The 288358-nt window shown below is 41.2% G+C and overlaps 7 protein-coding genes and 1 long non-coding RNA gene across 10 annotated transcripts; 4 read left to right on the plus strand and 4 right to left on the minus strand.

Annotated features, from left to right (window-relative positions):
• Positions 1-3890: 3890 nt before the first annotated feature.
• On the plus strand, positions 3891-5348 carry LOC138594030 (uncharacterized). Its single transcript, XR_011308347.1, has 4 exons — positions 3891-3946; positions 4081-4115; positions 4606-4662; positions 4817-5348. It is a non-coding gene; the product is annotated as an uncharacterized lncRNA (long non-coding RNA).
• Positions 5349-14947: 9599 nt separating this feature from the next.
• On the plus strand, positions 14948-18979 carry LOC138593646 (uncharacterized). The gene is made up of 7 exons (XM_069664722.1): positions 14948-15002; positions 16636-16935; positions 17097-17211; positions 17463-17560; positions 17695-17729; positions 18220-18276; positions 18431-18979. Exons 1-7 carry the CDS (start codon positions 14948-14950, stop codon positions 18464-18466), a joined length of 696 nt encoding a protein of 231 aa, XP_069520823.1. The 3' UTR covers positions 18467-18979.
• A 69105-nt stretch (positions 18980-88084) lies between these two features.
• On the minus strand, positions 88085-91377 carry LOC138593855 (zinc finger protein 300-like). Its single transcript, XM_069664937.1, has 3 exons — positions 91215-91377; positions 89431-89846; positions 88085-89349 (listed from the first exon to the last, which is right to left on the minus strand). Exons 2-3 carry the CDS (start codon positions 89615-89617, stop codon positions 88208-88210), a joined length of 1329 nt encoding a protein of 442 aa, XP_069521038.1. The 5' UTR covers positions 89618-89846; positions 91215-91377; the 3' UTR covers positions 88085-88207.
• A 6289-nt stretch (positions 91378-97666) lies between these two features.
• LOC138593135 (rho GTPase-activating protein 23-like) lies at positions 97667-183240 on the plus strand. Its single transcript, XM_069664000.1, has 24 exons — positions 97667-98049; positions 156892-157083; positions 159171-159201; positions 159466-159561; positions 160748-160826; positions 160918-160978; positions 162024-163467; positions 165309-165464; positions 167246-167354; positions 168612-168651; positions 168745-168882; positions 169868-170176; positions 170255-170316; positions 170532-170638; positions 171514-171626; positions 172121-172273; positions 172373-172451; positions 174187-174260; positions 174363-174452; positions 174546-174671; positions 174770-174814; positions 174925-175018; positions 177496-177527; positions 177636-183240. The coding sequence occupies exons 1-24, from the start codon at positions 98041-98043 to the stop codon at positions 178581-178583; spliced, it is 4587 nt and encodes a 1528-aa protein (XP_069520101.1). The 5' UTR covers positions 97667-98040; the 3' UTR covers positions 178584-183240.
• Positions 183241-183304: 64 nt separating this feature from the next.
• Positions 183305-196582, minus strand: acbd4 (acyl-CoA binding domain containing 4). The gene is made up of 11 exons (XM_069663999.1): positions 196552-196582; positions 194505-194643; positions 193562-193682; positions 192415-192499; positions 190291-190411; positions 190045-190206; positions 188188-188285; positions 187874-188084; positions 187553-187767; positions 187392-187451; positions 183305-185666 (listed from the first exon to the last, which is right to left on the minus strand). The coding sequence occupies exons 2-11, from the start codon at positions 194593-194595 to the stop codon at positions 185538-185540; spliced, it is 1293 nt and encodes a 430-aa protein (XP_069520100.1). The 5' UTR covers positions 194596-194643; positions 196552-196582; the 3' UTR covers positions 183305-185537.
• A 3064-nt stretch (positions 196583-199646) lies between these two features.
• Positions 199647-222575, plus strand: LOC138593421 (1-phosphatidylinositol 4,5-bisphosphate phosphodiesterase delta-3-A-like). Its single transcript, XM_069664420.1, has 16 exons — positions 199647-199737; positions 206785-206840; positions 206927-207038; positions 213620-213848; positions 215428-215557; positions 215660-215885; positions 216051-216252; positions 217104-217248; positions 217445-217597; positions 219147-219290; positions 219380-219533; positions 219694-219810; positions 219979-220157; positions 220637-220772; positions 222065-222214; positions 222427-222575. Exons 1-16 carry the CDS (start codon positions 199647-199649, stop codon positions 222573-222575), a joined length of 2373 nt encoding a protein of 790 aa, XP_069520521.1.
• Positions 222576-280651: 58076 nt separating this feature from the next.
• LOC138593347 (tripartite motif-containing protein 16-like) lies at positions 280652-282969 on the minus strand. Of its 3 annotated transcripts, none has more exons than XM_069664323.1 (2): positions 281875-282954; positions 280652-281811 (listed from the first exon to the last, which is right to left on the minus strand). In XM_069664323.1, exons 1-2 carry the CDS (start codon positions 282952-282954, stop codon positions 281278-281280), a joined length of 1614 nt encoding a protein of 537 aa, XP_069520424.1. In that variant the 3' UTR covers positions 280652-281277. The 3 variants fall into 3 exon arrangements, with proteins under 3 accessions (XP_069520424.1, XP_069520427.1, XP_069520426.1); XM_069664325.1 differs by having other exon boundaries at positions 281357-281491; positions 281556-282954; XM_069664326.1 differs by having other exon boundaries at positions 280652-282969.
• A 1821-nt stretch (positions 282970-284790) lies between these two features.
• Positions 284791-286538, minus strand: LOC138593653 (mammalian ependymin-related protein 1-like). Its single transcript, XM_069664733.1, has 3 exons — positions 286406-286538; positions 285695-285769; positions 284791-284984 (listed from the first exon to the last, which is right to left on the minus strand). Exons 1-3 carry the CDS (start codon positions 286536-286538, stop codon positions 284791-284793), a joined length of 402 nt encoding a protein of 133 aa, XP_069520834.1.
• Between the last annotated feature and the right edge of the window lie 1820 nt (positions 286539-288358).

The following is a 288358-nucleotide window of genomic DNA, read 5'->3' on the forward strand; positions in this document are numbered from 1 at the left end:
CTGCCATAGCGACCTGACCCCGGATAAGCGGAAGATTATTAATGGATGGACCATTACCTTTAAATGTAAAAAAAAAAAGCAGCTTGTCCAACATCAGACAAAATTATGGCTGTAGACGAAATATATAAAAACTAAAATTTAGAAACGTGATTATTTAAACCAGAGATCTTTTAAGCAGGTCCTGCCCCTTTCTTTGTGCAGCCTTACTGTCACTTATAAGCAACCTTAGTTGTCAAGAGAATGCTGGGAGGGTCATACACTATGGCGCAGGGAAAAGGACAAAAGTAAGACTATTGAGAGGCCGAAGGAGGCTATATCCTTGCCGAAGCCAGCAACAGATCTGGCCAATGATAAGCCAGCGCAGGTAACCGAGAGGCCGGCGGTGGTAAATGAGAAGCCACCTATTCATTCGACCAGGGCCGCAAGTCATGCGTCTAACATAGCAACCAATTGGATGGGCTACTGGCTAGGCTGGTTGTTAGATTCCCAGGCTGGCGACTAGCACGCCGAAGCCAGCAATCCACTGAACCAGTTACTGAAAAGGCTGGTCATTAGTTTCCCAGGCTGGCGAGAATAGTCTACAAAGTAGAATCTGTAGGCAGGGACGTGGATTTCCGGGAAGGCAAGTGTTCTGGTTTCCATTTATACTATGCTCGACCACCTCACAAAGCCCTCCACCAGGCTCCTGTACTCCCCCTTCTGTCCATTCCTGACACAGCCGACGATCACAGTGTCGTCTGAGTATTTCTGCATGTGGCCGAGCTCAGAGTTGTGCTGGAAGTCAGAGGTGTAGAGGGGAAAGTACCGTCCCCTGTGGTGCTCCAGTGCTGCTCCAGTGCTGCTGACCACACTGTCAGATGTGCAGCCTTTCAGCCTGACGTACTGTGGTCTCTCTGTCAGATAGTCTGTAATCCATCTCACCAGATGTGAGTCCACCCTCATCTCTGTCAGCTTGTCTCTCAGGAGTAGGGGCTGGATGGTATTAAAGGATCTGGAAAAATCAAACAACATGATTCTAACCGCGCCACTGCCCTTGTCCAGGTGACAGTGAGCCCTGTGTAGCAGATAGAGGATGGCGTCGTCCACGCCCACCTTCACCTGATATGCGAACTGCAGAGGATCTTGTGCGTGGCGGACCTGGGGTCTGAGGAGATGGAGCAGCAGCCGTTCCATGGTCTTCATCATGTGTGATGTCAGTGCAACCGGCTGGAAGTCATCTGGCTCAAGTAGCATTAAGTAAACATGAACCTTTTTTAACCTGCTATAGATGTTGGACTGCATGTATTGAGTACACCTGATATAGTTTGACTGTAAGATCTGGAACAGGAGCGGCATGCCGGTAGAGAACGGCAGCAGCAGACTGATCGACAGGCTGACTTGCCACCACAGTAATGGAGGGTGCCACACGATGGCAGAACACACAAATCAAGATATTCATAGAAGTGTTGGAAGAAAAAGTTTTACAAGTAGGCCACTGAAAGCACGTGAACTCCTTCACATCAGCACAAAGTAAAGGCAAATTACTTGAGTGTTCATTTAACACAATAAAACACAAGATATCAGCTATATGAAAAATAAATTAGAAAACCAACAAATAGAAACATGCAAAAACAAGAAATATCTGAGAGTGTGGGAACCTGTATACAGTGTAGGGGGAGGAGAAGTGTTAACATAGGCGGTATTAACAGTCTTTGGTTGTTAACCACTGAAATATGTAGTTATAGCAGGAAGTATAAAATCATTCTCACGGTGAGATGGTCGCTGTTGTTTCCTCTCTGCTCACTCATCAACATGGCCGCTCATCTCAGCACTCTTCTCATCCTTACTGGACTCACAGGTCGGTCACCGGGATTATTCTATCATTTGTATTTTCTGGTGATGTCAGAAGATGATGTGACTATAATTTAAACTTTTTATGGTCACTTTGTTTGTTGCAGGAATTCACAGCTTAACTACAGTCAGTAAAGTGTCAGTGAAGAGTGGAGGCTCCGTCTCTGTCCCGTGTCTCTATGAGTCTGAGTACACAACTCATGTGAAATACTTGTGTGAAGGACAGGATTGGGGTACCTGCTCCTACGCAGTTAAAACTAATGAACAAGGTGGTTCAGGAAGGTTTTTAATCTCTGATGACAAACAGCAAAGAATCTTCACTGTGACCATTAGTGACCTGTCTGTTAATGGGTCTTATTACTGGTGTGCTGTGGAGATAAATGGTGGGTCAGACGACGGGACGTTATTTCAGCTGTCCACAGGTAAGAAGCCTTAGAAGGGACTTCCTGTGTGTTTTAACCTGCTTTACATATCTCGGGGTTTAAATCACTTATACAGATATTTTTAGGATCAAAGTATGTCCAGTGAAAATGCTGGTTTTTGCCCCTCACAGGCTCAGATTGTTATCTGATTGTTAACTGGCTGACAACATAAAGAAAGGATTGTTACACAAATAGACCTTTTTATGAAGGTAAGATCCTTTTTAACCAGAAAGAGCTGTGAGCTACATTGCTATCTTCTAATCCACCAGACTCCATTGACAAAAACAGTATTTTTTCCTCACAGAACACAGGAGTTCCTGGTCTCCTGCTGCCTCAATCAGGTAGTTTGTTTGAGTTATGTGTTGAATTCAAACCTTTAAAACACCAAAGTCACACAACGATACAAATTAAGTAACCGGTTGATGCAGCAGTGGATCAGCAACTCCTGTGTTCTTTGGAGTTAAATTACTGTTTTTGTCAATGGAGTCTGGTGGCTTTGAAGTGGGCGATTTACAGGTTGTTTCTTGTTTAAAAAAGCATCTTTCTGTTGTAAAAAAGGTCTTTCTCTGTAGCAAACCTGTTTGTAATGTTGTCAGACACTTAGAATAACAATTTGATCCCATCAGTACTCTTATCATCATCAGTCAATAATATTTGAAATAAATGTAAATGAAGTCATTTATCTACCACATGTGCTCTTTGCAGAAAGTACTGATCAAACAGCTGAACACAACATTGTAGAAAATGCTGTTTGTTGTCCCTCAAGGTCGGCCCCAGCTCTCTGTGGATCGTCAGGAGGTTACAGGATTTATTGGAGAAGATGTTACTGTCCATTGTCACTATAGTGTTGATGGAGAAAGTCGGTGGTGCAGGCTGGGAGGGTCCTGTGTGAAGGAGCCGTCTGGATCAATAGATGGAACAACAGTGACCATTAAAGTGGTCAAAGTCTCCTTAGTTTTCTCTGTGACTCTGAGTGGACTGAGGACACAGAGCAGCGGCTGGTACTTCTGTGATAAAGGAGACCTACAGATGCCAGTGCATGTAACTGTTCAAGAGAGACTCAGCACTAGTAAGTACCATAATACTGACCAACAGTACAGACGAGTACAAGGTTATAAAATGTGCAGTTATAATTTGCAACATTAGCAAAGCGTTGCATTTGATACAGATGTGATATTAGTATACATATTTGTGATATGATTCTGTTAATCATTCTGTTGTTTCTCTCAGCCGCACTCGCAGCAACAAGAGGTTCAAGCACCTTTGAAAGCACTCATCAACCTGTCAATCACACGTCTGTGTTTGTGTATGAAGAACACACCACAGTTCAGGCTGTGTCGCACAGGTCAGTTACATTTGCAGTCAATACACTATTTAGTAGACTGTGGCTGATTTAGGGGCCAATGAATCAGTCACAGATTTGTAGTGAAGTCTCAATACATGCATTTTAACATGAAGCTGCCTTTATTAATCATGAATAACGTCTAAACTGTATAAAATGGTGCAGCAGTATATTTCTTGATCACAACATAGTTCTACTTGAAGGACACTGATCTGTTAATGATTTTCATCGTGTCTTTATCATTTATTCTACAGTGTTTCCTTCCACCTGAAGAGTCTCTCCGTCCGTCTGAGCGTGTTGATCCTCGTTGTGCTGGTCGGCTTGTTCGTATGGTTTATTTTCAAAAGACGAAGTAAGTCTGTGCTGATCTTAATAAATCCAACTCACGTTGTTTCTAACTATTTCTCTTTAAAACTGTAGACATGTGTCGCACAGTCATTGCACAATGAGAGACAGTAACAGGAGTTTTGATTGTTCCACTTTCAGAGCGGACCACAGCCCAAACATCAGCTGCAACACCAGTAAGATATTCTGATTCATCTCCACAGTGTTTATAATGAGAGAAAACGTCTCTTTGCAGAACGACTGTAGATGGTACAATATTGTGGATGTGCCTGTGAGCTTAAAGCTCAAAGTCAGTGTCACTTTAAGAATATTTTGACACGTTTTCTTCCTGGTGTTTCTTCCACGTGGAGAGTCAGATGAAAAGATTGAATCTATACTCAAATCAGTCAGTTAAATATAAAGCTACAGCCAGCACAGGGTGAGCTAAGCTTAACATAAAGACCTAATCAGCTACAGGCTGTATAGCTTCATATTAAAAGACAGACAAGACAGTGATATATATCAGTTTCAAAGAAAGCAAGTCAAAATATTTGTGTGTAATTATTCCTAAATGAGGGAAGTATATAAGATTGCTTATCGTTAGTATTTTTAAAATGATGTAATGGACAGGTTATATCATCTTGTTCAGACTTTGTGTAAATTACATTTAGTTTTGTCCTTTAACAGCCAGAAGAGGAAGTAACTTACAGTAATGTGGAGACAATGAGAGAGACTTCAGGCCAGGTAACTGTCAACTACTGAAACTGTCATTTGTATTTCACAATACTAGTACATCAAAATAAATATAGAAACACTTTACATGTTTTATTTAGAACTGAAGAACTGCACAGAATAAAACTGTGTCTTTCTGTGTGTGTGTCTCTCCCTCCATACCCAGAGGTCATATGCTGAAAGTGATGTGGATGGGATGTAACGCTCTGTGCTCACCAGAACAAACGGAAGAAAATGGGAGATTTAAGAGACGCTGTTCTTACACTGGTTCATTTTTCATTTCTGGTCATGGTGATGGTTTACTTTTTTCTCCAGTGAGATGTTGTGCTTTCTGCTGTTGTTGTTTGTGCAGTCGTTGCTATGGTAACGCCATCTAGAGTGTTAATTATAAGATTTACATGCTAAGATCAGTAAGCTGCCTTTATCAGTTAAAAGTCCAGTGCCACAGCTGATGAGCTCAGAATCATCTGCCGGGTTTCTGCGTGCCAGGCCACACACGTTTGATTTGTTCAATTGACTTGATCCGCCATCTTGAAGACACACGGGGCGCGACCACCTTCATGGTAGCTCCGCCATCTTGTCCTCTCTCTCTCTGCACCCCCCACTCACACACACACACACACACACACACACACACACACACACACACACACACAAACGCACGCAGACAGGTGTGGGCCTCTGCTTTGTGCATTGTAAATAGCTGCTGGTATTTAGGTTTGATAGTTATTTGTTTGGTTAAGTGTCATCAACTTTGATTGGTGCTGCTTGTTAAATAAATTCTATTTGTAATTTAAAGAGAAGTTGTTTGTAATTACTTGTGTATTCACATTGTGGTTATAGCTGGTTGCGAAGGTCAGTGCTCGGATTCATACCTTCCCTTTTTTCACTTTTAATTGAAAATATTGATTTTTCATAACAATATTGATTTTGTATAAGTGTAATATTGAGGCTGAGTCTTCTTCTTTTTGGTTATTACTCCCTGATCCCAGGGTGGTGCCCTGAAATTTGACTGATATTCTTTTATTAAAATTAATAATCAGAATTCTTATTAATATTTTTCTTAATAGCCAAAATGCTCCGACCAAATCCCATCAACTCATTAAATCAGCTCTTCAGCAAACATCGTTTTTCAGCCATATTTAATATGAAACATCTTGAAGAGTATATAGAATAGATATTGTTTAAGTAGAGCATTCACCTCCAGATAAATTGTTTCAGTAGAAATACTTTAAAAATGACCTCCATCGTTCAGGTCACCTGGACATGAGCCAGCATTACAGTATTCTCACTACATCTAAGTAACAAAGTACCTCCGGTAACCTCCAAGTGCAGACAAATTAAACTGGGCTGCAGTGGAGAGGGAATTGATGATTCTAAGGCCAGGAAGATGTCTTCCAGATTAAAGTAAAAAGAGCGAGGCAATAGTTGGGATCAGCAATTAGGATTGTAATCCTTCTCATGAATCCAGGGAATTACGGGTCCCGTCCTAGGAAGTGTTGAATTTTCTTCTATGTAACGCTACTGTTGCGGCGATCCGCCTGGAGGTGTGGCTGCGTGCGTGCTGCTGCGTGCGCGTAACAGCGGCCGTGCTGCTGCGTGCGCGTAACAGCGGGCGCGCTGCTCTGCGGCGCACCTCAGCAGTTGATTGCAATTGAACTAATCAGCAGCACACGCCACAAACGCCCCAGTAGTTTGGCTGTGTGCAAGACGGCGGAGGACAGCAGAAGCAAAGCTAAAGAAGCTTCACAAATTAATCAAACGCATGGGGAAAGGACTCGAATCAAAAGGGCTACCGGCAAGCTCACGTCTCTTCACTGGACTCTGAAATGTGATCTCTGGCTGTGTTGTGGTCCATGTATTGGGGTAAATGAATTGTACTGTCTGTTGTTGACGGGAGAGATTAACATTGTTTTATACGGTAAAGTTCAGTTTAAAGGCAGCACTTGTCATTGCAATTGGCTTAACATTTATTTAGATATTAAACTGTTAAGATGTGGGTACAATTTGTACTTATTTCGTTTCTTTGCGTTACCTACCTTATTAACAATAAAATATTTGTTTAAATTGTAAAACAAATTGTGGCCCAATTAGGTTGCTTAAAACTGTGCTTAAAAATAGATGTCTAAGAATAGAAAAGAGTTGATGAAGTGTTTAAATAGCACTAGTTAAAATATAGTGAATTTTTTGCTTCATTAAAATGCAAAGTAAAAATATTTAATTGATGTATAAAAATAAGGGTATTTCTGTTCAAAAATGGTTGTTAAAATCTACAGTAAAATCGGTTTAAAATGCTTGATTTCATTTAAGTTAAGAAATGAGTATTAAAGGTATGAGTGTTAAAATTGTGATAGAAATACATGTCACTTCTAAAATCTGTATAAAATAATTTAGGTTAAAACATAAGGTAAAAACAGGTTTAATTTACACAGTACTTACCTGGGTTGATATTTAGTGAGACAATGGTTAATGTATGTTTAAAATCTACTTACCTTTTACCTAATTAGATGCACTTTCCTGAAAATGCGTTTAAATGTATTTATCTTGGTTGATGGAAAATGCAGAATTTTATTTACATTTGTTTAATTCTTGTGTTTAAAGGTTTTTCACCTTCCTTGTTTATTGGTCAAAATAAACTGAAGATCGAGTGAAATCCTGAGTCTGGTCAAGTCCTTCCTTTTTCAAGTGTTGGAAGCCATGACGTTGTAAATACACTTGACAGTCACTATAGTAACATTAATTTCTGCTTCAAGCAACTGACTCAAAATATATACATATATGTATATGAAATAAAATAAATAATAAATAGATTCTTACACTCATACACTCATACACACATTCCACAAACATATAACAGAATTTTTTACCATACACTCATTGCCAACGTATGCAGTTAAAAAAACAACATGGTATTAAAAAAAGTGATGATGAAGTGCATTGATAGTATTGCACATGGGTAGTTATTGCCCATTAATGCTGACTTGTATTTGGGGTGTGTGCTTTCAGTAATTATGTTACTGTTAGTTACTGTGGCGGACGGTCATGTGGTCCGTTTTTCTCTATTTCTGGCTCCTGACATCATCAACGTCTGACTAATATGTAAAGTTTAAATAACGTTTGTATCTCCATCTACATACGGTACCTTCATCAGCACCTGGGGGCCACTGTCTAATGTTGTTAATCCAACTACCCATGCTGCTGTCACGGGCAGCAGGCAGTAGCAGACTGACCGCAGTAATGGAGGCTGACACACAAGAGCGGAACCACTGACTGTATAGATGGATGACGCGTCTCCATCTGCTCTCATCGCACGGAATTGATGCCAAAATAGCCCCCATGATAGGCGCTGTCATCTTACGATGGTGACGTCATTTGGAGCCAGAGTCTGCGCAGGAGAGATTGGAGGGTGGCGCCCTCGTAGCCACTTCTTGCTAGAGCTCGAGCTAAAAAGATTAATCTGCTGTAATTATCATCACTGTGGTTATTCAGCTGCTGTGTACTTAAACAGACACTAGTTTTCATCAAGCACTCTCGTTGTTGCATTAGCGTCATATCTGCTAAACCCTTAACTTTATACTCGCTTAGCCGTTAGCTTAGCAGCTAGCTTAATCAATTGAAATGTCTTCTCCTTCTCCCTCCTGCTCTCCTGATCTGCCCTGTTCGGTGTGTCAGATGTTTAGCTCTACCTCGACCTCCTTTATGGATAAGGGTACTTGTATGAAATGTATTTTTGGAGCTATGGAGGCGAGGATCACGGAATTAGAGACGCGGCTCCGCACCTTGGAAAACCAAGCATCACTAGCTGCTGTCGTCGGCAGCAAGCCCCCAGGGCCAGTAGCTGATGCGGGCCGACCTAGCGTAGCTTCTCCCCCGGCAACTCCCAAGCAGCCGGGATGCAGTGGCTGGGTTACTATCAGAGGGAAGCATAGCCGCAAGACAAAGCACACGGTTCACCACCAACAACTTCACGTTTCGAACAAGTTTTCCCCACTCAGCGACACACCCGCTGAGAAACCAACTCTGGTTATTGGCAGCTCCATAGTCAGAAACGTGAAGTTAGCGAGGCCAGTGGCCATAGTGAAATGTATTCCTGGGGCCAGAGCGGGCGACATCGAGTCCAATTTAAAACTGCTGACAAAGGATAATCGTAATTTTGATAAGATTGTAATTCATGTCGGCGTTAATGACTCCCGGTTACGCCAATCGGAAGTCACTCAAATTAATGTTGAGTCGGTGTGTGCATTTGCAAAGACGATGTCGGACTCCGTAGTTTTCTCTGGACCCCTGCCCAATCTGACGAGTGATGACATGTATAGCCGCATGTCATCATTCAACCGCTGGCTGTCGAGGTGGTGCCCAGCAAACGATGTGTGGGCTTCATAGATAACTGGCAGACATTCTGGGGAAAGCCTGGTCTTATCGGAAGAGACGGCATTCATCCCACTTTGGATGGTGCAGCTCTTTTGTCTCGTAATATGGCTAAGTTTGTTGGTCGTAAAACCTGACAAACCAGAGTTGAGACCAGGAGGCAGAGCTGTAGTCCTACACACTCCTCTGAGCTTCCCTGTGAGCAGTTTCCCAGCCACAATGTTAATGTTATAGAGACTGTGTCTGCCCCCCAACCCAGGCCTTTTATTACAGTTAATTCAAACTCAAATAAAAAGGAGTAAATCAAAAAAATGTAATAAAAATTAAAACAACCGAAGTTATGCCAAAAAATATGAGAATTAAATGTGGTCTGTTAAATATCAGATCCCTGTCATCTAAAGCTCTATTAGTGAACGATCTGATATCAGATTATCATATTGATTTACTCTCTTTAACTGAGACTTGGCTGTGTCAGGAAGAATATGTCAGCTTAAATGAATCCACTCCTCCCAGTCATCTTAATACTCATATTCCTCGAGACACTGGTCGAGGTGATGGAGTGGCAGCTATCTTCAGTTCTAGTCTTCTAATCAACCCTCGACCAAAACTTAGTTTCAGCTCTTTTGAAAGCCTTGTTCTGAGTTTTTCACACCCAGCTTGGAAAACTTTACAGCCTGTTTAATTTGTGATAGTATACCGCCCTCCTGGCGCATACTCTGATTTTCTAACTGAATTCTAAGAGTTTTTATCAGATTCAGATTTCAGATGAAATAATTATTGTAGGGGACTTCAATATTCATGTAGATGTTGATAATGATAGTCTTAGCATGGCATTGATGTCCCTTTTGGACTCTTGGTTTCACTCAAAGTGTAAACCAGCCTACTCACCGCTTTAACCACACCCTTGACCTTGTTCTAGCTTATGGCCTTGAAACCGAAAACTTAATTGTCTTCCCACAAAATCCTCTTCTATCAGATCACTATTTAGTAACATTCGATGTCCTATTAACCCACTACTCTCCAGTTAACAAAAATGTACTCACAAGATGTTTGTCTGATAGGACTGTAGCTAAATTTAAGGAAACAATTCCAGCTGCTTTTAATCCTTTACCACATCTGTTTACTACAGAAAGCTCTGATGCTAATGTTAGTCCCTCTCAGCTTGATCAGTTTGTTGATAGTACTGCAGGTTTGCTGAGAAGTACTCTAGACTCGATTGCCCCCTTAAAAAAGATTATTAAACGACAGAGGCTAGCTCCATGGTATGACTCAGAAACTCGTAACTTGAAGCAAATATCGCGTAAATTTGAAAGAATGTGGCGATCCACCAAAACAGAAGAGTCTCGTTTACTCTGGCAAAATAGTCTTAATAAATACAGGAAGGCCCTACAGCATGCTCGAGGTGTCTACTACTCCTCCCTCATAGAAGAAAATAAAAACAATCCCAGGTACCTTTTCAGCACTGTAGCCAGGCTGACAGAGAGTCACAGCTCCACTGAGCCAGGTATTCCTATAGGCCTCAGCAGTGATGATTTCATGAGCTTCTTTAATGACAAAATCCTAAAGATTAGAGACAAAATTTGTAACCTCCTGCCGTTAACCGGTGCAGATGTATCTTTGGAAACACCTGGAAAAACCTGATGTTTACCTTGACTGTTTTTCTCCAATTGACCTTACTGAGCTAAATTCTCTGATATCTTCGTCTAAACCATCAACCTGTCTTTTAGACCCGATTCCAACCAAGCTGCTTAAGGAAGTCTTTCCCTCAATTAGCACTTCTTTACTAGATATGATCAATATGTCTTTATCGACGGGCTATGTACCCCAGCCTTTTAAACTAGCTGTAATTAAGCCACTTCTTAAAAAGCCTACCCATGATTCAGGCACCTTAGCTAACTATAGACCTATATCTAACCTTCCTTTTATCTCAAAGATCCTTGAGAAAGCAGTCGCTAATCAATTATGTGACTTTCTTCATAACAACAGTTTATTTGAGGACTTTCAGTCAGGATTTAGAGTCCACCATAGCACTGAGACAGCCCTTGTGCGAGTTTCAAATGATCTACTTGCTGCTTCGGACAGAGGACTTCTCTCTGTACTCGTCCTGTTAGATCTTAGTGCCGCTTTCGACACGATAGACCATCACATCCTGTTACAGAGATTAGAACATTTAATTGGCATTACAGATTCTGCACTGAGTTGGTTTAAATCTTATTTATCAGATCGATCTCAGTTTGTTAATGTTCATGATGTGTCCTCTATGCAAACCAAAGTTAGTCATGGAGTTCCACAAGGTTCTGTGCTCGGACCGGTTCTTTTTACCTTATATATGCTTCCTCTGGGTAATATCATGAGGAAACACTCCATTAATTTTAATTGTTATGCGGATGATACTCAATTATACTTATCTATGAAGCCAGACGAAACCAATCTATCTAAACTAGAAGCATGCCTTAAGGACATAAAGATCTGGAAGACTAGAAACTTTCTGCTACTTAATTCAGACAAAACTGAAGTTATTGTGCTCGGCCCAAAACACCTTAGAGACTCTTTCTCTAATGATATAGCTGCCCTAGATGGCATCAGCCTGGCATCCAGCACTACTGTTAGGAATCTGGGAGTTCTATTTGATCAGGATATGTCCTTCATCTCCCACATAAAACAAATATCAAGGACAGCCTTCTTTCATCTCCGCAACATAGCAAAAATCAGACACATCTTGTCTCAAAACGATGCAGAAAAACTAGTCCATGCATTCGTTACTTCCAGGTTGGATTATTGTAACTCGTTACTATCAGGCTGCCCTAATAAGTCACTAAAAACTCTGCAGCTGGTACAAAATGCTGCAGCACGTGTGCTGACAAGAACTAGGAAGAGAGAGCACATCTCTCCTGTATTAGCCTCTCTGCACTGGCTTCCTGTAAAATCTAGAATAGAATTTAAAATCCTTCTTCTTACTTACAAAGCTCTTAATGGTCAGGCACCATCATATCTTAAAGAGCTCATAGTGCCATATTACCCCTCTAGAACATTGCGCTCCCAGGATGCAGGCCTGCTTGTGGTACCTAAAGTCTCTAAGAGTAGTGTTGGAGGTAGAGCCTTCAATTACCAGGCCCCCCTCCTCTGGAACAATCTACCAGTCAAGGTCCGGGAGGCAGACACCCTCTCTTCTTTTAAGAGTAGACTTAAAACTTTCCTCTTTGATAAAGCTTATAGTTAGGGCTGGCTCAGGCTTGGACTAGCCCATAGTTATGCTGCTATAGGTTTAGACTGCCGGGGGATCTGACACACCAAGCTTCTCTCTCCCTCTCTCTCTCTCTCCTCTCTCTCTCTCTCTCTCTCTCTCTCTCTCTCTCTCTCTCTCTCTCTCTCTCTCTCTCTCTCTCTCTCTCTCTCTCTCTCTCTCTCTCTCTCTCTCTCCCTCTCCCTGACTCTCTCTCTCTGACTCTCTCTCTCTCTCTCTGACTCTCTCTCTCTCTCTGACTCTCTCTCTCTCTCTGACTCTCCTCTCTCTCTCTCTCTCTCTCTCTCTCTCTCTCTCTCTCTCTGCTTCTCTCGCTGATTTATTCATTTATTTATTTTGTTAATCTTCACCCTAGTCTACCACTATTATTGGCATTGTAACCATAAGTATGTGTCTGTTGTTGTTCATGTAACAAGGACATATGTTGTTGTGGTAACAAGAACATATGTTGTTGCTGCTCTCTTTGCCTGTCTCTATCCTGCATCTCCTTCTATCCCATGTTCGGCCCATCCAGTCGAGGCAGATGGCTGTTCAACATGAGTCTGGTTCTGCTCGAGGTTTCTGCCTGTTAAAAGGAAGTTTTTCCTTGCCAATGTGCCAAATATTGCTAAGTGCTACTCATGGTGGATTCATGTTGGGACTCTCTTTAAATAACTTAACAAAGAGTCGTCTAGACCTGCTCTTTCTGTAAAGTGTCTCGAGATAACCCTGGTTATGATTTGGCGCTATACAAATAAAATTTGATTGATTGATTGATTGATCAGCCACTGTTGTCACCAGACGAGCAGTTACAGTGTGGGCAGGTGTGTCTAGTCAATACAGAACTGCCCTACGGGGAACGGCTGCTGGAGACTGGGGTACCTCAAATGGAGTGGCCTGCACTTTCTCCAGACCTGAATCCCATAGAAAACCTATGGGATCAGCTGAGTCGCCGTGTAGAGGCTCGGAACTCCCCAGAACCCCAGAACCTCAATGACCTGAGGGCCACCCTTCAAGAAGAGTCAGATGCCATGCCTCAGCAGTCAATAAATCCATTTGTGAACAGCATGAGATGTCGTTGTCAAGGTGTAATTGATGCTCAAGGGCACATGACAAGTTATTGAGACATTGACATTTTGTGTAGTGGTGTACCCACCACTGTTGTTGGCTTTTGTTTCAATAAATAGTTTAGGATGAGGAAATCACCATTGCATGCTCCTACGTAAATGCCCTTCTTTCATGATATAATACCACTGTAGCGTGAACTTTTTACATTTTCCATAAATTTCACCCGAAAGCCAAATATCTCTAACTTTTTGTGAGTAGTGTATGTTTTGCAAGTAGGCATACTGAGGGCACATGAACTTCACATCAGCACATAAATGCAATATTTGGTAAAGATATCGACTATGGCTGTAGACGAAATATATAAAAACTAAAAATTAGAAACGTGTGTACAATAAATATGTGAGTTCTTCAGAAGTGTCAGAAGTCACCACCCGCTCGGGTCTGAGGTGTAATGATTATTTTAACCAGAGATCTTTTAAGCAGGTCCTGCCCCTTTCTTTGTGCAGCCTTACTGTCACTTATAAGCAACCTTAGTTGTCAAGAGAATGCTGGGAGGGTCATACACTATGGCGCAGGGAAAAGGACAAAAGTAAGACTATTGAGAGGCCGAAGGAGGCTATATCCTTGCCGAAGCCAGCAACTGATCTGACCAATGATAAGCCAGCGCAGGTAACTGAGAGGCCGGCGGTGGTAAATGAGAAGCCACCTATTCATTCGACCAGGGCCGCAAGTCATGCGTCTAACATAGCAACCAATTGGATGGGCTACTGGCTAGGCTGGTTGGTAGCTTCCCAGGCTGGCGACTAGCACGCCGAAGCTAACAACCCACTGAACCAGTTACTGAAAAGGCTGGTCATTAGTTTCCCAGGCTGGCGAGAATAGTCTACATAGTAGAATCTGTAGGCAGGGACGTGGATTTCCGGGAAGGCAAGTGTTCTGGTTTCCATTTATACTATGCTCGACCACCTCACAAAGCCCTCCACCAGGCTCCTGTACTCCCCCTTCCGTCCATTCCTGACACAGCCGACGATCACAGTGTCGTCTGAGTATTTCTGCATGTGGCCGAGCTCAGAGTTGTGCTGGAAGTCAGAGGTGTAGAGGGGAAAGTACCGTCCCCTGTGGTGCTCCAGTGCTGCTCCAGTGCTGCTGACCACACTGTCAGATGTGCAGCCTTTCAGCCTGACGTACTGTGGTCTCTCTGTCAGATAGTCTGTAATCCATCTCACCAGATGTGAGTCCACCCTCATCTCTGTCAGCTTGTCTCTCAGGAGTAGGGGCTGGATGGTATTAAAGGATCTGGAAAAATCAAAGAACATGATTCTAACCGCGCCACTGCCCTTGTCCAGGTGACAGTCAGCCCTGTGTAGCAGATAGAGGATGGCGTCGTCCACGCCCGCCTTCACCTGATATGCGAACTGCAGAGGATCTTGTGCGTGGCGGACCTGGGGTCTGAGGAGATGGAGCAGCAGCCGTTCCATGGTCTTCATCATGTGTGATGTCAGTGCAACCGGCTGGAAGTCATCTGGCTCAAGTAGCATTAAGTAAACATGAACCTTTTTTAACCTGCTATAAATGTTGGGCTGCATGTATTGAGTACACCTGATATAGTTTGATTGTAAGATCTGGAACAGGAGCGGCATGCCGGTAGAGAACGGCAGCAGCAGACTGATCGACAGGCTGACTTGCCACCACAGTAATGGAGGGTGCCACACGATGGCAGAACACACAAATCAAGATATTCATAGAAGTGTTGGAAGAAAAAGTTTTACAAGTAGGCCACTGAAAGCACGTGAACTCCTTCACATCAGCACAAAGTAAAGGCAAATTACTTGAGTGTTCATTTAACACAATAAAACACAAGATATCAGCTATATGAAAAATAAATTAGAAAACCAACAAATAGAAACATGCAAAAACAAGAAATATCTGAGAGTGTGGGAACCTGTATATAGTGTAGGGGGAGGAGAAGTGTTAATGTAGACAGTAGAAACAGTCTTTGGTTGTTAACCACTGAAATTACCTATGCAGTTATAGCAGGAAGTATGACGTCATTCTCACAGTGAGATGGTCGCTGTTGTTTCCTCTCTGCTCTCTCATCAACATGGCCGCTCATCTCAGCGCTCTTCTCATCCTTACTGGACTCACAGGTCGGTCACCGGGATTATTCTATCATTTGTATTTTCTGGTGATGTCAGAAGATGATGTGACTATAACTTCAACTTTTTATGGTCAATTTGTTTGTTGCAGGAATTCACAGCTTAACTACAGTCAGTAAAGTGTCAGTGAAGAGAGGAGGCTCCGTCTCTGTCCCGTGTCTCTATGAGTCTAAGTACACAACTCATGTGAAATACTTGTGTAAAGGATGGGATTGGGGTACCTGCTTCGACGCAGTTAAAACTAATGAACAAGGTGGTTCAGGAAGGTTTTTAATCTCTGATGACAAACAGCAAAGAATCTTCACTGTGACCATTAGTGACCTGTCTGTTGGGTCTTATTACTGGTGTGCTGTGGAGATAAATAATGGGCCAGATATCCAGACGTTATTTCTGCTGTCCACAGGTAAGAAGCCTTAGAAGGGACTTCCTGTGTGTTTTAACCTGCTTTACATATCTCTGGGTTTAAATCACTTATACAGATATTTTTAGGATTAAAGTATGTCCAGTAAAAATGCTTGTTTTTGCCCCTCACAGGCTCAGTTTGTTATCTGATTGTTAACTGGCTGACAACATAAAGAAAGGATTGTTACACAAATAGACCTTTTTATGAAGGTAAGATCCTTTTTAACCAGAAAGAGCTGTGAGCTACATTGCTATCTTCTAATCCACCAGACTCCATTGACAAAAACAGTATTTTTTCCTCACAGAACACAGGTGTTCCTGGTCTCCTGCTGCCTCAATCAGGTAGTTTGTTTGAGTTATGTGTTGGATTCAAACCTTTAAAACACCAGAGTCACACAACGATACAAATTAAGTAACCGGTTTATGCAGCAGTGGATCAGCAACTCCTGTGTTCTTTGGAGTTAAATTACTGTTTTTGTCAATGGAGTCTGGTGGCTTTGAAGTGGGCGATTTACAGGTTGTTTCTTGTTTAAAAAAGCATCTTTCTGTTGTAAAAAAAGGTCTTTCTCTGTAGCAAACCTGTTTGTAATGTTGTCAGACACTTAGAATAACAATTTGATCCCATTAGTACTCTTATCATCATCAGTCAATAATATTTGAAATAAATGTAAATGAAGTCATTTATCTACCACATGTACTCTTTGCAGAAAGTACTGATCAAACAGCTGAACACAACATTGTAGAAAATGCTGTTTGTTGTCCCTCAAGGTCGGCCCCAGCTCTCTGTGGATCGTCAGGAGGTTACAGGATTTATTGGAGAAGATGTTACCGTCCATTGTCACTATAGTGTTGGTGGAGAAAGTCGGTGGTGCAGGCTGGGAGGGTCCTGTGTGAAGGAGCCGTCTGGATCAATAGATGGAACAACAGTGACCATTAATGTAAAAGTCTCCAAAGTTTTCTCTGTGACTCTGAGTGGACTGAGGACACAGAGCAGCGGCTGGTACTTCTGTGATAAAGGAGACCTACAGATGCCAGTGCATGTAACTGTTCAAGAGAGACTCAGCACTAGTAAGTACCATAATACTGACCAACAGTATAGACGAGCACAAGGTTATAAAATGTGCAGTTATAATTTGCAACATTAGCAAAGCGTTGCATTTGATACAGATGTGATATTAGTATACATATTTGTGATATGATTCTGTTAATCATTCTGTTGTTTCTCTCAGCCGCACTCGCAGCAACAAGAGGTTCAAACACCTTTGAAAGCACTCATCAACCTGTCAATCACACGTCTGTGTTTGAGTATGAAGAACACACCACAGTTCAGGCTGCGTCGCACAGGTCAGTTACATTTGCAGTCAATACACTATTTAGTAGACTGTGGCTGATTTAGGGGCCAATGAATCAGTCACAGATTTGTAGTGAAGTCTCAATACATGCATTTTAACATGAAGCTGCCTTTATTAATCATGAATAACGTCTAAACTGTATAAAATGGTGCAGCAGTATATTTCTTGATCACAACATAGTTCTACTTGAAGGACACTGATCTGTTAATGATTTTCATCGTGTCTTTATAATTTATTCTACAGTGTTTCCTTCCACCTGAAGAGTTTCTCCGTCCGTCTGAGCGTGTTGATCCTCGTTGTGCTGGTCGGCTTGTTCGTATGGTTTATTTTCAAAAGACGAAGTAAGTCTGTGCTGATCTTAATAAATCCAACTCATGTTGTTTCTAACTATTTCTCTTTAAAACTGTAGACATGTGTCGCACAGTCATTGCACAATGAGAGACAGTAACAGGAGTTTTGATTGTTCCACTTTCAGAGCGGACCACAGCCCAAACATCAGCTGCAACACCAGTAAGATATTCTGATTCATCTCCACAGTGTTTATAATGAGAGAAAACGTCTCTTTGCAGAACGACTGTAGATGGTACAATATTGTGGATGTGCCTGTGAGCTTAAAGCTCAAAGTCAGTTTCACTTTAAGAATATTTTGACACGTTTTCTTCCTGGTGTTTCTTCCACGTGGAGAGTTAGATGAAAAGATTGAATCTATACTCAAATCAGTCAGTTAAATATAAAGCTACAGCCAGCACAGGGTGAGCTAAGCTTAACATAAAGACCTAATCAGCTACAGGTTGTATAGCTTCATATTAAAAGACAGACAAGACAGTGATATATATCAGTTTCAAAGAAAGCAAGTCAAAATATTTGTGTGTAATTATTCCTTAATGAGGGAAGTATATAAGATTGCTTATCGTTAGTATTTTTAAAATGATGTAATGGACAGGTTATATCATCTTGTTCAGACTTTGTGTAAATTACATTTAGTTTTGTCCTTTAACAGCCAGAAGAGGAAGTAACTTACAGTAATGTGGAGACAATGAGAGAGACTTCAGGCCAGGTAACTGTCAACTACTGAAACTGTCATTTGTATTTCACAATACTAGTACATAAAAATAAATATAGAAACACTTTACATGTTTTATTTAGAACTGAAGAACTGCACAGAATAAAACTGTGTCTTTCTGTGTGTGTGTCTCTCCCTCCATACCCAGAGGTCATATGCTGAAAGTGATGTGGATGGGATGTAACGCTCTGTGCTCACCAGAACAAACAGAAGAAAATGGGAGATTGAAGAGACGCTGGTTACACTGGTTCATTTTTCATTTCTGGTCATGGTGATGGTTTACTTTTTTCTCCAGTGAGATGTTGTGCTTTCTGCTGTTGTTGTTTGTGCAGTCGTTGCTATGGTAACGGCATCTAGAGTGTTAATTATAAGATTTACATGCTAAGATCAGTAAGCTGCCTTTATCAGTTAAAAGTCCAGTGCCACAGCTGATGAGCTCAGAATCATCTGCCGGGTTTCTGCGTGCCAGGCCACACACGTCTGATTTGTTCAATTGACTTGATCCGCCATCTTGAAGACACACGGGGCGCGACCACCTTCATGGTAGCTCCGCCATCTTGTCCTCTCTCTCTCTGCACCCCCCACTCACACACACACACACACACACACACACACACACACACACACACACACACACACACACACACAAACGCACGCAGACACGTGTGGGCCTCTGCTTTGTGCATTGTAAATAGCTGCTGGTATTTAGGTTTGATAGTTATTTGTTTGGTTAAGTGTCGTCAACTTTGATTGGTGCTGCTTGTTAAATAAATTCTATTTATAATTTAAAGAGAAGTTGTTTGTAATTACTTGTGTATTCACATTGTGGTTATAGCTGGTTGCGAAGGTCAGTGCTCGGATTCATACCTTCCCTTTTTCACTTTTAATTGAAAATATTGATATTTCATAACAATATTGATTTTGTATAAGTGTAATATTGAGGCTGAGTCTTCTTCTTTTTGGTTATTACTCCCTGATCCCAGGGTGGTGCCTTGAAATTAGTCATTCTGACTGATATTCTTTTATTAAAATTAATAATCAGAATTCTTATTAATATTTTTCTTAATAGCCAAAATGCTCCGACCAAATCCCAACAACTCATTAAATATGCTCTTCAGCAAAAATCGCTTTTTCAGCCATATTTAATATGAAACATCTTGAAGAGTATATAGAATAGATATTGTTTAAGTAGAGCATTCACCTCCAGATAAATTGTTTCAGTACAAATACTTTAAAAATGACATCCATCGTTCAGGTCACCTGGACATGAGACAGCATTACAGTATTCTCACTACATCTAAGTAACAAAGTACCTCCGGTAACCTCCAAGTGCAGACAAATTAAACTGGGCTGCAGTGGAGAGGGAATTGATGATTCTAAGGCCAGGAAGATGTCTTCCAGATTAAAGTAAAAAGAGCGAGGCAATAGTTGGGATCAGCAATTAGGATTGTAATCCTTCTCATGAATCCAGGGAATTACCGGTCCCGTCCTAGGAAGTGTTGAATTTTCTTCTATGTAACGCTACTGTTGCGGCGATCTGCCTGGAGGTGTGGCTGCGTGCGTGCTGCTGCGTGCGCGTAACAGCGGGCGCGCTGCTCTGCGGCGCACCTCAGCAGGTGATTGCAATTGAACTAATCAGCAGCACACGCCACAAACGCCCCAGTAGTTTGGCTGTGTGCAAGACGGCGGAGGACAGCAGAAGCAAAGCTAAAGAAGCTTCACAAATTAATCAAACGCATGGGGAAAGGACTCGAATCAAAAGGGCTACCGGTAAGCTCACGTCTCTTCACTGGACTCTGAAATGTGATCTCTGGCTGTGTTGTGGTCCATGTATTGGGGTAAATGAATTGTACTGTCTGTTGTTGACGGGAGAGATTAACATTGTTTTATACGGTAAAGTTCAGTTTAAAGGCAGCACTTGTCATTGCAATTGGCTTAACATTTATTTAGATATTAAACTGTTAAGATGTGGGTACAATTTGTGCTTATTTCGTTTCTTTGGGTTACCTACCTTATTTACTATAAAATATCTGTTTAAATTGTAAAACAAATTGTGACCCAATTAGGTTGCTTAAAACTGTGCTTAAAAATAGATGTCTAAGAATAGAAAAGAGTTGATGAAGTGTTTAAATAGCACTAGTTAAAATATAGTAAATTTTTTGCTTCATTAAAATGCAAAGTAAAAATATTTAATGTATGTATAAAAATAAGGGTATTTCTGTTCAAAAATGGTTGTTAAAATCTACAGTAAAATCGGTTTAAAATGCTTGATTTCATTTAAGTTAAGAAATGAGTATTAAAGGTATGAGTGTTAGAATTGTGATAGAAATACATGTCACGTCTAAAATCTGTATAAAATAATTTAGGTTAAAACATAAGGTAAAAACAGGTTTAATTTACACAGTACTTACCTGGGTTGATATTTAGTGAGACAATGGTTAATGTATGTTTAAAATCTACTTACCTTTTACCTAATTAAATGCACTTTCCTGAAAATGCGTTTAAATGTACTTATCTTGGTTGATGGAAAATGCAGAATTTTATTTACATTTGTTTTATTCTTGTGTTTAAAGGTTTTTCACCTTCCTTGTTTATTGGTCAAAATAAACTGAAGATTGACTGAAATCCTGAGTCTGGTCAAGTCCTTCCTTTTTCAAGTTTGGGAAGCCATGACGTTGTAAATACACTTGACAGTCACTATAGTAACATTAATTTCTGCTACAATAAAACGTTGAAATGTAATAAAGTTGTTTACACAAGGTTTGCCTCACAAGTAAATCTGATCTTCTTTATGATACATTTTTATGTATAAATATAAGCTCTCAAGATAAGATATGATTCTTTGTCATTGTACAGGATAAACAACGAAATTCAGGTGCACTTCAAGCACCCGACTCAAAATATATACATATATGTATATGAAATAAAATAAATAATAGATTCTTACACTCATACACTCATACACACATTCAACAAACATACCAGCATTTTTTACCATACACTCATTGCCAACGTATGCAGTTAAAAAACAACAACATGGTATTAAAAGTGATGAAGTGCGTTGATAGTATTGCACATGGGTAGTTATTGCCCATTAATGCTGACTTGTATTGGGGGTGTGTGCTTTCAGTAATTATGTTACTGTTAGTTACTGTGGCCGATGGTCCGTTTTTTTTTATTTCTGGCTCCTGTCATCATCAACGTCTGACTAATATGTAAAGTTTAAATAACGTTTGTATCTCCATCTACATACGGTACCTTCATCAGCACCTGGGGGGCCACTGTCTAATGTTGTTAATCCAACTACCCATGCTGCTGTCACGGGCAGTAGGCAGCAGCAGACTGACCGCAGTAATGGAGGCTGACACACAAGGGCGGAACCAACGACTGTATCGATGGATGACGCGTCTCCATCTGCTCTCATCGTACAGAATTGATGCCAAAATAGCCCCAATGATGGGCGCTGCCATCTTACGATGGTGACGTCATTTGGAGCCAGAGTCTGCGCAGGAGAGATCGGCGGGTTGCGCCCTCGTAGCCACTTCTGCTAACCAAAACACAGACTTACTGAAAAAACAGCATGGATCCTGCACGCCGGCTATTTAACAGCAGAACAGCTTCTTTGTGTTGGTCTGAGGTTAACGTTCACAGGTATTCATTCAGGTTCAATGGCTGTAGTGATTGTTTTAGTTACGTTTGTTCTCGCGGATCGTCCTCTACTCTGCTAATCCGGAACAGATCGGCTGCAGGAGCCGCATTGGTCAACAGAGCTGTCAATCATCATTTTTAAGCATCAAATAACTAATTTAAATATAAACTTGTCAGAAAAATGAACACTTGGACGTAAATCAGCATGATAAGAACTAATAATGACAGAAACCATGTTTGAGAAAAATTTATTTGGTGTTTATTTTCATTTTATAGTTTGACTCATGTCCCATCTGTTAACATGGAGGAGGCGGGCTTTATGACCTATACTGCAGCCAGTCAGCAGGGGGTGATAGAGAGATTTTGGCTTCACTTTTAGGGATGTCATCCATCTTTTCATGCAGTCTATGGGCGGAACACGCAAATCAAGATATTCATAGAAATGTTGGAAAAAAATATGTTTTGCAAGTAGGTGCACTGAGAGCACATGAACTTCACATCAGCACATAAATGCAAATATTTGGTAAATATATCAACTATGGCTGTAGACGAAATATATAAAAACTAAAAATTAGAAACATGCGTGGACAATAAATATATATATCAGAAGTGTCAGAAGTCACCACCCACTGGGGTCTGAGGTGTAATGATTTTAACACTGTCACTTATAAGCAACCTTAGTTGTCAAGGGAGAATGCTGTATAGTTTCTAATTCAACAACTTAAATATGACAACTTTCAATATAGCAACAAAGCAGGGAAATATCTGGCAAACCAACTACAACACAAAAAAGAAAAATCTATTATTCCATCATTATTCCATCATCATCCCCAGAGGGGAAACTATCCAAGACCCACATGATATAAACAAAACTTTCCAATCTTTCTACAGCAGCTTATATTCCTCCAGTACAGAACCCACTCCCACAGAAATAGCATCTTTTTTCAACAACATAACCTTACCAGCCCTTTCAGAAGAACTTGCTGAAAGCTTAGACTATCACCTCGGAAGAACTTCATGAAGCCTTGAATAAAATGCCAAACAATAAATCCCCCGGACCAGATGGTTTCCCAGCAGAATTTTATAAACACTTTTGGCACATAGTCTCACCACTTTTCTATAGAGCAACCTTAGAAATAAAAACCACCTCCACAATCCCTACCTACATGAATACAGCCACTATGTCACTTATATTAAAACCTAAGACCCAACCCACCCATCCAGTTACCGTCCAATCTCTAATTAATACAGATCTAAAAATTATCACCAAAGCCCTAGCGACCAGAATTGAAACGGCTACCCCCACATTAATCCAAGGCGTTTGACAAGGTTAACTGGAAATTTATTTTCAATGTACTCAGAAAGTTTGGTTTTGGAGAGTCATTCATCCATTGGATAAATATACTTTACACTTCACCTATGGCCACAATAACCACAAATGGTATCACTTCACAGAGTTTCAGACTTCACAGAGGAACCAGACAAGGCTGTCCACTTTCAGCCTCTCTATTTGCCCTCTTCATTGATTCTCTGGCTGCAGCAATACGACAAAGCAATAACATTAAAGGAATTCATAATAACTCACAACATAAAATTAGCCTCTACGCAGATGATATATTATTATTTTTACAAGACCCTAACACTTCATTACAGGAAACTTTTAATCTGATCGACAATTTCTCTGCAATCTCAAATTATACAATTAACTGGAATAAATCAACCATACTCCCCCTCTCTGAAGGCGCATGGGACTCTGCAACCCAAAACCAACTGCTCCCTTTTCACATCGGTAATATTAAGTATTTAGGTATTAACATTTCTCTGAAGCTATCAGATCTCTTTAACCTCAATTATACTCCACTAATAAAAAAAATACAAGAAGACCTCAAACGATGGACAAACCTACCACTCTCTCTCATAGGAAGAATTGCAACAGTTAAAATGAAAATCTTACCCCAGGTCAATTACCTATTTTCGATGCTCCCAACTACCCCAACAGACAAATGGTTTAAATCCCTGGACTCACTCACCAACCACTTCTACTGGAAAAATAAAAAACCAAAAATCGCACTTGCAACATTACAAAAGGAAAAAACTCATGGCGGTCTACAAGCTCCAATCTTGCAACAGTATTTTCTAGCAAACCAAATACAGTACATAATCAAATGGATACAACAACCACAACACAATAACTCATGGACAGACTTTACTATTACTGCTGCTGTTAGTATTTTCAAAGTCAATAACCTAATCAACAAGTTTTATTTCTGGTTTTTACTTTTATTTTTATTTTATTTTTATCAGTTACTATTATAATTATAATGATAATAATTATCACTATTATTATTACTATTATTACTATCATTATTATTATTATTATAGAGCAGTATGTCCGATTACTATTGTTATTGTGATTATTATTTATTTGATCATTTATTTATTCATTTTTTTCCCCCCACCTGCCTCTCTTATGATGACATTGTTATTTATGATATTCTTTGGTTACTTGGATTAAAAAGATCAAGATGTTTTATACATATAGGTATATAAACAATTAAACATTAGCGGTGAGATGCGGGACCGGCCGGGGTGGGGACAGGGTGGGCGGGGGTATCGTGTCCGGTGGTGATGATGTCTTGGTGGCATGGCGGTGCATCTGACTGGGGCGGGTGGAGAGTAGGGTTGGCGGGGCCTACCTCTGCACCAGCACTTTTGAATAGGGGGGGGCAAATCAATTTAAACACACTCCCTCCCAAAGGGTCTGGGAGTGCTCCGTGTACTGGACGGGCCTTGAGATTTGGGCCGTCTCTGTAGCGGGCCAGCACTCACCTCTGGGCCTGGGTGCGGCCCAATGTACAGGACGGCTCACAAGGGAGAAAAGAGGAAAAAAATGAATAAAAAAATAAAAAATAAAAAACAAATAGAAATATATATATAAATAAATAAAGGGTGTTTGTCTGTGGGGGGAGCCCTCACTGACCCGTACTGCCTTTCTCCGGTCGGGGCTTCGGGTTGTGCCCCTAGGGGCCGGGGGTCTCCTGCTCGCCTCTCCAATGCCCCGGTCCGGCCCCGCCCTCATTGCTGTATAACATTTTGATTAATTATCATAATACTCATAATCATAACCCACATAACACCTAGTTATTCATTTCTGTATTTTATTCATTTATTTCTGTGCCACAACTGCCATACCCCTCACATGTCCAGGATCCTCAACACAAACTGAACCTGTCATACAAACATCCAGCCACACACACACACATACACACACCACACACACACACACATACACACACCACACACACACACACACACACACACACACACACACACACCACACACCATACCTGAGTCTAATTTCTACTCCCATTCTGTAATGATATCAACACTTACACAGTCGTAACTTTTCCATACTATTGGTTTATTTTATTTTATTTTATTTATTTTTTTGGTTTGTCTATCTGTTTGTTCTGCTTATCTGTTTGTGTCTTTTTTCTGTTCAATGTCACTATCTTCTTTGTCATGTATATCCACAAATTAAAAAAATAAAAATATATATTAAAAAAATAAAAATAAAAATAAAAAAGGGAGAATGCTGGGAGGGTCATACACTATGGCGCAGGGAAAAGGACAAAATAAAGACTATTGAGAGGCCGAAGGAGGCTATATCCTTGCCAAAGCCAGCTACTGATCTGGCCAATGATAAGCCAGCGCAGGTAACTGAGAGGCCGGCGGTGGTAAATGAGAAGCCACCTATTCATTCGACCAGGGCCGCAAGTCATGCGTCTAACATAGCAACCAATTGGATGGGCTACTGGCTAGGCTGGTTGTTAGCTTCCCAGGCTGGGGACTAACATTATTCTACATAGTAGAATAGTCTACAACGTAGAATCTGTAGGCAGGGACGTGGATTTCCGGGAAGACAAGTGTTATGGTTTCCATTTTTACTATGCTTGTAGTCAGAGTAATATTGACCAATCACGTATCAGAAGGCGTATGCAAGAAAAACAGTCCATGAGGAGAGCAAAAGCAGGCGGAACGTAAACCGCCGACAGACATCTGCATGTCAGACAAAGCTAGAATTTTTACTTCTTACAAATCTGCATCATGATGTTGAAACTTCGGCAAAGGTAAGACCCGTTAATAACAAGTAGATCACAAGAAAACGCAATGCAGTACGCGGAAGTCTTGACCGGAAGTCGTTTATCGCTTTCCCCCCGGCACGTTCACCGATGAAGATAAAGTCTTAATACTTTTCCGTTTCGTCAGTGATTCTTTCGCGGATTCTAAAGTAACTCCACCTTTAAGCTGAAGAATGAGAAGATGAAAGCGAGTGGAAGAAGAAACAAAGAAGAGAGAAGAAAAGGAAGCTGTGATATTTATTCTCTGAGCAGAGGGTGCAGGTGTTACATTGGGTGTTAGCACCCGCCCACTATCCCTTCTGCATGTGTGTCTCCCTTACGTCACAGAGATGTGTGTACGTGTGTAAATTGTCCCAAGTTGTATGAAAGTTCAAGGTGGATGAGTTGTCCCAGGTGAACCCAAAGTTCATTACAGATGTTGGTGCAGGTTGTATGCTTTGTGAGGCCTCTCAGCTCTGTGGCCTTGATGGGTGCTGAGACAATCGGTTTACTGTGTCTGTCTCACGGATGGTGAGATCATCCATCATGTCATGATCCATCATGCAGGTATCATCCCCTTCTTCCTTGTCAGGAGTCTCAGCTAATTAGCGAGAGTTGATCATTTATAGATGTTCACGTCAACAGAAAGCTCCCAGACTATACCAACAAGAAGTTCTAGATAGAACCTCAGCTCTACAGGAAGAACCCTGTGGGAACCTGTATACAGTATAGGGGGAGGAGATGTGTTAATGTAGACAGTAGAAACAGTCTTTGGTTGTTAACCACTGAAATTACCTATGCAGTTATAGCAGGAAGTATGACGTCATTCTCACAGTGAGATGGTCGCTGTTGTTTCCTCTCTGCTCTCTCATCAACATGGCCGCTCATCTCAGCGCTCTTCTCATCCTTACTGGACTCACAGGTCGGTCACCGGGATTATTCTATCATTTGTATTTTCTGGTGATGTCAGAAGATGATGTGACTATAATTTCAACTTTTTATGGTCAATTTGTTTGTTGCAGGAATTCACAGCTTAACTACAGTCAGAAAAGTGTCAGTGAAGAGAGGAGGCTCCGTTTCTGTCCCGTGTCTCTATGAGTCTAAGTACACAACTCATGTGAAATACTTGTGTGAAGGACTGGATTGGCTTGCCTGCTCCTACGCAGTTAAAACTAATGAACAAGGTGGTTCAGGAAGGTTTTTAATCTCTGATGACAAACAGCAAAGAATCTTCACTGTGACCATTAGTGACCTGTCTGTTTATGGGTCTTATTACTGGTGTGCTGTGGAGATAAATAATGGGCCAGACATCCGGACGTTATTTCAGCTGTCAGTTACCACAGGTAAGAAGCCTTAGAAGGGACTTCCTGTATGTTTTAACCTGTTTTACATATCTCAGGGTTTAAATCACTTATACAGATAATTTTAGGATCAAAGTATGTCCAGTAAAAATGCTTGTTTTTGACCCTCACAGGCTCAGATTGTTATCCGATTGTTAACTGGCTGACAACATAAAGAAAGGATTGTTACACAAATAGACCTTTTTATGAAGGTAAGATCCTTTTTAACCAGAAAGAGCTGTGAGCTACATTGCTATCTTCTAATCCACCAGACTCCATTGACAAAAACAGTATTTTTTCCTCACAGAACACAGGAGTTCCTGGTCTCCTGCTGCCTCAATCAGGTAGTTTGTTTGAGTTATGTGTTGGATTCAAACCTTTAAAACACCAAAGTCACACAACGATACAAATTAAGTAACCGGTTGATGCAGCAGTGGATCAGCAACTCCTGTGTTCTTTGGAGTTAAATTACTGTTTGTGTCAATGGAGTCTGGTGGCTTTGAAGTGGGCGATTTACAGGTTGTTTCTTGTTTAAAAAAGCATCTTTCTGTTGTAAAAAAGGTCTTTCTCTGTAGCAAACCTGTTTGTAATGTTGTCAGACACTTAGAATAACAATTTGATCCCATTAGTACTCTTATCATCATCAGGCAATAATATTTGAAATAAATGTAAATGAAGTCATTTATCTACCACATGTAGTCTTTGCAGAAAGTACTGATCAAACAGCTGAACACAACATTGTAGAAAATGCTGTTTGTTGTCCCTCAAGGTCGGCCCCAGCTCTCTGTGGATCGTCAGGAGGTTACAGGATTTATTGGAGAAGATGTTACCGTCCATTGTCACTATCGTGTTGGTGGAGAAAGTCGGTGGTGCAGGCTGGGAGGGTCCTGTGTGAAGGAGCCGTCTGGATCAATAGATGGAACAACAGTGACCATTAAAGTGGTCAAAGTCTCCTTAGTTTTCTCTGTGACTCTGAGTGGACTGAGGACACAGAGCAGCGGCTGGTACTTCTGTGATAAAGGAGGCCTACAGATGCCCGTGCATGTAACTGTTCAAGAGAGACTCAGCACTAGTAAGTACCATAATACTGACCAACAGTACAGACGAGCACAAGGTTATAAAATGTTATTGGACTTACATACCTGGCGAGTCTCAAATGTGATATTGAACATATCAGTGTGATGTTTACTGACAAATTTCAGGTGTGTCTGTTGATGGATGGTTTGATGCTTTTGGATGTTTAGTCTATAAGTCCAGTTAGAGTGATTAAGACTGTAGCCCTCTTCACCACACACAGACACAGGTAGGTTCTTTAAAAACGGGCGTTTATTTCTTGGGCAAGTTTCTTTGATGAATCCACTTTTGTAATATCATCAGGCCTCTCTCACGCCGTGAGAACTACAACTGAATAAACACAATACAAACGCATCACCAACTTATACAGCACATGACCCAGCATCAAACAAATCATGGACAAAACGACATTTATAAATATACAGCAAAGACAAAAATAGTGAAACAAAAATACCTCGTTGACCGCTTGTAGTGAAAAGAGGTTGCAGAATCCTCAATAATCCTCAGTAAGGTCCTTTTGACCGTCTGCTTTGACTCCAGACGCAGATAAATGTGACCTCCATTACAGTGTAGCAGAGCCTCATATATGACACCTGCCCACGTTTTCATTGTCTAGTGCATCTACTAATTAGGTCGTTGTGGTAACAGAGAAAACTTTAGTTCCTATACAGAAACATATAAACAACGGACCAATGCTCTCACTATTTTCCTGTACTGTATGATACAAACAATTATAACCACATCAGATTTAGATTTTAACTTCACATCAATTATGAATCAATTATAAATTTATCATCACAAACATAGATTATTATGCAACGGCATTTATAAAGACATTACTATTGTAATATAGAAGTGATATTATAATTGATTCTTGTGGTATGCTTATGTTATTTATTGTGTTGTTTCCCATAGCAACACTTACAGCAACCACAGAACTTAACATCTTTTCAAGCAGTCGTCAGCCTGTGACTCACACGTCTGTCTTGGCGTATGAAGAACACACCACAGTTCATGCTGGATCCCGCAGGTCAGTCGCCTCACTGTGCTATTAACGTTCAGACAAAATCAATCATTGTAAGGGAATCTATATGTATATTTGTTGACCAATATGACTTATACGAAATATGGTCAATTTGTTTTTTCACTAAGAACATCATTATTTTTTTCTCTTCTGTGTTGGTGTGTTTGAAACTGTTGCTGCAGTGCTTCCATTCACCTGCTGACTCTCATCATCCCTCTGAGTCTGCTGATCATCATTATGATGGCGGCCTTGATCCTCTGCTTCATATTGACAAGAAACAGTAAGAATATTCAGAAGTTTATAAATCCAAATAAATCAAGTGTTGTTGTTGAATATTTTACTTGTGTTCAGCTTTAAGAGTTTTTACTGTTTCACTTTTAGAGCGGACAAACGAACAACCATCAGCGGTGAGATATAAAGATCATTTGTTGTTTTTAACAAAAAGTGCTATAGGGCTGCCATCATGGTTTCTTCTGTTTACACGGCAGTTTTGTGCCTTCATCAGGAAGTTTTGCAGAACCATAAATTATCTGCAGATGCTCTTTAACAATTATCAATTATGAGCAGAAAAAGGATTAAAAACAAACAAATGTTTCACGGCTGACCTTTTTCAAATTATTCTTAATACATTTAATTGACACTTTTTGACCTGAGGAACAACTTTTGGTGGTTAAAGGCCCAACCCCAATATATCTGCACATTCTGAGATACAGACACATTTTAACAGCTGCATTTCAGGAAACACTTTAAGACCCTGTGTTGCTGCAGGACGACACTGTTTATTTTCACCCCTCTGATGTTTGTTTTGCTGCTTCACAGGCTGAAGATGAAGTAACTTACAGTGCTGTTAGGCATGTGAGACACACTTTCAACAAGGTAACTAAACACAGTTATATCAAGATATGTGTCAGTCTGTTCTGTCCCTCTGCAGAACACTGTGCCTTTACAGAAGGATATCTAATATCTCTGTTGTATTTAAATGAGCCACATATTCATTCATATTACAACAACTTGTTTTGTTCTCCAACAGGATCAAGCTCAAGATGAGGACGTGATATACAGCACATTAGCTGTGCATTAAACGTGTGCACTGTATGTATTACATCACTGTGATTGTGTCTACATGTGACAAATGAACGTGATGGATTGAATGTAACTCTTGTTACTTTCTGCTGCATGTCTTTCCATTCTTCATTCTTTGTCGTCTTGTTTCTTCACATTGTTTTGATGTTTTTACACCTTTACAACCGTCGCACACGCAGATAACTCGCACAAATGAGAGAGGTGTGAACACAAACAGTTTTAGACAGGAGAGCTGACATGAGCAGAAAGTTACTTTGAAGCATCCTCAGAGAGTACTAACTAACCAAAGTATTCAATGACTGGGAGAGGACAGAGAGCAGCGGTGATGTTAGTCTTCATTTTATTGATATTATAGTAAATCATTGTGTTGTTTTTCACTCCCACACTCACAGAAACAAGACCTTTAAACACTTTAACAACTTGTTAAAGAATAAGTCACACTTCTGTCTTTGCATATAAAAACAGCACAGTGTGAAAAGGTTTCCTCAGAACACTCACGCCTGCCCCAGGTTCATTTCCTGCAGCCAGCAGTCATCAGGCTTAGTCAGGCCACTCGTGCCCAGTGACACAGAGTGGAGCCCTACATTAGAGGATGTTTACCTCGTTTATGTTATCAGTTTATATTAATTTGCTTTAACTGCTCACTTTGAAATATTGTCATTCAATGTTTAAATTGTTGTGTTGACTTTTGTTTCATTGTGAATTACACTCTGGTTCCCCCTCCCCCCCTCTATGGTTTGTTCCTGTTCTGACGGGGCGAGGACGGTTTCAAATTCACTGTGAGCTGTCACTGTGGGTTTTTAGTTATTTTCCTGTTTATTTGCTTGTTGCAAATTGTGTTTTGCTCTTTTTCTTGCTGCAGTCAGTAAATCCACCAGTTCTTCTTACAGACTTCTTCCTCCTGAGTCATTCTTCCAACCAACATCTTTTTAATCCCCACCAGTGCCAAACAGCCACACTTCAATCTCTTTTTATATAGAATTAATATTAGTAATGCTACACAGAGTTCATGCTGGGTCCTGCAAGTTGCCCCCTTTTGCATTCACATTTATACCTTTAAAATGTTCAGAGGATGCTTATTAACATTAAATATATGTTAATAGAACTATTCAAAGTGTAACTGCACCCCCAGGTCTCTCCATAACTCCACCCACTGCACAATTTTGAAAAATGCTCAAAGTGGGCAAGGGGCTGAGAGGGGGGTGGGTGTGTCCGGCAGCTCTGGGACGTCCCCTCCCCTGGCCAGAGAAAAATGGAGAGCAACACAGAGTCACAGGGCACATATGCCACAGAGGGCTCTCTTTGAGGACTTCTCCCCTCCAGAGTCCCCTGAAGAGCACAGTGGTGGAGGACCGTGGTGGTCCCGAGCCCTGTCAGTTCGAGCTGTTGGCTCCAGCCCCACGAATGCCTGAAGCAGGAGCTTTCAGAACCGAGGCAACACAAGTGCACAAATGCACATGTGCCGACCGCACGTGCATTGACAGGCGTTACCATTCCTTTAACAAAAAAAAATTCATGATGTAATTTTGTCCCAAACGGTCGTGTCTACTGTCGGCTGGCAAGGTCCAGGCCTGATTTAAAACAGTAGATGGCGTGTTGAGCATTTTCCAACTAATGAAATGCAGATTTTTATTAATGTATAGACAGCTTAAGAGCGTGAATAAAAGCCTTATAAGTTTCTTAGAATTGTTAGCATTACAAACTTATTCATTGAGTCTCACTCCCTTAGCTATTATGCCATTGTTAAGACTGTACTAAGCTTTACAGTTGCTTTATTATGCAGTAATTAGAAATTAACTATACAGGATCCTGTAGGCTACTGTTGTAATATCTCTTTTTTTTTTTTTAAGTAAACAAAAAAAGGTAACCCCACAGCTTCAGTGTTGAAAGCTGATCAGTGTGTCTGAGTTATCTCACTCACTAAACCTCATTTGAATAAAGAAAATGTTATTATCACCTGTCTTTAAGAGGAGCATACAACACTAATGTTCAAAACAGCAGTGTCGTCTTTGCCTGGGATGTTCCTTTAACCCCAACACTTCTAAATCTTTAGAAACACATTCCTTTCTACATTAGCAGTGTTATATTGAGTTTGACTTATTGAATCCACCACTTCCTCCTCTGAATGTAGTTCATTGATAGTCTAACCAAACCTACCCAGAGCATTTTTAATACAGTACCTGCTCCAAGGAAATCTTTTGTGTACATGTTCTCCTTTTTTAATTTCTGCTTTTAACCCCTTTAACTCATTTTCTTTTTCCTTACCTGTTCCATATCCCCTGTGCTTACCCCAAACATTAACTTGTATCTTGTGTGAAGAGCAGCTGAAAAGCATTAAACATGATTTGTTTAAAGCTAAACCGGGCTTAACAAGATAACTGCTTCCCTGACACACAAGGCCTAACAGGCTCTCTTTAAATAGTAAATCATGACTCATTTATGAGAACGTTTTAGACAGTGTGTTTTCAGACCTGAAGTTTTCTGAAAACTGGTTCTCTCTGGCATATAGAAAAAATGTTCATATTTCAGTTCAAGACACAGAAGTCACTTTAATGTTTAATAAATAGGCACTATCAGCTTTCCCTCCCTATTTTTTTAACAACTTTATTGTAGTATGTAAGTGTAATCATGTAGGGAACTGTTTGTTTTACCTGGCTGACCTAAAGGCCCCTGTTAGGTTAAGCTCTGTAGCACATAGCAGAATAATATGAGCATTGACTGCAGCGTTTCAGAAGTATTTGAAGACAGATATGTGTCCTGGGGTCCGTTTCACAAAGCAGGTTTATTGAAAACTCTGAGTCTGTTAACCCTGAAATGAGGGAAACTCTGAGTTTTCCGTTTCACAAAGGGAGGTCACTTAAGCTCTCGGTCAGTTACCGTAGTAACAGACTCTATGAACCTAACCTGGTCGCGAGCAGGTTTTCTTCAGGAAACTCAGAGTTTCGCTCTGTCTCCTCCCTCTAGAATATAAAACCCTCATTCGACTTCCTCATTCATTCAGCCCGTCTCACGCATGTGTTTGAGCGGTTACCGAATTAAAAGAAGAAACGTTGCGTCTCTGTGCTGCTCTGACCGCTTTGCAAAATTCTTTTATAATTATGATTAAAAAAATCAAGAGACAAATCTGTGTCAAAGTCATCATTTTTAGATTTTCCACCACCACTGCCGAGAGCGCTCAAATAAGACGCCGTAAGTTATTGGATTTTTTTCTTTTTTTTTAAACTAACACATTCAGTTTAATCTACATGAATTATAATGTATGTGAAGTCAGCATCATGTTAGGGATAAAGCTAATGCACATTAAAACAGCCACTGAATGATATTTAATCTGTTTAATATTTAAAATATGATTGAAGTGAGGTTCAGCCATGAGCCTGTTCTGCCTGAGCCGCACCTTTGAATGACGTTCTGGTATTTTATTCTTAACTGCTTCCATGAATGTTTTTTTCTCCCGCTGGATTGCTCCTAAATTAATATACATTTTAGCTTCCGGTCGTGATTAAGTATAAAATAAATAGACCAGTTCAAACTTGCGCATTAACTCGAGCAGCAGTTTCTTCCCACGCCGCTTCTCTCTCTTTTGCAGCTGCAGCCGTGTTACTTTATTTTTCTAAAAACATGCTCGTATTCACTGAACGTCCGCATGAGGATTTCGAGCTCCACTGGTGTGACGTAGGAGGACCGCTTTTTGTGTACCGTTGCCATGGTGACTCGTGGTATCGGGGTACCATTAATGCTGGCTTTTTACAGTCAGCGTGCATGCACTTAACTCCGGGTGAACCTACTCAGAGTTGATTGAACTAACTCTGATCAGCTGTTCTGAAACCGAAAACTCAGAGTTTCCTATCTCAGAGTAGATTGACTCAGAGTTCAGGGTTAGACTCAGAGTTTGTTGAACCTTCTTTGTGAAACGGACCCCAGGTCTTTGAGGTGATGTGTTTTAGACCCGATCATGAAGGACTTATAAACTCTGCATATTACCAAAGTTCAGTGCCTCAAGCTTCAAATACTTTTCAGCGGTTAAGATCCAATGCACACATGTTGGTCACAATGCGTTTTAAAATAAATGTTGCCATGAAAAATAAACTCCTTTTCATTTTGCACAAACGGCACAATATGCCTTGAAATATTTTTGAATGCAAAGAGCACCTGTATGCGATCACCACAAAGACCCAGCAGAACTTTTGCTCCATCGTCCTCAGCTCTTGCAATGTGTCTCTCTTTCAGAAGCTTCCTTCACTGCTGTAAAATAAAACAGGCATGCTTATACTGTACATGAACTTGAAATCAATATAAAGAGAGCGTTATTTGTGCCCTCTGGTGGATGAAAAGGTTGCAACAGGATCATTTGAGTTCATGTTCTGATAAATTGATCAAATTTCATGTGAATCCAAATAAACTACAAGTAGAAACATAAAACATAATTGACTTTAATTTAGTTGATGTGGTTCAGGCATCGGATTAAGGTGCCTCCCTTTGGAGGTTTCCCAGGCACGTCCAACTGGGAGCAGACCCAGAACTCACTGGAGGGATTATGTATCCCATCTGACCTGGGAACGCCTCTGGATTCCCCAGGAGGAGCTGGAAAACATTGCTTGGGAGAGGGACGTCTGGGTCACCTTGCTTAGCTTGCTGCCATAGCGACCTGGCCCCGGATAAGCGGAAGATTATTAATGGATGGATGGACTTTACCTTTAAATGTAAAAAAAAAAAAAAAAGCAGCTTGTCCAACATCAGACAAAATTATGGCTGTAGACGAAATATATAAAAACTAAAATTTAGAAACGTGATTATTTAAACCAGAGATCTTTTAAGCAGGTCCTGCCCCTTTCTTTGTGCAGCCTTACTGTCACTTATAAGCAACCTTAGTTGTCAAGGGAGAATGCTGGGAGGGTCATACACTATGGCGCAGGGAAAAGGACAAAAGTAAGACTATTGAGAGGCCGAAGGAGGCTATATCCTTGCCGAAGCCAGCTACTGATCTGACCAATGATAAGCCAGCGCAGGTAACCGAGAGGCCGGCGGTGGTAAATGAGAAGCCACCTATTCATTCGACCAGGGCCGCAAGTCATGCGTCTAACATAGCAACCAATTGGATGGGCTACTGGCTAGGCTGGTTGTTAGCTTCCCAGGCTGGCGACTAGCACGCCGAAGCTAGCAACCCACTGAACCAGTTACTGAAAAGGCTGGTCATTAGCTTCCCAGGCTGGCGACTAGCACGCCGAAGCTAGCAACCCACTGAACCAGTTACTGAAAAGGCTGGTCATTAGCTTTCCAGGCTGGCGAGAATAGTCTACAAAGTAGAATCTGTAGGCAGGGACGTGGATTTCCGGGAAGCCAAGTGTTCTGGTTTCCATTTGTACTATGCTTGTAGTCAGAGTAATGTTGACCAATCACGTATCAGCAGGCGTATGCAAGAAAAACAGTCCATGAGGAGAGCAAAAGCAGGCGGAACGTAAACCGCCGACAGACATCTGCATGTAAGTTCAGCTAACAATCTGTTCTAGATCTTAAATTTAACTTGAGATGAATCCCCTTCACACTGTGTCACGAAAGCCATTCAGCGTTCAGATTTCCCGACTTCCTCGAATGCATCAGATCGATCCTTCCTCTGTTCAACAAACGAGCATTTTAAACGTTTTCTTCTCCTCTTGAGGACAGACCAGACAAAGCTGGAATTTTTACTTCTTACAAATCTGCATCATGATGTTGAAACTTCGGCAAAGGTAAGACCCGTTAATAACAAGTAGATCACAAGAAAATGGGTTCTCTTTCTGTAACAATGCAGCACACGGAAGTCTTGACCGGAAGTCGTTTATCGTTTACCACCCGGCACGTTCACCGATGAAGGTAAAGTCTTTATACTTTTCCGTTTCGGCAGTGATTCTTTTGCGGATTCTAAAGTAACTCCACCTTTAAGCTGAAGAGAGAGAAGATGAAAGCGAGTGGAAGAAGAAACAAAGAAGAGAGAAGAAAAGGAAGAGCAGAGGGTGCAGGTGTTACATTGGGTGTTAGCACACCTCTCAGCTCTGTGGCCTTGATGGGTGCTGAGACAATCGGTTTACTGTGTCTGTCTCACGGATGGTGAGATCATCCATCATGTCATGATCCATCATGCAGGTATCATCCCCTTCTTCTTTGTCAGGAGTCTCAGCTAATTAGCTAATTGATCATTTATAGATGTTCACGTCATCAGAAAGCTCCCAGACTATACCAGCAAGAAGTTCTAGATAGAACTTCAGCTCCACAGGAAGAACCCTGTGGGAACCTGGGAATTACTGTCGGCAGCCATGTTGATATCCTGTTGTTGTTATTCCTCTTCTTCTTCTCTGTCCACGTCCTGCTGCTACTTCTTCGTCTTCTTCTTCTTCTAAATGACAGTTAGCAAACTACTCTGAAGGGCAGTTAGCAAACCAGCTTACTGGCTCATTACAGCCACCTGCTAGACGGAAGTTGTTTCATAAAACTTTCTTTCCAATAACGCCTTTGAATTAAAAAAAATCAATAAAGTGAGAGAAGCAACATGTAAATTAGTCCACAGGTACAGACTGCTCCTTTTGTATAAACTCAGGTGAAAATATTTCACAATTGTTTGAAGTCTTTCAATCAAAAACGGATACATTTATTTTAAGCCACTGAGGGGTAAACGGGGAGAACTGGTTCGGACGCGTGTTCTGGGCAAAACAATAAACCAATGTCCAATACGCTGTGTATCTTTGAGTGCGGTGACCCATTTATTCACCATCGGTGCACATGCTCACCTTAGCACAAGTAGAAAAACAACAGCTTAGTCCATAGATCGACAATCAACAATTGCAGTTTGAACACCGTACAAACGCTGCCACACTGACACGGTCAAAAAACTGTTTGCTTCCTCTTCACACACCTGTTGCTCATCAACTGGAGCTTACCTATATGCATTTCCGGTGATAATGCTCCACCCAGTGATTGAACACAAGAACTGCATATACATGCATATGATCACCCGTGTACTATATAAACCTGAAACAAAACACAAAACAAAAATTACATTATGGCTCCAACAGTTTCTGTACAGCAAAATTTGTGTCAAAAAATGTACAGCACATCCAAATATATTCCACTGAAGTTTTTGTTTCTGTTTTAAGGATGTTTTTCTTCAATATATGAAGGAAATATTTCATAATAATTTCTTTATTTTTACTTGCGAAATACCACATCCACAAATGATAATTCATTGGTTTAGATTAGATAGATAGATAGATCTCTGCTCTTTCTTCTGAAGAGTGTCCATGTGTCCAGTCCAGCCTGTCGTCCAGCCTGTCGTCCAGCTGCAGCCCCAGATATCTGTAGGTCCTGACCACCTCCATGTCGACTCCACCCCCTCGGTGGACACTGGTTGTATGTGTGGCCTGTTCCTTCGGAAGTCCATCACCATTTCCTTGGTCTTGGAGATGTGCAGCAGCAGATGGTTCAACCTCGACCACCTCACAAAGCCCTCCACCAGGCTCCTGTACTCCCCCTTCTGTCCATTCCTGACACAGCCGACGATCACAGTGTCGTCTGAGTATTTCTGCATGTGGCCGAGCTCAGAGTTGTGCTGGAAGTCAGAAGTGTAGAGGGGATAGTACCGTCCCCTGTGGTGCTCCAGTGCTGCTCCAGTGCTGCTGACCACACTGTCAGATGTGCAGCCTTTCAGCCTGACGTCCTGTGGTCTCTCTGTCAGATAGTCTGTAATCCATCTCACCAGATGTGAGTCCACCCTCATCTCTGTCAGCTTGTCTCTCAGGAGTAGGGGCTGGATGGTATTAAAGGATCTGGAAAAATCAAACAACATGATTCTAACCGCGCCACTGCCCTTGTCCAGGTGACAGTGAGCCCTGTGTAGCAGATAGAGGATGGCGTCGTCCACGCCCACCTTCACCTGATATGCGAACTGCAGAGGATCTTGTGCGTGGCGGACCTGGGGTCTGAGGAGATGGAGCAGCAGCCGTTCCATGGTCTTCATCATGTGTGATGTCAGTGCAACCGGTTGGAAGTCATCTGGCTCAAGTAGCATTAAGTAAACATGAACCTTTTTTAACCTGCTATAGATGTTGGGCTGCATGTATTGAGTACACCTGATATAGTTTGATTGTAAGATCTGGAACAGGAGCGGCATGCCGGTAGAGAACGGCAGCAGCAGACTGATCGACAGGCTGACTTGCCACCACAGTAATGGAGGGTGCCACACGATGGCAGAACACACAAATCAAGATATTCATAGAAGTGTTGGAAGAAAAAGTTTTACAAGTAGGCCACTGAAAGCATGTGAACTCCTTCACATCAGCACAAAGTAAAGGCAAATTACTTCAGTGTTCATTAAACACAATAAAACACAAGATATCAGCTATATGAAAAATAAATTAGAAAACCAACAAATAGAAACATGCAAAAACAAGAAATATCTGAGAGTGTGGGAACCTGTATACAGTGTAGGGGGAGGAGAGGTGTTAACATAGACGGTACAAACAGTCTTTGGTTGTTAACCACTGAAATGACCTATGTAGTTATAGCAGGAAGTATAAAATCATTCTCACGGTGAGATGGTCGCTGTTGTTTCCTCTCTGCTCTCTCATCAACATGGCCGCTCATCTCAGCGCTCTTCTCATCCTTACTGGACTCACAGGTCGGTCACCTGGATTATCTATCATTTGTATTTTCTGGTGATGTCAGAAGATGATGTGACTATAATTTCAACTTTTTATGGTCAATTTGTTTGTTGCAGGAATTCACAGCTTAACTACAGTCAGTAAAGTGTCAGTGAAGAGTGGAGGCTCCGTCTCTGTCCCGTGTCTCTATGAGTCTAAGTACACAACTCATGTGAAATACTTGTGTAAAGGATGGGATTGGGGTACCTGCTCCTACGCAGTTAAAACTAATGAACAAGGTGGTTCAGGAAGGTTTTTAATCTCTGATGACAAACAGCAAAGAATCTTCACTGTGACCATTAGTGACCTGTCTGTTAATGGGTCTTATTACTGGTGTGCTGTGGAGATAAATGATGGGCCAGACGACAGGACGTTATTTCTGCTGTCAGTTACCACAGGTAAGAAGCCTTAGAAGGGACTTCCTGTATGTTTTAACCTGTTTTACATATCTCAGGGTTTAAATCACCTATACAGATATTTTTAGGATCAAAGTATGTCCAGTGAAAATGCTGGTTTTTGCCCCTCACAGGCTCAGATTGTTATCCGATTGTTAACTGGCTGACAACATAAAGAAAGGATTGTTACACAAATAGACCTTTTTATGAAGGTAAGATCCTTTTTAACCAGAAAGAGCTGTGAGCTACATTGCTATCTTCTAATCCACCAGACTCCATTGACAAAAACAGTATTTTTACCTCACAGAACACAGGAGTTCCTGGTCTCCTGCTGCCTCAATCAGGTAGTTTGTTTGAGTTATGTGTTGGATTCAAACCTTTAACACACCAAAGTCACACAACGATACAAATTAAGTAACCGGTTGATGCAGCAGTGGATCAGCAACTCCTGTGTTCTTTGGAGTTAAATTACTGTTTTTGTCAATGGAGTCTGGTGGCTTTGAAGTGGGCGATTTACAGGTTGTTTCTTGTTTAAAAAAGCATCTTTCTGTTGTAAAAAAGGTCTTTCTCTGTAGCAAACCTGTTTGTAATGTTGTCAGACACTTAGAATAACAATTTGATCCCATTAGTACTCTTATCATCATCAGGCAATAATATTTGAAATAAATGTAAATGAAGTCATTTATCTACCACATGTACTCTTTGCAGAAAGTACTGATCAAACAGCTGAACACAACATTGTAGAAAATGCTGTTTGTTGTCCCTCAAGGTCGGCCCCAGCTCTCTGTGGATCGTCAGGAGGTTACAGGATTTATTGGAGAAGATGTTACCGTCCATTGTCACTATAGTGTTGGTGGAGAAAGTCGGTGGTGCAGGCTGGGAGGGTCCTGTGTGAAGGAGCCGTCTGGATCAATAGATGGAACAACAGTGACCATTAAAGTGGTCAAAGTCTCCTTAGTTTTCTCTGTGACTCTGAGTGGACTGAGGACACAGAGCAGCGGCTGGTACTTCTGTGATAAAGGAGGCCTACAGATGCCCGTGCATGTAACTGTTCAAGAGAGACTCAGCAACAGTAAGTACCATAATACTGACCAACAGTACAGACGAGCACAAGGTTATAAAATGTGCAGTTATAATTTGCAACATTAGCAAAGCGTTGCATTTGATACAGATGTGATATTAGTATACATATTTGTGATATGATTCTGTTAATCATTCTGTTGTTTCTCTCAGCCGCACTCGCAGCAACAAGAGGTTCAAACACCTTTGAAAGCACTCATCAACCTGTCAATCACACGTCTGTGTTTGAGTATGAAGAACACACCACAGTTCAGGCTGCGTCGCACAGGTCAGTTACATTTGCAGTCAATACACTATTTAGTAGACTGTGGCTGATTTAGGGGCCAATGAATCAGTCACAGATTTGTAGTGAAGTCTCAATACATGCATTTTAACATGAAGCTGCCTTTATTAATCATGAATAACGTCTAAACTGTATAAAATGGTGCAGCAGTATATTTCTTGATCACAACATAGTTCTACTTGAAGGACACTGATCTGTTAATGATTTTCATCGTGTCTTTATCATTTATTCTACAGTGTTTCCTTCCACCTGAAGAGTTTCTCCGTCCGTCTGAGCGTGTTGATCCTCGTTGTGCTGGTCGGCTTGTTCGTATGGTTTATTTTCAAAAGACGAAGTAAGTCTGTGCTGATCTTAATAAATCCAACTCATGTTGTTTCTAACTATTTCTCTTTAAAACTGTAGACATGTGTCGCACAGTCATTGCACAATGAGAGACAGTAACAGGAGTTTTGATTGTTCCACTTTCAGAGCGGACCACAGCCCAAACATCAGCTGCAACACCAGTAAGATATTCTGATTCATCTCCACAGTGTTTATAATGAGAGAAAACGTCTCTTTGCAGAACGACTGTAGATGGTACAATATTGAGGATGTGCCTGTGAGCTTAAAGCTCAAAGTCAGTTTCACTTAAAGAATATTTTGACACGTTTTCTTCCTGGTGTTTCTTCCACGTGGAGAGTCAGATGAAAAGATTGAATCTATACTCAAATCAGTCAGTTAAATATAAAGCTACAGCCAGCACAGGGTGAGCTAAGCTTAACATAAAGACCTAATCAGCTACAGGCTGTATAGCTTCATATTAAAAGACAGACAAGACAGTGATATATATCAGTTTCAAAGAAAGCAAGTCAAAATATTTGTTTGTAATTATTCCTAAATGAGGGAAGTTTATAAGACTGCTTATGGTTACTATTTTTAAAATGATGTAATGGACAGGTTATATCATCTTGTTCAGACTTTGTGTAAATTACATTTAGTTTTGTCCTTTAACAGCCAGAAGAGGAAGTAACTTACAGTAATGTGGAGACAATGAGAGAGACTTCAGGCCAGGTAACTGTCAACTACTGAAACTGTCATTTGTATTTCACAATACTAGTACATCAAAATAAATATAGAAACACTTTACATGTTTTATTTAGAACTGAAGAACTGCACAGAATAAAACTGTGTCTTTCTGTGTGTGTGTCTCTCCCTCCATACCCAGAGGTCATATGCTGAAAGTGATGTGGATGGGATGTAACGCTCTGTGCTCACCAGAACAAACAGAAGAAAATGGGAGATTGAAGAGACGCTGGTTACACTGGTTCATTTTTCATTTCTGGTCATGGTGATGGTTTACTTTTTTGTTGTGCTTTCTGCTGCTGTTGTTTGTGCAATCGTTGCTATGGTAACAGCATCTAGAGTGTTAATTATGAGATGTATTATTGCTCCCTCCAGCTTTTGGTACTTTGGTTGATATCTGCAAAAGAAGCACTGAACCGTTTGTGTTGGGAATTTAAAACTATTGAAGTTTATCTAAATTAATCTGGACTTCACTGTTTTCATTAAACAGCAATCTCTTCAGCAAACATCGTTTTTTCAGACATATTTAATATAAAACATCTTGAAGAGTATATAGAATGGATATTGTTTAAGTAGAGCATTCACCTCCAGATAAATTGTTTCAGTACAAACACTTTAAAAATGACCTCCATCGTTCAGGTCACCTGGACATGAGCCAGCATTACAGTATTCTCACTACATCTAAGTAACAAAGTACCTCAGGTAACCTCCAAGTGCAGACAAATTAAACTGGACTGCAGTGGAGAGGGAATTGATGATTCTAAGGCGAGAAAAGATGGACGAAAACGCTCTAGAAAAATGAATATAAGATAATATAGCCTAGCATGTTGTTAGCTGGATTGTCTAATCTAGTGTGTTGTGAGCGGATGTTAGCTGGTGATGTTATCCACAGATGCTTTGAGGTTGCTGGGGGAGAGGTAGCTGAAGAGGCCGCTTTGGTTTGTTTGGTTTCTGCTAGTTTTCTCAACATGCTAGCTAGCTCAGCTTGTTAGTTATTAGCTGGGCTTACTAACCTACTTGGATATTACTTTGCTTTGAATTTGTATTTGACATGAACATGACAATATAAAGCCTGGTCACTGAAAAACATGAACATGGTGATGTTTGCTCTGTCTCTTTAAGATAATGGGAAGGACATGTTGATGACAAAGAGATGTTTTTGCTAGCATTGTCCCATACACTTACACTTAGCTTCATAATTAAACATTTTGTTAGACTGAACATGATGTGTGTGTGATATCAGAGATGTAACTAACTAATCTGGTGAACCTTCAGATTTATCTGTTGAAGGCATAATCATGAAAAACTGTTTATTGACTTGACTGAGCACCTCGCAGCTGTTTGCCTCCACCAAACAGTAAAGTTGAAGTTTACATCCATGTTCGTCCAGAATCATAAAATACAGTTTGTAGGGAAGACTTTGGAAGACTTTCACAAAACATATCCAGTGTGGTCCGTGCATGGTAAAACACTGTTAAGCCCTTACAGAGGCCCTTTTTACACAGAGATTCAACAGCACCGTAAAGAGATTCATTACACCACCTTTATACTTTTACACTGAATGAAACAGAGCCGTCACATTGCCGTCCCACTCTGTGATTTTACACGTGTAAACATACGAAGAAACGACTTCGCCCCACCGCTACGCCTCCGTGACTTTTACACAGAAGGCGATGCGTAACAGAGGCCTCTCAGTCCTGTCTTGAACAGGCCGTGTAAAAGGGGCTTTAGAGAGCTTTGGTGCCAAGACGATCACCTAAAGCTCAACATCAGCCAAACCATTGAGCTTGTGGTGGACGACAGGTGTGTTTGAAGCTCGTCATCTTCCAGGTCTTGATGGTGGAGTAAGGGCTGAGTGACTCAGGTCTGTTTGGGTTGAACAACCTTGGCTCGGTCATCATCCTCTGAGGATCCATTCTTCAAATATCTTTAAAATGTTTCTGTGATTATGTCATCATGACTGTGTACTGTAATGTCTGTCTATTCTGTACGTTACGGGGTGTAAAAAAGATGTCTTGCAGACACGTGCAGCTGTGCAAGAAACATCCAGATTAAAGTAAAAATTAGGATTGTAATCCTTCTCATGAATCCAGGGAATTACCGGTCCCGTCCTAAGAAGTGTTTAATTTTCTTCTATGTAACGTCACTATAGTTAAGTTAATTTCTGCTTCTGTGGAAATGTAATAAAGTTGTTTACAGAAGGTTGCCCCACAAGTAAATCTGATCTTCTTTATGATACATTTTTATGTACAAATATAAGCTCTTAATTATGTTACTGTTAGTTACTGTGGCGGACGGTCATGTGGTCCGTTTTTCTCCATTTCTGGCTCCTGTCATCATCAACGTCTGACTAATATGTAAAGTTTAAATAACGTTTGTATCTCCATCTACATACGGTACCTTCATCAGCACCTGGGGGCCACTGTCTAATGTTGTTAATCCAACTACCCATGCTGCTGTCACGGGCAGCAGGCAGCAGCAGACTGACCGCAGTAATGGAGGCTGACACACAAGGGCGGAACGACTGTATCGAAGGACGACGCGTCTCCATCTGCTCTCACTGTAAATAAGTGTTGCCAAAATAGCCCCCTGATAGACGCTGCCATCTTGTGATGTTGACGTCATTTGGAGCCAGAGTCGAGTAGAGAGATCGGCGGGTGGCGCCCTCGTAGCCACTTAGCCGCTAACCAGAACACACACTCCCTGAAAAAACAACAAGGACTTTGTGTTGGTCTGAGGTTAATGTTCACAGGAAACTTCAATGACTGTAGTGATTGTTTCAGTTAGGTCTCTCGCCGATCGTCCTCCACTCTGCTAATCCGGAAAAGATCGGCAGCAGGAGCCGTATTTGTCAACAGAGCTGTCAGTCATCATTTACAGCATCAAATAACTAATTTAAAGATTAACTTGTCAGAAAAATCAACACTTGGACGTAAATCAGCATGATAAGAATTAACTATAATGACAGAAACCATGTTTGAGAAAAATGTATTTGGTGTGTATTTTCATTTTATAGTTTGACTCATGTCCATCTGTTAACATGGAGGAAGCGGGCTTTATGACCTATTCTGCAGCCAGTCAGCAGGGGGTGATAGAGAGGGTTTGGCTTCACTTTTAGGGAGCTGTCATGTCGTCCATCTCTTCATGCAGTCTATGGGCGGAACACACAAATCAAGATATTCATAGAAATGTTGGGAAAAAAATATGTTTTGCAAGTAGGCGTACTGAGAGCACATGAACTTTGAAGACGAAATATATGAAAACTAAAAATTAGAAACATGTGTAACCCTGAGAGATGTCTCCTTAGCCCGTATTCAAAGTTATGTCCTATCCAGTCTCTGCGTTGTGTTATTTAATTTTATTGTTGGTGGATTTGAGTTAAAGTGCAGAACAAGCGTAGGAGTCGTTCTTTTCTTGCGGTAGAGCAGTGCAGTGTCTCTCCCTCTTTATTTCAGCTCATCACCTTACAGAATCCAAACAGAGTTGTGTTAAACAAAATAAAGTAACTGTCTACACTCTTACAGACATTCATCCACCATAGACTGCGGTTATTTCACATGATTTTTCCAGGTAAGTAAATAAAACTTCCCCAAATAAAATAAAAATGCATTAAATTAATATGTGTTACACAAATGTAGTGGTTTGCAAACTTTCTGCACTCATGTTAACAGTGATTTCTATGTGGACAAGCCAGCTAACAAATCTGCACAATCTTGTCGATAAACTTGAACAAATGAAGTAATTCTTACACATAACTGTAGTTATAGAATATTAAACTTCTTAACATTCATATTTCATAAAATTAATGAATAGGCGAAACTTAATCATCATTTTAAATGTATTACTGAGAGACTTCCTATCTTCCAGAATGGAAACAGAGTTGTGACCTAAAATGGCTGGCGTTCTAATCGCCAGCCTGGGAAGCTAACGACCAGCCTATCCAGTTACCGATCCATTGGGTTGCTAGCTTCGGCGTGCTAGTCGCCAGCCTGGGAAGCTAACGACCAGCCTAGCCAGTAGCTGATCCAATGGGTTGCTATGTTAGACGCATGACTTGCTGCCCTGGTCGGCAGCTTCTTATTTACCACTGCCGGCCTCTCAGTTACCTGCGCTGGCTTATCATTGGCCAGATCAGTAGCTGGCTTCGGCAAGTATATTGTCAGGCACAGAGTAAGGATTCAACTGCGGAGACAGGTGATAGTTCCAAAAAACGTGGTCTTTATTCAAGCAAGGTCCGGTACACAGAAGTCAAAAAGCTAAGGCAAGGTAACAGAGATCCGACAGGAACAGGAACGAGGACAGAAAAAGCTGGTCAAAACACGAGGGTCTAGGATAATCTAATAAAGAGAGCTGGATGTATCGACTGCAAAGGCTAGTGATAATCTGGCAGGGAAGTGAGGGAACACCAGGGTTTAAGAAGGAAAAGGGAGTGAACGTAACAAGACACAGGTGCAACACATTAGGGAGGGACCCGGTGATCAACGGTGAGGGAGACAGCTTGACAGGAACTGAAAAAGAGGAGAGACAAGGGTTAACAAAATAAAACAGGAAATGCCGAAATAATAAATTAACTGACAGTATTCTGACAGTACCTCCTCCTCAAAGGCTGGCTCCTGACGGCCCAGGATCTTCAGGGTGCTGACGGTGATAGTCCTCAATGAGAGTGGGGTCCACGATGTTAGAGGAGGAGACCCAAGACCAACGCCTGGGCTGAGGGAACCGCCACATCAGGTTCAAGAGCCGGAAACGTCGGGGGCTGATAAGCATAAACACACTGGAAAGGAGTCATGTCTGTCGAACGGAAGGCAGAGAATTATGGGCATATTCAATCCATACCAGTCTGTCAGCCCATGTAGAGGGATTGTGAGAGGTCAGACAACGTAGTCCAGGGAGGGGAATGAAATGAGCCATCTTAGAAAATCAATCAACTACTGTGAGAATAGGAGTGTTTCCCCGGGACGGGGGCAAACCTTTCACAAAGTCCATGGCGATGTCAGACCAGGGGCGATGTGGGACAGGCAGGGGCTGGAGCAAACCGGAGGGAGGTCTCCGAGAGGTCTCATTACGAGCGCAGACAGGGCAGGCATCAATAAACTCCTGTACCTCCTTCCTCAAGTTAGGCCACCAGAACCTCTGGCCGATGACGAACGAGGTTCGCCTGGTACCTGGATGACAGGAGAAATCAGAGGAATGGCCTCAGTCTATTACCTGTCCTCTGAGTGTCGGGGGGACGAAGAGGCGATTGGGGGGCAGACCAGCAGGTGTAGGCCCATTAGCTGAGGCTCTCTTTACAGCATCTTCAATAGACCAGGTCACTGCTCCCAGGAAGCAGGAAGCCGGGCAGAACGGGAGTTACATTCTTAATCTGAGAGGAACTGGCGGGAGAGGGCATCGGGTTTCCCATTCTTGGATCCTGGGCGATAGGACAAAGTAAACGTAAATCTGGTAAAAAACAGAGCTCGTTCAGTCTTTTGGCACTTCGCAGATACTCCAGATTCTTATGGTCAGTCCACACAAGAAAAGGTTGTTCGGCCCCCTCCAGCCAGTGCCTCCACTCCTCCAGCGCTGTCTTCATAGCCAACAGCTCACAATCTCCAAGTCCATAGTTCCTTTCTGCGGATGACAGCTTCTTGGAGAGGAAGGCACAAGGATGTAATTTGTCATCTTTTCCTTACCTCTGTGACAGGACTGCCCCAACGCTGGTGTCTGAGGCGTCAACCTCCACCACAAATTGATGTTTGGGGTCGGGCATAACTAGGATAGGCGTCGAGGTGAAGGCTGCCTTGAGCCTCTGGAATGACCGTTCAGCAGCCTCTGACCAGGAGAACGAGACCTTAGAGGAGGTTAGAGAGTGGAGAGGGGAGGCCACAGAGCTAAAATTTCTAATGAATTTTCTATAGAAATTAGCAAAACCAAGGAACCTCTGCACATCTTTCCTGCAGGCTGGTGCCGGCCACTCTGACACAGCCCTGACCTTGTCAGGATCCATACTCGCCCCTCAGACACTATCAACCCCAGGAAGGAGACTGTGGTCACGTGGAAGTCACACTTTTCAGCCTTGACGTAGAGCTGGTGAGCCAGCAGTCTCTGCAGCACTTGCCGCACATGGTTGATGTGGGTTTCATCATTGGGTGAGAAGATCAGGATATCATCTAAATAGACGAAAACGAACAGACCAGACTCTCAGACCATCGTTGACAAATGACTGAAAAACTGCAGGGGCATTAGTTAAACCAAAGGGCATTACTAAATACTCATTGTGGCCACTGGGGGTGTTGAACGCCGTCTTCCACTCATCGCCCTCTCTGATGCGGACCAGATGATAGGCGTTACGTAGGTCCAGTTTGGTGAAAACTTTAGCCTCCTGGAGGAGCTCGAAACCAGACGAGTTAAGTGGCAGGGGATAGCGATTTTTCACAGTAATGTCATTAAGACCTCTGTAATCAACACAGGGGCGGAGTGTCTTGTCTTTCTCTTCCACGAAGAAAACACCAGCTCCAGCTGGGGATGAGGAGGGCCGAATAATACCAGAATCTAGGGCAGACTCAATATATTTGTCCATCGCCTTAATTCCCGGGCCCGAAAGGGGAAAGAGATGCCCCATAAGGGCGATGTGGACGCAGAGACAGGGCTTTAAATCATACTAAAAACTTCCTTTAAATCATGGTAACACACGGGAATCTTGTCCAAATCAATGTTTTCTCCCTCCAGGTTTCCCGCAGGCTGAAGTAACTTACAGTGCTGTTAGGCATGTGAGACACACTTTCAACAAGGTAACTAAACACAGTTATATCAAGATATGTGTCAGTCTGTTCTGTCCCTCTGCAGAACACTGTGCCTTTACAGAAGGATATCTAATATCTCTGTTGTGTTTAAATGAGCCACATATTCATTCATATTACAACAACTTGTTTTGTTCTCCAACAGGATCAAGCTCAACATGAGGACGTGATATACAGCACATTAGCTAAGCATTAAACGTGTGCACTGTATGTATTACATCACTGTGATTGTGTCTACATGTGACAAATGAACGTGATGGATTGAATGTAACTATTGTTACTTTCTGCTGCATGTCTTTCCATTCTTCATTCTTTGTCGTCTTGTTTCTTCACATTGTTTTGATGTTTTTACACCTTTACAACCGTCGCACACGCAGATAACTCGCACAAATGAGAGAGGTGTGAACACAAACAGTTTTAGACAGGAGAGCTGACATGAGCAGAAAGTTACTTTGAAGCATCCTCAGAGAGTACTAACTAACCAAAGTATTCAATGACTGGGAGAGGACAGAGAGCAGCGGTGATGTTAGTCTTCATTTTATTGATATTACAGTAAATCATTGTGTTGTTTTTCACTCCCACACTCACAGAAACAAGACCTTTAAACACTTTAACAACTTGTCAAAGAATAAATCACACTTCTGTCTTTGCATATAAAAACAGCACAGTGTGAAAAGGTTTCCTCAGAACACTCACGCCTGCCCCAGGTTCATTTCCTGCAGCCAGCAGTCATCAGGCTTAGTCAGGCCACTCGTGCCCAGTGACACAGAGTGGAGCCCTACATTAGAGGATGTTTACCTTGTTTATGTTATCAGTTTATATTAATTTGCTTTAACTGCTCACTTTGAAATATTGTCATTCAATGTTTAAATTGTTGTTGCTGCAGTCAGTAAATCCACCAGTTCTTCTTACAGACTTCTTCCTCCTGAGTCATTCTTCCAACCAACATCTTTTTAATCCCCACCAGTGCCAAACAGCCACACTTCAATCTCTTTTTATATAGAATTAATATTAGTAATGCTACACAGAGTTCATGCTGGGTCCTGCAAGTTGGCCCGTTTTGCATGATGAATGAATAACTTACTTGTGGTGATGTTATCTACACCTTACACACATATAGACGTTTAAGTTACAAATGAAAGCATAACAGAGTGTGTTACTTTAATAGCTGACTATTGTAACATTGTTTTTTTCAGTTAGGCACTGTCTCTTTTGCATTAAACCATACATTTTATATTTTCACTTCTATTCAAGTTGTTGTTTGCATTTTGTATTATTTGTATTGTACTGTATTTTTTGGAGTCATCTGGCGCTGTAATTTCTTTTGGAATTAATAAAGTTTTATCTTCTCTTATTTTAAATAAATCATTTTAAACAAGTGAAACTAAAACATGCAGGAGGCTTTAATGTTGTCATGAACTAATGACTTACCATTAGTACTATACTAATCTACATCTACTTCTTATAAAGCCAATACAAGTAAAGTACACCAGAGGGAGTAAAACACATGAAGCTTGACCTGTGAAATCAGCCAACTTGTCACTTAAAGGAGACTTCAGTTAATGTTGTCATTAAATAACTCACCTCTGGTTCAGTCATCTAAACCTGACTTTAAAACTCAAAGAACAACAGAGTTAGTAGAAATGTCATCTTTGAATCATTGAAGAACTAACATTCAATATTAAACAGATAAACAGGTATAATATGTAAACTCATTGAGACAGCTGCATACATTACCTTCTTTGCCTGTAAAGAAATGATTTTCATTCTTATCATTTTGCTCAGATTGTTGAATGAGAGTAGCTCCTGTGATCCAGTGGTTCCTCCAGTGATGGCAGGGAGATCTACAGTATTGAGGCCAGAGGGCACAAGGAAACGTTCCAGTGTATTCTGGGTCCTATCCAACAATTGATCCTTGTCATGGGTTTCCAAGTCGCCTCAGGGAGGGCACTGAGATATCCAGTGATTTGAGGAGCTGTTGCTCAGATGTAAAAGCAGGTCGTTCACTAATCTGTGTTCACTAATCACTAAAAAAGTGTCCTCGGGCAAGATACTGAACCCACATAGAAGGCATAATGTCTTCAAACACATAGGCTATGCCTTCAGGGTGAGTGTATCTTATCTTATCTTAATTATTTTAAATCAAAAGCCTCCAGATAAAAACAGGCCATGGTGCAAGACGCTACCTCAGGTGTCTTCAACCTCGCAAGACGCAAAGGCTACCTTGGGCGTTACCAGCCCTGCCAGACGCAAAGGCTAAAGTTACAAAGGAGCCAACAGTTATTAATGAACCCTGGTGCAAGACGCTACCAAGGGCATTCAAACCCTTCCAGACGTGAAGGCTTCCTGGGGCAGGCTGGAGCCTGAGGTTGAGGGAGATGAGGTCCTGGAGCTCTCTTCCCGGTGCCTGTCTCCAAAGGAGCTGAGTCATGAAGTGGAGGGAGCTGACTCCTCAGAGATTTCCTCAAAGTGAAACCTCGGCCACGTCATATTTACCTGTTCCCTGGGATTGGCTTCCCTGCGTCTCTTTGCCGCTGACCTGAGGCCTGATACCGAAGGAGCAGACTCTTCAGAACTTTCAGACATTCGTTAGCAGTAATGGCGGCCGTGTTGTGTTCAGGTGTGACGTCAGTAAGTCATGATAGTGTGACAGTAAAGAATCATTGACTTTTTTCTCACACATAATGTCAACCTTTGCTCTGAACAGAACAGATCAAAGACAGAGTTAAATGTTGTTTGTCTGATGATCATTTCCTCCTCTTCACCATCTTCATTCAATCATTAAAATAAACCCTGTTAGTTTAGTGGATGTGTTCTGTGTCACTGACTGCTGTGACTGATGTCATTGCTCCTCTCCTCCAGGAGGAGGCGCCGTAGGACAAACAAACAGCTGCTTTGTGCAGGTTTTCATGGAAACAAGAAGCTAAGTGAGCAGTGCTGAAGCTGTTGTAACATGTAGACACGTTGTTGTTGAGAGTGTGTGTTTGTTTGCCAGTATGCAGAGTGTAAAAAGACCGGGTCCCGCTGTATTACTCAGGCTGCACTACAGCGTCTATTCACAGGCGCGAGCCCACTACTGAGCGGCACGGGGGCTTTGACCTGCTCCGTTTCCGACCTGGGCCGGTGCACCCCTCCTTACACGACCTGGTGGTCCCGGGCTCCCCCTGGAGCACCATATCGATACCGAACTTAGTGCGGACACCCGATCGACATAGTCCGCTGCAGCTCAGAGCTCCTGAGCTCAAACGATCCTCCAGCCTCAGCCTCCCGGTAGCTTGGATTACAGGCGCGCGCCACCGCACCCAGCGAGAGATCCCCTCATTCATAGAGGGTTTGGGGTTTGGAAGACGTGACGTCATCACAAAGTATGCTCAGGATGCAGCTGCAGTGCTGAAGGCTGGTCAGTAACTATCTGTACAACCTCCCTGTAACTTCCTCATGTATAAAACATGTTTTTAAATAAATAAAAAGATGTAATTATCTTTATCAAATGTGCTGCTGTTTGTTTGCATTTAGACGGAGAAAACGTCATCCGTCTTAATATATGTTGGAATATGTTGGCAAGCAATGTTTATTTAGCACCTTTCTCAGACACCAGTCCCAAAGTGCTTCACAGTCAAATAACAGAAGGCAAATAAACAATTAAATAAACAAAATAAAAACAAATAAGAACTTTACAGATTTGTAGGTTTGAAGCTGAAGATACAAAAGTTAATTTCCTCATGGTGAAAATGTTTCTGTGTCTGTGTGCTGTATTTATTTAAAGCAGCAGTCTTAAGTTACGCGCCTGTGAATAGATTACATAATTTACACAGAATTACATACAAAGTTTAGGTTAAAGACAAATTCATTTCTGAAATTTGAAACTCTGGCTTTGAGATTCTGTCAACCTGAGCTCAAAACAGAGACAGAGTTAAATGTTCTGTATGTCTGAAGATCATTCCTGAAGGATTTTCTCCTTTTTATCAACTTCGTTAAAGCACTAAAATAAAACCCTGCAATATCAGATGACAGTGACCTACGTGACCTACGTGACCTACGTGACTGGTCAACACCACTCAGACTACAAACGTGCTACCAACATAAACCACAACACTTCCTGTGCTAGAACCACCTACAGATTCTACTAACCTCCTCTCACCACACACCTCTGCGCTGCTCTTTGTTTCCTTTTGTTAGTTGTGAATACTTTGTCTCCGTCTCAGAGCCGGACTGTGCATCATAATATGTTGATGAATGAATAAAACTGATTTGACTTCACAGAGTGAGTCTTTGTTGTTCTTGTTCAGGTGAATGTCTGTTGGTGTCTCAGTTCTATGAAACAAATACGATTTACGGTGCAATAGTTGATGTCACAGTTACGTTGACCTTTGAACTTTTAAATACGAAACGTCATCATTTTATCCTTTTAGATATTTGTGTGATATTTTGTCATAGTTAGCGTTTGAATTGTTGTGTGTTGACCAAAAATGTGTAGTGAAGTCGCAGTGACCTTTGACCTTTGATCACCAAATTCTAATCAGATCAACAAGTTTGTCCAAGTGTACATTTGTGTCAGATCTGAAGAAGGGCTTCCTCAGATATCGTGTTCATGAGAAGTGGACGAACCAACAGAGAGCACAAAGACTGAACAGAAACACTGTTAGAGTTCTCATGTAGCTGCAGGACTAAACTGTTCACCTCCATGGCTGATATCTACTATTTGTATCAGATACAACACATATTAATGAGACAAGCCATCCTTATATTTTATATGAAAGTATTCCAGCCATGAACAGACTGCAAGTCGAGCATGTCATCACAAATACATTGTTTAGTTTTATAAATTATTCCACTTGAATTCATTTGAATTAAATTCTTGTTTTAATGTTATTTTATTGTTTTATCAAATGAACCCTCATGATCAATATTATCTCATATATCTTATATTGTAAATGTTTGACATCAAAATTGTATAATAATCTTTTTTTGTTCAAACACTAGAGCCAGCAGAGCACATGTCTCATCAACACATATTGTAGGAGCTACTTATTTGTTCTTAGTATTTAGTTGTATATTTAGTTCATTAATAATAAGTATTATAGTTAGATTATTCTAGGCGTTTGCTTTATTTATTTTTTACCAGCACAAGAGAGGCAGCAGGAGCCGTGATTTCTTTGTTCTTTTGTTTGCTTGCTTGATTATTGGGAAAATAAACAATAAGAAACGCACAACCTTGAATGGACAATGGACTTCTTTTGCCTGCGTGCACCACATCCCCATGGTGCATCAGTGGCACTTTGATTATGTTTGATTTATTGTAAGTTTGATTTTTTCGGACAAATGGCCACTACACATATAACTGTTGTAACTCTTAAGTGTTTTAAAATCTCTTAATGTTGTAAAAAAAAAGATGTCTCACGTTGTGCTGTCTGCTGTTTTCTTGTCTCATGTTTTCATTTTGAGGTTTTTCACCGTCTCTCCTCAGCTCTCTGACCAGCTGCACATTTTGACCACAAGTAAAAAGCTTGCAGACACGTGCAGCTCTGCAAGACACATCGAGACTAAAGTAATGTCATGTTGGAAAAAATGTTTTTCAAGTAGGCCTACTGAAAGCACATGAAGTCCTTCACATCAGCACATTAATGCGAATAATTAGTAAAGATATAAACTATGGCTCAATAACAACTAAAAAAAAGTAATAATTAGTAACATGCCTTAACAATAAATATTTTAGTTCTTCAGAAGTAAATGTTCTAGATATAACTTCAGCTCTACAGGAAGAACCCTGTGGGCAACCTTTATATAGTGTAGGGGGAGGAGAGGTGTTAACATAGGCGGTATGAACAGTCTTTGGTTGTTAACCACTGAAATGACCTATGTAGTTATAGCAGGAAGTATAAAATCATTCTCACGGTGAGATGGTCGCTGTTGTTTCCTCTCTGCTCTCTCATCAACATGGCCGCTCATCTCAGCGCTCTTCTCATCCTTACTGGACTCACAGGTCGGTCACCGGGATTATTCTATCATTTGTATTTTCTGGTGATGTCAGAAGATGATGGGACTATAATTTCAACTTTTTATGGTCAATTTGTTTGTTGCAGGAATTCACAGCTTAACTACAGTCAGTAAAGTGTCAGTGAAGAGAGGAGGCTCCGTCTCTGTCCCGTGTCTCTATGAGTCTAAGTACACAACTCATGTGAAATACTTGTGTGAAGGAATGAATTGGGGTACCTGCTCCTACACAGTTAAAACTAATGAACAAGGTGGTTCAGGAAGGTTTTTAATCTCTGATGACAAACAGCAAAGAATCTTCACTGTGACCATTAGTGACCTGTCTGTTGGGTCTTATTACTGGTGTGCTGTGGAGATAAATGGTGGGTCAGACATCAGGATGTCATTTCAGCTGTCAGTTACCACAGGTAAGAAGCCTTAGAAGGGACTTCCTGTATGTTTTAACCTGTTTTACATATCTCTGGGTTTAAATCACTTATACAGATATTTTTAGGATCAAAGTATGTCCAGTGAAAATGCTTGTTTTTGCCCCTCACAGGCTCAGATTGTTATCTGATTGTTAACTGGCTGACAACATAAAGAAAGGATTGTTACACAAATAGACCTTTTTATGAAGGTAAGATCCTTTTTAACCAGAAAGAGCTGTGAGCTACATTGCTATCTTCTAATCCACCAGACTCCATTGACAAAAACAGTATTTTTTCCTCACAGAACACAGGAGTTCCTGGTCTCCTGCTGCCTCAATCAGGTAGTTTGTTTGAGTTATGTGTTGGATTCAAACCTTTAACACACCAAAGTCACACAACGATACAAATTAAGTAACCGGTTGATGCAGCAGTGGATCAGCAACTCCTGTGTTCTTTGGAGTTAAATTACTGTTTTTGTCAATGGAGTCTGGTGGCTTTGAAGTGGGCGATTTACAGGTTGTTTCTTGTTTAAAAAAGCATCTTTCTGTTGTAAAAAAAGTCTTTCTCTGTAGCAAACCTGTTTGTAATGTTGTCAGACACTTAGAATAACAATTTGATCCCATCAGTACTCTTATTATCATCAGTCAATAATATTTGAAATAAATGTAAATGAAGTCATTTATCTACCACATGTACTCTTTGCAGAAAGTACTGATCAAACAGCTGAACTCAACATTGTAGAAAATGCTGTTTGTTGTCCCTCAAGGTCGGCCCCAGCTCTCTGTGGATCGTCAGGAGGTTACAGGATTTATTGGAGAAGATGTTACCGTCCATTGTCACTATAGTGTTGATGGAGAAAGTCGGTGGTGCAGGCTGGGAGGGTCCTGTGTGAAGGAGCCGTCTGGATCAATAGATGGAACAACAGTGACCATTAAAGTGGTCAAAGTCTCCAAAGTTTTCTCTGTGACTCTGAGTGGACTGAGGACACAGAGCAGCGGCTGGTACTTCTGTGATAAAGGAGGCCTACAGATGCCAGTGCATGTAACTGTTCAAGAGAGACTCAGCAACAGTAAGTACCATAATACTGACCAACAGTACAGACGAGCACAAGGTTATAAAATGTGCAGTTATAATTTGCAACATTTGCAAAGCGTTGCATTTGATACAGATGTGATATTAGTATACATATTTGTGATATGATTCTGTTAATCATTCTGTTGTTTCTCTCAGCCGCACTCGCAGCAACAAGAGGTTCAAACACCTTTGAAAGCATTCATCAACCTGTCAATCACACGTCTGTGTTTGAGTATGAAGAACACACCACAGTTCAGGCTGTGTCGCACAGGTCAGTTACATTTGCAGTCAATACACTATTTAGTAGACTGTGGCTGATTTAGGGGCCAATGAATCAGTCACAGATTTGAAGTGAAGTCTCAATACATGCATTTTAACATGAAGCTGCCTTTATTAATCATGAATAACGTCTAAACTGTATAAAATGGTGCAGCAGTATATTTCTTGATCACAACATAGTTCTACTTGAAGGACACTGATCTGTTAATGATTTTCATCGTGTCTTTATAATTTATTCTACAGTGTTTCCTTCCACCTGAAGAGTCTCTCCGTCCGTCTGAGCGTGTTGATCCTCGTTGTGCTGGTCGGCTTGTTCGTATGGTTTATTTTCAAAAGACGAAGTAAGTCTGTGCTGATCTTAATAAATCCAACTCATGTTGTTTCTAACTATTTCTCTTTAAAACTGTAGACATGTGTCGCACAGTCATTGCACAATGAGAGACAGTAACAGGAGTTTTGATTGTTCCACTTTCAGAGCGGACCACAGCCCAAACATCAGCTGCAACACCAGTAAGATATTCTGATTCATCTCCACAGTGTTTATAATGAGAGAAAACGTCTCTTTGCAGAACGACTGTAGATGGTACAATATTGAGGATGTGCCTGTGAGCTTAAAGCTCAAAGTCAGTTTCACTTTAAGAATATTTTGACATGTTTTCTTCCTGGTGTTTCTTCCACGTGGAGAGTCAGATGAAAAGATTGAATCTATACTCAAATCAGTCAGTTAAATATAAAGCTACAGCCAGCACAGGGTGAGCTAAGCTTAACATAAAGACCTAATCAGCTGCAGGCTGTATAGCTTCATATTAAAAGACAGACAAGACAGTGATATATATCAGTTTCAAAGAAAGCAAGTCAAAATATTTGTGTGTAATTATTCCTAAATGAGGGAAGTATATAAGATTGCTTATGGTTACTATTTTTAAAATGATGTAATGGACAGGTTATATCATCTTGTTCAGACTTTGTGTAAATTACATTTAGTTTTGTCCTTTAACAGCCAGAAGAGGAAGTAACTTACAGGAATGTGGAGACAATGAGAGAGACTTCAGGCCAGGTAACTGTCAACTACTGAAACTGTCATTTGTATTTCACAATACTAGTACATCAAAATAAATATAGAAACACTTTACATGTTTTATTTAGAACTGAAGAACTGCACAGAATAAAACTGTGTCTTTCTGTGTGTGTGTCTCTCCCTCCATACCCAGAGGTCATATGCTGAAAGTGATGTGGATGGGATGTAACGCTCTGTGCTCACCAGAACAAACAGAAGAAAATGGGAGATTGAAGAGACGCTGGTTACACTGGTTCATTTTTCATTTCTGGTCATGGTGATGGTTTACTTTTTTCTCCAGTGAGATGTTGTGCTTTCTGCTGTTGTTGTTTGTGCAGTCGTTGCTATGGTAACGCCATCTAGAGTGTTAATTATAAGATTTACATGCTAAGATCAGTAAGCTGCCTTTATCAGTTAAAAGTCCAGTGCCACAGCTGATGAGCTCAGAATCATCTGCCGGGTTTCTGCGTGCCAGGCCACACACGTCTGATTTGTTCAATTGACTTGATCCGCCATCTTGAAGACACACGGGGCGCGACCACCTTCATGGTAGCTCCGCCATCTTGTCCTCTCTCTCTCTGCACCCCCCACTCACACACACACACACACACACACACACACACACACACACACACACACACAAACGCACGCAGACAGGTGTGGGCCTCTGCTTTGTGCATTGTAAATAGCTGCTGGTATTTAGGTTTGATAGTTATTTGTTTGGTTAAGTGTCATCAACTTTGATTGGTGCTGCTTGTTAAATAAATTCTATTTGTAATTTAAAGAGAAGTTGTTTGTAATTACTTGTGTATTCACATTGTGGTTATAGCTGGTTGCGAAGGTCAGTGCTCGGATTCATACCTTCCCTTTTTCACTTTTAATTGAAAATATTGATATTTCATAACAATATTGATTTTGTATAAGTGTAATATTGAGGCTGAGTCTTCTTCTTTTTGGTTATTACTCCCTGATCCCAGGGTGGTGCCCTGAAATTAGTCATTCTGACTGATATTCTTTTATTAATATTAATAATCAGAATTCTTATAAATATTTTTCTTAATAGCCAAAATGCTCCGACCAAATCCCATCAACTCATTAAATCAGCTCTTCAGCAAACATCGCTTTTTCAGCCATATTTAATATGAAACATCTTGAAGAGTATATAGAATAGATATTGTTTAAGTAGAGCATTCACCTCCAGATAAATTGTTTCAGTACAAATACTTTAAAAATGACCTCCATCGTTCAGGTCACCTGGACATGAGCCAGCATTACAGTATTCTCACTACATCTAAGTAACAAAGTACCTCCGGTAACCTCCAAGTGCAGACAAATTAAACTGGGCTGCAGTGGAGAGGGAATTGATGATTCTAAGGCCAGGAAGATGTCTTCCAGATTAAAGTAAAAAGAGCGAGACAAAAGTTGGGATCAGCAATTAGGATTGTAATCCTTCTCATGAATCCAGGGAATTACCGGTCCCGTCCTAGGAAGTGTTGAATTTTCTTCTATGTAACGCTACTGTTGCGGCGATCTGCCTGGAGGTGTGGCTGCGTGCGTGCTGCTGTGAGCGCGTGACGGCGGCCGTGCTGCTGCGTGCGCGTAACAGCGGGCGCGCTGCTCTGCGGCGCACCTCAGCAGGTGAGTGCAATTGAACTGATCAGCAGCACACGCCACAAACGCCCCAGTAGTTTGGCTGTGTGCAAGACGGAGGAGGACAGCAGAAGCAAAGCTAAAGAAGCTTCACAAATTAATCAAACGCATGGGGAAAGGACTCGAATCAAAAGGGCTACCGGTAAGCTCACGTCTCTTCACTGGACTCTGAAATGTGATCTCTGGCTGTGTTGTGGTCCATGTATTGGGGTAAATGAATTGTACTGTCTGTTGTTGACGGGAGAGATTAACATTGTTTTATACGGTAAAGTTCAGTTTAAAGGCAGCACTTGTCATTGCAATTGGCTTAACATTTATTTAGATATTAAACTGTTAAGATGTGGGTACAATTTGTGCTTATTTCGTTTCTTTGCGTTACCTACCTTATTTACTATAAAATATTTGTTTAAATTGTAAAACAAATTGTGGCCCAATTAGGTTGCTTAAAACTGTGCTTAAAAATAGATGTCTAAGAATAGAAAAGAGTTGATGAAGTGTTTAAATAGCACTAGTTAAAATATAGTGAATTTTTTGCTTCATTAAAATGCAAAGTAAAAATATTTAATTTATGTATAAAAATAAGGGTATTTCTGTTCAAAAATGGTTGTTAAAATCTACAGTAAAATCGGTTTAAAATGCTTGATTTCATTCAAGTTAAGAAATGAGTATTAAAGGTATGAGTGTTAAAATTGTGATAGAAATACATGTCACGTCTAAAATCTGTATAAAATAATTTAGGTTAAAACATAAGGTAAAAACAGGTTTAATTTACACAGTACTTACCTGGGTTGATATTTAGTGAGACAATGGTTAATGTATGTTTAAAATCTACTTACCTTTTACCTAATTAAATGCACTTTCCTGAAAATGCGTTTAAATGTATTTATCTTGGTTGATGGAAAATGCAGAATTTTATTTACATTTGTTTTATTCTTGTGTTTAAAGGTTTTTCACCTTCCTTGTTTATTGGTCAAAATAAACTGAAGATCGAGTGAAATCCTGAATCTGGTCAAGTCCTTCCTTTTTCAAGTGTTGGAAGCCATGACGTTGTAAATACACTTGACAGTCACTATAGTAACATTAATTTCTGCTACGTTGAAATGTAATAAAGTTGATTACACAAGGTTTGCCTCACAAGTAAATCTGATCTTCTTTATGATACATTTTTATGTATAAATATAAGCTCTTAAGATAAGATATGATTCTTTGTCATTGTACAGGATAAACAACGAAATTCAGGTGCACTTCAAGCACCCGACTCAAAGTATATACATATATGTATATGAAAATAAAATAAATAATAAATAGATGCTTACATTCATACACACTTACACACATTCCAGAAACATATACCAGCATTTTTTACCATACACTCATTGCCAACGTATGCAGTTAAAAAAACAACATGGTATTCAAAAAAGTGATGAAGTGCATTGATAGTATTGCACATGGGTAGTTATTGCCCATTAATGCTGACTTGTATTGGGTGTGTGCTTTCAGTAATTATGTTACTGTTAGTTACTGTGGTCGATGGTCCGTTTTTCTGTATTTCTGGCTCCTGTCATCATCAACGTCTGACTAATATGTAAAGTTTAAATAACGTTTGTATCTCCATCTACATACGGTACATTCGTCAGCACCTGGGGGGCCACTGTCTAATGTTGTTAATCCAACTACCCATGCTGCTGTCACGGGCAGCAGGCAGCAGCAGACTGACCGCAGTAATGGAGGCTGACACACAAGGGCGGAACGACTGTATCGAAGGACGACGCGTCTCCATCTGCTCTCATCGCACAGAATTGATGCCAAAATAGCCCCCGTGATAGGCGCTGCCATCTTACGATTGGTGACGTCATTTGGAGTAGAGATCGGCAGGTGGCGCCCTCATAGCCACTTCTGCTAACCAAAACACAGACTTACTGAAAAAACAGCATGGATCCTGCACGCCGGCTATGTAACAGCAGAACAGCTTCTTTGTGTTGGTCTGAGGTTAACGTTCACAGGTATTCATTCAGGTTCAATGGCTGTAGTGATTGTTTTAGTTACGTTTGTTCTTGCAGATCGTCCTCTACTCTGCTAATCCGGAACAGATCGGCTGCAGGAGCCGCACTGGTCAACAGAGCTGTCAATCATCATTTTTAAGCATTAAATAACTAATTAAATATAAACTTGTCAGAAAAATGAACACTTGGACGTAAATCAGCATGATAAGAACTAACTATAATGACAGAAACCATGTTTGAGAAAAATTTATCTGGCCTGTATTTTGATTTTATAGTTCATAGTAGACTCATGTCCCATCTGTTAACATGGAGGAGGCGGGCTTTATGACCTATACTGCAGCCAGTCAGCAGGGGGTGATTGAGAGATTTTGGCTTCACTTTTAGGGAGCTGTCATGTCGTCCATCTTTTCATGCAGTCTATGGGCGGAACACGCAAATCAAGATATTCATAGAAATGTTGGAAAAAAAATACACTTCTCACCAAAAGTTTGGGATATTTGGCTTTCGGGTGAAATTTCAGGATGAACCTAAAATGCACTATAACCTTTACAGGTGAACTTAATGTGACCTTCTCTAAACTTTTGAATGCACATGTCCAACAGTTCAATGTTTCAGTACTTTCTGCACAACAGAACAGCTCTTCTCTAACAAGGAGCTTAACGGCAAAATTCACAACAGGTGTATGATCCATGAATCAACCAATACATTTCCTGGTTCAATTAGAATTGGTATTTAAACAGTCCTCCTCATCATACTGTTCACATTTTGACATCATGAGACCAAGACGACACCTAACAATTGATCAACAGTACCTCGCCATTGCGAGGCTTCAAACAGGATGTTCTCAGACGGAAGTGGCCACTTAGCTTAGACTGTCACAGAGTGTCATCAGGAAGAGTCACAGAAAGGCATAGAAGTGGACGTCCTTTGGCCACATCCCACACTGATGACCGCTTCATTGTGAACAGTGCCCTGCGGAACCGGATGATGAATGCCACTCAACTCCAGGCACATATAAGGGAGGTGAGAGGCACCCGAGTGTCATGTCAGACCATTCAAAACCATTTACATCAGAGTGGTCTGCGTGCTAGATGACCTGCAAGGGTACCTGACCACACCACCAGGCGCAGGCGTCATCGTCTTGCATGGGCCAGGGAGCATTTACGCTGGACAAGGGACCAGTGGGCCTCAGTGCTGTTCTCTGATGAAAGTCGATTCACTTTGAGCAGAAATGATGGCCCCCAATGATGTTGGAGACGTCAAGGAGAGCTATGCATCAGCCACTGTTGTCACCAGACGAGCAGTTACAGTGTGGGCAGGTGTGTCTAGTCAATACAGAACTGCCCTACGGGGAACGGCTGCTGGAGACTGGGGTACCTCAAATGGAGTGGCCTGCACTTTCTCCAGACCTGAATCCCATAGAAAACCTATGGGATCAGCTGAGTCGCCGTGTAGAGGCTCGGAACTCCCCAGAACCCCAGAACCTCAATGACCTGAGGGCCACCCTTCAAGAAGAGTCAGATGCCATGCCTCAGCAGTCAATAAATCCATTTATGAACAGCATGAGACGTCGTTGTCAAGGTGTAATTGATGCTCAAGGGCACATGACAAGTTATTGAGACATTGACATTTTTTGTAGTGGTGTACCCACCACTGTTGTTGGCTTTTGTTTCAATAAATTGTTTGGGATGAGGAAATCACCATTGCATGCTTCTACGTAAATGCCCTACTTTCATGATATAATACCACTGTAGCGTGAACTTTTTACATTTTCCATAAATTTCACCCGAAAGCCAAATATCTCTAACTTTTTGTGATTAGTGTATGTTTTGCAAGTAGGCATACTGAGGGCACCTGAACTTCACATCAGCACATAAATGCAATATTTGGTAAAGATATCGACTATGGCTGTAGACGAAATATATAAAAACTAAAAATTAGAAACGTGTGTAGAATAAATATGTGAGTTCTTCAGAAGTGTCAGAAGTCACCACCCACTCGGGTCTGAGGTGTAATGATTATTTTAACCAGAGATCTTTTAAGCAGGTCCTGCCCCTTTCTTTGTGCAGCCTTACTGTCACTTATAAGCAGCCTTAGTTGTCAATGGACAATGCTGGGAGGGTCATACACTATGGCGCAGGGAATAGGACAAAAGTAAGACTATTGAGAGGCCGAAGGAGGCTATATCTTTGCCGAAGCCAGCTACTGATCTGGCCAATGATAAGCCAGCGCAGGTAACCGAGAGGCCGCCGGTGGTAAATGAGAAGCCACCTATTCATTCGACCAGGGCCGCAAGTCATGCGTCTAACATAGCAACCAATTGGATGGGCTACTGGCTAGGCTGGTTGTTAGCTTCCCAGGCTGGCGTTTAGCATGCCGAAGCTAGCAACCCACTGAACCAGTTACTGAAAAGGCTGGTCATTAGTTTCCCAGGCTGGCGAGAATAGTCTACAAAGTAGAATCTGTAGGCAGGGACGTGGATTTCTGGGAAGGCAAGTGTTCTGGTTTCCATTTCTACTATGCTTGTAGTCAGAGTAATATTGACCAATCACGTATCAGCAGGCGTATGCAAGAAAAACAGTCCATGAGGAGAGCAAAAGCAGGCGGAACGTAAACCGCCGACAGACATCCGCATGTAAGTTCAGCTAACAATCTGTTCTAGATCTAAAATTACCTTGAGATGAATCCCTTTCACATTGTGTCACGAAAGCCATTCAGTGTTCAGATTTCCCGACTTCCTCGAATGCATCAGATCGATCCTACCTGCATTCAACAAATGAGCATTTTAAACGTTTTCTTCTCCTCTTGAGGACAGTGTCAGGTCCTGAGCCTTTGTCTGTTCCTTCTGTTTTATTTTGTTAATCTCCCCACTTCCTGTTTGCATTCATTTGAGGTTTCTTTACTCCCTGTGTGTGTGATTGCTTATTGTTTTGACCTGTGTCTCGTTGTCTCCTCCCCACTTGTGTATATTAGCCTGTCTTCCCTAGTGTGTCTTTGTCAGATTGTCTGCATCCTTTGTGAGTAGTTTTCCGGCGTTTATTCCTCGTGTTTGTTTCCCAGTGTATGATCAGTTATCCTCATGTTCTCCTTTTGTCCGGCGCTTTTGTACTTCTGCCTGTCTAGTTTGCTGCCTTGGTTTTGCCTTTTGCCTGTTTTATGAACTACGACTTTGCCTGCCAATTTTTGTTCTGCTGCCATTGACTGATCTCCTGTGTACCGAACTCTGCCATTAAACGGTTAAACAAATCTGCTCTGTCTCAGGTCTGCTTAGTTGGGTCCTGTTGTCTGTCTGAACGTGACAGTACAATCTGACCAACTATGGACCCTGCAGACCCGGAGCCTGTCCGTGAGGCTCTGATAGCCAAGCTCAGTGGCTTCGCATGCATGAGGAACAAATGACTTCACTGAGACTTGAGTTAACCGAGTCTAACAGACGCCAAGAGGCAGCTTTTTCTCTGCTAGCTTCCCAGCTAGGTCAACTGACGGCAAGTCTCCAGCAAGGGGAGTTTTCCTCGCCTCCCAGCGAGGGCGCTGCAACTTCGGCCACGACGCATCATTAGCCTGCGGCAGGCCCCTCTCCCTCTCCGGAACCACGTCAGGTGCAGTTGTCTAGTCCTGAGAGGTTTTCTGGTGAGTCTGGGGACTGTAGACCATTTCTCACTCAATGTGAGCTCCATCTTGAGTTTCAAGCTTCTGCTTTCCCTTCTGAGTGAATCTCTCACTCTTCCTCACACTGCTCTCATTGATTCTGGTGCTGATGCTAGTTTAATGGACACAAGTTTGGCTAAAAGACTCAATCTATCTTTTGTTCGTTTAGATTGCCCCGTGCCAGCCATCGCCCTAGATGGCCACATGATGCATCTGGTTACTCACTGCACATCTCCTGTGCACCTCAACATCCACTCGTTTTAGGTTATCCATGGTTAATTCAGCACAACCCACACATAGATTGGTTCTCCGGCAAGGTTCTGTCATTGGGGAGCCACTGTAAGACGCAGTGTTTTTTGGACTCACCTGTTTCCTGCTCCGAAGTAGTTTCCACCTCACCTGAGGAGGACGATGAGGAGGACTTTCCGGATTTTTCCGCAGTTCCGCCCTGTTACCTGGACCTCAAACAGGTATTTAATAAGACTAAAGCTACATCCTTACCTCCTCACCGCCCTTATGATTGCTCCATAGACTTGCTTGCCTCACCCCCTCGTGGCCGCCTGTACTCCCTGTCGGCACCCGAACATCGGGCTATGGAGGAGTACGTTGGTGCATCTCTCAAGGCTGGAATCATCCGGCCTTCCTCATCACCTGCTGGAGCCGGTTTCTTCTTAGTGGGAAAGAAGGATAAGACTCTTCGATCCTGCATTGACTATCGTGGACTCAATGACATTACTGTCAAAAACAGGTATCCTCTCCCACTCATTTCTTCTGGTTTCAAGCTCCTTCAGGGGGCCAAGATTTTTACCAAGCTGGACTTGCGTAATGCTTACCATTTGGTACGCATCAGGGAGGGGGATGAGTGGAAGACGGCATTCAATACTCCCACTGGCCATTATGAGTATCTTGTCATGCCCTTTGGACTCACTAATGCTCCTGCTGTGTTCCAGTCGATGGTGAATGATGTTCTCTGTGAATGTTTGAACAAGTTTGTGTTTGTGTACCTGGATGACATTTTGATTTTCTCCTCAGATGTTGATTCTCACAAGAAGCATGGGGGGTTTGCTAACTATTATAGAAAGTTCATCCGTAACTTCAGCCAGGTTGCTTCTCCTCTGCATGCCCTTACCACCTCCAAGGTGCAGTTCCAGTGGTCCCCCCAGGCAGATTCCGCGTTCCAAATTTTTGGAGATTTGGGCGCTGGGGCGGTTCTCTCTCAGCGCTCAGAAAAGGACGACAAGCTCCGCCCTTGTGCCTTCCTGTCCCGCAAGTTTTCCTCGGCTGAGAGAAATTATGATGTGGGGGATCGTGAGTTGTTGGCGATCAAGTTGGCTTTGGAGGAGTGGAGGCATTGGCTGGAGGGGGCTGAGCAGTCCTTCCTGGTCTGGACGGACCACAAGAACATTGAGTACATCCGAGCAGCTAAAAGACTGAACCTTCGTCAAGCCAGGTGGGCCCTTTCTTTTTCATGGTTCAATTTTTGCATTTCTTACCGTCCAGGCTCTAAAAATGTCAAGCCCGATGCCCTGTCTAGACTGTTTAAGGGAGATTCTGCTCCTAAGGATTCAGAGACAATTATCCCTGAAGTTTGTGTAGTGGGCTGTGTCACCTGGGAGATCGAGGAGCGGGTCAAGAACGCTAACCAAGGGGTTCAGATTCCCCCAGAGGTACCTCCCAACAAATTGTTTGTCACCCCTGATCTTCAGGGGCCAGTGATTACTTGGGCTCACTCTTCTCTCTTCTCCTGTCATCCTTGTTTCCGCAGAACTCTGTTCCGGGTCCGCGAGAGGTTTTGGTGGCCAGGTATGAGTAATGATGTCAATGAATATGTGGCGGCCTAGATCACCTGTGAACAGAGCAAGAGCAAGAACGCCTCTAGTGTCGGGCTTCTCCAGCTTCTACCGGTACCTCAGCGGCCCTGGTCGGACATTTCTCTCGACTTTGTCACCGGTCTACAGCCTTCTGAGGGTAACACTGTAGTGCTTACAGTAGTAGACCGCTTCTCCAAGATGGTTCGGTTCATACCGTTACCAAAAATTCCCTCTGCCAAAGAAACGGCAGAGGTGCTCTTGTCTCATGTTTGTCGAGTTTTTGGGTTTTCCAGGAATGTCCTGTCTGACCGGGGTCCGCAGTTTGTGGCCCAGTTCTGGAGGGCGTTCTGCCAGCTCATAGGTGCCATTGTTAGTCTGACCTCAGGCCACCATCCTCAGACCAATGGGCAGACGGAGCAGTTAAAACCAGGAGCTGGAGAAGGGACTCTGCTGCCTGGCTTCCCAGAATCCTGCTTCCTGGAGCAAGTTTGTCATGTGGGTGGAGTATGCCTACAACACGCTCCCCTGCTCCTCCACTGGCCTGTCCCCATTCCAGTGCGTCTTCGGTTACCAGCCACCTCTGTTTGCTGACTTGGAGAAGGAGGTCAGCGTCCCGTCTGCTGTCGCCTTGGTCCGACGTTGCCGTCGGATGTGGACCTGAGCCCGTCAGAACCTCCTTAAGTCCTCACTGGCTTACAAGTAGAAGTTTGAAGGACCGGAAGAGGGAAGCAGCGCCGGCTTATGAAGTTGGACAATAAGTGTGGTTGTCCACCAGACATCTGCCCCTCAAGTAAGTTGGCGCCCCGTTTTGTTGGACCATTCCCGGTGTCAAAGGTTATTAATCCTGTTGCTGTGAAACTGAGACTTCCTAGGTCCCTTCGTGTGAACCCCACTTTTCATGTCAGTGAGGTTCAGCTCTTCAGAACCAGTCCTCTGGTCCCTCCTGCCAGACCCCCTCCTCCTGCCCAGATCGTTGATGGGGGCCCTGTTTACACAGTCCGGAAACTGCTGGCGGTTTGCCGTCGGGGGAGGGGTTTCCAGTACCTCGTAGATTTTGAGGGGTACGGACCAGAGGAGAGGTCTTGGATTCTCTTCTCGGAACATCGTGGACCCGGACCTCATCAGAGACTTCCACCGCGACCACCCTCATGATCCTCCTATGGGAGGGGGGGGTGGGGATGAGGGGGGATGGGGGGGGTGTCAGGTCCTGAGTTTTTGTCTGTACTTCCTGTTTTATTTTGTTAATCTCCCCACTTCCTGTTTGCATTCATTTGAGGTTTCTTTACTCCCTGTGTGTGTGATTGCTTATTGTTTTCACCTGTGTCTCGTTGTCTCCTCCTCACTTGTGTATATTAGCCTGTCTTCCCCAGTGTGTCTTTGTCAGATTGTCTGCGTCCTTTGTGAGTAGTTTTCCAGCGTTTATTCCTCGTGTTTGTTTCCCAGTGTATGATCAGTTTTCCTCATGTTCTCCTTTTGTCCAGCGCTTTTGTACTTCTGCCTGTCTAGTTTGCTGCCTTGGTTTTGCCTTTTGCCTGTTTTTTGGACTACGACTCTGCCTGCCGATTTTTGTTCTGCTGCCATTGACTGATCTCCTGTGTACCTGTGTAACTCTGCCATTAAACGGTTAAACGAATCTGCTCTGTCTCAGGTCTGCTTAGTTGGGTCCTGTTGTCTGTCTGAACGTGACAGACAGACCTGACAAAGCTGGAATTTTTACTTCTTACAAATCTGCATCATGATGTTGAAATTTCGGCAAAGGTAAGACCCGTTAATAACAAGTAGATCACAAGAAAATGGGTTCTCTTTCTGTAACAATGCAGCACGCGGAAGTCTTGACCGGAAGTCGTTTATTGCTTTTCCCCCGGCACATTCACCGATGAAGGTAAAGTCTTTATACTTTTCCGTTTCGGCAGTGATTTTTTTCACTGATTCTAAAGTAACTCCACCTTTAAGCTGAAGAGAGAGAAGATGAAAGCGAGTGGAAGAAGAAACAAAGAAGAGGAAGCTGTGATATTTATTCTCTGAGCAGAGGGTGCAGGTGTTACATTGGGTGTTAGCACCCACCCACTATCCCTTCTGCATGTGTGTCTCCCTTACGTCACAGAGATGTGTGTACATGTGTAAATTGTCCCTTGTTTAATGCAAGTTCAAGGTGGATGAGTTGTCCCAGGTGAACCCAAAGTTCATTACAGATGTTGGTGCAGGTTGTATGCTTTGTGAGGCCTCTCAGCTCTGTGGCCTTGATGGATGCTGAGACAATCGGTTTACTGTGTCTGTCTCACGGATGGTGAGATCATCCATCATGTCACGATCCATCATGCAGGTATCATCCCCTTCTTCCTTGTCAGGAGTCTCAGCTAATTAGCGAGAGTTGATCATTTATAGATGTTCACGTCAACAGAAAGCTCCCAGACTATACCAACAAGAAGTTCTAGATAGAACCTCAGCTCTACAGGAAGAACCCTGTGGGAACCTGGGAATTACTGTCGGCAGCCATGTTGATATCCTGTTGTTGTTATTCCTCTTCTTCTTCTCTGTCCAGGTCCTGCTGCTACTTCTTCTTCTTCTTCTTCTTCTTCTTCTTCTTCTTCTAAATGACAGTTAGCAAACTACTCTGAAGGGCAGTTAGCAAACCAGCTTACTGGCTCATTACAGCCACCTGCTAGATGGAAGTGTCGAGCAGTCGATACCGGAAAAAAATTATCTCCGTTTTCTCTGATACTCTTAAGTAGGCCTAATTAATTAGAAAATGGAGAACTTTCCACAATGTCTTTCCTTGCAGATCACTAAATGGAATATTTTAAGTTTTACAGACTTAATCCATTCTACTGGGATTATTTTTTTATTTAATGCAGTGGCATCATTAAATTTGTTCATATAGTTGGCAGCATTTGTTTTCATTGAATACAAAAAAACTGTAATTTAACAATGATCATTTTACTGGTAGCATATGTAATGTGGATCAGTAGGATACAGACTGCTGTGACTGAAGGTCATTGCTCCTCTCCTCCAGGTGGACGTTAGAGCCTTGCTGCTGTAATCCTGCACGTCTGTACAGTGTTTAATTACACCTGTTTTATTCTGCTAGCCTATTTTTATCTTGTTGTATTTAACCCTTTTACTTATTTTTATCTTTTACTTATTTTTATTCTAGTTCTGTGTTAATTGTTCTTCACCAAAACACCCAAACAATTTCCCTGAATGTGTAAACCTACTTTACAATAGACCCCTGATTCTGATGCTAATCTGTGGCTTTATTAGAGAATATACCTTTGAGAAAAGAATAGTCTTTACCTCTCACCTCTTACTAATAAAGTATAAATGAATAGAACATAAAAGTATGTACGACTACTACTACTGCTACTACTAAGAATAATAATTATAATAACAACAACATGAGTGTTGAGAAACATGATGCTTTTGCAAATTGTTTCATAAAACTTTCTTTCCAATAACACCTTTGAATTAAAAATAATCAATGAAGTGAGAGAAGCAACATGTAAATTAGTCTACAGGTACAGACTGCTCCTTTTGTATAAACTCAGGTGAAAATATTTCACAATTGTTTCGGTACAGCAAAATTTGTGTCAAACAAATGTACAGCACATCCAAATATATTCCACTGAAGTTTTAGTTTCTGTTTTAAGGATGTTTTTCTTCGATATACGAAGGAAATATTTCATAATAATTTCTTTAGATAGATAGATAGATAGATATTTTATTGATCCCAAGGGAAATTTAAGCATCCAGTACATATGACATCACACATCTGTCACCCCAGCCCCCCTTATGCCCGTAAGACAAAAAAGGCTATTAAAATTACAACGGCAACTTTGAGTCGTGGCTGTATGGAGGTAGTGCAAAGTTAAACATGGTGAGCCAAGTTAATTGAACAAGCTCCTCTGCCTGGTGAATGTGTTGTGCAAAGGGGGTGGGCATTGTCCAGGATGGATAACAGTTCCTTCTCTCTGCCACTGTCACCAGTGAGTCCAGCCCTCCTCACCAGTCTGTCCAGCCGTGCAGCTTTCCTCTTCTTACTGCTTCCTCCCCAGAAGAGAACACTGGCCACCACAGATTGGTAAAACATCAGCAGTTTTTTGCAGATGTTGAAGTACCCCAGCCTTCTCAGAAAGTACAGATGGCTCTGCCCTTTCTTCTGAAGAGTGTCCATGTGTCCAGTCCAGCCTGTCGTCCAGCTGCAGCCCCAGATATCTGTAGGTCCTGACCACCTCCATGTCGACTCCACCCCCTCGGTGGACACTGGTTGTATGTGTGGCCTGTTCCTTCCGAAGTCCATCACCATTTCCTTGGTCTTGGAGATGTTCAGCAGCAGATGGTTCAACTTCGACCACCTCACAAAGCCCTCCACCAGGCTCCTGTACTCCCCCTTCTGTCCATTCCTGACACAGCCGACGATCACAGTGTCGTCTGAGTATTTCTGCATGTGGCCGAGCTCAGAGTTGTGCTGGAAGTCAGAGGTGTAGAGGGGAAAGTACCGTCCCCTGTGGTGCTCCAGTGCTGCTCCAGTGCTGCTGACCACACTGTCAGATGTGCAGCCTTTCAGCCTGACGTACTGTGGTCTCTCTGTCAGATAGTCTGTAATCCATCTCACCAGATGTGAGTCCACCCTCATCTCTGTCAGCTTGTCTCTCAGGAGTAGGGGCTGGATGGTATTAAAGGATCTGTAAAAATCAAAGAACATGATTCTGACTGCGCCACTGCCCTTGTCCAGGTGACAGTGAGCCCTGTGTAGCAGATAGAGGATGGCGTCGTCCACGCCCACCTTCACCTGATATGCAAACTGCAGAGGATCTTGTGCGTGGCGGACCTGGGGTCTGAGGAGATGGAGCAGCAGCCGTTCCATGGTCTTCATCATGTGTGATGTCAGTGCAACCGGCCGGAAGTCATCTGGCTCAAGTAGCATTAAGTAAACATGAACCTTTTTTAACCTGCTATAGATGTTGGGCTGCATGTATTGAGTACACCTGATATAGTTTGAGTGTAAGATCTGGAACAGGAGCGGCATGCCGGTAGAGAACGGCAGCAGCAGACTGATCGACAGGCTGACTTGCCACCACAGTAATGGAGGGTGCCACACGATGGCAGAACACACAAATCAAGATATTCATAGAAGTGTTGGAAGAAAAAGTTTTACAAGTAGGCCACTGTATAATTTCAACTTTTTATGGTCAATTTGTTTGTTGCAGGAATTCACAGCTTAACTACAGTCAGTAAAGTGTCAGTGAAGAGAGGAGGCTCCGTCTCTGTCCCGTGTCTCTGTGGAGATAAATAAATAATGGGCCAGACATCAGGACGTTATTTCAGCTGTCCACAGGTAAGAAGCCTTAGAAGGGACTTCCTGTATGTTTTAACATGTTTTACATATCTCAGGGTTTAAATCACTTATACAGATATTTTTAGGATCAAAGTATGTCCAGTGAAAATGCTGGTTTTTGCCCCTCACAGGCTCAGATTGTTATCTGATTGTTAACTGGCTGACAACATAAAGAAAGGATTGTTACACAAATAGACCTTTTTATGAAGGTAAGATCCTTTTTAACCAGAAAGAGCTGTAAGCTACATTGCTATCTTCTAATCCACCAGACTCCATTGACAAAAACAGTATTTTTTCCTCACAGAACACAGGAGTTCCTGGTCTCCTGCTGCCTCAATCAGGTAGTTTGTTTGAGTTATGTGTTGGATTCAAACCTTTAAAACACCAAAGTCACACAACGATACAAATTCAGTAACCGGTTGATGCAGCAGTGGATCAGCAACTCCTGTGTTCTTTGGAGTTAAATTACTGTTTTTGTCAATGGAGTCTGGTGGCTTTGAAGTGGACGATTTACAGGTTGTTTCTTGTTTAAAAAAGCATCTTTCTGTTGTAAAAAAGGTCTTTCTCTGTAGCAAACCTGTTTGTAATGTTGTCAGACACTTAGAATAACAATTTGATCCCATTAGTACTCTTATCATCATCAGTCAATAATATTTGAAATAAATGTAAATGAAGTCATTTATCTACCACATGTACTCTTTGCAGAAAGTACTGATCAAACAGCTGAACACAACATTGTAGAAAATGCTGTTTGTTGTCCCTCAAGGTCGGCCCCAGCTCTCTGTGGATCGTCAGAAGGTTACAGGATTTATTGGAGAAGATGTTACCGTCCATTGTCACTATAGTGTTGTTGGAGAAACTCAGTGGTGCAGGCTGGGAGGGTCCTGTGTGAAGGAGCCGTCTGGATCAATAGATGGAACAACAGTGACCATTAAAGTGGTCAAAGTCTCCTTAGTTTTCTCTGTGACTCTGAGTGGACTGAGGACACAGAGCAGCGGCTGGTACTTCTGTGATAAAGGAGACCTACAGATGCCAGTGCATGTAACTGTTCAAGAGAGACTCAGCACTAGTAAGTACCATAATACTGACCAACAGTACAGACGAGTACAAGGTTATAAAATGTGCAGTTATAATTTGCAACATTAGCAAAGCGTTGCATCTGATACAGATGTGATATTAGTATACATATTAGTGATATGATTCTGTGAATCATTCTGTTGTTTCTCTCAGCCGCACTCGCAGCAACAAGAGGTTCAAACACCTTTGAAAGCACTCATCAACCTGTCAATCACACGTCTGTGTTTGAGTATGAAGAACACACCACAGTTCAGGCTGTGTCGCACAGGTCAGTTACATTTGCAGTCAATACACTATTTAGTAGACTGTGGCTGATTTAGGGGCCAATGAATCAGTCACAGATTTGTAGTGAAGTCTCAATACATGCATTTTAACATGAAGCTGCCTTTATTAATCATGAATAACGTCTAAACTGTATAAAATGGTGCAGCAGTATATTTCTTGATCACAACATAGTTCTACTTGAAGGACACTGATCTGTTAATGATTTTCATCGTGTCTTTATCATTTATTCTACAGTGTTTCCTTCCACCTGAAGAGTTTCTCCGTCCGTCTGAGCGTGTTGATCCTCGTTGTGCTGGTCGGCTTGTTCGTATGGTTTATTTTCAAAAGACGAAGTAAGTCTGTGCTGATCTTAATAAATCCAACTCATGTTGTTTCTAACTATTTCTCTTTAAAACTGTAGACATGTGTCGCACAGTCATTGCACAATGAGAGACAGTAACAGGAGTTTTGATTGTTTCACTTTCAGAGCGGACCACAGCCCAAACATCAGCTGCAACACCAGTAAGATATTCTGATTCATCTCCACAGTGTTTATAATGAGAGAAAACGTCTCTTTGCAGAACGACTGTAGATGGTACAATATTGTGGATGTGCCTGTGAGCTTAAAGCTCAAAGTCAGTTTCACCTAAAGAATATTTTGACACGTTTTCTTCCTGGTGTTTCTTCCACGTGGAGAGTCAGATGAAAAGATTGAATCTATACTCAAATCAGTCAGTTAAATATAAAGCTACAGCCAGCACAGGGTGAGCTAAGCTTAACATAAAGACCTAATCAGCTACAGGCTGTATAGCTTCATATTAAAAGACAGACAAGACAGTGATATATATCAGTTTCAAAGAAAGCAAGTCAAAATATTTGTTTGTAATTATTCCTTAATGAGGGAAGTATATAAGATTGCTTATGGTTACTATTTTTAAAATGATGTAATGGACAGGTTATATCATCTTGTTCAGACTTTGTGTAAATTACATTTAGTTTTGTCCTTTAACAGCCAGAAGAGGAAGTAACTTACAGTAATGTGGAGACAATGAGAGAGACTTCAGGCCAGGTAACTGTCAACTACTGAAACTGTCATTTGTATTTCACAATACTAGTACATCAAAATAAATATAGAAACACTTTACATGTTTTATTTAGAACTGAAGAACTGCACAGAATAAAACTGTGTCTTTCTGTGTGTGTGTCTCTCCCTCCATACCCAGAGGTCATATGCTGAAAGTGATGTGGATGGGATGTAACGCTCTGTGCTCACCAGAACAAACAGAAGAAAATGGGAGATTGAAGAGACGCTGGTTACACTGGTTCATTTTTCATTTCTGGTCATGGTGATGGTTTACTTTTTTCTCCAGTGAGATGTTGTGCTTTCTGCTGTTGTTGTTTGTGCAGTCGTTGCTATGGTAACGCCATCTAGAGTGTTAATTATAAGATTTACATGCTAAGATCAGTAAGCTGCCTTTATCAGTTAAAAGTCCAGTGCCACAGCTGATGAGCTCAGAATCATCTGCCGGGTTTCTGCGTGCCAGGCCACACACGTTTGATTTGTTCAGTTGACTTGATCCGCCATTTTGAAGACACACGGGGCGCGACCACCTTCATGGTAGCTCCGCCATCTTGTCCTCTCTCTCTCTGCACCCCCCACTCACACACACACACACACACTCACACACACACACACACACACACACACACACACACACACACACACAAACGCACGCAGACACGTGTGGGCCTCTGCTTTGTGCATTGTAAATAGCTGCTGGTATTTAGGTTTGATAGTTATTTGTTTGGTTAAGTGTCATCAACTTTGATTGGTGCTGCTTGTTAAATAAATTCTATTTATAACTTAAAGAGAAGTTGTTTGTAATTACTTGTGTATTCACATTGTGGTTATAGCTGGTTGCGAAGGTCAGTGCTCGGATTCATACCTTCCCTTTTTCACTTTTAATTGAAAATATTGATATTTCATAACAATATTGATTTTGTATAAGTGTGATATTGAGGCTGAGTCTTCTTCTTTTTGGTTATTACTCCCTGATCCCAGGGTGGTGCCCTGAAATTAGTCATTCTGACTGATATTCTTTTATTAATATTAATAATCAGAATTCTTATTAATATTTTTCTTAATAGCCAAAATGCTCCGACCAAATCCCAACAACTCATTGAATCAGCTCTTCAGCAAACATCGTTTTTTCAGCCATATTTAATATGAAACATCTTGAAGAGTATATAGAATAGATATTGTTTAAGTAGAGCATTCACCTCCAGATAAATTGTTTCAGTAGAAATACTTTAAAAATGACCTCCATCGTTCAGGTCACCTGGACATGAGCCAGCATTACAGTATTCTCACTACATCTAAGTAACAAAGTACCTCCGGTAACCTCCAAGTGCAGACAAATTAAACTGGGCTGCAGTGGAGAGGGAATTGATGATTCTAAGGCCAGGAAGATGTCTTCCAGATTAAAGTAAAAAGAGCGAGGCAATAGTTGGGATCAGCAATTAGGATTGTAATCCTTCTCATGAATCCAGGGAATTACCGGTCCCGTCCTAGGAAGTGTTGAATTTTCTTCTATGTAACGCTACTGTTGCGGCGATCTGCCTGGAGGTGTGGCTGCGTGCGTGCTGCTGTGAGCGCGTGACGGCGGCCGTGCTGCTGCGTGCGCGTAACAGCGGGCGCGCTGCTCTGCGGCGCACCTCAGCAGGTGATTGCAATTGAACTAATCAGCAGCACACGCCACAAACGCCCCAGTAGTTTGGCTGTGTGCAAGACGGCGGAGGACAGCAGAAGCAAAGCTAAAGAAGCTTCACAAATTAATCAAACGCATGGGGAAAGGACTCGAATCAAAAGGGCTACCGGTAAGCTCACGTCTCTTCACTGGACTCTGAAATGTGATCTCTGGCTGTGTTGTGGTCCATGTATTGGGGTAAATGAATTGTACTGTCTGTTGTTGACGGGAGAGATTAACATTGTTTTATACGGTAAAGTTCAGTTTAAAAGCAGCACTTGTCGTTGCAATTGGCTTAACATTTATTTAGATATTAAACTGTTAAGATGTGGGTACAATTTGTGCTTATTTCGTTTCTTTGCGTTACCTACCTTATTTACAATAAAATATTTGTTTAAATTGTAAAACAAATTGTGGCCCAATTAGGTTGCTTAAAACTGTGCTTAAAAATAGATGTCTAAGAATAGAAAAGAGTTGATGAAGTGCTTAAATAGCACTAGTTAAAATATAGTGAATTTTTTGCTTCATTAAAATGCAAAGTAAAAATATTTAATTTATGTATAAAAATAAGGGTATTTCTGTTCAAAAATGGTTGTTAAAATCTACAGTAAAATCGGTTTAAAATGCTTGATTTCATTCAAGTTAAGAAATGAGTATTAAAGGTATGAGTGTTTAAATTGTGATAGAAATACATGTCACGTCCAAAATCTGTATAAAATAATTTGGGTTAAAACATAAGGTAAAAACAGGTTTAATTTACACAGTACTTACCTGGGTTGATATTTAGTGAGACAATGGTTAATGTATGTTTAAAATCTACTTACCTTTTACCTAATTAGATGCACTTTCCTGAAAATGCGTTTAAATGTACTTATCTTGGTTGATGGAAAATGCAGAATTTTATTTACATTTGTTTTATTCTTGTGTTTAAAGGTTTTTCACCTTCCTTGTTTATTGGTCAAAATAAACTGAAGATCGAGTGAAATCCTGAGTCTGGTCAAGTCCTTCCTTTTTCAAGTGTTGGAAGCCATGACGTTTTAAATACACTTGACAGTCACTATAGTAACATTAATTTCTGCTACAATAAAACGTTGAAATGTAATAAAGTTGTTTACACAAGGTTTGCCTCACAAGTAAATCTGATCTTCTTTATGATACATTTTTATGTATAAATATAAGCTCTTAAGATAAGATATGATTCTTTGTCATTGTACAGGATAAACAACGAAATTCAGGTGCACTTCAAGCACCCGACTCAAAATATATACATATATGTATATGAAAATAAAATAAATAATAAATAGATGCTTACACTCATACACTCATACACACATTCCACAAACATATACCAGCATTTTTTACCATACACTCATTGCCAACGTATGCAGTTAAAAAAACAACATGGTATTAAAAAAAGTGATGAAGTGCGTTGACAGTATTGCACATGGGTAGTTATTGCCCATTAATGCTGACTTGTATTGGGGGTGTGTGCTTTCAGTAATTATGTTACTGTTAGTTACTGTGGCCGATGGTCCGTTTTTTTTTATTTCTGGCTCCTGTCATCATCAACGTCTGACTAATATGTAAAGTTTAAATAACGTTTGTATCTCCATCTACATACGGTACCTTCTTCAGCACCGGGGGGCCACTGTCTAATGTTGTTAATCCAACTACCCATGCTGCTGTCACGGGCAGCAGGCAGCAGCAGACTGACCGCAGTAATGGAGGCTGACATACAAGGGCGGAACGACTGTATCGAAGGACGACGCGTCTCCATCTGCTCTCATCGCACAGAATTGATGCCAAAATAGCCCCCATGATGGGCGCTGCCATCTTACGATGGTGACGTCATTTGGAGCCAGAGTCTGCGCAGTAGAGATCGGCGGGTGGCGCCCTCGTAGACACTTCTGCTAACCAAAACACAGACTTACTGAAAAAACAGCATGGATCCTGCACGCCGGCTATTTAACAGCAGAACAGCTTCTTTGTGTTGGTCTGAGGTTAACGTTCACAGGTATTCATTCAGGTTCAATGGCTGTAGTGATTGTTTTAGTTACATTTCTTCTCGCAGATCGTCCTCCACTCTGCTAATCCGGAACAGATCGGCTGCAGGAGCCGCATTGGTCAACAGAGCTGTCAATCATCATTTTTAAGCCTCAAATAACTAATTAAATATAAACTTGTCAGAAAAATGAACACTTGGACGTAAATCAGCATGATAAGAACTAACTATAATGACCGAAACCATGTTTGAGAAAAATTTATTTCTGGTTTATTTTCATTTTATCGTTTGACTCATGTCCCATCTGTTAACATGGAGGAGGCGGGCTTTATGACCTATACTGCAGCCAGTCAGCAGGGGGCGATTGAGAGATTTTGGCTTCACTTTCAGGGAGCTGTCATGTCGTCCATCTTTTCATGCAGTCTATGGGCGGAACACGCAAATCAAGATATTCATAGAAATGTTGGGAAAAAAAATACACGTCTCACAAAAAGTTAGGGATATTTGGCTTTTGGGTGAAATTTCAGGATTAACCTAAAATGCACTATAACCTTTACAGGTGAACTTAATGTCACCTTCTCTAAACTTTTGGATGCACATGTCCAACAGTTCAACAGTTCCTCATCATGCTGTTCACATTTTGACATCATGAGACCAAGACGACACCTAACAATTGATCAACAGTACCTCGCCATTGCGAGGCTTCATACAGGATGTTCTCAGACGGAAGTGGCCACTGAGCTTAGACTGTCACAGAGTGTCATCAGGAAGAGTCACAGAAAGGCATAGAAGTGGACGTCCTTTGGCCACATCCCACACTGATGACCGCTTCATTGTGAACAGTGCCCTGCGGAACCGGATGATGAATGCCACTCAACTCCAGGCACATTTAAGGGAGGTGAGAGGCACCCGAGTGTCATGTCAGACCATTCGAAACCGTTTACATCAGAGTGGTCTGCGTGCTAGACGACCTGCAAGGGTACCTGACCACACCACCAGGCGCAGGCGTCATCGTCTTGCATGGGCCAGGGAGCATTTACGCTGGACGAGGGACCAGTGGGCCTCAGTGCTGTTCTCTGATGAAAGTCGATTCACTTTGAGCAGAAATGATGGCCCCCAACGATGTTGGAGACGTCAAGGAGAGCTATGCATCAGCCACTGTTGTCACCAGACGAGCAGTTACAGTGTGGGCAGGTGTGTCTAGTCAATACAGAACTGCCCTACGGGGAACAGCTGCTGGAGACTGGGGTACCTCAAATGGAGTGGCCTGCACTTTCTCCCGACCTGAATCCCATAGAAAACCTATGGGATCAGCTGAGTCGCCGTGTAGAGGCTCGGAACTCCCCAGAACCCCAGAACCTCAATGACCTGAGGGCCACCCTTCAAGAAGAGTCAGATGCCATGCCTCAGCAGTCAATAAATCCATTTGTGAACAGCATGAGACGTCGTTGTCAAGGTGTAATTGATGCTCAAGGGCACATGACAAGTTATTGAGACATTGACATTTTTTGTAGTGGTGTACCCACCACTGTTGTTGGCTTTTGTTTCAATAAATAGTTTGGGATGAGGAAATCACCATTGCATGCTCCTACGTAAATGCCCTACTTTCATGATATAATACCACTGTAGCGTGAACTTTTTACATTTTCCATAAATTTCACCCGAAAGCCAAATATCTCTAACTTTTTGTGAGTAGTGTCTGTTTTGCAAGTAGGCACACTGAGGGCACATGAACTTTACATCAGCACATAAATGCAATATTTGGTAAAGATATCGACTATGGCTGTAGACGAAATATATGAAAAATAAAAATTAGAAAAGTGTGTACAATAAATATGTGAGTTCTTCAGAAGTGTCAGAAGTCACCACCCACTCGGGTCTGAGGTGTAATGATTATTTAAACCAGAGATCTTTTAAGCAGGTCCTGCCCCTTTCTTTGTGCAGCCTTACTGTCACTTATAAGCAACCTTAGTTGTCAAGGGACAATGCTGGGAGGGTCATACACTATGGCGCAGGGAAAAGGACAAAAGTAAGACTATTGAGAGGCCGAAGGAGGCTATATCCTTGCCGAAGCCAGCAACTGATCTGGCCAATGATAAGCCAGCGCAGGTAACCGAGAGGCCGGCGGTGGTAAATGAGAAGCCGCCTATTCATTCGACCAGGGCCGCAAGTCATGCGTCTAACATAGCAACCAATTGGATGGGCTACTGGCTAGGCTGGTTGTTAGCTTCCCAGGCTGGCGACTAGCACGCCGAAGCTAGCAACCCACTGAACCAGTTACTGAAAAGGCTGGTCATTAGTTTCCCAGGCTGGCGAGAATAGTCTACAAAGTAGAATCTGTAGGCAGGGACGTGGATTTCCGGGAAGGCAAGTGTTCTGGTTTCCATTTGTACTATGCTCAACCACCTCACAAAGCCCTCCACCAGGCTCCTGTACTCCCCCTTCTGTCCATTCCTGACACAGCCGACGATCACAGTGTCGTCTGAGTATTTCTGCATGTGGCCGAGCTCAGAGTTGTGCTGGAAGTCAGAGGTGTAGAGGGGAAAGTACCGTCCCCTGTGGTGCTCCAGTGCTGCTCCAGTGCTGCTGACCACACTGTCAGATGTGCAGCCTTTCAGCCTGACGTCCTGTGGTCTCTCTGTCAGATAGTCTGTAATCCATCTCACCAGATGTGAGTCCACCCTCATCTCTGTCAGCTTGTCTCTCAGGAGTAGGGGCTGGATGGTATTAAAGGATCTGTAAAAATCAAAGAACATGATTCTAACCGCGCCGCTGCCCTTGTCCAGGTGACAGTGAGCCCTGTGTAGCAGATAGAGGATGGCGTCGTCCACGCCCACCTTCACCTGATATGCGAACTGCAGAGGATCTTGTGCGTGGCGGACCTGGGGTCTGAGGAGATGGAGCAGCAGCCGTTCCATGGTCTTCATCATGTGTGATGTCAGTGCAACCGGCTGGAAGTCATCTGGCTCAAGTAGCATTAAGTAAACATGAACCTTTTTTAACCTGCTATAGATGTTGGGCTGCATGTATTGAGTACACCTGATATAGTTTGAGTGTAAGATCTGGAACAGGAGCGGCATGCCGGTAGAGAACGGCAGCAGCAGACTGATCGACAGGCTGACTTGCCACCACAGTAATGGAGGGTGCCACACGATGGCAGAACACACAAATCAAGATATTCATAGAAGTGTTGGAAGAAAAAGTTTTACAAGTAGGCCACTGAAAGCATGTGAACTCCTTCACATCAGCACAAAGTAAAGGCAAATTACTTGAGTGTTCATTAAACACAATAAAACACAAGATATCAGCTATATGAAAAATAAATTAGAAAACCAACAAATAGAAACATGCAAAAACAAGAAATATCTGAGAGTGTGGGAACCTGTATACAGTGTAGGGGGAGGAGAAGTGTTAACATAGACGGTATAAACAGCCTTTTGTTGTTAACCACTGAAATTACCTATGTAGTTATAGCAGGAAGTATAATATCATTCTCACAGTGAGATGGTCGCTGTTGTTTCCTCTCTGCTCTCTCATCAACATGGCCGCTCATCTCAGCGCTCTTCTCATCCTTACTGGACTCACAGGTCGGTCACCGGGATTATTCTATCATTTGTATTTTCTGGTGATGTCAGAAGATGATGGGACTATAATTTCACCTTTTTATGGTCAATTTGTTTGTTGCAGGAATTCACAGCTTAACTACAGTCAGAAAAGTGTCAGTGAAGAGAGGAGGCTCCGTCTCTGTCCCGTGTCTCTATGAGTCTAAGTACACAACTCATGTGAAATACTTGTGTGAAGGAAGGGTTTGGCGTACCTGCTCCTACGCAGTTAAAACTAATGAACAAGGTGGTTCAGGAAGGTTTTTAATCTCTGATGACAAACAGCAAAGAATCTTCACTGTGACCATTAGTGACCTGTCTGTTTATGGGTCTTATTACTGGTGTGCTGTGGAGATAAATGGTGGGTCAGACATCAGGACGCCATTTCTGCTGTCAGTTAACACAGGTAAGAAGCCTTAGAAGGGACTTCCTGTATGTTTTAACTTGTTTTACATATCTCGGGGTTTAAATCACTTAAACAGATATTTTTAGGATTAAAGTATGTCCAGTGAAAATGCCCCTTTTTTTTTTGCCCCTCACAGGCTCAGATTGTTATCTGATTGTTAACTGGCTGACAACATAAAGAAAGGATTGTTACACAAATAGACCTTTTTATGAAGGTAAGATCCTTTTTAACCAGAAAGAGCTGTAAGCTACATTGCTATCTTCTAATCCACCAGACTCCATTGACAAAAACAGTATTTTTTCCTCACAGAACACAGGAGTTCCTGGTCTCCTGCTGCCTCAATCAGGTAGTTTGTTTGTGTTATGTGTTGGATTCAAACCTTTAAAACACCAGAGTCACACAACGATACAAATTCAGTAACCGGTTGATGCAGCAGTGGATCAGCAACTCCTGTGTTCTTTGGAGTTAAATTACTGTTTTTGTCAATGGAGTCTGGTGGCTTTGAAGTGGGCGATTTACAGGTTGTTTCTTGTTTAAAAAAGCATCTTTCTGTTGTAAAAAAGGTCTTTCTCTGTAGCAAACCTGTTTGTAATGTTGTCAGACACTTAGAATAACAATTTGATCCCATTAGTACTCTTATCATCATCAGTCAATAATATTTGAAATAAATGTAAATGAAGTCATTTATCTACCACATGTACTCTTTGCAGAAAGTACTGATCAAACAGCTGAACTCAACATTTTAGAAAATGCTGTTTGTTGTCCCTCAAGGTCGGCACCAGCTCTCTGTGGATCGTCAGGAGGTCACAGGATTTATTGGAGAAGATGTTACCGTCCATTGTCACTCTAGTGTTGGTGGAGAAAGTGGGTGGTGCAGGCTGGGAGGGTCCTGTGTGAAGGAGCCGTCTGGATCAATAGATGGAACAACAGTGACCATTAAAGTGGTCAAAGTCTCCTTAGTTTTCTCTGTGACTCTGAGTGGACTGAGGACACAGAGCAGCGGCTGGTACTTCTGTGATAAAGGAGGCCTACAGATGCCAGTGCATGTAACTGTTCAAGAGAGACTCAGCACTAGTAAGTACCATAATACTGACCAACAGTACAGACGAGTACAAGGTTATGAAATGTTATTGGACTTTGCAACATGCAGCCAGTTAATTAACATACCTGGCAAGTCTAAAATGTGATATTGAACGTCTCAGTGTGATGTTTACTGACAACATGTTTAATTAGTTTTAAAGTTCAGGTTTGATGCTTTTAGATGTTTAGTTTTAAGTCCAGTTATAGTGATTAAGACATTACTATTGTAATATAGAAGTGATATTATAATTGATTCTTGTGGTATGCTTACCTTATTTATTGTGTCGTTTCCCATAGCAACACTTACAGCAACCACAGGTCTAAATACCTTTTCAAGCAGTGGTCAGCCTGTGACTCACACGTCTGTCTTGGCGTATGAAGAACACACCACAGTTCATGCTGGATCCCGCAGGTCAGTCGCCTCACTGTGGTTAACTTTGATCATTATTCTGTTTTGCACTGAGAACATCTTTCTGTGTGTCTTTGCATTGGTGCGTTCCAAACGGCTGCAGTGCTTCCATTCACCCGCTGACTGTCATCATTCCTCTGAGTCTGTCGATCATCATTACGGCCTCCATCGTCTGCTTTATTCTGAGAAGACACAGTGAGAATAATCTGAACTTTTTAAACCTAATTGTAAAATATTTAGTTGTTGAATACTTTGATTGTGTTCAGCTTTAAGAGTTTTTACTGTTTCACTTTTAGAGCGGACAAACGAACAACCATCAGCGGTGAGATATAATGATCATTTGTTTTGTTTTTTTGCCATCATGATTTCTTCTGTTTACACTGCAGCATTGTGCCTTCATCAGGAACCATTAATTATCTGCAGATGCTCTTTAACACTGAACAATTATGAGCAGAAAAAGACAAACACTGCAGGCTCATTACAAACGTTTCTATTACATGTAATTGACTCTTTTTGACCTGAGGAACAACATTTGGTCAGTGGTGGTTAAACCCACAAATCCACCCGTTTTTGACAACGCATAAATACAGACACATTTTAACAGCTGCATTTCAGGAAACACTTTAAGACCCTGTGTTGCTGCAGGACGACGCTGTTTATTTTCACCCCTCTGATGTTTGTTTTGCTGCTTTACAGGCTGAAGATGAAGTAACTTACAGTGCTGTTAGGCATGTGAGACACACTTTCAACAAGGTAACTAAACACAGTTATATCAAGATATGTGTCAGTCTGTTCTGTCCCTCTGCAGAACACTGTGCCTTTACAGAAGGATATCTAATATCTCTGTTGTATTTAAATGAGCCACATATTCATTCATATTACAACAACTTGTTTTGTTCTCCAACAGGATCAAGCTCAACATGAGGACGTGATATACAGCACATTAGCTGCGCATTAAACGTGTGCGCTGTATGTATTACATCAGTGTGATTGTGTCTACATGTGACAAATGAACGTGATGGATTGAATGTAACTATTGTTACTTTCTGCTGCATGTCTTTCCATTCTTCATTCTTTGTCGTCTTGTTTCTTCACATTGTTTTGATGTTTTTACACCTTTACAACCGTCGCACACGCAGATAACTCGCACAAATGAGAGAGGTGTGAACACAAACAGTTTTAGACAGGAGAGCTGACATGAGCAGAAAGTTACTTTGAAGCATCCTCAGAGAGTACTAACTAACCAAAGTATTCAATGACTGGGAGAGGACAGAGAGCAGCGGTGATGTTAGTCTTCATTTTATTGATATTATAGTAAATCATTGTGTTGTTTTTCACTCCCACACTCACAGAAACAAGACCTTTAAACACTTTAACAACTTGTCAAAGAATAAATCACACTTCTGTCTTTGCATATAAAAACAGCACAGTGTGAAAAGGTTTCCTCAGAACACTCACACCTGCCCCAGGTTCATTTCCTGCAGCCAGCAGTCATCAGGCTTAGTCAGGCCACTCGTGCCCAGTGACGCAGAGTGGAGCCCTACATTAGAGGATGTTTACCTTGTTTATGTTATCAGTTTATATTAATTTGCTTTAACTGCTCACTTTGAAATATTGTCATTCAATGTTTAAATTGTTGTGTTGACTTTTGTTTCATTGTGAATTACACTCTGGTTCCCCCTCCCCCCCTCTATGGTTTGTTCCTGTTGTGACGGGGCGAGGACGGTTTCAAATTCACTGTGAGCTGTCACTGTGGGTTTTTAGTTATTTTCCTGTTTATTTGCTTGTTGCAAATTGTGTTTTGCTCTTTTTCTTGCTGCAGTCAGTAAATCCACCAGTTCTTCTTACAGACTTCTTCCTCCTGAGTCATTCTTCCAACCAACATCTTTTTAATCCCCACCAGTGCCAAACAGCCACACTTCAATCTCTTTTCATATAGAATTAATATTAGTAATGCTACACAGAGTTCATGCTGGGTCCTGCAAGTTGCCCCCTTTTGCATTCACATTTATACCTTTTAAAATGTTCATTAAATATGTCTCTTTAAAACTGGAGACATGAGCAGCATTGGGAACAATCAATGTCTGTAACAACCTGAAGGTAATCCACCCAGAGGTTATCATTTATCAGACATTTCACTGTAAGCCAACAATGTCACCTTCATGGTGGTGCTGGAGATAAAGTCAAAGGATCAGCAAAATCCGGCCCTGTTTACATTTGCTATCATGTGTGCTGGGTGATCACAAGTGGACAGCTCTCACCACAGCTGTTCACACCTGGTATTAACAAGCCTCTCCAAATGTGTCTTCAGTGACCACATGTGATCAGATCTCAGTGTTTTATCAGTGAAACTTTATATTAAGGTCCTTGTAATAAGCGTTAGTTCATAGGTAATAAGACCCTTCTAAGTCCGTAGAGGATGCTTATTAACATTAAATATATGTTAATAGAACTATTTAAAGTGTAACTGCACCCCCAGGTCTCACCATAACTCCACCCACTGCACAATTTTGAAAAATGCTCAAAGTGGGCAAGGGGCTGAGAGGGGGCCGAGAGGGGGCCGAGAGGGGGGTCGGTGTGTCCGGCAGCTCAGTGACGTCCCCTCCCCTGGCCAGAGAAAAATGGAGAGCAACACAGAGTCACAGGGCACATATGCCACAGAGGGCTCTTGAGCTAACATTACCCAAATATAACTACAGGGTTTGAAAATCGATTTGAAAATGAGATGCACGCCAAACACAGCCTCCTAATGCATGTCTGTTAACAAGGCAAACAAAAACATAACTTACCTTTATCAGTAGAGCTCTGAAAGTGTAACGAGTCCACGACCGTCACCGAGTTTAAAGCCCCGGTGAGTCGGCACGCCGGTCTGTCACCAAGCACCAAACTGCAAGGAGGCAGCTTGTCTCCTCGGCCGACCACTGCTTCGCATTTATATCCATAACATTCCTTGTTTTGTGCAGCTGAATGTAGAAAAACGGACACTATCGTTTGGTTTGTCTCTTTGGTCACGGCAACCCCTCCCCTCGCCCCTGACGTAAGGGGTTCGCGGTTCTAGACCAGCAAAGAGTTGGGGCCCGCTCTGGCACCTGTTTTCCTGGCCGGGAGGTTCATTTTCAGTCGAAACACAAAAAACTGGTTCGCAATTGAGCAGCGGCCCGGAACCAGCCCTGAAACTGCCTTGGTGGAAAAGGGGTATATGTGATCACCACAAAGACCCAGCAGAACTTTTGCTCCATCGTCCTCAGCTCTTGCAATGTGTCTCTCTTTCAGAAGCTTCCTTCACTGCTGTAAAATAAAACAGGCATGCTTATACTGTACATGAACTTGAAATCAATATAAAGAGAGCGTTATTTGTGCCCTCTGGTGGATGAAAAGGTTGCAACAGGATCATTTGAGTTCATGTTCTGATAAATTGATCAAATTTCATGTGAATCCAAATAAACTACAAGTAGAAACATAAAACATTGTTGACTTTAATTTAGTTGATGTGGTTCAGGCATCGGATTAAGGTGCCTCCCTTTGGAGGTTTCCCAGGCACGTCCAACTGGGAGCAGACCCAGAACTCACTGGAGGGATTATGTATCCCATCTGGCCTGGGAACGCCTCTGGATTCCCCAGGAGGAGCTGGAAAACGTTGCTTGGGAGAGGGATGTCTGGGTCACCTTGCTTAGCTTGCTGCCATAGCGACCTGACCCCGGATAAGCGGAAGATAATGAATGGATGGATGGACTTTACCTTTAAATGTAAAAAAAATTCCCAGAGTGGCAGATATCAGTCACGGCCTCCATTAAACAGTAACTTCCTTTAAGGACACAGAGTGAGACAGAGGCTTGACACATTAATTGTAATATTTAATGTAGAAACAGGTACCTCTCACATCATTTTTCAAAAAAATATTACAAAAATTTAATGAAAAATGTTTTAAACTGATAAATAAACAGACAGACAATAGTGACCCGAGCAGCGGTGAAGTGCCCTGACGCTTACTTAACATGTTAAAGCAGCCACGATGAGAAATAAAGGTTTGGTTAAAAACAGATACAATACAGAGGTTTTTCTGCTTTGCAATATATTTATGACTCCAACCTGTTTAGGTACTGAATGTTGTCTAAATAACAGTAAGAGAGCTTTACATATATTAGATACAGCCTTGACTTGGTGATATTTTGAAATTTTGACCCTTGACCTTGGAAACATCACAATAATCCCAACAATTTTCCCTGGTAACCAAACTGAACTTTCTGATTATGGTTGCAGTAAGGCATGAGGTCTCGTGTAGGTTTACTCTTTCTTGGGCTTAGGTTATAAATATATACAACTCTTAGGTTGCAGTATTCCTAACATCTGCACTTGCCACACCGTCTTCGATAATAAATAACTTTGTTTTTTTTGTTTTTTTACCAAGAACAACTGGTTTTATGTTGCCTCCCTTTCCCCTTACGAGCTTAGACGTAACACGTTTAATTAAACTACATGAACAAAGAATAAGTTCTGATGTTTGGGACAAAGCTGGAAACTATGTGTGTCTCTGCATGTGAAATTCTAAAGAGGTTTTGTGGTCAAAGCTGCAGCTGCACTCTCGGCACTGATACGGTTTCTCTCCTGTGTGTTTCCTCATGTGAACCACCAGGTTTCCTTTCTGTGCGAAGGATTTGTGACACTCTGGGCACTGATACGGTCTCTCTCCTGTGTGAATCCTCGTGTGATTGACCAGATCTGACTTCTGACAGAAGTTCCTCCCACAGAACTGGCACTGATACGGTTTGTCCTCCGTGTGGATCTTTAAGTGTCGTATTAAAGTCTTAGTCAGGGAGAAACATTTGGTGCAACATGGACATTTGTAAGGTTTCTGCGCCGTTCCTGCTTCAAACTGAACAATGAGCTCAGAGGATTTTCCTGACACTTGTCTCTGCGGGATACTTTCCGTGTTAAAAAGTTTGGGCTCTGTCTCTCTTTGTTCACCTTGATTTAGTGAACGGAGCTGCAGATCATCTGCGGTGCTGTTTGATACTCCACAGTCTGTTTCAACTGGCTCAGTTTTAATATGATTAACTGGAGCTGCAGCTTTGTCGATGTCAGCAACTGTCTGGATTTGGTAAAGACACAGTGGCTGCAGAGACTCTTGATCAAACTCACTTTTATCATAGGGAGTGATATTTAGAGGAATCGTCTTAACACCAGATTCACTGAAACACTGATGTGGTTTCTCCTCTGCGTGTTTCCCTCTGTGAATGAGCAGACTGTCTCCCTGGCTTTGGTGTGTCCTTGTGTGAATAATGAATTCAGATTTGTTGCAGAAGCGGCGGGGACAGAACTGGCACTGGTACGACCAGGATTTGTCCTCCGGATGCTTTTTGAAGTGTTGCACCATCTTCTTTTTGGAGGGAAAACCACTGCAGCAAACAGGACATTTGAACAGTTTCTTCAAAGGCGAGTTTAGATCACTCTCCTGCTTCACATCAACATCTTCAACATCAATCAGCATCTCCTGATCGCTCTGACAATCATTTTCACTAGCAGGAGAACAGTCTGGATGAATGTTGTTGACGTTGGGACAGTCTTCTCTTGGCTCTGTGGTGTTTTCTGGTTCCCTGCACGTGCTGACATCCATGCTGGCGGGATGCAGCTTCACATCTGTGGCACACATCTGAAGAGACTCTGAAGCAAAGGAGAGGGCAACATTTATTTAACACACTTGAGTAAGTAAGACTGCTACTAGAAAATTTGCAACAAACTGACCTTCACTCTGTGATTTGGCGACATCCTGAAGTCTGCAGTGGCTGTCCACCGCCCACTTTGAACAGGACATTTCCTCTTCATACTCCATAATCGTTCTCTCTACGATCTTATAGATCTCCTGAGCGACTGCTGACAAACGCTCACTGACCAGAGTTCTCAGCAGCTCCATCTTTGCTGTCCTCAGCATGCTGAGGATTATCTCCACAGCTCAGAGTCAGAGGATGTGAATGTTCAAGAGGAAGACATGAGCCGTAGAGCCCTCTTGTCACCCCTGATACCTCCACAGTTCCTCTGAATCTTTCTGTGTCCTCAGAGCCCACCTCGCTCTGACCATGTCTGCAAACACAGCATCATGTTCGACTGGCAGGAGAGGACTTCTGATTCAGCCACAACAATCAGCAGAGTGAATGGGAGATCTGAAAAACATTTAACAGGGATATTACAGTGTGTTAATTGTATATAAAAAGAGGCACAGCAGGAAAGATTTAACCCTTTAGGTTAGGTAGAGCTATTAAGGTAAAGGTAAGCAGCAAAGGCAGATCTTTTTTGAACTTGAGATGCTCATACATGCTCTCATATCATCCCGCATTGACTACTGTAACATTCTCTTCACCTCACTCAGCATCTCCTCCCTCAATCACCTACAGTCAATACAGAATGCTGCAGCAAGACTTCTCACCAGTTCAAACAAATGGTCTCACATCACTCTCATAGTCAAATCTCTTCACTGGTTCTCCATTGCTTATAGGATCATGTTCAAAATTCTCACCCTCACTTATAGAGCCCTACATGGCCCCAGAATATTTGGCAGAACTCATCCACCCATACTCTTCAGCCCGTTCTCTAAGGTCCAACACACTTCACCTGCTGTCCGTTCCACGAACACACACCTTAAGACTCGTGGCGATTGTGCTTTTGAGGCCCTAGCACCAAGCCTCTGTAGAGCTCTGCCTATAGCTATATGATCTGCTGACTCTGTTGAGTCTTTCAGTTGGAAACATATCTGTTTGTACAGGCATTTTGGTAACTTTGTTTTTTCAACCAGTCTCCTTACAGTGAATGCTCCGTGTATTTTATAGTGTTTTTATACGTTGTTATTGCAGTGTCTGTCTTGAATGATTTTTAATGTGGCTCAGTGAGGCACCTTATTGCTTATGCTTTAATCTATGTACATATTGTATTTATTTGTGTGAAGCACTTTCTGACTTCTGTCTGAGCAAAGTGGTCTATAAATAAAATGTACTTACTTTTTTGAGTGTGGTGTGAGATAATTAAGTATCTGATTGACTGAATATTTATATATTGTTCTAAATGTGCTTTGCTCTTCTGCGATAGTTGCTTGAATATATTTTTTTATTCAAACTTAAAAGAAAAACGCATTCTGAAGACATAACAATTTTAGATGTTTTACAGGCTAAAAAATGAAGTATGTGGGTGTAGTGATAAAGACAACATTACTTAGACTGACCTAATGTGAGTTATAAAACGACAAACACCATGTGTTTTCATTTTGTTGTGTATTAAGCGCGAATCAAAAAAACAAGTAATTACAAGAACTTTGACCCTTAGAGAGGTTTGGGCTATTTATTGAACAACCGCTCTCACACCATATCTTACTATTTAGCTGTTCACACCATCTGTTAGCTCTTTACAGGTCGGAGATAAAGTTTCGTTAAGCAGCTCAGCTAACCTTACTTGAACAAATACAGAGCTGTTACCATTTCATCAACCATAATAACATAACCATAATTACCATAATAGGTCAATTAAAGTGCTTAGCCTACCCATTTAACAGTGTCGCTCTTGATTGTCAGAGTTAGCGTGTTAGCTAAGAAAGACTTGCTAGCTAAAAGCGGCTACTTCTTACAGCACGAGCTTGGTGGAAAACAAACTGTTAACTAGTAAACGAAAGCTTTGGGCTGTTATTTTCAGTTTACTAAGGTGCAGCCGGTCTGTCAGGTATAACAAGCTCCACAGCTAACAGGACAGCTCTCCGTTGTATCACGTCCAGGGTCCTGTTTACATTTCACAATGCTAAAAATACAGATGGTGTCCAGCGTCTTCTTCTACGTTTGCTAGTTATTGTAGCAATAACGTTACCGCCACCTACTGTTCAACTCCAGTATCACGTGTAGCGAATGCTACTGAAATAACCTGTTGGCCAAAACAAAAAATTTAAAGTGTGTAGTGCAATGTTTTTTTCTTAATTATTTCTAAGTAAAGGGTTTCGTCTTTAGTGCAATGTTTTTAAATGATCTTCGATAGGATTATTTACTTAAATTCCAAACCCATCTCGCATTTTGAAACATTTAAGACAAAATATAATTAAATTATATTATACAACATAAAATAACGCAGGCTCAAAAAATAAAACAAACAGACGGAAGAGCAAATATGTTTTAACTGAATTTATTATTATCATATGATTATGGGACTCTATCCCAATTTTTATGTTTATTTCATCTTTTTTCATTAAAGCCCTTATATATGTAACTTCATTTACTGTTAAAGAAAGCAGGGTGAGACTTTTTGTTAAAAACCACCACTTAAGCATATACAGGGCTAAATCAGCAAAGAGACAAGAGGTACGACTTCGTCCACAGGGGGCGCCAAACTCAACACAAACCAAAAAGTTCCTCACAGTAGCTTTAAGGACTTTGGGCTGTATGTGTTAAATGAAAGGTGTTATAGAAATATTGTATATTCCTATGATAATGATTATAATGATTAGATTTATAATTTTAGATGCCTAATAACAGAAACATTGATCCTTAACTAAGGGTATAACTTTACATGAACACTTTTTGTGAATCAGGGGACTGAAAAGTGATTAATAAGCCAACAATGTACCGGAAACAAGATACAGAAATAGTGTCTTATCATGTTCTCATCTTCAGTGTGAAGGTAAAATGCATGTGGCTCCAAATGTAGTTTAAAAAGTCTGTAGGTGCATGTACGTTTGTTGTCCAGCAGATGGCGCTGTTAACCTTTCATAGTTTCTGTCCTGAGGAACATTTTCACATCCTACCACACTGCACTGCTGAACTCACAGGTTGTTTAAATTCAGACTAATTAAAACGGGTAATGCAAACAGTTATAGATGTGTTCATGGCTCTAGTGTTCAGCACCAAAATAAACAGTAGAACCCATAAAATCAATAACTCTAATGGATGTTTACTCTCCAGGCCACGTGCCTGTATGCACTAAACTACTGTGCAGCAGTAAAAAGAGTGATTGTTCGAACAGAACAGTGTTGGCCTCTGTGGCGGGCCGGCCTGCCGTTCCTGTTGTTGTGGGGTGGGAGTTTCCAGCTATACAGCTCAGGGGAAGCACCACAGGATGTCCTTTTCCTCATTCCTCAAGGATAGAATGACTCTGTGTGTGTGTGTGTGTGTGTGTGTGTGTGTGTGTGTGTGTGTGTGTGTGTGTGTGTGTGTTATTGTGTTACTATTAAATAACAGACTGTTTCAAATGTGTTAATATTCTGTAACTTTGTCAGTTTATTTTGTTTTGCTGCAGCGACGCGTCAAATAGGCGTCAGATCATAGAACCACGACCTGAACCTATTTTAAAAAGTTAGATCGGGTCCTGTCCTGTCACTACCTTGTTTATTTTTTAACATTAAACTCTTAATGATACGATTGTTTTAAAGCTCATAAACGCCACAGTAGTTGTCAAAAGTCAATACAATCTTTTGACAAGATTTCGAAACTAGGATTCATTTGTTGTAGCAGCAGTTTAACATAAAAATGTAATATATTATCGACAATAAAGAGATCATGTTCCGTCGTATAAATGCTGTTTTAAAATTTCCCAATCCTTACCATGTAACATGTGGGAGCAAACAAGTCTTTTCTGGAGCAGAACAGTCAAAATAATCTGAAACAATATGCAATTAATCACAGACATAGTTAGATTAAGACAATACGCCCATCCATTTCCTTTACGTGTTCATAAACACAAATGTGATGTGACAAAAATCCAGGTATATAACAATAAAATAGGACAAGTACAAATATATACAGAAGCCCTAAGAGGACATCAGTGTTGGGCGTTACTTTGTAACGTGTTACTGTAGTCACATTGCTTTTGTCTGTAACGCAGTAATGTAACGCATTACTGTCTTACATTCAGTAATCACATTACCATTAATAATCAAACAATACTGTTGTAACTTGCTACATACGGTCTTCTCCCTTTCATGCACACTCATAGTGCAAGCGTGGTAGAGCAAAAGATAGAGCAAAATGGCAGCATGACCTACAACTTTTGAGGGATCATGGAGATATCAACATTACTTTGAGTTTGTTGCGCAAAAAGAAAATAACTGAAGGGTAAAGTGCAAACTGTGTCCAGGCCAGGAGCACCTATCCACTGCTGTGAACACAATATGGAATATAACCAAGCACCTGCAAAAACAACATGCGAACACAAAGCTGGTATCAAAAGAACCCCAGAAACCAGAGTGATGCTCAAGCTGAGTGTACGCCGACCGCAACCAAGCAGCCAAAGCTTGCTTTTCGACAACAGGTAACAAACACAGAGATTAACATGCTCGTAGCATCGTTTAGTAGAGGGAATGTTTCTACAGTAGAGTCACCGTCTTTCAGAAACATACTCAGCAAAATACAGACAGCTCCTTATTAGGGTGGGGATTTATGCTTATATGTGGGCATCTGTAAGATTTAACGTTATATTGTTAATTGGCGACAGTGCATCTCATTTAAGTTTCTATTCGTCACATGCAATCATTTGGGCGCGATCAGGGCGATGACTCTCTCATGTGACTCAATACAACGGCAACGCTATTATAGTGAAAAGTACAAAATAAGATCAAAACATTAACTCGTCTTTTAATCACTTTTTAAATGCAAAAATCTCACCACCACCCATGGGGCCGCTTCCATCAAAGGCCAGACAGTGTGATGGTGAAGTTCCTCTGCATCATCCTGGACATTAAACAGAGCTATGATGGCTCACAGGCATCCATAAACACTGCTAATATATTCTCTGCTACCCCTAAACTCTATCAGTCAAACCTTGCCTCCTATAGTGTACTTATTATTATACAGCACCACCGGTGATTTCAGCATGCTCACTATTATCAAAAGATACAAGCTCCTGAAAATCATTAACGTTCCTTCTAGAACAATCTACACTCCTAACCTGCCAGCCCACATTGACATTGCCACCACTTGCAGAGCATTGAGCTCACGACCCATGCAATCCCCTCTTCTCTCTCCTCCCCTCTGGCTGCAGATTCAAACAAATTATCTGCAAAAAAAAGTACAATTTGGGAGGATTTAGTGCCGAAAGCCATAACGGCCCTCATAAGCCTGGGCAAGTTGTAAATAACAGTGTTATTGTTGTGTTGTTGTCTGTAAATGCCCTGCTTTGAATGTTTCTCTGTGTATAGAGACTGTGACAAGAAATCTACTCAAAGTAGATCTGAATGTGAATCTTTGTGCTCCACCATTCACACTATGTAGGAAGCAGACATAGCATCCTTGTTTCAAAAGGCATGCCACTGCAGAAGAGCCCTTAAACCATTCTGTCTAATGTCCAGCAGGGGGCGACTCCACTCGTCGCAAAAAGAAGACTAAGGGCCTGATTCACTAAAGGATTGCGCAGCTTTTGCGCTCGCTAAACGTGTGCAAATGACACAAAAAGCCTCCGCCTCATTCTCGAAGCACACACAGAGGGTTGAATGCACCCAAAGTGCGCTGCAGAGCAAACAGCGTCTCTTAGCTCTGGTGCCGTTTGCACGTATTTAAATGAGTCATTATGCAGACATTCGGGGCAAATTTGGCCCCTTTCTATGCAAATGAGACTCGTGGCAAAACCTAATCCACGAACTCGGCGCTAACAGCACCGCGCAGTTAGAGTGAAAATATTACCGTCTGCAGAGAGCTGGTGGGAACTGCAGCGCAGTGTTATAAGGGCTGTCACGCTCTGAGTCTCCAGTGATCGTAACGACAATTCCACCTTTTGTGAGATCAAAAAATGTATTTGTCTGCTAATTTAAAACAGTCTGCTATATTTTGTCATTATAATTATAATAGGGAGACCATTCAGTCCGGGGCTGTGCGAGGCTCAACCCCGGCCAACCGGCACACTTTGGAGCCTTTATGCATGACAGGGATTATTAAATGGACGAGCAAACTGCACAAATCGGTGAATCTTTATGGGCGTGTTTGCGCTTGAATGTCATCAGTGCAGTTTGCTTTGTGAATCAGGGCTTGAGATGGAGCAGATAACGGGGGCAAATGATGCGCAATTTATGGAGCTACCAGCAGCCGCAATTCATTCTTAGTGAAATCCACCCTAACTGTATAAAACCATTGACTGTATAAAAAGATGGACAGCATGACAGCTCCCTAAACCCTCTCTATCGCCCCCTGCTGACTGGCCGCAGTATAGCTCATAAAGCCCCTTCTCCATGTTAACAGATGATCAAACTCCAACGTCTAAGTGTTCATTTTTCTGACAAGTTTACTTTTAATTAGCTATTTGATGAAATAAAAAGGGGGTGTGACCTCATGATTGACAGCTCTGTTGACAAACCGGACTCCTGCAGCGTTCTGTTCCCGAGTATCAGAGTGGAGGAGGAACGGCGAGAGGAGACGTAACTAACGTCATTGAACTTTCCATAAGCGTGAATATCTGCTTCAGACCGACACAAGAAGCTGTTCTGCTGTTAAATACGGCGACGTGCCGGATCCTTTTTTTGGGAAAGTTAAAGGTGTGTTTTGGGTAGAGGAAGGGGCGGGACATCGTTACCGATCCGGATCTCTAGCTCCAAAAAACGTCACCAGTGCAAGATGTCAGCGCTCGATCTTGAGGGTATTTAAGCTTTACTTTTTTTGTTTTGGGCCTTTGCCTTTATTGTACAGGACAGCGGATAGAGACAGAAATCAGGTAGGACAAAGCGGGGATGACATGCAGCGAAGGGCAGAGGGTCGGGGTTTAGCCTTTTGTACAATTTTGTGCAATGAGATTAGATGGAGACATGTCGTCCTTCTTTATATACAGTCATTATGTAAAACAGAACACAAACTCATTACTTGATATTACCTCAGTAAACATTACCCTAATGATATTATGGTCTCAATTACTTGTTTCTTTTTGTATTCATATATGTTTAGCATTAAGTAGCAGGTATGCTGTGCTTACCATACCTGGCTTGTTAGCCTGTTCAGTGTTTATCAAACATCTATTTAATCGTCGGCCTGTAAATAGGAGTCAGAAGAGAGATTACAGCAAACTGTAGTGATGAAGAGACCGGTTATTTAAAGTTTCCCGTCACAGGTTATTCACCCGCCCTTCTTTAACCAGGTGAGCGAGCAGCGAGTCTGCTACTTCTTTAGTCTGATTGATAAACACCTGCAGTCAGTCACCGTCACAATTTCACTCTGTGGGAAACACAAAGTCAAACTAGCTCATTCACGAATGAACGGACGTGACGTTTGCCAACCCCTCGCTCCTCTGCAGCACCACTCTGTCGTCCAAATATGGTCACTTGGCTCAAGAAAACAAAAATGGCATTGGCAGTGGGTATATTTCGGCTTCATTTGGCTACGTCCATTATTTATACAGTCTATGGGTCACACATCGGCTCGCCCCACGACTTCTTGCGGACATTTTACTCGGAGGCTGGCAGGAAAAAGTCTGCATAAAGTCGGGGTGAAAAATTTTGGCCGTTTGCGTTCACACATGCAGCTCACACAGATGATGTCAGGAAATGTTCAGGAGTTACAGTGCATGTGTGAAAGGGGCTTATAGTGTTCTTTTACATGCAACATGTTAGGTTGAATTATAACAAAAATATAAATCAGTGCAGCTTCAAATTTATCGTTTTGGGTCCACAAATTTCCCAGAAAAAAACTCCTCAGGAGAGGACCTGCAGTTTATGACAGCAAATTCCTCTTCATCTGTCTGTGGCCACTTTAAGCCCTGCTCCATTGATAGTTTAGCAACAGTAGCCATCAATGGAAGTGTATGAAGCTCATAGTAAAGCAGTATGAAGGAATGAGTGCGACAGCTGCTGGGGGAATCCTACTACACCATCAGGTCACATGGTACACACACACACACACACACACACACACTCTATCCCTCTGATTCCTCCCCCCTCCCCTCCCCTGTCTCTCACTAATACTGTGTACAGTGAGGGAGGGAAAAAGCAGGAGGGTTTTAGAGGAAGGTGGAGGAGGGGGAGCAGCTGAGAGGAGAGCAAGCGAGAGCAGGAGGAAAAGGAGAGGCAGAGAGTGGTGTGAGCCCAGATTACAACCGCCGAGACACTGAAGCAGCGGAGGCAGACGCGTGGAGGACAGGAATAAAGGGAAACAAGCTCCTCTGACATATTCAGAGGAGGAGAGGGAGGTTGTGTTCATAAAGAGAAGAAAAAGAAAGAGGAGGAGTACGGTATTTCACAGAGCGAGCACTTCAGAGGACGGTGCTGTCACAGAAGAGGAGGAGGAGGAGGAGGTGGTGTGTGTGAAGTGAACTCCCGCTCATGAGCAAAACCCAAACATCATCCTCTGAGAACCAACCCGAGGTTTCACAAGCCATGCTGAGGACCAGGAGTCAGCCCAAGTCCTGCTGAAGACCATGGCCCAGGTGAGGAGACGCTCTCACACACACACACACACACACACACACACACACACACACACAGCACGCACATGTGCATGGGTGTTCTTGAACATGCTCGAGTAAACTTGCATATTACTGTAATAGGGGTATTTGAAATGCTCCAGCAGATGCATTTGACTTTTCAAAACATCGCGTGTCCTCTCTTTGTCTGCTTTGTTGCCTCACACTTTATGAAGCACGCAGGAGTTATTGTGGTGTGTGATGAAGGTGGAGACACTCAAGTCCTTTGAGTAAGTTTACTTTTGAAATCTCTGCAGCTCTTATTCTGAAAAACCTGAAGTACAGCAACAGAAGAAAGCAAAGATTTACACACGTCAGACTTGTTTTGTTGCTGCCTTAATGTCTGTACGACCACATCATGATCATGTAAGAGTGATGTGCTGGAAACATAATTTAGGCCTGCAGCCATCCAGGGTGAAAGACAAGTATATAAATTTCGTAGGGTTACATCACGGCTCAGGAATTATGTAACATGATGTACATGGATGCAAGGCTGGATTACCAATTTGGTAAAAAAGGCAACTTCCCAGAGGATGAAGGACCCTCAGGGGCATCGAACCCCCGGGCTGTCTGTGTCGTAATTACTTTGATTAATAATAATTGCGCGGCGAAAGCACAACAAATGAAAAGAGCCTAAAAGTTTTACTGAAACGTGAATTCTCACTTTTTTTGTTGAAGGAAATGTGATGTTTCTACGGCAGCCCGAAGCGGCCATGCATCCATACATTTTATTTACTCTGTTTTCGTTATCAGGAAATATCAACACTGCCCCACCGTAAAGTCAGATGATCAGAACTTGTGTCCCCAGAGCTGCAAAAGCACAGAACAAAAACAAACAGGCTTAACTTACCTCATTAGTGTGGGCAATGGCAGCATATCACAGTGACCAGCCTGTTGTTCTGTTTTCTAGATCGACTGAAAAGTGTCCCATTATCACGAGAAAACCAGCTTTGTTATCTCGAGGTAACGAGACAGAATAAGCTGTCGTTGTTACAGGAAAATGGAGTAAACAAAACTTATGGATGCATGTCCACTGAGGGCTTCTGTATGTTGCAGCTGTTGTGCATATTTTATACATTTTTTAAAATAAGATTCCTTTTTTCATATTTTTGGCAGCAATTTTTCACCTGATGTCACACAGGGACATGCTGGGAAGCTCAGCTGCTGTTGAATGCTAACTGTTAGCTAATGGGTTATCAAATTGTTTATCTTTAAAAATGGTCCCTTCATGTTTTTACTATCCGTCGTCTTTGCCATTGCTGTTCAATCTGGTAGTGGTGAAATTATAATGATTTGTCACATTTCCTATATTAATATGACTTTAACCTTGAAAACAGCTGTATGATTTTGTAGCATCTTTTAGCTTCCTGAACTGAGTGTGACGTCGGAGGAAATGACCTCCGTGTGAATGCACAGTGAACACCAACCAGGATTTCAGCGCTGGAATTTGGTTGGAAACAGGGTGAAATCTGGTCTGAACGTCTAAGACCTCATGTCAACCATTTTAAAAATACGGTTAGATGAAATCCCGTCTAAGCAAAAGTTGTTATTTCAAAGCAATCTATTTTTAATACAAAAATCATAAACACAGCGCTTTACGGGCTGTGTTTATGACCTTAATAGCAGCTCTCGTGAGATCGAACTCCACTTGTGTTTGCAGTCATGTTTACATTGGTGACCGTGATGCACTGCTCACTTACACAACCATTTTAGCCGTTAAATGTATGAAATGTGCCCTAAATGATTGTGAGTGTGTGATGAATCTTGGTAAAGTCTGGTCTAAACATAAATGACAAAACTTTCACTTTTGAACCAAACGTCTTTTCAAGGGAAAATGCTCACTGGAAATGGTGAATAGGGGTGCTTTAGCTTATTCATGCCCCAGGGAACCCACGGGGTGACTCCAGACCTGCTTGCTCCTTAACTTCTCCTTGCAATTTTCAGCTGCTGAGACAACTTTTTGGCACAATATTTATTGTTGAGTTCTTAAGGAGCACTAATTGCATGTTGATTATGGACAGATTGCATTGTGCACAACAGGTTTGAAATGTTTGTAACAGGAACTAAAATGTTACTTCAGCCTCACACTTCCTGCGTTTCCACTTTGGTCCAAAGACACACAAAGATTAGTTAAATTAGTTTGCTGATGCAACGATCATGTTTTATAAAGTGACACCTTATCATTTCAAGATTTTGAAATAAGGCTAATTTTTTTGATAGGACAGCTGAAGAGAGATAGGAAATGTGGGGAGTAGTGGGGGGTGACATGTACCAAATGATCGGCAGATCGGGAGTTAAATATGCGATCAGTGCGTCGACAATCTCGGATCCCGTCGGCTATTAGTCTGACAACGATAAAGCCTCTGGGGCCAACGGTGAACATGCCGAGCATGTAGCAGCAGCTAGCGATAAACTTCCAGTCAACGCTTTCTTTTCCGTGTGCTGCATTGTTTACAGACAAATAAACCGTTTTTCTTGTGATCGACTTTAATTAACGGCTTAAGATTGCTGAAATTTCAACATCATGATGCAGATTAGTAACAAGTCAAAAGCTTTGTCAGGTCCGTCCTCAAGAGGAGAAAACTTTTAAAATGCTCGTTTGTTGAACGGAAGTCGGATCGATCTGATGCATTCGAGGAAGTCGGGAAATCTGACGTTGAACGGCTTTCGTGACACAGCGTCAAGCGAATTCATTTCAAGTTGAATTTTAGATCTAGAACAGATTGTTAGCTGTTAGCATGCAGATGTCTGTTTATAGAGATTAATAAGAAGCTAAATCGTTGGGATGGCATTACGGCACATTTAGTTCCGCCTGCTTTTGCTCTCCACACGGACTGTTATTCCTGCATACGCCACAGCCTGCTGATACGTGATTGGTCAACATTACTTAGACCAGAAACGTAGTACAAACAATAACCAGAACAGACTTGTTGTCCCGGGAATCCATGTCCCTGTAAATAGAGATTAGTGCGTGGAGGACTGTGGCCTCTAAATATGGGGTGCCTGCTCAACCAACTGAGCTAAACCATCTATCAAGTATCTCTCATATGCTGCCTTATGTATGTAAATGAGCAGTAAACAAACATACTGGTTTGTAGTTGCTGATTTTTGTTTTTAAAGATAAGATAAAACTTTATTAATCCCGAAGGAAAACAATTGTATAAATAAAACAGTAGCAGAAATAAAATTTTAAGTTGTGCAAGCTTGTCCCTGTAACTTTTTTAGACCGTTGTCCCTGCAGTGGAAGCACAAAGGTTCCTCGTCCCTCAGGAAAGTTCTTGTGTTGGAAATGCAGTTTATTGTGTCTCAGATGGTGACAATGGGGCACTTTGGCTGTAGCCTTTGCTTAGTTTTGACATAAGGGTCTTTGTGAGTAAAAGCACACAAAAGACTTTGGATTTAAAATATAAAAGAGCCTCTAGGACAGATAAACACTTATTAGGAAGAGGATAAAATGTCTTATTGTGGCTTTCAGGGGAAGTGCAGTGTACCAAGTGAAATGAAGAGTGGAGTATTTTGGGCTTGTCTCTATGAGGGAGAGGGCATCTCTCCGAGAGAAAGGAAGGCTGTGTATTTTTAGCCAAGTGATGCAGCTTATTCTGTGTGTGTTATTTATGCATGTGTGTAAGGCTGTGACCGAGTGTACAGTCTTTCATAGATGGTGACAGACAGACAGTAAGAATAAGAAAGCATTGGGGGTCTTTATGGAGTGTGAATATAGAGTGCAGTGTTTCCTTTAAGGCGGGCAGTGAGTGTGTGTGAGGGTGGAACGACTCATTCTGCCCGGCAGGATAATGGAGAAACTTTGTAGTCGCTGTGAAAGGTGCATTGTGTTTTTGGAAGTTGTGTGTGTGTGTGTGTGTGTGTGTGTGTGTGTGTGTGTGTGTGTGTGTGTGTGTGTGTGTGTGTGCGTGTGTGTGTGTGTGTGTGTTAACGTCAGGATATCCTGCTCTTGCTGGTGTGGACAGACAAACACATTTACTGGAACAAATAGGAGACAAACTGAAGAACTTTCCAACAATATGTGAAACAAAACGGATCACTACATCAGACTGGACTCATGTGTAACAATTATTTAAGTGTTTTATTACAGTGTGTGACTTATATAAGGCACTTTTTGGATGATTAAATATTCATAACAGAGGGAGACTTTTACCGGAACTGAAACTTTAATGACATACAACGTCCTGAGTTGTACAATACGAGGAGAAGTTGTATAACAGGATTAATATATATATATATCATAATATATATCATGTCTGTGTTGAGGGGAACTCCAATCAAAGTGTGGTTACACGTGTTGTCGATCACTAACCAGGAAGCACACACGCTAACATGAATGCACACCTTTTTTTAATAATGACTTTCAGTTCAGTTAGAGAGATGTGTTGGGATAGAGACCTTGGTGGAGCGTTGACGGTGGAGAGGTGGAGGAGGGGTGAAGCACACAGTCTGCAAAGACAGCAGAGACACATCCTTCCTCTCTCCCTGTAATCCTTGGGGGAAAATATGCCTGATCAAAGTGTATCCTTTAAAGGTGTTTGTTTTGTCACTGACAGGCTCCGATTGTTATTCCAAGTGTCGGAGAGAAACAGAGAAAAAGCCTTTCTATCCCTTTCTTCGGGGCCACCAGACTTCATTGACAAAACAGTCATTTTAACTCACAGAAGTTGTCTGTCTACCGAGCCATTATCCATTAGTTTTATTGTGTTAATGTTGACTTTGGGGTTTTAATTAGTAAGTTAAGAGCCAACACAATGATAAACACATACAATAACATGAAGTAGAGGAAGAAGTGGACTGGAAACTCCAAGAGTTCCAAGAGTTAAAATGACCACTTTTGTCAATGGAGTCTGGTGGCTTCAAAGAGAGTGGCACAACCTCTTTTTCTGGTTTCATATAAGTATCTTTTCTTCTAACATAGAGGTCTATCTTTGTAGGGCTCCTTTACGTAATGTTGTCAGACACTTACAACAACAATCTGAGCCTATCAGTAGCAAAAAACAGGCGCTTTTAGTTGATGTAATTTAATTGGCCGTACTTGCCCCGAAGGATTAAGCTGCAGCCATTGCAGACGGTTCTGTTGCTGCTGGCCGCTACTGGATGAAACTTTTTGTACCTTAGTTTTTAGACCATAAATGTGTAAGAACAGGGCCCAGGGTTTAAAAAATACCAGATTCACCCTTTTAGGGTGGCAAATCTCCATCAAATGTTCACTTTACTCTCATTTAAAGAGACAATACAATGATTTGTGTGTTCTGTTTTGAGTAAAGCGTTCGCTCCAAAAGAAAGTCCATTGACCCAAAAGCAGCATAGGTAAGGTTCCTCAATAGACATCCATATTATATGTGAAACAGTGAAAAGGCTTTCGTGAGTTTAGTCGACATACATGAAATTCAGCGTGTGACTCACTGAACTGACTCACACTGAGCTGACATGTCCTCTGCAGAGAGTCCAGCTCAGCAGCTCGGCCGTCTGAAGCCTCCAGGCGTCTCCTAGGACTTCTCCTTTTTATCTTCTCTCAATTACACTGCAGAGGCCACTTGTGCTCTAATGGCCAGTGTGTGTCCTCACATGTGGATTTTACTCGGTACTTCACTTACATCCAGCCGAGGGACAGGCACAGAGACAAAGGAAACAAAGATGATAAGAGGGAGGCTGGACAGAGGGATGTTTGTGTGTTTGAACTGAAATGTTCTTTATTTCTGTTGGAAATATATACTTCATTAACTGTTACTTCACCCCATGAAATAAATTTTTTTTTTTTAAAGTATTAGGGGCAGGCATATATAACCAATTCAAGTTTAAGGCTTCGCAAAACAAGTTCCCAAACCTAAGCAATAAAACATCATTTGAACAACCAATGTGAGCATTTTCTGATCTGAAATCAGGAGGATGAAACATTTTCAGGGTCTCTCGAAACCATCACAAATGAGGCAAAGTCCTTGACACATCTATGTGGGTAAATGATGGACGACATGACAGCTCCCTAAAAGTGAAGCCAAACCCTCTCTATCGCCCCCTGCTGACTGGCTGCAGTATAGGTCATAAAGCCCGCCTCCTCCATGTTAACAGATGGGACATGAGTCAAACTATAAAATCTAAATACACATCAAATACATTTTTCTCAAACATGGTTTCTGTCATTATAGTTAGTTCTTATCATGCTGATTTACGTCCAAGTGTTCATTTTTCTCACAAGTTTATTTTTAATTAGCTATTTGATGCTGTAAAAATGATGATTGACAGCTCTGTTGACAAATTCGGCTCCTGCAGACGATCTGTTCTGGATTAGCTGAGTGGAGGACGAACGGCAAGAGGAGACCTAACTGAAACAATCACTACAGTCATTGAAGTGCCAATTTCCACTCACAGCAATTTATACTGAGTCCGGACTGGAATACAGTCTTTCTGTGTGGAGTTGTGCATGTTCTCCCCGTGCATGTTTGGGTTCCCTCCGTGTACTCCAGCTTCCTCCCACAGTCCAAAGACATGCTCCTTAGGTTCACTGGTGACTCTAAAATCACCCTGCAGGTGTGAATGTGAGCATAAAAGGTTGTCCGTCTATGTGTCAGCCTGCGATCTATTTTCTGAAGATTTAGGCTATAAGTGGGCTACACATAACCGGACTAAATCAGGGCTATATCGAGCCGAGACGTTTAAATGGCGGCTCTTCTTGCTGGGGAATAATAAGGGAACTGTTTTGAAATTGTTAATGTTGCATGTTGTTTGAGATTATTCTTACTCTTCTCCAGCCTTTCATGAAGTCCAACCAATATTTCAACCTGCATTGTTTCTTGGAAGCATTCATTCTTCACTTGGTTTTCTATGTAGGTTAGATTTTTCATGCTGCAAAACACTCATCAATAAGGAGGTCAAGGTTATGTTAGTGTTTTCTAAGAATAGACTTGTCGGAGGGTTTTTGCTGATTAGGTTTAAGAACATTTTCAGCGTGTCCCGTCGGTCGGCTACACAAGTCAAACGGGACCTGCACTAAATGTGATGAAACAGATCTGTGTGTGACATAAAAACATTTGAGAGGCATGCAGTAAAGGAGAATTGTCATTATAATTTTTCACTCCCCACCCCTCCTCTCCCTCCTTCCTCCCTCCCCCTCCTCCCCCCTCCTCTGCTGCGTGCTGATAACAGTCGGCTCTCTGCTGGGATGTCGATTACAGGCCCGGATGTAAGAATAGTACACAAAGCTTTTGTGTCTCACTTCATCATTTCTCCGGAGCGGGTTTGTGCTGCTGTCGTTTCAGCTCAATAACAAACTCCATCACATTAAATAACAAGAAACAAATAAGCACAAAGCAGATGTTAGTGTTTGATAACTGTATTATAAGAGCTCGTTGAGTATCGTGTTAAAAACACAAGTGTTATAGATCTGCCATTGAATATCTCTGTTGTAAAATGAAATGAAATGTTGATAACCCCAGCTTCACTTTTGAACAGTACCTGTATTTTAATTTATATTTATAGCCATGAAGATTTGAAGAATCACAGTGATATTTGACACAGACATGAAGCCTATCTTTATTCACCAAAGCCATTAGCACCTCTAGGAGGTTGACATTTTTTTTATTTAGACAAAACTCAACATATACAGGATGGATTGACATGATCAGAATCAGAAATACTTATACTATTTATTCCAGGGGGGATTTGGGCGCTACAGTTGCTCCGATACAGTAAGAAGCATGAAGAAATATAGGAAATATAAACAGAAGAAATATGATATTTGACTGATAAATATATGTTCCAGCTCCAAATACCTGAAAAACGAATGACATTTTTAGCAGCCTCAACTGAATTTGTTTGGAAAAAGTTAGCATGCTAACATGCTAAACTAAGGTTGTGAACATGATAGAGATTAGAACTGCTAGTAAATAGCATTGTTGTTGATAAAATGCTAGAAGGTTGGCATTAGCATTTAGGTCCAAAACATCAAATATTAACAGTATCTGTCGCGACTGACTTTTTTCTTAAGGATGCTGCTTGCTAACCAAGCTAGCGCCTAGCGTTAGCTGAATGACTTTGCATTTGCTAACCAGTCACTCCTCTCAGTCTCCATTCTCTCGTGCAAACATTGTCACTTCTGGCTCAAAAAACTGAGTGGTGACCGTCAAAACCACAGTTAACAAATCAGTGGGTGACGTCACGGTGGCTACGTCCACCTTTATTTTAAGAGGGGAAATCACTAAAAGATTGCATGGCTTTTGCAAACGCTAAACGTGCCCGTATTTAAATGAGTCATTATGCAGACATTTGGGGCAAATTTAGCCCCTTTCTATGCAAATGACCCTTGTGGCAAAAAGCACCTAATCACTTGATTTAAAATCAATAACAGCGGAAGAAGAACAGAAGGGTAGAGTAACTTTTGTCTGATTTGAATAGCTGTGTATTCAGATTAAAATGGGGTATCTCTGTGAGGAGGTGTAGAGTGTAACACTGTTTGATGAGATAGCATATCTGTATGTAAAAAGAATTCTTGACAGACAATAAAAAGACTTAAAGCTGGATACAAAATAATTACAATGCAATTTAAATCGCCATCAGTTTTGCTACAAGTGTAAAGCAGTGCATGTTAGCTCTTGTCTGTCCCACCGCTCTGTCTCCAATTAAGTAAAAAACATCCACTAACTGAGCTAGCATGTTTTTTTTGTGTGCCACCAGAATAACCCAGCTTCAGACACAAGTCACAGTCACTTTCATTTTTAAAAATAGCATGCACGGCTCGGCTTTACAAAGCTCAGCTGCTTTGAATTGCACTGGTGGTTGACTGGAGCTCATTCTTTCTGCAGTAATTACAAGCCTGGTTTAAACTCTGTCTCCTCTCTCATTTTCCACTGTACGCTGTGTGCAAGGGTTAGGAATGTTTCTACATAGGTTCTTACATCAGAGACTTCAGACTAACTTAAATTACTTAAGGTAAAAGATCTGTAGTTTTAGGAGATAGAGTATGTCACTGTTTCTTCCAGAAATTGAGGATCACATTAGCAGGAAATCAGGTCCAGTAGATGAGTTTTTTTACATATATTTTTCTTAAAGGATAGGAGCTGCAAGGATTCTTTTTTGGCTGCCTTAATAAAAAAAATATGGTCCTCATTTCTGTCAGAGAATGAAACTGAAGGACCATGGAGAAAGAGAGACACTTGGAGTAGGTCAGAGGTTTAAGGGATGAAGAGAAAAAGGATCTTTAAGAGGTTATGCCTTGCCTTTCATTAGCATTCGTAAAACACACACACACACACACACAGTTCGTGTTTTACCGAAGCAGCTGCTCTTCATTGTTCGGCGATGAATTCATGCATTTAGACACACTTCACCAAACAATACAGTGAAATCTGTGCCGCTGATTTAATGAGCGAGGAATGTGGTGCTGAATATGAAAACGATCCCTGAGCATCACCAGCTATTGTTTCACAGGTTTTTATTTTCTGCCTCAGTTTCCTTTAAATTTATTTTTGTGTGTTGTAAAAAAAATATCGTGTTAGATCCAAACTTACCATTAAAACACCAAAGTTACACAATATCACAAAGAAACTAAGCAGTCGAGGGAGCAGTAGATGAGCAAGTTTAAATCACTGTTTTTGTTAATGGAGTCTGGTGGCTTTAAAGAGAGTCATGTAACGGATGTTACTGGTTAATAAAATGGATCGTTCCCCTCAAATTATTCAATTTGTCACATTAGAAAACAAACAAAAATTACATTTTGATGTTGAACCATTCATTCACTGATGGCAGAGGCTGCTCTGCAAAGTGCCAATCTTCAATCAGGATGTAGCTAATCTCATTCACACAGTCACACACCGACGGCTCTGAATTCGGGAGCAATTTGGGGTTCAGTGTCTTGCCTAAGGACACTTCGACATGTAGTCTGAGACACTTCGACATGTAGTCTGCAGCAGCCGGGTATTGATCCACCAACCCTGTGATTGAAAGGCCATCGACTCTACCACCAAGCAACAGTCGCCCCCACTACCACCTAAATATTGATATTCATGTATAAATATATTATAAATCTATTTTAAGTATTTGGGCTGACACATGCTCATTGTTTATCCTTATTACAAACATTTTTTAATCCTCGACCTTGCCATCTATCAGGGACAACATCAGCAGTCATCTCCATGGCTGGGCCTGTCTGCTTTTAAACTGCAGTGCACCAAGGACAGGCTGAACAACACGCTTTCAGATTGGCAGGTTTGAGACGTCACAAACCTAAGGAGCCAATCCGGTTAATGCATGGGGTGATGCTATGCATATCATTATGTGCAACCTATGGCAACCACTTTGGCGATGCGCGAGCCTGCTGTCACCGTCATCGCAAACTCACGACTGACTTCTAATGTTAACGTTACGACTACTCATTACTACATTTTAAGCTAGCTAAGTTTCAACAAGTTGCCACTTAACGATGGCAGAGACGTGTTTTGTCTTCGCAACAGAGGAGGCGGTTGGAAATGTGCATAGTGGGCGGGGCCTATGCAGATTGGGTCATTTTTAATGAGAGGAGATGCCTTGGGCTGCTCTTGAATATTTCAGTTGCAAAATTGCGTTCCTGCAAATTCAACCAATTGCCCCAACTTTTTCTTTACTTTGCAATTTTGGCTGATTGCCACAACTTCCTCAAATGTGACCAATCTTTCTTTTTTCCCACACGTGAAGTCATGTACTGCACATCACCAAATATTGATCCCCTGAGGTCTGCAAGGTTGTAAAACATCAGAGGGCATCTTATGTCATCACTGATTTTAAATAGTTATTGTACAGTAATCCCCCTGTCTCTTATCCATTGTTTTATACTTTTTTAGTTGTTTTATTGTTTACATTCTCCTTTGCACAAATGGATAGCATTGAATGTGCATGTGCAGTGAGAAATTAGCATTTCATGGCTTTTTAAGAGAAAAAAACCCCTTGAAACATCCTAATTTGCATTGCAACTTTTTAAAAAAGCTGCTGCGAAATCAGGCATTTCTGAAGGGGGCGTGGCTTGGACTCTGCAGCTTTTTTAATTACTTTACAGCTAAAAAGTTACAATAATGGAAATAGTTTGAAGGAGGCGCGGTTTTAATGTTCTGCAGGGCTGCAGCTTGACTCGTCTCCAAACATTTCCACCTTGATATGGCTAACAAACGTAACCAGCTCACACTGGTTGGTAATTACTGTTTTTAAACGTTTCATAGCCTCTCTTTAATTTCAAATATATTTACTTATTCAGGTTTTCTCAGCTTAGTCTCAATACTTCTTAATTTAATACCTTTAGTTATCCTGTTCATTTTTAATAAATCAGTATTTCCTTGCTGATACTTTCCTCGAGGTCTGACATCATCTTTGTGCTTCCGCCCCGCTGGGCTCACGTGTGACATCATCAGTGTGCTGCCATCTTCATGACTCACACCTACAGCAGCTGATCGAACCATCTGTGCTGTGACACACAACTCTGTGGGGCTGAGCTGTGTGCAGGTTGTGCAATGATGCGAGGAAATTGTAGACAGAAAGAGTTTGTACGCGTGTAAATGTAAGTGTGTGTGTTTGTTTGCTCTGCTCTAGTTCATTCATCTGTACGTGCTGGAAATAGAACGATGAAAGCCTTATATCTGTGTATGTGTGTGTGTTTACTCCTGACCTGATAATAGATTTCCTCCAGAGTGCATCCCCCAGAGGCTCCTCCAAGAGAACACATAATGTGAGTGTGTGTGAGTTTGTGTGCGAGTGCATAATATGTCTGATAAAAAAGCTAAAGTGTCCTGTCTGATCCCTCCTGTGCGCTCCTTGGTGTTCCTCTCCGCATGTGAAAGTCGTACTTCTTAGCTTAGCAGCTTACTCTCCTCAATGACACATCAGCAGGCTTCGTGCATCGTTGGTTCAATGTGCTTTACGATAAAGGGAAGAAACAGGAGAATAAATGAAAGCTGGCAAATTAAAACGAGTGCAAATGCTCAGTGATAAAAAGTCAGATGAGTAAAAAAACTAAAGCAAGAATAAAATTCAGCTAATAACAAAAGAATATGATTTATTTTTATTACAACAACATGCAAGAAGAGATTTTATAACATTAAGAAACATATAGTAATCTAGATATTCAGAGAAACGCACCAAACTGAAACTCTAAATAATTTACGCTTGATGTTGGATATTAATAGACTGAAGTCGGCGTGTCCCAGTGGAAGTTGAGTCTATTCAGAAGGTTGATGTTTCTACATCGAGCTGACAACATCTGCCAACAGTAACTGAATTCTATTCCAGTATAATGTTTAATTTCTCACATTTTAAACTTACCTATTTCATTAAAACCAGCTAAGGGGTAAATTAGTTACTTGCTGATCGTGACCTCTCTTAGACCCACATCGGAGACACACAGCAGCAGCCAATGAGGCATCTACAGAGTCCGTCAGAGGCCAATCCAGCCCTGGATCCAACTTCATGCTAACTAAAGTAATAAAATTAGCTAAAGCATGTTATTATTTAAGTATAAGCTTGATTTTTAAGTTGCCTCTTTGTTTTTCTGCTCTAAACCTTTATTACTGTGGTGTTAAACACGAGTACCCACAGATTTCATGTGTGGTTGGCGTTTTGTTGTCATATTGAGGTTTTCCGGTCCGGTTCTTTTATACCAGTACAGAGACTTTGTCCTTATCCACTGCAGTAGGATACAGCAGATATGTTTTTAGTATTTCCTATTCTAGATGTGCTAACTCAAGTTTCAAGCTATAAATAAATGCAGCGTTATTTGTCAGCCACAAGCGAGTAAAAGTGTCCGTCATAGACTGTTTATAAGACTGTATATCACCCATTGGTTTGCAGGGTTGGGAGGGTTACTTTAAAAGTGTATTCTGACACAGTTACTAATTACCTGTTAAAAAATGTCATCAACAACAACATTTTAAAGTAACAAGACAAGAGAAAATAAATGTCAATACTTTTGTAATGTGTGAATGTCTGTTTAAATTAATAGTGATAATTAAATAGCGATAAAGCACTCAAACTTCAGCCTCACCAGAGTCACAAACTATTTTTCAGTAGTAGAAGAAAACGACAGGTTAGCTAACGTTTATAACTGGAATTCGGTGCAGCTAACGTTAACGTTGGTCTTACCTTTAAATGTTTCTTTAAATTAGACGTTGAGTTCTTGGATAATGACAGCTGGAAGGCAGCATTTGCATTGTATTGCAATGTTGCTTCCATTTCCACCCAGTGAAAGCACCTTTTTACCACAGGCCATGGCAACCAGAGACTGTTGAAGGCAACCAGAGGCTGTTGATGGCAACGTTGAGGAGCGGTGTTGTGAGACTTGTGTGTTGTAAAGTGTCGTAACGTGTGCGCGCGGTCCTGGTATTATCAGAAACGGTCAGACAGACGGTTTAGAAATGAGACGCCGAATGTTATAGAGCATCTTTAATATTATATCGTCTTCATTTTAAAATGAATTTTAAAGCTGAAATCCTGCTATCTAATTACCTCTTTTTTCCTGCAACTGTAACAGAATACAGTTGCCTGTTTTTGCATCCTAATTATGTAACGCTGTTAACTGTATTCCGTTACTCCCCATGCTTGTCGGTTTGTGAGCTACTCTCGAGGAGCCTGGAGGTTTTTTTTCCATCGCTGTCTTATATTTTTGCAGCTAGATGTGACAATAACTGGAAAAGAGGCTGAAACTGTGGAGGAGCAGGAGAATCTGACCAGGCTAAGTTATCAGCACTAGCGCTAGCTTGGTTGAATCCATTATTTAATGTGCCATAAACGTGCTTTAAACAAAATGTACTCACTCATGAACAGCTACAAAATGATCATCATGCTGTTTTGGAGAAGACTTGAAATTAAAGATTAAGACCATAAACGTATTAGGAAAATGTTTATTAAGGTAATAAATCAAGAGAGAATTTGGCTCATATTCTCATAGATTTCTAGACAACCAGTGGAGTCTCCCCCTGCTGGCCACTAGAAAGAAGTTATCTATGGTTTCGTACTATCTATTTTAATGCATTTTTTTACATTTGCACATAAAAAGCCCTGAGAAGAGAGAGAAGTCCAAATTTCCCAAGAATGTATAAAACTCTTTGTATTTAAGCAACAAATGTATATTAAAAATGTGTTAAAAACTGAGGTTGATAGTGGTGTAGATGCAAAGCTCTTGCTGTTTCTTATACTGATTGTAAACTGTGGTGAGATAACATTATTGTGTGTAAGTGCATATGTGAGTGTAAACTGGCGAGCGTGGTGATTGGTGGCGCGGTTTAAATCCAGCAGATTAAGGCTGTTGTGTAATGCTATGTAGGATTGACATGTGCCCTCTGTGGGGATTAACCATATTCTGTATGGGTGAACTGGGGGGACCTCACTGCTCCTCTGATGCTCAGGTGTCTGTTTGAAAAGAAGAGTTCATTCACAAACATCTTTCATTTTAAAATGCATAACAATTACCAAACTGCAATGAGCACAACGCTGCTTTTTTAAGCCTGGGAATATGCATAATGAGAATACTCAATACACAAGCTCACTCTTATTTTTCGATGTTTAAAGCACAGTCCAAATATATGTAATCATAATATAATACAGTGTGATAGCACTACACCAACTACCGAGGGAAATATATTTGTCTTTTAGCTGCTTAATGATCACTGGTTATCCTCTGTGTTTAGCTGCTGTTTGATGCCGAGCAGGTCGAGTTCAGAGGGTTTATCAGAAGTAAGAAGAGCAGTGAGAAAACACACACAAACAAAGATACTAAAAAGCTAACTTTAAAGCTGATGATAGCTACAAACGTGGTTATGCTCTGTGGGTTCAACTATGCAGTGACCTCTTTAACCAGACGTCTATGATTGGCTTCCTTTGTCTTGATTTTGGTTTTGCTCAACTCTTGATTTTCTCGCCTTCCTTTTTAAACTGTTTGCCTTCATCTGAGCGTTGAGTTTGTTTCTTTTTCTTTGGATTTTCACTTATTCTTGAAGTTGTATCTGTAGTCATCCATCTTTTCTTTGTTTGTTCAGCCATAGTAGATTACTGTTTACTCGCAACACTTGCAGAGACGGGAAAAGCAGGCGCTTAGCTTCAACTACCCTCTCTGGCAGACCAATCACTAACTGGGCACCGCTTGACATTATATACTTTATACTATATACTACATACTACATACTGCATTCGCCGGAAGTATGTAGTACTGAACTGTTTAAATATATTTTGCAGTATGCAACGCCAGGCGCCAGTATACGGTTTTGGAAAGCTGAACTAAACAACAGCCCACCAATAGCAAAAAGCTGCTTCTTTAGCTATACCGCCCCCTTCTGCTCTTCTGCCGCCATCTGCCATTTCAACTGCAGTTGTGACGTTTCAGCACTTTGCATTGTGGGATACAGTAGGCGAGGCAGACTGGTCCGATGCATACTGGAGAGTTTTTCTGAATCAGTACGACATCCGGGTATTTTTGGCATACTGCACATTTTGCTTTTGTTTGCATACTGCATACTACATTTTGGCCATATCAGTACATACTGCTAGTATAGTACAGCAACACAGCCACCCGGTCTTTAATAATACTATATACTGCAAATGCAAAGGCTTTCATTAGTAGGCCGTAGGCTCAATAACCATTGTGTTACCTCATTTGTGATAGATAGTGACTTAACAGACATTTATTTACATGAAAATCTTCGACATTATTTCTTTAATTTTCAAACCTAAAACTTTTTAATAACCACATGTAATAAAACATTTTTTGGTGTAGTCTTGTAACGTTCTGCAAAAGTTTTATCAATCTTGGGTCCCATCGGCTATAGTCTGATGGCGATATAGCCTCTGGGGGCAACGGTGAACATGTCGGGCGTGAAGCCACCGGTTAGCGATAAACGACTTCCTGTCAAGATTTCCTTTTGCTGCAGAACAAGAACCCGTTTTTCTTGTGATTGACTATAATCAATGGCTCTTAAGTTTGCTGAAATTTCAACATCATGATGCAGATTAGTCTGTCCTCAAGAGGAAGGAAAACTACTTTTAAAATGCTCGTTTGTTGAATGGAGGTCGGATCCATCATTTCTGATGCATTCGAAGAAGTCAGGAAATCTGAATGGCTTTCATGACACTGCATCAGGGGAATTTTGAATTTTATAGTTGAATTTTAGATCTAGAACAGGTTGTTAGCTGTTAGCATGCAGATGTCTGTTTGGAGAGATTAATAAGAAGCTAAATTGTTGTCAGATGACCGCCGAGATGTCATTACAGCGGATTACGTTCCGCCTGCTTTTGCTCTCCACACAGACTGTTTTTCCTGCATACGCCGCAGCCTGCTGATACGTGATTGGTCAATATTACTAGGGACAGATTCTACACTTCTATGTAGAATCTGTAAATAGAGATTACTTCAATGTACATTTCCACAGCTTTCCAATAGCCACCGAAAGTAACGTTTTTTTCAAGGTCAAACCTCAACGTTTCGGACACATTAAGAGGAAACATACCTGGAATATTCCACTAATCTTTCCCAAATGTGAAAGAAAAATAACTTTGCTTTTACTTACGGTTTGACCCAATAGGATACCAAAGGATACTCACCCAGCATATTGTGGGAATGTCACCAACATAACATTGGGTTTACATCGCAAAACTTTCTATTGAAACGTACAGGAGATAATGCAAGAATGCTCAATATGCCTTTGCTTTATGGTTTGTACACCAAAGAGACAAGAGATTTGAGTGTTTTGACCAAAGCTGTCTCTAAGTGTTACATGTTTAAACTTTTTTGTCGTTTGCATCAAACTCCATAGAGAACATGAATCCAGAGATGTGAGTGTGTGTGTGTGTGTGGTCGCTCTGTGGCTGCAGGCGAGTGACACAGATGCATCATGATAGCTGTGTAAAGTAGAGCCTTTCTCTGAAGCTACAGGGCTCTAATTCAATCAGCAATTTACAAGAGATCGGGCCAGGACAGCCGAGCGCAGCAGAGAAGAAGAAGGCCGGGACCGCTGAAGCTGCAGGGGTCACATGTAGGGAGCTGTGTGTGTTTAAAGCCTGTGTATACATGAATTCTCCTGACAATTCCTCCTGACATGTTTACCCTCATTCATCCTCTCTTTGTGAGTTAAAACAAGTCTTTCCCTTCAAACAGCAGCAAACAGTTAGCTCACCCTCTAGTGGTCAGATGGAGCCACTGCAGCTTCGGCGGTGAGGATTAGATGGATTAGATATTTAGCGAAATCTCCCCATGCTGCTTTAAATAGACAGATGGGTGTGTCCCCCACCCTCCCCCAACACGCACACACACACACACACACATACACACACACACACACACACACACACTAGCCTCTCTGTTGCCATGCTGGGCCATAACACACCACAACACCCCAGAATAGAGACAGATGTTTGTCTATTTGAGACTTTAATTCCAAAAATGGAAAATCGACAGACTGAAACAATGTTTGTATTATTTTTTCTGACTCATGCATCTTTATTATTCCATATATGTGCATGTCATCCACCTACCTACACATTGTAGTTATTTATTTCATAGTTTACATACACATGCATACACAATACAAGACCTCCCACTACATGTAACTACATGTAACTACATTAGTCATATTTATTCCTGCACTCTGCACCTTTGCACGATTGTATGCTTGTGTACGATTCACCAAACTGTATGTAGGCATCATCATATATAACCATGTAGTGGGTTTTATATAAATGCTTAATAGTTTCATGTTAGATTACTTGTCTTTGTTCAGCTTAGTACTTGTTTTTGTGGGATGTTTATCTCCATCTGATTGAAAACGTTCATAAACTCTAAAGGTGCAAGTTCTGACAAAATATAAGGTATTTAAGATAACTAAATAATAAAACCTTCCTCTGATTTATTTTTGCCTTTGTCTGACATTTATACTGAAAGTTTGACTCGACATTTGGACTTTATTATCAAAATGCAAATTTTCCAAAAAAAATCTCCCCAACCTTTAAGTTTTGTGTCGATTTGCTCTCTACAACATCAGGAAGCTCAGACCCTACTTGCCAGAGCATGCACTGCTGGTACAGGCTCTCGTGATTTCACACACTGATTACTGCTACTCCCTACTGGCAGGCCTTAGTGCATGCACATTCAAACCTCTGCAGATGATCCAGAACGCAGCAGTGTGACTGGTCTTTAATCAACCCAAAAAAGCACACGTCACTCCAATGATCATATCCCTCCCCTGGCTCCCAGCGGCCGTTTGCATCAAATTGAAAACCCTGTTGCTTGCTTACAAAACAGCAACAAAAATGGCTCCTGCCTACCTGAACGCCCTCATCCTGATCTACGGCGATCTACAGATGAAAGGCGCTCCCATCACAACAGGGCTCTAAGTTGCTAATTAGACTCTTCTCCTCTGTAGTCCCCTGGTGGTGGAATGAGTTACCAAACTCCATTTGGTCCGCAGAATCTGCTTCTATACACCCTGCGCACCGCCTGTCAGCACCTGTATCTGAGCGAACTTGATGATGTTCCAGGAACACCAGGAGAGAACTTCGTCAAGTTTGGCTCAAACATCCAGATTTTTTTGGTCAAGGGTCAAAGGTCCCCTGGGGTACCTTTTTGTTCTGCTGTCGTGATAGGAGTCGACTAACGATGACATGATCTGCAGAGAAACAGAGAGAGGGGGAAAAAAAGACATATAATGTCCCCCCTGTAAATGCTTGTGGTGCTCTCTGTCTGTTGTTTTTAGGGTAATAATATAACTTAATATACAAATAAATCCCCATGCTTCCTGTATGGGGGGTACTTGAGAATAGCGACTTAGGGATGATGGGAGGACGTGAATATTGGGTCTCCACCGGCCCCCTGCAGTGGGGATGAAACCCCTTCAAAACAAGGCCAGATTAGTGCCTCCATATATGACACACACACACACACACACACACACACAGGTCACCTCCTCTTTCCAGCACAATGTCAGATTAAACCCCTCCCGCCTTGTTTTTATTGGAGCAGCGGGGTGTTAGAGGGGTGTTAGGCCTGCTGCGTGCTGAGTGGAGACTCTGTGTTTTTTGGAAACTCTTTGTTTTGGGATGTTTTGGCATCAATCACAGCTGCTAATCTCCTCTGACGGAAGATCAGATGATTTCTAATTAATCCCAAACCCCAAAATACTTGAATTAAAAAAACAAACAAACAAAAATTGGACCAACTGAGCAGTAAAATGGCAGAATCTAAAGACAATGGTCTTTTACAAACTGCCAGCATAAAGAATTTCATAAGTAATAAACATAACCATCATTGATCCTGACCCATATATCTTATTGGTGTCTTTTTCCCTGCCTGCGTTACATTCACAGACAACATTCTGAAGACTGAATCAAACACTACATTTAAATTACACTTTTAAACAACATTTGCTTTCCTTTTTAGACAGTTTGCCTTCATCTGAGCGTCGAATTTGTTTCTTGTTCTTTGGATTTTCACTTATTGTTGAAGTTGTATCTGCAGTCATCGATCTTTTCTTTGTTTGTTCAGCCATAGTAGATTACTGTTTACTCGCACTGTTGGGGGGTGGAAAATGCGTCACTAACTGGGTGCCGCTTTTTTTTACCGCGAGTGTCGCCAAAGACACCCAGTCTGTAATACTGCAAATGCAAAGGCTTTTATCAGTGGGCCATAGGCTCAATCACCATTGTGTCACCTCATTAGAAAGATAGTGACTTAACAGACATTAATTTTAATGAAAATCTTCGACATTATTACTTTAAGCAGGGTTTGTTTTCACCATGCACTGTTTCACATCACAACTTTCGGCGCTGTTGGTCCATGGCTTCAAGCTGGTGCCTTTTTTATTTTCTTTGCCCTTGCCCCTCAAATAGCACCCGAGTACCCCACTGGTCTGCAGCACATGTAGCAGCACATCACAGCTAAGCAGACAGTAGTTGACAACCTATGATAACTTGAAATGTTCTTTCATAAAGTTATTTTTTTAAAAGACCCCCTCCAGTGAAAATCAAGTGTTTAACCTTGTAAACATCTCCATGTGGTGTTCTTCCTGTGCTACAAGACATATCAGGGACGACATCAGCAGTCGTCTCCATGGCTGGGCCTGTCTGCTTATAAACTGCAGTGTACCAAGGACAGGCTGAACAACACGTTTTCAGATTGGCAGGTTTGAGACGTCACAAACCTAAGGAGCCAATCCCGTTAATGGACGGGGTGACACTATGCATATCATTATGTGTAACCTATGGCAACCACTTCAGCGATGCGCAAGCCAGCTGTAACCATCATCGTCACTTTTGTAAACTCGCTACTGAACACTAGCGTTAACTACTACTAGTAATTACTACATTTCAAGCTATCTAAGTTTCAACAAATTACAGCTAAACGATGGCAGAGACATGTTTTGTTTTGGCGACACATAGTGGGCGGGGCCTATTCAGATTTAGGAATTTTTAATGAGGGAGAAGGAGGAGATGTCTTGGGAGAATTTTTACAAAGTAATTAAAAAGTATTAAACATACATATCAGGCACGATTTATTATTTCAAGCAGAGCATTTTATATGTCTTAAAACATGACTGGAGCTGCTCTTTAAGAAAGCACCCTTCTGAGTAACTTTGCATGGTCGTATTGGTGCACAAAAAAACTAGATATTCATACCAGCTCTACAATGGACTGTTATATGAGTCACGGTTGACTTTTCGTCCTCTAAAGTATGGGACTCAAATGTCCCATATCAGTCAGGCACTTGTATGTAGCTGCATTTCAAAATAGTCACTGTAAAATCTCACTGTGCATCAACAGTCAGGGCTCTTCCTGCATCACGTTTTTTCATTTTGGTTGAAGGATTTTAAGTCGTATCCCGAGGCAATAAAACATGATAAAAAATTAAACTAAATTTGATTACGAAAGCTAGCGCAGACAGGACAAGCATCACAAATCCCACAGTACGACGTCATGATGTCACAAGATGATCCGCTTTTTTTCAGGGAATGGTTGGACAAATTTAGATCATTCTTATGTCATCCTATGCTGATGTGACGCTGGCCACAAGTCCAAATTGCCTGAAAAAGGCTTGTCTTTGTTTCTGTGTTTGACTTTTTCCTCATTATTTGAAGCTCTTTGCACAGGAAGCAATTTCATCAGTCGTCCCTGCCTGTCAGACGCAGAGAGAACCAGTGGTGGTCCGCGTTGGTAGCTGTGACACGTGGGTGTGTGTGTAGTCTCTTTCTCCCCTGTGATTCTATGCTGTCCTATTACATAATGACTCACTATGTGTGTGTGTGTGTGTGTGTGTGTGACTATATACACTTTTTGCGCATGCCCGCTCCTCTGTCCTGAGGGCACTGTCGCCAACATCAGCAGCACTGGGGCTTCGTCTCTCGCTCCACTGACCATGACACACACTCTCCTTCAGGCATGACAGCTCTCCAACTATATTCCATAACACAGCACACACACACACACACACACACACACACACTGGCAGATACAATGTACTGAAACACATCCAGGTTTTCAAGAAAAGGCTACAAATCTTAGCTTATAGATAAGAATTTAGTATGTATGTGTCTTGCTCATGGTAAAGTGATTGTTGACGTTCACAAGGGTGGATTCCTCTGTCAGTTCGGGACCCTTAAAAGCAGCCTAAACAATTTAACACACATTCATACGTAAGTCTCAAATGACAAATACAAATGTTGATTTCCTCCGAGGCTGAAGTGGTGGCTGGAGGTTCAATAGTGTTCACAATATGAGTTGGTACTTCTTGGCTCTTAAGTTGAAACATCACACAAATCTGTACCCCGGTGACATTAACAATTTAACTCAGCAGCACTGGTGAGAAGCTCTCTTGGCATTTCGTCAGAACACCACGTGGGAACTTCTTCCTGATCGTTGTAATACGGTGGCCGACAAGCTGCAGCGGTCTAAACAGTTTCCATTGGAGGCAACAGGCTGTAAATTCAGAAATGATGCAAATTCAAAAACACATGCAAAAGTCTCAGACAAATGCAAAGACGGAAACACGCTGTAAATGCAAAAATCTAAAACAAATGCATTAACATCAAACGCGCTGCACATCCAGAAACAATGCAAAGTCAAAAAACACAGACCCAGAAAACACATGCAAAAAAAACCCCGCTGCAAATCCAGTCGACACAACAGAAGTGATCCAGGCCTGTAGGGGGCGCTCAGTGTAACAGGTAGAGAAAGAGCTAAGTGTTGCTTTCGATACCTATGGATCTAAGCTAGCTGTGCAGCTAACGGTACTATTCTCTGACTCTGCCTGGTCTGGATTGCAGCATTTTTGTGATGGTGTGTTTTTGAATTTGCTTCATTTCTGAAGTCATGATCTGTTCCTTCTAATGGAAATCGTTTAGGCTGTTGCAGCTCAGTTGCCCTCGTCAGTCCCTTGTCGTATTGTTAGCTTAAACAGGACCATCTCATCCCTGATGGAGCAGGAGAAGGTGAACTAATGTTCTTTAGCCACACTGTGGACTTTAGGATGTCTGTATGTTGGAGTTAATCTTTAAAACCATTTAGAATATCACAGACATTTAAAAACCACTGCGGATATAATATAACAGTTAATGAATGTTTGTCAAATATAGCTACCTGAAAATAAAGAGGAACGGCCTCCTCGGAGTTGAGGAGCATCTGAGCTTCAAACTCAACGTGTCTCATTTTGTTGCTGACATCGAGTGCGCAAAACTAACCAGCAATTTACGCTATGATCAAGTTTCGCCTGCAAAGCCAAAGTCCATTATGTCTTATTCAACGGTGCCATAGACCTTTAGTGTTGTTAAACAAATTTATTGGACTGGACTCACCCTTTGACACACACAATCATACACTGATGGAAGAGGCTGCTGTGCAAAGTGCCAATCTGCCCATCAGAATGTAACTAATACATTTACACACAGTAATACACAGGTGATTTTGTAAAGTATGCAATGCCCTGACTCTTAGCTGTGCTCAAGATATCTAAAATTTGGGTTACAGTTTTTAACATGATCTATTTTAACTAAAACTCTGAGTTAGGAGCCCGTTGAGATAAGTAGCCATTGTTTTGATAAAATGTCCATTATTTGAGATGAGTCATTGTTTTATTATTCTTGTAAGTTAAATTATCCTTTTCAGTATTTTGTCATATTGAGAGACTAATTATTTTCAGAATGCTTTTTCAGTATTGGGAGATAGTCATTTTTTAGATACTAATTCATCATATTGAGATACTCATTTATTTTAATTTCTGATTATTTTGAAACATGAAACGTATATAAGATAATAATAATCTCATTATTTTGAGATATTAAGTTATTTTTTGAAATAATAATTTATTGTATTGAGAAAATCATTATTTTTAGTGTTCCTCCTCATTTTGAGATACTTAGTCTATTTTTTTTTAGCAAGTTTCTCATTATTTTTTTACCACTAAGAAATAGTTTTGTGTTACCATGTCATTGTTATTAAACATTTCCTAATATTCTGGAATACGTTATTACTTTGAGATAATATAATAATTATGTTGAGAAAGTTTCTCATTATTTTAAGGTAGAAAGTCATTATTTAAAGATATGTTAAATGTTGATGTCATTATTTTTAGACATTTTATCTTTGAGAACTAACAAATCATAAGGAGATACTAACTCATTATTTTTACAATGTGCCTCTTTATTTTGAAATACTACCTCATTATTTCGAGATACTTTGTTGTTTTTTTAAATACTAAGTTTCTATTTTTAGCAAGTTTCTCATGATTTTGAGCCAAAAATTATTTTTTGAGTCATGATAAATAAACATTTCCTAATATTTTGGAGCACAAAATCATTTTGAGATAATAATTATGTTGAAAAGGTTTCTCATTATTTTAAGAACTTTTGATTGAGAATTTTCAGATTTTTTAAACTAAATATCTAAACAATTTTCTAATTTCAGAGAGTTTCTCAATAGTCCGGGATACTTCATCATTTTTGTTGAGACTTACAGGATCATTTTCTAATCACACTGGCTGTTAGGCATGAGCCAAGGTCGAGCAGTTTTCCACCTTTATTCTGAAGTCCAACTTCCGGTCCTATTGTGCGTTAATATGGCGTCACGACGCTGCTTGTAGCGGGACAGTTTACGTTGATGGGAGAGGGAGAGGCGGACGGTTCAGTCTGTACTGAAGCCGCTGTTTACGACGGGACCTCCGGACACGATGTTGACAGCAGAGTAGTTTTAAACCGTTTCTTTGTTCGGTTTTCACACAACAGACGCTGTGAACCCATGAATGGAGTTGCTTTTTGCCTTGTTGGAATTCCACCTCACTCAGACACTGAAGTAAGTCAAAACTGAACACACAGGAAAATTGTTTATCTCTCAGTCGTGATTTAAGGTATTGTGCGATATATTTTACTGTGTTCTTTCCTCTAGAGACATATGCTTATCTTTGAGATGCTAATCTTGACTTTAGCTTAAGTATGTGCTATATCATATGTGATGCACACGCCTTTGACAGACCCTTTACTGAACTCAGGCTGGACACTAAATGATTTTGTCGTTTTTCTTTTTTATTAAACCCTCATAGTCTTTATTTGCATCACATGTGAAGTGTCAGTTAAAGTGAGTTTCTTTACATCCCGGCTGTGTTCATGTAACTTCACTGCATCGTCTCCTGCAGAAACACACCCTCCAAGTCTTGGGACTGCTGTTTTTGGAGATGTTCTCATGCACTTGTCTTATGCAACTTGTCAAATCCCCCAGCTTGAAACAAAAGAGGAAGCTGCAGGCTGTTCAACCACATAATGTCAATCCACTTATAAGTGCTGACTGTAATTGCACTGGTTTGAATAGAAGCAGGGGGAGGCAGATATACTTTATAACTTGCAGTTTCGTTTAAGTATTTCAGATATTCATGTCTTCAGCACAAATACCTACATAAATTATCCCTGGTTTCAAGTCAAGGAATGCAGCACATATTTCTGCTGTGACAGTTTTACACTCCCCCATCGCAGGGATGATGTACGGGTGGGTGGGCAGAGAGACAATAAGAAATTTGGCTGGAATGCATATTTCCATATGCCAGCCCACATATGCACAGTCAGTGACAGAAGGCACATTGTGGTCGTCTCTCACTCTCAGATTCATTAAAAAATGACACAATATTCCAGAAATATCTTCCCACTCTTTGCAGGGAAGTTGAACTTTTATGTGCTTATTGATTCTGGCACTTTTATCTTGTCATCCCTCATCTCTTTGATCACACAGCTCATTGTTCTCTGGCCCGGAGCGTATTAGTTATGTTCTCTCCTTATTGTTTTCATATTCACAGCTTACGACTGTTGGATTGTGTCATGGCCCAGTTAGCATCAGGGTCATGGGTCAACGTATGGGATGATAGAAAAAAATGCTAAACATCTTTTTCAAGTTATTTATGTGAGGATATTCAGGGCTTAATCTTAATTGACTCCCATGAATTTATCTTGGTTTTTCTTTATTGTGATGGCTGATAAAATCTTGCATTGACCAGCGATAACAGCCATCAGAGGTGGGATTTTCAAATTAAAGTTACAATCTGTGTCATTTTCACAAAGTATAACAAGCTGTGAATGTCACAAATACAGAAAAGTTGAGGAGTTTGTTGCTCATAACAACTTTTGGAGAGGCAGCAGTTTTCCTGATGATGAACCTGAGGTAGCCTCTCAAGTTACCGACAGAAGTTTTAGTTTGCTACTCTCATTGATGTCAAGCTATGAGAGTCCCTCCAGGATGTAGTGGGCATGATTGTTGCAGCCAAAAATGCCTGATTTCGCGGCCTGATATTTAAAAAGCTGCAATGCGAGTTGCGGTATTTCAATTTTTTTCACACATCCACCGTGAGTGACTGGGGCAAACGCTCCAATAAAGCTGTCTCTTTGCTGAGCGAGCTGATGGTTTTCTGACATCACTTCTGGTCCATTTCTGTGACAAGACAGCAAATAAAATGTGTAAAAACTAAATGACAGTAAAGTCTAACAAACGTAAGAACGGATCAGCTTTCTGCTTCACATCAAAAACAAAAGTACATCTCTAAGATGCAGCGTCCCAAATATATTAAAGAAACAGTAAAACATGTCCTCCGATATTCATACAACCTTTCATACCTAAAGGGATCAGTGTTTAGAATATAGTGAGTGTGGTGACGTACATGACTTCACGTGGGGGGAAATAGGATGAATCGTAGCAATTGGTTGAATTTGCGTGAGTTCACGGGAATGCAACATTGCAACGTCCTGGATAACATCAGATAACTTCATCACTTGTTAACAGCAGCTCACAGACAGAGAGAGAAAACTGGTAATCAAATTTGAAAAATACAAATAAACAGACGACAATAATAAGATAAAGGAGATGATTGTAAAAAGATAAATGAAAAATACACCAAAGAAAGGCCCCGTGTCTACATAGCGCCTTTTTCTGGCATAAAGGTGCTGGCAGGGCGCTGGGATAAAGCGCTTGTACGGTGAAAGTACGGTGTTCTGTTTCTATGACAACAATAAGTTTAACTTACTACGCAGTAGGGGTGCTGAAAAAAATCGTTTCATTTCAAAATTGCAATTCTTAATCAATTTAAAACTTACAAAAATCGATTTTTAAAAAAGTTTTTTTCTTCCTTAGTAAATGTTCAACATCAGCCAATATGCGCACGATAAACCCGCTGCATGCATTGTTTGCCGTGCACCATTTCCGGCTTCCAGATGGCGGTATGTCACCTGGAAGTGTGTCCATCCTGGCTAGTCAGTAGCGCTGCTAACGTTAGCTAGCTCTTGGCATCGGTAATGTAAGGTGGGAGCCCTGACCAACGCCCACAGAATAGCTCTTACCTGCGATGCGTTGTCCTCTTGAGTCATTCATGACTGATTGGTTGCCTGAAAAAAGCGGCGCCGACAACACCAGCTTCTTTCTGAAAAGTTCAGAGATTTTCAACTCGAAGCGCTCGGAGCCGCCGCACAAAAAGGCTGAGAGCTCTAAAAAAAGACGCTGGGGGCAGCGCTTCTTCTCGAGGCGGCCGCATACAGCTGCATGCACTCTGTCCTCATTAGAAACAATTGAAAAAAGACGCTGGCGCTCAGAAAAAGGCGCTGTGTGGACACGGGGCCAAAGAAATCTGGAGCTGCAGCCACACAGTGCTTGAGTAAGGGTGTGAGTAGCCTAGCTTAGCATTAACACTAGTTACTCTGCCTCTGTTGGAAGTCTATAAATACACCTAATAAAACTTCTTAAGCTCACATATGAATGTTTTCAAATTTATACACAAAGACAGCTGTAAAAAAATAAAGTAAAGATATGTTTGAGGTCAAGTAAGATTATAGCGAGTTTAGGGGGAACAGTTATGCATTCATCAACACGGGAACTTTTAGGTGAGATGCAACCCATTTAGCATTCAATGTACATCCATCAGGGGTCAGAGAGACGCTTACCCTTCAGTGTAGTTTATAGTTTCTCTGTGTGGTGTCATACACTGCGTCTTGAGATCGTGCTGCCACTTGGGATCTGATATTGTTGCTCCAGTTCTGTCATTATCCTGAAAACTTTCATCTTGCCAATGAGTCACATATCCTTCATATATATCTTGTTATATTCTCAGTGATGGCTATTTTTTACAAGCATCTGCGTCGGCTCCTGAGGGTGGGTGTTGTAAGAAGCAGGCAGTCAGAGAGATGAGGTTGCTCACTTGATGTTGCTCTACTTGTTTGTGGGGCCTCAGCTGCCACCGGGGTTGCAGTTAGCAGCTGAGTGCTCGGGCTGGTTGGAGAGAAAGGCAGCTGCTGTTACAAAGGCCGACAAACAGCCTCGTCTTTGAACGTCATTTTCTATCTAGAGCCCAAAATACTTCCACACACTGCTTCTCGGATGCTTTGATGTTGTGATTATCCAGTCGGCAGTGCACTGATAGTTCAATAGCAGACAAATAAACCTCAGTTGGACTTATTATGACAAATAAACTGGATTTCATGTATAGTTCATGCCTCCTAAATAAGTTGCATACCCTACCTTAAGAGGGCAAGGACCTTCAGGGGCTCTTCTGGGCTCTTCCATGTCATCCAGGGACGCTTAACTTTGCACAAATCCTCTACAATGTTTAGTTTTACACTTAATCCATCTTAATAATTCAAACAAAAACAATTAGACACCTTTCCTTCATAGCTGTCGAGAACATACGCCTAAATAAGGTGATGCAAGAACCTGCACACATCAGAAATGACCCTTTTTTCTGTCAGTGGGTTCTCTTCAAGCTTTAGCCGTTTGTCGGTCTGTCAGACGGCACAGATGGCAGAGTAATAGGTGGACAGCAAGGTGGGGAGAAAAGTGGGTCGTATGCTATCACTCTACTTCTGCTTATACAGTGTTTTAATTCTAAGTGAAGCTAAGTGGAGGAAATTTACAGACTTTATTGAAAAGTACACGCGACATCACTGCAGAGGTAGCTTAGCTAGAGTTCATTGTCATTACATGCACTGCAGACAGTCCATTATGACTTTGATTTGTGCTTCCGTGTTCAGGGCAGAGGCTTGTCTCACATTATTAGACTTTATTTACAGATTGTCAAATAATATCAGAGTTTGTAGTCTGCGCACACGCATGGAGATTCATGGAAACCCTGAAACAGCAGACGCTCACAGCGCCCTCTGTTGAAGTTGTTCAGCTTTTGGAAGTCTGCAGCGCTCCTCAATGTCACTTCTCACTCAGCGACCAATGGGGATGGGTATTGTTAAGATTTGAATGGTTTTACTATATCGATACTGCTAAATGAAGAATTAAGATTGCTTAATTTTCTGAAATGTAAAACCCAGTCCCAACAAATCACTTATAGACTCCAATGTTGTGATGAAGGAAATTAAATTAAATCAACAATTATTTCCTGCAAAAGACAATACAGTGGTGTAGAGCAACAAGGGTGGGGCATGCAGGTAGGCTGCTAGCATACATACCTGACGTAGACGGGGCAACGAGAGATCAACTACGAGCTAGGGAGTCGAGAGCGGACGCATTTCTCTGCCTGTATATGAGGCACTTTAGGCAGATGTTAGGACAGATTGCTCGTGTTTCAGCCCTTACAAGCAAAAGTGTTGTTGCGTTTGTGGCAGCGAGCATCGTCGGCATCGCCTATGATGAAACGTATCCACACTTACGAACGTTTTCTCCGCCATCGTCACAAGCAGGATCTCAGATCAGGAACGCTTTGTAGCAATCATAAACAGGAAATGTATCTTCATAATTTCTCCAGTACTGAAAATCAGAACCGATAACAATGGAGTTTATCAATACTATGGTCTTTCAAAATTCAACCCCGGGGCCCGTTTAATACCGACCAATCAAAATTTTAAAAAATCAAAAGGGGCGGGACTTGAGGGTACAGTTCCCAGGTGTCGAGCTGCTGCTAACGCCAGGACACGATTCCTTTCTGTTGTTTTTCTTCTTTCTAAAATTTTTTTGAATAAATAAAATATTAAGCACACAGAGCGATTTGAAACAGACTTAACAGTCACTACCAAGGGAAGCAGAAGTGCCGCGTTTCGTAACCTAGCAACAGTAAGGGCCGGTGAAAAGTGCTCTGCAAGTGAGGTCGTGGGCGCTGCCAGCACGAAATAACGCTGTTCGTGCACATAGGCCCATAGCCACACCTCTTCCTTACTGTTAGCATCATAACTACAGAAGGGGTTTGGTAAGAATGAATGTCGTATTATAAAGCCTGTTGTGAAATATAAGCAGTTTATCCCACTCTGCCATATTTCCAAATGTCTCAGTTATCCAACACCGCCCTCCAGATTCTGTGTGTTCAGTGGAGCAGGCTCCTCTCTCCTTATATGTCCTGCATCAGGCTGCCAAATGTTGCCCTGAGCTCAGGCGGTACAGTGCGGGGTATTTAGTTTTGTGCTGCTTTCATCTGGTCTTCACGGGAGTGAAACAGCAGCTCTCTCACAGCAGGATGTTAAAAAAGGCCTGTTTGTTTTATAAAGACTTGTTTGAATAATGCATAATTCATACAGCACACTGAGCCTCTCAGCCTCTCAGCGGAAGAGTGTCTTGCTTTCATATGCACTTATCAAGCGTTCTCATTATGCAGCAATAATGTCCGGCTCTTCACCTTGATTGAGCCTTGATTTATTGTTTGTATGAAATCCTTCTGACTCCTACAGAGGAGGAGCACTTACCTAATATCAACCATGGAGGCAGAGGCTGTTATAAGAGGCAGGCCTCATAATGCATGGAGCGTTATTAGCTCTATAAATGAGCACTCGTGTGATTAAGAGTGATTCTAATGGAGAGAGGGGATGAGTTAGTGTGATGGCCCTACAGTTACATTACAGCTGTGACTGTTCGTGCTGTTTGCTAATGCTAACTGATTGCTGGGTACAGTTACATCGTTGCAAAGTTTGTCTGCAGTCTTTGGCAACTAAAGCCTTCAGCAGGACGACTTATTCACTCCAGCATCTCAAATTTCAATGTCCCGATACCATTTCTTCCCCCCAAACAAGTACAAAGTGTTGGCACCTCCGAACTCTGACCTTCCGATTGAAAGACAAACAAACAAACAAACCTAGTTAACGTTAGCGGTGGCAGCTTGGCTTGTGACCCCTCCTGACATCCTGTGTGTGCCCAAGCAGCTTGATGAGACTCTGATTTTTAATAGGAAACATGTTTATTTTGGGTTTTTACTGGTTTTAATGAACTTTAATTTAAAGATATAATATCAAAGATTTTTATCTAAATAAATGTCTGTTCAGTCACTATCGCCGAATGAGGTAACACAATGGTGATTGAGCCTATGGCCCACTGATGAAAGCCTGCAGTATATAGTATTATTATAGACTGGGTGTCTGTGGTGACTTTCGCAAGCGGCGCCCAGTAAGTGACGCGTTTTCCATCATCCAGTCTCTGCAAGTGTTGCGAGTGAACAGTAATCTACTAGGGCTGAACAAACAAAGAAAAGATGGATGACTACAGATACAACTTCAACAATAAGTGAAAATCCAAAGAAAAAGAAACAAACTCGACGCTCACATGAAGCAAACAGTCTGAAAAGGAAAGCGACCGTCAGTGAGGAAAATCAAGAGTTACAACCGGAGCCAACCGTGGACGTCAGGTTAAATTGGGAAGTATGCTCCTGCAATAACTGCTTATCGCCATTAGAGGCGGCAAATAGAACAAAACTGAAATCCGGAGATTGAATCTTTAAATAACACTAATAAACAGCTTTAAATGTGTGATGAGAAAACACTGATTGCTGACACTTTGCTAGCTTTGACTAACGTTACACTCTCTGCTAACACCACCCTGTTGTTATTTGCTTTTGTCACATAATTCACCTGAAAACAGTTCTTCTTTGCAGCTCTAAAGTACATAATAATAATGTATATTATTGGTGTGCAGGCTACTGTTCTGGAAAAGAAGAAACAAGTCGATTTTTGGGGGGGCTAATGAATTATAGTATTAGATCAGTGTGTGGAATGACCCACTAATACCTGTTTCCACATTTCAGTCAGTCGATACCATGTGTTTTGTAACGATACAACCCCGTTATTTTCGCATTCGATAGCACAGAAAGATACCGAAGCTTTAAAAAAGAACAGATCCACAGGCAGATTTTCAATCCAGAGCTGCTGCGAGCAAAAGAGAGAGAGCAGCTGTGGTCGAGCGACACTTTACTAGTATCGTATTTAAGTTTGAAATTCTGGTATTGTGACAACCTTATCGTATCAGAGGCATTTCTGATACTGTTATTGGTATTAGAGTAACTTTAATGGCACTAAACAGCTGCAACTGGCGCCCTGTCAACTCACTCAGTGCATGCTGGGAAAGGCAGAATAAGCAGGTTTAGTGGATCGAAGTTTGACAAAAGCACAGTCCTCCATTGGTCACAAATTTCACTATAATTTTGCGACTTGGTCCGCAGCCATTTTGGCCGTTACAGAGCCGTTTAATAATAAGATGGAAGTATCTGCAAATGGAAGACGTTTGTTCAGCGCTATCAGCAGTAATGAAACCTGAGAAATCAATATCACTGAGTGACTCGGACCTATTACAATAATGAAGTATCCCTGTACCTACACAAACTAAACCCTCCTCACATTAACGGAGTGTGTGGGTGTGTGTGTGTGTGTGTACTTCAGGGTTGCCCGCTGCAGACGGGAACACTGTGGGGTTTTCTGTCAGACGTGGAGGCTCGAGTCTGTACTGTATGGCAGAGAGTGGGGGGGGGAGTTCAGTGGTTGTATGTGTGTGGGGTGGGGGTTGGGGGGGGGAGTGGACAGGCTGAGACTTGCTGTGAAATGTGTGACAATGGAGCTCTGTTAAGCTTTGTACACTACGTGTGTGTGTGAGTGAGTGAGAGAGAGAGAGAGAGGAATGATGTGGGTAGATGCTGTGTGGGTCAAGGTTGAAAGGTCGGACATGAGGCCAGTGCAGCTGATGGTTCCCACCTAAACCCAGAGAGGAAAGGTGTATGCGTGTGTGTGACAGAGAGGGAAGGGGTGGGGTGGGGTGGGGTGGGGGGTACTTTGGACACACTGGACCATTCTGCTTCAACAGGTGGGCTGTTCAGGAATGTGTCAATGAAAGAGTGTTGGAGATTACACGGCGGCAGAGGAATGATGTGTGTCTGAGAGAGAAGAGTAAAAACAGGGGGGAAGGTGGAACAGAGAAAAGTGTGTGTGGTCGGTTAGAGCAGAGAAGAAAGAGGTGGTTGTTTTAAAAAAAAAGCAAAGTATTTGTCTCACAAAAATATTGACATCATTTTAAAGTTCCTCGCAAGATATCAAGCAGCAACCCTCAGGGCTGAAACATAAGGCGAACGCAGAAAGGCCACATGAGGCTGACTCAACAAACGAACAACTGGAAACAACTGTACAGTGGGGAAATATTATATATAACTCAACCTTTAGGTTTGGCATAATTAGGGGCGTAGTCCCAGCTAGCAGGGAACGTTCCCATAACATTGGCTAACATTACCGACAAGTTCTAATTATGTTTGAAATTAAACGTTTTAATCTAATATTCAAAGATTGTTTTAAGGATGTTTATGATTTCAAATAAAGTTCTTGTGACGTTAAAATTTAAACTAAGACAAAACGTTTTAACGTCAACGTTCTGAAGATATTTTCAGGATGTTATTGAGGCCTGGGACGTCAGAAAAGAGCGCCTTTTATAAAACATTTGCTCAATGTGACATAAAAACAAAGGTAGCACATGCTCACTGCAACATTCTGAGGATCCTCTCAGGGTGTTAGTACGGCCTGAACTATCAGAACGTGATTTATAAAACGTGAACATTCTCACTGCAACTTTCAGAGAACGTTCTCCTGCTATTAAAAGGAACATTCTGAGAACCACATAAAAACTGCACGCTCAAAACATTACCAGAACATCGCAGGTAACATTCCCAGAACATTTCCAGCTGGGGTTGCTTTGACTGACAGGCGAGAGCTGTCACCTCAGCTAAATCAGTGATGATTATGTTTGTTTGATCCTTTTGGACAATTTTTCATGCAAATATCAGACAATAATCGTTCTTGCTGTGCGAGTTATTGTACTAACAGATCGTACAAGAAGTCTAAGTTTGTCTGGTGATTGAAAATCTAATAATATATTATTTATATGGTGGCTTTAATTAGCAGATATCTATTAAATCGACCAGGGCGGCAAGTCATGCGCCTAACTTAGCAACCCATTGGATCGGCTACTGACTGGGCGGGTCATTAGCTTCCGAGGCCAGCGACTAGCATGTGGAGAATACCCGCTCAGACGGTACCGCAATGTCCCAGGAGACATGCAACAAGGTTTGTTAGTCTGTTAAACTGCTCGTTTCATTTTGCTCAGCTCGCGACAGCAAATAGTGTGTTTCCCAAATATATACTGTATGTATATTAAAAAAAGACAGCATTTTATTATTGTTTAACTGGTAGTATTAACGGGTTAAAATTCTTAACGGTCGGTTAATTGTTAACCGGTTAGAGTGCACATCTCTAGTAAGAGCAGAGTAAGTGTTTTGAACTGTCAACATACAGGTTATAATTTAAGCCTGTGTGCTGTTGAGTATTGCCTGCAACTTCTTTTTTGAGGAAGGTGGCTTTGTGGGTAATGTGTGCATGTGATGTATCTGGTAGGTTTGTTCATTTGTTCATCTGGAAGTGAGTCTCTTGTGTGTGAGTAAAGAAAGATATCGTATGTTTTCAATTGTTTGTTAATTAAAAGTGGTGCAGAAAGTGTGAAGATTAGTTGAAATACAAATAAACGCAGTTGTGAAAAAAGCCGTATACCGTAAATTAAATAGGCGGGTGCGTGGTCGGCATGAACAAATAAAGGCCGGCCCAAAAACACAGGCTGGAAAAAAAGTCATTTATAAATGTATTTTTTAATTATTTATGAGTGATGAATTTGATCATTCTTTTTCTTCACAAATATGAGCCAATGATCATATGATCTTGTTACTTTTAACAAATCAACACTTTGTTGTTGTGGATTACTCATCTAAGTGTTAATGTGCTGTTTTAGTCACTGCGGGTGAATCTTAGCTTTGCCGAAACTTCAACATCATGATGCAGATTAGTAAAAAATAAAAATGCAAGCTTTGTCAGGTCTGTCCTCAAGATGAGAAGAAAACTTTTAACATGCTGGTTTTTTGAAGAGAGGTCGGATCGATCTGATGCATTCAAGGAAGTCGGGAAATCTGAACGCTGAACGGCTTTCGTGGCACAAGCGAATTTATCTGAAGTTGAATCTTAGATCTAGCTTAGAGCTTTAACATTGATCTGAAAAGAATCAGGTACAGAAAAAAACAAACAGAGCGGATCATAGAAAAATGAGGCTTCATACTAAAATGTGACCAAACGTACAGAGGGAATTAGAAATGACGGCCTGTCTCTAACATAAGCCTGCTTCATATAAAAGCCTGGTACCCTCTGCAGCTGAGGTAAATAAAAGCCTTGCCCACTATTTGAGAATTTACGGTAATGTGTTAGTTACACTGAGCATGTAAAGCACCTTATTATGTAATGTTAGCATCTCCAACCCATTGTACTAAAGTTAGTTAATTAGTTCGCTAATAGCAGGTAGTACCCAGCTATTGAGCCGAAAGTAACCAGCATTCTCACTGCTATGTTTGTCTAGCCCGGGTAAAGTTGACTGAGTCAGGAAATGGATGTCATTAACGGGCGACTCTCTTCATGTGTGATCGTTATTACAGTTAAGTTCTTCTGACTGCAGCCGCACGGCTCACATCCCAGGAGTAGGAAGTGTAGAAGCAGGAGACAAAGTGCACCGAGGTCTAGCGCTGCTCAGGAGGCATCAGGTGCAGTCAATTACTGCTGCTGTCAACTCTTAGGCCTGTGAGTCTATATGTGTGTGTGTGTGGATAAATATACACATATCCCCATTTTCCCTGCCAGTCCATAAAGCTCCAGCTGGATCTCTCTGGGGGGAGGTCTGGTCCCATCTGGGCTCCCAGCTGCTGCGCTTTGCTGTTGGGATCAGGTATCACAGTGCAGCCCTGGGGCCTCATTAACTGTCTCATGATGCAGATGCGTTAAAGCTGGGGCAGAAAACTTCCATAATCACCTTTCAGCATATTTAAACACGGCCTGAATTTGAGTGTGGGTATATAACAGCTCCCTCTCTTCCTCTCTCTAAACTTTGATCAGATTTTTTATGATTAATTGGGGTCGGTGTGCAATAAATAGTTGAATACCTGTCTGATAAAAGTCCTCCTTACCCAAATTGAGGGCATTAACAACCTTCATGGTGCGAAAACAAATTAGCATCAGTTATTTTGGGTCAAAACAAAATAAATATAAACTTAGAAATGTCTTATCGCAGGCTCCAGGGGGTTTGTTCTTAGCACCATCTTTCTAAGACCTTTCTGCTTCAGCTGCTCAGTGACTCAGCTACTGAGTGTATTGAGCTACGCTAGCTAAATACTAGCAGAGGCTAACGGTAGCTAACAGTAGCTTTTAGTCAGTAGTGTCTTCGAAATATCTCCATAGGAATGAGAGTAAGTGTGAGGGGTGTTGGAAAAAAATCGTTTCATGTCTGAAATTATGAATCAATTTGAAACTTCCCAAAAAATGTGTCGTCCTCAGTAAATTTTCACCAGCCGCCAGTTTGCGCACAAAAAACCTGCTGCATGCATCGTTTGCCGCGCACCCTTTCAGGCTTCTGTTGTACACAGTTCCAGCCAGGAGTGTGTCGGTCCTGGCTTCTCAGTCGCACTGCTAACGTTAGCTAGCTCTCAGCGCCGGTAATGTACGGGGGGGGGGGAGCCCTGACCAACACCCACAGAATAGCTCTTTGCTGCGATGCGTGGACCTCTCGAGCCACACAGTCATTCGTGACCTTCACCGCTCACTACATCACTGAAACCTGGCAGCTCGAGTCTCGTAAACAAACGCGAGTGATGCACAAAAGACACACGGCTGTGAACGTGAATCTGCAGTTGCCCACACACAAGCTGAAAAACTCAAAGAGCTGTTATCGTGTGATTGTTTTGAGAAGCATACAACTAGGAGTTTTACACAAAAATATTTTTGACATGGCAAGTTACTAATAAATACAGAGGTAGCTCGCCTAAGTCTACCAATTTTATTTAGGTTAAAGATGCAGTCTCGAAGATTTACATTTTAGTGCCCTTGAACGCCTCCCACTGGCAATAATCAGTAATTGTTAGGGCACCCTATGTCGAGGCTCTAACTCTTGATTTTCCTCGCTGACGGTCGCTTGTGATTTTTTCTGCGTCAGACACCCAGTCTGTAATACTGCAGATGCAAAGGCTTTCATCAGTGGGCCATAGTCTCAATCACCATTGTGTTACCTCATTCAGAGATAGATAGAGACTTAACAGACATTTAATTACATGAGAAAGTTTGGGATTGTTACTTTAAACTAGTTTTTATTTTATGCAACTGTTACAGTTGAAGTCAAGACAACAAGTACTAAACATCTTCAATCTTGAACACACTTTACCGTGCTTTAATGTCATATAATAATTTGCCACTGCGGTTTTCTTAGCAAACAGCAGACTGGAGAACATCCTGATGTAAGCACCTCTTTGTAACAAATAAGGCATTGATGGTGAATCGAGAATCAATTTGTGAGACATTGAAAGATTCACACCCTTAATAAGCGTGGTTGTGATTTTTATTCCAACACCCAGACATCAGGCTGAACAATAGATGTGACTTGACGATTTGTTTAGTACGGAAGCCCTAAGCGGACATGGATCTATACATTTTATTTACTCTCTTTTCCCGCGATAACGAGTCAGATAAATAAAATGTAAGGACATATGTCTCCTTAGGGGCTTCATCAGTTTTGGGACGGAGAGGCATCAAGTCAGTAAAAGCTGTTCTACACTTCCTAAATACAGGGGAGCTTGAAAGGTGAAATTTAGTTCCCAACCTTGCCAAATATGTGGACTGACATTAGAGACATTACTGAGGTGAAGCTGTCAAAATTATCAGAAAGTAACATTAAAGTTAAAGAATCTCTGATGCTAATTTGCAGGAGACGAGACGAGAGCCTCTTTCACACTCCGAGCTTGTCCAGACATTAACCAGAGGAGCTGATTGTGAGAGTGCAAATGCTCCTTTGAACTGGACATGAAACGGACTTCACCCTGCCAACCCCCCCCTGGTACAAAGTAGCTCTGGGGATGAGGGCAAAATAACCTCCTGTCATTCCTTTGTGTTAAAAAGGATCGGCTTCTGTTTAAAACAATTACAAACCTACATGCAGGGAAAAGCAGAGCTCCTGTTGAAGGCGTTTGCTTCTTGGATGAGCAACATGAAAGACAAGAGCTCCGTCTGCTGACCGCTGATTTCATCATTCCCACATGTTTCCGAGCAAAACACAGATCCTAAAATAGACTGAGAGCTTGTCAAACTTGCCAGGTCAATGGAAGACACAGCAGCTAATGCAGCTAACCAGATTCAAAACATGTGATGTGACGTGCTTCGGCGCTCATGTGCCTGCAGGAATTAAGTCATAACAAGATCAATTTGTTCCTCGTTGCGCTCGCATGCAGCACACTGGCAGAATGTGCATTTATATAAGTGTTTTGATGAATATTGATGCTTATTTTCATAAAGAATCTGAACAAATGGATCCCTTCTACTTAATCGCAGCGCTCAGTTGTGCAACAAAGCTGTCTAAGCATGGATGTCAAACATGGACAGAGATAGCATCTTCTGTGTCTGGTGTCAGATGATGATGTCCTGATCTTTCTCCTTGTCACTGACCTTTGACCTCTTCCCAGGAGATGCATCTTTGGTGTTCAGCTGATGTTCTTGTGTTTGTCCATTCTGTTGTCTCTGCTGTTGTAGACGTTAGAGCCCGACACATATTTCAGTCAGCTGATAAAATCGGCCATCGTTGACCTATCAGAGATTTATTGTATAAGCTAATATGTTTTCAGATATGCACTGATATGAAAACTTTTTTTGGTCCGTCTCAAGGTCGGATTCACAAAGCAAATTGCACCGATGATATTCAAGCACAAACATGCCCATAAGGTTTCACAGATCCTTGAAACACTCCATCCACATGTGGTTTTACAGAAGTGGTACAGAGTGGAGCGTCTTTCCTCACAAATTATCTTTGGTCAAATTCAAATGATTGCCGTTTAATGATTTAATATAATTTTTAGAAGAAGAAAACTCTCTACTTCGGTTAAACAGCGGTCAGTGACTTTGGCCTGAGACGTCCTGTAAACAGATATCATCCGTTCCCTCAGAACTGAACCGCTCTGAGCTCAGCTTGGTCCAGTCTGTCGGTCAGCACTGTGTCTTTACTGAGGACTAACACTGACCACAGACCAGCCCAGGCAGATACATAAGACCATTGTTCTTCATCACACAGTGGCTCTGTGTGTCTGAGGAGGCAGCGGACTAAACAGTTTGGGTGTTTGTGTTTCAAAGAACGCAGCAGCACTAAGAGAGAGGAAGGAAACAGAGACACTGACAGACACGTCGATAACAAGGCTTCAGTAGCATTATTGTTCTGTACCTAAAACTACCTTCAGCTTCATTTTTTAAACAGCAGCTCGTCCATATGATAATCCCCGTCATGTGAAGCGGCTCCAGACCGTCTCCACACATGTGGACGAAGTGTGCTCGTGTGCGGGGGTTGAGCCTCGCACAGCCCCAGACTGATTGGTCCTCCAATTATAATAATAATGACAATATAATATTAACTGTATTTGCAGACAAATACATTTTTGATCTCACAAAAGGTGGACCTGTCGTCATGATCAGTGTAAACTCAGAGCGTGACAGCCCTTATAACACTGCGCTGCAGTTCCCACCAGCTCTCTGCAGGCGGTATTATCTTCACTCTAACTGCGCGGTGCTGTTAGCGCTGGCGTTTGTGAATTAGGTGCTTTTTGCCACGAGGCTCATTTACATAGAAAGGGGCCAAATTTGCCCAAAATGTCTGCATCATGACTCATTTAAATACGCGCAAACAGCACCGGAGCATCGGAGTTTGCTCTGCAGCGCACTTTAGGATGCATTCAACCCTCTGCGTGTGCTTCCAGAATGAGGCGGAGTCTTATTGTGTCATTTGCACACGTTTAACGGACGCAAAAACTGCCCAATCCTTTAGTGAATTCCCCCTTTAGAGTTTTGCTAAAGCGTTAAGTAACTTATCCTCGGAAACATGACGGAGTATTAGGGTAACATTTAAGAAAAAAACTAATCTGAGATTATGAAAATAAGGTCGTAGTGTTAGGCTATGTTATTTTATAGGGGAATATCAAAAGATGTGTTCTGATGTGTTAAAAGATTCAATAGTTTGTATTTGTGAAACCTACTAAAGTGTTGTCATATAAAGCTGTGTATGCGTACGTGTTTTACGGTAACAAAGTCTGCAGCGAAACCGAGGAGACTAGGAGATCTCGCAAGTTCTCACGTGGTACATGCATGCTATGCTTCCATGCTACCGGGTGTGTTCAATAAATATAGCTCCGGCTAAATTTGTATTAAGCCTCCTGTGCAATCATGTACAAGTATAACTTCACAAGATGCTCCACGTTCCTCATTTTAGTGCAGGTGGCTGCCTGCTCCTCTGATATTCCCTTTTATAAAGATACAGGCCTGAAATTATGACTTTATTCTTGTGAAATTGTGATCTCAGGTTTTTTTCTTTAATGTGGCCCCACTACTCTTTGTCGAGTACAGACTTTGTCCTGCAGAGAGCTTTTAATAATAAAATCAACTTTAATTTGTAACATGCGCTCCTGGGTTAAGTATGAGACCCTAGTTTTACATTAAATCTAACCTTTCCTCTAGTGCAACCATCAGCACGTGTATATTTTCTTTAGCCTGAAAAATATCATAGTTGCATAAAAAATTTCAGTTACAGCTTTGGTGCGTTTTCTGTTTTAATTGAACATGCCCCTGTGTGAATTAGAAAACAATCAAACCTCATGAGTCACTGAAAACCTGGTTTCTCAGTCCCTGAAGGAGACGATATTCTCTCTCTCTGTGCATGAGGGTTTAGCTGGCGGTCATTCAGAGCAGCCTCGTCAAAGAAACACATAAAAACGAATTTGTTATTTTTAGCTCAGAAAATGTTTCACAGTTGACTAAAAATAGGTCAATTATTTTCTCTGCCTTCAAGAGAGATAAAACAAGAGCATGTGTCCTCATTTTTTACTCATTCATGTCTCCAATCTGACCTCATTCTACCCGTGTTAGCACATTATCTTACAAATCTACAATATTAAACCCATGGACGGTCCATCACTGCAGCTGCTGTATGTATTACTGCATGTGTGGTCACATGAATATTATACAGTATTATAGTCGTAGTTGTAGTACAATTGAATTAGTTTTGTTTGCTTGCTGACAGGAATGTCTCTGGATGAAAAGATTAATAATTTAGAATGAAGATGTAAAGCTATGAGACCTCCACAACAACACGGCAGCATTAACTTGTTCATAGTGATGTTTATTATTTAGTCTCATGGCTTCTGACTGAGAGAAAAATAACACACACCAAAGTTAAGTTATAAACTACACAAAAAAAAACAAGTTAAAAAGTGTTCAATATTATGTCTTCAGATGGGTTGTCTGACTCTGGCTCTCCGACTTCTCTTTTCATTTCAGACGAGGAAGGTATTTTTGTAATGCAGTGCTGCCCCCTTGTGGTTGTGTGGGGCAGTCAGTGAATTCATCTCATTCACTGCTCCTCTCTTCTTTTCTTCATCCTCCTCATCACAGTTTATTTTCTGATTGAAAGACTGGCGCTAAACGAGTGTCACTAGTGCACAAAAAGAAACACTGCTTGGAAATAACACTCGAGGCATGTCATGAAAAATGACTTTAAACTCCTCCTCTAAGAAAGACTGAATTTCCAAAGAATTAAATTGGCTAACCGACAATATTTTACGTTTTAAAGATAATTTTTTTTGGGCTTTTCCCTTTATTGATAGGCCAGCTGAAGAGAGACAGGAAGTGTGGGGAGGAGAGAGTGGGGCATGATATGCACCAGATGATCAGCAGACCGGGAGATGAGCCTGTGATCAGTGCTTTGAGGACTGTGGCCTCTGTATTTGGGGCGTCTGCTCTACCACCTGAGCTAAACCAGCACCCCAATATTTAACATTTTAGACAATGTTATTATCATCTGGGAGAATATATTGTATCTACACAATGTCTGTCAAAATTGCAATATAGGAATATCAATCGACAGGAGCTGCAATGTTTCGATTAAGCTAGAATATTTGACAACTTAAATGAAGCATTGTAGTGCCACAGAAATGCCCCTGCCTGCACATCAGACTAAAATGTAAGAGAACATGCTTGTTTGGTGCAGACCCCTGGGGCCGCGGCCCATTAGTGCTTTTTGGTGAGGAAGGTTCCTAACGGAGTGAAACGACCCGGAAGTGTTTAAGTGTCAGCCATGATAAGAGCAGTTTGAATTCTGTAAACGATAAGGAAAGGAGCTTCATCGCTTCCTTTATTATCTCCTTAAGCATAGGAAACACCGGACCATCCTTAACCAAAGGAGAGGAGAAAATAATCACCCATAATTCCTTGCGGCAACAACATTTAAAGTGACGCACGCATCAACATGACAGAAGATAATTGATAGTAGATTTGAATGATGGGTAGATTGTAGGGATGCACAATATTGGATTTTTTGCCGATATCCAATATGCCGATATTTTCCAACCCTTTTTGCTTGATATATTAGGCACATGTTTTTTTCCACCTAATTGCAGAGAACATCAAGTCTCCCCTGTAGTGGAATTGATATCATGCCTACTCTTATTGTAGCGGCTCACTGTCAGATGCAGAAATAACATAATACAGTGCTTTTTAAAATGTACACATTCACTAGGCAATATATGAAAAGTACTTAAACTTAGGTTATGTACAAAATGCAAAATATATATTTTTTTGCACATTTTCTTTCAAATAAAACTGAGATATTCATACAATTTAGGCTGGCTTGTATGATGCTTTCCCTGAGACAATCCTGACAACAGCCACAAGTAGGGCAAATTTACCTGTTGCACAGAACAAATACATAAAATGAAATCAACCTCGCTGTCCGTTTCGGAAACTTTGGAAAACTGCCGTACTGCAGACATCTCGCACCCTTCTTCACGAGTTAATGTCGTAGCATTATGTCCAGCTTTAGGGAATCATCGAGGATTCAGGCAGAATTAAAGCGTTGTTTTATCGGTGGAAAAAATCGGCAGAAAATATTAGCAAAATATTAGCCATTATCTGCAGATACGGATAACGTGCCGAAAATATCCTTAGTAGTAGTCTCTTTTTATACAGCAGAATCACGTGACATGAGGATGTGATCTAAAAGGATTAACATGTCATTTTTCATTTCACCTTGACTTTAATATAATTAAAACGGGTGTGTTATAAAAAAATTCACCCCCCGTACAGTTATCTTAAACAATATTTCATTATTAGCTATTTATAACGAAACCGTTTTTTGTACCAGGTTGTAAACATGTTTATTTCTGCTGTAAAAATGGGCATTTTCCCATCTGCTGTAATGTTATGTCTTGTTTTCTGGAGCCTCAAGTGGACATTCAAGGAACTGCAGTTTTTTGCACTTCCACATTGGCTTCATTTTTCAACCAGGAGGTTGCCGCTTGCAGGCTTCGGAGGGCTGGCCAATCAGAAGGAAGTGGACTTGTAGGGCCGGGGTTTCTTAAAGGGACAGAGCTGGCTGAGTCGTTTCAGGCAGAGGCTGTACGAGGGCCTGCACAGAGCACCAGTGTGAGAAAAATGAGTTATTTTAACTGTGAATTATGCTAAGCTACCCCACAGGTATCACAGAGTGAAATATGAGGCTTGAAAATAGTAAAATATCCCACTTTTAAATAATATAGCAATGTTTTGGTTTTTTTTGTGTCTAGTCTGAACCCCTAATAGACCCCATTACAGTAAATGGAAATGTCTTTACTCATATTTATTTAGCTCAGAACGTCAAAGTGTTCATCATTTTATGTTTATTATTAATTTTACACTTTATCCATCACTTTTTATTCTCTATCCTACCTGAAAAATAATCTATTATAATTTGTGATAATTATGGAAAATGTGTCTTTGGATTCAAACTGCTGCAGTGTTTAATATACATGTCAAACATAATACACCTACATGAATCAAACATAAATCGTGCATACATACAGTGATGCATAAATGTGCTTCAATTCACAAATGCTGAGTAGTTCTGAAGACATTAATGTCTTAATTTAACAACAAAGACTAAGTTAAAAAAAATAGACAGTTTGAGGACGTATTAAAAGTCCCTGGAAGAAATGCTGGTAAATCTATCCTTGGGTTTGAATATTACCCTCATCATAGAAAAGGGTCTTAAACATTTTGAACATAATGTTTACTAGGATCTGGTACGCTCCATTAACTTTGACTTCTAAATCACATCAATTGTAGTTTCATTGTAGTATTTATTGGAGGACTTTACCAGTGGTTAGAGTGTGTGTGTGTGTGTGTGTGTGTGTGTGTGTGCGTTTGCAGCACTTGCGTGTGTGCTCGGCTCACTGATCTGTCCCACGTGTGGTTTTGTTATGAGGCTGCAGAGTCTCTATTCAGCGTGTGTGAGTGAGTTTAGTGCTGTCATCACCTCTTTATCCCTCCATTCAGCCTGTCTCTCTCTGTCTCTCTCTCAAACTGTTGTCACTTTAAATTCATGTGAGCGTCCTTAAGAGAACATTACTAAATGTGACAATTTTATACACAAATAAATTACAAGTATTTGGTATTTAGTCACTCTTTAGGGCAGAATAAACAACCCAGACTGTCACGGCATGTTTGAAGCCGCATTGATTCTTGTATTTAAATGTCAGATGTGAGATGTGCAACTTCTTCTTCACCCCCTAGTGGCCAAACATTTAATAACACAGCATTAAATGCTACATTTTGCTGTGTTCACACTTGGCTCTAGTTTATCTGACATGATTTGTGTTCCCTCTCCATCCTGCAGGGCTTCTCTCTCTCTCTCTCTCTCTCTAATGTTACGTGCTGTCTGGTTGAGTCGTTCCTCTCTCTCTCTGTCTGTGTTTCCTCCTCTCAGACTGAGATTCTTTCTGACAGCTCTTTATTTACCTCACTCTCTGCTTAGTTGTTCTCACTCGTTCTCGTGCCCTCTCCGTCACTCCTCGTTCTCCCTAAACTTTAGCACTCACTTGACCTCAGCTGCAGAACAAGTTTAAAACTAACTTCACTGACATGTGATGGCTGAGTTTTATGTTTTGAAAAGGATGTGTACGATCATTAGAAACAAGTTTATCTTTGTGAGCGGGGGGGGCTCTGACGATAACTCTGCTCCTGGCAGAAACTTTGGGAGCGATAAATACTGAAGAAATCATAACCCAGATACTGAGCAAACATCCGTGGCTGCAGCTCAGCTCGCAGCCCCTCATGACATATTGTCCACCAAAGACCATTTAAAAAACACACATTTTCAGCATGAAACTGTTTTATTCAGTGTCTTACTACTTTATATCAGCTTGCTCTTTTGTTTTAGAGAGGGGGAGACTAATCAGATAATTTGGCTCCTGATGAAGAACTGAGCTCAGTTTGTTTGTCGCAGCTCGGCCTGCAGGCCCTCCTGTCATACACGTGTCGAAGAGCTTCAGAGACTGAATGAGTTTAAAATGCAGAAAGGCCTTATCCAGTGTTTTAACTAAAGATATTGTCACTGGAAAAAAGTGTGTGATAGACATTTTTTTCCCCTAAAGATTATATCTGCCAAGTGAATAGAGTCTGACTAACTGAGCCTCAGGACATGGGGCGTGCGCCTTGACTGCCGAGCTCAACCGGTGCCCAGTGATAGACAAATTTAGCACAAGTTAATAAACTGTAATCTAAACTTTAACGAATAAACCGTCTATACCTAATTTGGAATAAGGTATAGGTGAGGCTGACAGATAGAGATATGGCAAACAATTCCTTTAAAGCTGTAATCTCGAAGATCTCGTTCTCTTTAGCGGCACCTGTGGCGATAAGCGGTAATTGCGGGAACTCACTTCCCAGATATCCAGACAGTGTTGCATGCCTGACGTCCACAGTTGGCTCCGGTTGTAACTCTTGATTTTCCTTTTTAGACTGTTTGCTTCATCTGAGGGTCCAAATTTGTTTCTTCTTCTTTGGATTTTCACTTATTGTTGAAGTTGTATCTGTAGTCATCCATCTTTTCTTTGTTTGTTCAGCCATAGTAGATTATTGTTTACTCGCAACACTTGCAGAGACCAGAAAAGCAGCTGCTTAGCTCCGCCTACCCTCTCTGGCAGACCAACCACTGCTGGGTGATGGAAAACACTTTCAAAAAGGCTTTCATCAGTGGGCCATATCACAATCACCATTGTGTTACCTCATTTGGAGATAGATAGTGACTCAACAGACATTAATTTACATGAAAATCTTCGAGATTATACCTTTAAAGATGACAGGAAGTCAAACTACCTTCTGGATGTTGACTATTAAACACTAAAGGGTAAATCCATAATAATAAATCCAACACTCCGTGTCTTGTCATCATTTTACATGTTTCTGTGCTGAAAACTGTTAGCCGTCCACTTAGCCACCTCTTGATGCCTTGTGTTAAGTCTAATGACCAATCAGAAGCTGTGTTCCTAACTTTCCACCAACCGGAGGCTCCGTCACTGACGTGTGTGTCAGCGCTGATCTCATAGATTGTTTAGTGAGATAGTTAACCCCTTGTCCCTTTATAATGCTTTTATACTAACAGTGCCTGAAAGAACGAGTAGAACAGCGGTACTGTAATAAATAACATGTAGATTCTCCCTTGTGCGTATTGATAGCGTTATAATGTGCACATGCATCGCAACTTATTAAATAAGCTGCTGCAAAATGAGGCTTTTTAGGCTGCAACAATCACAGAATAACCCCGAGAAATCCTGGAGGGACTGACTGAAGCCACCTCGCACTTCTCCAGTTTATTCCGCCACAAACATTTAATCCACTCATGTTATTAGTTATGTTTGTGCTTTGTTAGTAGCTGCTTTGTGTAACTGAACAGAGAGTCAGACAGTCAGAGAGAAGCATCCCTCCTCACGGCCATCATGTGGTCGGTCGCCCTGAGCTCCTGTGCATCCTAACTGTGCCGACGCATAAAGAATCAGGGCAGAACAGATGCATGCTCTCCTCTGACTCACTCATCACTAAAAGTTATTTTTGTTCTGGCCTTACTCCTCCGTGATTATGAGTCCTCGCAGTCAGAAAAACAGTGTCAGAAGTGTACAGATTGGTCACAATGGAGAAGCAGACACAATAATACCAGGATAACAATACACAGGAGAGGTTAAAAATGTAAAGGAAAGAAAGGAGTGGAAAATAAAGAATTAAAGAGCAGAAATAAAAGAAGAGGAAAGAAAGGCCGGAGGAGGACAGAGAGGAGAGATGCAGAGGCTGCTGGATGATGTTTGCACGGACGTCAGCCTCTTTTAGCATCTCCGCATCCCACTTCTCCCTCTTTAGCTTCATTCTTCTTTTCTCTCGCTGTCTTTCTGTCGTTTCAGCTGCTCTCAGGTGTCATGAAAAGAGTGCTGAGGGGATGACAGCACAGCTCGAGCTGCTGTGGAGGGCTGGAGGAGGATGGACACGTGCACACACACACACACAGTCTGGCGTTCACATTCACAAAGCACAGAACATTTATGCTGGTCGACAGCGTGGTAGTAATATTTTATTCTCTCTCAGACAATTAATTGCAATTACATAAGAACCAGTAAACGCCTTGACACGTCACAGTTTCGGTCAAGTAGGACTGCCACTACACAATGGATTAAAGGGACAGCGTAACATTTTGATCCATATGCTCTTTTTCAATCTCATGTCCGTGTGTTAACTACCGAGCTTGTTTCAGCATGCATTGAGCTTAAGTAGTAAAGCTAGGAATCACTATATTGGGTTCAGCATCACTTGATGCCGGTACAGTTCTGAATCTTGTCACGCTGTTCTGCCAAGTCTGTCAAAAGCCCTTTTTCCATTGTGGTTCGCCACAGCGGCGTAACGAAGCTCCGCTGTCATGCAGCCATTTTACATTAAACCAAGCAAGCAAAACGTGCACGAGGTGTAAACAAACAGCGCGTGCTTCACAAACACACACACGCTGCTGTCCCGCCCCGCCGGCTCCACTGTTAAAGGCGTATTCACACCTGAAGTCTGTTCGTTTGATCCAAATCAAAGACCAAATTGTTACAATGTTTGCAAGTTTGGTTTGTGTTCAAACGGCAGCTTTTACCAGCGGACCAAAAGTTTTGCTGCGTGAGGAAACTGCTCTCTGATTGGTCCGAATTTCCACATGGAAAAACTCCTCAATCACACTCAACATGATCGACGACTTTAATGTTTTGTTGCCGGAGTTGTTTTACTTTTAACTGTTCCAGAGTTTGATCATTTCCACTCTCCTTTAGTTTTTCACTGATCACTTTGAACACCTCCGTGTTCTTGTGTGTTTCTACAGCATTTGTGAAACTGTTTGGTCAGCCTTATTTCTATAAGAGTCCTCACCTCGTCGCTCCCCCACATCTGTCCTTTGCTCATCTTGCTGCCTGGCTGCGTGTCTGTCAACACCCGTCAATAACCCACAATGCTTAGTGTTTTGGTTTGCTTTCTGTATTAGGTCCTACTTTAAGTCAGTTTATGTTCTCACTGAATCGAACCGGACCTTGGTTTGTTTGGAAAATGGACCGAGTCCTGTCTTTTCTGGCAGATCATGGTGCGGTGGTTTGATCCACACCAGAGTTTGTGTTCTCACCTGTCCACATGAACCGGACTTTCCAAGTAAAGTCTGGAAGTCCGGACCAAAGCTGTTAGGTGTGAAAGCACCCTTTCACTGACGCCATTTGACCTCTGTCAAGCCTGTGTTACACCCTCTGATGCCGGCTCAGAGATGGAGCGACCTCACCCCACCATTCAGCCTCACCACTGTTGACTGTGTGCATTTGAGCTGCTGTGTTATGGGCCTATCATATGGTGCAGTAATGATCTGGGTACAGAAGGAGCAAATACAAGTAACGTTTGACTACATGGTACTGATTTCAATCAATACCTTAAAAGTATCAAGTACCGATACCCAGCCCTGTTTCCTGTAGAGACTCGTCGTTTACTGTATGCTGAGCACTAAAGTGGATCTCTACCCACTTTCCATCATCACTGACAGGACAAATATCGCAAGACTCATTTTCCCATTTATCAAATGTGGTGTATTCTGAGATTGTAAAAAAAATACTGAGGGCCCTCAGATCAGGCTCTGAACAAAGTTAAAAAATATGCTCACAGACACCTTAAAAGCTAACATGTTTAACTTGTCTGTTTGATCCATTAGTTAGGGCATAGGTGTCTGTGACATGCCAAACATACGCGGAGTCAGAACCGTCGAATGGGCTGTGTGAAGTGCGCAACCGCACTAAAGACACTTTAAAAGTCACCCAATTCAGCTGGAAAAAGCGCGGACCTGGCAACCCTGACTTCGCATCCCATGAAACTTTGATCATGAAGCCTGATGCCGCTCTAAAGCTCTGTGTTTATCAGTGGAATATATGGACTACAGCATATGGGCATATGACAGCCTGTGGAGACGAAGTTTATACTTTAACTGTGCGCAGAAATACGGACAGATCGCAACGTCATTGATTCAGGTATGAGCACATCAATTAATCTTAATACAACAAATAACGATTAAATAAGTCCCTGAATTAGTCGTACTCCAGAAAACAGCACTGGCCTGACCTCTTGTTTTTACCAACCTCTTGTTTTTGTTTATGAAAGGCTGCTTTGTTGGTGTAAAAAAACATCCTCTGGCTTCATTACTTGCTTAAGGCTTTTAAACATGAACGCACACTGACCCCTGTGTGGTCGTCGTGTTGAAAAATTATGATATAACGATGATATTAAGAAAAGCCTCACGTTTCAGAAGCCGGACCCTGAAAGTGATCGGTATTTATGCATGAACATTTATTGTTGGGTTTTTCACCTCAATCTACAAATCAGTGAGTCAAATACGAGCTTAAACACACTTTGTTGGTAGTGTATCCTGGATGCTAACGGCAGCATCATCCTCCAGTGTGTGAGTCTTAAAGGAGGAGACAGGGAGACCCAGCTCACAGATAGATAGAGAGAGAGATAGAGAGAGAGAGAGTAGCATTGCTTTCTGCTCTACCATTAGGCTGGACTGTGCAGCAAAGGGATGAGAGGAATGTGACTGAGAGAGAGAAAGAGAAAGAGGGTGCAGGGATGTCAGCAAATAGACCCAGGGGAAAGAGAGAGAGAATGAATAGAGAGAGAGAGAGGGCAGGGTTGAGCGGAGGGAGGACTATACTTAGACAGCAATAACGATAGTCAGCCACAGCCAATGCTGCACTGTAGTGCCTGCATGGAGGGGGACACACTGGATCTCTGAGCAGCGGCATGGGGTTGAATCCAATTCTAAAATCTGGTCTGGAAACAAACCGCCTCCTTCGTCCAACTGGTGCAGGAACTGAATTCAACTCGACTCGGACTGAATCACTTTTGAGCCGACATTTAAGCCAAGCAGAAACTACCTACTACTTCAGACATGAGTGAATGGCTCGTCTGACATGGAGACACTTCTACTCTGAAAGGTCCGAAGACGGCTGCAAGCTAAAGCTACATATATAATTACCCTGGGAGCGATGCTGCAGACACAAGGATGCTACTAAAGTCTAATATTACCTTATTTACAACTGTGAACTGGACTGAATGAAAGGTGAAAGGAGGCAAGAAGTTGAGATTTGCTTTTTCTCTTGATCCTAGAAAATGTTGACGAAAGATGAGGACTAGCTCGAGGAAACATGGTAGAAAACTGGACAAAATATGATGAATTAAGTCCATTTGAATTCGACTTTTTGACTGGCTCGCCATGGCTTGACGATGTATCTCTGTGACCCATGAATCACAGTCTAATGAGTTGCCTAAAGGAAGATACACATGAATGATGAAGCTAAATCCAAGGAGGATCCAAGGATTACAAATTTGCGCATCAAAGACTTCGGGATCTACATCCACAGTTTTGATTGCAACTTTTGAGTTGTGTGTTTTCCATTGATTCACCCTCGGTTGTCACTGTTGGCTGTGATGCATCCAGCAGAGATCGTGCAGAGGTGACCGGATATCTCAGTCGTGGGGTCAGCAGCCTTGTGACCCCCCTGGTATTTGTAAGTGTGCGTTCGCAGCACAGACGGTTCATGTGCGTACGGATGTGGAGGTGCTATGCTGAGGGTGTCGGGTGTTGCTCCAGCTCCGTCGGGCCACGAGTGGCGGTTTCAGTGTTCTGTCGGGGTGGACTGTAGCGACGCCGAACCTCGCTGTATCTGGCTTGCGGTTTTAAGGGGGGTCTCACCTCGTGCCTCACCCAGGCCTACCCCTATCGCTTCACCGAGGAGACGGGGCTCCCGGAGGATCATACAGCGCCATCGCCTGTCCTGGGTAAGAGGGGAGGCTTTCTTTCTGGGCATGAAACTACCAACACTGGAATGATTATTTTTGGTATAATCAAAGGAAAACATCTTGTGGCAAGGGCAATACTTTGCAAAAGGGTTAGTGTTGATCTTGTCCGCGTTGAAGAGAAGCACACTGACATTAACACCAGGCTAATGGAATTCCTTAAAAAGTTAGAGGTCTTTTCAGAAGAGCAACCACCTCTGTACAAGTGCTTCCAAAAGCATCATCAAATAAGTAGATAATAAAATGTGTAGCATCCATATCAGCTTAGAGGGAAGCTCATCCTCATACTCTAGGTTAATACCACAGTAGAGTATTAATTAAGAGATTTATGTGAATCCCTTTTAAGATGCATCAAGTCCAAGATTCAAATAGCCCTTATTCAATCCTAGAGTTGTATAATTTACTAATAGCTAAATCCAGAGATATTTAGAGGTATCAAACATATGGCAATGTGTGGTCAAAACTTGAGCAGCTTTTATACAAATTCACGGGGTCTGTATCCAGTTGTACATATAGATCAATTTTTGTGACATGTGACGTCATGAATGGTCGTATACAGTGTTGGGTACAGTTACTTTTAAAAGTAACTTGTTAAGTTACTAAGTTACCTTAGTAACACTTTTGCGTTACCAAAAGTTAAACCCCCTTTGCGACTTGTTACACATGTGTGTTCTATTATCAGGACAGCGTGTAGCCGCCTGTACCCCTACCTTTGAATGTATTAACTCTACTGTCATTGCACAGCCTCGTTTACGGCCCATAATCTGTAACTCTGCAGCCTAATAACAGGAATGACAGACGCAGTATAACCTTTACAGCTCTTTATTATGCCAACAGTCTGACGCTGAACTGGGCAGAGGCATAGAGTGTACAGCTGTTTCCATGACAACAATACAACACAGGCTCTTAGTCCCACCAGTGTTGTGGAGCTGTGTTTAGCTGCAGATGCTTCTTCACATTTGAAGTCGAACTCTTCACAGCTGACGAGCACTTATCCTCCAGACACAGCTTACATTTCACCGTCTCGTCCCTTTCACCCAAACATTCTAAATAATGTGAATATTCAAATTAGTACACTGTCCTCTGCCAGCTCGCTAGCGAGCTACACGTGCATTGACACAGCTGTGTTTACCTTCTGCTGGTATGCAGCTACCTGCCAAGAAGGAGGAGAGAAACAGAAACAGAGCTTCAGAGTTTTTCTGTTTTTGTGGCGACAAACGGTTCTTGCCACTGTTGCCAAATGTTGCTAAGTTCTGCTCATGGTGATTCATGTTGGGTCTCTCTCTCTAAATAATATAACAAAGAGTACGGTCTGCACCTGCTCTTTTTGTCATCAGCGCAGAGATCGAAAAATAGCCGATGGCATGCCACTAGGGGGCAAGTGGCGATCGTTAGACTGGCATGGACTGGTTACATCTCCAAGGACATGGCTATGAAATTACTCTTCTGTCATCACAGAGGTAGTAATCAACCACACTTTCAATACACATGAAAGACGGATGTGAGAAACGTTTACATTCCTTTATTTACATGTTGCACTTACGTTGTCAATAAAGACAAAAATACATTAAATACCAGAAAGCAAGACCACTGTACATTTTCATATGCACCTCCACTTTCGAGCTCTACCTGCCTTTGGAAGATGAGTGGCATATCGCTGAGGGGATCGGCATGCCAGTCTAACGATGGGCACATGCCACTGGCCCCCTAATGGCATGGCAATGGCAACGGCACATGCGGCTGAACTACCGGCACACGCAGTGGCACATGCATACCATCGGCCACTTTTCGATCTCACTCCTTTTTGTAGTGTCCTCAGATAACTGGTGATGATTTGTGCTATTTAAATACAAATTGATTGATTGTTTTGTGGATGTATCCCTAAAATCTAGTCTAGATTTGAATCCCTTTCCATAACTTTACATACAAATAAACAGTGTGGAATAAAGCGTCCTCATTTAAGGATAATGATTAAAATCAGCAGTTTTATTCTGGTGAGACACAGTCCAGTATTGGGACTATTTTCCTTTAACTCTCCTGTGGATCATCTCTGTGCTAACCGCAGCTCTAAAAACAGACATGGCTGTCATGACTGAAGGATCCTCATCGCCTGCCTGATGTGATGACTGTGGACAGGTGTATTTCCTCTGGGATGCTACTTCCGCCATCTTTCTTTAACCTTTCCTGTCAGTGCAAAAGCGGGATACAATTATTGATCAACCTTGGTGTTTAACCGCTGTGTTGTCACCCTGGGAGTCAAAGTTGGTGTCAACTTTAGGGGTGACTTTAGCCTACAAACAGTGCCTATTACCCCCGCCTGTCATCATCTGCAGTTGGAGGAAGATGCACCACGTGGTGTTTGATTCATTCAAGTGTGTGTGTGTGTGTTTTGCCTTATCTCGTTGTTATGTAACATGGCACTGAGGGGGGCCTTTGAGAAGCAGAGGGGGTGAGAGATGAGGCTGATGCCCTCACGACACACAGATTCATGTAGCTTTATATAAAACCTTATGTATGCACATGTGGGTGTGTGCGCTGTTGCTCTTATATCATCTGTTCAAGGAGCATCAGGATCGAACCTTTTCACACTTGTTTGTATGTTTGCATGCTGGATTGACTGTTTCTGTAATCCTGTGTCTAGTATCCACTGTGTGTGACTGTGTGTGTAAATACACAAAGTCTCTGTCAGTTTGTGTTACGTGATGTGTGCATGCAGGGTGGATTTATGTCTTTTTGCATTGTGTCACTCTTTCTCTCGGTTCAGCTCACTCTGCTGCGGTCTAAATGTCAGACGAGCTAAATAAATTCAGTACACAAGAGGAAAAGTCTGCGATTCAGTCCTCAATACAAATCCGACAAATCAAATGACTGAGGCAGAAGACAGACTGAAGACTGAGTGAGTGTCCCATATTACTGATGAGCTATATTTGAGTCAGAACAAGAAGCCCTTGTTGTCCTGAAAGAGCTGCACAATCAGGACGAAGATCATAAAAGGACTGTCATCTTACGTAAGAGGGAGAAGCCAAAAACATATTATACATACTTTGTTTTAAGTTCCTTTTATGAATAAATTCGAGGAATAAAAAATTCAGCCAAAAGCAAACATTGTTACTTTAGTTTAATTTAAAATTGTAATCTTGAAGATCTCAGTTTCGTTCTCTTTGGCGGAAGCTATGGTGATGAACGGTAACTGCGAGAATTTCCAAGATATCCAGACAGTGCTGCAGACAGTGTCCACAGTCGTTTTTCTTTTCAGACTGTTTGCCTTCATCTGAGCGTCGAGTTTGTTTCTTTTTCTTTGGATTTTCACTTATTGTTGAAGTTGTATCTGTAGTCATCCATCTTTTCTTTGTTTGTTCAGCCATAGTAGATTACTGTTTACTCGCAACACTTGCAGAGACCGCCTACCCTCTCTGGCAGACCAACCACTGCTGGCTGATGGAAAACGCGTCACTAACTGGGCGCCGCTTGTGATTTTCTTCCGCGAAAGTCGCCACAGACACCCAGTCTGTAATACTGCACATGTAAAGGCTTTCATCAGCGGGCCATGGGCTCAGTCACCATTGTGTTACCTCATTCGGCGACAGATAGAGACTTAACAGACATTTATTTACATGAAAATCTTCAAAATTATCACTTTAATTCACAAAACCAACATTATTAGTGTTAAAAGACACCTGCTTTACCTGAACCCTGAACCTATAAAACCAGAAAGAGGGAAGGTTAAAACATCAATAGGATTTATATGTACTTATATTTTACTACATAATACATCTACTCAGTGCAAAAGCAGCCTCAGTAGCCTGAAGTAGATAATGTCTCAGTTAAATATGATTGACTTGAACTGAATAGCTTCTCATTAGGTAAATAAGGTCTCTTTCACTGTATCAACATTCCTCTAATTGTTTTCTTTGGCTACACCGACCACAGCAAAGTGGAGACAGTCCTGACTAATGAAGTTACACATGGTCGGTTGAGCGTTGGAGTTTCCAAATTGGCTGTTGGTCTTTAGAAATCAATAAGCGCACAGAGAGAATGAGAGTATGAAGAGGAGACAGACAAAGTTAGACTGAACATGGTAGCAGCCTGAATTGGCCCAAACATCAAATACAAGAAAATTCTACTGAATTGTAGGACAATTTTTTTTACTAATCTCTTGTGGATTACAAGACAGAAATTTCTGCAATCCATTGTCCTTGAATGGGTAACGCAGCATCCAGACCATTTACCTTGTGGCCTGGACGTGTTGGAGCCCTCAGGTGGGCTCAGTCTGCAGCAGAACAGCCTCTTGTGTTGGTCTGAAGCAGATATTCACGCTTATGGAAAGTTCAATAATTGTAGTTATTGTTTACGATACCTTCTTCTTGCCATTACTCTGCTACTCGGGAACAGAGCGCTGCAGGAGCCCCATTTGTCAACAGAGCTGTCAATCATGAGGTCACACCCCCTTTTTACAGCATCAAATAACTAATTAAAAGTAAACTTGTCAGAAACATGAACTCTTGGACATAAATCAGCATGATAAGAACTAACTATAATAACAGAAACCATGTTTGAGAAAAATGTATTTTGATTTTATAGTTTGACTCATGTCCATCTGTTAACATGGAGGAGGCGGGCTTTATGACCTATACTGCAGCCAGGCAGCAGGGGGTGATAGAGAGGGTTTGGCTTCACTTTTAGTCTAGATTCAGACCAATGGATCCCACTGTGGTCCCCTCTGCTCCTGAATTTGCAAATGTACTCTTTATTAGACCCTGGAGGAGACGAGCATTAGCTAGCTAGCATGCTAATTCCCACCTATATTGGAAACTGTGGAGCTGTAGAAAAGCTTTTGAGGTAGGACATGTATTTTACAAGCTGTTCCTTACTCTCCAGCATCAACAAAACACTTAATAACTAACGCAGTCTTCATCTTCATAGCTGCAAAACATTTTAATGAAACGCGCTCTGACATGTTGGCATTTCACCCTCTGAGTGGATGTGTGAGTAAAGTGAGAGAGCCGGGGAGAGAGAGGTTAGCACGTGCACCTTCTCACCTCTTTGTTTACACTCACTCATGTGTGAAATGTCACCTGCAGAGATGTCACATGATGAGGAATCTAACGCAACAAAGTGCCCGACTGTCTCACACACACACACACACACACACACACAGATATGATGACTCCATGCATGCTGAGGCTCTGCACAACACGACTCTCAACACACCCACAGCCACAAACACAGAAATGTCAGTGGGCAGGAGTCCTCCGAGGTTGTTTCTTTCTGCTTGTGAGGATAATATCTGTTATATAACGCAGTAAGAGGGGGACCTTAACAAAGTTTGAAAAGTGCGTCTGTGGTTTGATGATTTAATTCTTTCAGCACTTTAAACAGGTTTATATTCAGCTACAAACTGATAAGCCAAAAACACACAAAGCCTGTCTGTGCTTTGATAAGAGGATATTAATTGTTGCTACATATAATAGAAAAATCAATCTAAACTGATTGGCTCCCCTCTGTGGAAAGTGTGTCTCTTCCCTGCTCTCTCCTTGGACCTATTCTTAGAGGCGAAGCTTTCCCTACATCACGCCTCTCCACTTCCTGTCTCAAAGAAACAGACTTCCTGTTGTTTTCATAACAGGCTGAGTAGGCTGTTCAGTGTTTTCTGATGACAGTGATTGGTGTTAGTGTGTATCCTGGTAAATACTAGTTTTTATAGTCCATCCAATGTGATGTTTGCGTTCCTCAGGTTTAAGATCAGATCAGTTACACTGAAGTATTTGAAGCCTTAAAATCCATATTGTCCTTATAATGAAAAAAAACACTACTTGTAATAGGGCTGCATGATTTTGGCTAAAATGATAATCGTGATTATTAATATTAGGGACTGTTTTTTTATTGTACTTTAACATTTAAATAAACAGAGCAACACTTTCAGTTCCATCCTGTGCTGCATTAATCAGGTTCTTCACCTGAATTTGGTGCATCATGGGTAATTTCAGTTGGGGGACAGGGTGTCGCGCTGTACAGGGTCGCTGTTATGGATGTCTGACTTGACTCTGGACAAGGACAGGGAGTAGCTTCTTCCTCTTGGCCTTCATACACTCATCATGCCACTGTTTTTTCAGCTGCTTGAACAAGTGAGTTGTGTTGCTTTGTGACGCAGACGCAGGTTTCATGACCTCTTTGCATATTATTTTGTCTTGCTCTAAGTGAGAGTCTCAAAGATGTTCATGTAAATCAATGTCTGTTAAGTCACTATCTATCTCTGAATGAGGTAACACAATGGTGATTGAGCCTATGGCCCGCTGATGAAAGCTTTTGCATCTTCAGTATATAGTATTATTATGGACTGGCTGTCTGTGGCGACATTTGCAGAAAAAATCACAAGCGGGCGTTGAAGATACAACTTCAAGAATAAGTGAAAATCCAAAGAAATCGCCAAAGAGAACAAAACTGAGATCTTTGAGATTGCAACTTTAACATCACTCACCCTAAACCTGAAACACCTCCAAACAAGCGATGACGAGCCGTTTCGGGGTCCCAGCTCTTCGTCTTCTGTTCCACACATTTGATTGTTGTTTCTCCCGACCGTCTTTGTTGTTTACTCTGTCACTCTAAACTGTTGCTGCAAGGTGGGCGCTCATCACATGACATGCCAGCTCCCCCAAAAGTGAAGCCAAAGCCTCTCCATCGCCCGCTGGAGGAGTGGCTGTTAGTTTAGGAGGCGCTTGATTTGATATGCATACTGGCGGAGCATTTGAAACTTTTTCAATCAATTATTTAATTGTGGGAAGCAAAAATTGTGATCGGGATTATTATTCGATGCTAGAAACATTGCTTTGGCCCATGTGAGTTGTTACTGAAAGGCTTCATTAATACGACAGGAAGCTGAGATGTGTTTTCATTGTACCTGTGATGTTTACATTCTGATGATGCCATCTCATCTGAGTTCCCAAGTTTAACATAAAGCAGTGGTTAAAACAGCACTGCTTTATGTTAATCAAAAGACCCCAAGGCCTACAGTTTTGGTACAAATATGTTCGCAGGTACACCCCCAATGAGTAATAACCCGTATTTATAATGTTGAATGCCTCGATGACTCACTGTTTCCCCACTATTAGGACATTGCTGTAATTCAGGCGGAGCCCTGAATCAACTGTTTCATTCAAGCAGTGATTCACACATCGGCTGACCCTCTTCCTCCTTCTGTGTGATCCTGTAGAATTGTTGTATTTAACAACTATCATTTGCCTTAACGCCCAAGAAGATCAAGAATCAACATATTTATGTGGATAAATTTCAGGCAGGTTAAACATCGTGTTGTGTGTTTGTATCTGAAATGTCTCTCACTTCGTGTAGCCTGTCGAAATATCAGTGGATGTTTTTAGTTAAACTCTTTGTCTATTGTTCCACCAGATTTTCCAGATCTGTGTTTATGAGCCCTAATAATTTCCTGTTGTTCCATGGTTGTTATTTATAGGCGGCATATATTTTTAACTGTGCCATTGTTGGCTGGTAGTAAATGTGATTATAGGTGAGGTTGTTGGCTGAAATAGAGCTTCCTCTGCAGAGAGAGGAAGTCTCTGAGAAATTCCTGGCATAGGTGGAATAGCCCTGGTCGGATCTGGGCAGAGTCCTCTGTGAATGGACCTCAAACGCCCACATCCACCCACTCACACTTCCTTTAAATGTACTCAATTGTGGATGAACACTCAGTCACACGCACAAGCTCAATGGAAACTCCGGAAAATGAGGCTTACGACTGACTTTAACATTCACATGGTACGGTTTAAGCCATTTCTACCAAAAAAGAAAGCGTTTCTTTTTAAGCTCAACATTTTCTCCATCTTCTCTTTTTTTATAGGCTAAAGGGCGGAGAGATGGCATGGTGGTATCCAATGAAATCAGGCGCCGGCCGCTGTCGTCGGGCGAGGTGGAGGGCGTGTCGTGGCAGGGCCCTCGGACCATTTTCGTCCAGAAGAACTCGCAGGGATTCGGCTTCACCCTGCGTCACTTCATCGTCTACCCACCAGAGTCCTCGCTCCACAGCCTCAAGGTGAGCGGCCCTCTCTCTGGGCCCGACACAAACATGTTTATTTTATCAGACTATGACTCATTTCAGTTATTCGGTACAATTTGATGTTCAGGGCAACTGACTGCTCTTATAAAATCTGCATCCTCTCGACCACAAGAAGACGAAAAGTGAAGAAGATGATGAAATCCTATTTGTAGATCGTCTCTCTCATTTATCTGTTAAAGTATGATGAAATACTTTTCTTGTTATTGGCACTTTATAGATAAACATAGTTTTATTGTGTGGAGATCATGAAGGTGAAAAATTGTCAACAGTCAGATGAATTCTGAGAAACAAAGCGGAACGGAAGCCCTGAGCGGACATGCATCCATACATTTTATTTTCTCCGTTTTCTAGTAATTTCTGGTTGTTTTCTTGAGATCTCGACTTATTTATTTATTTTTTATTTACTTGTACCGCTGTAACATCAGATTATCATAACTCGTATCCCCAGAGCTGCAAAAGCACAAAACAAACATAGAAACCGGCTTAACTTACCTCATCAGTGTAGGCGATGGCAGCATGGTATGTCCTGGTCTGTAATATCACAGTGAGCAGCCTGTTGTTCGGTTTTCTACATGGACAGAAAATGATCCCGTTATCACACGAAAACAAGCTTTGTTATCTCGAGATAAAAAGGTTGAGATCTCCCGAAATAACTGAAATGAGTTGTTATCACGGGAAATCAGAGTACCGTAAAATCTGGAATATACGTCGCCCTGGAATATAAGGCGTCTGTTTTGGGGGTATTTCAGAAGGAAAAAGGTTTTCTATAGCTATTTATTGATAAAAACGTGTATACAAGTTATTTCAAAACTATTTCAATTTATTTTCATTATTATTATTTACACAAATCACAGCCTACCATCTGTTTTCGCCATGTCGAGTTTGAAATCCTGCTAGCTACCGGTGTTGTAGCTAGCGGTAGCTAGCGGTAGCTGGCAGCCTACGGTAACTTTGTTGTGAGTGTCGCGAAAAACAGCGAGGCAAACACAAAACAGCACTGCAGCATATTGTTAATACTAAACGTTAATAGGAAGACCCGGACACAGTTTAATGCAGAGATGTGACGTCACCACTTAGCAACCGACAACTTCAGCTAGGCTATAGCGCCATCGTCTGGGTAAAATATACTGGTTTATTGGTCGCACCGGTGTATAGGACGCAGCCCACTTTTTAGATGGGAAAAAAAATTATTAGAAGTGCGTCTTATACACCAAATTTTATGGTAAATAAAATGTATGGATGCATGTCCGCTTACGGCTTCCATATGAAAGTGGTTTTTGTGTAACTGTAATCGATCCAGTTTGATCCAGTTGTTTGTATCCCTGTTGGAGGCTTCGTTCTTGTTCACTGAAATCTTTGAAAAATAAGGATTCGCTTTGAAGAGAGCGATAATGGCGGTTTCTGGTTAAAAAATAGACCTTACTCTTTAACAGAACCATTTATCTCTGTAGGGATCCTCTCCATAATACTGTCATACCCTTGAATAGTAATAAGAATAATGATCTGAGCGTGTCTGCAGCAAAAACAAGAAAATCAGTGGACGTACTTTGTGCACATTTGGATTACATTGCAGCCATTACAGCCACTGCCGGCTGACACAATCTACTGGAGCAAGTCCAAAACTTTTTACACCAATTAGTCATTTAGACCCTGAAATACGTGAGGTTTAAAAATAAAATGTGCACATGTAGCGTAGTACTGTACAAAGTATGCTAATGTCATTCTGGCCCGGGGAGAGTTTAGTGTTTTGTAGCAGCAGACTGTGCAGAGCCCTTTGTGTGTCCGGGTCAGGAATGAGCCAACTCAGCGAAGCATCAAAGCCTCCAGATAGACCCAGCCAGCAGGCCTGCCACACAGACAGGCAGGCAGACAGACAGATAGTGAGACAGGCAGTCAAAAGTGACAGGAGAACAGTATGTCAGAGAATGAGGCAGTCAGACGCTCATTCAAATTGTAAATCGGCCAATCAGCCTAACAGCCCGGTCAGCTGGAGTCTGTGAGCTGAGCAGCGCCCCCCTGTGGTCATCATCTCCTCTTACACCTGCCCTCTGTTTCTCCCACAGGACGAAGAGAACGGAAATGCAACTGGAAAAGGTGAGTTTCAAACACTGCAGATGTTCAACGTCAAATGGTCAGGCATTTAGCTCTGATAATCAGTATCAGCGTCTCTACATGAGGATCTACTTTTTATATAGTCTTCTGTTTGATAATGTTTTTATAATGCACAACGGTCAGGTGGTGTGTGTAGGAGTGGACATTTTAGTGAAGAACTTGTCAGCTGTAGTGTGAATTAGTCAGCATAACACAAATAACCTGTGTGTGTGTGTGTGTGTGTGTGTGTGTGTGTGTGTGTTGAAGCAGGTTGTCAACAGTCTCGTTTGGAGCCGATGGACACCATCTTTGTTAAGAGTGTCAAAGACAGTGGACCTGCCCAAGAAGCTGGACTGCGTACAGGTAGAAGACACGCTCAGCCTCACACTCACACATTATTACATGAAGAGATTTTCTTTGGGTAGAGGGCAGCTCAGTCTGTAGGGACTTGACTTGGGAACTGGAGAGTGGCCGGTTTATTTCGAGTGTGTAGCATGTTTGTAAAAACAGAGTGAAAACATTGAATTTCCCTTCGGCATTAATAAAGCAGGTCTTCTTTTTCTTCTTCTTCATTTAAATTGTCATTGCAAACGCAAAAAAGAAGCAAATCAGCGTTTTAGGTTGGTTACTGTCGCTGTGCTTGTCAAGCTTTCGCACCAGATTGTAAAAATTATGGCGTTTTCACCTCTTACAGTGAGATATGTTCCGAGGGAAATAATTGCAAATGTCAGGAAAAATAGTTCTTAAATATCAGAGAGAAGTCGACAGAAAGGACTTCAATACACATTTGAAAGCTACATCCAGAATATAATTTGTCAGCGGAGTGTTGGGAATGAAGAGGTCATAAAAATCGAGGCAAAAGCTCAGCGGTCCCGATGCAAGCGTCAGGCACCCCACGTCTTGACAGTTCACGTCAAGGTCAATCATACATAGGAACAACAATGTTCTTGCACAGCAGGGTGAGTCAATATATTGTTTTATACCAAGCTAAGTTTAATTATGACTCCCTATAACCTTTCATTTTGTTTGTTTTATAATCCGACATCTCTCCTCTCGAGCTTTTGGCTTCGAAAATATGACACCCCCTCTAAACTTTGAGGATATCTGCTGTCAGACTTGCAGATTCCATATGCACAGCGTTTCGGCATTTGTCCTTGTTCTGAAAGCTTGACAGGCCTCCCGCGCCTAGTTACGGTTGCTAACGTAGGATTGGCCAGTGGCCATTCAAGGGAGGGGCTTAGCGAAGGGTCACTCAGGCTCCTCTGATTTTTCGGGGTATAAAATTATAGGTAAATCTATATTTGTGTTTAGTTAACATTCTCTTAAAAATGATTGAATTGAACATCAGTATACTAAAGGGAAAATGCAAATCTATACTTATTATAAAAGATATGAAGTCTCTCTCAAGGAGGCCAAACACGATGATAAAGTTTGTTGGCTCCGGCTTCATTGCTCTCCTCTCCCTCTTAAGACAAACCACTTCATGCAACACATGCAGTATTTCACCTTTATTCTGACTATGTGTGTGTGTGTGTGTGTGTGACTCCAGGGGACAGGCTGGTGAAGGTGAACGGAGAGAGCATCCTGGGCAAAACCTACTCTCAAGTCATCGCGCTCATCCAGAACAGGTGGGAGACTCGTGTTGATAAATCAGATGTGATGATCACATCTGACCTGTTCCTTGTTTCACTCTTATATTTGAATCTTTTGTTTTTGTAGTGAAAACATTTTGGAGCTCTCGATTATGCCAAAAGATGAGGACGTGTTGCAGTTGGTAAGTGTGAGTATAAACATTTCTTCTACTTTCTCTTTCCTCCTGCTTTTCACCTTGTTACTGTCGCAGTTAGCTAGGATGTTTATATATTTTATAAATCTTGTAGCCACAAATTGAAGTTTAACTTTAGAGATTCAGATTGTGCATGGACAGAAATGACTTTAAAATTGGGATTAGATTGCACAGATGAGTTTTAAAGAGTTTCCTCCTCCAAGACATTTTTGTCATTCTTCACCTCAAATTTTGACCTTTTAAAGAATAAGGTTGAAATATATTTTCTTATGCTTAACAATTCTCATGTGCCGACCAAAACTAACAACTAACTAAAAGTATTATGTGTGCATCCAAAGGCGGATATATCTCCTTCCTCTGTGCCAAAGGGCTTCATTGTTGTCCAGAATTAAAAACACATCAATGAGCCACTCCGGACATCTCATCCTAAGTGATAGGAGTAGTAGCCTTACTTCAGTGACTGTGTGTGTGTGCTCATGTACCAGCTAAATGGTATTTTTAATAACATACAAATGCTACAAGATAGCAGTAGCTACAGATAAAGTGCCATGACGAGGAGGCTTCATACACACATTCATTCTGAAGTGGATTAATTTGTGTGTTTTCTCAGCCAGGGACAGAAAGATTGTCGGGCTGGCCGCACTTTGCTTTAGTCAAACCAAGAATTAAACTGTATTTGAAACTTTATATTTGTAAGCTGTTTTAAAGATGTATGTCTTGATTACGATGGTTTTGTGGCTGTTTGGAAAGTATTGAGATGTGCATGAACACACTGTTGGTTTTGGTCTTCCAATAGGATTTGTTGCCAGCCTTGTTCTTTAAAGGTTGGTAGAAGTCAAATGTATACAGCAGCTCTTTGATGACTTTAGTTAGTGTAGAAACATTTAAACAAGGTGCTTCACATAAAGTTCATGAATGCAGAGTGAAATGTTGCTGCACGCTGCGTCTGCCTGACCCTCTCCTCTAACTGATCCTCCACCTTTGCTCTTTTCTTTCTTCTGTCATGTTTACATTGTGTCCTAACCCCTTATGTCCACAGGCGTACTCCCAGGACGCCTACCTGAAGGGCAATGAGCCATATTCAGGCGTGGCCCACAACCTCCCCGAGCCCCCGCCTCTCTGTTACCCCTCCACCAAGACCAGCTCTGCGCCACCCCCGCCCAGCGACAGCCTCCACACTCCCCTGGACAATTGGCAGTGCCGACCCGGCCCCACCACGTCCCCACTGGACAACCGCCCCCCCACTGCCTCTCCCCCTACCTCCGGCTGGTCCGGGGGTCCTGAGGAGTCCAGTGCTCACTATGCCCCCTGGGGGCGGCACCGTGGCCGCTCCTCTTCGGCCATCAGTGCTCTGGACTTTCACTTTGCTAACCACAATGCTGCCATCGCTTCTGCAACTCTTCCTGCACCACGGAAGAGCAGCATGCCGGGCTCTGCCCGCTCTCACGCCGATGCTCTCTGCCACCAGGCTCTGTCGGACTGGTACTACAGCCAGGCGGAGGCTGCAGAGTCCATGTCCCCCCGCCACCGCAGTATATCTCAGGACCGTTTGGCAGAGCTGGGGCTGGGGTTGGCTCTCGGCCCAGGACCTGCACCCACTTCCACAACCTCTGCAGAGCAACGCAGAAGAGAAACCCTCCTGTACCACCATCAGGCTGCTGCTGCTTCCCATGATTCCTATTGGCTAGGGGGCTGGGGTGGGGTATCAGGACCCGGAAGCAGGTCGTGCTCAGAGAACCTACTGGCAGCCTACGCAGAGTACGAGCACAACTACGGGCGCTCTGTGGAAACACTCGCACAAGCCTCCGCTCTGGTCTCACCACGCTACGATCAGCCCTCACAAGGATCCCAAACGACAAAATTCAGCGATCAGAAGGACCAGAGAGTCTCAGCAGGACACCAGCACCAAACAGCAGTGACAAAACCAATCACGTCCACCTCCACAGTGCCTCCTGCTGGCAGGCAGTCAGGTCAGCAGGTCGCTGAACCCCAAACAAGGAGAGTAAAAGATGAAGACCTGGTCGGCTACCAAAGCTACAGCCCTTCTTTTTCACGCAAAACTGGCCACCTCCTCAAGCAGGCCCACTCCTTCAGAGAGCCCGGCTACGGTGGCCCCCACCTCACCTGGAGCCCTGGCAGCAGAAATGAGGGGGGGATGGTACCCAGACCCCAGTCCACCCCCGCCCTGTCTGCGTCAGAGGAGGAGAGAGCCAGGCTGGGTGAGGACAGGGAGGTCATCTCTCCTATCTCTCTGAACCAGGAGGTGGTTCTGAGGCAGAAGCCACCTATAAGCCGTCGGACCCCCGTTCAGGCACTCCGACATCCAAACTACACCTCACCTGTGGAGTCACCTGAGCCCCCTGGTCTGACTCCTTCACCTGGGACTCCCTCTCCTGTCTCTGGGGGGCCCGGCCCCAACAGGAGGGCGAACGGTAGCCTGGCACAGCATGCATACAACTCCCTGTCCTCTATTCCCTTCATAGGTTAGTGACCTTTTCTCTGTAGCAACTGACTTAATACAGCTGTCACAAGATGTTACAACCACTGCATTTTGGATTAGTTGTAAACAGGAAGTGGTAGCCTGAGAGATGCCTCAGGGAAGAGAAATAAAGTAGTCAAGCCAAAGAAAGATGAGCATCTTTTTGCAGAAGATAAAATACAACACAGCGGTGAAAAATACTAAATTTTATGGCATTTTTAGTCATTAAAAGCAACATTTTTGTATATTCTCTGTTGCTACAGAGCTCTTCAATATTGCACTTAACTCACATGTGGCTGTGGTAGTGCACCTTTACTTTCTCTGTGTTTCCATCCCTTTAAACATAATGCTTGTTCCCTCGGTTTATGTGGTTTTCTGTGCTTGTTTAAAGCGGTGTTCATGTTGACTAAATGTTAAATGTTCTTGTGAGTTTTTAAACCTTTTCACATCCAGTGTTTGTGTTGTGTAAAGCAGAAGGTGGAGTTTGTGTTCTGGAAACATTTCTTGCAAACAGAGCTGCTCTGAAGTCAGAAATAACCTTACACGGCCAAATAAAAACTACATAACTGTAGAATTAAAAATAGAACGGTTTCAACCTACCACTACTGCAACAAACTGAAAATATGCTACAAGTTTAAGTCCAAGTCCCTTTAAGGTCTCTTATACCCCTTTTCCACCGAAATTAGCGCGTTGGTGCAGGTTTTTCAGACCCAGGGAGACCCGCTAATAGATGCCGATTGTCTCTTTTCCCATTGCCAGTGGAGTACACTGCTTTCTGTCTCTTCTCTGCTGCGTCACCGTCTGACGTCACAAACACGCCAGAAACAGGGTCGGTAAACAGATGTTACGTCTTTAGGTCTTTATTGTATCTATCACTGATTCAGTCTGTTTATCAAACTCGGCGCCGACAAATTTAGAAAGATGTTGGAGCTGCTCGGACGGAGACGGGCGGAATTAGTAGCTGAGTACCGACGGAGCAGAGCATCGCACCAGAAAGGGGGCGGAGATTAGCGCGTAAACCCGGGTTTTGTGTTCCCATCAATGCCGATTGGAGCCGAGGCGATAACTACCTGGGTCTACTGCAGAGTCATTTGACCCGGGTCTGAATGCTGATTGTAACCTTTCCCACTAAGCAAAAAAGCCGAGTGTAAGTAGGTTTTTTGACCAGGGGGAAAGTGGCTGTAAAGATGCAAAAGTTACGATAGTGTCTGTAGCCGATAGACTGCCCACTGATGGATATCCAGAAATGTCCCAAACGCAGCAGAATAATAAGAAGAATAGAAACACAGCTGAAGGGCAGATCCTCTGCAGACACAGACACCAGCTCACACTTCTCCTGGATGATGAGTGATGATTAAGAGGGAATATTTTGATATGGAAAATCCTGCTCATGAAGCCTGTCATTACTTTTAACAGTCTGTCAGATGAGACGGTCTGTTTTTAGTCACTTTTTTCTTTATCAGCTCTGTGTGAAGGTGGGGAATTAGCTCACTCTTTTGTTCCCAGGACTTCTTTTGTTGTTGCCGTGGTTACGAAACAGGTTTTTTTTTTTTTTACGAGTATCATATTGAAGTTTGAAATTCTGGTATCGTGTGGAGATATAAAAATGTGGTTTGTTTCGTAACTTCAGCACGTTGACCCAGAATAACACACAGTAAGCATTTCACCGTGGTAAAAAGCACGTCTGAGAACATGGATGTTTTTTCTGTCTTCAGAGTGGCTCTACCTCAAAGAGATATTCCAACAACACTAAACACCACCTCAGCTCGTCCTGTCCTGTCAGACTGTCAATCATAATCTTTTCTCATCCCTTGTTGGTGCTCACCTGTGATGATGACGTTGCAGATGAACCCACCGCTCCTAGCATTGACCTACAGGCCTGCTATGTACCAGCCTGCTCTGTGGTGTCCAATTCCCAGGCCTCCACCCTCACTACCACCTCTGTCTCCCCCACCCTCACCTCCATCTCCCCCATTGTCCGACTTCGTTCTCAGGACTGCAGTGAGTCTCACTCCTAACACTGAAAGGCTTCACAAAGGGCTAGACCAATATGCAGTATGTCATCCAGTATGCTTTAACTCCACTGCCAGTGTTTCTGAAAGACACTAATGTGATGCCTCTATTACCCTGATATATTTGTCTAGCCTTCGCCTCAGACTGATCTGAAAGGGTCATTCCAGTTTTTTATAAAGCTGGCACCTTTATTTAACATATTTTGGGGTCTAAATCACCGTATTTGTCCAATAATATATAAGAAGTCCTTGAAATACATCTAAATTTTATTATATTCTGGGCCTAGACTTTTAAATTGCTACGTTCACAACAGTAGACGGCCCTACTTATCCGTCAAGCGGGCGTACCCCTCATGATCGAGGCCAGCCATCACTCACAGCGACAGAGCCAGGCAGATGAAAGATGGAGAGACACGGTGATCGTCCGGAACAAAGTGGCTCAAAAGTCGGCCAAGTTAACCGACAACTGAGGCGGAGTTATGATGCTAATTTTAAGATGATGGTTATCAATGCAGCAGAGTCATTCTGTCATGCAGCCAAGAAATACGGGGTCACAGAGGGTAATGTCCAAAGACGGCGAGCCCAAAAAGATCATCTTAAAATGCTAACAGATGCTAACAGAGAAAATCGTACCGTGGTCCTCAAAGCGGCCGCTCCTCGAGACAGACAGGAGAGTACGTGAGTGTGCTCCTGAAAAACAGAGCAAGGGTATGTCTGTTAATAGAGCTGTCATCCAGCTGTTTATAGACTGCTCTATAAGATACATATACTGGCCTCCTGCTTGCTGCCTTTGTTTACATTTTACAGGGCGAAAAATTTAAAGTGAGCGATACATATGACTGTGAAAGAAAACAGGATGACTTAAGCATGTACAGGGCAAAATCAGCAAAGAGATTAGAGGTACAGCTTTGTCCACAGGGGGCGCCAAAATCAAAATCATTCTAAAACAGTTTGTAGCTATTGGTCATTTAGACCCCAAAATATGTGAGTGCCCAGGTTTAAACATTTCGGAATTGCCCTATAACACTGACAAGAAGGAGAACCTGACGAGCTTATGATTTGATTATAACATCCTTAGATTAACTATCCTGTTTTGTAATGTTTTTTTCATGACTTTAGTTTTGTAGATGGCTCTAAGTCCTATTATAGAAGCTTAGTCTATTACTAAAGCTGCCGATGTGTTTGGCTCCCAGGAGTGACCTGGCTGACGCGCTGTACAGTTCAATACGATACCGTTTGCTTTGTTGTTTTCAATAAGATCTCTGCAGGCGTCTTAAGTTTGCATCATACAATCCATTTAATTCAATCACCATGCTGCGTTAATACATCATCCAGTTTCCTTTTACGATCGATGAAACAAATACAAACGATACAGCTGCGGTTTGCCATGCCGCCTGTCATCACAGCGGTCAAAAACCGTTTGCCCTTCCGGGGTCAAACACACACCTACATTTACTATCATCACACCTTTTATACCTTTACCTTAAGCAATAGTGCAGCGACACCCAGTGGCACAAAAACAAAACAGCTTTCCCAAAAACATGAATATGGCTCTTACACCTATTATAACCATTGATATATGCATCAGTCAGTGCATATATCTGATGGCTAATGTCACATTAACATCTCACTGTTTGAAACCACAGATCCTTTAATCACTCACCTCCTTGTCATTCCACATGTCACTACCATACATTGCATATTTCTTTTACCCTGTGTGTCTTTCTCGTCCTCTTCTTTTCCTCTCTGACTCATCTTCTCCCTCCTCAGGAAGTATCAAAGGTCGTCGCTCCTCTTACCTGCTGGCCATCACCACGGAGAGATCCAAGTCCTGTGACGAGGGTTTGAACACCTTCAGGGAAGAAAGCCGCGTCTTCTCGTAAGTCAATGACTCAGTTCTCCACACAGTCCAAGATATAAGCTTGTCTTGTAATGTATACAAGTGTATTCAGAAAAACCTGACATGACAGACATCATTTAAAAGGGGCTTTAACAAAGACAAAAGGTCATTAACCCTATGAAAATGATCATCATAAATGAAAACGTAATAGCTAGAGCCTTCATTCTTTTTGCAGTGGAGAGCCACGTCTTCTGTCCAATGCAGCATCACATTGTAGGTTTGTTGATGACGTCGGATGTAAAGTTGTGAAAATATGCAGGCGGCAGGAGCAGCCACAATCTGGCCTTTGGAGATCATTGTCTGCATGATCCTGTTGAAATTATTATAAAATACAGTAGCTGGAGCATAATTTGGTTTTTAATTTAGGTTAGACAGATTTTAAGATTAGGATTTGTATTTGAAGATACTCAAAGAAATTACATCATCAAAAATACTAATTTCGCAACATATATTGCAGAAGAAACACCTCTGCACTCATCTGATAAAACGGAGCAAATCTCAAAATATTTCATGTTCATAGTTCAATAAACAGAGCGACGCCTGCAAACTAGTTCAGGCAGGCAACTCGAGCTGCACTGATTTCACACCTGACATACGTACACATGTATTATTTAAAACAGAGTTTTTGCCTCCTTCGTTACCATAAAAAACCCCGTCCACACAAGTACGGTTTTAAAAAATCCCAGTCCAAATGAAAACGCAAAAACACAACAGAAACGCTGTCATGAGAATGCCAGCGGCGATATAACCTGGTCATGAAAAGAAGAAGAAGAAGAAGAAGAAGAAGAAGAAGAAGAAGAAGAATCGCAGCCAGTCAAAAGTCTGAAAAAAAAACCTGTGCCTCTCTGTTCCTCAATGTAGTAGACGAGTAACTGTACATGTATGTGTAAACATGTAAAAACTCCTGTTAGGCATCACTGTTTATGTCACGTCCGTCATTTTGCAAGGAATTTCGCCTCATTAGTGACAAGTCACCATGGAGATAATGGCACACAGCCTGACGTCACGAGCCAAAAAAGCAGTTTACCCCATCTACACGTCTCCGTGGAAACTGAGTTTCTAAAAGTCTTCATCCTGGCCGGAGTTTTACAAAAGATCCATTTTCAGTGACCTAAAACAGACTTTGTGTGAGGATGAAAAATACCCGTGTACGTGTGGACGTGGCCTAAATAATACATACACAACATCTACACAAGGCATCATGTTTTTATAACCTGTGCACTTTGTGTTCAACAGCAAACTACCAAAAAGGGTCAAGAGCTTTTTCACTGATGGGGTGAGTCTTCAACACACATGTTAATATTAAACGTGTCTATATGTGCAGTAATTTGTCTATCAAACATTTACATTCACCCACATTGTGTTTCAGTCTCTGGAGAGCCTGCGAGCTCAGGAGGAGGCCCGGTCCAAGCGTCACTCCACCTCTGAACTGGGAACCATCACCTTCAGTGACGTTCGCAAGGAGGGCTGGCTGCACTACAAGCAGATCCTCACAGAGAAGGGAAAGGTACGACACACAGCCTCTGCTGCTGATACTAGACCTCAAGATTATTTTACAGTCATAACAGTGGGACGTTAACAGGTTGTACATCATAGACTTTTTTTAAACAATGGGTCTATGAGTTTAGAGAGAAGCAGACAAAAGCAGCTTGTTCATTTCTATCTGCAGACTTTTTTATGTACTTTGTTATAGTTCTTGTCTACTTCTTATCAGCATTGTACAGTGTAAATCTGCCTTCCTCCCTACCTGTGTCCACCACCCGTCAATTCTACTCCTACGAGGGCGTATTAGGGCCATTGTAAGAAAACAAATGGAGCCGGAGGAGAAGAGAAATATTCTGAGATGAAAACACCAAAATTCTGAGATTAAAGTCGTAAATGTGCAAGAAAAAAATGAGAAATTTGTGAGATTATAAAGTCATAAATTGGCACGAAACAAAAACTATGAAAATCGTGTTTATAGGAACCTTTTTAAGCAGCAGTCCCCCTAAAAAGTAGGTTGGGGTTCACGTCCCCCTCCCTCTCAATTCACCTGTTTCTCTTCTCTGCCCTGTTGGCTCTGCTGCTCACACAGGCCTGCATGGCACGGAGCTCGGAGCAAATTTAGCCTATTTTCTTTGTGCACAAGAAGCAGACAAAAACAGCTGCAGAAACAAACGTTTCTATGCTCCCCATGAAACACATGAAAGTTACCCTACACACTCATGACGGCTAGACTATATTAAATGCATTACTTGCTTGGGTGGGTCTCACGAGGGGGATTCGTGCAGATTCGTGTGCATAAAACTTGTGAATTTATTAATTTAAAATCTCCTAAATTTGCTAGTTTTATTCTTGCCAATTTATGACTTTCTAATTTCACAAATGATACTTATTTTCTGACAAATGTGCCAAATTTTTCTGGCACATTTACGACTCTATTCTTGGATTTTTCAAGTTTTATATATTTCTATCTAAGGTAATGTTCTTGTGTCTGTCTTTACTCGGTACAGAAAGTAGGCGGTGGCATGCGGCCGTGGAAGCGCGTCTTCTCAGTGCTCCGTTCCCATTCGCTCTTCCTCTACAAAGACAAGCGAGAAGCTGTCCTGCACGGCGCGGGAGCGGGTCCTGGCCAGGACGAACATCCTCCGATCAGCATCCGCGGCTGCCTGATCGACATCGCCTACAGTGAAACCAAGCGTAAGCACACCCTGAGGCTGACCACGCAGGACTTCTGCGAGTACCTGCTGCAGGCCGAGGACCGGGACGACATGCTGGTCTGGATCCGGGTCATCAGGGAGAACAGCAAGACCGACAACGAGGTGAGATCTTCATTCGCAGTCAAACTACAATTTACAAAAATACATGCACAAAACTAATTCATAATCTCTTTGCTGTAGGAGATCGGTTTCTCAAGACAAGCCCTGATCAACAAGAAGCTGAATGACTACAGAAAACACAGGTCAGCTCGGGGATTATATTTAGAAACTATCCCTTAAACTTTGTGTAATTAGGAGTCACTGTGGCTCCGGGATGTAAGCCTGTCAGAAACAATCAGTTTAATAATTTCCAGTTCCCAAAAAAACAAGAATAACGAGGGATCTATCCATCTCCTCTTCTGAAAATACCAAAACCTATTATGTTTTCAACCGTCTTTGTTTCTCTCACTCTGAGCAGTCTGACAGGTAATAAGCCGGACTCCTCTCCCAGAGCCCATCGGATGATGCCTCCTTTCCTCCTGGCTAAGACTGACAACACCTCAGTGAACCGAGCCTCCAGAACAGGTGGGTGCGATTGTTTTTTTAAGGCTACAATGAGGTCAGAATGTCAGTCCAGCCCAGTGGTTCTAAACCTTTTAGAGTCACGACCCCCCAGAGTAATCAAGTCCATGTTCACGATAATCCTAAAACTTATCCACATGTGGCAACAACAATCGTGCCCACAGATATTAATACACTGTCCAGGGTCCATCACGCACACACTGGAGAATACAGCCGTGTGATCCAGCAGCAACAAAGACCTTTCTTTGATGCACACAGAACTTTAATAAACATAAGAATATAATAATACAATCATTTAAATAATTAAGGAAGTTACGCTGCTGTGCCTCGTGCGTAATCGTTCACAGCGCCTCTCGTCATTTTCCTTTCTGTTGAGCAGTGGGATCGCTTCAGTGGTTTTAACATCAGTGCACCGACATGCATCCAAAGTGACCTGTGTGTGTTTTGTGTGAGCAGAGGCACAATGGAAGGAAAGAAGTTAAACTTGCCGGTCCGGTTCATATACGCCTGCCTGCCGGTGCACCTGGCTCTTAAAGGGTGTGAGAGCTGACACTCTGGTTTATCATGTTATGCCCAATACACACCGATGAATAATCCAGGGACTTAAGCCAACCTCTTTGTGCCTTGCGCCTCACTTTGTGTCCACATTGTGTGCTGTCTAGATAAGCAAAAGTGGGTCGGACATATCACTGTCAGAGGTGACATGTTTAAAATGTGTTATTCCTATAAAGTATGTTTTTTATTTTTTATTTTCTTTTGCTTCTAATCAATTACATTTGTAAAGCGAAACTCCTCACCACCAGTTTGATTCAGGTGGCTAATAGAGTCGCTAGCTGCTAGCTGTTTTTCTGAATGTATTTCCGCCTGTGTGAACTCAGATGACAACAAAGCGCTTTGGGGCATCAACATCATGAAGAAGGCCAAGAAGACGGGAAGTCCAAAGGCTTTTGGCGTGCGACTGGAGGACTGTCAGCCGGCTGTCAACCATAAAGTGAGCCTTCATTTTTTTAATGACGAGGCCATAGAACAAATACACCCACAGCATGATCCATAGATCCTTGGTCAGTCACTAGTTATTTAATAGTAACATACAGAGTTGGAGGTAAAGCAGATCTGAAATCTGCACAGGAGCAAACACAGCTGATGTTGTTGCAGTCAGAAATCATGTTGCATGTCTGTGGCCACTGATGCCATGTATTAAGACATTGATCTGTTATATCTTCATGTAAATGTAATCATGTTGTGATGGAGGGTAGAATGTTGTGCAGCCTAAAGTTGCATGAACATGATAAATGTGTTGACATAAAACTCACATGCTCTATCTCGCCAACCTCGGTCCTTTGTTTGGAGTCAAATGTTTTATCGGTAGTTTCCTCACTATTGTTAACGACTGGTGCACCACACTTAACTCCCTCTTCCTGTTTTCCATTCATTTTCCTTCTTGTTTTTCTTGGGTCCACCCTCTCTCCCTCCATCTCTTCACAGTTCGTCCCTCTGATTGTGGAGATGTGCTGTGGCGTGGTGGAGACGACGGGTTTGGAGTACACCGGTATCTACAGAGTGCCGGGGAACAACGCCATGGTGTCCAACCTGCAGGAGCATCTCAACAAGGGCATGGACATCAACACTGCTGAGGAGGTGTGCAGGATGCATTATTTTCAGACCTGTTTTGAGAGGTTGTATTGTATGCTGCTGCTGCAGAAATACTAAAACAACTCCCCCTTTCTGTGCCCACAGAGATGGCAGGACCTGAACGTAATCAGCAGCCTGCTCAAATCCTTCTTCAGAAAACTGCCAGAGCCGCTTTTTACTGATGGTGCGTCCAATCTTTTGTTTGCTGTGTAGCATAAATCATAATGAACGTTTTCGGTTCAAAATATAAAGATAGTGTCTGAGAAAGGATCCCCACAGAGATGGACCCGAAACATCTGTTACATCGCTCTCTTCAAATCCACCAGACTCCAGTGACAAAAACACTAATTTTACCTCTCAGAAGAAGTGTCTTGTCTACCGCTGCCCCCATCAGATATTTTTTTATGTGTGTTTTATTGGCTGACTTAAGTGTTTTTTAAATGGTTAGTTCCAATCCAATCTTTGAACCCATACGCTTTTGTCTGGCGACGATATAGCCTCTGGGATCAATGGTGAACATGTCAGGCATTCAGGTTTAGCCAGCGTTTACTAATAAGGACTTCCAGCCAAGACGTCATTTTCCTTGTGCTGGATTGTTTACAGTCCATTTAGCAACTTGCGAAGCGACCTTGTGTTCAGATCAAAGTGAAATTCTCGCCTCCAGATATGTCTGCAAAATAAACGCTGTCATTTCTTGGTTCATTCCATCCCCCGGAGGAGCGTCCGTTCATCTGTTTGTGCTGAATCTCAATTAATGTTGTGACGTTGGCGAACGATCCGATTCTTTTGAACGGCTCTTTGGTGCAAACGACAGGAACTGAGTTGTAGGTGAGAGCTGTTCTTTTTCAGCTTTTTTCAACTGCAACTCCGCTATACGAGGTCAAGTGCAGCAGAATCATGTCACCACAACATAGTGCCGACGGTCGACCGTGCCGACCTCTCTGTAGTCATACAGAGTTGTATCATAAATTATTGGCAAATTAATGATGTTGATTAATTGTTCCACATTATTCTGTTGTTTCCTTTTAAATTTTAAAAGCGCAGAATATGTGTGAGTGTTGAAACGGGAGAATAGAGTGCAGGCACGTTCGCGAGCCTGACCAAAGAACGAGCGGCTCTCGGAAAGTAATGTAGCCATAAGATCCAACACTAGTCTGAATTTCAAGTTAGTTACACAGAGGCTGCACAAAAACAAACAGATCTTCTTGTGATTGACTTTAATTACCGGCTCTTCAGTTTGCTGAAATAACAACATCATGATTAGGAACAAGTCAACATGAAGCTTTGTCAGGTCTGTCCTCAAGAGGAGAAGAAAACTACTTTAAAATGACAAGTTTGTTCATTTCTGATGCATTCAAGGAAGTCGGGAAATCTAAACTCTGAGCGGCTTTCGTGACACAGCGTCAAGGGGATTTATCTCAGGTGGAATTTTAGATCTAGAGCAGATTGTTAGCTGTTAGCATGTCTGTTTATAGAGATTAATAAGAAACTAAATCGATGTCAGATGACGCTGATGGGACGGCGGATAACGTTCTGCCTGCTGCTCTCCACACGTTTTTTTCTGCACATGCTGAAGCCTGCTGATACGTGATTGGTCAATACTACTTGGACTACAAACGTGCCACAACCGGAAACCAGCTAATTTCCCGTACTAAAATCGGGTTGTGTACCTACAGATTCAAAATTTTTATGTAGAATGTAGTACGAAGGGATCCCTTCTGACATGTAGAATAACATCTGAGCCTGTCAGTGGAAAAAACAAGAACTTCTAGCTGAGGTACTTTCATTAAGCAGTTTGATCTGCTGGCTGAAGAAGTCTGCTGGAGCAATTCCAAAACGTTTTGTATCTATAAGGCATTTAGATGCCCAAAAGTAATTAAAAATGTATGCTTGAATAGTAATAAATACTCTGTCTACAGACAAATACAATGATTTCATTGATGCCAACCGGATAGAAGACGCAGAGGACAGACTGAAGACCATGAAGAAACTGGTATGTGTGAAAGAGTAGAGAAGCAAATATATGTTTCATACATTTTTATCTTCTTTATAATTTAGTTGCACACATTTATTGCATCCTATCATCTGCATCCAGATCCATGACCTCCCAGATCACTACTATCACACCCTCAAGTTCCTGGTGGGCCACTTAAAGAAGGTGGCAGATAACTCTGAGAAGAACAAGGTAACATCACAGAAGCAGTTGAGTTTTTCTCTCTGTGCAAACTGTGGTCATTAAAGGAGCCGGATAAGAACATCACTTTGATATTGTTTCCAGATGGAGCCGAGAAACCTGGCTCTGGTGTTCGGTCCCACTCTGGTGAGGACGTCGGAGGATAACATGACCGACATGGTCACACACATGCCCGACCGCTACAAGATAGTGGAGACACTAATCCTGCATGTGAGAACCAACAGCTGCTTCTTCTAATGCAAGGCATAATGCGCTATTCTTTACGTACTTTAAGTTGTTTATGTGATTTGTGTTTGTTTCTCCAACAGCACGACTGGTTCTTCAGTAACAGAGAGTTTGATAAAGAAGAGAAGGTATGTGGGATCTCAGCAGCTGTTTGCTCGTACAGAGAGCTGAGGATGTCATGAACACAGGGATTGTGTGTACTCAGATTTGGGGCCTTTGTGTCTTTGTGTGTGTGTAGGCCCCAGAGGACAAGCGAGACATGCAGCCTGTGCCCAATATTGACCATCTGCTGTCCAACATCGGCAGGCCGGGCATGCCAGGAGAGGCATCAGGTGAGGATTGTCATAATCACTGTCAACGTAATTTTCATTATACTTGTTCACTATAAGGAGATCCAACGTCTTTATTAGATGTTCTTAACGATTGAAGCTTGCTTTTAAAGATAATGTTTGTCCTAATTACACGGAGGATGCACCAAAGTTTTGCTCTTGTCAAATTAAACAGAAAAGGCACTTCTATTAACTGGTTTTATGAAAGATAGATGGATTTCATTGATCCCAAACTGTTGTGTTACAGCAGCAGGTCATCAGAGCAAATACAAAACCCTAACCCTAGAACATTTGAGAAGTTGAACCATGTGGTCTTTCTGCTTAAGGAAAAGATCAGTAAACTCAGTGATAATGGATTATCGTTTCAGCACTAATAGTTTGTGTTAATAAAATTCAGTTTGAAGCTGGGAGAGCATCAATATATCTGAGTGCAAGCAGAGCAAATTCAAGTGCAAGCAAGGACTAATTGAGTGCGAGGGCAGGGGCCTGGATGTTGGAAAGGTGTCGGGGAAGGGGTTTAAAGTGGTGCTGTTTAATGACCAAATAACCACTCTGTTTGATGCACACTGAGAAACTGACTGAGCAAACAAAACCTTAGTATTTAATAGCTTCCTGATCTAACATACCCTCCACATTCTGTACTCTGTATGCCTTATCAAGTGACCTTCAGCTCAGTGTCTTTCCTTCCCTGTAGAGCTCTCTGATGTTCTGCCTGTGTATACTCATAATGTTTCCTACTTTTTCCTCAATCTCTCTTCTTTCCTGGACCTTTCTGCACTCTTTATCTCTAGCTGAGACATTGGATCAGCCTCTTCGGTAGGACCAGGTCTTGCTCCCTGTGTGTTTGTGTTAGATGTTTCTGTTGCACTTGGATTCCTTAACCCATCCATTGTTTCTTTTGTCAGTCGTGGTTTTCTACCAGTGCACCATCATTCTTCCATCTTAGTGATGTTGAAGGTGAACAATAGCCATTTTTTTGTACTTAAAATTAAAAGAGAAAAAACTACAATAAGTGCTCGATTTAAAAAAAGAAGAGAATGGCTACTGTTCTCCTGAAAAGTTGCAGTACTGGTAGTGTGTGCAGTGATTACCCAGATATCACACCTTTGTACTACTCCTCGAGGCCAGTTCAGACTAAAGACTCACCATGAGACAAGTTCAAACTTGCAACTACTTGCGACTTAAGCCTGGCCCACACTGAAGGACTTTCAAAATCTTAACACATGTTGAAAATGCAAAAGAGTCCACGCATGACGACAAATAATGATAGGTTGAACAACAATATGACACAAACAGCACACCACACACTAAAAGATTCATCACTAAATCTCTTGATGTCAAAAAGAGTAAACAAACATGGCAGACGACGGGCAGGAAGAATTGGCGATGATACAGAAAATTCACAAAGAAAAAACTATGGATGAAGTCGTGACCTGAACGTGAGCTGTACATGTCACAGCGCATGTGCTTCCTTCTTCAGTCAGCTTGCTTCCCAATTGGCTGCTGTTTTGTTCCTCATGACAATCCACAGTTAGCGTGCTCGGCTGTCCTCGGGGTTCCCCTCACAGGACAGAATATCAGATTTGAAAATGGTGCGGCCACGGCCTCCCGAGCAGATCGGGGGAAGTAAAATCACTCTTAACATCCCAACACACAACAGGAACATCTGGAGAGATCATTTTTAGAACCATCAAAAAATCAGGACTTTGCTTACTTTTTGGGAATCTGGCCCAAAATCACCCTGATTATTTTGTAGTGTGTATCTTGGCCATTTCACGGCATTGATGTAATGCGGGGTGCATTACATCAATGCCGTGAGATGGCCAATTGCTGGCCCTTTGGGTTCTTTGCTGGATACAGCTTAACATAATAATGATGATAGTGATAGAGAATTACTTGAAACAGTTTCATTTCAAGCAGCAAAACCTAAAAAAACAGCATGGTTTTGGGAGTTGTTTAAGAACCGTCTTCAAGGATATACCTGTAATATGGATAGGACAATATATAACACAAACTGAAGCCTTGAACTTAATAATCTCACTGATTTGTCCATTTCTTTCTTACATTACACAAAGTAGTTCCACTGTTTAGAGAAACATGTGTCACGAGTAATAAGCAGCAAAAACTATGTATGAGACACTTTGACAAAGCATCAGTATTTGACAACCTTGTTTAAAACCTGTTGGCATTCAGCAAGGGAAGCTGCTGATGATGTTGCATCACAGTGATAAGAAGCTTAGGTTTGATTGTTCCATCAAATAATTGGCTATTTCGACCAGCTGACAGTTAGAAAACCTGTAAATGACTTTATCAGTGGGCATGAGTCGAGCTGACACAGACCAATTCACACTCCTGCAACTTTAACCTTTTAAAGTAGTTGAGTCTCTTCACCAATCTTTGGTCTGAACTGGCCTTAACACTACTACCACCATTGTCCAGTGATGACATGGTTCTCATCCACATCTTATTCCTTTCTTTAGATTCCACCACCAGCGATTCTCTTAAGTCAAAGGTAAGCGGGAAATCTCTTTCTTGTACGTTCATTCTGTAGATAATGTCCGGGATTCTGGTGTAGGATGTAAAGGGTGACCATCATTTTACTGAAATTACGCTTTTTCAGCTTTCATCGGGCTCCAAGAAAGACCTGAACGCCAGGGACTTCCTGCCCATGTCCCTCATCTCTGCTGTGACCCGCAAGCGTAAAAAATGCCTCAGTACCCACCTGCAGGGCAGCAGCACCGACGAGGACTCCGAGCATGAGCCAGTCAAAGCCAGCAACTTCAGGGCAGGTGAAGAAGGAGGAGGGAAGGAGGAGGAGGATGGAGGAGAGGAAGAGGCAGTCAAGGGAGAACATACAACGTCTGAAAAACGCAAATCAGATGAAAAGGAAAATGGTTTAAAAGCTAGAGAGACCACAGAGGGAAAAGATTCATTGGTGGAAGAAGAGACTAAAAAGGATGCGTGGAATGGAACAGAAAAAAGGGAACCAAGTTTTGTCTGCTCGCACCATCAGATCCATGCCTCATACCCAAGACCCCCAACTTTGACTAATCCTACTTCCCATACAAGGCCTCACAATCTGGCCAGAGGACGCCCGACTGTCCCTTTCTGGATCTCCCCGTCCAGGCTTCCGAGCCTCTACCAGGCACCCAGTTTTCATGGTAACCAGCACCCAGACTGGAACCAGTCAGCACCAGTCCGCTACAGGAAGACCAGAGGTGGCAGGACGAGGGCTGTTTCCATGAATCTGGACATTGAGCTGGGTAGGAGTGACGACAGAGTCAGAGGATGGAGAGCAGAGAGAGTGGAGGTGATTAAAGTCATTGAAGGAACACCAGGTCAGCGTGGACGTGTTGGGGTTCCTCAGGGATCAATTTTAGGCCCTCGGTCAATTCAGCAAATAGATCCTCTTTCTCGTCTTCCCAGTGAGGCCCCCCCTTTCTCTTCCTCTTCCTCGGGATTGATAGAACAAAGCCCTGCAGGACCCTCCACTGTGGTCCTGAGGAGATCCGCCTTGGACCCACGGGACAAGACGAGAGCATGGCGTCGTCACACGGTGGTAGTTTAACCTGACTGTTGCATCTACTAATGCAGTACCAAGTACTTGCCCTTTACTCACACACACTGGATCACCTCTGTCACTGCTTCTGAAGCCAAGTGTCCGTCATGTTGCTTGAGAGATCTCAGTTTTCTGAAGACTCTTCCCTCCTTGGTTTTTATTGGCACTAAAGTTGGAGGCGTGATGGTAAAAGAATATTTGACATTGTGCGCAATAGAAGAGTTTCATTCCAAAACCATTTCAAAACATCAAATTAAATATATCTCTACTCCTTTACTGACAAAATAACTGTACATGTAAAGCTCTCATATCACAAAAGAAAATTGTAGGGGAAATTTCTTAGTGTTTTTCTTCATATTACCACTAGGGGGAGCCAAAGTAAGGAACTTCATCTACATGGAAGCTTTAACATATATTTGTAAAGTAATATTTTGGAATGAAACCCTTCAATTCTTTTCTCAAATAAATGCTAAATGTCATATTAGACATCTGAAATCACCTCCAGAGCCCAGCAGCTGCTGTCACAACTAACCCTCACCAGCAAAGACTTCAGCCGAGTCATTGGCCATGTGTTTTTTATTGCAAACCAACTGTGCTGTACGTATGCTGGTGTCTTCCCCCCGCTGGTTTTCACTAATGATGTCTTTGACAATACCCATGTGGGCACACTTACCTGCCAGCCTGAGTACAGCACAGAACACCTCTCAGCCCTTTACAAGCTCTTCCAAAGCCTCCTGGGGATCTACAGGGAAATTCAAAGATCCGCAGGAGCAAAAAAAACTCACTCCCTCTCCGGACGATGTCACTTGGGCATTATGCCAAAGCTTCTCTGGACTAAAAAAATGCATGCATGGGGTCAGTGATATATAAAAATATGCAAACCCTAAGTGTTTAACACAAGCCTATCATGCTTCCCTATGTGTGTGTGTGTGTTTGTGTGTGTGTGTGTGTGTATGCTTGAGGAGGAGGGCCAGAGTTTTGAGGATACTAACGCTGTTTTCGTCAGTGGAGCAAAGTGTTTAAAGGCAGCTATGTTAAGTCATGCCAAAATTATTATTTCCTGTTTGGGTCATTGTACAACAGCTGCAGTATGGAGCCAAAACAGAACCTCATGCTCCTGTTCTACATAGTACAGCATTGGCTCTACTCGACTCCACTCACTTGGAACTAGTGCTAGTACTTTTTCTTCTATGTTTTCCACTGCAGATAGTACCTGCTAACTGGGGGCGGGGTTCCCTGGCCGAGTGTTGGCGAAAAGGTTTTCTGATCAGCGCCAAATGAAAACTTGAGAACACATCTTCCAGAGCGTGCGCCAACTCATTGTCTTCAATTTGCACTCAATAACAAGGCGGACAAGAAGCCCTCTTAGTTCCTTTGCAGGATCATATTGGTGCAAAATTGGTGAACAATCCACAAAGAAAAAGCTCATCCCATTGGTAATCAGCTATTTTTCCCCCTCTAACATAAGTGTTGGTCTCAAAATTCCCTAACACAGGACTCCCTGTAAACTTGGTATCTCACCGGGGGCAGTATATTACATCCTGTGCCACAATTCAGAGGCTGCATCCTTCGAAGGACACAGCAAGTGAAGTGAAGTCTCCTTCAGATGTGGCCACTAATGTGTCCTTTTCCTGTGGCAAGAAGGATCCATCGCAGCCCAACGCATCCTGAGATTCATTGCGTGCCAATTCAAACAATTCTTAAACGGCCGAGGAGTACAATTTAAAAGTAAAAGTTTTTGGTTTCAAGACAATTGAATAGCCAGCGATGCAAATATTAAAGATAACTTAAGGGGCCTTGAAAGATATTATCTTAAAATAATAGATTAAGTAACGTGACGTTAGTTATGCTAGATAGTTAGCCCGCTAGCTACCTGCTGCTAGGCAAAAGGAGCCGCGTATCGTGACGCACGATTAAGTGCGGAAACAGCTGGTGTATGCAGGCTATAAAGGACTCACTCATCCTCCGTAGACCGCATCCTTCTAAGGATGCAGCCCCCAAATTGAGGCACAGCTAGTGTGTTGTTGACATAATTGACGTGGGAGTGCATTGGGTCGTCTTGTCACATCTTCGATGAGATAGCAATCCCTTACTTTCAAGTTATATATGAACGTTATCTTTGCCTTAACCCCAAAATTAAACCTACAGGAGAGCTTACTCCTACTAATAACTTCAAAGAAAGATGTTTTTTATTCCTGATTAGTTTTATTTAGATAAACTGAAGCCCAAAAATGCTTACAAGGCAGATTCCAAGTGTGAGACTAAAGCATGAATTATGTTTGCCTTCAAGAAACTTACCTAGAATTAAACTAGTGTATTATTTAGTGTAGTTTGCCAGACTTCCCCAGCTTTATAATTAAAACTAGCCCATACTTCTAGTTTAACGTCTTATTAATCCAAAAATAATTAGGGTTTCATTTGAACTTTGCCCTCTGGCCTTTCTGACACAGTTTGGTTTCCCCTGTTGTGGGAAGAAAAAAGGATTATCTTATCTTTTCTTAACCCAGGGGTCTCCAACCTTTTTTCATCTGAGAGCTACTTTGAAAAAATGAAAGCCGCCAAGAGCTACTTGCATTACATCGCTGTAACTGCCGGTGGCACCCCGTGTTGATTCTTTTGTCCACTGAAATGTTGGTACCACAGACGAGGCACACACACTTCACATTTGTGAATAAAAACTTGCTTTTCCACTCCCCGTGGAAACAGCTGCTTGCCACCTTTAGTGTCCATCATAAATCTGGCTAAACAGGCTAACAGCACCGAACTCCCCCCCTTTAGCTCAACTAGCGTACAGCACAACTGACCCGACCAGTCGATGGAGGTTGCTGCAACATTGCTGTGATTGGTTAGGTGCAGAGAAACTTGCCAGGAGCATCACCATGTTTTATTGACAGGTGATCGGCCTATCCTATTATTTTGTATTGGAGGGGGTGGGACATCTGTGTATTTGATTGAATTGAAGTGGAAAGGGACTTTTAAGGTGCATTCATTTTTGTCAGATTTTTAGTACAGGCTGTCAACCTCTTGGTGACCTGTTGGAGACCCCTGGGTTAAGGCATCGTAACTACTTGGTGGACGAAAAGATCATTGTTTGGGCTTCTATAAAATATTAAAGCTTACTTTAAAATCCACACGGGACACAAACAGCTGAATCCTGGCTGACAGAGAAACAACTTTCCTGGGGGAGTCACAGAGCTTGCCCAAGTATGCACTGCTACAACCTGCAAAACCAGTCCTATCTGGGGTAAAGTCCAGTGCAAACACAGGCAGGACCTGTATGTGAAGTCATTTGGCTAGCTAGTGTTTTTTTGTATCAGCTCAGCTCACCAGGAGCCTCAGCCAAGGTGATACCAAAAGAAAAGTAGCAGGTTCTATCCACAACTTTTGCCAATGGAAAACAGAACAGTTTACTGTGAGGCCAGCAGAGTCAAGCTGTACTGTGCAGTCACAATGAGGCTAAAGAGAACCTGAGCACTTTGTGCAACATTAAGGCTCAAACTATATCAGTGTTATTAAGACGGTGTTGTCACTGGGGCAGTTGAAAGTGAGTGAATAACCTCTTTGAATCCAAAACCACAGAGTCTTACCTGAGTGATATTTTTGCATTCTTCCTTTTCACATTTTCAGTATTTTTACTCCCCTCCCTGAACTTTAGTTTTGTTAAGCAGAGTCTGAAAAAAACAAAAATGGAGCTCAACCATTGTTACTGCCAACCAGTGTTGTCTGAGCAGACTCCATGTTTGTCTTAATCATATCAGTCTGTCCTTCTCTATCTGTGCCCTTGTGCATGTACTTTATGTACGTGGGTGACTGTGCGTGGACCAATTTTGTAACAGTTGTACAAAGCCTTGTTAAGTTAACCTGTGTATATAAATGTTATACATAATATATTAAATTATTTGTTTTGGAAATGTTGTTGTGTAAGTTCGGTTTAATGAGAATTTTAAAAATGTCAGAGATCTCAGACACGTGTATGCATCATATCAAAAAGTTAGCAAAAGTTTATCTGCAACATTTAAATTCACCACTGAGATCCAACAGACTGCAGAAAAACTCCAATCAACGTCCAGATGTGGAGAAACACCGCCTCCATTAGTTAAAGTGAAGAGCACTTTACTGCTTTGAGGAAGAAAAAAAGACTAGTAAAAATATACATATAACTTATTTCTTATACCTGGCAATAATAATAAAAGTTTGACTTTATTCTTGACATTTTGACTCGATTCTCAAAACTCAGAAAATAAAGTTTGACTTTATTGTAAATATTTTGATTTTAGTCTTAAGGTGGAGCTGAAACGGCACCGTATCGTGACGTAATTCCGAGTGAAACAGGACGTGCAGGCGACATATCATTAGAGGGATCTGATTTGATCGTTGAGGAGTGGGCATAGACAGACGTTCTCCACAGCGCAGTAGCTAGCTAACTGACCGAGCGTTCTTGGTGCTCTGCGGCTAAATGTTGCAGACTGATTGGTTGAAATTGTTTGGTGCAAACTTAAGTAAGCACGCGTGAAATTTAGTTTTGCCAGAAGAAAAAATGATCGGATTTTGATATAAGAATACGAAGAAATGGATTTTCTGTATTTTTTGGCCTATATTGTCAAGTAGATGCACAATATTACCTGGGATGTGATCTAAAAGGATTAAAATTACGTTTTTCATTTCACCTCGACTTTGACATTTCAACTTTATTTTGAAATGCAGAATACATTTTTTTTTTACACATAAAAATTTCACTTTATCCTGTCCTATATAGATAATATGCCTATATATATCCCTGTAATATAGGATAAAGTATTTTACAGTGAGCTAAACTCACTTGGATACTAATTTAGTGTCACTCTTTGTACATTATTGTACCATGATTTTTATTGATTTTAAGTTTGAATTGTGAAGTAATAATTAAACATAGATGCTCAATTGGATGGAGATCTGGGGAACTCGTCCTCGTGTTCCTCACACCATTCCTGAACCATGTCTGCAGTGTGGCAGGGCGCATTATCCTGCTGAAAGAGACCATTAGGGAATACTGTTTCCATGAAGGGGTGTACATGGTCTGCAACAACGTTTAGGTAGGTGGTACGTGCCAAAGTAACATCCACATGAACGGCAGGACCCAACGTTTCCCAGCAGAACATTGCCCAAAGCATCACTGCCTCCACCGGCTCACCTTCTTCCCATAGCGATGGACAAGCACCCGGATCACATGAAACGTGATTCATCAGACCAGGCCTCCTTCTTCCATCACTCCATGGTCCACTTCTGACGCTCACAAGACCGTTGTAAGGACTTTCAGTGGTGGACAGGGGTCAGCATTGGCACCCTGACCGGTCTGCAGCTACACAACCTCATACGCAACAAACTGTGATGCACTGTGTTCTGACACCTTTCTATCAGAAGCTATTTGAGCTACAGTACCTCTTCTGTTTGATCGGACCACACGGGCCAGCCGTCGCTTCCCCCACCACTGAGCCACAGCCGCCCCCCAGTCAGCTGACGGTTGCTGCCAGTGTAACGACGTGCCTCCAGAGGGCCCTTTTAAATCTTCTTTTTCCCCACTTACACTTGACACGACAAAACCTTCTATTCAATATAGACGTTTTAATTTGAGCTCATGCTTTAGTTTTATACACATCTGTTCACTTTTAAGTCACACTTTTCATGTCAGTGTCACGTCATCATCTGCTTACACCCACAGTAAACAGAAGTAGGAATACAATCTGATAACATTAACAATATGGATCCAGAGAACAAGGTGATTTCTAGGTGTTATTAATGTACAGTGAGAGCCGCTCCTTGAAGGGGAATTCTGGTATTTTTATTCTGGAAACCATTTTTTTTTTTACATAGTTTGGGTTTAAAAGCTACAAAAGAATCTTGATAGGGATTTGTTTACATTGCAGTCATTACATCCCATCCCTCACCTGTGGTCATGAGCTTTGGGTAGTAACCGAATGAATGAGATCGCGGACACAAGCACTGAAAGGAGACAGCTGAGGTGGTTCGGGCTTCTGATTGGGATGTCTCCTGGGTGCCTCCCTTTGGAGGTTTTCCGGGCACGTCTAACTGGGAGGAGACCCCGGGGCAGACCCAGAGCTCACTGGAGGGATTATATGTATATCCCGTCTGACCTGGGAACGCCTCGGGATCCCCCAGGAGGAGGTTGAAAACAGGGGAGAGGGACGCCTGGTCACCTTGCTTAGCCTGCTGCCACCCGTGACCTGTCCCCGGATAAGCGGAAGATAATGGATGGATGGCATTACATCCCGTTTGGTGGCTGCCTCCTGGAGAAATAAATGTACTGAACCAATTGATAATATTAGTCATTAAGACCACAACATATTTAAAATAGGATTAAAAATAGCAGAATTCCCCTAAAAAATAATGAAAAGAAACACGAACAATCTGAAGTCAAGAATCAGCTGTGAAAAACAATGACATGACAAGCGTAGTGAGAGTGATGTCATCCAACACAGAGCTGCTCCTCCCCGTTTCACAGTGACGGTGACATTATTACAACTACATGACTTATTACCAACAGACCTGTAGATTATTTAATTGGAGAGCAGATTGAATGCTCCGAAACTATTCTGAATATGACAAAAGACATTGAGATAATGGTGGCAAACCCCAAGCTAAAAGGAACACAGGTGAACTGACTTTTACTGATTTTGATGTTACAATCTTTCAGGCTTCTCATGATGAGTGTAAGTGCCAGTCCAGGTTTGGTAATGATGATTCTCCTGCTGCCATCAGAAGTCAGCTGATCCACATAAAAGATTTAAATAAAGATCCATTTTAGTGAGTGACGGGGGATCCACGTCTGGATCAGGTATATGCGTCTTCTCTCCCTCCTTCCAGTGCTCACAGTGAGGAAGGATGAAGGTTTCATTCAATCCGTTGTGCTGTTGAAAGATTGCACCGGTGGATTGCCGTATGTTTGAATGTCTTGGTCAGCTCTCTTCATGAAGTTATGCGGTTTCTCCTCTGGGCTTTCCTCAGCAGGTAGACCAGACCCTGAGCCACAAACGGCCACAAGAGGAAGAGGAGGACGGTCTGACCCGACAAGTCAAACGGCCACCAGCTCTCCTCCTGAGAGAAAAACCAAACATCTGATTATTTATCTAAACACACAATATTCAAAAAGCACAGTTCAACCTCGGAACCCACCAGCCGTTATCTGACAACAAGAAAGGAGCAACAGCGAGCATTTCAGGCATTCAGGTTTAGCCAGCGATCGGGACTCCAGCCAAGACGTTCCTTCTCCGTGCGCTGCATTGTTTACAGCCCAGTTAGCAACTTGAGAAGTGATCGCGTGTTCAGATCAAAGTGAAGTGAAAATTTTTTTTCCCCCTTTTTAACCACAGATGTTAGAAGACAAGCAGATATAACAGATCTGTGTGTTTCTCATGCTCTGTGCCTGGCTCAATAACATCACGATCTGTCCGTATTCCGTAGATTGTTAGCCGTTAGCATGCAGATGTCTGTTTATAGAGATTAATAAGAAGCTAAATCATCGTCAGATAGCCGCTGATGGGAGCCGGGACGTCATTACGGCAGACTACGTTCCGCCTCTCCTCACGGACTGTTGTTCCTGCATACGCAAAAGCCTGCTGATACGTGATTGGTCAATATTACTCGGACTACAAACAGAACCCAGAACACTTCCAGTACTTAAATCCAGTCGCGCCTACAGATTCTACATGTTTTAATGTACATAGAGATTAACTTTCATGGCAAAATAATTTATTTTGTGTAAAGAAATATTTTGATGATGTTCTAGATTCAGAAATGTTTTGGATAATATGTGGGTATTCTTGTATTTCGAAACAGATTGATGATACACATCAGATTTATTAGCTTTTTTAACACATTTTGACAAATTTCAACACTTTCATTAAGCAAAAATACGTCTCTGGACAAGACAAAAGTTATTTGTATTTACTGTCGATGTGAACTGAGTTACCACCGGCAGTGTTTCCGCTACATACGCTTTGCTGCGGTGCCGCCGCTGCTTCAGATTTCTGTGCAATTAAACGACTACACTTGTTAAAGAAGAGCACTGAAACAGTGACAGGAGTCACAGTACATCAGGGTGCTCTCTGTCCGCACACAATCATATGCAGTCATCAGATTAAAGTAGTTTGTGAATTAAAATGGGAATAAAGGTGAAGAAGAGAGTACAATTAAACTGTGGAAGGAAGAAATAAGCATCTAGAAAGAGGCTAATCCAGACTGAGTAAGTCTACATGTATTTGAGTGTTTTACGGTGTTTCACATGGTTATTTCTGGGTCAGATGGTGGATAGCTGCTAGCCCCATAGGGCCGCCTTAGGGTGGGGCGTGACATGAATGAATACCTTGAAAAGATGAAAATTGGTTTACCCAAAAGTTTAGCCACATCCAGCTGAGACATTCATTTTGTCGGTTTAGGAGATTCAGGAAACTTAAACTGTAGTGACAGACTTTTAAACATACAGAAACGTTAGCTACTCTTTTTTGACTGATCGGGGTCATCCCTACACATGGGTCTGTATGTGACTGACTGAGTGACAGTACGACATCGCATTGGCGGATCATGGAGCATACTGGATACTTTGTTCGGGGAGTAGGCGGGGCTGCTCCTCTGCTGCTCATCCGCTGTCCTCACCTACGTCTGCAGCGCGCGCCTGCTTTCAAACACGTCGTCGTCGACCTCATATGGACAGTCCTTGTAAAACACCTCCCACAAAAGCGCACATTGACCTGATGCGGTCAGCCACATACTAGGTTGTGACCCAGTCTTGTTCAAGAACATTTAGCTGACATGAGATCTTACCTGTTGTTGTGATGCTGCAGCTGCACACTGTAGGCACGGTCGCCACTCTAAACTCTGAGTCTGTCAAACACAAAACTGTGTCAGAGCACTGAAGGCATCTTAAAGACTATGTCAGGTGATAAAAGTGTTGAGCGGTGATCAATCATCATGTATGAGCTCACATGTGTGGCAGCGAGCCTCTCCACCACCTCCAGCCGGTCCATCACGCTCCTCATGTCCTCTCTGAGCCTCCGTAGGGCCAGGATGATCTGCTGCTGCAGCTGAGCGTCATGCAGCCTCTCTGCTGCCGCCTCTGAACCGTCGCCTCCTCCTCGTCCAGCCCCTCCTCCACCTCCGCCCGGGGCCCCTCGTCTCGGGCTTCCCTGAGGAACACCACCTACAGAGCATAATTATGAATTTTATGGACAATGTTTAAACAGGAAGACTACATACATCATTCTTTTAATTTATACTGAACACATTGATTCACATTAGCAGCTTACGTTCTCTCCAGTTGTGATAAGAACCTTCCCGTCCAGCATCTCGACTCCTCCTGTTGGGACCAGAACCCTTCCCATCCTCTGCCCCCTCTCCACCCTGACCTGCTCCGACCTGCCGCACTTCCAGACGGCCCTCCAGCTGCTGGCTCTGAACCGGAGATAACTCCAAGGACATGTGGCCGTTGTGGAAACCGTTTGACTTGACGACTGAAATCTGTGCAGAGAAGTTGCATATAATGTCCTAAGATACGCGCTCTGAGTGTTGAGCAGTGTCACAGATTCTGCAGCCACCTGTTATAGATGTGAGAGAGTTGTACCTTGATGTTGCTGAGTTGCTCCACTGAGTCCACAGAGTCACAGAAGATCTCGCTCTCTGAGTCGCTGGTAAACACCAAACCTTCACACACACCAGAGTCTGAAAGAGCACGATGAGATTTTATACACGAGTTTAAAACACTTAAAGAACAGCTAGAGATTTTTCTAGCTGTATTATTGTACAAAGAACAACACAGAAACACAGCATGTAAGATAACAACCCCTTTAAAGCCTGGTCTCTCAAAGGGTTGGTAGTCAAGGGTATTAAACGTTTATTCTATAAAATGTTAAAAAGTTGTGAAGGTAGGGTTTAGTTTTTTAGGCCGAAGTCGACTGTATGTCTGTCTGCTCCGCCCTCCGTCACACCTGGAGCTCTGATATGGCAACAACACAGCGGACTGTTCACAGAGCGACACATGAAGACATTTTATGACGTCTCATAAAGATGCAAAAGTTACGACAGTGTCTGTTGCAGAGAGAGAGAGAAGAGCAGAGAGACAGCGCTTCTACCTGGTCTCTATGCTTTCATTTAGTCCCAATGTTGGCTGTATAAAAAGATGGACGACATGACAGCTCCCGAAAAGTGAAGCCAAAACATTTCTAGCGCCCCCTGCTGACTGGCTGCAGTATAGGTCATAAAACCCGCCTCCTCCATGTTAACAGATGGACATGAGTCAAACTATAATATCAAAATACATGCCAAATAAATTTTTCTCAAACATGGTTTCTGTCATTATACTTAGTTCTTATCATGCTGATTTAAGTCCAAGTTTATTTTTAATTAGTTATTTGATGCTGTCAAAATGATGATTGACAGCTCTGTTGACATATACGGCTCCTGCAGACAATCTGTTCCGGATTAGCAGAGTGGAGGACAATCGGCAAGAGGAGACAAAACTAAAACAATCACTACAGTCATTGAAGTTTCCATAGCTGTGAACGTTAACCTCAGACCAACACAAAGAAGCTGTTCTGCTAAATAGACGGCGAGCGGGATCCTTACTGTTTTTTCGGTAAGTTAAGTGTGTGTTTTGGTTAGTGGCTATGGCAGCGCCACCCACCGATCTCTACTGCACAGACTCTGGCTCCAAATGACGTCACCATCGCAAGATGGCAGCGCCACAGGGGCTATTTTGACATTACTTTCGTACAATGGGAGCAGATGGAGACGCGTCGTCCATCTATATATACAGTCATTGGTCCCGACTTGCGGACTGTTAGCTGTGAGCTGAAGGCCACAGCAGACTTAGAAGAAAATGAGTAAACACATACAGTATATAGGGCAGATTCTCTGCAGATACAGACACAACTTAACTTTTCCTATGTTTATGATTGATAATTGAGAGGGGAGTCTATATTTTGGCATATTAATGCATGTCTCCTTCAGGGTCTAATAAAAAGGACATTTGAAAATTCAGGGGCAAAGGGGACCAAAGTAGGAATCTAGTCTGTATTAAAAAAAAAGACCAACGCGAGAAGCTGTGCTGCTGTTAAACACGCTGACGTGCGAGATCCTTGCCTTTTTTTACTCGGTAAGTTAAGTGTGTGTGTTTTGATTAGTGGAAGAGGCTACGCCTGCTCCACCCACCGATCTCTACTGCGCAGCTCTCCATAAGACGTCATTACTGTAAAATATGTCAAATGAGCTGGTTTGTGTTCAGTGACATTTTCTGTACCAGCACTGTTTAAAGCTGGGAAATTACAAACAAGAATACGACCTCATTTTTAGGTAACTTAGAGTCATTCATCAAAAACATGCATCAATACAGTGCACATGGAGACATTACCTGGACATAATTGAAAACACAGGCTTTAAATCGGGGAAATAAAGAACAAATGTGTGCATCACTATCACATACCATTGGAGATGGTGTTGGCAGTGAGGTCTATAACCTCGGACAGGTTGAACTCCTGATCTGGATCTGTAACCTCCAGAGGAGAGTCTTCTTTTGAACCAGCCTGCAGCCCTTCCTCTTCCTTCCTCTGTGCTGGACTGTCAGCATCCTCACTGCCTTTAACACCTACAGAGACAAAGACCGTATTACATTTATTTCTCCCAGAGAGTCAGTCAGTGCTGTTAGATGCTGAGTCGCAGGGTCACAGACCTTCTCTGAGTGTGAGCAGAGACTCTGGAGGCCGCGGCATGTCATCGATTACCAGGTAGAGAGGCTCGAAGTGGTGGAGGAGAGAGGCTGTCTTCTCGTTCACGGGCATGGTGTCGATGACCTGCAGAGTCAGTGGAAACAACTATTGATCACTGCACTGCTGACAACAGCTCCCTGTTCATCTGACCAGCAGCCTGCTCCTCCTTTCATCTTGTTATTAGCCTCACTAAAAAAGGGGATTTTGCTTCTCTTTTGTCTGGATACAAATTTTATATATTTTTGTGTCTAAATGACAAAAAAGTACAAAAAGTTTTACACCAGCCACAAAAGCAGCTGTGACAGCTGCATCATAATCCCAGGCAACTTACACCCTATTTACACGAGACTAGTATCACCTGGGGACCTGTAGCAATTTGTAATAATTGCAGTGGTCGTCTGTGATCTTAATCCCGTGCGAATTGGCCATGTCTGTAATTTGTAAAGTAAAAATTCCAGCGCAAATAACATATATTAACATATTTTGGCACAGAGGTCATCTGATAATATTAGTCCCATGCAAATCGGCATGTTCATAATGTGGGTCGAATATTTTTTTTCTGCAATGTTTTTGTTTTCTCTGCGCCTTTTTTCAGCCTCTTTCCCGGTCGAGAATTATGAGGCTGCGGTGGAAATTCTAAACGAAAGTTTTGACAGCATTTTGGGTGCAAATTCAGGAGGCTCATCTCGCTACACAGCATGGCAGCGACCCATTCACAGAAAGAGCAAACTCAAATCAAACACGAGAGCGAATTCTAAAGAGACGACGAGATGGACGATATGCATGGCAACATGCGGTCAGGAACGTTTTTCTATCTTTCAACAGGCTTAAGGCTTTAAGCAGATGTCACGCCAAGACTTGACATTTTCAATCATATACGGGGGGATAATGTCTGTAAATCGTAGTTAAATACAGACTTTGCTTATCCCGTGCGAATGCACTGCACAAAACACAGACGTGTGGGGGTCATTTCTAAATCACACGAGGTAAATAGTAAGATATTTTGATATATCAGGAAGCAGTCGTTACATCGCCCTCTTCACAGTAAACAGACTCAAATGACAAAAAGAGAATGTGTGCCCATGTGAATGTTTTTACACAAGACGTACAGAACTCACAATGAGGACTTTCCCATGGCACAGCATTTTCAAAACTGCCACCACAGCAACGACAGGCTATTGAAAGTGGAAGGGATCGAGCATCTTTTTCATTGTGATTTAATAATAGTTATGCATTTATTCATATGCCGGTGTAGTTTAGCCTCCAGGCCACTTGACGAACATCCTGTTTCATGACTATTGCTAGCCACACCTTGAGGAAGGGGGTCGAAATCGGTCTGCGTTTACTCCTGTAATATTGATGTTTTTACCAGAGATGCCCTGATTCAATAAAGGCATTTCAAACTAAATCCGTGTCTCGGTGTGAGTGTGCCTGGAAGAAAGCCCACTGGCTTCCCTCCTTCGACAGTTAACTTTTTAGCCTTCAAGAGCACCTGGCATTCACCTGGAGTTTAACAACTTGCTACCGTGAGCACCTAGTATCCCTCTTTTTCTAGACAAAAAGAGGAATATTACTCTAAAAAAAGTGGGAGTTGCTACAATATTTCTGCCTTGATCACTGAGCCCTGTCACTTTGTTTGTTTGTGTGATTTTGGTGTTTTAAATGACCTGTTTGGATCCAACACAAAACTGATCCAGGCCACAGTAGACCAGCAACTCTGTGTTCTGCCAGGAAAATGTTATTATTCTAAGAGAGCGATTTAACAGCTGATTCAGGTTAAACAAAAGAATCTTCCTCTTTGACAAAAGGGTCTCTATCTGGAGGATTTTTTCTGTAATGTTAAAAGACACTTTAAATAACAATCTGAACCTGAAGGAGGCAAAAACGTTTGGTTGACACTTAAATTTGGCACATTCGGGTTTATGATTATGTTTGTCTCTTACAGCCGCCAGCTGAGGAACTCAAACGGTACATGTCCAAATCATTTGTAACAATAAGTTATTTATACCAAAGTCAAGTAACCTCACCTAAGCTAAACGGTGTTTATAGCTAATGACCTGCATGGATAAAATAAATCTGTCATGTACCTCCTGTGCTACTTTCTTCATCTCGTCCACGTATGCTTCCATGGCGCTCTCAGGGCTCATCTCGCCCAGGCTGCTCCAGGCGTCCCTAACACATAAACAAAGATCAATCAGTTAAAAATATCAAACATAACATCTGATTAAACTGCAGTCATTTTGACGATTTAGTGGGGAATTCACTACAGGATTGCACGACTTTTCCACCTGCTAAACCTGTGCAAATGAGAGGAGAAACAATAAGAACGTCTCCACATTCAGAGAGACACTGTGCACATATACACACGGGGAACTGAATGCAAAGCTAAATGTGTGAGATAGGGCCTCCTGTAACTAACCCGCAGAGAGAACATGACACTGAAAACAATCTCAAATTACAGATTCTGCATTACAATTACGAGTAATCCGATTTTAGTTCAGGAGGCGTTCTGGTTTCCGCTTGTAGTCCAAGTAATATTGACCAATCACGCATCAGTAGGCTTCAGCGTACGCAGGAAAAACAGTCCATGAGGAGAGTGAGGTGAGCCGTTAATTAAAGTCAATCACAAGATATCTGTTTCTTTTTCAGCGTCATCCCGCTGAAGTAAGCCAGAGTGCAGCCTCTGTGTAACTTCCTGTTTACAGTGAAACTGAGACTCAGCACAAACAGATGAATGGGCGAATTTCACATCACTTTGATCTGACCACACGGTCGCTTCTCAAGCTGCTAACTGGACTGGAAACAATGCAGCGCACGGAGAAGGAAGTCTTGGCTGTCCTTATTGCTAAACGCTGGCTAAACCTGAATGCTTGAAACGTTCACTGTTGCTCCTTTATCGTCGTCAGATTAAAGCTGATGGGTTCCGAGGTTGCAAATTAGTAAACTGTGCTGTTTGAATATTGTGTGTTTTAGATAAATAATCAGATGTTTGGTTTTTCTCTCAGGAGAAGAGCTGGTGGCTGTTTGAATGGAAAAGGAAGTCTTGGCTGGAACTCCTAGAGGAGATATCCCCGGGTTCCAAGATCGCACTGAACATAATAAAATAATGTAGTACACTTGTGTTGTCAAGTCGGGTGGTCAAATTATTTAAAGATAAAAGATTTTAAATGGAAATAAGGCGTATAGTATAAACTGCATGGACAATGATATACAAGTGCACACGCACATACAGACCATTTGTAGCGACCCACAGGGTCCCAGAAGCCGGGTCGAGCCACTGTACAGGGTCCACACACCGCCTGCTTGTACAGACTGTAGAAACGCAGCATCACCTCATAGGACGGCCTGTAGGACCCTGCAGGACACCCGCACATATGTTAGCTTTATTTACCTGCTTATTCCACTATTAACCTGGACACAGGGGGACAGAAAGGGCTGCAGATAACTAAAGAATGTGGAGGTCATATCTCGGTGGTTGTGGCTGGACACATACATGAGTTTAGAATTGGAAAGCAATCAGCTTATTTTTAATTTGGGTCGCTTCAAGCTGTATTTAGAAATGTAAGAGTTCATGTTTGTCGTTCACATAACATCAATCAATGCAATAAAGTTTGGCCTTCAAAAGTTTTTACATCATACTATATATTTAGAGGCCTAAATGAGTGACAGGCACGGGAGTTTAACTGCACTGAACGGTTACTTTGTTAGTGTTATGGTGTGTTACACTGATATTATGTTAGATCTGAATTTAACATTTACAAGACTAAAGTCACAAAATAACACTTATCAAACAAGGCAGCAGTAGACAAGAAACTCCCATGTTCTGGAAGTTAAAATGACTGATTTTGTCAGTGGAGTCTGGTGGCTTTGGAGAGAGCGGTGTAACGGCTGTTTCTTGTTTAAAAAAGCTTCTTACTCGTCAACAAAATGGTCCATCTTTGAAGAGATTCTTTCTTCAATAATGTAAGACTTTACAATCTGAGCCTTTCAAAAACAATTGCCCCAAAGGAATATGCTGCAACCATTAAACCTAATCGAAGGCTGAAGCAATCTACTGGAGCAATTACAAAACTCTAGTCCCTTTTTAAAAAAAATGACCCCAGTTTTTAAAGCAAGTTTGGTTTAACAGAATGAATCACAGCTTCACTAACAGGATTGCTAGGAAAAGGTTGGATACCATTTTTGGGGAGGTTATGGATGACATCCACAGCAGCCTGGAAGCGTTTCTGGTGATCGACCACAGGCTCTGCCATCGCCGGAACCGGCATGACACTCTGATTTGTTGAATCTAGCTTAGGGGACGAGTGCAGGAGGCGCTGAGATGAGAACACACACACAGAGATGGAGAAGAAAAAGTCAGTTAGCAGACAGGACTCAACACTTAATTTATTCATATTATGCTACTGCTTAGGGTCCTTCCAAATTCAAACACATTATTTGTGCTTTCTGGTATTTTTCATGCCCTAATTATGGTGGACATGTCTTTATATAAAGCAAAAGGAAGACACACAATTCACTTATTAGTTAGTTAATTAATTAACTAAATTAATAGAATAAGTGCTGCTTCCTGCATGATGTGCACTTTTTTTTTTAGCACGATTCAAACTGCTATTGTTCATTTAATCCCTGTGTAGTTTAATGTAATCCATGCACTAATCAAATGAAAGAGAGAAAAATAATTACTGCGTCAGCTGCACTCTCTCTGCCTCCTGATGGATTTATGAATTACTCCACAAATCAGGTGACCGATGTTTCATCGTTTCTTGGACTCTGACTGAATGGAATAAATTAATTCTTTAGATGTAGATTTAACTCACAGAGCGCCCATAACTGCCTTAAACTGTTGATTAAAATAAATATACACGTAGACGTTTATGCCCTTTTGCAGACCATCTCCAGGCCTGCAGAACCCTGGAGAGCTGTGGAGCTAGAGCTGTTTACATTTCCATGTGAATTTTTCTCCGTATTTCTTTCTGCCTCAGTGACCGGAAATTGAGACAGTAAAGAGGTTTTACATTGGGTATTATCTGATAATTATAGATGTGTATTAATCTATTATACTTCCTGCAAATAGATGGGTTTCACTGCACGCTGGAGCCTTTCTATCATGAATTTTAGGGAGTATAGAGTGCCACTGTAAGCAAACACATGAGAGAGAGCATTGAATATAATTTTAATACTGCTTAAACACACTGCACTCCCCCAGCCTGGGAGAGAGGAAGAGAGCACATGCATACAGCTGATGTGCACACGCAAAACAAAAACATAAATCATGAAGCCTGATTTATTTCTGTATAATTCTCAGGTTCACCCGCTTTAAATTCAGTATCAATCTTAAAAATGTATCAAAATAAACTACTGAGCCATAGACTAATTGCAAGGTAAGAGAATAGTTGGATGTGTGGAATGAGGAATAGTCAAATAACTAAATGTGTCATACCACAGTCTGTTTTACCAGTATTGATTGCACAATATGCACCTCTTTCAGGGCAGAAAATAAGTGACAATGTGCACCTGCTTCTGCTTTTTTGGGCAAACTATGAATGCAAAAGTAGTTAGTCATATCACTGTTTATAACACAGGGCGTAATCCTTCACTGAACCTGTTTCCAAATATTACAACATATTTGGAGCCTTAATTAAGACTATATCACCTTTACCTAGCACCACCCCACAACCGCGAATGACTGTAACAAAAAGTCTGTTAACAAGAAAAACAGGAGATATTACTGTTTAAATTAGCGCCACAACTGTGTTTTTCAATTGAGGACGATACATCTTACACAGCGTAATAACTGCTTTTAATGATTATTGGGCTGTTTAAAGATACTTTTTGATTTACTAGAATTACATATAGAACACACTGATTTCTATTGGCCTGACAGAATCATAATTTTAATATTCTGCATCATATTTATGCCGAGAAACAGCGAGTAGTTGAATTCAAGTAAAATTAGCACAGCTAGTTAGCTAACTAAGCTAACCAAGTTATGAACCCCGGTGTAAGTTAGCTTAGCAGCAGTTAGCCTAGCTTGTCAACTTGTGTTACCTCGCTGGCTGGGTGTCCTGACACTTGACATCACCAGCGCGACGTAAACAAGCGATTCATCAGACAGACCACCACAACACAAAAAGCTAACTTCTCCGGCTGGGAACTGTTATTTAGGCTACCTATGCGTTTAGTCTGCCGGTAAAGTTTATACGTAAAACTCCCTCTGAACCTACCTGGGCTGGCACTGCCCTGTCGACTCCGGCCACTCCGGGATGTAGTTCATACAGACGACTTCCGTGTCAGATCACGTGACACGTATTGGAAGCGTGGGCATTTAAAGCGACACACCCCTTAAATCTCTCCCTTCTCAGTATAGATAATACGAATTCGACAGCAATAAAACACTATTTTACTCAAATGTATGTCTTCTAATTTTTAAAACTATAAATAAAGTTTTTACTACTAATTGATGTATTTTTCTCAATACAGTCACTGATCATTTCATTCTAACAGTTTGAAATATGAAAGAATATGGTCCCATCACATTGGCGAACAAACAAAGAAAAATACAGTACATGAAAATAAAAAAGTTTATTTAAAGCTTCTGTGAGGAGTTTTTCGCTGGTTATGAAATAAACTGTTAATTCTGATTACTCCATATAACCTACAGAAGCAAACCAGACCATCAGCAACAAGATTAATTATTTCTATATCGTTATTTGTAATGGCTTATATCCATTGGGGGTAGGCGTCAGACTAAGGGATAAATTGCAGACTGCCTTTGTTTACATTTTCAGGGCAAACTTTAAAGTGAGTGATACATATGACTGTTAAAGAAAGCAGGATAAGATTTTTTGTTAAAAACCACAAAATCTGCAAAGAGAATGGAGGTATGGCTTTGTCTACAGGGGGCGCCAAAATCAACACAAACCAAAAGTTCCTCACAGTAGCTTTAATTAGGTATAATGCTTGAAATATATTGTATGTCATATATTTTTTTCCTAGTTTTTAAAAAAGTAGATTTAAGGGAATATGGTTTATGTTTAGATCAATGTGTTTTAATTTAGTAAGGGGGTAATTTCTTATAATTTGGTCAATATAATTCTATAAATGACATATTAGTTGCTGGAGAAATTCTGAGATATAGGCAATGTAATATTCTATATAATTTGTTCCTGCCAATTGAAAGAAATGTCACTCTTAACTTTATTTTCAGATTTTTCTTTTGCGTTTTCATTCACTGTTGTTACGTGTGGTTGTTCTAAAGCACTATTTTATGAATTTATTAACTTTATGTACATCCTATTGATCTTCACCATATAAAACTTAAGGTCTAGGATAATTCAGATAGACAATAGCCAGTACATCATAAAAGACCCTCTGCAGTCTGTGGATTACAGCAGACACGGGACACATTGGCCGATTTGCGCATTAATCATTATGCAGCACCAGTGCCCCAATTACAGCGGACAGCATTAGAGGATAAACTATTTTCAGTCAGCTCATCACTTAAACTGTGGTTTGGATGAAATTATAGATGAGTGGACCGAGGAGAGGACCGTTATTCCACACTGTGAGCTCGAGCGTCTCTCTCCTGCCTGTAATCCGTTTAAAATCCGTCTGTCGTCAAGTTTACAGACACGAGATCAAAAAACCGGAAACATTGAGAGTTTGCCTTCAAAAGAAAAGCATTACAATTGTTGACTTGTGAATTAAGAGTTGTTTCAGTTGAATTGACGTAACAGAAATTAGCTGTAGAAATAAAAATACAATTTCCTTGTATATTTAGTAATTCAATTCATCTTAATTAATGTGAAAAAAATCTCAGTGAAATACATTGTTGAAGAAAAACATTGAGACAAGATTACATTCTATATATTATATTTTATATTATTAACCTAAGATTTATTGGCCTACCATAGTATACAGAAGGAAATGTTTCCTGTTTAGATTGATAGAATAAAAGAGGACTTAAGAGGACCTATTTAACAATATAGCAAATAGGAAAGCTATGTTTAAAATAAATATAATAAAGATATATTATATAACATATAACCCTAGTCAAAAACCCTATTGGATTTCAGAATGTATTTACAAATAGAAATACAACTTGTTTATGATCCAAACAGGATAATGTCCAAGAACTCATCATAGTTAATCAAAGTTTTCATATGAGGTCATTCTTGTAAAAGTGAATAAGAGTCTTAAAGACCTTTGGAATACACTGTATGTAAAATTCAAGGGAAATGTATCTTTTATTAAAATAAGAATGCGAACCAAACATTTTTTTTTCAAATAAAGGGAATAAAAAAGAAGAAGAAATCTTGATGAGTCCTAAGAGATATTATGGGAACCAATGGGGAAAAAAACAACCACCAAAAAACCCCCCAAATTTTTTTCTAACAGAATTGTGACTATTCAAATAAAACTAAAACATCTTTTCTTGTTAATAGTATTTCATGGTAAAATTAAAATTCTAGGTCTTTTTCGACTAGGAGAATGTCATTCTTACAGAAGCCCAAAGCGGATGTGCATCGAAAGAAAATTAACCCGTTATCACGAGAAAACCAGCTTTGTAATTAATAAGTCGAGATCTTCAAAAAAACAACCGGAAACTACTTGTTATCCCAGGAAAACAGATTAAATAAAATGACTTGATGCATGTCTGCTTAGGGCTCCGTATATTCTGACCTTGGAAAGAGTAACTACAGGTGTGCTGAGTGCATAACAATAACTCCTTTAATTCCTTTCATTGAGGAAGACGATGAGATGAGTTTGAAAGCACTGGGAAAACCTCTGGAGGAATTTGAATTGAGAATATTTAATATCATATCAAACGTCATAATTACATTTCTGATAAATGGTATTGTCATTACCAACAAGATTTACAATTTTAAAATACTATGGTTATAACAGTTCAACTTTCTTGAAGAAATAAGTTGCAGGTGTAAAGCTATGGTAAACACTTTGGTAACACATCTTACACCAACAAGGATCCGAGCGACTTTCAGCAACTCTTATTTTGAAAGTGACCTCAGGAAGACTTTGTTAGTTGTGGTTTTTGACGCCTGTCTGCAGCTCTAAGATTGTAAATCCAATCTCAGTGACATCAGCAGGGTGAAGGCTGGCCCAGGCTCCTATTTTCCTCCTCCAGGATAAAACTATGAGGAGCAGACTGAGGTGGCTCTACCGTCGTTCTCCTGCAGGAGCTCCATACAGCTGATCCACCTCACTGCTGATCTCCCGCCCGAGAAACGACGCAGGATCCGGCCACCGGGAGGGCAGAGGCGGACAGTCTGAGCGACACAGAGCGCAGCTTCCTCGCGTGATGTTGGGACACGGGAAGAAAGCAGCCGCGGCGCTGAAGAATGGAGCCGGGACGTCCGGGTCTAAGGCAATCGACCCTCTGAGGAATCTGGGTGAGTGTTTGTGCAGGAGCTCGTGCACACATCATGTGTTTAAAGATCAAAGGCTCCTCTCCTCCTCTGAGACAACAATACTGATACTGATGTGTGGTGAACCGTTACCCCCCCTGCACCGCTCTGACTGCTATAATAAGGAAATATTAATAATCAGCATGGAACGGGAAATACAAGGAATTAGGACTATAGATTATAGATTAGGCTATAATAGATTTAGCTTGACACTACAAAATATAAAGATAGGCTATAACTAAGTATAACGCAGATACAAACATATTAACCCTTAAATTAGCTAGCCAGTCATTATTTGACCTATTATTGACCTATTTTAAAATGTTTGATCAGTTTTCTGTTGCCTAATCCATTAATTTACTAATCCGTAGCACTTATAAAGGCTATCTTTGACTTTAAACATATCACGGGTGCTTTATACTCCAGTTTTTTAACATTCGAACAAACTTGTCAATCAGATAAGGTAAGATAATTGATAATTGATCCCTTTTTGATCCCACTTTTTAATAATACCAATGTATTCTTATTGTTATCCCGTCTGAATGCAGCTTTAAAAGATGAAACTATTTATTGAATTCATGTTTTTTTTGTGGGGGGGTAAATTTAAAGTATCACACACTGTCCGGGGTGATAGAAGCACTCTGTTATGCACAACTCAATATTCAGAGCTGTTATAGGAAGTTAAATCAATTAAACTGACAATCAGTTTTAGTTTTGTTTGCCAGCAAGCAGAAATATTATCTTTACTAATTCAACAGCTGTGAAGCTCAAATATAGCCATCATATGATACGTTATTTAGCATGATGTACGTCGCTTTGGACAAAAGCATCTGCTAAACAAAAATTGTAACATTGTAAACTGAAAACCGTTTAGAGTTTGGTCTGTGTGTTTGCAAAGACAATACTATTCCCATCAGCACCGTCGAGCCTCTAAACATCAGAGAAAAGCCTGTTAACACTCAGACAGTGTTTACATGCAGATGTGGCAGCATGATATTCAAATAGAAACTCTCTGTGATAGTAAGAGTGTAACCTTGGTGCAGATATCTGTGTGGTTCAAGTGAGAGCCCTCATGCAGAACTTATTCACATAAGTGCATTTCCTACAACTGTGATATTTCTGTGATCATTTGCACATTTAAACACAGCTTAAGTTATTTTAACAAAAAGATATAACTTATAGATTAATGGCACAATATTAACAGACAGATGAATTAAAGGAGGACATATTTCACTTCATTAATTCTGTATTTGCGGGGGGACAGATTGTTTTCGGGGGGCACGACTTCCCCCTGAGGAACATGTGGTTACGCCCTGATAGTCTGTTTACAACAAGCAGCTGAGCTCATTCAAACAGAGTGACTCACAACATAGAGGATTATTTTTCTTTATTAATATATGTTAACTCTGGCATATAAGCGTGTAAAAGTCCAGCTTTTACTAATGGGCAAACAATCTAAATATTTTCAGTGTGATGATCAGACAAAAGAGGCTACAAGGTGTTTTGTACAGAAGGCCTAAGGTGGACATGCAACCATTAATTTAATTTACTCTGTTTTCCTGTGAGAAGGAGTAATTTCTCGAGATCTCAACTTATTTATCTCGAGATAAAGCTTGTTTTCTCGTGATAACGGGATAATTGTCTGATGTTCTAAAACTAAACAACAGGCTGGTCACTGTGATATTACAGACCAGGACATGCCATGCTGCCATTGGCCACACTAATGATAAATTAAGCCAGTTTCCATGCCTGTGTCCCAATCCAGGGGCTGCAGCCTTCGAAGTCTGTATTTGAAGGCTGATTGCGTCACAGCAGTGTGTCGAAGGCCGTCCCATTTCGAAGGCTCCTTCAGATGCGGCCGACAAATGCGTCCTCTTGTTTCCATTAGGCCCAACGTATCCCGAGATTCATTGCACGCCAATTCAAACGAGATGGCGGACTCTTACGTGGCTGAGGAATACACTTGAAATGTGAAAGTCTTTGGTTTCAACTCAATCGAATAGCTCGAGATACACATGTTTAAAAAAAACGAAAGGGCCATTGAAACAAATTATCTTTAAAATAAGTTAGGTGATGTTAGTTATGCTAGCTAGTTAGTCCAAGAGCTACTAGTTGCTAGGCGACAGGAGTGGCATTTGGTGGGTAAGGGTGGGAACAGCTGGTGATGCAAACAGGGAATCATCCGTAGACCAGACCGTCTCATTTCAGTTCGGCTTTAACGCTCTGCACAGGCTATGAATGGATCATCCTCCGTGGACCGCCTCCTTCAAAGGCTGCAGCCTTATGATCAGTTATGATCAGCTGACGTTACGGTGGTGCAGCGTTGTTATCGAGATAACGAGATAAATAAGTCAAGATCTCGAGAAAACAACAGGGTAAATAAAAAGTATGGATGCATGTCCACTTAGGGCTTCCGTACTTTTGTGCTTTTGGTTCTGGATAAATTAATCATTAAATATAAAATTAATTGAACTGAAAAACAAACAAACACAATTCTAGTTTATTGAGTTGGTTTTAAAAGTATTTAGATATAATTTTCGATATTTCCTTTTTTATAATGTTTTTACCTCACTTGCTTTTATTTCATACAGCTGCATTTATATTTGAAAATGTTGCTGTAGCCGACTTGTTGCTTCACAGCAATTACTAATGACTTTGTACCTTCACTTTTGCTTTCACTACTTGTTCAGTGTTACTTACATACAACCTCACGTGCTGTGTAGTTAAGTAATATTTGACAGCCAGGGTTTTCATTTCTCTCAGATTGGAATTTTACATCCAAAACATACAGTATGACTGCCACATTTAGCTCTCTATCCTTCACTCTCCAAAAGCAGTGTGTATTATTTTATTCTGTTCATTTTGCTGCTATTTCAGACAGATGTTCCAGTGGCATTTTACTGGTAATTTTCCACCTCTTGCAAAGTGTTCAGTGTGTATAGAGTTGACTTCAGGTCCAGTGAGATCCACATGAGTAATCCATCATTTTCCTGTTTTGTGTGTATAAGTGCAGCACAATTGTTTTTTTTGAGTGTTTGGCCTTTACTCCCTTGACAGAGTAAATATCTCAACATTAAAGACGTGCAGTAAATCGGTTGGTTTGGTTCAGTTCAGTCTGTGTAATCACTCAGACCACACGGTTTCATCACACAGGCTGAGGACACTCTCTCAGATATACACACAACCACACAGCCACCGAATGTCTCCCAAGGCTGCAACGTTGCTCTCCTTATTTACAGTAGCTGAGTGTGAGTTCAAGGAACCAAGACGTCTTTGTGAGTGTAGCAACCCAGCCCTTCCTAAATCACACACTGAGACTTTCAGTTTCAGTCGCTGGAGCTGGAGCTGCTTACTCAGCGCAGGAATATCTGTGGAGGAGAGATTAAGGGTAACGTCACAGCACTTTTAGAGTTTCCCTTTTGAAGTCAAAACAGTCCGTTTGCTAAAAAATACAATTTAAACCATGAAAACAAAGACACCCCCCCCCCCCCCCCCCCCAGTTTCAAGCCTCTCTACATTGGAAACTTGAGATATCAAATACCAAACACTCTGTAGGCACTACAATAACTGGACGTTTGTTGATTAGATTACTTGGCTTGAAGTGGAGCTTCACTGGGCACATGAAACCATCCCATTATAGGTCTGTAGTTTCAGCCCAGGGTTAAAAATAACCTCCTCTAATGCCACTGCTTGCTTAAAATAGTTCCATATACGTGAAACCTACAAGTTTCCCAAATTAGTGTCCCCATGGCATCCAAAATGCCTCCATACTGGACAAACGCAAGGTTAACTTTATTGCTCTTTACACTACATCACCTGACACTTGCCTTTTCTGCTGTCGTAACTACCACAGCCACTAGAGGTGGCCTAACGAAATATTATAGATAAGATGATGCACAGATGACCTTTGCACTTTAGAGGTGTTGCGTTTGCAGCATTCTTCACTGCCTCCAAATAGCCCCAAAAATGTAATACATGCAACTTTAGCATTTCCTGATATTATAAATGTATTCTAAAGCCTATGTTATGCTATGCTAAGCTAAGCTAATTACTGCCTGGCTCCAACTCCATTCTTAACAGATACAATCTGAGCGAACCGATCTTTTTATTACACTCTTAGTAAGAAAACAGATACACGTCTTTTCCCAAAGTCCAGTATTAAAATATGCATGTTTGCAGATTCAGTTTTACACAGCGAGTCTCTCAGCACTTTCATAAGTTGTTGATGCAAAAAAAAAAGATGAGCAATGACCAAATGTGTGTCTCATGCACTTGATTTCGTAACATGGCTTTGTCTCCTCCTGAGTGATTCAAGCTTTTGAATGTACTTGAAATACTGATTCACAGGTCAGGAAAACATTTAACAGAATATATTTTGCATCAAACACGATGAATTCACTCCTACTGAGCTGCCTTCTGCTAATCCAATCATAGACGGCTCAATGCCCAAAGATCAGTCATCATGTAGATGTGGAAGAACAGATGTTGCACACTCAGACTGACAGTTTACAAAGGAAGGTTTAACTGCAGCTGGATTCATTCACACGGAGGGAGAACGCTGCAGGCTGTAAGGCCACAGATATTCCATAACAACCATCGCAAAGTTTGGAACTATAAAAGATTTCAAGCGAGTTTTGCTCAGAGGAGCTTCACTTATCTGAAAAGGGACGCCAACGAACACTTCAAAGTTAATTGTCATGACATGACGTCATATAAAAGCAAGTTATTAAAGATGGGGGTCTTTAGATTTGGTACAAACGTCCGTTCATGCTGGAGGATGACAAAGGTCAAAGGTCACAGTGATCTCAAAAGAATGAGGCAAATGTCCATGATGAAGACTTTTTTTTTTCAACCAAAAGTTCAAAGATCAACTTCCTGTTCTTCAATTGTGATAACTCAGAAGTTTCACAAGTATTTGGTGGTCAAAGGTCAAAGGTCACCGCAGGGCTGCAACTATTTTGATTGTCGACTCGTCATCGTTTTTTGACTTGACTCGGCTAATTAATTGCACAATGACTTAATGGCTCTTATTTGCCTATCAGCTTTTAAATGTAGTGTGCGGTTCTTTTAATCATGTGCTCACTAACGATAAACAATACATTCTGAGTTCTTCTTTCAGGAATATGTCTTTGCTGCTGATTTGGCTCCTGAAGAGAAATATCCAATAAAATAAATAAATAAATATTCAATATACAAAAATCCAATATCAAGTTTATGTACAAAAAACCAACGACAAAGTGCTGAAAATATATCAAATCAAACACAAGTCCATGGTGCCTTCTCTTGCTCTTGATGCTCCCGTGATAAGCAAGGTCCGCCTTACAAATCCTGCAGGCAATCCTTGTCTTTGCAGCGTTGAGGCTGAAATGCTCCTAGACTTACCAAGTTTTAAGACGCCATGGTTGCATCGGCTGCAACACCAGCAGCTGTCGCTTCCCGGTCGCTGTTCCACAGGCGCAACTCTCAGCGGAGATAGGCCCAATCCCAATCTCAACCCTAAAGCCGTAGCATTGAACCCTCACGGACTTTAATGTCGTGAACGTCAGAAAAAAAAGTCAGAAAGGCGTTATTGTTAATCCTTTGCTAACATTTAACTGAAAATCACAGAAAGTCCGCAATTTTGCATTGAAAAGTCGGCATCAGAGCCCTCACGCACTTGGCGATTTGACAGCGGGATAGCACTAAGCACAAGCTGCTTTCTCACTTGTAAAAAAACCCGGCTTTTTTGTGTAGTGGGAAAGGCTACAATCAGCATTCAGACCCGGATCAAATGACTCTGCAGTAGACCCGGGTAATTATCACCTTGGCCTCTTTGCTCCATTGGTAACTTCTGCGACTCCTCGTCATCTCAGCACAAAATCTGCCCTTCTCCTTCCGAGCAGCGCTCCAACATCGTTCCAAATTTGTCAGCGCCGAGTTTGATACATAGACTGAATGAGTAATAGATACAATAAAGACCTCAGCACCGTTTACTAACCCTGTCTCCGGCACGTTTGTAACGTCATGGTGACACAGGAGAATACTCCACTGGCGATGGGAAAAGAGATAATCAGCATTTATTAGCAGGTCTTCCTGGGTCTGAGAAACCTGCATCAAAGCGCTCATTTTGGTGGGAAGAGGGATATTACAGGGAATGAGTGTGGAGATTGGGATTTATTCACAGTAAGGATGCGAGATGGCTCACCCCTCAGCAAACTCAGCTCTGGAAAACGATGTCATGTCCGCGCACAGCATGAAAAACACACGCAATGATAAATTTTGTGTGCACCCCAGGTCACTTTGACCTCTTATTCTTCCGATTACATTGCACTTGATATCTTAGCAATGCATGGAGGACTTTATCACATCTTAGTTTAGTTTTCTATCCGCCCAAAAGAACATCTGCGATCGATCAGTGGACAACCTCCCCTCACCCCCCACGTTCTCTGTTACTGAATGATTGTGGTGCGACCTCTCCAGTTTAATGTAATCTGCTTATTCTTGTTTCTTTTTTGTTTTGTTTTTAGGGTCATGTATTCTTTGAAATATTTTTTGTACACAGACACAGTTACTCTGCCATTCTGTGGGAAACAATGATGGATGTAAAGTGACTTTCCAAAACTTTATGAAATGTCTTCTGGCTGACATGAAGGCACACTCATCCTCATCTTTGTAAATGGTGTCACAGGATTTCATAACTGCCCAGATGCACTCAGCTAATTGGAATTTTACCTCCTCTGGAATCAAGTCCTCGTCTCTCTCTCTCTACTTTCATTTCATCAGATCCTTCTGTCTCTCTCTCTCTCTCTGTGTGTCCGTACCTTCTCATTTGTAACCACACCCAGCTGCTGGTTACAAGCTTCCATAAGAGGAGCTGTGGTTTCACTGATGTATACATACACCCACTCCTAATTATGACTATGCTGTTTTCTTTTCTCTTTTCATCCTCCCTCCCTGCCTTCTTTCAGTGCTACAGAAAGAGTTCACATCCCCTGCTTCCATCCAGTACGGTGTGTCTTTCTTCAACCATGGTTTTGTCTGTTTTCTTTCTAGGAGTGCAGGACGATGAAGATGTGAAACGGATGCTGCAGGGCTCCAATATGATAAAGGTATTCTCCTTAGTAACTGCTTGTAGTTGTCAGTTGTTGTTAGCAGTGGATTATAGTAATAATACATGTATTTTTTATATTGAAAGGTCCGCTCGCCTCGCTGGCAGAAGCGGCGGACTCTGAAGCTGCTGGAAGACGGTGTCACGATCTGGTGTCAGTCCCACAAAACCTCCAGCCGAGCCAAGGAGCAACAATCCTGTAAGTGTGTCTATGTGAATCAGAATCAATCGACAAGACAATAATTGCAGAAACATACTTTACAAGCACAAACTTACAGGATCACATGTAGGGTGCAAGGCAGAGAAAGTCTTATATCGGCAAGTGGACACACTAAAAAATCTAAGTGAAATAATTTCTACAGACTGTCTAGATATAGAAGGTGTCAGTTAAGGTGTAGGAATAAGGGTAAGTCAAATTAAGTCAAACTTTAGAGCAAATCCACTCTCCTTGTTCCTGGCTCCAGTCAGCCTAAAACGAGCTATAAGCTCTTATTTTGTGTTACACAAATACTGTATTGGAATCAACTAACCAATTAAAAGGTAAAGAGGTAAAATAACTGTTTTTGTCAATGGAGTCTGGTGGCCTTTAAGAGAGCGATGGAACAGCAGTTTGTTTGATCTGCTTCAAAGACCAAATTGTTACATGTTGCATTTTGCCTCGAGTTTTGTTTGCGTTCACACGGTAGCTTTTACCAGCCGACCAAAAGATTTGATGCGCGAGGAAACTGCTCTCTGAATTTCATGTGGAAAACTCCCTGAAGTAAACTAAGAAAGAGAGAGCAAGAAGAGAGAGAACCAAAGACTTTAATGTTTTGTTTCACAGATCGATCAGTTTAGTTTCTCAATGAACAGTTTGAACACCTCTGTATTTTTGTGCGTTTCCACAAAGCATTTGTGAAATTGTTTGGTCGGCCCGTATTTCTAAAAGGGCCTTCACCTCATCGCTCCCCCACGTCTGTCCTCTATTCACCTTGCCACGTGGCTGGGTCCAAGGATTGCGTGGCAGCCCTCAAAGCCTGCTTTACGGCTGCTTGCTGAAGATATCTACTTGAGCTTTACCAAATCTTTTTGTACCTTTTCTGTCATTTGTAACCCAAAACATGAACATATAGGGCCCAGGTTTATTTATACGTAATCACCTTGAACTACCTCTGTCCTTTTTACATATTGTCACACTGAGCTGAAATCTGGTGCAGTAGAAGAGGACCTTTCCAGCTCAGGTGTTGGCTGCTGGGAGCCGAGTGGATCCATATGGAGTTCTTTCACATACATTCAACCCTGAAAAACTTTAAATAAGTTTCTAAATCCTTTGATGGCACCCAGTGAGAGCCCCACCCCGACGTTATGACCATCCCACTGTGGTAATTAGTAACAAGCAGGCCTTTCCTTCAACATAGTAAGTATACAGCGCTATGACTGGGCATGTACAATGAAACATGGATCTATTTATGCTAGCTTAAATGCTACTTACTATCCTGTACAGGGATAGACTCGCTCACACAGCCTCTCCTGTCCTCCACTATCAGACGCTCTACTCCATGATTACAGAGCTCATCTATTTTGAGCCGAACATGGCGGCCGGTCATGCTGTAGTTCAAACAGGGAGATTATAGTTCATTACACGGTGGTGGGAGTCGGCCTCGAGCCTGTGGTTTGGTGCTGTATAGTTACTATAAGACTCACCCACTTCGTTAGCCTCCAAGTACAGTACAAGGCCTCTAATTGCCATGAGAGTAGATCTGCGTGTGATGTGGCGCAGTGCGGCTTTGGTGTGCACAGCTACTGGTGTTCCTCTAACTGTAGCTGTGTGTCTGTGTGTGTGTACAGTAATGGAAATGGACTGTACTTATATAGCGCTTTTCTAGTCTTCTGAGCACTCAAAGGGCTTTTACATTACATTACATTCACACACACATTCACACACTGATGGCAAAGGCTGAAGTGCCAATCTCCAATCAGATCTATGCAATCAGACCCATTCATACCCAGTGGCTATGGCAATTTGGGGTTCAGTGTCTTGCCCAAGGACACTTCAGTCAGGGATCGAACCCCAAACCTTCCGATTGAGAGACCACTGTGCCACAGCCGCCCAGTATGGGTTCTCACAGAAACACACTCTGAAGCGGAAGTTGAAATGATCTTGTTTTTAGCTGAATTGTCTGAAAGCTCCCACGTAGATTGAACTAAAATACTATAATGGGAAGTTGAACGAGAGTACAAATTATGACTCATTCTTTTGCACCATAGTCATCAAAGTTTGTATCGGACCCATATTTCCCAAGCGACACATCATATGAACATTGTGACAGTGACTTTTCTCAGGATGAACTTTTTTAACCTGTCTTTGTCTCAGCAGCTTGCCCTTGTGAGATCTGGTAAACTATGTCTCTTTTGGTGCTGCTGACGCCTCTTTCCAACCAGATAAATACACTTTATGTGCCTGGGGGACAGGAGTAACCAACAATTTACAAGACTTGATTAAAAATGTTGTCAGAACAAAAAAGAGCGTGCAGATTCCACTATTTTTGTGTTTTTATGTACCCACCTAGCTTGCATTTTTCCATCGAAAAGACGTTCAAAACTGGTTAAAAAGTAAGTTTTTTTGCCGACTATTTGAAGACGTTGATTAAACGTTTATGTTTAGACCAGATTTCAACTGCTTCCCAGCTTTAAACGTCTGTGCTCAATATAGCCCTGATTTAGTCCGGCTACGTGTAGCCCATTTTACCCCCAATTTTTTTAAGATGATTTTTTGGGCCTTTCATGGCTTTATTGAGAGGACAGTGGACAGGGGAAGAGAGTGGGGATGACACACGGCAAGGGGGCCAAGGGAGGGGGACTATGGACTATCGAGGACTATGGCCTCTGTATATGGCCGCCGATCTAACCGCTGAGCTAAACTGGCACCCCCCAAATTTTTATAAAATAGATTAAAGTTAGTTTTTGCTCAGGCAGCTCGCAGGATGTTTGAAATCCCATCATGTAAGCAAAGTCAGCAGTGATTACAAGGTTTTTAGTTTCATTTCTTTGACATGGTTTATGTAAAGCCACGATTTAGCTCTGAATTAGACAGGCTATGTGAAGCCTGCTTTTAGACCATCAGACGAAATAGCATTAGCAGGTGCTTTAGTGTCTAATACCCAGTGAGCTTCAACGCTGAATTTTGGTTGAAAACAGGGTGAAATCAGTTCTAAATATCTGAGACTTAATTTCAACCTTTTTTCAACCGGCTGAAATACTGTGACGACATCAACGTGTCAGAAACACATTTCTGTTTAATCATTTTGTTAATTTGTTCATCATAGCAATGAAAGGGTGACGAAAGTCATGATTGTGGCAGCATTTCTCAAAAATCATTTTGCAGTGGTGCGTGACATCCGGTCTACACAAAGACGTCATTTTAACACATTTTATTTTTCATACAAAAATCATAAACACGGCGCTTTATGGGCTGTGTGATGTTAACAAGAAGATTCAGAGACATCGTAAAGAGAGAACTTTTCCACAGAAGAATAAAAAAGAAGACTGAGCATGTGCAGCTCTGACCGTGAAGGCTGAACGACCCCTGGATGCTGACGTAGTTCATTAATACCTAACGGACATGTGATTGAGAGGCCGATAGCCGACAGGGATGAGAAGCTGGCTTGAGTACAGTTGATGTGGGGTCGAATCCAGGTCAACCCATTTTTACAAAAAAAATGTTTGGTGCACTGCTCACTTACCATTGCAATTTTCAAGTTGCATCTCATATTTAGCGTCTAAAATGATTGTATAAGTGAGCAGTGCATCACATTCACCAAAAACATTATTGCAAACACAAGTGGAGCTTGATTCGATCTCACAAGAGCTGCATTCAAGTCCAGCACTCACCACCGCAGGCCACCAAAATCTCTTTATACCCATCTCCCTATCAGGTGTTAATCACCTACGTCAGCATCCAGGGGTCGTTCTGCCTTAATAGTCAGAGCTGCACAGCTGAAGTACCTGCACATGCTCAGTTTTCTTTTTTCTTCTTATGGTTCAAACTGCTCCCTTGATGATGTGTCTGAACCTTCTTGTTAACATCACACAGCCCATAAAGCGCCGTATTTATGTGTGAAAAATAAAATGTGTTGTACGTCTTTGTGTAGACCGGATTTAACCCACCGCTGCTAAATTATAAATTTTGGAGAAATGCTGCTTCAATCATCACTGTCATCACCCTTGCATTGCTAAAATGAACAAATGAACAAATCTGTAAAACATAAATGTGTTTCTGACACGTTGATGTTGTAACCGTATTATAGCTGGTTGAAAAATGCATGCGGTCTTAGACGTTCAGGCCTGATTTCAACCTATTGCCAACCAAATTTCAACCCCCGGTTGGTGCTCACATGGGTGTCACTCTGTGAGCATCCTCCTTTGGAACAACATCTGGTATATTTAGCGCAGAGTTCCTGTCTCTGCTGTGTATCTGTAACCACCAGCTGATGTTTGGTCTGCTGGGATGTTTAATTTGGATGATTCAATCCATCAGACGGTGTGATGTGATTATGTAGTACAAATATAAACGTCAAGGTGTGCTGGATAAACAAACAGGTTGAAAATAACACACAAACAGCTCTGTTTGAGAGGGAAACACTTACGGAAAGGTTGCCTGAGATGTGTAAATGTGTGCTCACCCTTAATAGAGTGTCTAAATTTAGTAGGAATTATAATCAACAGTGCAGCTCATCAGTCATCAGTGTTATTAGGTTCCAAACCAGCGTTGGCATTTGTCCTCACACATTATTCTGCTAAAATACAGTGTTAGGTCAAATATTTTCACTTACAGCAAGAAAATCAAATGTCTTTTCTTGTTCCCTGCCACGCCTCGTGCTCTGCAACCATCATTTCCTGTTTGCAGCATCCAAACTGACAGTAGAAGCTGTAGTAGGTAACATTATTAAAACTAACTTTATGTTATATTTGCTCAAACTGTCACTTTAAACATGCAAATCATATTCCTCTGTCCTACTGCTCCTAATGGCACTTGTAAGAATCCAACGCTCCCGAAACACACAACCAATCAGAGCCGTGCAGTCTCTGTGTGCTTTGATAGTGTTGGTGGTGTAATACAACGGCTGCAGTCATTTCACGTTTTGACCGCCATATTGTATATCCGGCTCCTTTAGTTACTGTGGTTACTAGCCTGCGAGCGCATGCAGAGAGAGAGGGGGAGGGACCTGGAGGTTGTAATCTTTCCGCTCTCTTCTCCAACTTACCTACTGCGGCTTTAACACTGAAGAAAATAGTGGAATAGTGGAGCAGAAATAGTGGAATTCCTACTAATATTTGCAGTAAAGAGGAAAGTGTGGAAATTAATTTGCATGATTATTCCAAAGTAAATAAAAGCCGAGAGGCTGTGGAGGGAACACAGATCTGTATTCAGAAGTTCAACTTTTCAAGCTCAAAATGACACGACCTTAAAACCTCACTGCACAGACGGCTTAATGTGGAATAATGGCACAAAGGAGAGGCTGAGTTGGACTTCTTTGGGTTATGTTGAATTTTACTAGTACTACTAATGCTCTAACCACTGTTAATTGATAATGCAGGGAACAAGAGATGGACTGTTGAGTAATGCGAGTACAGTGTGTTTAACAATATTTGAGTCTGCGAGTGAAAGTAACAAAGAGAAAGATCAAGACTGACAGCTCTGGTTATGTTTGCATCCATTCAAGCGTGCAGCAGTTGAGTACATTTTCCTTTTGTCTCCTCCACTGATGTATATATCAGGGTTATGCGAGGAAAAAAGCTTGTTGTACGACGTGTTTAAAGGTTATTGAACTGGAAGATGAAAAGCCAGTCTTCAGATAGAGCCGAGAGATTCAATAATCATGTAAATATGGGGATAATGGTGCACATATCAGACCCCTGGAAGATTTGGTCCAATGTTGGAAGATTGCTGTTCAATTCTGTGAAACTGTTTTGGGAGCTCTTAAAATATCCTACATGTATCTGTCTTTGCCTCTAATATGGCAAACACCTCAAGCAAGACAGCATCAAGAACGTCTTTCTCTTGGTCTTTAGCACAGAAGCTCTTTTCCCTCATTTTGCTCCTGTAGTTCTCCGTATCTGCTGCATGGTTTTCTCCTCTCCAGAATACTGACTGAAAGCAGACTTATCAATAAATTCATAGTGTTCGACAGAGCTGTACTCGACTCAGCATTTAAGAAGTCTAATCAGATTTGGTTTTTAATGCGAAGCTTCTGCTCTTTTTCCTTTTTTACGCCACGCTACACGAGTCTCATGTTGTAGCTGCAAGACTTTATCAGAATTTTCCATGAGCTCTGGCTGTTGGCAGGCCATTAAAACATTCCCAGTCAACTACTTTCATAGTGTTTTAAGTCATGTCAAATGTTTTACTATGTCATTTTAAGGGATAAAAGATTTGTGTCAGTTGCTTAGAGCAGTAGCTCTTCTCGCAGCCCCCCAAGGCCGACCGAAGTGATTCCCAGAGACTCTGAGAAACTGTTATAGTCAGGGTTTTCACTGGTTCTAATCACAAGGTTCGTTTGTTTTGGAGAGGAGGAGGCCTCTGCAGATAATTTGCTTCTGGTAAAAGTCCCTGTGAATATTGAACACTAGAGAAACACCTACAAATAAGCTGGAGGCAGCTAAATGCACAGCCCCTTCTGACCGCCTGTGTTCACTGTCAATTTTGATATTTTTTGATGTGAAGTCTGACGGCTCCATTCTGAGACTTTAAAGTTTTAGTCTGCCATGCTGTAACTCATGCATTTCTCTCTCTTCCCTCAGTCTCTGTCTTGGAGGTGGAGTGTGTTCGTGAGGGCTGCCAGTCAGAGACGTTGCGGCCGATGGTTGGCTCTGTACCAGAGGGCCGGTGTTTGACGGTGGTCTTCAAAGGGGCCCGTAAGAGCCTGGATCTTCTCTGCCAGAGCCCGGAGGAGGCTCAGCACTGGGCCCGCGGCATCCGAACCCTGCAGGGGAGGGTGGACAACATGACCCAGAAGGAGAAACTGGACCAATATCCTTATAAATCTGTCTGTGCTATATTTAGGGCGATACCAGCAATAACAGCACAAGAAAGTCTCAAACCAGACTGCTAAAAGTGCAACAAACATCCAATAAAGGACATGTTGCTACTTTTGTAACCGCCACCTTTTTCAATGAAAGAAAATGTTAAAAAAATACCTAAAGAATGCCTATACAAAGGCGTTTTATTCCACTATAACAGCCCTCTCTCTGTTTATTATTCTGCTTATTACATGGCTACGTACTAGAGTTTAATATTTGGCACAAAATAAAAATGGTTTTATTAGTTTAAAAATTATCTTATTTCACAAGAGTGCAGCCCCTGATTGAGGTCTTCTGACCTGTAATTGTCAAAGCTTTGTGTCTTTGTCTCTTCCTTTCTTCCACTGTTCACTCCTTTCCACTTGTTTTTCCTACAGACTTTAAGTTATAATATCGATAAGATCTCAGTTTCGTTCTCTTTGGCGGCACCTATGGTAATAAACGGTAATTGCAGGAGCACACTTTCCAGATCTCCAGACAGTGCTGCATGTGTGCTGCCACGGTTGGCTCCGGTTGTAACTCTTGATTTTCCTCGCTGACGGTCGCTTCCCTTTTTAGACTGTTTGCTTCATCTGAGCATCGAGTTTGTTTCTTCTTCTTTGGATTTTCACTTCTTGTTGAAGTTGTATCTGTAGTCATCCATCTTTTCTTTGTTTGTTCAGCCATAGTAGATTACTGTTTACTCGCAACACTTGCAGAGACCAGAAAAGCAGCCGCTTATCTCTGCCTACCCTCTCTGGCAGACCAACCACTGCTGAGTGGTGAATGAATTTTTTCTGCGAATGTCGCCATAGACAGTAAAGGTCCGTAATTCTGCAAATGCAAAGGCTTTCATCAGTGGGCCATAGGCTCAATCACCATTGTGTTATCTCATTTGGTGATAGATAGTGACCCATTGTCACCTCCATGACAGCCTGTCCACGATTCCATTGATATAAACCGCTTAAAGATACAATCACCACAGCGGATGCAATCGACATTATCAATAAACAAAGTATTCAGTCCAAAAGCATTTATTCCATCAATAAGTATCCACGGATCGGCGTTACTAATCAGTCGTCGGAAACGCTGCATTTTCCTGTCTATTTACTGTAATAACTTCATATTCCTTTTGAATTCCCGCTCTGTTCCGATATAAACAACATGGAGGTGAGCCCCTTCCTTTTCTATAGAGGTGTCATTTGAACCAATAGGAGCTTCCATTACTGGTTCTCAGCCTACAATATCCAAGCGTTAAAGGAAAGTGCCTGCCCCTCTTTGACGGCAGGCAGAGCCGGCCAATGGCAACCACTAGAAGTGACATCACCTGCAAGCTAATGAAATTCTGAACAGGGCAAACATTAAATTTAACAGACTATGTCCTTCAAATTGAAGCTACTTGATGTCGTCCTTTAGAGTCTGTGATCTCTTAAGAAATAACTGACCGCAGAAAGTTGTAACTGCCCAATCAGAATTAAGCACTTAACTAAACCACCAATTACTGCACTTCTCCACTTCCTATTGTGCTTCCTTGACTATATTTGTGTCACCTGGATTCATGCGTACCTGAGTCGAGCCGACCAGAACCACGATGATAAGATGAGCTATGATGAAGTCCAGACACTGCTGCAGATGATCAATATTGACCTGAATGACCAGTACGCGCGCAGCCTCTTCCAGGTAGCACTCGCACATTGTTAAAAACTAATATCTATGATTGTAATCTTTACTGAAAGCGATTTATAAATAACTAATGGCAGCGTCTCTCTGTTCCCCTGACAGAAATGTGACCAGTCGGCTGACGGTCGTCTGGATCACGGAGAGATCGAAGTGTTCTGCAGGGAGCTGTTACGCAGACCGGAGCTGGATGCTGTGTTTATCCGCTACTCTGCTAACGGCTGTGTCCTTTCCACTGTGGACCTGAGGGATTTCTTCAAGGACCAGGGGGAGGATGTGTCACTCACCCACGCCCAGAGCGTCATACTCACCTATGAACTCAATGAATGGGGTACAGTACTGAGTTACAATATACTGTGTGTCAGTAACAAATGACGTTCGAGCCAAGAGTATTTGTGTTTTAGAAGCTGAACTTCGACCTCCAGCACCAGTTTGCTCACTATCAAATACTTCCTCTCTTTCATCGACTTATATTTGTGCCTTTTGCCCAGTACAGCCCAGAAGAACCAGTTCATGACCCCCAATGGTTTCACCATGTACATGCTGTCCAAGGAGAACTGTGTGTTTAACCCAGATCACGCCAGGGTTTACCAGGACATGAAACGCCCGCTATCGCACTACTTCATCTCCTCTTCCCACAACACCTACCTCACCAAGGACCAGCTGACCGGCGACAGCAGCACTGAGCCGTATATCCGGTAAGAATCAAAGAGGCTGAACACCCTGTGGACTTTTGTCACTGCATGGAGGTGTTGTACAGGAGTTTGAATGTAGCTTGCTGGGATACGACAACAAGTTTAAAATATACTATTGTCCAATTTTTGTCCTGTTCTTTGTCTCTTCCAAATATGGTGTTGAAATATGAACGTTATGCACATTCTCATGTTATTAGTGACATGATTATTTGTAAAATCACAAGTTAATTTTAATAATTTATTGTAACACATTTGTATACAGACTGTAAAAAAGAAGTTGAAGAATCCTTTTTGCTTTCAAAGCTAAAGCCAATAAAGAAGTGCCTGAAACCTGCATTCTGTCTAAGGCCTGCAGGGGGCGACTCCACTAGATTAAGAAAAAGAGAAGTCCCATCATTTAATATCTTCAGTGTCATGCAGAGATCTGTTTATTGAGCTGGATAAATAGCTTAATTGCTGTCATGACGATGGCCGATGGGTTCCCTGATTGAAGCGTTCAGCCTCTTTTGGTCTCCGCACAGACTCGAATTGGATTGGTCAAAACTACCCGGGCTAAAAAACTAAAACCAGACCGCTTCAAAACTCTTGTCCGTCACCCACAAGTTCCCACAAGATATCAGTGTGTAGTGATTATTGTTATCTTTACCCCAAACACACCGTCGCATGTTCACCCAGTCTTCATATGTTTCACAGGATGCATGCCGTAGACCGGACTTAATTTGGACTTTGTTCCGATGTTCCTCCAAGCACCAAAAAAAAGAAAGGGCCCAGATTAGTTATAAACCCCTAAATTACAACTTAACTCACTGCTCCTTGTCTGTTTTAGAGATTCCTGATGATGATTTTTCTCTTAGAGCCCTGAATCATGGCTGCCGCTGTGTCGAGCTGGACTGTTGGGACGGTGATAAAGGAGAGCCGGTCATCTACCATGGACACACCCTCACCTCCAAAGTGCCCTTTGTGGAAGTCATTGAGACGATCAATGAGTATGCTTTTAAAGTGAGTAGACTCCTAGAGTTAGAATCATTTTACAGACACAAACATACAGATACAATGTGCGGATGAATTTCAAAAGTTTAAACACAAGCTCTTTCTAAATTAATGAATTTAATCATTTAAATGCATAAAGATGATTTCCTTCTCCCTCTATGGAAAAGTCCCTTCCTGACTTTGCACCCTGGTTCCTCTCTCCCAGGCCTCTCCGTACCCTGTGATCCTGTCCCTGGAAAACCACTGCTCCGTAGAGCAGCAGACAGTGATGGCTCGACAGCTGCGATCCATCCTGGGAGACAAGCTGCTCACAAAGCCCCTCAGTGGTTTGGACCCTCACAAGCTGCCTTATCCAGAGGTGAGGAGACACTGGGTGAAAGTTCAATCCCATTAAGAACGACAATACCTGTTGTAACCTATGGTGTCTGTCACTGGGACATACAGTAGATTATGTTTGCACTGGAATAGTGGAAGTTGTTGCAGTTGCCTGAGATTAAAAAACCTGATATGATTAAATGATTGGTCCAGATAGATATTTGGAGAGTGTTTGCTACTCGTCAGTGGAATGTGGACGTGGTTAAAAATAGCCGATGACTCACCCTGAGGATTTCACTCTCACACACACAATATTCAGACTCTCTCTAGCTCCATGTTGAGACTTTAATTTCCGTCTTAGGTGAGGCATTCGCTAACTGCCTCTCTGACTTTATGGTGTCTCTTACTTTGTTAGAGTTCAGTGTAACGCAGAGACAGACTGTGCTGGATTGGAAATCAGCCACCTGCTCTTCTGTGTCCTACTTTTTACACAGTTCCACATTATCATAATGTGCGAGTTTGTGCACTCACACAATCACATGATCTGCACCCCAGTGATCACACTACCTTGAGGAACCTTCACAACAACGTTGCCCTCTAGCCTCCGTCATGCGTGTGCCTAGAATTACACTTATATAAATTGCTTTGAGGAATTTATTCTCAAGAACTGTTGTAATCTTATCTTTACGTTGTCATGCATTATACATTTGTAAGCAATCATAATAAAAGTAGCTGTAGTAGAAGGCTGAATGAAATAAACCCTAAACATATGGATTGATTATACACAGATATGGCTGCACAGGTACACAGAATGCTGCATGTGTTGCATACAGTTTATATATCAGTACATCAGCTTTAGTTCCCCTGCCATCCACACATTTTTCAGATTTTAAGAACGTTGTACAGTTGGGAGAGGTTTAGGGGACACATAGAAGTATTAATCAGAATTAATCAGCAATAATCAGGGAGAGAAAATCAAGAGTTACAACCGGAGCCAACCCTGAACATCACATGTAACTCTGTCTGGATATCTGGGACTTTAAATATGCTTTCTAGTTCCTTGTGAAACTCTGTCCAGAAAAGCCTTAATACTGGGCACCCCCAAAATACATGGCAGTGGTTGGCCTCTCGAGATCCACACTGTCTCCAACATTTGTTATCTCCTCCGGCAAAATGTGTTTTCTGTTTTGTGTAATAAAGATTACTGCATTATGTTCTGTATAGTTCGTTTCATATAACGGATATCAGGAAACATATTGTATATATACCAACTATCTGTGATAGACCCATATCGACCAATAACATCAACAAACCAATATATGGGTCAGCCTAAAATTTTAAGTATTTCTTACTCTTTATACTCCGGAGTAAAAAAAACAAAACATTATTTTTTATATTTTGCAAAGCGACTGGTAACTACAGACGCAAAGAAAGGTCAAATTTTTTATCTGACATTCAGGGAAGAAGAAGCTAAAAGTTGCATGTTTACAGTTAGGGTTTTGTTTTTGTTTTAAACATATCATCACTACAGCATCATTTTTCAGACAAGTTGTTAATGTTAAGTGTGTGTGATATGTGTGTTGTGTGTGCAGGACCTGAAGGGTAAAATCCTGGTGAAGGGAAAAAGGGAGCGTGTGGTGGAGGAGGGAGCATGCAGCTCCTCAGATCTGAGCTCCTCAGACGAGGAGGCGAGCCGGTCTGAAGGCAAACCCAGGAGAAAAAAAGAGGACAAGAAGGTGGGCACACCTCCCACCAGCTCACCTTTATCCAGGCAGCATAAGATCTGGTCATAAATACGACGATGTGTTTGTGTGTTTAATCTCAGCCAGGTGTGTCTAAGCTGAGTCCGGAGCTGTCGGAGCTGGTGGTTTACACCCGCAGTGTCCCCTTTAAAAGCTTTGAACAAGCAGCCAAAAACCCAGCAACAGACATGTCCTCTTTCTCTGAGAGTGAAGCACTCAGGCACGCAAAGGACTCAGGTATGATGTGTATATGTCAATAAACTCACTGTCTAAAAGTAAAGGGAAGTAGTTTGCATGGTACCCAAAATTACCTTTTTCTGGCAGCACAAGGACAAAAGCAAAATGAGTGTTTTTTCTAGCATACCATTGGGCTTACTGGACTTTTCTTGCCCTCCAGGGATGCATTTTGTGCGTCACAACAGCCACCAGCTGAGCAGGATCTACCCCTCAGGCCAACGCCTCCAGTCCTCAAACTACAACCCTCAGGAGATGTGGAACGGAGGCTGTCAGATTGGTGAGAGCTTGTTTTATGATATTCTTAAGTAGACAAGAAAAAGTTACTCAGACACACATTACCGTCTTCTCTTTGGTGTAATTATGTGGCACCATACCCACATACGCACCCCTATCAAAAGAACAGCGTGGTACACAGAGATGCTGACAGTTGCTGTGTTTTCTTCAGTTGCTTTGAATTTCCAGACACCTGGTGAGCAGATGGATCTAAACCACGGCAGGTTCCTACAGAACGGTCAGTGTGGGTACACCCTGAAGCCTCCCTTCATGTGCCAGCCGGACACCACCTTCAATCCAGAGAACACTGGCGGAGGTCCCGGCCACAGACCGGTCCTGCTTACTGTTAAGGTACGATTGTGCGAGAAGTACAAAATGTAGTTTGTTGAAATCGCGTCAGAAATATGAGCTTTCATAAATATGCCAAAATACACTGGAGTGGGGGGCTGGTATGGTATGGTAAGAGGTATAGATAATGGATGGAGGGACACTGGAACGGGACATCACGCTTGAAGAATTGAAGTTTATTACTCCAATGGTTCTAGGGAGTTGTTGTTTGGGCGGCTATGGCTCAGAGGTAGAGTTGGTCGTCTCTCAAGCGGAAGGTTGGAGGTTTGGCTGCTCCAGTCTACATGTTGGGCAAGACACTCAACCCCAAATTAATCCCTTTGAATGTGCATAGATCCTAATTGGAGATTGGCATAGTAACCTTTGCCATCAGTGTGTGAGTGTGAAAGGGTTTGTTTGTTCGTTGTTGACTAAATCCTGAATCCAAACAGATCTGTTGATGCTCCATTCTAAAATGATTGTTGTTTTTCTTGTTGTTCCAGGTGATTTCAGCTCAGCAGCTGCCTAAACCAGAGTGGGACAAACCCAGCTCCATCGTGGACCCTCATGTGTGGGTGGAGATACACGGCGCTCCTATCGACAACGACAAGAAGAAAACGAATCATGTGGACAACAATGGTAAAAACCTGCCCTGCTGCCGAAAGACATCAGAGCTGCAAATAAAAATGGCTTCAGTTGAAGCATTTAGGAATTTACAGAATCTATTAGATTTTTTCATACAGTTTATATTGTAGTCAATCAACATCCTTGAGATTTGGGTTAGAAAGAGTTGACCCACCCTAAAGCAAACCCTGCTGTGTCCTCTATTCTACTCTAAATGACTATAATATACTAAAAGAACTTCATGCTGCAGTAAAGGAGATTTGAAACTAGCAACTAAGACTTTATGCCTTATTAGGAAAACACTACTGAGATGATTAATCAGCTAATATATTGGGTCGTTCTCTCATAGGCTTCTGTGCTATGAGACTTGTTTTTGACAAGTAGACTCGCCGCATGCTGGCTCCTAGAAAGAGTGCAGCTTTAAGGCGTCTCTGCATTGGTTCATTTTTTAAACCACATCCAATTATTATATACCAAGTATGCTTTTAAAACCCACTATCAAACGAATTGCGTGACTAAAGTTGGAACACACCAAATGATCAGCAGACTGGGAGTCAAACCTGCGATCAGTGTGTCAAGAACTGCAGCCTCTGTACGTGGGGCACCTGCTCTACCATCTGAGCTAAACCAGCGCCCCTGTGATCCGCTCTGTTTGCGCCATGTTTTTTCCAGTACCTGATTCTTTTCAGATCAATGTTAAAGCTCTAAGCTAGATCTAAAATTCAACTTGAGATAAATTCCCTGACACTGTGTCATGAAGGCCGTTCAGCGTTCAGATTTCCCGACTTCCTCGAATGCATCAGATCGATCCGACCTCCGTTCAACAAACGAGCATTTAAAAAGTAGTTTTCTTCTCCTCTTGAGGACAGACCTGACAAAGCTTGCATATTTACATTTTACTAATCTGCATCATGATGTTGAAGTTTCGGTAAAGGTAAGACCCGTTAATTAAAGTCAATCACAAGAAAAACGTTTTCTTTTTCTGTAAACAACGCAGCTCGTGGAACAGAAAGTCTTGACGTCGTTCATTGCCGCTCCGGTTAGATTGCACCCTCAGTGAAAACTGCACACTGCCTCATATTTGTGAATAAAAAGAATGATAATAAATAATTAAAAAATACATTTTTAAATGATTTGATTTTACTTTTTTCCAAGGGCCTGTGTTCTGGGCCGGCCTTTATTTGTTCGAGCCAACCACACACCCGGCTATTTATAGAGAGCCGGCTTTTATTTGACTACTGGCTGATATTTGAGAATTCACGGTATTGTGTATAAATCTTTCAGTAAGTTCTCTTTCTCTGTTTCAGGCTTCAATCCGCGCTGGGACTGCACCTTTAACTTTACCGTCCATGTCCCTGACCTTGCTCTGGTCCGCTTCATGGTGGAGGACCATGACTACACCTCAAGCAATGACTTCCTGGGACAGTTCACCCTGCCATTCACAAGTCTCCGTACAGGTGTGTGTGTGTGTGTGTGTGTGTGGGAAAGTAAAATACAGATTTAACATGATTTTGCACTATACTATTATACTACCACTATAAGCGATATACAATTGCAATACTTAAGAATCACAATACACATACAGCATATTGTCCCTTAAAGAAAGCTGCTATCATGGGTTTTTGACGAAAGATTTCCTCTCCTGACCTTCTGTCCTTTCTCTCGGCAGGTTATCGTCACGTCCGACTGCTCAAGCTGGACGGCTCCAGCCTCTCACCCGCTTCGATCTTCGTCCACATCAAAGTCACTCCATGTGACAGCAGTCCATCCAAAGCATCTGCTAAATCACCGGCCAAGTCTTCAACTAAGAAACCCTGATCTCATGTCACACCCACAGCAACATGGAGCGTGGAGGCCAGCAAGGGACGGTCCGAGGACACGTCTGGTGGAATACAAAAGGTTTTCACCGTGTCTTGAAGATGTTGCAGCTATCTCAATTGGTGTAGATTTTATGGAACAAGAGGATAATGTTGAAAGCAAACTGACCAGGATTTGAAATTTATAAAGACAAAAGCAGTCTAGTATGAATGCTAACCCTGTTTTCGTGTTAATTTTGCGATTAACCCTCAGATCTCTTTAAGAGTGTGTAAACAAAAAATAATTGATTAAATCTTCTTATGAAAACAGACTTTTTAGGAAAGGGACGAGATTCCTGATGTCGGAAGCCTTTGTGTTTCCGTTCCTGGTCCAAGTAGAATTGACCAATTGTTCTTGAGCCGGCTTTAGTTGGAGGAAATAAAACAGACAAATCCCAGAGACCATGGCTATCATCAGAACAAAATTTAGGCTGGAATTAATCTCTATAAACACATTTGAGTGCAGAACCAGTCGTCAATTGCACTGTTATCGCAAATGAATTAGCTTTTTGGATTGGAAACAATGCCTAGCAGGAGGAAAAGGAAGTCTTGGTCAGAGCATTCAAAGGTAGTTATCTAATGTCTCCTCTCTACACCAGAAGCAACAAAATATTGGCTGTCACAAATCCTCTGCGTCCGAGATTGGTGTTAGTTGCTACTGAACTCCTCACCTCAGTCCCTTAAAAAAGATCTACTGTGACTGGTGGATCCTTGAAGTCAGAACTGTCTGTCCGATGGTTTGATTCTCATTGACAACCTTTTGAACCGTCCTGAGGAAGTCGACTTTTATTAATAATATAAAGAGGCATGACCAAAGTTTGGTGCTAGATTTTGTCCCTGTACTTTAAACATATAAGAAAACTTTTTTTACCTCAATGCATCTTATTTTATTTTATTTTATGCCTGCTAACGTGATTAAAACAATACTTGGATAGGTTAGCATTAGCATGCATTTTAATGCACGTAAATAACCAAAAACAACAACAAAAATGTTTATCGTCCAGGTACAGTGGAAGTCAGATTTGGAGTTGGGATAGCTGGCAGACATATTAAATATATTTGAATGGCCAGGATTATTTATGTTATCCATCCATTATCTATACTGCTTATCCTGTTCAGGGTCGCGGTGGAGCTGGAGCCTATCCCAGCTGTCATTGGGCGAGAGGCGGGGTTACACCTGGACTGATCGCATTCATAGCTTTCAAATTGAGATGCACTATGAATCATCATGCTCGTGTTTAAAGATAGGGAAGTTAAAAGTTAGGGAGGGCAGATCTTGGTGAAGCTTTCACTGTAAATCTGATACTGGCTTCTAATGTTGTACCGTCCCCAAAACTATAGAGCTAAAGCCATAAGAACATTTAACATTTTGACTGTAGGAGAGAAAAGTTGTTGCCCCGTCCCAGTATTTTGAAGTGTAGCTTTGTGTATTATGTTAAATGAAAAGCTATTTTTAAGAGATTTCTTTTTACTGTTTGATATATAATTTCAAGATGCAGTACAGCACTTAATTAGCCCATTTCTCATCCTATGGCCTCTCAAAGTGCTTTAAACTACATGCTGCTCGCTCCATTCCCACACACATCTACACTGATGGAACAGCCGTCTGTAGCGATTTAGGGTTCAGTATCTTGTTTCAGATGCAGACTGAAGGAGCCTGGGATCGAACAGCCCTACCTTGTCTCTGTGAATGATAGTAGACTCTAGAGTTTTTATATGGTGAAGATAATTTGATCAGTTATGCAATAGGAATATGATGATGTGCACTAGATAAATCTGCTGCCTTATTGTTATCGGGACTCCCTAAAAACACGGTATTTCACCTGGATGGCTCTGTGACAGTGAAGCTGTTTCTCTTTCTCACCCAGGAGACCTATTATTTCAGCCCAAACAACGTTTCCCCGTCGCTCACCAAGTTTTGCTGGCTATATCTAACCAAACTGTGACTGTTTCAGGAAATACAACAAATGGCAAAGAAACCACTTGGTTGGTTTGAAAAAGGATTATCACTTGGGAACCTGAAATATATATATATATATATATATATAATATTCTAAAGGCTTTCTACATTGAAAGCAAAATAACTTGACTCCTTGGGCATAATTAAGTCCATCTAAATGTCAGTATGTTTTGACACGGCATGGTTGTCCACATTTTCCAGCATACTGGTATGATGGTTAGTTTGAAAATGTATCAACACTCAGGTAAAAGTCATTTGACAATTTGTAGGCGTACAGCCGTGCCTGCAGTAAAGTTACAAAGAGCATAGTCTTTGTTAAAGTGCTAATCTCATAGATTTCAGTTTTGTTCTCTCTGGCGGCACCTATGGCGATAAACAGTAATTGCGGGCGTACACTTCTGGACTGTACTTATATAGCACTTTTCTAGTCTTTGTGACCACTCAAAGCTGCTTTTACACTACATATCACCCAGTCACATTTATACACTGATGGCAGAGGCTGCTACGTAAAGTGCCAAAGTGTCAATCAGCTATCACATTCATACCCGTTGGCTATGCCAGCGGGAGCAATTTTGGGTTCAGTGTCTTCGACATGTAGCCTGAGGGAGCTGGGGATCGAACCTCCGAACTTCTGGTTGAAAGACTCTCAACATTTGCAGAGTGCTCCGCCTACCCTCTCTGGCAGACCAACCACTGCCGGCTGATGGAAAACGTGTCACTAACTGGGCGCCGCTTGTGAGTTTTCCCATGAATGTCACCACAGACACCCAGTCCATAACAATACTATATACTGCGAATACAAAGGCTTTCATCAGTGGGCCATAGGCTCAATCACCATTGTGTTACCTCATTCGGCGATAGATTGTGACTTAACAGACATTTATTTAAATGAAAATCTTCGAGATTATTACTTTAATCAGTGATTACAAATACAAAATCGTTTGCAGTTACAATCAAGTGTGAGCTCCGCTGTAGATTTAATGTGTGGTTAAGGCAAACATTAGATTACTAAACAACTATTAAATGAGATCAACCAATTAGAGCACGCAGCAGGCACACAACACTATATAAAGCGATACATACGGACCCACTCCAAGGTGAAATACCAAGTTTTAGGGAGTCCCTTTTTAGCTTTTAGATAAGATACATATGAATATGCTTCATAGTTTGTTTGACCTTGTCTTTGATACTTTGTGTTTAGATGTGTACTGTGCAAGCGAGGTCAGCTTCACTGATGATCCCAGCAACTGTGACATAAAGACTTTGTTACTGTCGGTGTTTGAACAGATTATCAGACATGTTTCTTTGTTAGCTAAGGTTTTATACAGTGTTGTTTTTTATTGAAGAGGGTCACACAGTTTTGTTGGACGTGGTTTTGGAGCATTCAGACTTTGTTTACGCAGGACAAGAAGAACTATGAATATTTAAAGATAATCTCACAGTCAATTTTATGACTTGAAGGAATTTTTAATCTGAGTTGGGCGCAGCGAAGATCAACTGGAGATAAATATTTTTCGTCTTAGTATTTGATTATCTTTAAAAGTTGTCTAAACGCATGAAACAATCAAACAGCCTGAGAATATGTTTGGTGTGCACAGGCAGTTATTGTTGCGGCCAAACTCCCTGATTTTGCAGCCTGGATTTTAAAATGTTGCATTACAAGTTGCGGTATTTTGAAGCTTATTTTTTCTGTTTATCACATTACACATCCACCGAGCGAGCTGTTGGTCTTCTGAAACCACTTAGGATCAATTTCTTTGACATGGCGCCAAATAAAATTTGTGTAAAAACTGAATGACACTAAAGTCAATGGCCATGAAATACTCATTTTGCACTGCATATGTGCATGAAATGTTCTCCATTATGTGCAAAGGAGAAGCTACACATTATTACATTGACGCTGCTCTACTCTTTATTTCGTAAACAGTTTTCATCACAGGAACATGGATAAATGATCACAAGAAGACATCGAGTGTTGGATTTATTATCATGGATTCACTGTATAGAGTCTCCTTAAAGACTCTGCTGGTCGAGGCTGGATTAGGAAGCTCATGAAAAAGAGACGATCACATCAGAGCCTCGTTAGAACAGATCAGCTGTCTGCTTCACATCAAAAACAAAAGTGCATTTCTAACATGCAGCCTCCCAAACATATTAAAGAAACAGTAAAAGATGTCCTCGGATGTTTAAACAACCTTTCAGACCTCAGGGATCAATATTTTGAAGATCAAAGAAGTGATTTTGGTGACGTACATGACTTCACGCGTGGGGAAATATGATGATTGGTCAAATGTGTGGAAAAGTTGCAGCAATTATTTGAATTTTTGTGAACACTGTAACTTCCTGGAGGGACTGGTTATAGGATCTGTCAGTTCAATCTTTGGCTCAACAGAAATCATCAGGAAGTAAAATTTGACCTATAGCCAAAACTGTCAACAATCCCAGCCATGTTTCCAACAAGAATGCACTCACATGTGTCAGGAACTATTTGTGTTTAAAGGACCAAAGTTGTGTTTTTTAACTGTAGCCATGGCAACAAAACTGTAACTGTAACAATTGTGAGAATTGACCTTGTTATTTATTTATTATAAGTATTAAAGTGTTTGCTTTTGTGGTGCACCCTCTCTATATTAATGAACCTGATGTTATATATTTGAACAGGTACTTTATGCACTATGGTAGAATAGATATGCAATAAAACATTCTGAAAACTGTAGAAGTGAGATTGTATCTGAGTTATTATTAAGCCGTCGCCTGACACATACATGTTTTTTACAATGCAAAATAATAAAAGTAGAAGCTCAGCATTGTAATATCTTTTCTATATTATGGCTTCAAAAATGTTAAATCCCAGAAACTTTGTTGCTAATTTGTCTTTTAGTGTCACTAAAAATCATCAGTGGTTGACATGGAATAAACTAATTTCAAAGAGGAGAGATAGAATATTCAGTCTTTCCTGTGGTTCTCCACTAGGGGGCACCAGCTGTCCTGAGTTTCAACACCTGCCTGATTCATGCAGCTCTGCATTTAGAATCTAACCTCGGTGAGACCTGCAGGGTTAAGCTGTGGCTCTGCTTCTGATTTCAAACGTCCTGGATAAAACTTTTAAACTGCAGCCAGAGAAACGAGAAAGGATTCAGACAAAGAGAATGCAAAGGAGTGGAGGAGAGGGAGGCAGGACTCGGTAAGGTAAAGGCATCTACCTTGTATTAAAGTGTCGTCAAGATGTTGAAGAATGTTCCAGGTGTTCCGGTTTGTAAATTGTATAAATTGAGATGTCAAATCCGGCAGTGCTCACCGTTAGATCAGTGTAGGGTCCCCGCCGCTTGATGACCATAAAAAGGCCCTGGATTACATTCGCTCCCTGGGATAATCTGTTGTCGTGGTTTTTTTTGACGCCTCCGTTTCTTCGCCCTTGAAGATGAGGATTTTATCCTCTCCCCTTGTCACGTTCTTGCCGACCTCCAACCTGACTTTGTCCCTTGTTTAATTGAGGATTTACATTATTATATTATTATGGATATATGAGGAGATGATTACTGGACGTTTTACTGGACAGTTTTAATTACCTCCTCTTTAGAGGTGTTTCTCTTTTCTTTCTTCTGGTGGAGCCACAAATGTTGGTGCGATCAGTAAAAACCTTCATATTGTGCACTGTGATGTGTTTTGGCTTCAGCAAGAAGTTCATAGACTGGATTGTTCTCATATACACTCACCCCAAGGCCTCTGTGCTTACTAATGGAATTATCTCCTCTCCATTCGAACTGGGAAGAGGCACGTGGGGACCCTCTCTTCCCTCTACTTTTTGCAGTCGTGCTTGAACCGCTAGCAGTGGCTATCCATAAAGAACCTGCATTTCCAGGCATTCTAATTGGAGACAAATGTCACAAACTAATGTTATATGTGGATGACATTCTTTTGTTTGTCTCATCTTGGGAGACCCCTCTCTTTTAAGTTATCTAACCCCAGCACTTGCAGAATGGACCCAGACTGCCCTTATGTTAGCGAGGAAACTTCTTGTCAAGGAATGGAAAGCCTCCTCTGCACCAACACCATCTTTGTGGTTTAATTGTGAAAGGGCTACTCCGGACATTGTCTCGACCTGATTCTCCACACGTTGTGAGTGTTTTGGAAGACTGCCCGATCACCCGTGAGGTTTTTCTCTGTCGGGGAACCTGCGGTAGGGCGCTATGGAGTGCTTCATCCCCAGGTTTGTTTTGGATTAACAGTTTCTTGCTTTGACAAGAATATCTTGACAAGTCACCAACATGACACCTATCTGAAAAGTTAATTATCAATAGGGTCTATTGCCAATACATTTTCTGCCAATCAATTGAGTTAACTGTAAAACTGTAGCTAATGCTTAAGTTAATGTACTTTTCTGTCACTGTCCTCCCTTCTTCAACCCCCCCTCCAGGGGCTCTCCAACCAGTTTTGTAAATTAGGTTTTAATTTTCTATTGTAAATTTCATTTACTCATGCATAATAGACATTTTAACCAAATGATCAGAAATAACAGGAAAATGCACAGATTTCTGTCAAATAAGGTAACAGAGACTTATTGCCTGTATTGTACACGGATCAATTATGCTGTCGTGCATCACAACCCCCCAAAGGCCCATTCTGAGCCAGGAAAAACCCTGGCGGATACTCAATTATACTTATCAATGAAGCCAGATGAAACCAATCAGCTATCTAAACTAGAAGCATGCCTTAAGGACATAAAGATCTGGATGACTAGAAACTTTCTGCTACTTAATTCAGACAAAACTGAAGTTATTGTGCTCGGCCCCAAACAACTTAGAGATTCTCTCTCTAATGATATAGCTGCCCTAGATGGCATCAGCCTGGCATCCAGCACTACTGTTCTGAATCTGGGAGTTCTATTTGATCAGGATATGTCCTTCATCTCCCACATAAAACATATATCAAGGACAGCCTTCTTTCATCTTCGCAACAAAAAAAAGACACATCTTGTCTCCAAACGATGCAGAAAAACTAGTCCATGCATTCGTTACTTCTAGGTTTGCTTACTGTAATTCGTTACTATCAGGCTGCCCTAATAAGTCACTAAAAACTCTTTAGCTGGTACAAAATGCTGCAGCACGTGTGCTGACAAGAACCAGGAAGAGAGATCATATCTCTTCTGTATTAGCCTGGAAGCCAGTGCAGAGCTTACAAAGCTCTCAATGGTCAGGCACCATCATATCTTAAATAGCTCATAGTGCCATATTACCCCTCTAGAACATTGCGCTCCCAGGATGCAGGCCTGCTTGTGGTACCTAAAGTCTCTAAGAGTAGTGTTGGAGGTAGAGCCTTCAATTACCAGGCCCCCCTCCTCTGGAATAATCTACCAGTCAGGGTCCGGGAGGCAGACACCCTCTCTATTTTTAAGAGTAGACTTAAAACTTTCCTCTTTGATAAAGCTTATAGTTAGGGCTGGCTCAGGCTTGGACCAGCCCCTAGTTATGCTGCTATAGGTTTAGACTGCCGGGGGATCTGACACACCGAGCTTCTCTCTTTCTGTGTCTGTGTGTGTGTGTGTGTGTGTCTCTCTCTCTCTGCATTCATGTTATATTATCTTATTAACTATGTATCTTCTTGTCCCATTAACATTACTGTCCATATATCTTCCCGGGACTTCTTGAGCTCCCTTGTCTTGTAGGTTCCTGGGGATCGTTGCTGCAGACCACCTGCTGCTGTGGACCTGCTTGACTCAGACTGCAATAACTATTAATATAAGTCTTCCGCATAGTATGACTATTATCGTTGCTTATGCTAATAGCAGACGTGTTGACTTAATCTCTTACAATTACAATTATCAACCTTTATCATTACTATGCCTCTCTTGCTAATTCCTTCCTAACAGCCTAACAATCCTAACAATTGTTGTTGGCATTGTAACCATAAGTATGCATTATCTGTTGTTGTTGGTGTAACCATAAGTATGCATTATCTGTTGTTGTTGTTGTTGTTGTTGTTGACATTGTAACCATAAATATGCATTATCTGTTGTTGTTGTTGACATTGTAACCATAAGTATGCATTATCTGTTGTTGTTGTTGTTGACATTGTAACCATAAGTATGAATTATCTGTTGTTGTTGTTGTTTGCATTGTAACCATAAGAATGCATTATCTGTTGTTGTTGTTGTTGTTGTTGTTGACATTGTAACCATAAGTATGCATTATCTGTTGTTGTTGTTGTTGTTGTTGTAACCATAAGTATGCATTATCTGTTGTTGTTGTTGTTGACATTGTAACCATAAGTATGAATTATCTGTTGTTGTCGTTGTTTGCATTGTAACCATAAGTATGCATTATCTGTTGTTGTTGTTGTTGTTGTTGTTGTTGGCATTGTAACCATAAGTATGCATCATCTGTTGTTGTTGTTGACATTGTAACCATAAGTATGCATTATCTGTTGTTGTTGTTGACATTGTAACCATAAGTATGCATTATCTGTTGTTGTTGTTGTTGTTGTTGTTGGCATTGTAACCATAAGTATGCATTATCTGTTCTTGTTGTTGAAATTGTAACCATAAGTATGCATTATCTGTTCTTGATGTTGTTGACATTATAACCATAAATATGCATTATCTGTTGTTGTTGACATTGTAACCACAAGTATGCATTATCTGTTGTTGTTGCATCATCTGTTGTTGTTGTTGTTGACATTGTAACCATAAGTATGCATTATCTGTTGTTGTTGTTGACATTGTAACCATAAGTATGCATTATCTGTTGTTGTTGTTGTTGGCATTGTTACCATAAGTATGCATTATCTGTTCTTGTTGTTGAAATTGTAACCATAAGTATGCATTATCTGTTCTTGATGTTGTTGACATTGTAACCATAAATATGCATTATCTGTTGTTGTTGACATTGTAACCACAAGTATGCATTATCTGTTATTGTTGTTGTTGTTGTTGTTGGCATTGTAACCATAAGTATGCATCATCTGTTGTTGTTGTTGTTGACATTGTAACCATAAGTATGCATTATCTGTTGTTGTTGTTGAACAATTCCCCTGATTGGCTGAATGAACAAGTGCTCTGATTGGCTCAATGGACAAGTACCCTGATTGTAACCATAAGTATGCATTATCTGTTCTTTATGTTGTTGACATTGTAACCATAAATATGCATTATCTGTTGTTGTTGACATTGTAAGCACAAGTATGCATTATCTGTTGTTGTTGTTGACATTGTAACCATCAATATGCATTATCTTTTGTTGTTGTTGTTGGCATTGTAACCATTAGTATGCATTATCTGTTGTTGTTGTTGTTGGCATTGTAACCATAAGTATGCATTATCTGTTGTTGTTGTTGTTGTTGTTGTTGACATTGTAACCATAAGTATGCATTATCTGTTGTTGTTGTTGTTGACATTTTAACCATAAGTATGCATTATCTGTTGTTGTTGTTGACATTGTAACCATAAGTATGCATTATCTGTTGTTGTTGTTGTTGACATTGTAACCATAAGTATGCATTATCTGTTGTCGTTGTTGTTGACATTTTAACCATAAGTATGCATTATCTGTTGTTGTTTTTGAAAAAGTCCCCTGATTGGCTCAATGAACAAGTACTCTGATTGGCTCAAAGAACAAGTACACTGATTGGCTCAATGAACAAGTACTCTGATTGGCTGAATGAACAAGTACCCTAATTGGCTGAATGAACAAGTGCTCTGATTGGCTCAATGGACAAGTACCCTGATTGGCTGAACAAACAAGTACTCTGATTGGCTCAATGAGCAAGTACCATGATTGGCTCAAAGAACAAGTACTCTGATTGGCTCAATGAACAAGTACCCTGATTGGCTCAAAGAACAAGTACTCTGATTGGCTCAATGGACAAGTACTCTGATTGGCTGAACAAACAAGTACTCTGATTGGCTGTATGAACAAGTACCCTGATTGCTTTTAACCATAAGTATGCATTATCTGTTGTTGTTGTTGACATTGTAACCATAAATATGCATTATCTTTTGTTGTTGTTGTTGTTGTTGGCATTGTTACCATAAGTATGCATTATCTTTTGTTGTTGTTGTTGACATTGTAACCATAAATATGCATTATCTTTTGTTGTTGTTGTTGGCATTGTAACCATTAGTATGCATTATCTGTTGTTGTTGTTGTTGGCATTGTAACCATAAGTATGCATTATCTGTTGTTGTTGTTGTTGTTGTTGTTGACATTGTAACCATAAGTATGCATTATCTGTTGTTGTTGTTGTTGTTGTTGTTGTTGACATTGTAACCATAAGTATGCATTATCTGTTGTCGTTGTTGTTGACATTTTAACCATAAGTATGCATTATCTGTTGTTGCTGTTGAAAAAGTCCCCTGATTGGCTCAATGAACATGTACCCTGATTGGCTGAATGAACAAGTACTCTGATTGGCTGAATGAACAAGTACCCTAATTGGCTGAATGAACAAGTGCTCTGATTGGCTCAATGGACAAGTACTCTGATTGGCTGAACAAACAAGTACTCTGATTGGCTCAATGGACAAGTACTCTGATTGGCTGAACAAACAAGTACTCTGATTGGCTGTATGAACAAGTACCCTGATTGCTTTTAACCATGAGTATGCATTATCTGTTGTTGTTGTTGACATTGTAACCATCAATATGCATTATCTTTTCTTGTTGTTGTTGGCATTGTAACCATTAGTATGCATTATCTGTTGTTGTTGTTGTTGGCATTGTAACCATAAGTATGCATTATCTTTTGTTGTTGTTGTTGTTGTTGTTGACATTGTAACCATAAGTATGCATTATCTGTTGTTGTTGTTGTTGACATTTTAACTAAAAGTATGCATTATCTGTTGTTGTTGTTGTTGAAAAAGTCCCCTGATTGGCTCAATGGACAAGTACTCTGATTGGCTCAATGAACAAGTACCCTGATTGGCTGAATGAACAAGTACTCTGATTGGCTCAATGGACAAGTACTCTGATTGGCTGTATGAACAAGTACCCTGATTGCTTTTAACCATAAGTATGCATTATCTGTTGTTGTTGTTGTTGACATTGTAACCATAAATATGCATTATCTTTTGTTGTTGGCATTGTAACCATTAGTATGCATTATCTGTTGTTGTTGTTATTGTTGTTGGCATTGTTACCATAAGTATGCATTATCTTTTGTTGTTGTTGTTGACATTGTAACCATAAATATGCATTATCTTTTGTTGTTGTTGTTGTTGGCATTGTAACCATTATTATGCATTATCTGTTGTTGTTGTTGTTGTGGTTGGCATTGTAACCATAAGTATGCATTATCTGTTGTTGTTGTTGTTGTTGTTGTTGTTGTTGTTGAAAAAGTCCCCTGATTGGCTCAAAGAACAAGTCCCCTGATTGGCTCAAAGAAGAAGTCCCCTGATTGGCTCAATAAATAAGTACCCTGATTGGCTGAACAAAAATGTACTCTGATTGGCTCAATGGACAAGTACTCTGATTGGCTGAACAAACAAGTACTCTGATTGGCTGTATGAACAAGAACCCTGATTGCTTTTAACCATAAGTATGCATTATCTGTTGTTGTTGTTGACATTGTAACCATAAATATGCATTATCTTTTGTTGTTGTTGTTGGCATTATAACCATTAGTATGCATTATCTGTTGTTGTTGTTGTTGTTGTTGTTGGCATTGTTACCATAAGTATGCATTATCTTTTGTTGTTGTTGTTGACTTTGTAACCATAAATATGCATGATCTTTTGTTGTTGTTGTTGGCATTGTAACCATTAGTATGCATTATCTGTTGTTGTTGTTGTTGTTGTTGTTATTGTTGTTGTTGACATTGTAACCATAAGTATGCATTATCTGTTGTTGTTGTTGTTGTTGTTGACATTTTAACCATAAGTATGCATTATCTGTTGTTGTTGTTGAAAAAGTCCCCTGATTGGCTCAATGGCCAAGTACTCTGATTGGCTCAATGAACAAGTACCCTGATTGGCTGAATGAACAAGTACTCTGATTGGCTGAATGAACAAGTACCCTAATTGGCTGAATGAACAAGTGCTCTGATTGGCTCAATGGACAAGTACCCTGATTGGCTCAATGAACAAGTACCCTGATTGGCTCAATGAACAAGTGCTCTGATTGGCTCAATGGACAAGTACCCTGATTGGCTGAACAAACAAGTACTCTGATTGGCTCAATGGACAAGCACTCTGATTGGCTCAATGAACAAGTACCCCGATTGGCCCAATGAACAAGTTCCCTGATTGGCTCAAAGAACAAGTCACCTGATTGGCTCAAAGAACAAGTCCCCTGATTGGCTCAATAAATAAGTACCCTGATTGGCTGAACAAAAATGTACTCTGATTGGCTCAATGGACAAGTACTCTGATTGGCTGAACAAACAAGTACTCTGATTGGCTGTATGAACAAGTACCCTGATTGCTTTTAACCATTAGTATGCATTATCTGTTGTTGTTGTTGACATTGTAACCATCAATATGCATTATCTTTTGTTGTTGTTGTTGGCATTGTAACCATTAGTATGCATTATCTGTTGTTGTTGTTGTTGTTGTTGTTGTTGGCATTGTAACCATAAGTATGCATTATCTGTTTTTGTTGTTGTTGTTGTTGTTGTTGTTGTTGTTGTTGTTGTTGTTGTTGACATTGTAACCATAAGTATGCATTATCTGTTGTTGTTGTTGTTGTTGACATTGTAACCATAAGTATGCATTATCTGTTGTTGTTGTTGAAAAAGTCCCCTGATTGGCTCAATGGACAAGTACTCTGATTGGCTCAATGAACAAGTACCCTGATTGGCTGAATGAACAAGTACTCTGATTGGCTGAATGAACAAGTACCCTAATTGGCTGAATGAACAAGTGCTCTGATTGGCTCAATGGACAAGTACTCTGATTGGCTGAACAAACAAGTACTCTGATTGGCTGTATGAACAAGTACCCTGATTGCTTTTAACCATAAGTATGCATTATCTGTTGTTGTTGTTGACATTGTAACCATAAATATGCATTTTTTGTTGTTGTTGTTGGCATTGTAACCATTAGTATGCATTATCTGTTGTTGTTGTTGTTGTTGTTGGCATTGTTACCATAAGTACTCATTATCTTTTGTTTTTGTTGTTGACATTGTAACCATAAATATGCATTATCTTTTGTTGTTGTTGTTGGCATTGTAACCATTAGTATGCAGTATCTGTTGTTGTTGTTGTTGTTGGCATTGTAACCATAAGTATGCATTATCTGTTGTTGTTGTTGTTGTTGACATTGTAACCATAAGTATGCATTATCTGTTGTTGTTGTTGTTGACATTGTAACCATAAGTATGCATTATCTGTTGTCGTTGTTGTTGACATTTTAACCATAAGTATGCATTATCTGTTGTTGTTGTTGAAAAAGTCCCCTGATTGGCTCAATGAACAAGTACTCTGATTGGCTCAAAGAACAAGTACACTGATTGGCTCAATGAACAAGTACTCTGATTGGCTGAATGAACAAGTACCCTAATTGGCTGAATGAACAAGTACCCTAATTGGCTGAATGAACAAGTGCTCTGATTGGCTCAATGGACAAGTACCCTGATTGGCTGAACAAACAAGTACTCTGATTGGCTCAATGAGCAAGTACCATGATTGGCTCAAAGAACAAGTACTCTGATTGGCTCAATGAACAAGTACCCTGATTGGCTCAAAGTACAAGTACTCTGATTGGCTCAATGGACAAGTACTCTGATTGGCTGAACAAACAAGTACTCTGATTGGCTGTATGAACAAGTACCCTGATTGCTTTTAACCATAAGTATGCATTATCTGTTGTTGTTGTTGACATTGTAACCATAAATATGCATTATCTTTTGTTGTTGTTGTTGGCATTATAACCATTAGTATGCATTATCTGTTGTTGTTGTTGTTGTTGTTGGCATTGTTACCATAAGTATGCATTATCTTTTGTTGTTGTTGTTGACATTGTAACCATAAATATGCATTATCTTTTGTTGTTGTTGTTGGCATTGTAACCATTAGTATGCATTATCTGTTGTTGTTGTTGTTGTTGTTGGCATTGTAACCATAAGTATGCATTATCTGTTGTTGTTGTTGTTGTTGTTGACATTGTAACCATAAGTATGCATTATCTGTTGTTGTTGTTGTTGACATTTTAACCATAAGTATGCATTATCTGTTGTTGTTGTTGACATTGTAACCATAAGTATGCATTATCTGTTGTTGTTGTTGTTGACATTGTAACCATAAGTATGCATTATCTGTTGTTGCTGTTGTTGTTGTTGTTGTTGTTGACATTGTAACCATAAGTATGCATTATCTGTTGTCGTTGTTGTTGACATTTTAACCATAAGTATGCATTATCTGTTGTTGCTGTTGAAAAAGTCCCCTGATTGGCTCAATGAACATGTACCCTGATTGGCTGAATGAACAAGTACTCTGATTGGCTGAATGAACAAGTACCCTAATTGGCTGAATGAACAAGTGCTCTGATTGGCTCAATGGACAAGTACTCTGATTGGCTGAACAAACAAGTACTCTGATTGGCTCAATGGACAAGTACTCTGATTGGCTGAACAAACAAGTACTCTGATTGGCTGTATGAACAAGTACCCTGATTGCTTTTAACCATGAGTATGCATTATCTGTTGTTGTTGTTGACATTGTAACCATCAATATGCATTATCTTTTCTTGTTGTTGTTGGCATTGTAACCATTAGTATGCATTATCTGTTGTTGTTGTTGTTGGCATTGTAACCATAAGTATGCATTATCTGTTGTTGTTGCATCATCTGTTGTTGTTGTTGTTGACATTGTAACCATAAGTATGCATTATCTGTTGTTGTTGTTGACATTGTAACCATAAGTATGCATTATCTGTTGTTGTTGTTGTTGGCATTGTTACCATGAGTATGCATTATCTGTTCTTGTTGTTGAATTGTAACCATAAGTATGCATTATCTGTTCTTGATGTTGTTGACATTGTAACCATAAATATGCATTATCTGTTGTTGTTGACATTGTAACCACAAGTATGCATTATCTGTTGTTGTTGTTGTTGTTGTTGTTGGCATTGTAACCATAAGTATGCATCATCTGTTGTTGTTGTTGTTGACATTGTAACCATAAGTATGCATTATCTGTTGTTGTTGTTGAACAATTCCCCTGATTGGCTGAATGAACAAGTGCTCTGATTGGCTCAATGGACAAGTACCCTGATTGTAACCATAAGTATGCATTATCTGTTCTTTATGTTGTTGACATTGTAACCATAAATATGCATTATCTGTTGTTGTTGACATTGTAAGCACAAGTATGCATTATCTGTTGTTGTTGTTGACATTGTAACCATCAATATGCATTATCTTTTGTTGTTGTTGTTGGCATTGTAACCATTAGTATGCATTATCTGTTGTTGTTGTTGTTGGCATTGTAACCATAAGTATGCATTATCTGTTGTTGTTGTTGTTGTTGTTGTTGTTGACATTGTAACCATAAGTATGCATTATCTGTTGTTGTTGTTGTTGACATTTTAACCATAAGTATGCATTATCTGTTGTTGTTGTTGACATTGTAACCATAAGTATGCATTATCTGTTGTTGTTGTTGTTGACATTGTAACCATAAGTATGCATTATCTGTTGTCGTTGTTGTTGACATTTTAACCATAAGTATGCATTATCTGTTGTTGTTTTTGAAAAAGTCCCCTGATTGGCTCAATGAACAAGTACTCTGATTGGCTCAAAGAACAAGTACACTGATTGGCTCAATGAACAAGTACTCTGATTGGCTGAATGAACAAGTACCCTAATTGGCTGAATGAACAAGTGCTCTGATTGGCTCAATGGACAAGTACCCTGATTGGCTGAACAAACAAGTACTCTGATTGGCTCAATGAGCAAGTACCATGATTGGCTCAAAGAACAAGTACTCTGATTGGCTCAATGAACAAGTACCCTGATTGGCTCAAAGAACAAGTACTCTGATTGGCTCAATGGACAAGTACTCTGATTGGCTGAACAAACAAGTACTCTGATTGGCTGTATGAACAAGTACCCTGATTGCTTTTAACCATAAGTATGCATTATCTGTTGTTGTTGTTGACATTGTAACCATAAATATGCATTATCTTTTGTTGTTGTTGTTGGCATTATAACCATTAGTATGCATTATCTGTTGTTGTTGTTGTTGTTGTTGTTGGCATTGTTACCATAAGTATGCATTATCTTTTGTTGTTGTTGTTGACATTGTAACCATAAATATGCATTATCTTTTGTTGTTGTTGTTGGCATTGTAACCATTAGTATGCATTATCTGTTGTTGTTGTTGTTGGCATTGTAACCATAAGTATGCATTATCTGTTGTTGTTGTTGTTGTTGTTGTTGACATTGTAACCATAAGTATGCATTATCTGTTGTTGTTGTTGTTGTTGTTGTTGTTGTTGTTGACATTGTAACCATAAGTATGCATTATCTGTTGTCGTTGTTGTTGACATTTTAACCATAAGTATGCATTATCTGTTGTTGCTGTTGAAAAAGTCCCCTGATTGGCTCAATGAACATGTACCCTGATTGGCTGAATGAACAAGTACTCTGATTGGCTGAATGAACAAGTACCCTAATTGGCTGAATGAACAAGTGCTCTGATTGGCTCAATGGACAAGTACTCTGATTGGCTGAACAAACAAGTACTCTGATTGGCTCAATGGACAAGTACTCTGATTGGCTGAACAAACAAGTACTCTGATTGGCTGTATGAACAAGTACCCTGATTGCTTTTAACCATGAGTATGCATTATCTGTTGTTGTTGTTGACATTGTAACCATCAATATGCATTATCTTTTCTTGTTGTTGTTGGCATTGTAACCATTAGTATGCATTATCTGTTGTTGTTGTTATTGTTGTTGGCATTGTTACCATAAGTATGCATTATCTTTTGTTGTTGTTGTTGACATTGTAACCATAAATATGCATTATCTTTTGTTGTTGTTGTTGTTGGCATTGTAACCGTTATTATGCATTATCTGTTGTTGTTGTTGTTGTGGTTGGCATTGTAACCATAAGTATGCATTATCTGTTGTTGTTGTTGTTGTTGTTGTTGTTGTTGTTGAAAAAGTCCCCTGATTGGCTCAAAGAACAAGTCCCCTGATTGGCTCAAAGAAGAAGTCCCCTGATTGGCTCAATAAATAAGTACCCTGATTGGCTGAACAAAAATGTACTCTGATTGGCTCAATGGACAAGTACTCTGATTGGCTGAACAAACAAGTACTCTGATTGGCTGTATGAACAAGTACCCTGATTGCTTTTAACCATAAGTATGCATTATCTGTTGTTGTTGTTGACATTGTAACCATAAATATGCATTATCTTTTGTTGTTGTTGTTGGCATTATAACCATTAGTATGCATTATCTGTTGTTGTTGTTGTTGTTGTTGTTGGCATTGTTACCATAAGTATGCATTATCTTTTGTTGTTGTTGTTGACTTTGTAACCATAAATATGCATGATCTTTTGTTGTTGTTGTTGGCATTGTAACCATTAGTATGCATTATCTGTTGTTGTTGTTGTTGTTGTTGTTATTGTTGTTGTTGACATTGTAACCATAAGTATGCATTATCTGTTGTTGTTGTTGTTGTTGTTGACATTTTAACCATAAGTATGCATTATCTGTTGTTGTTGTTGAAAAAGTCCCCTGATTGGCTCAATGGCCAAGTACTCTGATTGGCTCAATGAACAAGTACCCTGATTGGCTGAATGAACAAGTACTCTGATTGGCTGAATGAACAAGTACCCTAATTGGCTGAATGAACAAGTGCTCTGATTGGCTCAATGGACAAGTACCCTGATTGGCTCAATGAACAAGTACCCTGATTGGCTCAATGAACAAGTGCTCTGATTGGCTCAATGGACAAGTACCCTGATTGGCTGAACAAACAAGTACTCTGATTGGCTCAATGGACAAGCACTCTGATTGGCTCAATGAACAAGTACCCCGATTGGCCCAATGAACAAGTTCCCTGATTGGCTCAAAGAACAAGTCACCTGATTGGCTCAAAGAACAAGTCCCCTGATTGGCTCAATAAATAAGTACCCTGATTGGCTGAACAAAAATATACTCTGATTGGCTCAATGGACAAGTACTCTGATTGGCTGAACAAACAAGTACTCTGATTGGCTGTATGAACAAGTACCCTGATTGCTTTTAACCATTAGTATGCATTATCTGTTGTTGTTGTTGACATTGTAACCATCAATATGCATTATCTTTTGTTGTTGTTGTTGGCATTGTAACCATTAGTATGCATTATCTGTTGTTGTTGTTGTTGTTGTTGTTGTTGTTGTTGGCATTGTAACCATAAGTATGCATTATCTGTTTTTGTTGTTGTTGTTGTTGTTGTTGTTGTTGTTGTTGTTGACATTGTAACCATAAGTATGCATTATCTGTTGTTGTTGTTGTTGTTGACATTGTAACCATAAGTATGCATTATCTGTTGTTGTTGTTGAAAAAGTCCCCTGATTGGCTCAATGGACAAGTACTCTGATTGGCTCAATGAACAAGTACCCTGATTGGCTGAATGAACAAGTACTCTGATTGGCTGAATGAACAAGTACCCTAATTGGCTGAATGAACAAGTGCTCTGATTGGCTCAATGGACAAGTACTCTGATTGGCTGAACAAACAAGTACTCTGATTGGCTGTATGAACAAGTACCCTGATTGCTTTTAACCATAAGTATGCATTATCTGTTGTTGTTGTTGACATTGTAACCATAAATATGCATTTTTTGTTGTTGTTGTTGGCATTGTAACCATTAGTATGCATTATCTGTTGTTGTTGTTGTTGTTGTTGGCATTGTTACCATAAGTACTCATTATCTTTTGTTTTTGTTGTTGACATTGTAACCATAAATATGCATTATCTTTTGTTGTTGTTGTTGGCATTGTAACCATTAGTATGCAGTATCTGTTGTTGTTGTTGTTGTTGGCATTGTAACCATAAGTATGCATTATCTGTTGTTGTTGTTGTTGTTGACATTGTAACCATAAGTATGCATTATCTGTTGTTGTTGTTGTTGACATTGTAACCATAAGTATGCATTATCTGTTGTCGTTGTTGTTGACATTTTAACCATAAGTATGCATTATCTGTTGTTGTTGTTGAAAAAGTCCCCTGATTGGCTCAATGAACAAGTACTCTGATTGGCTCAAAGAACAAGTACACTGATTGGCTCAATGAACAAGTACTCTGATTGGCTGAATGAACAAGTACCCTAATTGGCTGAATGAACAAGTACCCTAATTGGCTGAATGAACAAGTGCTCTGATTGGCTCAATGGACAAGTACCCTGATTGGCTGAACAAACAAGTACTCTGATTGGCTCAATGAGCAAGTACCATGATTGGCTCAAAGAACAAGTACTCTGATTGGCTCAATGAAAAAGTACCCTGATTGGCTCAAAGTACAAGTACTCTGATTGGCTCAATGGACAAGTACTCTGATTGGCTGAACAAACAAGTACTCTGATTGGCTGTATGAACAAGTACCCTGATTGCTTTTAACCATAAGTATGCATTATCTGTTGTTGTTGTTGACATTGTAACCATAAATATGCATTATCTTTTGTTGTTGTTGTTGGCATTATAACCATTAGTATGCATTATCTGTTGTTGTTGTTGTTGTTGTTGGCATTGTTACCATAAGTATGCATTATCTTTTGTTGTTGTTGTTGACATTGTAACCATAAATATGCATTATCTTTTGTTGTTGTTGTTGGCATTGTAACCATTAGTATGCATTATCTGTTGTTGTTGTTGTTGTTGTTGGCATTGTAACCATAAGTATGCATTATCTGTTGTTGTTGTTGTTGTTGTTGTTGTTGTTGACATTGTAACCATAAGTATGCATTATCTGTTGTTGTTGTTGTTGACATTTTAACCATAAGTATGCATTATCTGTTGTTGTTGTTGACATTGTAACCATAAGTATGCATTATCTGTTGTTGTTGTTGTTGACATTGTAACCATAAGTATGCATTATCTGTTGTTGCTGTTGTTGTTGTTGTTGTTGTTGACATTGTAACCATAAGTATGCATTATCTGTTGTCGTTGTTGTTGACATTTTAACCATAAGTATGCATTATCTGTTGTTGCTGTTGAAAAAGTCCCCTGATTGGCTCAATGAACATGTACCCTGATTGGCTGAATGAACAAGTACTCTGATTGGCTGAATGAACAAGTACCCTAATTGGCTGAATGAACAAGTGCTCTGATTGGCTCAATGGACAAGTACTCTGATTGGCTGAACAAACAAGTACTCTGATTGGCTCAATGGACAAGTACTCTGATTGGCTGAACAAACAAGTACTCTGATTGGCTGTATGAACAAGTACCCTGATTGCTTTTAACCATGAGTATGCATTATCTGTTGTTGTTGTTGACATTGTAACCATCAATATGCATTATCTTTTCTTGTTGTTGTTGGCATTGTAACCATTAGTATGCATTATCTGTTGTTGTTGTTGTTGTTGTTGTTGGCATTGTAACCATAAGTATGCATTATCTGTTGTTGTTGTTGTTGTTGTTGTTGTTGTTGTTGACATTGTAACCATAAGTATGCATTATCTGTTGTTGTTGTTGACATTTTAACTATAAGTATGCATTATCTGTTGTTGTTGTTGTTGAAAAAGTCCCCTGATTGGCTCAATGGACAAGTACTCTGATTGGCTCAATGAACAAGTACCCTGATTGGCTGAATGAACAAGTACTCTGATTGGCTGAGAAACAAGTACCCTAATTGGCTGAATGAACAAGTGCTCTGATTGGCTCAATGGACAAGTACTCTGATTGGCTGTATGAACAAGTACCCTGATTGCTTTTAACCATAAGTATGCATTATCTGTTGTTGTTGTTGACATTGTAACCATAAATATGCATTATCTTTTGTTGTTGTTGTTGGCATTGTAACCATTAGTATGCATTATCTGTTGTTGTTGTTATTGTTGTTGGCATTGTTACCATAAGTATGCATTATCTTTTGTTGTTGTTGTTGACATTGTAACCATAAATATGCATTATCTTTTGTTGTTGTTGTTGTTGGCATTGTAACCATTATTATGCATTATCTGTTGTTGTTGTTGTTGTGGTTGGCATTGTAACCATAAGTATGCATTATCTGTTGTTGTTGTTGTTGTTGTTGTTGTTGTTGTTGACATTGTAACCATAAGTATGCATTATCTGTTGTTGTTGTTGTTGACATTGTAACCATAAGTATGCATTATCTGTTGTCGTTGTTGAAAAAGTCCCCTGATTGGCTCAATGAACAAGTACTCTGATTGGCTCAAAGAACAAGTACCCTGATTGGCTCAATGAACAAGTACTCTGATTGGCTGAATGAACAAGTACCCTAATTGGCTGAATGAACAAGTGCTCTGATTGGCTCAATGGACAAGTACCCTGATTGGCTGAACAAACAAGTACTCTGATTGGCTCAATGAGCAAGTACCATGATTGGCTCAAAGAACAAGTAGCCTGATTGGCTCAATGAACAAGTACCCTGATTGGCTCAATGAACAAGTAGCCTGATTGGCTCAATGAACAAGTACCCTGATTGGCTGAATGAACAACTGCTCTGATTGGCTCAATGGACAAGTACCCTGATTGGCTGAACAAACAAGTACTCTGATTGGCTCAATGGACAAGCACTCTGATTGGCTCAATGAACAAGTACCCTGATTGGCCCAATGAACAAGTTCCCTGATTGGCTCAATGGACAAGTACTCTGATTGGCTGTATGAACAAGTACCCTGATTGCTTTTAACCATAAGTATGCATTATCTGTTGTTGTTGTTGACAATGTAACCATAAGTATGCATTATCTTTTGTTGTTGTTGTTGGCATTGTAACCATTAGTATGCATTATCTGTTGTTGTTGTTGGCATTGTTACCATAAGTATGCATTATCTTTTGTTGTTGTTGTTGACATTGTAACCATAAATATGCATTATCTTTTGTTGTTGTTGTTGGCATTGTAACCATTAGTATGCATTATCTGTTGTTGTCGTTGTTGTTGTTGACATTGTAACCATAAGTATGCATTATCTGTTGTTGTTGTTGTTGACATTGTAACCATAAGTATGCATTATCTGTTGTTGTTGTTGTTGTCATTGTAACCATAAGTATGCATTATCTGTTGTTGTTGTTGTTGTTGACATTGTAACCATAAGTATGCATTATCTGTTGTTGTTGTTGTTGTTGTTGTTGTTGTTGTTGTTGTTGTTGTTGACATTGTAACCATAAGTATGCATTATCTGTTTTCGTTGTTGTTGACATTTTAACCATAAGTATGCATTATCTGTTGTTGTTGTTGAAAAAGTCCCCTGATTGGCTCAATGAACAAGTACTCTGATTGGCTCAAAGAACAAGTACCCTGATTGGCTCAATGAACAAGTACTCTGATTGGCTGAATGAACAAGTACCCTAATTGGCTGAATGAACAAGTGCTCTGATTGGCTCAATGGACAAGTACCCTGATTGGCTGAACAAACAAGTACTCTGATTGGCTCAATGAGCAAGTACCATGATTGGCTCAAAGAACAAGTAGCCTGATTGGCTCAATGAACAAGTACCCTGATTGGCTCAATGAACAAGTAGCCTGATTGGCTCAATGAACAAGTACCCTGATTGGCTGAATGAACAACTGCTCTGATTGGCTCAATGGACAAGTACCCTGATTGGCTGAACAAACAAGTACTCTGATTGGCTCAATGGACAAGCACTCTGATTGGCTCAATGAACAAGTACCCTGATTGGCCCAATGAACAAGTTCCCTGATTGGCTCAATGGACAAGTACTCTGATTGGCTGTATGAACAAGTACCCTGATTGCTTTTAACCATAAGTATGCATTATCTGTTGTTGTTGTTGACATTGTAACCATAAGTATGCATTATCTTTTGTTGTTGTTGTTGGCATTGTAACCATTAGTATGCATTATCTGTTGTTGTTGTTGGCATTGTTACCATAAGTATGCATTATCTTTTGTTGTTGTTGTTGACATTGTAACCATAAATATGCATTATCTTTTGTTGTTGTTGTTGGCATTGTAACCATTAGTATGCATTATCTGTTGTTGTCGTTGTTTTTGTTGGCATTGTAACCATAAGTATGCATTATCTGTTGTTGTTGTTGTTGTTGTTGTTGACATTGTAACCATAAGTATGCATTATCTGTTGTTGTTGTTGTTGACATTTTAACCATAAGTATGCATTATCTGTTGTTGTTGTTGAAAAAGTCCCCTGATTGGCTCAATGGACAAGTACTCTGATTGGCTCAATGAACAAGTACCATGATTGGCTCAATGAACAAGTACCCTGATTGGCTCAATGAACAAGTCGCCTGATTGGCTCAATGAACAAGTACCCTGATTGGCTGAATGAACAAGTGCTCTGATTGGCTCAATGGACAAGTACCCTGATTGGCTGAACAAGCAAGTACTCTGATTGGCTCAATGAACAAGTTCCCTGATTGGCTCAAAGAACAAGTCCCCTGATTGGCTCAAAGAACAAGTCCCCTGATTGGCTCAATAAATACGTACCCTGATTGGCTGAACAAAAATGTACTCTGATTGGCTCAATGGACAAGTACTCTGATTGGCTGAACAAACAAGTACTCTGATTGGCTGAACAAACAAGTACTCTGATTGGCTGTATGAACAAGTACCCTGATTGCTTTTAACCATAAGTATGCATTATCTGTTGTTGTTGTTGACATTGTAACCATCAATATGCATTATCTTTTGTTGTTGTTGTTGGCATTGTAACCATTAGTATGCATTATCTGATGTTGTTGTTGTTGTTGGCATTGTTACCATAAGTATGCATTATCTTTTGTTGTTGTTGTTGTTGACATTGTAACCATAAATATGCATTATCTTTTGTTGTTGTTGTTGGCATTGTAACCATTAGTATGCATTATCTGTTGTTGTTGTTGTTGTTGGCATTGTAACCATAAGTATGCATTATCTGTTGTTGTTGTTGTTGTTGACATTGTAACCATAAGTATGCATTATCTGTTGTTGTTGTTGTTGACATTTTAACCATAAGTATGCATTATCTGTTGTTGTTGTTGAAAAAGTCCCCTGATTGGCTCAATGGACAAGTACTCTGATTGGCTCAATGAACAAGTACCCTGATTGGCTGAATGAACAAGTACCCTAATTGGCTGAATGAACAAGTACCCTAATTGGCTGAATGAACAAGTGCTCTGATTGGCTCAATGGACAAGTACCCTGATTGGCTGAATGAACAAGTACCCTGATTGGCTCAATGAGCAAGTACCATGATTGGTTTAAAGAACAAGTAGCCTGATTGGCTCAATGAACAAGTACCCTGATTGGCTCAATGAACAAGTACTCTGATTGGCTCAATGAGCAAGTACCATGATTGGCTCAAAGAACAAGTAGCCTGATTGGCTCAATGAACAAGTGCTCTGATTGGCTCAATGGACAAGTACCCTGATTGGCTGAACAAACAAGTACTCTGATTGGCTCAATGAGCAAGTACCATGATTGGCTCAAAGAACAAGTACCCTGATTGGCTGAACAATCAAGTACTCTGATTGGCTCAATGGACAAGTACCCTGATTGGCTCAATGAACAAGTTCCCTGATTGGCTCAATGGACAAGTACTCTGATTGGCTGAACAAACAAGTACTCTGATTGGCTCAATGAACAAGTACCCTGATTGGCTGAACAAACAAGTACTCTGATTGGCTCAATAAATAAGTACCCTGATTGGCTGAACAAAAATGTACTCTGATTGGCTCAATGGACAAGTACTCTGATTGGCTGAACCAACAAGTACTCTGATTGGCTGAATGAACAAGTACCCTGATTGGCTGAACAAACAAGTAGTCTGATTGGCTCAATGGACAATTACTCTGATTGGCTCAATGGACAAGTACTCTGATTTGCTGAACAAACAAGTACTCTGATTGGCTCAATGGACAAGTACTCTGATTGGCTGAATGAACAAGTACCCTAATTGGCTGAATGAACAAGTGCTCTGATTGGCTCAATGGACAAGTACTCTGATTGGCTGAACAAACAAGTACTCTGATTGGCTCAATGGACAAGTACTCTGATTGGCTGAACAAACAAGTACTCTGATTGGCTGTATGAACAAGTACCCTGATTGCTTTTAACCATGAGTATGCATTATCTTTTGTTGTTGTTGACATTGTAACCATCAATATGCATTATCTTTTGTTGTTGTTGTTGGCATTGTAACCATTAGTATGCATTATCTGTTGTTGTTGTTGTTGTTGTTGTTGTTGGCATTGTAACCATAAGTATGCATTATCTGTTGTTGTTGTTGTTGTTGTTGTTGTTGTTGTTGTTGACATTGTAACCATAAGTATGCATTATCTGTTGTTGTTGTTGTTGTTGACATTTTAACTATAAGTATGCATTATCTGTTGTTGTTGTTGTTGAAAAAGTCCCCTGATTGGCTCAATGGACAAGTACTCTGATTGGCTCAATGAACAAGTACCCTGATTGGCTGAATGAACAAGTACTCTGATTGGCTGAGAAACAAGTACCCTGATTGGCTGAATGAACAAGTGCTCTGATTGGCTCAATGGACAAGTACTCTGATTGGCTGTATGAACAAGTACCCTGATTGCTTTTAACCATAAGTATGCATTATCTGTTGTTGTTGTTGTTGACATTGTAACCATAAATATGCATTATCTTTTGTTGTTGTTGTTGGCATTGTAACCATTAGTATGCATTATCTGTTGTTGTTGTTATTGTTGTTGGCATTGTTACCATAAGTATGCATTATCATTTGTTGTTGTTGTTGACATTGTAACCATAAATATGCATTATCTTTTGTTGTTGTTGGCATTGTAACCATTATTATGCATTATCTGTTGTTGTTGTTGTGGTTGGCATTGTAACCATAAGTATGCATTATCTGTTGTCGTTGTTGAAAAAGTCCCCTGATTGGCTCAATGAACAAGTACTCTGATTGGCTCAAAGAACAAGTACCCTGATTGGCTCAATGAACAAGTACTCTGATTGGCTGAATGAACAAGTACCCTAATTGGCTGAATGAACAAGTGCTCTGATTGGCTCAATGGACAAGTACCCTGATTGGCTGAACAAACAAGTACTCTGATTGGCTCAATGAGCAAGTACCATGATTGGCTCAAAGAACAAGTAGCCTGATTGGCTCAATGAACAAGTACCCTGATTGGCTCAATGAACAAGTAGCCTGATTGGCTCAATGAACAAGTACCCTGATTGGCTGAATGAACAAGTGCTCTGATTGGCTCAATGGACAAGTACCCTGATTGGCTGAACAAACAAGTACTCTGATTGGCTCAATGGACAAGCACTCTGATTGGCTCAATGAACAAGTACCCTGATTGGCCCAATGAACAAGTTCCCTGATTGGCTCAATGGACAAGTACTCTGATTGGCTGTATGAACAAGTACCCTGATTGCTTTTAACCATAAGTATGCATTATCTGTTGTTGTTGTTGACATTGTAACCATAAGTATGCATTATCTTTTGTTGTTGTTGTTGGCATTGTAACCATTAGTATGCATTATCTGTTGTTGTTGTTGGCATTGTTACCATAAGTATGCATTATCTTTTGTTGTTGTTGTTGACATTGTAACCATAAATATGCATTATCTTTTGTTGTTGTTGTTGGCATTGTAACCATTAGTATGCATTATCTGTTGTTGTCGTTGTTTTTGTTGGCATTGTAACCATAAGTATGCATTATCTGTTGTTGTTGTTGTTGACATTTTAACCATAAGTATGCATTATCTGTTGTTGTTGTTGAAAAAGTCCCCTGATTGGCTCAATGGACAAGTACTCTGATTGGCTCAATGAACAAGTACCATGATTGGCTCAATGAACAAGTACCCTGATTGGCTCAATGAACAAGTCGCCTGATTGGCTCAATGAACAAGTACCCTGATTGGCTGAATGAACAAGTGCTCTGATTGGCTCAATGGACAAGTACCCTCATTGGCTGAACAAGCAAGTACTCTGATTGGCTCAATGAACAAGTTCCCTGATTGGCTCAAAGAACAAGTCCCCTGATTGGCTCAAAGAACAAGTCCCCTGATTGGCTCAATAAATACGTACCCTGATTGGCTGAACAAAAATGTACTCTGATTGGCTCAATGGACAAGTACTCTGATTGGCTGAACAAACAAGTACTCTGATTGGCTGAACAAACAAGTACTCTGATTGGCTGTATGAACAAGTACCCTGATTGCTTTTAACCATAAGTATGCATTATCTGTTGTTGTTGTTGACATTGTAACCATCAATATCCATTATCTTTTGTTGTTGTTGTTGGCATTGTAACCATTAGTATGCATTATCTGATGTTGTTGTTGTTGTTGGCATTGTTACCATAAGTATGCATTATCTTTTGTTGTTGTTGTTGTTGACATTGTAACCATAAATATGCATTATCTTTTGTTGTTGTTGTTGGCATTGTAACCATTAGTATGCATTATCTGTTGTTGTTGTTGTTGTTGTTGGCATTGTAACCATAAGTATGCATTATCTGTTGTTGTTGTTGTTGTTGTTGTTGTTGACGACATTGTAACCATAAGTATGCATTATCTGATGTTGTTGTTGTTGACATTTTAACCATAAGTATGCATTATCTGTTGTTGTTGTTGAAAAAGTCCCCTGATTGGCTCAATGGACAAGTACTCTGATTGGCTCAATGAACAAGTACCCTGATTGGCTGAATGAACAAGTACCCTAATTGGCTGAATGAACAAGTACCCTAATTGGCTGAATGAACAAGTGCTCTGATTGGCTCAATGGACAAGTACCCTGATTGGCTGAATGAACAAGTACCCTGATTGGCTCAATGAGCAAGTACCATGATTGGTTTAAAGAACAAGTAGCCTGATTGGCTCAATGAACAAGTACCCTGATTGGCTCAATGAACAAGTACTCTGATTGGCTCAATGAGCAAGTACCATGATTGGCTCAAAGAACAAGTAGCCTGATTGGCTCAATGAACAAGTGCTCTGATTGGCTCAATGGACAAGTACCCTGATTGGCTGAACAAACAAGTACTCTGATTGGCTCAATGAGCAAGTACCATGATTGGCTCAAAGAACAAGTACCCTGATTGGCTGAACAAACAAGTACTCTGATTGGCTCAATGAACAAGTTCCCTGATTGGCTCAAAGAACAAGTCCCCTGATTGGCTCAAAGAACAAGTCCCCTGATTGGCTCAATAAATAAGTACCCTGATTGGCTGAACAAAAATGTACTCTGATTGGCTCAATGGACAAGTACCCTGATTGGCTCAATGAACAAGTTCCCTGATTGGCTCAATGGACAAGTACTCTGATTGGCTGAACAAACAAGTACTCTGATTGGCTCAATTAACAAGTACCCTGATTGGCTGAACAAACAAGTACTCTGATTGGCTCAATAAATAAGTACCCTGATTGGCTGAACAAAAATGTACTCTGATTGGCTCAATGGACAAGTACTCTGATTGGCTGAACCAACAAGTACTCTGATTGGCTGAATGAACAAGTACCCTGATTGGCTGAACAAACAAGTAGTCTGATTGGCTCAATGGACAATTACTCTGATTGGCTCAATGGACAAGTACTCTGATTTGCTGAACAAACAAGTACTCTGATTGGCTCAATGGACAAGTACTCTGATTGGCTGAACAAACAAGTACCCTGATTAGCTGAATGAACAAGTCCCCTGATTGGCTCAATGAACAAGTCCCCTGATTGGCTCGATAAACAAGTACCATGATTGGCTGAATGAACAAGTACTCTGATTGGCTCAATGGACAAGTACCCTGATTGGCTCAATGGACAAGTACTCTGATTGGCTCAATGGACAAGTACTCTGATTGGCTCAATGAACAAGTTCCCTGATTGGCTCAAAGAACAAGTCCCCTGATTGGCTCAAAGAAGAAGTCCCCTGATTGGCTCAATAAATAAGTACCCTGATTGGCTGAACAAAAATGTACTCTGATTGGCTCAATGGACAAGTACTCTGATTGGCTGAACAAACAAGTACTCTGATTGGCTGTATGAACAAGTACCCTGATTGCTTTTAACCATAAGTATGCATTATCTGTTGTTGTTGTTGACATTGTAACCATAAATATGCATTATCTTTTGTTGTTGTTGTTGGCATTATAACCATTAGTATGCATTATCTGTTGTTGTTGTTGTTGTTGTTGGCATTGTTACCATAAGTATGCATTATCTTTTGTTGTTGTTGTTGACTTTGTAACCATAAATATGCATTATCTTTTGTTGTTGTTGTTGGTATTGTAACCATTAGTATGCATTATCTGTTGTTGTTGTTGTTGTCATTGTAACCATAAGTATGCATTATCTGTTGTTGTTGTTGTTGTTGACATTGTAACCATAAGTATGCATTATCTGTTGTTGTTGTTGTTGTTGTTGTTGTTGTTGACATTGTAACCATAAGTATGCATTATCTGTTTTCGTTGTTGTTGACATTTTAACCATAAGTATGCATTATCTGTTGTTGTTGTTGAAAAAGTCCCCTGATTGGCTCAATGAACAAGTACTCTGATTGGCTCAAAGAACAAGTACCCTGATTGGCTCAATGAACAAGTACTCTGATTGGCTGAATGAACAAGTACCCTAATTGGCTGAATGAACAAGTGCTCTGATTGGCTCAATGGACAAGTACCCTGATTGGCTGAACAAACAAGTACTCTGATTGGCTCAATGAGCAAGTACCATGATTGGCTCAAAGAACAAGTAGCCTGATTGGCTCAATGAACAAGTTCCCTGATTGGCTCAAAGAACAAGTCCCCTGATTGGCTCAATAAATAAGTACCCCGATTGGCTGAACAAAAATGTACTCTGATTGGCTCAATGGACAAGGACTCTGATTGGCTGAACAAACAAGTACTCTGATTGGCTGTATGAACAAGTACCCTGATTGCTTTTAACCATAAGTATGCATTATCTGTTGTTGTTGTTGGCATTGTAACCATTAGTATGCATTATCTGTTGTTGTTGTTGTTGTTGTTGGCATTGTTACCATAAGTATGCATTATCTTTTGTTGTTGTTGTTGACATTGTAACCATTAATATGCATTATCTGTTGTTGTTGTTGTTGGCATTGTAACCATAAGTATGCATTTTCTGTTGTTGTTGTTGTTGTTGTTGTTGACATTGTAACCATAAATATGCATTATCTTTTGTTGTTGTTGTTGGCATTGTAACCATTAGTATGCATTATCTGTTGTTGTTGTTGTTGTTGGCATTGTTACCATAAGTATGCATTATCTTTTGTTGTTGGTGTTGACATTGTAACCATAAATATGCATTATCTTTTGTTGTTGTTGTTGGCATTGTAACCATTAGTATGCATTATCTGTTGTTGTTGTTGAAAAAGTCCCCTGATTGGCTCAATGGACAAGTACTCTGATTGGCTCAATGAACAAGTACCCTGATTGGCTGAATGAACAAGTACCCTGATTGGCTGAACAAACAAGTACTCTGATTGGCTCAATGAGCAAGTACCATGATTGGCTCAAAGAACAAGTAGCCTGATTGGCTCAATGAACAAGTACCCTGATTGGCTCAATGAACAAGTACCCTGATTGGCTGAATGAACAAGTGCTCTGATTGGCTCAATGGACAAGTACCCTGATTGGCTGAACAAACAAGTACTCTGATTGGCTCAATGGACAAGCACTCTGATTGGCTCAATGAACAAGTACCCTGATTGGCTGAACAAGCAAGTACTCTGATTGGCTCAATGGACAAGTACTCTGATTGGCTCAAAGAACAAGTCCCCTAATTGGCTCAATAAATAAGTACCCTGATTGGCTGAACAAAAATGTACTCTGATTGGCTCAATGGACAAGTACTCTGATTGGCTGAACAAACAAGTACTCTGATTGGCTCAATGGACAAGTACTCTGATTGGCTGAACAAACAAGTACCCTGATTAGCTGAATGAACAAGTCCCCTGATTGGCTCAATGAATAAGTCCCCTGATTGGCTCGATGAACAAGTACCATGATTGGCTGAATGAACAAGTACTCTGATTGGCTCAATGAACAAGTACTCTGATTGGCTCAATGGACAAGTACTCTGATTGGCTGAACAAACAAGTACTCTGATTGGCTGAATGAACAAGTACCCTGATTGGCTGAACAAGCAAGTACTCTGATTGGCTCAATGGACAAGTACTCTGATTGGCTCAAAGAACAAGTCCCCTAATTGGCTCAATAAATAAGTACCCTGATTGGCTGAAGAAAAATGTACTCTGATTGGCTCAATGGACAAGTACTCTGATTGGCTGAACAAACAAGTACTCTGATTGGCTGTATGAACAATTACCCTGATTGCTTTTAACCATAAGTATGCATTATCTGTTGTTGTTGTTGACATTGAAACCATAAATATGCATTATCTTTTGTTGTTGTTGTTGGCATTGTAACCATTAGTATGCATTATCTGTTGTTGTTGTTGTTGTTGTTGTTGGCATTGTTACCATAAGTATGCATTATCTTTTGTTGTTGTTGATGACATTGTAACCATAAATATGCATTATCTTTTGTTGTTGTTGTTGGCATTGTAACCATTAGTATGCATTATCTGTTGTTGTTGTTGTTGTTGTTGGCATTGTAACCATAAGTATGCATTATCTGTTGCTGTTGTTGTTGTTGTTGTTGACATTGTAACCATAAGTATGCATTATCTGTTGTTGTTGTTGTTGTTGTTGTTGTTGTTGTTGTTGTTGTTGTTGTTGACGACATTGTAACCATAAGTATGCATTATCTGTTGTTGTTGTTGTTGACATTTTAACCATAAGTATGCATTATCTGTTGTTGTTGTTGAAAAAGTCCCCTGATTGGCTCAATGGAGAAGTACTCTGATTGGCTGAACAAACAAGTACTCTGATTGGCTCAATGGACAAGTACTCTGATTGGCTGAACAAACAAGTACTCTGATTGGCTGTATGAACAAGTACCCTGATTGCTTTTAACCATAAGTATGCATTATCTTTTCTTGTTGTTGTTGGCATTGTAACCATTAGTATGCATTATCTGTTGTTGTTGTTGTTGTTGTTGTTGGCATTGTAACCATAAGTATGCATTATCTGTTGTTGTTGTTGTTGTTGTTGTTGTTGTTGTTGTTGACATTTTAACCATAAGTATGCATTACCTGTTGTTGTTGTTGTTGAAAAAGTCCCCTGATTGGCTCAATGGACAAGTACTCTGATTGGCTCAATGAACAAGTACCCTGATTGGCTGAATGAACAAGTACTCTGATTGGCTGAATGAACAAGTACCCTAATTGGCTGAATGAACAAGTGCTCTGATTGGCTCAATGGACAAGTACCCTGATTGGCTGAATGAACAAGTACCCTGATTGGCTCAATGAGCAAGTACCATGATTGGCTCAATGAACAAGTACTCTTATTGGCTCGATGAACAAGTACTCTTATTGGCTCAATGAACAAGTACTCTGATTGGCTCAATGGACAAGTACTCTGATTGGCTGAACAAACAAGTACTCTGATTGGCTGAATGAACAAGTACCCTGATTGGCTGAACAAACAAGTACTCTTATTGGCTCAATGGACAAGTACTCTGATTGGCTGAACAGACATGTACTCTGATTGGCTCAATGGAGAAGAACTCTGATTGGCTCAATGAACAAGTACTCTGATTGGCTCAATGAACAAGTACTCTGATTGGCTGAATGAACAAGTGCTCTGATTGGCTCAATGGACAAGTACCCTGATTGGCTGAACAAACAAATACTCTGATTGGCTCAATGAGCAAGTACCATGATTGGCTCAAAGAACAAGTAGCCTGATTGGCTCAATGAACAAGTACCCTGATTGGCTCAATGAACAAGTAGCCTGATTGGCTCAATGAACAAGTACCCTGATTGGCTGAATGAACAAGTGCTCTGATTGGCTCAATGGACAAGTACCCTGATTGGCTGAACAAACAAGTACTCTGATTGGTTCAATGGACAAGCACTCTGATTGGCTCAATGAACAAGTACCCTGATTGGCCCAATGAACAAGTACCCTGATTGGCTCAAAGAACAAGTCCCCTGATTGGCTCAAAGAACAAGTCCCCTGATTGCCTCAATAAATAAGTACCCTGATTGGCTGAACAAAAATGTACTCTGATTGGCTCAATGGACAAGTACTCTGATTGGCTGAACAAACAAGTAATCTGATTGGCTGTATGATCAAGTACCCTGATTGCTTTTAACCATAAGTATGCATTATCTGTTGTTGTTGTTGACATTGTAACCATAAATATGCATTATCTTTTGTTGTTGTTGTTGACCTTGTAACCATAAGTATGCATTATCTGTTGTTGTTGTTGTTGTTGTTGTTGTTGACATTACCATGATGATGTAGTAACAAGAACATATATATGTTGTTTGCCTGTCTCTATCCTGCATCTCCTTCTATCCCAATGTTCGGCCCATCCAGTCGTGGCAGATGTTCAACATGAGTCTGGTTCTGCTCGAGGTTTCGAAGTTTTCCCTTGCCACTGTGCCGAATGTTGCTAAGTGCTACTCATGGTGATTCATGTTGGGCCTGTTGTTGTTGTTGTTGACATTGTAACCATAAGTATGCATTTTCTGTTGTTGTTGTTGTTGACATTGTAACCATAAGTATGTATTATCTGTTGTTGTTGTTGTTGTTGTTGACATTGTAACCATAAGTATGCATTATCTGTTGTTGTTGACATTGTAACCATAAGAATGCATTATCTGTTGTTGTTGTTGTTGACACTGTAACCATAAGTATGCAATATCTGTTGTTGTTGTTGACATTGTAACCATAAGTATGCATTTTCTGTTGTTGTTGTTGTTGTTGTTGTTGACGACATTGTAACCATAAGTATGCATTATCTGTTGTTGTTGTTGACATTGTAACCATAAGTATGCATTTTCTGTTGTTGTTGTTGACATTGTTACCATAAGTATGCATTATCTGTTGTTGTTGTTGTTCTAACCATGAGTATGCCTTATCTGTTGTTGTTGTTGTAACCATAAGTATGCATTATCTGTTGTTGTTGTTGTTGTAACCATAAGTACGCATTATCTGTTGTTGTTGTTGTTGTAACCATAAGTACGCATTATCTGTTGTTGTTGTTGTTGTTGTTGTTGTTGTTGTTGTTGGCATTGTAACAGCAGGTTCAACAAACTCTGAGTCTAACCCTGAACTCTGAGTGGATCTACTCTGAGATAGGAAACTCTGAGTTTTCGGTTTCAGAACAGCTGATCAGAGTTAGTTCAATCAACTTTGAGTAGGTTCAGCCGGAGTTAAGTGCGTGCACGCTGACTGTAAAAAGACAGCATTAATGGAACCCCGATAACACGATTCACCATGGCAACGGTACACAAAAACTAACCCTAACCCTCCTACGTCACACCAGTGGAGCTCGAAATGCTCATGCGGACATTCAACGAATACGAGCATGTTTTTAGAAAAATAAAGTAACACGGCTGCAGCTGCAAAAGACAGAGAGTGGCGTGGGAAGAAACTGCTGCTTGAGTAAATTGGCAAGTTTGAACTGGTCTATTTATTTAATACTTAATCACGACCGGAAGCTAAAATTTATATTAATTTAGGAGCAATCCAGCGGGAGAAAAAAACGTACATGGAAGCAGTTAAAAATAAAATACCAGAACATCATTCAAAGGTGCGGCTCAGGCAGAACAGGCTCATGGCTGAACCTCACTTCAATCATTTTTAAATATTAAACAGATTAAATATCATTCAGTGGCTGTTTTAATGTGCATTAGCTTTATCCCTAACATGAAGCTGACTTCACATACATTATAATTCATGTTGATTAAACTGAATTGTGTTAGTTTAAAAAATAATAATAATAATTCCAATAACTTACGGCGTCTTATTTGAGTGCTCTCGGCAGTGGTGGTGGAAAATCTAAAAATGATGATTTAGACATAGATTTCTCTTTTGATTTTTTTATCATAATTATAAAAGACTTTTGCAAAGCGGTCAGAGCACCACAGAGACGGGGTTTTTTTTATTTGTAACCACTCAAACATGCGTGAGACGGGCTGAATGAATGAGGAAGTCGAATGAGGGTTCATTGTCTTGCCCAAGGACACTTTGGACTAGAGGAGCTGGGAATCAAACCACAAACCTTCCGATTACACCAGGGGGGTATACTACAAAGCAGGATTTGTCCTTATTGAGGTAACAACAGGGTCAACTCTGAGTTTTTAGTACTATGAAGGTGGTTCAATTCTTACCGGGGTAGATCACCATGGTAACATGGTTTTCAGCATAGAAAACCTAACCTCCCCCGGAGCAGGTTATGTTGGAGATAAGAGATCAACCTGAACTAAACACCACCCACTGACCAATCAGGTCTCTTGATTCAGGAGCTCTGTGAGCTGATGGTGAAAGGGAGGAGGGAGAGAGAGCAGTAAAATACTTCCTGTTTACCGTCTGATTTTATGAAATATATTCATGAAAGATATTCATCGAACTTTACTGATATACATCTACATTAACGCACCAAAACTATGAATCTAATGTAACGCGAGTGTTACAATAAATATATGGTGCTCTAATGACGGAGCAGTGATTTTATTATATTTGCTCATTTACACAGTCTGTGCTTTCTTTGCTGTTTGTCCTTCCTGCATTCAGCCGCTGCAGCTCAGTGGACTTCTGTCTGCATTATGTGTAACTTTTTCATGTCTTTCTAAAATCAGAGTTTGCTCTGAGTTTGTAAAATTCATTCAGTCATTTGCACCAGATAACGCCCCTTTTATGTGAACGCGCTCATAGAAACCCTGGGTTGACTTAACGAGTTGATGTTCAAAGTAGCATCAACGTTATTTATATTTCTTGGCCTCCAAAAACGTTTGCACTTGAAATCATCTTACAGTTTGTGATGTCACAGTGACTTCAGTTGAAGTAGTTAATTACTTTTGATTGTGACCGTGCTACAGATGTTTACTTGGTGGATAACAGTCCAGAAGCAGTCGTGGTAATCTATCACTAGACATTTTGTTTCACAGAATGAACTTACAGGAGCCACTCTATAACCACCAGAATGGCGGCTTCCGTTCCAGGTAGACCAACCGCTGTCAGCACAAAGAGAGTGGTCACTGATCCTGTTGCTGGGATCCTTGCTGCTCCTATGCTGGACACTGCTGATGTTACCCTGCAGGAATATAATAAAGGTTTCAAGGTTCTGTACAATTATATAATATAGTATAATATATATAATAATAGTACTTTTATCCAATAATAACAGTTGCAGCTATTGTTGGAAAACATTTTGAAGCTTTCTAGTCAAATGTTTTAGAGTTGAAGTTATATACCCATAAGATTTATAAATTAAATGTTTTAATGCCTTAAAGTTAACGTTTTGAAGGACTTCCGGTGACGCCATGTTACAGGTGGCAGCCCAAAGTATATGCTCCATCAAGCTAAAGACAAGGGCGACAATTTGAAACAGTTAACTCTGAAGGAGGGACACACGCAAACCCAACTCTCTTTAACAAGACTAGAAACTTCTTTTAAGGGACTGAGAGAAGATGTGACAAAAATGGAAAATAGAACCACGGAGGCGGAGGGCCGTATTAGCTCTAATGAGGACACCGCCAAGCGCCATGAGCAGGCCATTCGGTACTTGTTGCACAGAGAAATACACCTATCTGTGCGGTGCGAGGACATGCAGAACAGACTACGGCGAAATAACTTGAGAATTTATCGTGTGCCGGAGGGGAGCGAGGGAAGAGATGTTAAGCTTTTTGTACAAGAGCTGCTTAAATCTGTCTTGCAACTTCCCCCCGAGCTCAACATCGGCATCGAGAGAGCACACAGAGCCCTCACCGCCAAGCCGAAGAATCCCAATGCTGCCCTGCGCTCTCTGATTGTCAAGTTTTTGGATTACTCTGTCAAAGAAACCATACTTCGAAAAGCCTGGGAGCAGAGAACAGGAATGTACAGCGAAGGGCAAATCTACTTTGATCACGACTTCTCTCCCGAGCTGCAGAAGAAGAGAATGCTTGTGCGAGACGCGGTAAAGCAGCTAAAAATGAAGAATATCAGAGCGAAGTGTATCTTCCATGCACAGCTGAGAGTGTTCCTTGAGGATGGCGAGAAAACCTACCCGACGATGTCGGACGCTCTCCCAGCACTGAAAAAGATGGGTGTGCAGATGAGAGTGGATGAGAGGGAGCGACTGGAAACGGAGCTGTCCCGGGACGGATGGAGCACTGCGGGAGCAAGATCAGGATTTACTCACGCAGAGATTAAAACCTTCTTCAGCACAAAGGAGTGAACTGTTTCTTCGCCGAGTTCATATGATTGTTCTGACAATACAGGTTAGGAGAAGAAGAATAAAGTGTTTCAATCTTGGACGGGGCGTAAAGAAACGCGAGTGGAGGATCACCCATCCACGGCTAAGCCGCAACGGACCGCTCTGAGAGCTGGACTACAGCAACACAAATGCACCGTTTTTTTCCCCCACGGAGGATCGGTCACCAACTGTCATGTCTCGTCGGTTATGTTAAGTTTTATGTTTTTAGTCCTGTCTTCCATGTTTGCCATGTCCGCTTTTATTTTGTAGTAACTGTCCTCTCTCATTTCAGAAACTTTATTTCCTGCCCTGGTGTTTCCTCGTCAGTGTGATTGTCTGCTCCACCCCTGATTGTGTCCACCTGTTTCCCATTTCCTCGTGTATTTTAAGTCTGTGTCTACCTGTGTCCTGTGTCAGATCGTCTTGTCTCTAGTCTCGTCCTGATCCCTCTTGTCCAAGTAAGCTTTGTTCATATTAGTGTGGTCTTTGCTCTGGTCTTTAGTTCCAGCTTAGCTGTGATTTTTTGTTTGTACTTTGGTCAAGCCTTTTTTCCAGCATTGCTGTGATTTTGTGTTTTTCTCAACCTGATCTTAGTTTTCCTGCTTAGCAGCGATTTTATGTTGTACTTTGTGTTTCTTTGGAATTTTCGTGGACTTCCTTTGTTAAAATAAACCTTTTGATTTTTCTGAATTTTGAGTCGTGCTCTTGGGTCCTTTTTTGAGTCTTGTCACCAACCTCCGCCCAGGATACATCGGGGACTGGGTTACTGAGTTTGAGGATACAGTCTGGTATGTGGAAGCCAACATTGTTCTGTTCGTTTGTTATCTTTTCAATTGTAAATGTCCTTTTTGTCCTGAGACTGGAAATGGGCCATTACTCTATTACCTGTAATGAATCAGGTTTTTGTGATCTAAGTGTGAAACAATACAGCGTTAAAATGGATGTGTACATAATACAACAAGATGGATAATTTTATTTGTGTTACTTATAACGTTAAAGGCTTGGGTAGTCCTATTAAGAGAAAAAAGGTGCTGAACCAGTTAAAAAAAGCTTAACTGTGCCATAGCGATGCTCCAGGAAACACACCTTTCAGAAAAGGAGCATGTGAAGCTAAGGAGAGAATGGGTAGACCAACAATACAGCTCCTCATATCAAAATGGGAGAAAGAGGGGAGTCACAATTCTTTTCAATAAATCTATTTATTTTTGTCATGAGAGAAGCTTCGTTGATAAAGAGGGGCGATATTTGATGGTAATTGGGAGTGTGGGGGGCATTAAAATAACTCTGCTTAATTTATATGCTCCAAACGAGGATAGCCCAAATTTCTTCAAAAATATCGCATCATTGATTGCAGATAGAGCAGAGGGAATTCTCCTGATAGGGGGAGATTTTAACTGTGTTTTGAGGGCATCTTTTGATAAACTCCCTGCTGACTTAGGTTCTAAATCTAAAAAGTCTCTTGCTCTATCTACACTGATGCAGGAGTTGGGCTTGGTAGATGTCTGGCGCCACCTTCACCCCAAGGAAAAAGACTTCACTTTTTTCTCACATGTACACGGCACCCAGTCAAGGTTAGATATGTTCCTGATGTCTGGGGCAGACTCCTTTAGAGCTATTCAATGTAATATAGAAGCAATCACCATCTCAGATCATGCCCCAGTCTGTTTGAAATTAAAGATGAGCCCAAATAATAACTTTAAATACTGGAGAGCCAATGTATCTATTTTAAATAAGGAAATAATTAAACAAGAATTACAAGAATTACAGAAGGGCCTAATTGAGTATCTTAAATTTAATGATAATGATGAGGTGTCTCCAACAGTATTGTGGGAGGGAGCCAAATGTTTCATAAGGGGCAGTATTATTGCAATCTGTTCTAGATTAAAAAAAGAGAGACTTGCAGAACAATTAGAATTGGAAAACAAAATCTGGAAATTAGAGAAAGAATATCAGACAACACAAAATGACGACATACTGACCATATTGAAGGAGAACCGACAGAAATTAAACAACTTATTAACCTACAAAGCGGAGGGGCAACTTCGATTCACAAATCAGAAGTATTATGAATTTGGTAACAGGGCTAGCTGGTTGCTAGCGTTCCAGCTGCGTAAATCACAAACAAGCAGAGTAATGCATAAAATCAAGTGCACAAACACTGGGGAAATGATGCTTCAGCCCAAGGATATTGCAAAGACATTTGCCACTTATTACCAGGAATCGTATAGGGAAGAAAGCTGCTCAGATAAGTTGGAAAAGATTGAAAACCTTCTTAAATCAATTAACCGTAGTAAATTGACTGAGGAGGAGGCTGACCAAATAACACTTCCAATTACAACAGAAGAAATTAAAAAAAGCATTTTGAAACTCAAAAACAACAAATCCCCAGGAGTGGATGGCCTCCCTGGAGAATATTATAAAATGTTTGAAAAGGAGCTGATGCCACTTTTGTATAAGGTCTACAATTACGCACTCTCAGAAGGTGATCCTCCTCAGTCGTGGTCTGAAGCCATTATTAGTGTCATCCATAAAGATGGCAAAGATCCGATTCTATGCACGTCTTATCGACCCATCAGCCTCCTATGTGTTGATCTAAAAATACTTACAGCCATCATCGCAAATAGAATTCAAAATCACATAAGAGGACTTGTGAAGCCCGACCAAACGGGTTTTATTACACAGAGACACGGAACGGATAATGTTAGAAGGGCCTTAAATCTCCAAACAATAGCACAAAAAAGGAACACTCCAACAATGTTTCTCAGTTTAGACGCTGAGAAGGCGTTCGATCGGGTGGATTGGGTTTTTCTACAACAGACTCTCAAACATATGGGCTTTAATAACACCCTTATTAAGTGGGTCAAAATGTTTTATAAAAACCCCAGGTCACGAGTGAGGGTTAATGGCCACTGCTCTGATTTTTTCTCACTGGAACGCGGCACTAGACAGGGTGAAGTTCTCTCGCCCTCGTTATTTGCACTTAGTATAGAGCCGCTTGCCGAACTGATTAGATCCAATCCTAAAATAAATAAAAGATGAAACCAATGCTCCTATGTCATGTTATGACATACATTGTCTGTTATTTTTTTTGACAATAAAAGTTCCAAAAAAAAAGTTAACGTTTTTATAGTTATAATGCTTTAAAGTTAACTTTCCTATAGTCTAATACTTTAAAGTTTTACAGTCAAATGTCTTAAAGTAAAAGTTTTACAGTCAAATATTTTATAGTTAAGGTTTTACAGTCAAATATTTTATAGTTAAGGTTTTATATTCTCATGTTTTATAATAAGTTTTTATAATCTAAAGTGTAAAAACTCTAAATATAGAATCCTAAGCTGAGAAACTCGCTGGGCTCAGTATAAATGCCAGGTGCAGGGTTGGCAGCTGGCCAAGAAAAACAGGTGTGTCCCCCCAGCCCCTCCCTTTTCTGTTGTACAGTGCATGAACGCGCCTAATTGGCCGGAGTGAAGAAGAGTCCTGCGGAAAAGTTGGAAATGGGTCAGGCAAAACTGAGAGGAAACAAACTGAGGGCAGAGAGCCAGAGCGAGGGGGGGGGAGGGGGGGTCTCCAACAGGTGTTGATGCACTTTGAAGCCCAGCGAGGGAGGGGCTTAGAGTATATAAGACCCGAGTGGCTGACCCGTGGGCAGTCTTATCCGGATGGACTCGGGTTTATTTCTTTGTATTTATACGGGAATAAACTCTTTTTGCATCAGATTCTGCCAGTCTCTAGTGTTTGCTTGTCTGAGTTTTTGAAGACTTTGATTATATTTTTAAGAGTTTTTTAACCAAGTTTTATCACCTTGTTTTAAGAGTTTTTCAACCATGTGTTATTATCTATTGGAGATTGAAATTATGTGGCTGACAAGAGGGTTCGGGGAACTTTCTTGCCACAACATTTGGCGAGCCAGCCCTGGAGTTGTGCAGACGGTTTGGGTGCAGAGCCTGGTGGTGTCCTGCATTTCAGCACTATTGGCCAACAAACAATCAGAGGTAAGCAGGTTATTTCTGCATAATTCGGACTGTGTTTTGAGTGCGGGATCCTCCCGGGTACATGTCTCCTCCCGTCTCCTTCCAAAGAGCCTAGATAACATTCTGAAAATCCAAAATAATAATTACGCACCAATATCCTTGCTTTTAATTGACTATTATACAAAAACAGATTGAATCAAACCAAGAGCACTGAGACTAAAATTCCATCCCAGCAGGATCTGATGCAATGATTTATGTTTGTCCATGTCTATTTATGTTTGTCTGTGTCTGTTTGTCTGTAACTAACCCAATCACGGTGTGGAAGGTGTTTATGGGATGAGATATAGCTGCAAATGGCTATAGTGTTGGACCTCTGTCTGCTTTTCTCCTTGAGAAAGTGTAGAGAGAGTTAGATAGTGGAACTGTTGAAAGGTTTAAGTAAGTGAAATGAAAGAAATATAATCAAGTGGGTGTGTGAGGCAGTGACTGTACTCTGTGCTGCTTGAGAGGGCACTGAACAGGGGACAAAGGGCACAAATACACAAAGACAAAATAATACATTAAAACTACACAATACTACAAGAAATATTACATTAAAACTACAGAATCAGGTAACCAAAATAAACTGTACCACTGTTAAACCAATGTATTTTTGATAATATGCTGTCAAAAATTTTTTAAATATCGCTCTGATCTAAAAAATTACACATCTTTCATGAAAGGAATCGGAACCATTTCCACATATATGTTGAATCTTAAATCAAGAAAATCCTGCATTTTTGCCGCTGTGATTCTGTTCCTCTCCTCAAAAAAGCAGTAGAGCATTGCTGGCCTAGATTTACGACGTTGAGAGAGAGCTGTGTCCCAAGACAAGGGTTCAATCATTCATATGTAATAAAATGGATGAAAATGTTTTTTTAATGGTTAAAAAGAGCTTGTTTCATTAAAAACAACACTTAATAACATCTCATGTCAGAGCAAAGTTGTTTTTCAATGACACATTTATGATTTTTAAGATTTCAAAGTTGTGTCCCCACTTTTTGTCAACACCGTCAGACATTCATTAAAATCTAATAAAATCAGGCAATATTAGGGACAGTTGTCACTTTGAAGGACCCCTTTCCACATTCCATCTCATGCAGAGTGCATCAATGGCAGACAGGCTCTAGTAAGTTGTATAGTTTTAGAGTAGTTTAAATTGTAATGTTAATATTTCATGCGTCACAACCATGATGTGTCAACACCGTGTTCCAATTTCTGAAGAAATTGTTTGAAATTTTTAGATCATTATAGTCTCCTGAAGTTGCTTCCATCATCAGCTAGCATCGAGCTAAAATCAAAATGGCTGCTACATGAACTGCATTTGTTTTGTGAAAGAAATGGCTAATATGTCAGCTCCGTCAGATGTCAACTCCGTCAGAATTTCTGTCTGACGGTGGTGACAGGCCGATGACAGAGTTGACATTAAATATGAAGACATCATGTTTTTGTGGTTTCAGGTCATTTTAATTATATTAAATATATAAATAGTGTATTACCTTATCTAATAATGTATAAATACTGTAATAAATATAGGATTCTCTGCTTTTTATGGCTTTTATAGGGTCAATCAGGGTTAAGTTCAGGGAACTTAGGGCTTAAGGAACATTGATGAGGGTACATAGACACACTCCCTATCTAGCAGGCTATGATAGACAACTGTGAAGAAAACAATGTGATCGTGCATGTTGACTTCGCAGAAGCATGGAAATGCAAATGTAGCTCAGAAGTACAATCATGCCATTTTGGTCAAAACCTGCCCCTACTCAATCTGCACACTGGCATGTTTTTCACAAAAAGTGAGAAGGCCGGCTTTTGAACTGTGTCTGAATCAAAGCGTCAGGATGCTGCCTCCATCCGGGCGTACGTAGACCCTGTCCTTAAAACCATAAAAGACAAGTTTCCTGGTGCTCACACCATCCACTTCTGGTCTGATGGTCCAAGTAAACAATTTAAAAACAAGAAAAATTTCTCTCTACTATGTGATGTTCCTTCAAGATTTGGTTTTAAAAGAGCCACTTGGAACTTCTTTCCTACTTCTCAAGGGAGCACCAGACGGAATTGGAGGGACAGTCAAAAGGACTGCAGATCGTCTCCTTCTGCAAGGGAACGATGTTGCAAGTGGGAAAACATTCTATGACATGGTGGGGAAAAGTCTTAAGAACATCCAACTCTTCTATGTTGAAGATGCAGAAATGGCACACTATGATGAACTTATTCAACCCATGAAACCTGTGCCTGGAACATGAAAAGTTCATCAGGTTGTTCCTGAGGGAAAGAACATCTTTTGCAGATCATTGTCCTGCTTTTGCTGTGAACCAAACATTTGCCCTTGTTTCACTCCCGCCACGTTGGATCTCAATGAGCATGTAAAGGTGATGAATTCAAAAAGGCACGCTGATGGTCGCAGTGCTTCTGCTCAAACCACACCTCTTGCCACACTAATGCAGGAAATGAAGCAGGAGGATGGCCACATAGTTCCAGAAGGAGTTCACACAAAGATAGCAGCAGATCACATGGAGACTGGAGACTGGCTTACAGTAATATATGACAAGAACTGGTGGCTGGCAAAAGTCATCACTACAGATACACAACACCAAGATGTTAAGGTGGAATTCTTCCATCCAAATGGGCCAAGTACTCAGTTTCATCCAAAGCGAGGTCCAAAAGATGTGTGCTTCATTCCATACCAAAACATCCTGGTAAAGCTGACTGAGCCATCATCTCCAAGTCGTGTGAGCAGAACAAGAGATATCTTTCACCTCTCACCCAAGGTGATGGATTATATAGAGAGGGAGCACATTGCGCTTCTGATGTTATAGTAGTCAACAGATAGACATCAGAGCAGCAAGATGTGAAAGTGTCATGAGACAAGGTATATTGCTGCATCTAAATATTTGTTGTTATTTAGATGTTGTTGTTAAATTCAATGTAGAACAACACTAAATTCCTTTTATATCCAGTTCAAAAATTTTAATATTGTTTTGTTAGCAAATACATGCCTATATTTGGACAACTTTAAGTGAAATATAAACTGTTAAATATAAATTGATAGAGGTAACACCTAACTGTTCTATTTTTTTTATAAATGTTTTAAAAGTTACTTTGTAAACAGATGCACTGTCTAAGATTAAATGAAACAGTAATCTCTAGATCATTTGTGTTCCAATGAAATACGCACTTAAAATGTGAATTTTGGATAAAATTTTGTTTGGTTTGTTTGGTTTAATGCTGAATTGATCGATTTAATGTAAAAGACTACAAATTCAGGTTTTTGTCACCACCGTCAGATATGAGTCAACTCCGTCAGGTCTATGTCACCTCCGTCAGACGAATATTTTCATAATATTTTATAATGATATTTCATATTTTTTGAAGAATTGTTGGTCATATGTGAAAATATACTCTGACTCCTAACATGAGAATATGTTTTGAAATCTTCAAAACATTTTGATTGCTGTTGAAGGTAAAGTTAAAATTCTATTACTCAGTCCATTAAAAAAACACAGACAAAAATCTTCATAATATTAAAAAAATATAACATTGAAAGTATCTTTCTTTTGGGTTCTGTAAGCCTTGATGAAAAAAAAGTTTTCATCATAGTTTTTATAGGTGTGGCATAATGTGAGTAAAAATTAATTTGTGTTAATGGTGTCTGACGGTGTTGATATAAAATAAGTGATGGCAAGGGAAAAAGCACATTTTGTTAAAAAAGAGAAAGGTGGGAGGTTGTATCAAAGCATATCTCAGTAGCTTAGAACATGGAAGATACATACATGTAGTTTAATTAGTCTGAGGATAAGGTTTTATTTTTTCAACTTTGAATCCTGTTTTGTCCCACTTCTCAAGAATCAGTGATACATTATTAGCTTGCAGAGCAAATCTTGAAGAAAGAAGATGTCCAGCACCCGGTGGACCAGGAGGGTGTGGCCAGGTTGCGCCTCGACATTGCAACGAAATTGTTGAATGATTCAGGTATACAGTACACTTAACAGCGTAAATGTTGTCTATTACCATTGACACTATAATAATTCCTGTCTTATTTTTACAGATGATTTTTCCCAGCTCTGCAGGGCCTGTGGCGAGGAGAGCTCAGGGGCTGGGGTTGCAACCGATGAGTGGGTAAGAGGATGAATTCAACAACGGGCCAATGTTCAGCTAGAAGACTGGGATGCACCTTGGATAGGTTACCTCAACATCACTGGGTGAACACTCTCAGTCACACAGCTATTGCAAATGTCTAGTTTAATTCACCCAACTTGCACGTCTTAACTTTGGAGGACAATGGAGCAACTAAGAGCGCATGGGAAGACACTGACTCCACACAAAGGACCACAGCTAAGATTTAAATCCAGAATCTGACAGTCATAAAATGTTCAACTATTGCTTCATTGTACATCCTGCTTTGGGTGAGTGTGAATCTGTCAAAATGTTTAACAATGCCCTAAAGATTTGTTTCTTTTTCCCTTTCAGATTGAGTGCACAACATGTGGCTTGTGGTACCACACAGTTGAGTGTTGGCAACCCCTCTACAGAGGGAGACTATTATTGTAAAGGTTGTGACAAATAAAGTCAAAATATATCAGATTATTTTTGTCTTTCCTTCCGTCACAGTATCTGCAATATTTTCTGTGGGTCTAAATGATGATGGGTAGAAAAAGTAGCCAGTTGTTGTTAATACATGTGAAGCTATTTTATTGTCTGGCAACAATATACAATGCTACGAATTGCTCACCTTGGATGCAGAGGGGTTTTATTGAAACAATTTACAAAAGACAAATTCTGGCACTGGGAATCGTATTCTCTGGTGTCTCCAATGTCCTCGATGTCTCTGTGGTGGTTTTGAGAAATATTAGTATAGAAATTAATAGTGACAGCTGAATTCTGCCGTTCACGCCCAGCAAGCAATAGATGTACTATGTGTAGGCCAAATTTTATTAAAATAGATGAAAGTTAGTTTTTGCTCGCACAGCTTGCAAGATGTTTGATAACCAATCATGTAAGCAAAGTCAACAGTGAGTACAAGGTTTTGTGTCATTTCTTTCACATGGTTTATGTATAGCCACGATTTAGCTCAGAATTAGACCGGCTACGTGAAGTCAGCTTTCACACCATCAGGCGAAATAGCACAGATGCTTTGGTGTCTAATACCCAGTAAGCTCCAACTGGGATTTCAACGTTGAAGTTTGGTTGAAAACGGGGTGAAATCAGTTCTGATCATCTAAGACGTAATTAAAACCTTTTTTCAACAGCCTAAAATACGGTTACGACATCAACGTGTTAGACACTCATTTTTATTTAATCATTTTGTTCACAACAGCAATGAAGGGGTCAGGATGTAATGATTGTAGCGTTATTTATCTAAAATCATTTGGCTGTGTTGGGTGAAATCCTGTCTACACAAAGACGCAATTTCAACACATTTTATCTTGCGTATAAAAAACATAAACACGGCACTTTATGGGCTGTATGGTGTAGATGCTGACGTAACTGATTGATACCTAACGAACAATTGTGTAACATGAATCGTCAATAGTAGACAGGGATAAGTACTCGCTTAAAGTGCTGTTGATGCAGGATCGAATCCATACATAACTTATTTTGCATAAAATACATTTTTGATGACTGTGATGCACTGCTCACTTAAATAATAATTTTAGGCACCATGAGACTTGAAAATTGCTGTAAATGTGTGTGAATGTTTATTGAATCTTGTGCCAGAAGCAGATGAAATCTGGTCTACACACAAACGGGCTCGACTCCAGCGTTCGTAGTTTTGCTTTTCTATGCGGACAGATGACGGTTATTGTCGAAATTAAGACAGCTGATTGTTCATGTATTCTGGTCGAGACCACAATGAATGTTGAAATAAATCCTTTCATGTCTCAAGATACAGCGAAAAGACTGTAGTTATCAATACCTTTATTTCCTGGTTAGTAGACGTGGGGTCCTAAAAGGCCACGCCCACAACACATCTGCCGTACTATCACCAGTCAATCCAACCACCAGTTAATCTTGCACACAGGCACATGGACAGGTCGCACTGGACCGCTTATGACTGCTAAATCGCGCTAATTGTACAGTGTTCAAATTACTGCGACAATTGATAAAAACGATGGTGGAGCTCATAACTTGTGCACTTACCAAGGGGACAGCGAGGTCCGACTGCTGTAGCCTACCCCCGGGGTTCACGACCCAAGTCAACAGGGACATTGCATTTAGTGACCATAGTAAAATTAAGCTACAGTGATACGTGATGTGTGATAATGGCAAGTGGGATCATATTACATTTTATATTATCAACCCTGAATGACTTACCTTCGAGATGATTTAGCCGCTCCTGCCTCCATTAAACCTGACCGCCGCCGTCATCTTCTAGTGTTCTTTGGCGGACAACGAAGCGCATGCGTCCTGTATGCGCTTCACAAGGCGCATGCGCGGATTCAAAACATGGAACACCGGTAAAACTTACTTGGTATTTCTAGGTTCGTGTGCAATGACTATGAAACCTTTGAATATTATGTGAAAATACATAATAAAACTTACTCTTCCCACACAGTTTATTTATTACATGAATGACATATATAGTTTTACTTAAATAATTCCAGTTCTCACTGATACTTACAATTAGAAAATAAAAATTGTGACGGTTAACCTAATAAATATTACTACACCACAAAATCATTTTTTTCAGTGTAGGGTAAACAATGTGAAAACATTAATCTTTAAAAAAAAGTAGTTGAGCCAGAAATTAAGCTAAAATCAACTTGGATTTTTTTTTATTCAAGAGAAATTGATAATGGGATTTCAATAAATGAATAATGTGAAGTAAATTAACCTTTAAATAAAATGACATAGACGTTATCCATTTAAAATCTCCATAGCAACCTTTAGGTGAGTGACGTCAGGACATGTACTTAATCGAACAAAAACAAACTCAAAGTCTTTTCAACACAAACAAATTGAGAGTTGGCAGCAGATATTCGCAGTGGTTCTCAAAGTTGAAAATTTCCAAGGATTTCTACAGAAAAACGATCTTCATCGACCCTTCATCGACCCTTCATCGACCCTTCAGCGACCCTTCATCTATCCCTCATCAACCCTTCAGCGACGCTTCATCGGGACATTTCTCCAAGGATCAGAACTGTTCCCGCATGGCAGACGTAAGACTTACTCTTTAAGAAACAGCTTGTTTTACTGTCGAGACGTGAACGATACACTGACTTGTTAAATGACATTTTAAAGGGTGAATTCATCTCATTCGACAGCCGTTTGACAAAACGTTACTCTGTAAATGACTGTGCACAGTAACACCAGAATATTACGAATAAAATGTACATTTTGAACTAGTAGGCCCTACATAGAGAAAATCAAAGTGTTAATGAAACTCATTTTGGTCCAGTCCCGCATATAATCGCTACTTTTAAGGCATTTAAAGGATTAATTCATCAAATTTGATGGACGTTTTCCAAAACATAAATGTTCATCTTTCAATCTGCATGTTTGGGATTCCGGTATAATATTTCCATCCTATAAAGGGAATACATTCTTATTTTCTTTGCATTTAAATAAACGTCAATGTATTTTTCACACTATTAATTCACTAAGGCCTATTTTATATGGGCTTCATCTTTGTATTTATTATGATGATATTGCTAAATTGTTCGTCTTCGTCTCTGTACAATGGTATTGTTTTTTACGTCCGGTTAAGCAGCTGTATATTTTTTCTCTTTTTAATTTCCAACACATTTTTTTATATTGAATTTAACATGCGTTATAGGCCTATGTATTAAATTTGATGAAACCGGAAGTTTGTTAGCTAAAACAAATGTAGCTTGATATCGGCGTTAAAAGTAAATAGCATTTCAAATCTCCATAGTAACCCTTAAAGAGCTGCTGCAGGCTGGCAGGTGAAGACGTCAGAAAATACGGTGCTGAACTGTTTCCGCATGGCAGACGTGAGATTTACTCTCAGCTTGTTTTATTGTTGAGAAGTGAAAGATGCATTAACTTGATAAAGAGTTCGTTAAATGACATTTTGAAGGGTGAATTCATCTCATTTGATAGCCGTTTGACAAAACGTAACTCTGTAAATGACCGTGCACAGTAACAGAACTTTATTACGAAATAATTTGAATATTTGGACGATTTATAAAATATCGCAAAAATAATCCTGAAACTCCTTCAGGCCCGCATGTTTGAGTCGACGTTATAAAGATAGCAACATTACTTTTCAGGCTAATCAAAATTTAGAGTATTTTTTACTAATCTTGTATTGTTTTTAGATGACTTAATATTCAAACGCATGTTGCAAATTCAGGTCAAACAAGATCTATTTTCCACTAAGTTAACTGACAGAAACGCATAGGGACGAGAAAATGTAAATACTGTTCAAAAGGAAATCATCTGTATCTTTTCCAGAGGTATTATTAATGTATCAGATTTGATATTAATGTTTACTTTTATTTATTAAATACACATAAAATCCTGCTGAATAGTGGATGATGATATGAGACTCCATCTTCTTGATGATACTGTTGGCAGGTGTTTGTGTCATCACCTTTATACAAGCTAACTTCTTACCTTTGTATTCATCAGGCCTTTTACTGGGATACAAAGTCAAATATATCATAGCTTAGCAGACTGTCAGTTATTGAAAGTAGTAAAAAAAAATGTAACTGAAACTTTTTTCATCATGTTTTTGTCATTACAGCAGTGTGATATTATTGTGCTTTCAGTCAATTCAATTCAAGTGTGCATTTTGATTTGTTAATGGGAGAAGCAAATTACAGAAACATACAGTTAAGTGTTCAAAACAAGCACTGCTTAAAGTCACGTGTTTGTGTATCTGTGACTTTTATTTTGAAATGAGTCTTATTGAATTGAAATCTAAGGATGTGAGGACTTTTTTCCAGAGTCATTTTGGCAAAAGAGAGGTTGAAATGTTTGGTTTGTTTCTGTCGACAGGACGACCGCCGCGCCACCTGGACCGAGGTCCCCGTCCCCGGCATGCGAGTCCTCAGGGTGACCCTTTGGAGGCTCCCGGCAGCAGCAGGAGCAGCAGCCGGGTCCTCCTCAGGTACCCCTATCAGGTTCCACCATCACACACCTCCCTCTAGCTCTCCCCCCCGCTCTCCCTCTGGCTCTCCTCCTCCCTCTCCCTCTAGCTCGCCTCCTCGCTCTCCTCCTCCCTCTCCCTCTAGCTCGCCTCCTCGCTCTCCTCCTCCCTCTCCCTCTGGCTCTCCTCCTCAGCGCGCCACCTGGACCGAGGTCCCCGGCATGCGCGTCCTGAGGGTGAACCTTTGGAGGCTCCCGGCAGCAGCAGTAGCAGCAGCCGGTTCCTCCTCAGGTACCCCACTCAGGTTCCACCCTTACAGACCTCCCTCTAGCTCTCCTCCCCGCTCTCCCTCTGGCTCTCCTCCTCGCTCTCCTCCTCCCTCTCCCTCTGGCTCTCCTCCTGGCTCTCCTCCTCCCTCTCCCTCTGGCTCTCCTCCTCAGCCCGCCACCTGGACTTCGGTCCTCGTCCACGGCCCCAGTAAGTCCGTCCCCAGGCTGATTCTTCGGAGGGTCCCGGCAGCAGCCGGGTCCTCTCCCTCTGGCTCTCCTCCTCGCTCTCCTCCTCCCTCTCCCTCTGGCTCTCCTCCTCGCTCTCCTCCTCCCTCTCCCTCTGGCTCCCCTCCTCAGCGTGCCACCTGGACCGAGGTCCCCGGCATGCGCGTCCTCCGGGTGAACCTTTGGAGGCTCCCGGCAGCAGCAGTAGCAGCAGCCGGGTCCTCCTCAGGTACCCCACTCTGTTTCCACCCTCACACACCTCCCTCTAGCTCTCCTCCTAGCTCTCCCTCTGGCTCTCCTCCTCCCTCTCCTCCTCCCTCTCCCTGTGGCTCTCCTCCTCAGCCCGCCATCTGGACTTCGGTCCTTGTCCACAGCCCCGGTAAGTCTCTCCCCAGGCTGATTCTTCGGAGGGTCCCGGCAGCAGCAGGAGCAGCAGCCGGGTCCTCTCCCTCTGGCTCTCCTCTTCCCTCTCCCTCTGGCTCTCCTCCTCACTCTCCCTCTGGCTCTCCTCTTCCCTCTCCCTCTGGCTCTCCTCCTCGCTCTCCCTCTGGCTCTCCTCTTCCCTCTCCCTCTGGCTCTCCTCCTCGCTCTCCTCTTCCCTCTCCCTCTGGCTCTCCTCCTTGCTCTCCTCCTCCCTCTCCCTCTGGCTCTCCTCTTCCCTCTCCCTCTGGCTCTCCTCCTCGCTCTCCTCTTCCCTCTCCCTCTGGCTCTCCTCCTTGCTCTCCTCCTCCCTCTCCCTCTGGCTCTCCTCTTCCCTCTCCCTCTGGCTCTCCTCTTTCCTCTCCCTCTGGCTCTCCTCCTAGCTCTCCTCCTCCCTCTCCCTCTGGCTCTCCTCCTAGCTCTCCTCCTAGCTCTCCTCCTCCATCTGGCTCTCCTCCTCCCTCTCCCTCTGGCTCTCCTCCTCCTCTCTCTCCTCCTCCCCCTCCCTCTGGCTCCCCCTCTAGCTTTTATAAGGACTTTGAGGTGAGCTCCTCCTCGAGCTCCTCTCCCACCTCCTCCTCGGGCTCTTCTTCCTCTTCCTCCTGGAGCTCCTCCTGCAGCTCCTCTTCCTCCTCCTCCTCTTCCTCTGATAGTTTCGCAACTGTTTCTTCACACTGGGCCTGTGTAAGCTCTTCCCCAGACAGGTTGCCCGCCTGCCTGACGCTGACGGAGGAGGAGCAGTGGCCTGGTCTGGAGCCCGAGGATCCGGAGGACGTGTGGGGACTGAGGCAGAGGAACCAGCAGCGTGGAAGCTCCGGACGCAAGCGACCTGCTGGGGAGGCAGAGGGACCCCCTCCTCCGAAGCGCCCTCTGAAGAGCTAAGTGCCTTCACATTTATAGATAAGATGTAATAGGTTAAGTTAGAATAAGTGAAGTTAGTATGAGTTAAGTTTTATGTTGCTACTGGAACATTAAAAAGGTGAGTTTGATTCCTACAGTATTTCATTCATAACATGTGGATGGGATTCTGTTGATTTCTATTTTCTTTAGCAGGTCTTAACTGGACATCCCCCCCCCCCCCCAGAGGAGCGTAGGCCAGACAAGATGTAGGACAGCCCCAGGATGATGATGCCCGGAGAGCCAGAGTCAGCTGAGGGAACAGGCCCGTGACGAGAGAGATGAGGACAAGATGAAAGACCGCTCCGAGTAACCATGGTAACTTGAAGATGAATGGCTCTATACTAAATGTCTTCATAAGTATAGTCGACTTTTAGAGATAACTATTGTAATATTGCTTTTCTTTTAACCCATACACTTTATATTTTATATTTTCACTTATATTTGAGTTGTTTTTTTCTATGTCTCTAATTTTCTACTGTATTTTTGGAGCTATCGGACACTATTATTTCCTTCAGGATTAATACAGTTCTATCTTATCTCTTATAGTACTTTGTTTCTAAAAAAAATGCTGTTACTTTTTCAGAGGATCCATGAAGTGCTCAAATTCAAGTCTGTCTTCACGAAACTTCAAGATGGAAAGGATTGAGAAGAGCCCAGAAGAGCCCAAAGACGAGGAACGACCCCAGGACGCAGAGGGCAAGAGAGACGACATGAAGAGCAAGGTAAGGAAGAGAAGTCATTTTATCATGCATCATTATCATCAATTCTCCTGTATCACTGCACCAACCTTAAAGATGGCTCTTTAGACATTATAGTTTCTGCTCTTCCACTGGAGCTCGTCTCCTAACTTTACTGTCCTTTCTCTTCAGGTTCAAACAGCCCGGCCTCATTGTGCAGTCTGACAGTGAACACAGAGGGAACAGCACAGTGTCTCCTCCCTGGCCTCAGCAGCAGAAGAAACAAAGAGTCTAAACTGCAGAGAAGATTCTCCGATTCAGAGACGGTTTCCAACCGTACGGTTACCCAGCTGATGAAGAGGAGATCCAGGAATAAATGCAGAGGAGCAGCTGAAAGACACAGGAGAGCGACGTGTCGACATGCAGGCTACGCTGAGAACACAGGTAAGTGATACAGTTCTTAATACAGTTCTATCTTATCTCTTATAGTACTTTGTTTCTAATAAAAACTGCTATTACTTTTTCAGAGAATCCAGGAAGTGCTCAAATTCAAGTCTGTCTTCACGAAACTCCAAGATGCAAAGGATTGAGAAGAGCCCAGAAGAGCCCAAAGACGAGGAACGACCCCAGGACGCAGAGGGCAAGAGAGACGACATGAAGAGCAAGGTAAGGAAGAGAAGTCATTTTATCATGCATCATTAATTTTCAGGCCATGGGTGCTGGGACAGGAAGTGAAATGACCCTTGAGATCATTTATATTTACAGACATTTATAGTACTTCCTTTTGGTGGTAGCAGATGTGACGACTTGCAGTAGATGCAACCTTAATAGACTACGTAATTTCAGGCTGGGCTCAGGCAAACTGTATAACATTGAGATATACATATTTTTATTCTGCAACATGTGTGTATTTATCCACTTAACCTTTGTAATGTTGGTCTGTTTCAGCAGAGAGCACAAAGCAACTGGAGACAACCCAAAGAGGCAGAGGGACGAGTCAGGAGACAACAACACAAGACTTGCACAATGTTTCACACAGCGAGGCTGCAAAAAAAACACCTTCTCAAATAAATGTCAAAGACGTTGAAAACTCTGATCAGGTTACTATTTGGTTTTCTTAAATATGTGGAACAGTGTAACATTCAAACTCTGCATTATTGAAGGTATTCAGAATATGAATGACTTAATGTGCTGTAACTTTTTGCTGCAGTTATCAAACTCAAACTTTCAGATCTTAAAACAAAGGAATGAGTGTCACTGAAAGTGATGGGTTCATTAAAGCCCAAACAAGCATTCATTTGGGTCAATTATCATCAAAAAGCCATTTATTTATTGAGTTTGGAGACTTCCAAATGAAGACTTCTTATGTGTCAATATTGTGTCAAAAATAACAAAACAATGAAGGTACTCTTACCGTACAGCCTTAATTCATCTGTCAGCACTGGTCCTGCAAAACTAAATATTTAACCCTGTAGTGACGGTGATAATAAATTCTAAACGACACAATACCAAAGATCGTCCACTAGATGGAGCTGTATGTTCAGTACTGACTATGCTCTCATCAATCTCACTGGAAAGACAAAATTAAATTAAAAAGTTTAATTTAAATTAAATTTCAAAACTATAATAACTGGTCCAAAGTGGTGTGGTCAGCTCTGGTGGAAGAATCAAACAGGTTAAATAGTGTAAAACCTCTCCTGATCTTGCAGAGACAATCGAGAGGAACACAACATGTTTAGATAAAACACTCAAGGGCATCAAACCACTTTTTTATAACAAAGTTAATGTGTGTGTGGTAAAAAGTGTTTACCTGATGTTTCTGCATCGTGCCTCGGATAGTCTGCAGGCCATCAGGGAGGAGACTGTCCACTTCCTCACAGGAAGATCAATGCCTTTAGATCCCTGTGAAGTGCAGTCCACCAAAGTGTTAAGTTTACTTACTTGTCATTGCCATTAGAATGTCTTTTCATTCACAAAAACAAAGATGTAAATGACATTTAATTTGAGGTAAATATTAGATTAACATACGTATATTCAATTAAGCAAGTTAAATGGATCCAGGGACAAAGGAAAACAGGCTTCTTTCTCTTTTCCTTTTGGTGTGGAGTAAGTGTGACCAGTTATAAATATCACTTGTCATTGTTATAAATATTTCTGCGAGGGACAAATGACAGCTTTTCCTTCTCTATAACAATCTGAACTCAGGTTTAATACCTCACATAACCATAGCAGAGAGCTAATTAGCTGATAATGACATACACCTGTGTGACGGGGCCTTTAATAACTCCTATCAACTGTCAGGGCAGTGATATGACTCTGAAAAGCCAAGCATGACCTTTGACCCCAGCTAAGGTATCTTCCAGTCTGTGCAAGTGTAACACACAAAGACAGTGATTTAGCTGGTGATTACATACACTAAACAAAGTAACACAAATGGAGCAGGTCTTCTGTCAAAGATGTTTTAATAGGCGTCACATGGAGGAAAAGGCTCCCACTGTTAAAATGCTCAGTCGTCCTATGTGGGTGCTTCAAAACACGCTCACCTCAAGCATTTATTCCATCAAGTGCTGACATGAGTCAGTTGGTATTCAACACAGTGGCTTGCGCTCGGGTACCTTGCGCTAATTCGGTTGCTATTGGCAGGCTCTGCCTTCAGTCAAAGAGGGACAGGCACCTTCCTTCAACACCGACTCTGGTTGGCTATTGTAGCCTGAGAATCAGTAATGGAAGCTCCTATTGGTTCAAATGAGACCTCTATAGAAAGCTAAGAAGCTCGCCCCCACTTTGATACTGGAACGGAGCGGCAATTCAAAGGGAATATGAAGTTATTACAGTAAATACACTGGGAAATGCGGCATTTCTGACTGCCGATTAGTAACGACGAACAGCGATCAGTGGATACTAATTGATGGAATAATGCTTTTGGACTAAATACTTTACTGGATTATATCATCTGGACCTTTAGCAATGTACCAGGAGGGAATTTATGAAAATAATATGCATCAGTGGAATACAGTGAGCCTTCACCGGTGAGTTAAGTCAATTTTGTAAATGTTTGTTTATGTTCTGTTGCCGTGGACTGCACCCGCTGTGGTGATTGGATCTTTTATATCAATTGAATCTTGAGCTTGATCGTAGCTTTCCAACGATGTGACACGAGTGGCAACATAAAGTTATCATCGTAGCTGCAGGGCAAATGTTGTAGTAATTGCGATAACAGCCCGCCGGCGGGCCGTAGAGTGGTAACGGGTTTATAAGGAAACTATGTTACCAACAGTAACTTACGTTAGCTGCTATGCTAAAACCACATTCAACATGCTATCACGCTCGGTAGGCCTATACAGTAAAGCAACATGACCTCAGAAGGAGGTAAAAATAGACTCATGTGCTTGTGCTGCAGCCAACAACAGAGCAACTGCCGTGCTTTGCCCGTACCTTCGGCATGTTTATTTTACCGGAGCAGCGTTTGCAAGAGGAATAAAATAGCGCCAGTGAGGAAGTTTCAGGGGGGCAGACCAAACATTTATCTGGGGCGGGGTCACCAACCTGGAGGAGGTGTTATTGCCCTTATTGACGTCATGCAGGGAAAAGCTGCAAATGGGCTGTTTCAGCACACATTTTCTGAAAAGTGGAGCAAGCAAGAGAGATGAGGATAGACTTTTCTCATTTCGGGGGGGTTTGTAGACAGGCAGGGGGCGCATATTATTGTTAGAAAACCATTCCAAAGTGAATTTTGCATAATATGGGACCTTTAAAATAGTAACGCCACTCTGTAAAAAACACACAAGTAAAGGTCCTGCAGTGAAAAATGAAACCTTCACCTTCAATATTTAGTTTTCTCCAACCAACAGTCTAAACATCAATATATATTAAAGTAATTAAAGAGACAAGTAGCAAATCATCTTTGTGAATCTCAAACCAAGAATTGTTTTACATAAAAAGCTATTTGAACAATTATTTCATTAAACGTCTTTAAATCTGACGAGAGGTTCCTTTTGTCCTTTTTTGTCCTTTTGCCACCTCTTCATACGAGGACATGTTGGTTTCATAAAATCAATGAGCCTTTATAAAAAAATAAACTATATATGTGAGATTTATATCATCAGAAGGAACAAAGGTGGCGGGAGCGTAGACTCACAGACAGGAAGTTAGAAAGTAGAGGAAACCTCAGACCAACTTTTATCACATAGAAGTGTAACAATGTGTCGGCACATACTTTCAGCGTATCATGTCATGTATGGTAGCCTCCTGAGACCCAAGCTTTTGTTTGGTATGCATTTTTAATTTCTCCTACCTTTTGGGGATTAATAGGACTTATTAAGTATGAAACCTAAGAATTGTCTTTGTGTTACATTGAAAAAGTCCCAATGTCCTCATGTGAGTACCTTGTCGTAACGGTGTTGTAGCTTGTTGCTATTGATAAAATGAGTCAAATGTGTCTGCCATATCAAGCTACAACTGTTAATACGCATTAAATAAACAAGTTTCAATCTTAAAATCTGAAGAGGTTTTGTTCCTGGTTGAGTTTTCTGTAGAGACCGACTGTAACACATTTTGGCCGGGATCACGGCCATCTTGAATGTACACCGATCAGTGTAATTTGCTTTTGTGACCACAGGGTGGTGGACAAAGTGTCCATAAATGACACCAACAGGTCTAAGTTTCGCAGAATTAAATATTAAGGTGCTGTGAAGCCAAAATGTAATGTCCCCGTACGAGGACGCAGGGTCTCAGGAGGTTAACTTTGCTTTAATGTATCAGGACTGAAAAAAGCCACTCATTTCTTACACTTCCTCAACATAAGCTGATCAGATTAAATCTCTGACTTTGAATGTTTCTCACATTAAATTTATGCATCTACGGCAAATATTTTTGCTGCTGTAACTGTGAACTATGTTTTGTTTTTAAGGGACATTCCAATATTAGTCTCAAACGTCCTCTTGCTGTTTATACAAGACAATTGGACTCTTGTTTAATATTTAAAGAGACTGACTGACTGACTGACAAATGCTCTTCAGCTCAAAACATGAACACATGAACAAACGGCCTCAGTCTGACTCTCACATTAGTTTCATATTTTCTCCATCAGCTTTGTATGAAACCCTGCAATGAAGACGAGAAGGAAAGACTTTGATCCTGTTTGTTTATTCATGATGTCAAAGTTCAGTTTGTTCACACATCACATCAGTAAAGTCTGTTCAATGATTCTTGTTCCTGATTTCGTCATTTGTTGGACCACAATCTAAACTATTGATTTAATCATGATCATTGAAGGTTCAAAATACCTCAGAGGACATTTTTCATCCGTTTAAAAAGCAACAAAACGTTTTCATATCAATGTGATTATAGATTTTCTACAAATGTACAAAGTGGTGAAAACAAAATGTGTACGTTAAACAAAGGTCTGATGCTTTCTCTCTTCACACTCATGAATTACAACAGAAACAACAGCATATAAACGCATCAATACAAACAATCAACAAACATTTAGAGCAGAGAGAAGTTTCTATTTTCACACAGAGAAATGTCATCGATCATCATGAGCAGTGAAAGCCTCCATGGCTAAACAGACACAGGAAGGAGCGTCGTTTAAAGGAACTCCTTTACAGAACACATGAGAAGACGTCAAAGTACCGCCCATAAAGTTTGATTGACAGGTGACAAAAAGGTGACAACAATCAGCTCTCAGCAACAAACATGAATAAAAATCAAGCTGAAGAATTAAAACACAGAAGTTAACCCGCTGTCCCTTAAATGACTTCTGTTTATTTCACTTTACACAACTCAGCAGTGTCTCCAGGATAACAGTAAAGCCAAAGTCCAGCACAGAGAGGCTGAGTGAATGTGGTCTGCACTCTGTGGAGGAGAGTCATGGTTACAGAGATGCTGTGGAAGGACAGAATACCTGCTCTGTGATCCAGGTACACTCCTACTCTGGAGGACGGAGGACCTGAGACAGGAGTGTGGACATTGTTGTACCTAAAGTAATAACCGTTGTTGTTATAATATAACGCCCAAGATTTGTCATTGTATCCAAATGCACATTCATTCCCCCTCCCTGCTCTGCTGATATTCTTGTATGCGACTGCTACATGAACTTCTCCTCCTCTCCTCTCCACCTCCCAGTAACAACGTCCAGTCAGACTCTCTCTACTCAGGACCTGTTCATAATAAGTGAACCTGTCTGGATGACTAGAATAAGACTGTTTTTCTCTCATGTATGTTGCTTTTCTGTTCCCATCAGATAATAACAGCCGTGAGTGTGCTGTGTTTGGATCCAGTGTGATGTCACATGAGTACTGTAAGAACTCAGCTCTGGTCTTGGGCTGTGGTTGTGACAGTAAAACATCCACTTTAGTCACTGTCTGTGAGATGTTTATCCATTTCTCCCTCAGAACATCCTGTAGTTTATCTCTGACCTCTGACACAGCCGCTGTCACAGCCTCAAAGTACCTCAGAGGACGGATATTGATGCTGGATGAGTCTGTAGATTCACTGAGTGTTGACAGTGAGGGGTAGTCGTGTAGAAACTGGTTGTGATCCTCTGTGAGTGACAGCTCCTCCAGGTCAGCGTCTCTCCTCCTCAGCTCAGTGATCTCCTGCTCCAGCTTCTCCTGAAGCTCTCTGACTCGACTCACTTCAGCTTCCTGCTGGGACCTGACCTGCTGCTTCACATCAGAGCATCTTTTCTCCATGAGACGGATCAGCTGAGTGAAGATCTTCTCACTGTCCTCCACTGCTTTATCAGCAGAGCGATTGACAGCCTCCACCTGCTGTTGAAGCAGCTTCACATCTTTCTCTCTGTCCTGGATTCTCTGCTGGATGTTTTGTTGACTCACCCCGAGCTCTCTCTGCCTCTCGGTCCATTCTGCTGCAGCTGAGACTGTGTCGTGGCCTTTATGTTCGTCCATTAAACAGAGATAACAGACAGACTGCTGATCAGTACGGCAGAATATCTTCATCACCTCATCATGACGAGAGCAGACGTTCTCCTGGAGCTTCTTGGAGGGCTCCACCAGCTTGTGTTTCTTAAAAGTAGGTGATTCATAATGAGGCTGCAGGTGTTTCTCACAGTAAGAGGCCAGACAGACCAGACAGGACTTGCAGGCTTTCAGTTTTCTCCCAGTGCAGACATCACAGGCCACATCTTCAGGTCCAGCATAGCAGAGATCAGCAGGAGCAGCTTGGAGTCCAGTCTTCTTCAGCTCCTCCACTAAAGCTGCTAACATGGTGTTTTTCAGCAGGACAGGCCTCGGTGTGAAGGTCTGCCTACACTGAGGGCAGCTGTAGACTCTCCTCTCATACTCTGTATCCCAGTGGGTTTGAATACAGTTCATGCAGTAGCTGTGTCCACAGGGAACAGTCACCGGATCCTTCAGTAGATCCAGACAGATCAAACAAGAGAAGGTTTCCTCGTCCAGCTGAACTCCTTTCTGCGCCATTTCACCTCTCAGTGACAACGACTGTCTGAGTTTCACTTCCTCAACACTAAAACTAGTTTGAGCTCTGATCTACACATCATGTGTTTGTGCAGTGAGTGTCAGCTCTGGTTGGTTACACCCATCTTCAAACTGTTGATCTGAAGGGGAGGGAACAAGGAAGTATCTGAGTCAGAGTGGAGCTGGCTGTGTGTGAGAGCAGGAAGAAGAGGGAGGGGTTATCAAGCTCTGCTTCATTCCAGAATGAGGAGCGGTGTGAGAGTGATACTTTGTGTTTGTTTACCATCGAGTTCATTTCTCATTTAAAAACACTTATTTCAACCTCAGGAGGGAAACTGTTCTTTGAATCAGAGGGTTTGTGTTTGAAATAATCTCTTCTGCTGCTCTTAAAGTACAGTTTGGCTGAATGATGATAATAATTTAATACAATAGAAGACAAATAGAGAAATTGATGCTGTAGAAGAAATTACATCCTCAACCTTTTCTGACTTAATTTATGAAGTCCTTAAAGCATATTTGAAGAAAAACATGTTAAATGTAACATGTGATTTTGACTAATCGCCAGAGGACCTGAATGCACCACATGATGTGGCCCTGCGGCTCACGTGCAGACTGTACTGACTGGATGAATCTGGTAAACGTAGACATTTTCTACATGCCTGTTTAGTTTCGTCACAATTGTGCTCAAAGAAGTCTCCTCCAAGTGAGGTTTTCATCACACCAGTGAAGTTTTAAACCTCCTCCAACATTATGTTGTCACAGTGAAGTTGACCTTTGACCTTTTGGGTATAAAATGGCATCACTTTATCATCTTATCCTATCTTGTCATTTGTCATAGTTATTTGTGTATGAATTCTTATAGCCAAAAGCGTGTTATGTGTAGTAACAGTGACCTTGACCTTTGACCACCAATATCGAATCAGATCATTGTTGAGTCCAAGAGGACGTTTGTGCAAACTTGTATCATAATTAGCGTAGGAGTTCTTGAGTTATAACCAAAAACTTGAACCTTGAACTTTGACCTTCGACCACCAAAATGTTATCAGTTGGCTGGGCATATTGTCTGTGCATGACACCTGCAGGATGTGTGGAAAATCTGCCATGTGTGCTTGTAAGTAAAATCTTTTTTTGTTTTTTTTGATGATGATAAAAATGTGGGTTTTTTTGCAAGCTAGTTTTTTTTTTAAATGCATATCTGTGTTAACTTGATGCAGAAAGTTGCAGCATACTACTTGTACTACATATTAGGAAATAATAGGCAGGAAATTATTTCCATCTCCAGGTAGCAAACGTGAAGTCATTCCTTTATTTGTCTTTATTACAGTTGAGTATCTGTAAAAAATTAAGGCCACAGGCAACATCTAAATAATATGGCGCAATTCAAAATGACAATTCATTTTGCCTCAAAATCAAAACCTTCTTCCCAATAATCCTGCGGTCAGGTCTGACTCAGAGTAAACTACTGAGGGTCTCTTACAGAAGGAGGATTGAGGGAGTGAACAAGGGCGTGATTTCAGACTCAGACTGCTGTTAAAGTACCAATCCAGAATATCTCAGTGTCATTCTTATTGGAGGCACCTACAGTTTTCACTGATGTCTTCATCTGAACTTTGAATTAGTTTTCTTTATCCTTTGATTTGAACTTCTTTTTATAATTTTACCCTCGTAGTCATTGATTGTTTTCTTTGTTCGTTCAACGATAGAAACTCAGCAGAAACCAGAGAAAACAGTACAACTCTTGTACACCTGTTAGACTAAATGTAACAGACACTTATTTAACTAAAGAAACTTCCAGATTATTCCTTAAAGTGGGGCTAGAGGTGAGGGCGGGGGGAGACCTCAGCAGTCGGACTCGGACATCCTCTCAGGCCGAGCTGATTGACAGGTGCTGGGCGGGGTGAAGACGTCAGGGTCGCTGATGCCCAGCTGGAGGTTGAAGAAGTGGGTGGAGGTAGTGACGCTGCTGTTCCTGGTGTAGGTCTCCTGCACCGGGTAGCAGTCCTTCAGAGTGTAAACGCCCACCCAGGTCTCATCTGGCGGAGAGACGAGCAAACGTTACGGCAGAGCAAAGAGGAACAGGAGGTTTCAATCCTCCAATAGCTGCTCTAATCTGCTGCTCGGGAACAGAACGCTGCAGGAGTTGCATTTGTCATCAGAGCTGTCAATCACAAGGTCACACCCCCTTTTTATAGCCTAAAATAACTAATTAAAAGTCAACTTGTCAGAAAACTCAACAATTGGACATAAATCAGCATGATAAGAACTAACTATAATGACAGAAAAATGTTTGAGAAAAATGTAATTTGATTTTATAGTTTGACTCATGTCCCATCTGTTAACATGGAGGAGGCGGGCTTTATGACCTATACTGCAGCCAGTCAGCAGGGGGCGATAGAGAGGGTTTGGCTTCACTTTTAGGGAGCTGTCATGTCGGCCATCTTTTTATACAGTCTATGGTTGACTTATTCCCCACTCGAAAGCCTTTACAAATTAGCATCCTATGCTTGCTAATCGTCTCCATTACTGTGGAATGGTCGATTGTAGTATCAAACCCACAGACATTTATTGCAAAAATCTGCAGTGATTAAAAAAACGTTTTTTTTGGTCAGTTGAGACCAAAGCAGAGCCAAAAGTGACTGTGAACACTGACTTTTTCATGTGTTTTTATTTATAGAACAGAATGTTTCCTTTTTGGTGTTGAAAATCCCAAAATAAATCGTATAAAAAAAGAAACCAGGCTTACGTTGGAGTGCCGGCTTCCTGTCTGACCTCTCCTGAACCTCCACGTTGTCCCCAGGCCGTCCGATGATACAGTATGCTTCAGATCACGTCCAGTATGCTTTTTCAAATTAAAAGCCCAATGTGGAATTCTGACTCCCCTCGTTTGTAAACAATGCTTTTATTTTGAAATGTTTTTCGGGCCGTTGCTGATGTTGCAGCTCTTTTTAAACTTACAAATCAGAAAGATTTGAAATGTATTAATAATTACGCTAATCTGACACGCCGACATCATGTGTGAAAACTATTGTGTCCGATTATTCATACAAACAATAAGTAATATAATTACTTATAACTGTGGTCATCCTTTTGAGGAAACTGTTACGATTTAACTGTCCACTAGATGGAGCTGTTGTAGAAGATTGTAGGTCTGTGTCCCACAACGTTGAACCCTCTGTATCTTTGTATGTCATCTTTTCAGCAAGCGTCACAGTGTATGACTCTACCTTATTACTTTGCAAGCAGATTAAAATGCACAAAATCTGATGGGTCAAAGGATGCTCTGGATACCCGGGAAACAGAATGTGGCATGTTTTTGTTGTGTAGATCATTTTTGCTAGTACAGTTGTTGTATCAAAGTTTCCAATATTACTATCGTTAACCGTTACACAAACCAACCTACAAATCAACCTACATAAATGGTTGGTGGTTCTGTTGATGTAAAATCATTACTTGCCCATGATGACGGCTGACAGATTTGCAATCACAAATGCATGCTCCTGGATGCAATCACAGCATGTCTTCATCCAGCCACAGCAGCCGCCGTGTCCAGAGACTTCATCCTCCTCAGTTACATTGTTGCTCATCATTTTTATGTAGAGTTAGTTAAAATAAAAATGGAAAAAAATGACATTAGCCAGCTAATATTGGCAGAGAGCTATCAAAACAATTTACTGACACTTGAATATTTTATTTACAAGCTAATCAACTTACGAGGCTCTTTTTTAATGAATTAATAATATTAAATTACTCACCAGAACAGACAGCAAGAGATGAGCCGCAAGAAATGTTTTGCAGATTTTGAATGTGAGAACTTGATGACAAATATGAGTATCACGTGACCTAAGAATGTAAACATCTAGCTGGCCTTACTGATCCTTCAGGCTTCTGTGGACACGCCTATGATTCTTACCAATGCCATTAGGAGCAGTCGTAGGAGCCAGAGGAAACAGATTTTTTTCACAGATTAGCTCTCTCATGTACTACTTCATGTTTACAGTGACAGTTTGAGCAAATATGACAAGAAATTAGTTTTAATAATGTTACCTACTACAGCTTTAATATATTGCAGTATATGATATTATCGTGTGACTTCCCAGATAGCAGTCGACTCGGGGGCGGATCCGCCAGCGGTCCCGAACAAAGTAAGTAAACTATGCTGTCAAATATGCTTTATTTGTTTGTGTCTAGTCAGTTTAATTATACTGGTCATAGACAGCGTAATTACTTTGTCTGCTGTTTTTTCAATCTGAAAAGTCAATCTTACTGCAAGTCATGCTAGCTTACATTGCAGCACATTAGCATAAGCTGATATACACTGAACAAAAATATAAACGCAACACTTTTGTTTTTGCTCCCATTTTTCATGAGCTGAACTCAAAGATCTCAGACTTTTTCTATGTACACAAAAGGCCTATTTCTCTCAAATATTGCTCACAAATTTGTCTACATCTGTGTTAGTGAGCACTTCTCCTTTGCCGAGATAATCCATCCACCTCACAGGTGTGGCATATCAAGATGCTGATTAGACAGAATGAGTATTGCACAGGTGTGCCTTAGGCTGGCCACAATGAAAGGCCACTCTAAAATGTGCAGTTTTATCACACAGCACAATGCCACAGATGTCGCAAGTTTTTATGCAGCGTGCAATTGGCATGCTGACTGCAGGAATGTCCACCAGAGCTGTTGCCTGTGAATTGAATGTTCATTTCTCTACCATAAGCCGTCTCCAAAGGCGTTTCAGAGAATTTGGCAGTACATCCAACCGGCCTCACAACCGCAAACCACGTGTAACCACACCAGCCCAGGACCTCCACATCCAGCATCTTCACCTCCAAGATCGTCTGAGACCAGCCACCCAGACAGCTGCTGCAACAATCGGTTTGCATAACCAAAGAATTTCAGCACAAACTGTCAGAAACCGTCTCTGGGAAGCTCATCTGCATGCTCGTCGTCCTCATCAGGGTCTCGACCTGACTGCAGTTCGTCGTTGTTACCGACTAGAGTGGGCAAATGCTCACATTCGATGGCGTCTGGCACTGTGGAGAGGTGTTCTCTCCACAGATGAATACAGGTGCTTTCACTGTTTAGGGCAGATGGCAGACAGCGTGTATGGCTTTGTGTCTGATCGTGGCTATAAATCTTATCGGTGTTGAATTAACTTGTGATCTGTTCAGAGCGAAGACTATGGAACGTCAACGTTGGTGTCTTTGTCGATGCCTGTTCAAAACAATGCAAACGTAAATAAATTATTACAATTATTGTTTTCAGTGTTATGTCACTAGTCTTTATAATCTGATGTAAAGTTAATTTATATTTACTGTGCCCCCCCACCCCCGATAATAATTAGCCTACATTAACTACTGCTACTGACAAGAATTCATTTACGTGTGCGTCAACGTAGGTGATT

Source organism: Semicossyphus pulcher, unplaced genomic scaffold, assembly GCF_022749685.1.
Source record: "Semicossyphus pulcher isolate SPU_LCO1_2020_fin unplaced genomic scaffold, fSemPul1.0.p SCAF_16, whole genome shotgun sequence".
Classification (NCBI taxonomy): Eukaryota; Metazoa; Chordata; class Actinopteri; order Labriformes; family Labridae; genus Semicossyphus; species Semicossyphus pulcher.

Excerpts from the sequence above, each read along its gene's own strand:
- LOC138593646 (XM_069664722.1), top strand. The coding sequence starts at position 14,948 with ATGCCGGTAGAGAACGGCAGCAGCAGACTGATCGACAGGCTGACTTGC. Across the intron at positions 15,003-16,635 it reads CAGGCTGACTTGCCACCACA|GTCGGCCCCAGCTCTCTGTG; the intron begins GTAATGGAGGGT and ends TTGTCCCTCAAG. Across the intron at positions 17,212-17,462 it reads GTTCAGGCTGCGTCGCACAG|TGTTTCCTTCCACCTGAAGA; the intron begins GTCAGTTACATT and ends TTTATTCTACAG.
- LOC138593855 (XM_069664937.1), bottom strand. The coding sequence starts at position 89,617 with ATGCTGAGGACAGCAAAGATGGAGCTGCTGAGAACTCTGGTCAGTGAG. Across the intron at positions 89,350-89,430 it reads CGCCAAATCACAGAGTGAAG|AGTCTCTTCAGATGTGTGCC; the intron begins GTCAGTTTGTTG and ends CCTTTGCTTCAG.
- LOC138593135 (XM_069664000.1), top strand. Across the intron at positions 172,274-172,372 it reads ACATCAACACTGCTGAGGAG|AGATGGCAGGACCTGAACGT; the intron begins GTGTGCAGGATG and ends CTGTGCCCACAG. Across the intron at positions 174,672-174,769 it reads TGGAGACACTAATCCTGCAT|CACGACTGGTTCTTCAGTAA; the intron begins GTGAGAACCAAC and ends TTTCTCCAACAG.
- acbd4 (XM_069663999.1), bottom strand. The coding sequence starts at position 194,595 with ATGCCGGTTCCGGCGATGGCAGAGCCTGTGGTCGATCACCAGAAACGC. Across the intron at positions 192,500-193,561 it reads CCTGTGGGTCGCTACAAATG|GGACGCCTGGAGCAGCCTGG; the intron begins GTCTGTATGTGC and ends TTTATGTGTTAG. Across the intron at positions 188,085-188,187 it reads AGCAACTCAGCAACATCAAG|ATTTCAGTCGTCAAGTCAAA; the intron begins GTACAACTCTCT and ends TTCTCTGCACAG.
- LOC138593421 (XM_069664420.1), top strand. The coding sequence starts at position 199,647 with ATGTTGGGACACGGGAAGAAAGCAGCCGCGGCGCTGAAGAATGGAGCC. Across the intron at positions 215,886-216,050 it reads CTATGAACTCAATGAATGGG|CCCAGAAGAACCAGTTCATG; the intron begins GTACAGTACTGA and ends TGCCCAGTACAG. Across the intron at positions 219,291-219,379 it reads GAAAAAAAGAGGACAAGAAG|CCAGGTGTGTCTAAGCTGAG; the intron begins GTGGGCACACCT and ends GTTTAATCTCAG.
- LOC138593347 (XM_069664326.1), bottom strand. The coding sequence starts at position 282,954 with ATGGCGCAGAAAGGAGTTCAGCTGGACGAGGAAACCTTCTCTTGTTTG.
- LOC138593653 (XM_069664733.1), bottom strand. The coding sequence starts at position 286,538 with ATGATGAGCAACAATGTAACTGAGGAGGATGAAGTCTCTGGACACGGC. Across the intron at positions 285,770-286,405 it reads TCTGTCAGCCGTCATCATGG|CATACTGTATCATCGGACGG; the intron begins GCAAGTAATGAT and ends CGTGATCTGAAG. Across the intron at positions 284,985-285,694 it reads CAGGAAGCCGGCACTCCAAC|ATGAGACCTGGGTGGGCGTT; the intron begins GTAAGCCTGGTT and ends TCTCTCCGCCAG.